Source organism: Lycorma delicatula, chromosome 1, assembly GCF_047948215.1.
Source record: "Lycorma delicatula isolate Av1 chromosome 1, ASM4794821v1, whole genome shotgun sequence".
Taxonomy (NCBI): Eukaryota; Metazoa; Arthropoda; class Insecta; order Hemiptera; family Fulgoridae; genus Lycorma; species Lycorma delicatula.
The window spans coordinates 195,611,739-195,900,096 of NC_134455.1; the positions used below are offsets into that span (position 1 = coordinate 195,611,739).

Sequence of the window (288,358 nt, forward strand, 5' to 3'; positions counted from 1 at the left end):
TGTAACATTCAATATTCGCAACTTTGACAACTCGTTTTCTTGATTTTGTTTTCTTGTGAAGCTTATAAATATATTTTAATATTATAGCTTCTTATATAAAACAAAATACACTGATTAATTTTAACATCAAAGTTGGCCTAAAGTTTAGGTAAGAAGAAATGCAATACTGATTATAAAAATAATTAAATTTTAACCAGAATATTTAAATGTTTATTTAGTAATTAATTTACTTAGGGAAAAATGAAGAAAAGCTTTGTATTTTTATTCACACACGGAAGTAAGGTCATGAGTGTGAGGACTTACCGAGCTCGCTTCTTACACATACACTGTAAGTTTGCTAATTACCAAAACCACTATCAATTTTAACGAATTCGATTTCAAATTCTGAATAGCATTCAAGCAATCAAATTAATTGCATCCTAAATTGAAAAAAATTGCATACTGTACACTAGCATTCTAAAAAAAAGAAAAAAGTACGATTTTTCTGTGTGTACTAAATTCAACAGCGTTTGAATTTCCGCTTTCTTAAATCAATGCGCCTTAAACTACAATGTTATAACAATGCTCTCTAGCAATCATTCGATATTTTCCTACATCCGATTTACCTGTTACTTACAAAAAAGTGACTAGTTTCATTAATTGACGATGTAATCGTGTAAATTTACCTAGTTTGATTTCGAAATGATGATCATCTAGGTTTTTAACAATAAGCAATTTTTGCATAAAAAATTTAAGTAATAAACTTTCCACTCATAAAAAACGTCTAGTATACAATAAAAAAGTGTGAGCGGAAAACAAAAATTGTAAAAATTACACACACATCATCATCATATATTTATTTACGTTAAAATTAGCCTATTATGATTTTTTTTTGTTTTTTCTTATTCCTTTGAAGTAGTTGCATACCCAAGCCGAGAGGATAACAATTAAAAGACAAGGTCTTTCAAATGTCAGTTATTTGGTTTATGGGTTTCATGAAGTGACTTAGTGAACTTGAATTGTACTAGATTACGAAGGATTTAAATGATTTTTAATAAATAAGCTCAGCCAACCTGATGACCTCAGCTAGAGGTTAGGCTGTTTTACAGCCACTGGATAAAGTAAAAAATAAATTTATATCTATTTTGCTCTATAGTAATTTATTCTTTGCACCAGCATAGTTACATAGTTAACGTCGTTTTCGTTGCAATGAAACCAAGGGTGGAGTATCTTTAAAAACCAGTACTAATAGAATATCACCTGAAATATGAAAGAACTGAAAAGAACTGATAGCTCATAAAGCGATGATTCATCTCCAAAAGAATTGTGAGCTGGAAAAAACTTCACAACTCATCTCAAAGCTTCATTCAGGCCAGGATAGAGATGCCAAGCCTCAATGAAGCTTTGCTCAATTCTTCATCTCAACTAGATATTGGCATATCTGTATACAGAATGACAGTAGCATATTATTAAAAACAATGCTGGTAGTTTAAAAATATGCGCCAAAAAAAATTTTTTTCCTTCTTATTGTACTAATGAATCACCTGAAAACAGGCCACATCTTCATTAAGAAAATTCATCAGCCACCCATAGAATTATGTGACTGTGAATGGATCTGAATGAATGACATAAACCGTTCATGCTTTTTCTCCTTGTGGAAAGAGTTACCTGTGTGTGTATGGCAAATAAAGTATTTCCTTCTAGAAATTATTCTATTTCCTTCAGTTGGTGCTCAAAGAAAAAAAAAGACAAAACATTGGGAAAATTTCTTACGCGAATATTATTATTTAAGGTAGCAGTTCCAGAAAAGTTTAAAATCTTTTAAGGAAAAATTAAAAGAATAAAAATGTTCAAGGTGAACTCCAAAATTTGGAGCGGATAAACATTATAGGATGAAAGGTATTCGCTTGTATCTGATTCACTACTCTTAATTTTTACCGTAATTCTGTTAGTTCTGGAGAAGTATTGCTCACTTTTTAGTATAGGAAAATATCGGAGTATGGTATGTGTGTTTAAGAAGTAACATGCATATAGTAATACATTTTCTCTGAGTTTTCTTATATTTATAATGTTGTTTTTTTCTTTGCAAAAGTATGTTCGAATCTGCTACTACATGAAGCATTTTTTAAATATTTTTCAAATGGTGTACTTTGTGTACTGTGTTTATTTGTACTTTGTTTTGTGTACTAAGTTTCGAACTTAAAGATCTTTTATGATTACATCAGAATAATTTTATTAAAGATAATAGGAAAATCGATGTTATCAGTAGAAGGAGAGTGGAGTAATGTTGATTTAAGAACAGTTAGGACTGTTACTGGGCTCATGTTATAGTACAAGATCAATAGGTCTTTGTACAAATACGTAGCTAATAATTGCCTCATTAAATTGATTACAGTTTACAATTATTTTTATTTAAGATTGCATTAAACTATTTAATTTTGTTTAATTCAATATTATAAACTTAGATGGTAGCTTATTAAGATATTTGTGTTTTATGGAAAGTTTTTCCTCTGTTTTTTTTTTAAACTTTAATTATTGTAATATATTACCATTTAATTTTGTATACAAAGATTTTATTTAATTTAGATATTTGTATTTTATGATTTTTTTTAATATAAATTGACTTATTTTTTTTTAATCAAACTTACTGTATAAATTTTGAACTTGTAAACACTTATTAAATAAACAAGTAATATCGGAAAATATTGCACCTACTTGAGTTAATCTTGTAAGAGGGAATAAGCAGTATGAAACAGCCTAGAAAAAATATTTCAATTCGGACTAAATTAATGGTAAACTGAACGTGTAAATGCAATAATAATGTGTTCAAGATTTATATTTAACTTAAAACATGCTTTTTAAGACGAGTATTTTAGCTCCTACATTCTGGATTCTGGTTTTAACATAAGTAATTCTGGATAAGTTTACAGAATTGTAATATTAAAAATAGTACAAAATTATTCGAAAATATGTTAAAGTTTAGAAATTGTTTTCATATGCAGATAGAGGTAACAAAATATTAATGTTAGAAATATGTATTATAAAATAATTATTTATTTTTCTCCTTGGGGAAAAACACTGTACCACTTAAGTATAACTTAAGTACACATGTAACAGATCACGATATGACTTTTATCTAATAAAATAGAAGTAAGTGACCTGAACAAATAAATTACAGATTATTATTATTATACTTATATTACGAATAAAATTGATACAAGAAGTTTATCACAATATTTTTCATATAAATTAATGAATTACCTATTTAAGTTTAGATAACATATTAAATCTAAACTACAATTAATAATAATAATTGAGCTTTTCATTTTGTTTGTATAATAATAATAATTATGAATAATTATTGGTAAAAATAAACACACAAAATAATAATACATGCTGTAATTAAAATTTATAATTAACTGAGAAATGTTCTGAATTATTGAATTACTGTAACTAAATTAAAATTACAATCATAGCGATAAAAATAATAACAAGAATAGTAATATCGATGATATATACTAAGGTAGTAATTTTGTCTAAATAATAAGGCTAACTATATTTGCTGAAAATAATGTAACGAATACTAACTTTTTAATATTATTATTTATAGTATTACTGTAACATGTACGATCAATTATTCATAATTAAAACTAATACTTAAAATTAAATATATTTTTTCTGAATTTTATAACATTATTTTACCAGAAAATAAAAGATTAAAATATGTTTAATCCTTTACTAGTAAAAGCAAACCTAATAAATTATTAATTTTCATTGTTGTTACACAGATTTTAATTTTCACTTTAAAAAAAATCATAATAATATTAGTTTAAAATCTTACATCAATAATCTGTGTTAACAATGCTGTTGTGACAAACTCCTTGCCCACAATATGACGATCAATTTCGATAATCCCTTTAATTTTATATTTCCTTTGAAAATTAAATAGCTGTACAAAAAGTACTCATCGAGGCCCGCTGATGATTGTGAAATGTGATCAGTTCGAGGGCTAGAAGATGTCCAATAATAGCTATGAACGGAGGGGGTGGTGTGGCATCCGTACATGTCACAAGCCGGGTGTTCTTCTTCCTCGGGGGGAAATTGAGATGTACATAAAGTAATAATTTAAGTTACTTTAATAAATTGCAATATTTTAATTACATCTATTCACAAATCAATCAAAAGTTTTGAAAGGGTTTTTTAAAACGTGTTAAATTGAAATTACCTGAAACTCGTGTAGTTATAAAAATGTTGGGAATTTAATGTCAAAAACTCCGACATTAATTTTTCATTTTGAAATAAGAGATGAAGACGATTTCAATTATCCTAATTTTTTTCGTTCGTTTTGCGTTATAGAAAAAGGAAAATAACAGAAATAATTAATAGTTATACAAATTATTGTAAAAGTTTTAGAAATTTTTATAATATTACGAGTATAATATAGAAATTATAGTAGAGAGTATTTATGTGGTAGAAATTTTGAAATATTTTTCTTTAAATGACTACAGAGTTAAATGTAGACTCTAGATTATACATGTCTATTGATACACATACTAAATTTGTAAGTCTACGATTGAAAAAAGAGAAAACACACACGTGTATATATATATATATATATACGTAATATATTTATATATATATATATATATATATATATATATATATATATATATATATATATATATATATATATATATATACGTATGTAATATATTTGTACTAATTAGAATTATCTGAATAAATAAAACTTAAATTTCTTACTTCTATGTAATCCTAACTTCGCTGATACCTAACAGAGAACTTAAGTACCGATGATATGTTCCTTTGATATATTACGTGATTGAGATTTTACCAAACTTATCAATGGAATCAAAAACGGATGTATTTATAAAACTGAAATAACCTCGATGAACAACAATTATAAATAAATTCTTTACTAATAGAGATAAATGAAGTTGTAGCAGAGGTGAATGTAGTTTAACTTCAAGAAGATTGTTCCCGTCCGGCTAACTGAATACATTTTAAAAATTCACAGAATTGCGAATTTATAATGAGAATACAAATATAAATTACGTTAACTATTAAATTTATTTCATCAAGTTTTCAGTTTTAGCTATTTTAAAATAAGAAATATTACAATCTGTTTTACTGTACGGAAGCGTTTTGAAGTTTGGCTGGGTAAGGATTGAAAATTCATCGTTTATAAAACTTAGGCGCTCTATCGAGAGTGATCGTCATGACAAGGGGGTCATCATGACAGCATTTCCCAAATTAGCACAAATTAAAATATTATACTGTTAAACAATTCGTTTGATTATACCTTCTTTCTATCTAACTTGGCAAGCGTAAAAGTTACAAATTTTATTTCACGTTGATGTGTAATGTGTTTAATACTATTGTAATAACAATTTATAGCTAAGAGTATATTAAAGTAGGACTATTTTATATATTATGCGTGTGTAGCTGTGTTGGATGTCTTATATTAAAAAAAGGATGTATATAATAATTATTCATAAAGTCCAGTTTATATTTTTATACACTACTTAATGTTATTTAACATACACAAGTATATGTTTATAACTTAATTTTTTTTTTATATTACGTATATGAAACATGATGTAAAATCAGCTGACTATGTAAATAAATTAAATTGTAGTATATAGGCACATAAGTTGATCAGTTTGTTGCAATGGATATTCAGTGACATATTTAGCCTTTTATTTATTTATTTTTATTTTCAGCTAAGAGTTCACAAATAAACAATCGAATAATTTCATAGATTTTTATATTTTCAATAACTATTTACATTTAAATATACACTATATCGTAAGTATTCATTTAAATTTATCATTTTATCTTTTGTAAAACTGATACTTGTATCGCCGACCCGTAAAACGCTCTTAACGGAATACTACGAAATGGAAAATATTCTTTTTTATGACAAAATAAAACAGTCTTAAATAAACAACGTTTATAAAAAACAATTAATAAATTATATATATAATTTTTTTTTTATTCTATCTCTTTATAACTTTATTTATATAAGTAAAGTTTTAAATAAACTTTTGGTTAGCAATAAAACGCCACATTAGAAATTAAACACTTTAAAATTTAATCTATAATTTTCTGGATAGTGTTATGAATATCCTTCTGTGTTCTTAAAATTAACTGATGTAGATCAGAAACAAGAACAAAAATAAGAAAAAGAAAGAATTGTCCGATAACACTTTTTAAATAAGTTAATTTATCATTATAGTAAAACTTCATAAAAAACAGATACAAAGTGGAATATTACAACATTATAAAAATAGACAACTAAAAAGTGTTGAAGTACCACGTCAATAAGAAAAAAGTGGAAATGAAATATGTTCATAATAAAGAAAAATAAACTTTACTCTAATTAGCTTCCTGACAAGCGCGTTCTTTACTGACACAAGCTCGATCGAGTAGTCTGACGCCGCACGGATCCTCCTCCACTACTCCGATGTTACGCTGGTAGGTCTAATGCGACTCTCCCAGGCGGAACACAAATATCTATGAAAATGTGAGTAAATAAATTCTTTCTGTCAACGTCAATTAATTGCATAGATATCTACCATTATTCAATTTTCACGTAACCTTATTAGGTGTTATCTAAGTTTTATCTGTACTTTACGGTAATGAATATTTCTTACAGCTTATGAACACTTTTATCTAAGCATTTTAAAATAGCGTTTGAGAATGATCGGATATTTAAAATTCATAATAATAAAGGTGAAAACGATTACTAATGATTAAATTTCTTTTTCAGTATTTTTTATAGAATATGTGTGACTATTTGTGTAAAATTAATATTTTTAGTGGAGAGTTAATTGCTTTAATTGAATTCCCTACATTTCAAAAATCATCAGAATTTTAGATTTACATCTTCTTAGGCCGATTACTTTTCAAATATTAAAAGCTGATATTCTGAACAGCATAAATAAAAATGTGTGAAAAATTAACAAAGTGCGAATACTTTTTTTGGAAATACTTATTATTAATTTTTATATGTTATCTGAAAAGTAAAACTTAAAGAAAATCCGAGTGACCCATACTTACAATAAAGTGTATATATAAAATATTAAACTTTTAGAAAGTAACATTTTATATTTTAAAATATAATTTTCTTATGTCAAAGAAGTTAATTACACAAGCTCTCTTATTTCTCAGATTTATTCCTAATAAAATACACTGCGGTTTGTTGTATTAGTGCTACTTAAAATAATATGACATTTATATTATTTTTTTCTGAGTACGTACCACTTAATTTATAAAAATTCTTACGTTGTTCATAATGTCACAGTTAATACATCTTAATACATCAGTAAGTTTACAGCTGAAATGTTTGTCTTTTACTAACAATTTTTACCGTTTATGAACTCCATTGCAACTCGATTACCTCAAAATTCCGTATCTTCATCGAAGAGTAATGAAGGTAAGGAACTTAAGGGGAGAATTTAAAGTAGAATAAACACGTAAAAAAAATGTTTATTACTTCAACGAGAGGAACTTAACGAGTGCATCGTATATTAGACGAGGATTTATGGTACTGTCGGCAGTATAACGTACACCTCTTAAACTGCCATCGTCATGGCTCACAACTCCGTACTCTCCAACAATAAATCCATCAGCAGTTCTCTCTTCTACCCGATACTTTCTGAAGTTCCTTCCCTCTACTACATAACCGAATTTATTGTTATCATCCTTAGCATTCTGGTCACCTTCAGAAGATTCTTGCGTCGGAGTCGGAGTAGGTACTTGAATTCCGTGAGTTCTACCGTTAGTTACAACGCTAATCGATTCATCGACTTCATAATTTTGTTCAGGAATCTCATAACTTTTTTCTAAAGGCTCTTCATGACGTGTCGGTTTAGATGGCGTCGGTGGTGGTGGATACTGGAATTCTCTTTTCGGATCGGCTAATATCGAACGCTGAACGGTTTCAGCCGCATTTCCTCGTCTATAGCTGGGTGGCTCTCTGTAGAATTGCACTCTACTACCGGAAGTAGCAGAAGATACACTGGTGTGATAACTAACCGGTGACAACTGTGGATTCTGTGGATTATACTGGTAAGCTAACGCTCTTGGTTCGTTTCCATTTTGTGTCGACTGTGATTTATCTTCTGAATAATCCGATTTCTTTCCTTCCTTTTCTCTTTTTAAGTAATCTTCGTTATCATAACCGCTAGAGCTAAGCTCCGACGGTTCGGATTCAGGACTGTATCGATAAGGTAAAGCTTGGGGTCTATCTTTGCCGTCATCGAGTTTCGTTTTAACCTCCAAATAATCTTCATCGGTTTCTTCTTTTTCAGATCCAGATTTCAAAATACTTGCTGGTTTCTCCCTTTGAATTACCGTTTGGTTTTGATTTTGTGGTATTTTTAAAAAGTCAGTCTGCTGTATTTTTATTTCTTCTTCTTCGGCCTCACTCTGATGTATATCAGATCTAAAATTTTGAACATTTTCGCTATTTTCTTGTCTTACTTCTGAATCGATTATCTTAGGTAAGTTGTCTTCATTTGAATCCGATTTACTTAAACTACTAAAGCGAAATGAGCCCGGGTTTCTTACAGGTAGAGGTGGTTTTATTTCGGGTGTCGATTCAATTTCGTGGTAGGTCGGTTGTTCATCTGGCAGTGTTGCTTCTTCTACATTTAAATGGCTTCTTTGGATAGCGGTATTGGTCGGTTGCTCCTGAGTTACGAGCGTACTAGGCGGTTTGATTTTTTCACTTTCGAATCCTTTCAACGGGTCTTCGACCTGTAAAAATAATATATACTGTACTTACAATGTTATTTAAATAAAATTAAAAAATCTATATTAAAACTCACGGTTATTTTTAATATTAAAGCACTCTTCAACATTAAAAGTAACCATGAGGTACGGATTTTTTTATGATGTTGTGTAGTTTTAATAACGGAAATCAGGAAGACTACGTAAGTACGGTAGGAAAGTGCAGAGGAATATTTTTATTTTTATTTTTTTTTAAACAGTATGTAATATGTTTTTTTAATTTAGTTAATAACCGCTGCTTTTATTTCAGCTTTGATATTTTATTTCACAAATTGGTTAAAGAACAACTAATGTCATAAACTAAAGATTCACTTTCTTTAGACATTCATTGTACATTTCTTTATGCCAAAATCGATAATTTACATCATATAATTTGTTAATCAAACATATATTTCTATTACTCCCACAACAATCGGTTTAAGTAACACAAATAACTGTCAGTTCATTTATACAAATATTAAATTAGCGATTTATGGTAAAAAAATAAATTGTTTAAAAATGGCTATTTACTTAAAGGAATTACAGAGTAAAGCTTGTATGTTATTTGTTTATAAAATTACTCTTTGATAATTTCCAGTTTTGTAAACCACCAAAAAATATATATATATATATATGTTGGCTATGGCGTACAAAAAAAGTATACATATAAATAATACTATACAGTTGAAATAAAAAATATCCTTGCCTCTTTAATAGATTTAATTGCTACAAATGAAAAGAAGATTCAAAATCAGGCACGAAAACTCAGAGCCACTGACAGTGATAAGACAATCGCCTATCCACTTCGGTTGTAAGAAGAAATCGGCCAATTGCAGAATCTTACATATACTTTTATCCCAAAAAAATAATGATTAAAATAAAAAGTTATACGTCTCGAAATGACACCAAAAGCATAACACCTACCCACTTAATGTACGTTTGGACTGTTTAATTAATCATGAAAAAATCCCTAAATCTAGACCTATAAATTGAAATTCTTAAAAAAATATTTATGATGTGTAGTGTTAGCGCTTATGTTAGCAAAAGAAAAACCCAAGGAAATCAGAAAGGAAGATAATAAAAAAAAGATGTTTTAATATTTGAAATTAGCAAAGGATTTTAAATATGACTTGGGTTTAAAAATGAAATGATGAGTCTTAAGGCATAAAGGGAGGAGAATGTGTTCAGTGAAATTTTACAGAGACGAACAAGATTGGTGAATCGTATTAATAAACTCAGATTTATTTAATTTGGTAGTAACGGATTTTATAAAGAAGGACAAACATTGAAACATATAAACGGATAACTTTGGTTGTACTATTTTAAAATGTTTAACTTAAAAAAATTGACGTCAACAGAAACGGATGGAGTATAGTATCGAACCAGTGAAACGATAGTTGATCCTAGTTAATTAGCAATGGCTGTAGATTACCGATATAATAAACTGAAATTTAAAAAATAAGGAACGAAATATCTCACCTTATGTGTGTGTCGGACGACTGAGGATGAAACTCTTACGGATATGACCTGCAGAGGTTGATCGGACGAATTTGTTATGACAGGCGTTGATTGAGAAAGATAAGATTGAGGATCTTGCCAGTACTGAGTCACGGTAGGTTTTGTACTTCGATCGTCTCGAAAGCCTTGAACGATACTGGGATGTTCTTCTTCCAGATCGTAATACGTACTTGCAACGTCTTCGGTAACCGTAGCTGTAGTCGGTGATACAGTTATAGAGTCGGTAACATTCTTTTCGGTAGTGGTCATTGTATCTTGTTCCAATTCAGGCTCTTCAAAATTAGATTTAATTAATTCTTCTGAGTTTTCTAAGGGAGGTGAATCATCAACAGTTTCGTGAGAATTAGATTCTAACGCGTCTTCACCTTTAAGATTAATGTCAGTGAAAAGGTTAACGTCCTCTTTATTTTTCTGAACTACTGAATTTGTTTCCGAGTAATCACTATTTCTTGTTTTCGCACCAAATATATTACCGAATTTTAAGGACGGAGCGACGCTCCTGGCAGGACTAGTCTTCATAAAAACAGACAAAAAGTCACTACCAGCTAGGACATCCTCACCGACCCCGGAGCTTGACAACCGCTTAGCCACAGGATAACCCAGAACTGGATTTAGGAACAGCCACAGGAAAATCTGAAATAAACAAAAAAGTAAAGTATTAAAGCATGCATACATACTACACAAAGTAAAACTGTTTTTAAAGTAATTAAATAATTTTCTGATATCTGCTTTGGTTTATAATCACAATAATTGTAGTTGATGTGAGACAAAACAAACATTATTAGTGAAACTAAATAGTCATTACCACGAATAACAAATATCCAATACCAACCGTAGAAAATTGGGCATGCGCAATCTGTTGCACATCGCCTTTTTCACTAAGCCAAATCATGCCAAGTCCTCCGAAATATAGATGACAATGAAGCTGTGATGAATTAGAGATTACCTTTGTACTTTTTGTCACAGTTGGAAGAGCGGAGACGATTAGTGCTTACTTTCCATGTAGGAGGTCGGTAATTCAAGGCTTGGCCAGACCAGTTTTATTTTTAAGCTAAACGGCTCCTCGAAACTGTCCTAGGCCTATATCTTGTTGTTGTGTTCTAATCTACAACACATTCTGGCGATCGACGATTGTAACTAGCTGCAGATACACTCATTAATAAGGGACGCTGCTGCCTACGGTTCCCGAGTCAAGAAAGCTGTACTTCGAGACTTCAGAATGTAATAGAAATCAAATTAAGATAAGGGAGTTACGTATAATGAAAATTATTACTCTCAGAGAAAGCAATTTTGAGTTGTACCTCCTGTATTCAGTTCCTTACATAGATCACAGCTAAGAAGAAAGATGAAATTGACAGTGTAAAACAAAAAATGTACGCTTTTCTGTGATATAAACTGCATCAATGTGGCAACCCTACATATATCATCTTCAAAAATGAAGATGAAAAATAATAAAAGCCTTTATTGAAAAGTTGCGTTTTTTATGTAAATTTTTTTTAGGATTCAAAATGCTTAAGTGGCTAGTCACGCTAATCTACTTATTTGAAAAAAAATCTCCAACAGAAGTACTCCTCCAACATCAGCAATTTCCGAGGTAAAGCATGTGAAAAAACAGATATATAACTAATAATAGTACAACAGTACTACTAAATGATACTGCTAGCTTTGTACGCCGGTATCAGAATGGTATTTATGCCATAAATAACCAAAATAAACATCCTAATAATCATAAACATGGTTGAGAAATTCAGTCTCCTTAACACCTATCTCTATTTTTTTTTGGTTAGGCTCCGGAACCACCGTAAGGTATTACATCAGAGGATGATATATATGAAAGTAAATGAAGTGCAGTCTTGTACAATCTCAGGCGGACCGTTCCTAAGATGTGTGGTTAATAGAAACTCAACCACCAAAGAACACCGCTATCCACGGTCTAGTATTCAAATCCGTATAAAAGTAAATAATGCCTTTACCAGGATTTGACCCTTAAAACTCTCAACTTCGAAATCACTTGATTTGCAATGACTAGTTAACCAATAGACCAGCCCGGTGGACTAGTCTCCTTAACAAGTTAATGGATGCTACTGGAAGAGACAATCAACCAATGATACAATCCTAAGACTATTTGTGAGTAAAGAATACCAAATTTTATGTTGCAGTTTATACATACAGAATGTATTAATATATTTTACTAACAGAAAAATTATTTTCTGGTGAGATTCATATACAGAGAATTCGGAAGTTAGATACCTAATAGAATTCGGAAGACACGTCGGTAGTGTACATCAAATCTAGAAAAGACTGAACGAGATGAGTAAAAGTTGCTCACATAAAGAATTGAAATTAGGCTTTGATAAATGAAGAGATTTGAATGAATATTCCACTAAGGATGTTAATGATTATAATATCAGTCATTGCAATATGTTTATGTAACCGTATTTATTTTTAATCGGTATTTGAAAGTAAATGTAAGTTGAAAAACTATGTTAAATGTAGAAAACGTCTTATGTATGAGTCTTTGCTTTTTTTTAAATCTAGAAAGAATAAATTATAAAATAGTTTTATTCAATGCTAAATAGTTTTATGACGTCTTTTTTTATAATAATATGAAATTTTACGTATTAATATTATTATATAAAAACTTCGTGAATTCTATATCTTCGTTATTTACATATATGATGTAACGATTATAACTTATTTACAGTATAAAAGAATTTTATATCGTAAATAAATTATACCGTAAAGCGCGAGTGTGCGCGTGTATGTGTAAACATATATATATATATATATATATATATGTGTGTGTGTGTGTGTGTGTGTGTGTGTGTGTGTGTGTCATATAATCATATTCTCATTTTATATTTCTGTTTAGCATTTATTTAGACTTATATATTATTATTTTTGTATAAAAGTACTAGTGTGTATATAAATCATATATTTCAAACATAGAATATGTTACAGAGAATATTTTGATAATTTAAAAATATATATTCTTTTAAATAATATTTCATAGTAAGAATAATATGTCACCTAACAATAATAAATAAACACATCGACAATAAACACATCATACATACCATCCTAATCTAATTGAACCGTGGTTGCTTACTATTACTAGTTGCAACAGACACAGGAAAATAAAAACATAATATAATGCTTTGATAATGAATTTATGACTAATATTATACATATATTTTCTTCTTTATAGGCTAGAGAACATTTTCTTAAATATTTTGTAAATTATATATGCCTACCAATTTTCGTCAAACTTGTTTTTTTTTTTGTTCAGGCTTTAGCACTGATAATTGGATTCTTTTAATTGCTGGGTAGCTAATTTTTTTGTTTTTTTTTGTTTCAATTGTGTTGATTTTTATTGACAATATTTTTATTTTTATTTTTTGCTGAATTTCTTTATTTACAATCAGTTTATCTATTGAAGTTATAAGTAAGTCGTATGACAAACTTTCACTTGAAAGAGGATCATCTAATGATACTCAAAGAGTACGTAAATAATTAATATGATAAGTATAAGATAAATACTATGAATAAATAAGTATTAGCAACTATGAAATAACGTAATATTTGACAGTGCCTTTGAATACAGTTAAATGTCTTCACACCATAATCAAGTCGTTAATAAAACAAAATAAATAAAACATTAAGTTTAAAACAAGATAAATAATAAACGTGAGCATCCATAAATCCGAATAATCGAAAATAAAACAAAAATAATTATAAGAAGTGTTATCGCCGACAAACTGGACCATAACGGTCCATCAACAAGATCAAGCACACGGAACCTTTTCAGCCTTAAGTCCTCATTGTTGTCTGGTAAATTCAAAACTAGATGATTAACATGTTTCTCCAACCTGTACACATGTCTCGAAACTAGGTGTTCAATTTCTTCCCGAACGTATAGAATGTCTATGTAATCGTGGATCTCAGTATTCTTCACTAACCACGGTGCTTGATTTACGTTCCGTAGTATTTTATTCTCGAACTGTTGAATGATCTCCACATTCCTGTTACTGGTTGTACCCCAGAGTTCAATTCCGTACCGGTTTCAAGAAAGTCTAGTAAAGCAGAACCTTGTTGAATAAAGAAAGTTGTGATCACTTACCCAATATCCAGTACATCTTTTTAAACTTACTGTCAAACAACTTCCTTTTCTCTCTTACATGATCTCTCAAGTTAAACGGCGATCAAGGTAAAAGCCCAGGTACCTTACCTTACTGGCATGAGATATTCTGACATCGTTTAAATGAACTTCAGGGCAATCTTTTCTGCTCATCTTGAACCTTACATGATTGAACTTTGTCGACTTCATCTTTATTCTACATTTACGCATCCAAACGAAGATGGTATCCAGTACAGATTGTAATTTCTCCTAAGCTATATTCGGGCTATTGTCAACCGTCAAGATTGCGGTATCTTCTGCATATGGGGCAACTCTGACACTGTCTGAATTAGGTAGGTCAGCAGTGTAGACCAGGAATAGAACCGGTCCCAGGACTGAGCCCTGTGGTAATTCTGAATTATTGTCGAAAGACATAGACATCTCTTGATTGTAGTTACCAAGTGAGAAACGACCGCCTAGATAGCTGCGTGGAATTGAATAATATGATTGTGGCAGGCATGATTTTAATTTGAAAAGAAGACCAGGTATACAAACTTTGTCAAATGCTTGTTGTATGTCCAAAAAGGCCGTCAACAATTTTTTTTTTCAATTCTTAAACATGGTTAGCGCTGATATGTTAATAAATTATTCAAAAAGTGAAACTCTATCTTACCAGCAAATTAAATGTGCTTCTCTAGGTCTTTCATTCCGTAGACTATCGTCAGGAGAATAAGATAATATTATAAATAAAGTCAAAAAATTAAAATGATTAATCAGTCAAGACTGTTTGCTAGTTTTCAGTATAGTCAATTACTGATAAATTTATCATGATTTATACTTATAACTAGCAGAAAGTCATGACTACTAGTTATAAGTAGCAGTCATGACTGACTGCTACTGACTTGCTGTCAGTAGCAGTCACTCATGACTCTCTCTCTCTCTATAATTAAAAGCAGTACTTGCTCAGTAACTGACTTGCTGGATTTTTATGTCAGTTCGGGAGTTTTGTACAGTCTTGAAAAACAACTGTGACTCCACGTCGAATTACTCCCTGTACTTCTGACAGTTAGTACAATAGTTGTGAGATCTTTTATTGTATAATAAAATAAGTCTTGTACAATCTCAGTTCGACCATTCCTGAGATGTGTGGTTAATTGAAACCCAACCACCAAAGAACACTGGTATCCACAATCTAGTATTCAAATCAGTATAAAAGTAACTGTCTTTACTAGGACTTCCAAATCAGCTGGAAAGACACGTTTACCATTAGAGCAACCCGGTGGTTGCAAAGGTCCTCTACTGATAGAGGTTAACCTAACGTTATTACATTTTTCTACTCATCCTTGAGTGCCAGGACGGCCATTAAAGATTTTCAGTCGCTACGTTGGACACGGCTACAATATTTTCAGAGCCTTGTTTCAAACGGTGGGGTTAACATAGTTTTTAATGAGGATTACTTTTATTATAATATTATAAACTAATCTTACGTATATTTAATTTACTATTAAAAACATATCGTCACTAACAATTAATCATCATATAATAATGTAAAATTGTATTGTAGTAGGAATAATACAATTTAGAAAGGTAAAGGAAAAGATACTGATAAGATATTAAATGATTAAAAACGTGATGAAGTTATAAGAATAATGTTAATTTTGTGGTGCTGCTTTCAATCATCAAACAGAAAATCAACTCCCATAACTTATACAAGGGGGGCAAGGGGATAGTGGCGGTAGAGACGTCTATGGCGCTAATTGTGGGCGTATATATATATATCACCTAATGTTGATTGTAGAGTATTTAACTGTTCACTTCATGTGCTGCAAAATGTAGTTAACAACACAGATAAAAAGATTATTGTGCTTGGTGATTTCAACAGCAGATTGGTGGCAACTGGCGGTTGACGCATGAATAAAAGAGGAGAATTGTTAACTGAACTTATGGAGACCGTTGGTTGCCATTGCATAAATGATCATACACCAACCTTTGAGGCCACGGGTCACACCTCCATTCCTGACCTCACAATTTTGGATAACAGATGGAGGAGCCAACAGTGGAACTGGGAGATTCTCCAGCAGGACATAGCAATCGATGGACATTATTCCACGATGTTGATTCTAGAGGACATTAGTTTCAAGAGTAATGATCAAACTCCTGTACTTAGATTTTCCGTTGATCAAATAGACGTGATAACCAACAGAGTTGCTGCCAGACTGTCAACGATGGAGAACTTTGCGCCAGAAGCATTGTCTAACATTATCAAGCAGGAAATGGACAGGGAATCACGCAATGGAGTCAAAAAGCATATGGTTTATTGGTGGACAAGAGAGATAGCAGACGTTACAAGCTAAAAGACGCATCAAACAAAGACTCAGACTAGTAGGTGGGCAGAGATATCAGGAAGCATCCATTAAATACATTGATGCTAGAAGAGCCCTTAATAGAACAATAAGGAGAGAAAAAAGAGAGCTTTGGGCTAGGTTATGTGCTGATTTAGATAACTATCCATGGCCTAGAAAATTATTACTAAAAGGTTTGGAAGATGTCTCTCCGTTCTTACAAAAGAATGTGCCGAAGCACAAATACCCGGTTTTTTCCCCGCATGACGGTTGAGGAGAGTGTCCCTACTGAGTGTGACAGTAGACAATTTGCCTTAAGTGAGCTGCAATGTGCTGGGGGCATGTTGGCCGTTAAGAAAAGTCCAGGACCGGACAAGATTCAAGCGGCAATCATCAAGAGCCTTATTAAAAAAGCGCCATGGGAAATGCTTGAGGTGGCCAGCCACGGGCTGATTAATAAATCTTTCCCGGAGTGTTGGAAGGAGGCTAGGGTTGTCTTCTTGCCCAAGAACACAGGTAATGGGAACAAACACCTTCAAACCTTTGAGCCTTCTCAACACGATGGGGAAGGTTGTCGAAAAAATGCTGGATGGCCGCATTGTGCAGGAGGTGGAGGAGGGTGCTGGAATTAGTGCAAATCAATATGGTTTTTGGAGAGGTAGATCCACCGTACATGCTATCAACATAGTAGTGAACTGGGCTGATGAAGCTAGAAGCGGCACTAGGCGGACGAGAAGTATTCCTCTACTTGTTTCTCTCGATGTGAAGAATGCGTTTGGATCCATCGCATGGAAACATATAAATACAGCACTGGTAGAGAAAGGAATTGTCCATACTTGCGGAGACAGGTAGAGGAGTATCTCAGAGATCGAAGGTGTGCAGTCAGTGCACATGAAGAAGAGGTACTTTTTAGCATGTGCGGTGGTGTGCCACAAGGCTCAGTGCTCGGTCCACTGTTATGGGTCCTGGCGTTTGATGGAGTCCTCCAGCAGACATACCCTGAAAGGGTTCAGCTTTTGGCTTACGCTGACGACTTGGCAGTACTCATTCAGGCCAAAACAATTGATGAGGTAAAGGATAAGGCAAATTCAGCACTCGAAATAGTCGGTAGATGGCTGCATTCAAGAGGACTACAGCTCTCGGTGGATAAGTGCAAATATATCAAATTTACCGGTAGAAGGGTGTTGGAACCAGTGGATATATATATAGAAGGTAATAAATAACATTGCTGAAGTTCATGTATTGAGATACTTGGGAGTTACTCTGCAAAGAAATTGTCGTTTCACTGAAACAACAATTGTTTCAGCTCTGTGTCAAAGCTCTTGTTTGAGCTCCTAGGGTATCGAAAAGGAGACTACTTGCGACAACCGCAGTCTCATCGATTTTGTATGCGGTTCCTGCATGGTGGCCCACTATGACTATTAACAGGAACAAGGACAGATTAAAAAAGATACACAAGAGTGTATTGCTTGGAGTAGCATCCGCTTACAGAACGATCTCGTATGAGGCCCTCTGCTTGCTTTCTGGTGTGTCCCCTATTGATCTCATTGCTAGACACAGGGTTGAGAGGTTTTTAGGACATGTGGATAATAAGACAAGATATTAATAATATATGGCAGGAAAGATAGCTGCAGGCTGGGATAGCCAGATGGACCAGATCCTTGATCCCTGATATAGTTAGATGGACAGGCAGACGCCACGGAGAAATAGATTACCACGTCACACAGTTTTTAACTGGCCATGGGTGCTTTAATGAATACCTCTACAAAGTTGGGAAAAGAGATCAACCTACGTGCATGAATTTGTAACGAACGTGATGATGTAGAGCATACTTTCCTGAATTGCCAAAAATGGCAAATGCTAAGATACAATGCTGGTATTGACGGAAAGACTCCGAGAGAGATAATAGATCATATGCTCATAGGGTAGAGAATTGGAGGAAGGTTGTAGAGTTCATAAGGTCAGTCCTTAAACAAAAAATTATAGATGAAAGGAATATGGGTTTTTAGATTGTAGTTTCGGTGAATAGCCTCAGCGGTGAGAGTCAGCATGCTGAGGAGTGCTGGTTTCGATGAGCCGCTGAGGACTCCTTGGGTTGACTGTTAGGTTTTATTAACTAAGTTAAAAAAGGGGAAAAAAATCTCAAAAGAGCCAACCGGTAGGCCTGACCTGCCATGCCGGTATATAGCCGGTAGGTGGGGAGTAGCCCTCCCCACCTATTAGAGTAACGGACACTCCTCTGGGTGGCGTAATACCATCAAGTCGGTCCGCCCCAGGGTAGTAGAGAATTTGAAAAAAAAATAAAAAACTTATACAAATAAGACTAACTAAAAAAAAATAAAAATAAAAAAACAATGTATTTATAGAATTTTGAGTGTTGGTTCATGTTAAAAAGTTAAAACATTAACGACTTTACATATACAGAAATCGTGTTATACAAATGCTGGTCTTATATTACAATCACGAAACGTCCTTCATAATATTAATTCGATCAGAAATCCTTCAAATTCGTAAATTCATTAAGAATACATATTATAGATTTTTATCTATCTATACGATCACGCATAAATGTTAAAACTACTTCGACTATATTTATTATAATTATATAAAATAATGTCGTTAGAGATTGCAGTATAACATCTCGGGTAATAATAGTTATATTAAATAACAGCTCGTAATGAAGAATTTTAATTAATTATTGTCTGTATACGAAATGTATAAATTAATTGTCCGGAACTGGTAAAACTGTGTTACTTCAACACTGTTATCAGATTACGTTTCATTTCCTATGTTCTGTTATAACTTACTTTCATGAGTCGCTTGCATATAAATTATATATTTGCTTTATTTTTAGGACTGTAACTGTTACAAAAATAAAATTCTTGAATAATTTTATTCGTTTTAATAAATTTTAAGTTGCTAATCAAAATAAATCATGTTTTGTAAAAAAATTGCGATATAATGTTTTTAAGGTGTTACATTTTTTTTATCTGTGATTTATTATCAAAGAAAACCTTAATAGGTAAACTTTCAACAATATGTCAAGTATAAATAAGTATAAAAGTAGTTAAGTATAAAGAAGTATAAAAGTAGTTAAGTATAAAGTAGTAAAAATATAAAGTAGTTTAAAGAAGTAAATATAAATTCCGCTTATAGAATGTTTATTATTCGAATAATTACTTGAAAATGTTTATTAGTTGCTTTATAACTTTACAGATGAGCTTGAAGATTTATGATGATTAAATCGCATTACAGTGACAGTAAAACATCTAGGATGATTTTTACAAAGAAATCATCCTAGATTTTTTGCAATGATTCCTACAAAGAAATCATCCTTTGTGAAAAAAAAATCAAACAAATCACCCATTTTCCATTGTGTTTTATCTTGTTAACCTATTAATTTCATATCATTAAAGCAATTTATATTTATTTTCAAAAATCTCATCTGAATAAATCTGTTTAATTTATTTTCAGAAATTAAACAAATTTCCTACTTTACTGACAGTGTTTCTAAATACCATCTATTCATTAGCTAATTTGTATCCGCCCAATTTAGAAAGAATATGAATATTTTTTTTTACTACTTGAACTGAAATAGGTACTACTTGATAAAATGGCCGAGAATTTGAATGAAGTAGAAACTTAAACTGGATAAGGAAAATTAAAAAAAAAAAATCAATTAACAAACAGTTAATTGAACATCTTTTTTAATTTTTATTTATTTATTTATATTTTCTGAAGACGGATTTGAAGATTAAATTTTGTAATCAAACTGCAAAAATCTATCAGAAAACGTATAGTGGTAAAATAAAACCAGTCTCAATTTTTAACGTTATTAAAAAACGCGGAATTAACTTTCAAATTTTATCGGCAGAGATACACCGATGCTCTATGTTATATCATCTAAGCGCTCTGCCAGAAATTCTGCCTGATGTAACACCATTACCAAATAAACCAATGATCAACCGATCAATGACGACCAGTTTTTAATGTTAATTAATGGTTATTGTTTTTTATGGTTCTGTATTTTTCAAACCTACAAACAGGAAAACAGCATAAATTGTATTTTATAATTACAGACCAGGTAAACAGTTCTGCTTATTCGACTTTATGATTTCTGACCAGGACTGCAAACAGAACATTTTAAGCAATCGTTAAATAATAATATATATTGTATATTGAATAATAATATCTACAATTTAATTATTGTATAATACTTATAAAATGTACATTTTTCCAGTAAAAATGTTCAGAATTAATGCTTTTAGGAAGAACGGCTCAAAAATTCCCTTATAATTTTACTCAACAATAAATAGTATTTTAGTATATAATATAGTATATGTATATAATATTAGTAGTATTAGATAGTATCTAATATTTTCTGGCCTTTATTCGGACGGTGGATTCTTATCAACTAGACATTCTGGTCTAGCGTTCCTTTAATCCATACAAAGATACTCTTTAAATTAACTCCTATGACAACAAGAAAGCCTCACAAAATATCCTGGTATTTCCGGAACTAACTGCACACGTATCAATACTAATTATACACACATGCATAAAAAAGTAATATTTATAGCTGCAATCTTCAGGTGGAATGGTACCGTCTCTTTCTCTTATCCAAAACCTTAGTTGGTTAAGGGTATTCATAAGCTACAGATTTTACTTCTTATATGTAACTGGTATCGGGCGAAATTAAAAAAAAGAAGTTTTTTATTTGTACTGCAATTCCATAAAAATTTAAAATGGCGTGTCTACTTTTTAGAGAAGTATTACAGTTTTACGTAGTGGTTTAACAGGCAAAATAATGCAATGATAATTTGTAGCAGCGTAGTTTGCTTTCGAAAGAGAAGTAAATTTGTTCGAGCAATAAATACTTAGAGCAATAAATTATGGATAGTGTGAGGTTTCGCCACCGGGGACCCGCTAAAATCCCTCCCTCTTTCCACAACATGCCCCGATATCCGACTACTCGGCATTACTCGGGATAAGCTGTGCTCGCATCGGGCATCCTAAGAGTGGTTCAGAGAGTCCTGCGCCCCTCACCAATAATGGCAACTCCTAGTAGCCCGCTACTATCTCCTTGCCCAACAGGCTTAGTTAGCCTGTAGTTAAGCCCTATAGGCTTAATTAACATCGATAGATATTAATTTACATAGTCTATAAAAATTAATCGTTACATGAAAGTTTTTAAATGAACTAATATATATTCTAAAACATGAAAAAAATGTATAGCGATGTTTTGCTTTTTTATTAAAATCTTAACTTCTGTTTTTTTTAAAGTTCAGACTATTTTGTAACATAATGTAAAACAGTTAATTAACATAGGTTAAATGGATATGCAAAACATACGAGTAGATCTGACATCGATGTAGTAGTCTGAAATCGAAATTAAATTTATTGTATAATTTTATACATCGGTACAAATAAATGATGCCTACCAAAATTGCATGTAAATTTCTATAATGTAGGCCAGTCTGATTTTCATTAATATGTCAACAAAAAAAATCAAGCTTTATTTTAAATAAATAAACGAGTATCAGTACCTACTTTAAAAGTTAATTTAATTTATTTTAAAAAATGCATTGAATTTTTTTCAGTGGTAATGTAATTTTTACATTACATATGTAAAAATATATTAAAAAAATTTATTATAGTATCCATTATAAATGGATTAAAAACACTATCCAATTAATAAAAATTTCAAGGCCTTAAAACAGGTTCAATACAATTATCTTTGAATAACAGACTGGAACATTGCAGTTTTACAGCTTATAATATAACAGATAGATTTTTGTATTTAATTTTTTTTTTTTTTTGATAATAAAATAGAAAGCCGTTAAAAGAAAATATAATGATACTTAGGAACTTGAATTATAAATAACAATTACGATTTATTTATTAAGGGATAATATCATGAGTATCCAATTTAAAATACGCAACAATAAATTGTACGGTAATACGACTAACCACAATTATGGTTATTATATAATTATAAAGAAATTAATAGCTTTAAAACAATTTTTTTTTTTTGTAGAAATATATGTTCTTCTAAATAATATGTAATTTAATTAAACTAACATCGAAACAAGATAAGTTTATTTAAGTCAATATAAATGTCAATATTAAACGTTAAAAAAAGTATATATTTATTTGAATTTATATAAATTTTATACAACGATTATGTATATATTCCAGGAATTTTTCGAGATTTTTGTTGGATTTGGACTGTCTACGATTATCAAAATAAACTCTCTTTACAAACAAGTAAAACAATTATCTATTCTATGGCCCACAATGAAATAAAGCTGAACTAAAAATCATAAATTTTACAAATTATCAAAACATATTCCATCAATATATTGCTTTTCTTAGTTTGCAATAATTAAAAATCCGACCAAATGCTTCTTTTATATTATAAAATAAAGTATTTAACAGATTTAGTAAAACTAATGGAAGCTAAATAATATGTTCAACTACTTTAATATACAAGTACTGTTTTACCAACACTTAAATACGATTAGAGTGGCAAGAATAAATATCGTTTTGCTGTTTGTTTTTGTAGGAGGAACTTGAACGGGAATAAATAAATTACCTGTTGCCTTAAAAAAAGTAAATTATGAAACTAATTACAAAATAATGATACTCTGTTTTATATTTTTCTTTGGTGTGGACCAATGGCGACTCGCGTATAGGCATTGTAGAAATGCAGCACTCCCTATTTCCACTTGATATTATCGGTAAAATTTAATATAATGAGTCCTTTTTTTTAATTATTTCTTTATACTTGTAAAATATATAATCCTTAAGATTAATGTCAATAACTTTCCCCCAGTTTAGGAAAAATATTTTTATGGAACTGTGCGCTTCACAATTCCAGCAGCGTATTGTTCGACACATAGGAACAATGCAGCCTCAAGTGCAGCCTCACTGCACGTGAGGCTGCGAGGGAGAGAGTACTGTCGCTCCCGCAGTGCCGACCCTGGGGTACTGATGGAAGGTAGTTTTTTTACTCCGCATGTGTATGGAATGTTCCTTGTTCGTTCCCTTTTCTAGTTTAGTCGGTGGATTGGATATGAAAGAGGTTTAGTTGTTTTTTTTCAGTAGTGATTACATCAGAAGGTGGCGGAAAACAAGTGCTCTTTGATTGCCAAATCTGTCCAAAAACACTCTGGAAAGGCGAAAGAGAAGGTAATTAGTTAAAACTAATTAAGTATTTGTTTCTCTGTACATAGAAATTTAAATTTAGCACCACTGGACTACACTACTTTTAAGCGACATTTGACTAAGGTATTATCTAATATTACTAAAACATATTGTCTGTATTGGCATTTTATTATTTATTCGGTTAAACCGATACCGTCAAAAAATTTTCTGGAGCAGCACCCCCCACTAATTTCAGCTACGAGCCGCCACTGGTGCCGTCAATATACACATATATATATATAACTGGAATGCTTAGGTATATTTATATTTAGAATTTAAATTTATTTATTACAGATTATTTTTATACAAAAAAAGGAGATATTTGTATCCTCCATCTTTAGTATTTCTACTTCCCAAATAACAGAATTCTTCTACCTCCATAGTCTTGTCTCGTCCTGTTTTTATACTCAGTCTACTTTATTTCTTCTACATTTCATTACTTTCGTTTTGTTCTTGTTTGTTTTAATGTGGTAGTTCTTGCACAGGACTTCATCCATGCTATTTATTGTTTCTTCTAAATATTTTTTACTCACAGTAAGAATTATTATATCATTAGCAAATCGTAGCATCTTTATCTTTTCATCTTGCACTGTTTCTCCGGATCTAAACTGTTCTTTAAAATCATTAACTGCTAGTTCTACTAAAAAGTAACGGGGAAAGGGAACATTCTTGTCTGACTCACTTTTTTATTACTGCTTCTTTCTTATGCTCTTCGATTATTGTTGTTGTATTTGCTTCCAGTAATTGTTAGCAATTGTTCTTCTATCTTATTACTTGAACCCTAGAGTTTTTAAAATGCTGAATTTTTTTGTAATATTGGTGAACATTAAATTCGTAAGCATACTAAACGTAAACTACTACACTTACAAAGATTTGACAAAAATTTACTGAATTTTCTTCTTCCATAAAAGGAACGTATTTCCATAAAAAGGCAGGTATAGTGAAAAAGTTGTTTAGATTTATTGCATTCTACGTATTCTGTGAGATGTTTTCTTCCGATTAACATAACAAGGTGACTACTGCAAACAATGCAACCTCTTTCCACGGTGTATCTTAGCGGAATAATGTAAACAAGAAAGAACGGCACGACTCTCCTCATTTATTAAAAATACTGACAAAGTTGTTGCAATAAATTATCATGTGAATGTAGTAATTCATCACTATGTTTTCCGTTGTGTTTTTAGTGCTTTATTTAACTATGAACAGTTGCAAACGCTATAAAAACTTTAATGAGTGGTAAGTGTCTTGCTCTTGTTCTTTATTCGGCAACTTAAAAATATGAATAAATTTAGGTTAAATTAAACTCCCCATTTATTACAAAATTTGTTTCTTTCATTCTGTGTTTTAACAGTAGAATATTTATAGAGATGCTGTGAGCTTATGCTTTATGAGGTGCTAATATGGGTTCCAGTAGAAATCAAGTCAACGATTGCATAACATTCTGAGAAACGAAATGGGTGAAATTCAAAAGTTTAATTACAGTGTTTCTGAAGTTTCCATGATTTTATGTATACATAAATTTCTTCTTCTTTTTTTTCTTAATAAAAGGTAAACTTTTGGCTGTTAATTTAAACAAAGTATTGTTAGAGCGAGTTTAAAAAAAAATATATTAAGGAAAGTAAATATATTAACGATCTTTTACTGAAGAGGTGGCGAACGCGATGGAATGCCGCAACGACCAAAGTATGGACGGGTCGACTTATTGCGGAGGTTAGGCCGTGGGTCCTTAGGGATGTGGTGAGATCAATTATGAGCTCACGTAGTTCTTGACGGGCCACGGCTATTTCCGACAGTATCTATTCAATCAAAGAAGAGTAGATGACATTTCGTACCCATATTGCGGTGAGCCTGACGATTTGGAGCACGTGATGTTCCGCTGCTAAGTATGGGAGATTTTTAGAAATAATTGCGATCGTTTGGGCCTTCTAACGCCTGATAATTTTGTCCAGAAGATGCTACAAGATGAGAGGGCTTGGAACTCCATCTCTAGTATGGTGGGCAGCATTATCCTCTGTAAGAGGTCAGAGGCGTAGTGTAGTGGAATCGCGCAGCATCGAGGCAATACAAACGAATGGGGAAGAGACAGCTTGGGCGCTGCTGATGAGGTGCACGAGATCCCCTCATCCATTTTGAGAAGGACCGCAACGAGAGAAGGGAACGGCAAGAGGAAAAAGGCAACACACGGGAACACAAAACAAGAAACCCGCAGATGAAACAACAGGCCGTGAGTTATGCTGAAAGACGGGTATGCGGTCTCCTGTTTAAAGGGGAGGTCTTTTAGTCGGTGAAAACCCGACACTATCGTCTTGCGCGGGCAGATGGTGGTGGTTGGCAGAGCTTTTTCCTCCTACGAAAAAAAATTAAAAAAACTTCCCAATATCACCAAATATTCTACTCTATACGAATAAATGCACTAATAAAAATATTCTACCAGGTAATCCGGTTACATTTTTCACACTCAAGAAAATCTCTGCACTGTATTTCCATTCTTAATGTTCCAAGCTAATGTGACAAATTATTCTAGTGAAAATATTTGTGAGAATAATATATACGAATATGAGGCTGTTGGTACAAGTTGCAGCGATGTTGAATAAACATTAAAAATTACCTATTAACGAGACAGAAATAACTAAAACGATGCAGATGAAACTAGAAAAACTTTGGCCGTCCAAAACCGTGAAGAAACATATTGTAAGTTATATAAGTTAAGTTGAAAATTAATTCTATTTTTCTTCTTGTTTGGTAGAATTAAATGTATAAATTTGGTTAATAATTCATTGACACCTCTTATCAGCGTTCAACGATGGAACAATGACAAAATATTAACTATTTCGCGATTTTTATGAGATAATATTTAGTTCACAAGTACGTGTTTGCTAGATATAGTAAACTTGCTGTTTTAGACGATCCGAAAAGAGATGTAAGCCTCTTCCAAATGTCCAGTCTAGGTAATTTTGAAGGAATAATGTGATTTACTTGCAATAATGAGAAGTGAATATAACCACGCCGTCACACTGAAATGCAGTGTCGCTCGGCCGTAAACGGTTTTTAAGGTTTTAAAAGTCAAAATTTCACCTGTCTTTTTAATATAGTTGAAATAAAATTACACCTTGTGTTCTGAAAGTCAGACTGTAAAATGAAGTTTTTTGATCGAAATTTTATTAGAGAAAACAAAATACAGATTGGGTAAATAAGTGTGAATCTTGGAATGACAAATACTTTTAACCGGACAGTTACAAAGTTTCAGTATTCAGTTTCAAAACCGGACAAATTTTCCCCACGAATAAGTCGTGGATGATTGAACGCCGGTCTTTTGGTCATGGAAGTGAAAGAAGTCAAAGGCTGAAATGAAACCTAAGCAGGTTAATTTACCTAATCCTAGATCAAGAAAGCAGAATACTTCCAAATTCACTATTCAACACTATTCAATGAAGCTTTATTTCAGAGAAAAAAGTATATTTATTTCTTATCTATACATAAAAAATTAGTAAAATGTAAAGGTATAAAAAACAAACAATGACGCAAATTTTAAAAACTTATATTTCTGTTAATTTATGCTAAAAAAATTGTCGATAAATATTAGCCGTTATCTGATCAATCAAAATTGGTTTTGCGTCTCAAGTAATAATTAACTTTCCTATATTTCAGTCTGCAAAACGATTTTTTTTTTTTCATTTTAAGCACCGATTCAGATATTATACCGATATGATATTTGATGCAATTACAAGGTAAGATATTTTACAGAACTGAATAAAACCAAATTATTTATGTTTTATGTTTTCATTGTTTAATACAAAAGTTGCATAATTCGATTATAAAAATATATATAATATGTATAACATTATTTATACATTATAAACAGTTGCAACAGCTGATTGTCGTAATAAGGTCAAGGTCACTCAGGCGGTGGTCACGTGATTCCAAGGCCGGTTCGGGCGTGGCTCTGCTCCAACGCCTACTTGGACACCCGCCACCCGCACTGTGTCCATAACAGTCTGATATAGCCCATGGTTCTTTCCCACTCTTAATTGTCAGTTTTAATGTTTGATTTTAATAGGCTCTTTTAAATTATTAAAGTTAGTTTAGTGCAAGCTAATTGAAAACCATTTCATTACAGATTTATGCAAGTCATTATTTATTCTAAAACTGTTATTAATTGTGTATTTTATACTGGCTAGCATTTTATAATCGCTGATAAAAACTCGATAAATTTGCGTAGATTACGAATACATAGATTTAAATACACTTAAACTTTATTCCACAGAGAGAGTGGAATATTCCTCTCAGAGAGGGTGTGTGTATGTATGTATGTGTGTGTGTGTGTGTGTGTGTGTGTGTGTGTGTGTGTGTGTGTGTGTGTGTGTGTGTGTGTGTGTGTGTGTGTGTGTGTGTGCGTTAAGGAAACAGTCAAAAATATATGAAAAGGGAAAGTAATGCTTAATTTTCGAATTACTTTAAAATGTCATTTCACTGAAATGTATGAGTCTGTCACATATTTTCCAAAAAATCCTTTTGCTCAGGGTAGCTACTTCTAAGTAAAGATTGGCCAACTGTACTTACACTACGAAAAACTGTTGTACTCAATTATGGATAAGAAGTAAATAGATTGCTCATTTATTTAAAATATGCTTCAGTTTTAATCAAGATTTTATTTATTAGTTAAGTACTTATTATGATAATTAAAAACTAAGAATAATCTCTTGGATCTATGATGTTCCTTGTCGGTACATCATATCTATAAAAAGGAGAAGGAAGAACTAGATAGAAGGAACAACTGGATTAAATACCATTAAATAGAATCGAACAAATTGTAACCAATTTCAGGTACAAAGTTAGAAGAATAACATTTTCATAATAACGGACAATAAGTTAGATAAAAACGGAGGTAAATATTAGAGGAAAAATTTCGAGGTAAAGTATCGATAATTTGTAGACTATTACAATAAAAACTTTTTTCATATAAAAGAAAAGAACATAAAATTTTATTTAACATTTAAATATTATTTTAATTTATTATTACATTTGTTTAATATAATTCTAATTTAAATAAATTTTACGTGGTTAAATATTTTTACACTCATTTTTTTCTAATTTTTCTAAGTTTAGTCGACACAGATTCGGCAGGCATTTTAAGACCACAGCTCGCATTATCTTACTAAGCAAAGCTAGTGATCCATTTTAAATTTACATGGCATTCCAGTGGATTAGCATTTATAGAATGCATTTTAGATGAATGAATAAGTTTTTGCCAATGATTGAGTACTCTTCAGTTTTTATACTGTTTCAATATTAACGTAGGTGAATTTAATCATCTTGTTGAAAATAATACTGTGCTCAATACTTTTTTAATTTTATTGCCATTAATTCCAGTTATTTTGATAAAATATAATCATAGTGTATAGGTGCTTTTCTTGACTACTTAGTCTTAAATTTACCCTTATTATCTAATCGGGAAACCCTAGTCATTTCTATGTTATGCAGATATCCAAACACCAGCAGACATTTTTCTAGTTTTAAATAATCTGAAACGGCATCATCTATGAAACATTTATCTTAACTGCAGTAGTAAGCCCTCGTTGAGAGCTTTTTAACGATATATCACAAGTGGTACTTATTTTCATTGGTTACAGAGTTATAGCCAAATAAAGTTTTAATTAATGAAATATTTGGATCTTACAAGGGGAAGGCACATTGGTTCGAATCACTGGACATTGGACTTCATAACACATATTTTTTAACCTTTTTTTTTTAATTTAAATATATTGATTTATTAATAATTATTAACCTCTGATTGTAAAAAGAAGTTAACAATAAATAATAATTCAATAATATCAATACAAGAAAAATAATCAGAAGTTGTTAGCAAAATAAAATTTTATGTACGTTTCATTTTAATTCAAAGAATTTTACAATCAGAGGTTAATAATTATTATTAAATAAATATAGTTAATTTAAGAAAAAAAGTTAAAATATATATATATATATATGAAGTCGCATTCGAACTGATGTGTGCATGATTACTTATCCGAAACGTTCTCACTTACACCACATACCAAGTTGAGCGACGTGAAACAAAATTAATATATAAACTAATATAAAATGCAGAAAATTCACAAACTGCAGTAACAAGTGTTATAAATTCAGAATTTATAACAAAAATCAACACCACCAGAGACAAAATCCTACACCACCATACTCACTTTAAACCCAGTAAAAACATGTTAAAAATTTAAACTAAAAATTTAGTAACCTTTTCCAGTTTTGTTTTTATTTTCATTGAATGTAATGAAAAAAATATATATATATAATAATGAAATATGATATGCGTGAATAGGAAACACTACTTGGTTCTCCATTTCTCCTGTATATATACATATTTTGTTTTTTTTATTTATTCATTTGTAACTTGTTACTGTCATTTGCTACTGATAATAAATATCGCTATAAAATTTAGTAAACTTGTCCTGTTTTGGTTTTGTTTTCATTTTGTTGATGATTACATCAGAATAATTTAAAAAACATAGTATTAGATAGATATAAGACTTACATTTACTTAAAGATTAATAAAGGGACTTTTACTCGATCCTAATATTTTAGGTAGTATTGTTGAATTAATAATTGATATTAATAAAAACTAATATTTTAGCGATTGTGTAACTGTTCACTTTATTAAAGAACTGGAGGATCGTATCTCACTTTCAAATGAAATAAGTTTAAATGAAGTGCAGCAAAAAATATGTATATGTAATTTAATAGGCGTACAAGGAAGTCATGTGGTCTCCACACCAGATTTTTTTCTAAGTAAAGTAATAAGATGTTGTAGGGGAATAGAAAAAAGAAACTTATCGAAACCAAAGTAAGGTTAATGATTATTTAATGATGTAATAGAAAGGCATTTTGCTGTAAAGTGACAGGATAACGGCGTCAGGCACCTACAACAATAGCTTTAAATAAGGAGTAAAATGTTGAAAACTGGAATATCTAACGGGAGTTAATAATACTGAAAACGGTAGATGTGGTCAGGGGTGAGGTATTAAAGAGTGAAGGAGAAATTAGAGTTAAGATTTTCAGCATCAGCGGTATAGTTACTGAAATTTTCCCTCCAACTCACTTCCGCCTAAGAAAGGCAGTAACAGCCTCAATTTTTAAACAAAATACGAGTATTTTATGTAAAAATCATGGTATTCATGTTGTTTGCCTAAAGCAAGGACCCTAACTAAAAATTTATAATAATCGGAAAATTGTTTTGGTCGTAATTGGGTCACAAGAAAGAAACCAGTCGAAATGCCAAAGGTCGAAAAAAACAGGATCTCGCTGAGTCGTTAAATTTATAACTTAATAAGATTAGAAGATTGTTTTAAATAACACAATTTTTTATTTATTTATTTTATTATTACGACCTCAACATGATTTTAGAAGTGTTCGTCGAGAAAGTTGAAGTGAATGAAAGGACAGATAAAAAATCCCTGACTTCTGAAAATCGAACTTAAAACAAAGTGATGCACATGCCATCTTTAATTACAACATTAATAAATAAAAGCAATTAGAAAAATAACACTAATAAATCTCTTAAAAACACTATGTACCACTGAGTAGTCACTGCTTTTCTATAATTGTTGATAAATTTGAAACTAGAAACACTTTTTTAATAATGACTTGAAGCTAATTTCATAAAAACACTCTGTTTGGTGATTTAACTATCAGGAACGACAGTAAAGATTACAGCAATTTATCATATTTTTTAATAGTAGCAACTTTAACGTTAACAGGTTTTAGCATAAATTTAAAATAAATTAGGGGCTTAATAACAAGTTAGGGAATAAAATAAGGCTTGTCCTGGTTTTTCAGAGCCACTCTGAAGTGAATAATTAAAATTGATAACCTATTTATCCAACTATTAGACGTGTTACTATAGCTAACAATAACGTCTCCACTGTTTCTGGTTAGCATTCTGCAAAAACTGAACAGAATAACAAAACATCTTTGAGAGTAAAGAAAGTCTACTTTTAATAAATTCAGAACTAACAGGATAATTAAAATTTAATAGAACAAAAGCAACGTCCTGACGCCCGAAGGGGAAGACACCATCTTATGACGATCCTGACCGCTCCACCATCCGCTCTGTTCCTAGCCATGATGGGCTTTACCGGAGGTCGTCTTTTAGACCCTCTAAATCTGATAACACGTCACAGTCATCAGTTTGGCCTCTGTCAGTATGCCATCGACACAAATGCCTCGGCAGACATTTCCTTTTGAAACTTAGGTACTTCTTCTGATACGTCTTATCAGAGTTGTTGCTGTGGCTTGAAACTGCTTAGGTGATTATTTAAGCCGGTGGTTGAATGTATACTTTCCGCCATTGTTGAATTCTTTATTGTTGTATAATAATAGTAATTAATTAAAAAACGACATTTAATAATAATTGTTGAAATATAATATAATGTAATAATGAAATGTAATGCAGTAGTGCAAATTTTGAATGAAGTGGAAAATGAGGAGCAAACATCCGAAGAAAAGGAAGTATAACATTATTTGTACTTCAGTTGTTCAATTATCACCCAAGACAAAACCTGATCGCTTTTTGTTTTTGTCTTCAGTCATCCGACTGGAAAAAATGAACTTCTCTTCCATACCCTACCATCGTGAGCACATTCAGGCCACGATGAAGTTGCATTCGTGAATTTTTCTATTTACATATGTTCTACCAAAAGGTTTCAGCTATTTATCCCTACCTGGGTAAGTTCAGTCCCCGTATGATTGTAGCAATTTTGAAATGCACTTTCCTTATGCTCAATTAACTTCTTGCTGAATTTCAGGAAAATCTATTCACTCCCTTGCTTGTTGTTTAATGTTTTGTAGCACATAATTAAAAGATATGCCGTCAGTTGTTCTGTCAACCCCGAAGTCTTCAACTACATCCGTTAGGTGGCTTCAGTCACTGTGATTACTTAAACTAATGTCCATTTTCAATTAAGAGCTCAAAGCCCCCTTCTTTCGTTATTTTTCAGTAAAAATGTCTGAGCTAAAATTATTAAAGTGGGTTTTTCAAAGTTTCTTTTGATGTATACGAAAAGTTCTCTTCGCTCCCTGTACATGTTTTGCGCACACATACTCATAAAAGCTTCCGTTCTTATTCTGTAAAAAATTTTCTGGTAGCACGATGCCGGATTGAAAAATAAGCACAAATCTAATGGAGGATATCAACAAACACAGTAAGCAAAAGTTTTGAAGGCGTAGCTGGTTGATGCTCAAAAGTTTATTTTGGGGTCTGGGTATGTGTTAGTGTCGATAAGCGGGTGTTATTGAAGTACATATGAAGGAGAGATGAATGAATGCAGTCTTCTGCCGAAAGATGCACGCACGTTCGCCTCGCTCTCGAACTGCAGAATAGCAGGTATCTGGTTCTGGGAACCAGTCTGTTGTAGTGTAATTCCCTCATCCATCCATCATCGAAATCTAAAATACCCCTTCACAAAACTATGCTTACCGATAAACAGCTTACAAACTTAAACTGTGTCTTATTCTTGAAACTTCAACTAAACAAAAATATACTTTCAGAATCTACTAACAGTTAACATGGGCAGCTAACAGTTAACAGTGTACAGTTCGTACACTCGTACATTAGTGTTGTCATAAACACCAGTACAAATCTCCAAAATACGTATTTCTTTTTTTTACTCTCCTTTCTAAAGCATCTAGTTCTTATGAAATAGTAAGGAAGCCGTTTTACTTATTATTATTAATCAGACCAATTAGGTTTTTTCTTCAGATTTTAGTTTCATTGTGATTTAAGCATGAAACATTTTATGAGTTTAAAGCGGAAGTCGTAGAATGGAAGTAAAGTAACGTTTACTGTATGTAAAGTTTGTTTACTATTAAAATCATTTTGTTTACTATAATTACAAGTATTTACTCTTAATTTTAATGTAAAAGAAAGAATAAATATTTAAATTATGCAGTTCATATGCATAAAACAAAACATAATAATAATAATATTACTTAAAAATATAATAATAAATACGTATAGTAAATAAATAACTAATAAAAGTTTAAACTATTATCAGAAGAGTAAGGTTTTTTTTTTATTATTATTATCAATGAATAAATAGTCCGTTATAATGCGCATTATTTACGTTGTTTTTTTTTTTTTGTTTTGTTTGTATATATATATATATATATATACTTTTATATTCACATCACTCAATCGCCTACATCCTTTTATTATAACAATAAACTTTTTATATGAACAGTTATATTTCTTGCACGCCAACATTCCATCGAATCTCAAATTAAATAGCGAGTAGGCAGAAGACATGATGGGATTTGAAGTTACATACGTCTTAGCAGTTGCTAAGGCGCGCTTAAGAAGCGCGAAGATAAACGCATACAATTTTTACAAACTCCTAAATAAAAATAATTCTATGAATTACTTTAGTCTGCATTTACAAATTTGTAACTGATAAATAGTGAACAACATTATCACAGTATTCAATCAATTTTAATCATAAGTAACAGTGCGGAATTTATTTCATAAATAAATAGTATTGTTATTAAACTAATTGGTTCAGTGATTTATATACATTTAAAAACAATAGAATACGAAAGAAATTGTAAATATTGAAACACGTCACATCGATAAATATTTCGTAATGTGACAGGAAAATTTTATTTATCCTTCTAACTGTGGGTACATTGACGTCTTTTAAAAAATAACAAACAGAAACACAGAAAAAAAATACTTATATTTCTCCACAGCACAAACGAGATAATTCTTATCGTGGCTTTATAATCTACAACTGTTTAACAATTGTTTTGATGGACATTAAAACGACGAGGCTTATCGTCCCTGGTAACGGTATTAAAGATTATTCAACCCGTCAAGCCGCTCTCGTCTGGTTATTTATCCAGACGAGAGCGGCTCAGTTCTGTTAACATTGTTCTACTTTCGATTCACTTTAAGATCTATCCTGTTGTAAATAAGTCGCGTGGGGTTGTAATTAACTGCCTCGAAAGTTACGGGTACAAATTATGTTTTATGATTGACTTATGATATGATTGATTTTGATGTTTTTATTTTTATTTGGAGTTATTTACGTACGAATGAATTATATGGCAGCTTTATTTAAACTTTTAAGTTTATATCACTGTAGAAGAAAACACGATTGACGGATAGAAGATAAAGTATTAAATAAATACTGGTGAGGACTAACAAATTGAGTCACCTGTATATTACTGCACTAACTCAATTGAACATGCTGAAAGAAAAGCTCAATACGACAAACAGCTAGGATGACTTTTATGCTCAACACAGTATAGAAAGATATTTAATCGTTATTACGAGTACATTATATTTTCCCTACCAAAATAAAACGTGTATTAAGTAAGAGCATTATTTCTCATATGAAGTCTAAATAAATTAGTTCGCTGAAAAAACCATTGCATTAATATAAAGGTACTTAAATAAATTATTTATGTTTATTTATTTTTGTTTTTTCCACAAAAGTAATTTATAAAGTTATACGCGCTCGGAAATACTTACATATATCAACACAAAATATTTCAACAAATTTATTGCCATATTGCCATTTGAGTCATACTTGAATCGTTCTAGGCCATTACCTGAATTGAACTGCAGAATCTAGCGACTTCAATTGAAATGTTTCGATAAATTGTGTGGTAATCAGTTTTTGAATACATATAGTAGTATTTAAATCAAGATATACTACTTCACATAAGTATCGTTTCAAAAATAGTCTATAAGGCGAGGTAATAATATTTTTATAAATGAATAGACAGTACTTCTACAGTGAAAAGTTAATATTCATATGACCTAATATTCTGTTATTTTCTAATTTTAATATGAAATTATTGGCCGCACCAGAATTTGAAGGGGATTTCATAAATATAAGTTTTAAACTTACGCGACATTAATCTTATTTATTACAGAAAATTTCTCGTTTACGAAAATTTTGAAAATACTTATTTATGGCCCCACTATAATATGGTAAATTAAGCCCACAGAATACTGACCTAATTAATGACTATTTAATTTATACTACTTTAATGTAAATCATATACTTGCAGACTATATGTATACTTTCTTAATCACAGCACAGTCAAAACTGTAAAACTAAATTTAATATTATTTTAACATGAAAATAATAAATATAAATCTCTTTTTCTATCTCTTTTTTTCTTTTTTTTATCAATAAAACTTTAAATTTTAAATAAACATCAAAACTAGTAAATTTATACAAAATTAATTAAAAAATGTTGTAATCAATCTGTAATTTATAAAAATAAAAAAATTAAATGTTAAAAAATAAACATTTAATGATGTCTCAAACACATCTGTTTATTTCTATTTTTTGTCAACTCTTTCAAAAATGAACTGTTGGACGTATGGACTATGAAACCAAATAATGTTAGACACATGCGTTTTCTTAAATATATATATATATATATATATATATATATATACGAATGAACCATTTTTATACGTGCTTAGATTGACACATTTTTGTGTCTTAGGTATTTTATATACGAAAGTTGTTTATGTAGACCGATTTATATAATTATATCTTCATATAAACTAAATAAAATACAATCGCGAATAAAATTAAAAACAAATGTAATAGTAATACAAATTAATAATAAACAAATAAATAAATAATAATAATAAAAAGTGCATTTATCGTGGGCAAAAAGAGAACCCCGAGCATACGTTTTATGTGTGCCTCAGGTGAGCAGACGTGAAGGAGAGATTACGCCTGGGGTGTCTAGTGCCAGAAACCACCGTCGATTACATGTTGCGTGGTTCAGATGAGTAGCAGGCTGTTGAGGAGCTGGGATCGTGAAGTCGAAAGAGGAGGAGTATCGTGGTTGTGAAGCAGATCGAGTAACTACTGGTAGTGGATGGGCGGCAGCCCTAATCAGGAGATGGCGGCTCGCTGATGTGGAGCGCACCGGATGAGTGATTGGGGACCTCGGGAGTGGTGCCTGAGTAGAGGCGAGGCGTAGAAGGCCGGGCCGCTTGGGTTGCTCTGGCGTGGCTCCCGTTAAAGCCCAACAGGTTATGAACGGGAGGGAGGGGTGTCACGATTGGTACGTCACTAGGCGGGTGTCTTCCCCTGCGGGGTTGAGATGCTCTGGCGTGGACGGCATAGCCGGGTGTGCCGGGGGGGGAGTCACCTCCCAGGACCACGTGATACTTGATTGCAGGTCCAGTCCTGGGTGGCTGGGGGAAAAAAGAAAAAACTAGTAATAAAAATAAATGTTTCGTAAACCCAGATTATACTAAGACGCATTTTTTGATAATAACTGAAAATATAATTATTATTTATTGCATTGAAGATTATTTTTCCGCCTTTAAAAGAAACGTACAAGGAAAAAGAGGCGGGTGCCAAAATTACTTCCTGCACCAGCCGATTATAACAACACTTTATTATATTGTATTGTTTTCAATTTAATTATTTGGCAGGAAGGGGGGGGGGTAACCTGTATTAATCATAAGTCTAATTACAGGATCTATTCGTATCCACTTAGAGCAATGATATAATTTACAATGACATATCAAGGTCATTGTACAGGCCGCCCTACGTATTGTTAGTGGCATGTAGTAACTGGAATTTACATAGTTCCTATTGATACAAGGATCTATGTAGTAAATTACTATGCAAAATATAAGTAAATATTATAATAAAAAATATTATAATATTTATAAAATAAAATTGGTTACTGTTGTATTGCTACACAGAATGATCAATCTGTGACTTTAATAGCAGTGTTTAAATATGTTATAATATTTATATTATAAATTTTAATTAAGGAGGAAAATAAAAAAAATAGTTTTAATTTTAGCTAAATCTGTAACGTTTGTTACGTAACGTAAAGTTATTGCCCAGTTCTGAAAATAATACTTCTCTTTTCATCGCAAGAAAGACTAGCCTGTGTAGTGCCTAACATTATTACTGTCAGAGAAAGCATCTCTGATTTGTGTCAGAAATCTCATCTCACGAAAATATTATTTTGCATCATAGTATAGAAACGATTATATTAATACTTTTTCATGTTTCTGATTTTAATTTACAATCGGTTACATTTTTGTAGGAACCTAAGTAAATTATATTAATTAATATATATATATATTATATATATTACATCTACGAAAGAATCTCCATTGAGATTCCTCAACAATTACGTACTGCTACAGACAACGTCTGAGGGTAGAACGTAAAACGTACACAAGGTAGTTTTGAGGAAATGAATTACAGAAATACAGAGAAAACAATAACAAGAATTATAAAAATAGCATATTGATGAAACATTTAGAAAAATAAATAAATAAACCAAAAAAATTAAAAATTAAAGTGAAAACGGAAACATAGAGGAACGGAATGAAGGATTGATTATTGCACAACACTCAGCTGTATAGTTACTGTAGACTTACTAAGGTCCAGAACTTGAATCCGCTTAAGTCTTCTAACATTCTCACCGTTGTCTAGAAGACTTACAGCCGAGTGACTATAACGGTCACTTAGCCGAAGTTCATATTTCAAACTGAAACCTTGTATTTCTTTCTTGACGTACTGTAAACCCAAATAGTCAAATTTGTTCTGAAACCGCTGTATGATTTCAACATTTGTTTTTCTTGCCGTGCCCCAAAGTTGGACGCCATAAATTGGTTTCAAAACTGCTGAGTTTAAAAGTAGTTTATTAAACAAGAAAAACTCAGACCTCTTGCCCGGCAACCAGTAGACTTCCTTGAATTTCCTGTTAATTTGCTTTCTCTTCTACTTCACTGAACCTTCCACGTCAAAAGACGATCCAGGTGAAGACCCAGGTACTTTACACTTTCAGTATGCGGGATTAAAATGCCATCAAAGTGGACCCAGGGGCAATCTCCTCTCCTCATTACGAATGTCATATGGCTCGACTTAGCTCAAATAACCCTTATCTTCCATGTGCCCAGCCACCTGCTGCTTAGATTTAATACTTTAAATCAGTAATTGATATTGGCTATTCCTTTCTGTCATAATACAATGCATTTGATATACTACTTCTATTCCGTGCTAGGCAACGGTTTTGGAATTTTAACTGTCAATATTTTTGAAGAATTTGAAGTTTCTTATAAACATAAAACTATATTTTTGGAAAAAATATTTCTAAAGTTCCTTTCTCATTTAGTGAAATAGATTAGAATGAAGATACGTTTTAACAAAACTACGAAATGGGCGTTCATATAAATAATTAACTGGAATGATTTCTTCCGATTATAAATTCTCTTATAAAATATAGTGTTCATTTTGGAAAAAGCACAATTTAGGTAATTAATTTTCTTTCCTAATAGTTTCTTATTACGATCGGTTGTTAATAAAATATTATATAGATTACGTCATAAAAAAACAATAACTTAAATTATAAGAATTAGAAAAAAGTAAATGATAAAAAATAGATGTGATGAAGTTGAAATTAATTATTTAATTACAAAAACGTGAAATAATATTAAGGTAAATATATTAAATATAAAAAATTACTGCAAAATAATTCACAATTTATAAACTGCTATTGAAGATTATTTTGAACAAGTATTTATGTAAACATTGAGCAGGATGCAGGTAAATTCTAATTTTTTTAATTATTATTAATAAAAATTCATTGACAGAGTAATATTGTTTCTGTAAAAGAAATCGTTTAATTGTTTTTTAAATAAATTGTTGGGAAAAATTTTCATATGGCACCGCAATTTATTAAAAATTCGAAAGAAAGCAAAATATGGCCCTATCTCAAAAAGGAAATATTATGTTAGGTATATAAATGTGGTACGTTAGGTATATGTTCCGTTGTCTGGTTTATTAAGATGGTTATTGTTGATTTTTAAGCATAAATGACCATCTTTTAGCAAAACTTACACGTTCATTAATATAAGCACAAGAATAAGTTAATGTTAATTTTCCAAAACATCGGTCTCTTCGTATCTTTTAGCCTCCGGAACCACCATAAGGTTAGGTTATGTTAGGTCTTCAGAGGACTAATGAAGATGATATGTATGAGTTTTAATAATGTGTAGTCTTTTACAGTCTCAGGTCAACCATTTCTGAGATGTACGGTTAATTGAAACCCAACCACAAAAGAACACCGGTATCCACGATCTAGTATTCAAATCCGTATCAAAGTAACTGCCTTTACTAGGATTTGAACCTTAGACTTCTCGACTTCCAAATCAGTTGATTTGCGATGACGAGTTCACCACTAGACCAATCCGGTGGACTAAATAACGGTCTACACGATTCGTACTTATGGATACCAAATAATGATCTGACAGCCCATTTTTTTTTCTTACTTTAAATCTCCATCTGACTTTTGAAGGAGCCTCAAGAAATAACTTTATACAGGAATATATGTAGGCATATAAATATTTAATAATAATATGACAAGCTTAACTATTTATTAGATGTGAAACGGTTTTTTTTAAGAATATACAATATACTTTTACATTGCTAACACCTACTTGTAGCGCAGAAATAGGTTCTGTTGTCAGTCAGTTATCCGTTGAGCCATTGCGTCGAGTTTGGCAAACCAATAATATGTACCACGTTAAATCAGAATAAATTTATTTACACCTACTCTATTGGATAATGTAATACTGATATACCGTAACATTGTTTCTAAGTTTCTCAATCGATTTATTATTGTGGGAGAAAACATTAAGTTGAATATTATTCAGTAAAATTTTATTGTATATATTGGCTTTCGGTTTTCGAGTTAAATTGAAACTATGAAAACAATGAAAACCTAGACGTCAAAGCCATAAACTGCGTTCTATTTTAATTTAGTAAGGTTCCATTTCGATAGATTATCACGGCAGTTCTGAGAATATACAAATTATTTGCTATTGCCAAGAATTCTAATATTTTAAAAACGAGAAAAATAATTAACTTTAGCCCTCAATTCTCCATAAATGGTCTCAATCCATGACATTTATTTGTGTGTCTATTTTAAAATTAAGATTTTAATGGGAGATAAAAAATTTCCCGTTAAAAAAATTCAAAACTATTACGAATCTAAAATTCATTTCTTAAAGAAAACATAAATCTGAAAATACCTAAAATAATTTTAAGGAGTAGTTTAGCTTTAAAAGATTCATAAAATAGTCGATCTTCGACATTTACGTGGTTTATTTTGGCAATAAAATACACTCTCGAATTATGTGATACTGTCTTGAAAATTGAATTGTACATAATAGTAAGTTAGAAATAGCAACTGAAGTTAGGAATCCGAACAAAGAATTCCGTGAACTAATTTCTCGTTTCTTAAAAAATCTTTATTCTTGATCATTTAAATAAAATGAAAAGAAATTCAATTATAATATTCGACATTGATAAATATGAATAATATGAGTAGATTTGGTTTTCTCTTTTATTAAAAAATACAGGTGATCTTCAGTAATACATTAAAATTGCATTAATCCTTTTTAATATTCTTTAAAATTTATTTTAATGGGATAGGGAAATGACTTATTTTCCAAGGAAGACGAGTGAGGTTATAATTTAACATAGCGAAACGGTAGTGCTAAGATGAATTAAATAACGTTAGATATGTTCCAAGAATTGTGTCGGGACCTACTTATTGGAAAACATTCAGTAAAAATCATTATTTTTGCATATTCATCTAAGGTTTAAATAAGTAATTATATTACATTTTTATGAAATAAATTAATAAGTTTCAGGTTTTAAATTAAAATTAACATATTGTGATTCGTTATCACCAATGCACCCTACATCATTAAAAAATAATTTAATTGAGAACAGAGAAATTCCTGCAGAGCAAGCTGTATTCGTCAAAGGAAACAGTACGCGTGAGCAAATTCTAAATATTAGACAACTGATGGCGAAAACCAGACAGTTTAACTCTCCTTTTTTTTTAATATGCTTCCTAGATTACACCAAGGCCTTCGACTCTGTCAGTTGGAAAGATCTGTGGAGTGTAATGAAAGATATGGGCGTTCCTGATCACCTTGTTACCCTTATTCAGAACCTATGTGTAAAGAAAAACTGTGAATTAGACTGGAAAATGATACAATGGAGCCCTTTTACTCGTCAAGAGGAGTACGACGGGATGTATTCTGTTTCCGATTTTATTCAACATTTACGGTGAATATAGCATGCTGAAGAGCCTGAAAAACCGGCATGCGGTGTACGAATAGAAGGCCGGCGTATAACCAACTTAAAGTTTGCCGACCATACCTTTTCGCAGGCTCTAAAATTGAAATGAAGGAGATCCTGGACCAAGATCAGCAAGAAGGTGAGGCACTAGGGCTGAAATTAAAAATCAGAAAAACAAAATTTATGATCGTAAGAAGTGCCAACGATCAATGATGCGCTGTGTGATTTTGAGAAGGTGAACTGCTTTATATTTAGGATCCACAGTAGGTAAAGATCGGCCAAAATACGAATATTATCTTGGCGAAGGAGGCGCTTACGATGTAGCCATTTGGAAGGATAGAACAATCACAAGGAATATAAATCTAAGATTGCTTCATGTACTAGTCTTCCCAATAGTCACGTAGACCCACCGGTCTGGTCTAGTGGTGAACTCGTCGCAAATCAGCAAGAAGTCGAGAGTTCTCAGTTTCAAATCCTAGTAACTGCAGTTACTTTTATACTGATTTGAATACTAGATCGTGGATACCGGTATTCTTTGGTGGTTGGGTTTCAATTAACCACACATTTCAGGAATGGTCGATCTGAGACTGTACAAGACTACAGTCTTGTACAGTCTCAGGGTGATATGTACATTCATACATATCACCCACATTCATCCTTACAGCGGTTTGGAGGCTAAACAGACAAAAGAAACAAAAAGTAATCATGTATGGCGTTGAGATCTGGACCGTCAAGGTGAAAAACTGGAGGAAAATTGTCACAACGTGAGCCTACAGATGAATGCTCTCCTTTGCATGGACAGAAAAGAGGACAACTCGATTATACGTGTACTGGGTATACAGAGGAGGTTGTCCGCAATATGCTTTCAGCGCATTCTCAGCTTTTTTAGCCATCTAGTCCGTAGGCCTGGCGAAAATCTTAAGAAGCTAGTCGTACAGGGAAAAATCGAGGGCAGCAAGCCACGCGGAAGACCGCCGAAAAGATGGCTGGACCAAATTGGATAGGCGACTGAAGAAACGTTTGGCAAATTGATTCGAATGGCAGAAAATAGTGTGCTGTGACGGGAAATGGTCACGGCTCTCTGACGTGAGAAGGTTCACTATTGATTAAGTTCATTAATACTTACCTATAAGTATTTAATTAAATCAGTAGATTGTATTACGTTGTGTTTAAAGTATTATTACCACTTGAAATTACGAAGGTTTTTTATATAATAGCTTCAGAAATATGTTTTCAAATGTGTTAAAAAAAATTAAATTAGGAGGAATAAGAATTATCGTTTAATTGACTAGAATGAAATTTACATCTGAAATTGCTTCCTATACTTTTTTAACAAATCAATCATTAACAAAAATTATTTTTAGCGAATGATAAATTAATCTACTAAATCATTCATGTAATTAGCAGCTTTCAACACATAATTTAATTGAACTGCTGTTACGAATATTAATGAATACAATTATTACTCTCAGATTTAATCGCACGCTACAACTTTGCTACTTTCTAAATATTTGTAAGAAAAACAAATATTTTCAATCAAAATGACAAATGATTTCTTTTTTGTAAATATATTTAATTAGATTCAATTGGACTGTTAGATCTACTAACCAACCGATATAAAGTAGTGTGAAAAAAATAATATAAGCTATTATTCATCCATATGCTTTACCCCAAATTAATATTTAAAATCGTTATTTCGCAAATTAAAGGTATGGGTAATTGGCCAGATAGGTTTCAAGAAAGAAAATTTATAAATTTTTCATCTTAATATACAATTATCTTTCTTGAGAAAAAAAACACTTTTCGGCGAGTATACAATTTATTTACACTCTTCTTCTCTCTTGGTTAAAAAAATTTAAATAAATTTTTTGCCACTACATCAATGTAATTAATCCGTGAGTTTTTATTCCTCAGGTAGCAACAAAAAAGAACGATTGTTAATTGTAGACGTTTCCTCTTCATCACTCTTATTTATTATATTTACTATTTATTTCACTGCCTTGCTTCTTTACTTTTTGTAAGCTTATATTTTTAGAAATTTATCACTGAAAAATAGTTGCTTTTTTCTTTTTTTTTTCATAAATAGCATTATTATTATAATTTTACTCAAGAATTCTCGAGTTTACATGCAAACAAATTGAGTGTTTGTTACGTGTGTGTGGGTGTATTCGGGTGAGTTTGTAGAAGACTGTTTATTTATGTAATTATTTTATTACAAAAAAAAATTGTTATTGCGTATGGAAATATTTTACTATTTTATTTTTCTTCGGAAGATTTCAAATACAATTCGTATATCTTCCTGATTGTCATAAACCGAGGTGTATTCAATATTCTTATTACAAAATATAAAACTAAAGAATAATAGTCGCGAATTCGTAATACATACCTTTTATTCATGATTTCAACACATTTTTATCAGAGTAGGCCACTGATTATAGTAATTCTCTAGCGACCACTTTTGGAAAAAAGATTGTTGTTCAACCACATCGTATAGCTAGAATTATCAAGTACCTTAATAAGATAGTACTCTGCCATCCATAAAATTGATTACAATACACTGTGGTAACCTATGCCCACTTATAGTTGAATCTATGTAAAATAATATTATTTAAAAATAATAACTTTGATTTTACCTTAATACCTACAAATTTACAAATATATTTGCAGAAGAGATCACCATGTGAAGGTTCTAACACAAAAACTGTTTTGTATTTGAATATGTAGCAAAGTCTTAACAAATCCACTTTGACAAGCTCAAAAATAATATATTTCCTTAATTTTACATTAAAATTTGTAATATTTGATATTATGTGCTTTTAATATTGCTAATAATTATTTAACATTGCTATTAATATACGATTTTAATAATTCTTTAATATTTTTAATATTAGTGCTTTTAAAATTTCATTTGTATTTGTATTTTCCATACTGAACTTATTCATTTTTATGTAATAGATTAATAAGTTTTACGTTTTAAACTGAAATTAGCATGTTGTGATTTTTTTTCTCTAATGCACCCTACATTATTTAAAAATACTTTAATTGAATACGGTGCATAATTTTCACAAAATTATGTTAAAATCTCAAAAAATCCAATAGAATAAGTTTTAAATCATCCAAAATTTCATAAAAATAGATGAATTCAAATAATTTACAAAAAAATATACGAGTAATATAAGCTAATTTAAAGAACTGGCCAAAAGTCACTATCCATCGTAAAGGTCATTATTTGAATACAAAACAAAATAAATTGAAATCATAACTACTATTTTATTGAAGATATATGATTACGTATTACATTGTTTCTCGAATTGTTTTCCATTTTTTTAGGTGCATTTCTACAGATGATATGGGACGCTTAAGCATACTTGTTCGCACAGTCGTGAATTGGAATCAATTTCTTCAAAAACATTTTAAATAGCATCTATTTCTCAATTGTTTGAATTTTTGTAACAGGCTTTATTTTTAAAAATTCGCAAAAAGAAAAAGAATCCATAGATGTAAAGTCTGAAGATTTGGGTGGCATTTCTATTACTCCTCGCCGTCCAATAATTTTCCCACCAAATAACTCATCAACGTAGTTTCGCACAGATGTTGTAACGGAATGGGGCTCCATTATGTTGAAAGTAAAGTAAGTTGAAACTGTCATAGTTCATTTGTAACCCCGGAATGGCATAGGTTGCTAACAATTCCATGTAATACTCTCCAGTAACTATTCTATCAAAAAACCAAGGTCCAATTACTCCGTCATACGAGATACTACCCCAAACGGTAACAGGTTGATTGAGTTGCCTCTCAAAAACAATTCAATGGTTCTCTGAATACCAATAGGTACAGTTGTGTCTGTTGACGTGGCCTGTCGAAAAAAATAATTTTAAAGTTGCCTCGTAGCTCCAAATTATCTAAGAAAACAACTCATTATCACCTTCTCTTTATTTAAAACTGTAGCCTACGATCAGGATCGTCTTCCAATAGACCATATATGAGACGAGGCATGTAATGTTTTAATTTAGCCTTGAATAAAATTCTCGAACAGAAGTTCTAGGAATATTCTCTTCAAAAGGTAGCCTACAAGTAGACTTTTTAAATTTCTGGATAACCGCTTGTAAAACTTTAAGCTTAGTTTCATCACTTAATGATGGCCTTCCTGACCTGGGGCAGCCCGCTTCAGATATATTTCTCTCAAAACGCTTTTTAATTGTAGACAGCCTTTCGTGTCAGTAGAACAGTATTGAAATGATTATTCAAATTATTATTATTATTATTATTAAATTGTAATCATCATTGTAACAAGTTTTTAAAGCAAAAAACTCTTTTTTCATTAGTAAAATTAGTTTACTTTTTCATTAGCTTTTTTTTTAACCTCCGGGTCCACCGTTAGGTATTGCTTCAGAGGATGAGTGAATGATTTGTAGAGTGTGTGAAAATTCCATGCCTGACCGGGATTCCAACCCGGGACCTCCGGATAAAAAGGCCGAGACGCTACCACTCGTGCCACGGAGGCCGGCGATCTTTACAAGTTAGAATCAACAATGTCCAATGAACATAACAGCTATATACAACAGATTGAATAGCAGTACACTCTGGTGTTTGTGTTAATAACTATCTGATGAAAAGAAAAGGTGGTAATTTTAAATCGATTGGAAGATCACGCAAGATTATCGTAATGTTTACAATGGGTAGCAACTTCTAGTATATATATATATATATATATATATATATATAAACTAATATATATGAAATATAACTTAATAGATGTATTATTAAATACATATTTAATGTATTTCATTTATTCCGAATTTAAATTCGGAAGGGATACATACAACCTTTTTTAAAACTTACACTTTGTTGGAGAAAGAGTACATTAATTCGTTGCTTTACACGCTCTTCCTTTACACAATATTTCTTATGATAAGCAAACCACCTGATATGCAAAAGGCATCGGTCAAAGTTACTTTCTCTGAGAGTAATGAAATTCAATATACAAACAGCTCCTCTAGCAAACGCTATTAAAGTATTATTTGCAAACCCAAATATTAACTTCATTTCAGTGGGTTTACAACCCCGATTGTAACAATATATTCGTTTTTCCTCTCAATGTAGAAAATGTTGCAAAACATTCTCCTCCTAATTTTTGTAGTAAGCGTGATACAGCATACTTATTCATGAAAACGTTTTGCCTCATTTTCAGGTGTAACTTTTTCTCACTTCAAACTACCTGCGATTGTTCGGAGTAGATACAGGTGAAAACGAATTTTGATATGAAAAACAAATAATTAAAACTCGGAAGGATACACACACAACCTTTTTTCAAGATTTTTGAGTTTTTAGATTATGATTATAATCTATTTGAATGTTTCCACTCTTATTCAAAAAGAGATTATATTATTTTTTTTCTTTTTAGCCTCCGGGAATCATCATATTATCCACAGTCATCCCCTTCAGAGAATGAACGTGGATAATCATCCACATTCAACATGTAGATATCATCCACATAACATGTGGACATATCCACATTTATTCCCTTCAGAGGATGATATGTATGAGTGTAAGTGAAATGTAGGCTTGTACAGTCTCAGGTCATCCATTTCTGAGATGTCCGGTTAATTGAAATCCAACCACCAAAGAACACCGGTATTACGAGCTTGTATTCAAATCCGTACAAAAGCAACTGTCTTTAATAGGATTTAAACGTTGGAACTCTAGATATATATATATATATATATATATATATATATATATATATATTAATATTTTTATCATAACTTAGGTGTTTTAAAAAATAAGTGGAATAAATTTTGTTATTCAGGTAGACTTTACTACAACTAAGGTATTTTTTTTTTTTAAATGGGTGACAGAGAATTTTCGCAAGAACTGAATGACAAATTTTAAGCGTTTTAACAAATTTTCATTCAAGGTAGGAAATTAGGGGGTTTAATTAAGCAGTGTCCTTAAGTGAGTGTTATGGTTTTTGTTTCTTTAATTTATGTGGATTTCTTTTTTTGGGTTTTATTCTAACAGACAGATATACATACGCCCACTAGAACACGTATCTCTTAATGTTCTCTTACCATAGATAATATATACAAAGCAGTTTTCAGTTTTCTAAATGTGATTTTATTGGAGAATTAAAAAAGAAGTTTTAACATAAGTCCGAAAAAGAGATTTGGTGGAAAATTATAGAAGAGACAAATTTTTGTGAACCATAAATATCCCTGGTGGGCTACCTTTTAATGTAAAAGGTTTTAGTAGAAGTATATTCAGGGAAAATATAACAGAAGGTAAAAGTTTCACGAAGTTGAGGATGTAGAATACAACGAATATATTAGTTAAAATAGAAGTTCAAAGACGAATGCAAATTTGCGAAAAAAGTAAATGAAATAACATAAATAATAGGAAAAGAAGATGACAATAATTAATATTACAAAAATACGATATAACATAAATCTTTGAACATATAATTTTGAAATCTTGTGAATTTCTTTAAAAAGTTTTTATTTTTTCTAAATTACAATTAATGTCATTTATTTTTATAAATAAATGAATGAGTTAAACCAGAGTTTAATTTTTAAATATTTATTATTATTTTTTCCCTGTTTTCCTTATGTGTACATTGCAATATGTTAAATTTGTAAACAATAACCAACCCATGATCCAGTGAGATGAGAATGATAAGTATGATATGTAAATGAGGTGTAGTCTTTTACAGACTCAGGCCAACCACTCCTGAGATGTGTGTTTATGTGACCAACATACCAACCGAAGTACACCGGTATCAACACGTCAAGTATTCAAGGATATGAACCTAAGAACTTTTGACTTCAAAAATCAGCTGATTTGGGACGACGACTACCATTTGACCAAGCCGATGGGTTTAATGTTTATAGAGCGATATTATTTTAACTTTATGTACATATCATCCAGCATTCTCATTATACTCGTATTAATTTTAAAATAATAGGCTTACCGATGTTTATTTATTTATTTAGCGTATAGCACCAAGAAATAACACCAATTACAGTCAAAAATTACAAACAAACATCTAACAAATTAATATAAGTTACTGATTCTTGAGTCGCCATCAGGAAATCTTCAGGAGTCCCTTCATAAGCTGTCCTAGGGCAAACTTCTGTGATATGTTTAACAGTTTGATTTTTTAACACACTCGCAATTTCTTACATCTTATCGATGTAAGAAAGATTTACAAATCAGCAAAATGAATGAATATAATTCTACTTTTTATTCATTAAAGGAATTCCTTTTTAATAACTAAAATGCAAGAAATGATGATAAACAACCTACAATGTTCGAGAAAAAATAAAAATTTATGTTCCAAACATAAATATATTACTTAAGAATTACCATAAACAAATTTTTAATGAATATATTAAATTTAATGTTTGTTTAAAAAAAGTAAAAGTATGATTCAACTTCTTAAAGAACAAGGAATTTGACCTTGCATATAATCTAAATTTTTAAATTATTTATTGTAAAATAATTTTTCTATTCATTTCTTACTTTATATGCAAGCCTATGTAAAAATGATTTTAAATGAGTAAACTTCTAAAATAAAACAACAATAGCCTTGCCAAAATATTAAAATATTTACCATTAAATTATGAAAAATAAAAAATTATGTTAATAAAAAAATAATAAAAAATTATGTTAACTTAGAAAGTCAAGAACAGAAAAAAACCGCTCGTATGTTAATCTTGTTTTTAGATCCCGTCCTTCGTCTTCCTTGTTTGACAGTATCATTTAGTTCAATTATATAGTTGATGAAATATTTATTAGTTTTAGAACGATGTAATGAATTCATATGCGTTAGATTTAATCGGATATAATTGAATGAATTTGACAACTACAATAATATTGTAAATTAAAACACTCTTTCATCTGTAACGTTAAATGTCTAACTCTTTTAATTTTTTTTTTTTCTGTCGAACCCAAACAAAATAAATTACTGTATGAACAAGACTATCAAATTCAAATGAAATATTAAGAAAAAAAATATTAATTTATTTTTCTGCAGTCAAAGCAATAAATAGTATACAAAATTATTTATTTATAACTGATGTACATGATAAATTACACAAAAAACATAAGTGTAGAATCCTTGTAACCGCAGACAATTTTTCTCTTACTAACAATTTTAAAATTAATATTTTTTCCAAATAAGATTATTACATTGTAGCTGTTTGAGTATTTTTTTAAATTTATTTCTTCTTTTTTCTTCTCCTCCCCCGGACCGGATCCTTCAGTTAAGTATTACACAGCCCAGTGTAGTGTCCTTTCCTCTAACAGGCCTCATTTTGCGCCCGTCTCAAACCCCCAGAGTAGGATCCACCAGGCCCGGCTATGTCGTCCCTGGGTCCCCACTCCGGGAACCAGGACTCGGTCTTTATGCCAATGCCTCTAACGGGGACACCCATAGTGGGGCATTCCCGCCGGGACTCGATCTTTTTCGCTCGGAGGTGCGAGAGTCCCCGTGCCTCATTGCTATCGCCCACTCGTGCAAGTACATGAGAACGGCAGCTCCCCAGAGGGCTTTCCCTCATACCCGAGTCCCTCAATCCTTCTCCTGTAGAACCCTCGTCACGAACCCTGCGATTGTGTCAAAGCTCTTGGAGCTCCGTAACATGGTGGTGATGATCTTCTCCACGCTGAGCGGCCCGGTAATCAACCCGCTGCGGGCACCAGAACACCACGTATTGTGGGGTATCCGGTTCGCTGCAGTAAGAGCAGTAGGGGTCATCAGACCTCCTCCTACGACACAGGTAAGCGCGGAAGACCCTATGGCCGGTCAGGAATTGCGTGAGCCAGTAGTTCAGCTCACCAAACCACCGACTGGCCCACGGCATTATATCCACGATAAGGCGGTGCGTCCACCTGCCCTTGGTGGTCGCATCCGTCCATGGTGGACGCTGTTTTAGTAATTAGAAAAAACCTATATAACGTTGAGATATAAGATGTTTAATGTTTAATGTGGCGTTTAAGCTAGATTGCAGAAAATAAAGTATTCCGTGCAGTATTAAAAAAACATTTAAAAAATACAATAACAAAAAATAAAATAAAATATTGAACCTAATTATCTTCTTTAATTAATGCAATATTTAGTTTTATCGTTTTGTAACTGACAGAAATGAGAACAAACACAAAACCAACTTTTTTAATTCACAAAAACAACAATTTTTACTTGTATACATTCGGCCTTTCATCAAGGTTATTACGTTTCAACAGTGATCCAGTTTCCATTTAAATTTTAACGGATGAAAGTAGTACTGATGATAAATATATACATTCTTAATTTAAGCGGCAGTTGTTTTTTCTTATAAAGTTTTGAATCTTACACTATGTACGAGTAATACTGTTTTTTGGAAACTGTAAATACATAAGTAAATTTTTTCGAAAATATATTTTGTAAAATAATTTTGATGTAACGCAAACCGTTTGAATGATTTATAATACCTTATAGATAAACTTAAATAATCTTACATTAAAAATGAAAATTTTTACGAAGTAGATTCATTATGTAAAAAACCAGTGAAGAACTGAGGCCTGCTATAAAAATAAGAATTAATTTCATGAGATTTGCATGGTTTTTGTAATTTCACACAAAATTGAGCATATATTATTTTTTAAATTTGAGTATGGAGTAAAACTTGAAAAAAGAGTTAAAAAATATTTATAACATGTAAATATTACTCTTTATACTTTTTTACGAATACTCTTACTCTGTTACACTCTTTACGAATACTTTATAAATTATGAATAATAAATACTTATTAATTCCAATATGATAACTGATGTAAAATAAACGAAACCAGATTAAATCAATACTTATTTGACGTTTTAACTTTAAAATAAAATTTTTCTATGGTATCATGATTATTATGATGATCTATCGCTTGATTATTCCGCAAATTATTATTATTAGAATAATAATAATTATTGGAAGAATTATTGAAAGTTATTTAGTAGGTATTAAATAAATTATACGAGATTGAATTTAAAGAAAATTTCATTCGTGATAATAATAACTAAAATAAAATAACAATAACATCCAAAATACCACTGAATTTATACTTTTGAAGAATTAAAACATTGTAATAAAACACAGATAACTGAAACAAGATTTAAAACTCTTATTACAAAACATTTTTTTTAACGTTTCACCTTTTTTACCACATGACTTGATTTTATTATAAAAAAACCTTTTTTTTAATTTTAATAATTACATTTTATTATTATTCTCTCGGTTAAATTAAACAAGTAAAAGAAGAAGAAAAATAGAGTTATATAAAATACTACGTTTTTTAATTTAAGAGAATTTTGAAAATTGTTATATTAGTTTATTAAATAAAATTATAAATAAAGAGATAATACTCTAATTATCGAACATGGTTAAGAACATGGTTAGAAGTCGTAATAAAAAAAGAATAATAATTTGATCGTCGAACGTAAAACAACAAGATTAGTATAATAGCACTAATCAGTAATGGAATTTACTTGTTTTAATACTGACAGTTGAAGCTGACTACTTTGCAAGTAGTCACATGAAAAATATAGTAAGCTTATTTTTAGATTAAATAAAATATATTCAATAAGAAAATTATAGTAAAATATATACAATTATTATTATAACACAAACACACTCACACATGTGAACATCTTTTTTTTATCAGTATCACATATATATATGCATATATATGCTTTTAAAAATCGATTTCATAAATCATCTTTATCCTTGTAATAGCTGCCGTATTCTTTCTTCAAGCTGTTAATGAAGAGTGAGTAACTTGTTTTATTAATGAGATCCAATTACTATCCATAAAAGTTAACATTAATGATTGAATACTAACAAACAAATTGTTTAAAAAAAACTTACATTTAATGGACGTAGGTTTAATTTTAATTCAAGGAATACATCTTCATTTACTATTTTCCTTGTATTTGTTAAAACATAGAGTTACGAAATAATAAACTCATGTATAATCTACGTGGTTCTGTTATTGCGGTAGTATATAGAAAGAAGTTGATGGACACCCTAATTAAAATCCTTCATTTCATTAAAATTCTTTTCATCAAGATTGATCTTTTCAGAAAAAAGCGAATGTTTATCCAGAACTATGTCAGTTTCTAACACTTATTTATCTTTTTTTCTAAATTAATTTTAAACTTATGGCATCAGGCTTATCTTTAATTCAATCGCTGATATCTTTGTCACTCGACTGGTAATATAGTCTTGTAAAAACTACTTCAATCGAGATCGTTTGAACCACGAAATTCATTTTCGTGACACAAAATCCATTGTTCAGTTCTAGACAGAATTATTAACATAATTACAGCTTTGGAAGGTTGGAAATTTATCATTCTTAATTAAATCAAGAATACGTGGTTTTGTTTTTTCCGTTATAAAAGGTTTTCAAACAAAATTTCTTTTGTAAGGAAAACGTAATTCATTGCATTTTTTTCTTTTTATGCATACCAAAGTAACAGTATTTCATTTAAAATCGAATGAAAAAAATCCTAAAGCGGACTTTAGGATTCAAATTACATTATTTCGCAGAGAGCATCTCTTTCGTCTCCCAGTTGATAAAAATGATTTTTTATGATAGACGTCCGTTACGGTGCATCTACGTAAACTTTCATCACATCTTGACTTTGTTAACATCAATCTTATATTAATTTTGACTTAATTTTTTCTACTTACATCTTTGTATAATTATCCTGAATTTAAAGTATAATTAATTCGTTTCATAATAAGGTGGATAGTATTATTTTGTATTTTTATTATTTTACTCTTTAATCTAATTACTGGATTTTCTTTAAAAAAATGAAGGAAAATCATAGTTCCATCTTTTTATTTTCTTGTACGAAGTAAAGGAGGTATTGTAATCGGAAAAACTTCGGTTTCCGGATTTCAACGGAAATATCCATTTTGACTAGTTTCGGCGTGACGTCTGTACGTACGTATTGACAATACAGATGTACGTACATACACAGTATGTACCTATGTATGTAAATATCTCACATAACTCAAAAACTATTAGTGGTAGAATATTAAAAGATTGGATTTAGGACTGTTATAACATCTAGTTGTGCACCTCCCCGTTTGATTGAAATCGGCTGAACCAAAAACGTCCAAAAAAGCTCAAAATCCAAAAAATGTGAATTTTGGACTTTTTCTTAATTGCAGTAATAAGCCCTTATTGATAGTTTTTTAACGATATATCATAAGTGCTCCTTTTTGTCATTGATTTCAGAGTTATAGCCCAATAAAATTTTAATTAATGAAATACTTGGATATTACAAGGGGAAAGCACATCAGTTCGAATCAGACTTCATTTCCTTTTTTTTAACTTTTTTTTTAATTTAAATATATTGATTTATTAATAATTATTAACATCTGTTTGAAAAAAAATTACAGTAAATAATAATTCAATAATAACAAAAAAAAAATTATGAAAAGAAAAAATGTAATAAAAAATATATGTAATTTAATAGGCGTACAAGGAAGTCATGTGGTGTCAAAATCAGATTCTTTCAATAGCAAGACTGCAATATGGACAACAAATTTATTATTATAATTTTACAAATACATATTCATATATATTTTATAGCTATACATATATAGTCTTAAAGCGTTACATTTTAAAGCTTGGACGTATGTGTTATATATTTTGCTATTGCCAGTTATTAAATTATGACAAGTGTAGAGTTATTTTATAAATGGAATACAGTAATAATAATACTCAATAATTAGCATAAATTTACACAAATCGTCTTTGTATAAAGGATAATTGCAATAAATAATTATAATAATAACAAGGATAGATAAATAAGTATGTATATCCCATAATAAATGTAATGTGTGAATGACATAATAATGATGATAGGTAATCGTCTTTATAATTATCTACCGATTTGAAAAATCTTATGTGGACACCACACGACTTCCTTGTTAAATGTTAAGAGCAAGGGAAGAACAAAAAAATATGATAAATATGTAGGAGGAGGAAAATGTTAAAGCCAAAGTAAGAATAAAAACATTAAGAAAAGATACATATAAAGACGAAGAATATGTTAAAACCGAAGAAAGAATAAAATAAGAGAGGATGATGAATGTAAAGAGAGAAAATCTGAAGATTAGAGAACGTGTACACAAATTAAGGTCATAAGAATTATGACAAACTAAAGAGCGATTAAATGATTGGAAAAAAATAAACGAAATGATCAACTCTGACTTAGGAAGAATATTGTCCGACAATATCAGAGGAGTAACGAACTAACAGATAAGAATTTTTTGTAATGTATTACAGATCGGGCATGTATGCCTCAGTGTAGCGTATATGTTGTTCTTGAGAAGGTCTATTTTCAGTCATTCTGTAGTTAACTTTAATGTAGATAAAATTAAACAGAAATTCCAGAATAATTAAATAAAATTAAACTAGAAAATCCAAAAATAATACGATTCTAAATTATAATTTTTAATTAATACTAAATAATCAGATGTTTCACCAAATTTATTACATATACACATACGTAATAGTGCCTATTAAATTACATATACACATTTTTAAAAGTACATATAATTTTATTTCACTAATAAATAACTTCTGATTTTTTTACATTTTATTGTTATTGAATAATTATTTATTGTAAAACACTTTTTACATTCACGAGTTAATAATTATTAATATAATAATAAATCAACATATTTAAATTAAAAAAAAGTTAGAAAAAAAGGAGATGAAGTCTGATTCGAACCGATGTGCCTTCAATTGTAAGATCCAAATACTTCATTAATTAAAATTTAATTTGGCTATAACTCTGGTACAAATGAAAATAAGTACCACTTATCATATATCGTTCAAAAGCTCTCAATTAGGAGTTGAGAAAAATGTATTACTGCAATTGAGAAAAAATCCAAAATCCACATTTTTTTGGATTTTGGGGTTTTTGGGCACTTTATGTTCAGTCAATTGCAATCAAAAGGGGAGGTGGACAATTAGATGTTGTAACAGTTCCTAATCCAAATTTTCAACATAATTCTGCTAATCGTTTTTGAATTATGCGAGATACATACGTAGGTGCGTACATACATACATACGTACGTACAGACGTCACGCCGAAAATAGTCAAAATAGATACTGGTATGGTCAAAATGGATATTTCTGTTGAAATCTGAAAACCGAAATTTTTCGCAATCACAATACTTCCTTAAGGAAGTAAAAAAAAATATATATATATATATAATTATACTTTTCTCTTAAACAGTGAGTTTTGGAACAAGGGATTTTCCAGTACTCATCCCTTTTGCAAGTAACACATATTTCAATTTGGAATTATATTTTTTTTTTTAATTAAGGATTAGTCCAAGTGTCATCTAAGTGGCGTTATGTAAGTTTGAAAAACTGAATAAGAAAAGATGAATGTCCAGTTAAAGTTAAACTACTACTCACAAAGATGGAGTATATTTGAAAATTAAAATGTCATTAAAAACTTTAATTATTTTACAAATTCATATGCTAACACTCAGATCGCTTTTATACCGAACAGAGTATATTTCAAATATTTCAAATGATCCTGAGGCATAGAAACTTTTCTAAATAACGAATACCAGTTTAATAATGATTTGTTAAATTTACATATTTTGGAGGGAGTAATTATAAAAATAAATTATTTAAGATAAAACTTGTGTTCAAAATAATATCAATCACACTGTTTACTTTCACCTTCAGAAAAAGTCTGATTAAAAATTTGTTTCAATTAGATATCAAAAAACCCTTACAATTCTGGTTAAGAGGATCTTTTTTAGAAAACCTGTACCAGTTCTCCAATAGTTCCTTCATTTCTGAAAATAATAAATTTTTGTTGCAGGCTACATATAAATAAGAGAAACCCATTGATCAGTAGTGTGCGGTATAAGCACGGTTTGTGTATTGAATTCCACAATTATGAATGAAGCTTAGTTTTGTTAACATAGAGTACATATACTTTAAGATGCCATTCACGCTCTATATTACTTAAACCGTAAATTCGATAAGATGTAGATACATTTATCTACATAAACACTTATAATGATATCAATTTCTCAAGAACATTATAAAAATATTAAAATCGGTTTCAAAGCGATTCTTATTCTTGAATTTTTTATTTTCTTTACCGTAAATATTTTTATTGATTTTCTGGTTTACGATCGTGTACACGTTATTTTAAGAACACTCGGCCAAAATGAAATCTGAAATAATAAAATAAACAATTGTAAAATACCCGGACATAAATATATGACCTTTTTAAACATATTAAAACAAAAAGGAACGATAGTTAGATAGATATTACGAAACATAATATCAAAATTTATAATCTAATAAAACCTAATAGCTTTATTTATTACATTGAAATTTAAATTCGTTTGTTAACTTTTATAAAAAGAATTATGGTCGAATAAGTTAAGAGGCTAGTGCTCATATAACTTGAAATTCCACATTAAAAATCCATTAACGTTTCGTTCATTTTTTACCTATAAAAAATACAAATGTAATTTATGATTTTCAGAGCGTTACGTTTATTCATATTAATTCACCGACTTAAAATTACGTACTATTAACAAATAATTCTATTTAATTGATAAAAAAAATCTAGTAAATTTACTTAAATATCCAATCTAGCCAAAGGAATTTTAAGCTTTGACCTTCACTATTCTCTCATTGTCTTACATTTCTCTTGTTCACTAATCCTATTGAAGATGATTCTTCTTTAGTCATTCACCTGCTCATAATAATTAGAGAACATTACAAAAAAATTTGTATATATAGTTTTTCTTCAATAATTTTACTGGATAAGGCTACAAGATAAAATTTAAATTACTTAGTACTGTTCATGGAAAATATCACTTTTTTATTTTAGAAAAACATATTTTACACAGATTTTCAAAAAAAAAAAATAGTAAAAACGCCTACGTAAAAACGAGTTTTCATATTAGAGTATCTATTAAATATAAAATATACATTTATAGGATTCATATATCGACGGATTTATTATTAAACTATTTACAGCGGCCTTACATATAGCTGTACAAAATTTAAATCACCTGAGATGTGTAGCAAAGTAAATCGGTTACTGTTGCAATTAACCTCTACAAAAGCATTAACCTGGCTATTGAGATCATTAATATGAGATGTTATCATTAACAATTATTATATCTTTAAATTGTCCAGAAAACGAACAAATAACTGTAATAAAGGAATAATAGTTTGAACAATAACAATAACGAATAAAAACAGAAACAGACCAGATAATGGACAAATCTAATTCCGAGGATACTTGTTCGGCCTACAGTACAATAAGTATTTGAGAGATTTGTTTTCTCTGAAAGTAATTACGTTCACTATACAGCTAAGCCTGTGGTAAATAAAATAATTCTGTCAACCGTATGACTAAATATCTCTTAAATTTAATTAAACTTGTATTATATACCGTCACTTGTATTATGTATCGTATAACCTATATTTCGGTCGTGCATTATTACAAAAATTATATACTTAAGGGATTTTTTTAATGAAATACATTATTTTATTAAATTAAAATTTATTACCGTTATTATTATTTTTTATTTACTATTTCTTGCTGTAATTTTTATTGTAATCCTCTACTGTATGTTTTTAACTTAAGTTACTATATTTCTTCACAACTGAAAAATAATAGTTGACTACTACGTCTAGTAAAAATAATAAGTCATGATTTTTTCTTCCTTATACGAAGTAAAGGAAGTATGATGATCGCGAAATATTTCGGTTTTCAGATCTCAACGGAAATATCCATTTTGACCATCCCTGAATCCATTTTGACTATTTTCGGCGTGACGTCTGTACGTACGTATGTATCTCGCATAACTCAAAAACGATTAGCCGTAGGATATTGAAATTTTAGATTTAGGACTGTTGTAATATCTAGTTGTGCACCTCTCCTTTTTATTGCAATCGACTGGACCAAAAGTGTCCAAAAAAGTCCAAAATCAAAAAAATGTGGATTTTGGACTTTTTCTTAACTGCAATAGTAAGCCCTCATTGAGAGCTTTTCAACAATATAAGTGCTCCTTTTTGTCATTGATTCCAGAGTTATAGCTAAATAAAATTTTAATTAATGAAATATTTGGATCTTACAAGGGGAAGGCACATCGGTTCGAATCCGACTTCATGTACATATATTTTTTTTAAATTTAAATATATTGATTTATTAAGAATTATTAACCTCCGACTGTAAAAAAAAGTAATAGATAATTCAATAATATTAAAAAAAAAAAACATGAAAAAATCAGAAGTTATTAGTGAAATAAAATTTTATGTACTTTTCATTATAATCAAAATTTTCACAGAGGTTAATAATTATTAATAAATCAATATATTTAAATTAAAAAAAAAAAAAACTATATATATATATGAAGTCAGATTCGAACCGATGTGTGCATGGTTACGAATCCGACATGTTCTCGCTTACATCAACCACATAACTACTTGAGCGGCGTGAAACAGAATTAATATATATAGTAATATAAAATGCTGATACGTACACCACAAGAAAATGTGATGTCGTGCAATGAAAATGCAAATGCAATGTCGTATCGACCAAAATGCAATTGTAACTGTCCAGTTTATTATATAAGTTAATAGGCGTACAAGGTACTCCATGTGCTGTCCACATCAGTTGTTTTTTATTAGCATCACATAATAAATCGTTAAAATAATTAAATAAGCCGACCTCCTTGGCTGAGTTGCTAGCATCTAGGCATTTCTTACGGAGGTCGGGGTTCGAATCCCAATCAGACAATGCATCTTTCCATCGTTACCAATTTCCCCCGGGCTAATGGTCAAGCAGCTGATGTCTTTCATAAATAAAAGTTTAATTTCCTAAAAGTGGAATGGAATGACATTTATAAGCATTCGGAAACGTGTGTAACTGAAAGAAAATTCTGCATTGATAAGATTGTATTCTTTTTCAATTGTAGTCGTATCATTTATCAAATGTATTGCTATATACACCTTTAACAAATATTATATTCATACAATTTTCTACTTATAAATGTGGTGTAAATAAACTGTTTAGAATACCGAAGAAAAATAATTATTGATTTCTGTTATAAAGTTAAAATATTAATTAAAGTTTCGACATCGGTTTCTGTTTTTTTTTTTTTATTGATAAGAGATTTAAATATTTAAAGCTTTTAGTAATAATATGACTGTAAATTTTACGAGTAAGCCTCAAGTAAACTATGATGTTAGGCAGGAATTCAATATTTTAGTCAGGGATGCTTTAGTTGAAACGAATACTTCAATGACCTGAAAGCAATTACAAAACACAGTTCACAATTAAAAAGGTTTTTTCCAGTAATGCTAATAAATAATCCAGTGATCCAAAACATAACTGTTTTGGAGTACGGTAAATGCATTAGTAGGAACAACTTGCTGGCACATTCCTACTTACTACTGTAGATTTATTTTACTCACCGCTTTCGTATTACGCACACTTTTTAAATGTTAAAAAACCTATTTGCATAAATGAAATATATATATTCTTTGTATGTGCTTAAATCTTGAATAAAAGTTGATTAAACATGCATAACACGCGTAAATTAATGTAATTACCTCAATTATACCTTAATATATCCTTTTTTATTAAAGAAATTATAGTTATAGTTTTATAAGCGATTTATTTCATTTGTAGAAAAAAAATTCCATGTTTTGTAAAAATAATTTAATTAAAATTAGCATTTTTTTTAAAATTATTATTATTTCTTTTAAGAACATCGTTTCGTAACTCGGACGATGGTTATAATAATAGGTTATTTTCACGAATGTAACTTCAATTCACTTCGTATATGATGGATGCCCTTGTACCTCATTGTCATTGCCACGGAGCACACCACAACGAAATTGCAACTTGTCATATTGTAATATTCAATGCCAATAGCAAAAAAAAATACATTATTACTTTTACATATGGCAACTTAATACGATTCATTAGTATAGAACTAAAGAAATTTCTCGAAATTAATTTTAATAATTAAAAATTTTTTAACCACCTTACGAGCAAATATGGTAAAGTATATGTATTGTTTATTTTTTAATGTATTTCCTAAACATTTACTTAAAATGTATGTTGGTGAAAGAGTAAAAATCAATCAACGGTCTTATTGGTGTAATTATTTCAGAAATATGGGCAATTATTTCAGAAATATACCTGCAATTTTTAGAAGATACTTCTATAAAAAAAATCTTAACTCAGCATGACATTATTTTATACTAACTTTATGGTGATGATATTATTATTAAACACAATGAAAAGGATCAAAATATATCTGATACAATATTAAATACATTTAATAAAATTGATAGGATAGAATTCACTATGGAAACAGAAAATAATAATTGTTTAAATTTTTTAGACATAAAAATATACATCAAAAAAATATATAACAATATAAAATCATAAATAGTTCGTAAAACTTCTTCAAATAACAAAATAATTAACTACAATTCATTTCATCCATGGTCCCAAAAATGGCTGTTTTTAATGAACTCTTATATAGAGCATTACATAATTTAAAATATGATAAATTTTCTCTAAATAAAGAAATTGAAATAATTATAAATATTGCCCATAAAAATGGATGTAATGCTACAAAAAAGAATAAATAATAAAAGTAATACTATAAAAAATACAAAATTAATAGCAGAAGAAACTGAAAAAATATATATAAAAAATGAATACACGCAATATAGTCAAAAAATTGAATAATTTTACAAAAAGAATTAACATAACACCGGCTTATAGTACAAATAATAAATCAATTAAGTATATTGATAATAATTGTAATAAAACATTAAATAATAATGATTCCAACTTTAATAAACAAGATGTATACAGTCTAAGTTATAAAGATTGTGACATGATGATGTACATCGGTATGAACAAACGTAAATTTTCCATACGCGCAAAAGAACTCGTTAATAATACTAAAAATAACAAACCCGAAAATTCTAATTTTGCTAAACATATCTTAGATAATGGTCATGCGTACAATCAAAATACTTTTATAAAAATTTTAGATATTTCCTATGATTACTTTAATACACATAACTAAGAAAAATTTCCAACAACAGTAACCATAAAAATTAAATTAATAAACAAAAACTTTGAAAAGAAGATTAATTATATAAATATGTTCTAAAGACAAATATAAAGAGATAATAATTATTAGCAACTAAAATATCATATTTGATAACATGATTTCATTTAATTATATATATATATTTTTTTTTAATTCTTTTATTTACAGTCGCATCAACAATTATAGTCATTAGCGACTACAGTAACACTATCAAAGTTTGTATTATATAAAACAAAAAAGTCTAAAGAACAAATTATATTTTATTTTATAAGAACAACTAGCGGACCCGACAGACGTTGTCCTGACTTCAAACGTTGTATCCAAAAACTAAAACATTTTTCAAACTATAAATTGTTTGGACCGTTTTGATGAAACAATATGTTAAACAAAAATTATTTTTAGAATACCTGACGCCACTACGCGTGCATTTATCACAACTCGACCTATGAGATCTTTCAGCGTTCTATCGAGTGTTTTAAGTGAATGCTTGTGAGCCATAGTGCTCACTCATCCCAGATAATAATTTTGCATTTTCTCAAACTTCACCAATGCCTGAATGCTTCTTTATATTACACATTGCGTTGGATTTGTGTGAATGTTCAATGGCATCTTGAGTGCTGAATGCGCAGTTCGTCCACCATCAAGCAAGGTCGCTGCAATGCATGATGAAGCAATTGCCAACGCAAAAACGTTTCCAAAGTTGCTACCATTTCTCGCTCCTCCATCTGCTCGAAGAGGTTGGATTGACAGCGTGTGTTAATTTGTTGCTCCTCATTGCCCATGAAGTGGATTTGCAAAATTTTTGGATCGGCATCAGGCATTGAAAACAAAGAACCAGTTTGATGATACACTTGGCCCTGAATATTAAATGTTGATTCAAAATTACGACCATCCTCATTCTGAACGACTTTTGTCATTTGGAAGCAAGAATTGAATTTACAAATTTTACGCAAAAACAATTTCGATTGAGATGTGGCTCCAGCCAATAGTTTTCAATGGTTCTGGCGGCGAATTCAATGCTGGAAGTGAAACATTTCCTGTCGCCCAGCGAAGACCGGCCGATTCACCTTTGTATTTAAATGCATGACAGTGTTGGCATTCTTTATCCGTATTGCCGATGATAATTAGTGCATGTGACGAATTTTATTTCCGGCTCATATTCGAACGTAAGGCGGTGAAAGGATGCACGTGCCATTGCGCGACGTTCTTGCATGCGCTGTCGATCATGTGCTCTGTGTGCGTCGGTGACTCGACGTGCCTCTCTTTGTCTCAATGCATTACCTCGAAGACGTTCATTGTGATGCTCTCGACTTTCATTTATACGTGTGTTTGCAACCTGGTCTCTTAAATTTACAATGTCCGTCAATTGATCTTCTGCCGTTCTACTTAACCGACGTTTATGGACTATTTGTGCATGCCGTGTACTTCGTAAAATTAATAATTAGTGTAATTAATACATTTTCATCCACATTACTTAAGATTATTTAAAAAAGTATCTCCTACATTTTTTTTTTACTTAATAATTTTGACGTTTCATAACCATGCGATAGCTTAATTAATCGATTAATAAAAAAAACTAAAGCACTGTAAAAAAACAACGTAGTTAAAATTTTAGTAGACATTTTTATCATTTTTCTTATTCTTTACTGTAACATCTATTTTAGAAAATTTTTAATAAAATTAATCAGCTACAAAAATTATAAATTCAATTTTTTAAATATACTTTAAACTATAATTATGAATCTAAACAAATTGTGAATCTAAACCATTCTCGAATCAACTTAATTGCATACACAAAATTTCATCAAAATCAGTTCAGTCTTTTAGGAGGAGTTCAGTCACATACACATGGACAGAAGAAATATATATATATAAAGATTATATTTTATTCCACCAAAATTCACTATATTGTCATCAGTATACTGTTGACATTTAAACAGTCATGACTGTGTACGCATTTAAATTTTTAACTTATAATATGTTTTGATGATGGTTAAAAACCCGAAAGATCTTGATATATATATATCTATATCTATATCTATATCTCTTTTGCTGGTAAGGTGGTTAAAAATTTTTAATTAGTTTTTTTATTATTATATTAGCCGAAACCATGTTTAAGAAATTTATTAATTTTATTACTTAGTGTTATCTAATTAAGTTAATGTTTACTTTTACTTCTTTTTGTCTGTACATATTATATTTTCCTTGTTCATAAAACTGAACCGCGCAATACAATAAACAATTGTAAAAGATATAAAGCAATAATAAAAACAATGATCGTATGTAATGTGATGTATGTAATATAATAAAACAATGGTCGTAGTTAAAAAATACATTTATGAGTTTATCTGTGATTAGGGAGATAGTATGAGGATTTCAAATTTTGATTTTTTGATATGCGAGATCTTTTCTAATAGAAATATTTGTATTTCATCATAATTTACTTGATCTCATCTGATGGTTCTTAATTCTTCAGTACTTCTTTGATCGCGTGAGTAAAAATTACATTCCTGGTATTTCTAAATACTCGTACTGGATATTTTTGTTTGCGAAAAAATGAAGAAAGAAAAACTCTAAATTATTGTACAGTCATGAAATGTAATAATCCTTTTACTTGTTCGTATTAAGAATTTTTTATTGAGGAGTTTTTTTTTTCACAGTACTATGTATTAAATGAAAACGGAATTTTCACAAGTGGTAGTATCTATTCTGTATATGACAGATTAAAATCTTTTAAGTATTTCTTATAATAGTTTTTTTAATTCATTTTACTTCACCATTATTGTTTATCAAAAAATTATTTCAAATACTTTAATTTTCAATTAATAATACCTTAATTTTCAATTTTTTGTGTTAAAAATGTTTATTTTTTAGTAAAAAATTATATATAGCTTGAATTGTCATCCAACATTTACTGAACATCGAATTTCCGTTTTTGCGTAATAAAAGGACACACTTTTAATGAGCCATATAATAACATTAATAGAGGTTAAAAAATCATTCTATACAGTCTGAGAATGGAAATGAGAAAAATTGATCACCGAAATTGAATTTTTTATAGATGAATACGGAAGTCAAAATTGTAAAGTATCTGAAATAAGGAGGTCAGATGATAAAATTCTTTTAACAAGTAATGTGTCAGAAGATGTAGAGAGGAGATTAAGTGGAGTAAGCATTTTCGAAAGATGAACCATGCAGGTGACCTCAAAGGTAATTAAAATGTAAGGAAAAGTATATAAAAGTATGCTTTCGACAGACTAAAGTTCGGCTATGTGGCATGATGGAAGGTGAAGATATAATAACACTTATTAGTGCAATCGATCGGAAATTTGGAAAATAGGATGTGAGACCCTCTATATGTAAAGCAGGAAAAAACTCTTCAACAAACTGACGTTTACCTTTCATGAACGTGATTCTTTTAAATCTTGAGCAACAAGTAGATCAATTTTCATAGTTCAATGGTCATTAAACTTCCAAATTAAAAGTTATTTAAATATTTTTAACTATCTGCTTGGATTTAATTAACACCCAGATTGTTTGAGATAAAAAATATTTTATAGAATAAGCAAACATCTGCACGAAATGTGAAAACCTGAAAGTTATGAGAACAAGGTCCTATAAAAATGTGTATCTCGACCAATTAAAAAGAAACCAAATTATATTCAAATATTCTTACCAGTTTTAAATAAAATACGCTTTAATAGCACTTATTTTTCCACAATACTAGAATTTTAACCTTGCGTAAAATATTGATAGAATTTCTAACTCTTTGGAATTTTAAAGATAAGTAAATTTCTTTAATAATGTAAAAAAAAAAATACAATACTAGTTACCTTATCTAATAATTTTGTTGATTTATTTCACAATATTCCATCAATTTTATTGATCTACCAAAGCGATATATTTTAATTGTAACTAGCAAATACTTGTGTGAGAACACGGTCATGTATATCATTCATGCAAATTATAGGTATCGTCTTGTACTGTCTGAATATTATGAAGAAATTTACTTTTATAAATACTTACATTGTATATTACTATTTATGTTTATACGTCGAATACAACATCAAAGTATACTGTAAGTTTCTTTTATAAAAAAAAGTGAATGCATTTTAAGATACTATATTTTAAAATGCATAAAAGTAAATTTAATAAAAGAACCACTATTTAAAAGGTTTCTTAGAACATGATTAGTGAGTGCAATGATCGTGCATAAAACGAATGAATAGCTGACCAGGCTGATGGATTTATTGTTTCTATTCCCACACTATAGTGGCTATTGTAACGCTATGTAGATATAAAATATATATATATACTAATACACCATTGGTATTGTGAGAATTCTGTGGATGTTATATTCAGTTTGCAACACAGTTTAATAATACGTACTAATAAGAGTGATAAATCACAATATATATATATATATATATATATATATATATATATATTGTGATAAAACGAATTCTTAAATAAGGTTATTTCGATTACTCAAATTTTATCACAAATTGTAATAGGTAGTTCTGAAGAGAAGTATTAGGACTACCGCTGTAGGATAAAATGACAAACAGCTCTTCCTCAAAGAAGCATACACGATTGAATATCGATTAAAAAATGTCTAACACAAAAATTAATCTTTCGGCAATTACCAAGTTAACGTTTTAGTAACAGTCTAGTGCAGTTTTTTAATAACAACACTAATTAAGACCATTGTGTTAGGAAATTGGTGGTAATAATCGTAATAAAATCGAGCAAATTTTTCTATTAATTATATAATTTATCTTAAGAAAATAGATAAATTATTGCTTGTGTCATGTTAGATTATAATATTAGTAACTTATAATACCTAGAAGGTAGTAGTCCTGCAGCCCAGTTGGCTTGCATCGAGGCCACACTTTCATTTCAATCCCCGTAACTTCCTAATCTTTACCCCACTCTTAAGAGACTAGATTTAGCCTTGAAATTCTTTGCAATCACACTTATAAAATTCTGGTAATGTAAATCTGCCTATATATTAGTGCATTTTATGCATATTATAATAAAAATATTTTTTAAGATAAAATAAAATAAAAAAAGATTATTACGGAATCAGACGTTGGAGTTACATAATTGTAATAATTTTTCTGGCATCAAATTTCATCGCATAAGAAATTCTATCGAAAACAAATTTTTAAATAACATTATAATTGGCTACATTAAAATATAAATATCTTTAAAACAAAAATGAATTTTGTAGATCCTGAATCTTTCAACGATTTCGATACTTTTAGATATTACTATACAAATATATATATTATTTATTTTAAAGTAGGTTTAGTTAAATTCAGTTACTAATGTTCAAATAATAACTAAATCATGAGTAACATAACGTATACCTTATTCACACAATGATACGAAAGTACGAAAATGTAAAGTGAAAACACTGTAAATGATCGTAAAAAAATTAAGAAAATGACCAAATTACACAACACACACTTATGTATGTTTATACACACAAGTTATTTGTGAAAACTGGTGGACCTTTCGAGTATATCCACTTAACCTGACCAAGATTTAATCTAAAACTCGTTACTTAACGAGAACTACTCTAATACATAATCTGTACAATATGTTCAGAGGTACGGTGCTTTTTAATTAATCACTCAGCAGTTCTAGAAATATACAATATACGAATAAAACATATAAGACTGCCTAAGAAGTACAGCCAATAACATACTCCCCAAGCAATACTGATAATCCCAGGTTCGATTCCCAAGTAGATTACTAAAACGTTATTAATGGTTTTACTCCAACGATCCGTAGTCGTATTAATTATCATTGTAATGGATAAGACGTTTTTAAAAAGGCCTATTTACATAACGATATATCTAAGCCTTGTGTACACTTACGTTTTTATAATGAACATTTTACGTGTGTGCAGGTCAATCGGTTCACGCGTACATCTTTACATTCACTTAGTTTCCATTTTCTTGTAGAATTTGGTTTTACTTGTAAACCATTATAAACTAATAAACCGGCTGTAAAACGTGAAACTGTACTGAAAATAGTTTCATTATCTCAAGGTAATGATTACTTTTAGAAAACTATCATTATTCAAATTTAAAACACATAAGCAAAGACATATATATATATATAAACAAAAAAAAGTATTACTCTAGATTGCTTTATAACCGCGCTACAAGGGCATGATATTAAAAAGTAGTACGCTATAAAAAGAATGTATTCCAGTTGGATTAAACATAACCGCAACTAATACTCGAAAAACGAATTCTGGCAATTGATTGTCAGTGTACTGTTAAATAATACAAAAACATGTTAACGATTTCATAATTTCAAACGCGCCTAGACAACAATGTATAACATCAGTACATAATTATTACTCTTGCTGGAAACAAGATTCATTATATAAAGGTCTAGAAAAAATTTCTATACACGCAGAGAGCACGACGAAGACGATAAAGCAATATTTAATAATTCGTAATAAGTTTTACTGAGAACATGCTATAGACTGCCTACTTATTCGTAAAATTGACTTCCAAATCGACACAAGTAAAACGTATTGAACGGAAGTTTACATTGAATTTTGTCTCTAAATCTCTGGTAGATGATTTTGGTTTTGGTATCAAAATAACCTAATTTATCAAATTTCAGATTTTTAAGAAGTTGACATCCAACAAATTAAGAATACTCAGCGATCAGAAATAAAAAATAAATACAAATTTGACTTAATAAATAAATCACGGAAGGTTATAATTTGTTCATTCCATTTTAGTGATAAGAAATACACATGCATACAACACCTAGCTTAGGCGTAAATAGTAAGTATATTTACTTTAATACATCTTTCTTGATTAACAGAACATTAAATATACGAAAAACAGGTGGGTTGTGTACAATATCAAATTAACAGCATTTTATTAGAATTTCATAACGCTCCTATTAATTTCTATTACATATGAAAACTAATGTAATCGAATTAATAAAAGATTTATCCTTCTCGATTATTGTTAGTCTCCTTTGATTCAGAATATATTGTTTGGTAATATATTGAAAAAAGCAGATTTAAAAAACAAAACACGGATTGTTTCTTAACAAAATTAATTTATGAATAAATTATATGATGTTAATTGTGCAGCTGTCATAGATAATTATAAAATATAAAAATTATTTCCGAATAAGGAACATGAAAGGCGCTATATATTTTTTCCATCGGTGCTGTTTTGGAATATGTTTACTTATTCGAGTAGAATAATTTATATATAATTGCATTTTATACTTCTTTCCTTCTAGATAATTAGTATCTACGAGTATTAGAGATGTTTAATATTACGGTGAATTTTTTTTTTTGGTATATAGTATAACCAAGAGTTTGGCCATTATTATTAGTGATTAATTTTTTTCCAGAGAATGCTTTTGATAAATAAATAATGCGGTCAGCACTACCCATTAATCTAAACCCGGTAGCCTACATCCTTGTAACTCTGAGCAGGGTTTGTATGATAGGTATTTGCTTAAAAATAGAATAAAATAAATAAATAAGAATAAGAAGCATAATAAAATTTATATATTTGTATATTACGTGTAGATTTAATCCCTTTAAGAAGTTGAAATCACCTATCATAGTTTCATTAAAATCTATTAAGTTATGAAAATTAGTTTAATAATAAATAATTTGTGATAAATAAAAAATTTTAAATTAAAAATTAATAATAAAAAATTTGTGATAAATAATAAAAATTGGGGAAAAATTGATGTTCCTACTGATATGAAATAAAAGCCAATCCCTAATGGTATTTAATGACTCGAAATACTCATGCACATCTACCGAAAATTTAATACAATAATAAAAATAGTAAGGTCTAGAATGTTATATATTTCTTTATGTTCTGAAGTAAATTTATTTAAAACTGAAACCTTAACAAGATTCAGTTAAACATGATTCTTTTATTAATTTCTCTAATTCAAGAGATTTGACCTAAATACAAAAACCGATATTAAAATAGAAAGTATAAATAAATACTACTCTAAACAAAGACTAATGAAACAAGGTTAATTATAATTGTTGACCTAATCTTTTTTAATAAATTTGTAAAACACAAATAATAACTAATGTGTCTCAGCACATCTCACAAACTTATTAATACATCATTATAAGCTACAGAACTAATAAATACACGTCATTTTTTTATTATCTGGAATTTTCCTTAAAAAAAAACTAAACGGAATTACAAATTAAATTTAAAAAAATCCCTTTCGGCACGCCGGAAGGCGGAGATAGATTTCCCCGGTGCTAAGTAGGGGATATAAAGATTTCCACCTTAAAGTTAAAAAAAACTTCAAATTTACTCAATGTGTGACAATGGTTGCATGTAAGAAAAGTTTCAAATGTTTAGCATACGACAAACCCCATCTTACAATTACAGAAACATTTTGGTCATCCCTTGCCGAGGGTTGGTCATATCAAAAGTTGTTTCAGACAAACGTTTTAGGGAATGTTTAGAGGAGAACGACCACTTTAAACCGATTCCATACTGTGCCTATTGAGGGAGGTATGATATTTTTGTCTTCGAAACCCCATTGTTTCCACCCTCTGGGCCAATGATTAGCAATATAAACAAACTTTACTTAATATTATTTAACATTCGATATTTTACTTAATACGAAAGTTATAGCGATATTTTTTTTTTTTTTGTAAAAGCCTCCCCACTTCCTTCCTCATGAAACTATTTTGCCCATTAACGAACTTGACTGAGATTTTGGGTCTTAATATTTTATGTATCAATTTGAAAGTTATTGGCGCAGAATTACGGTAGTTATCGTGTCCACAAGAAAGTGAAATATATATAAATGTATATATAAACTTTTGAACTGACGGTGGTTTTGGGGTCTGGGGGATGTGAAAGGCGAAGATATTTCAAAATTTTCCGAAAGTCGAATCATGGTACACCCATTACAATAAGTAGCTTTCTTATGAAATCAACCTAATTCATACTCGCCAAGCAAACTCATACATACACACCAATGTAAACAAATAGAAGATCTATTACACACAGCATCGCAATAAAACTACAATAATTTTATAAATTCACGTTTCTTTCTTTGCAAAGAAATATATAAATTTTAATATTAATATACATTTTATCAGAAGTAATCCCGATCTGATGTCACAGATATAATTAGATATTATGTACATTCTGTTTATTACTAACATATCGAATACCCTTTGAAGTAAAATATAAATTAATCTTGAAGATTAAATACCTGTAATTCCATTTGTATTGAAATAAGCGCGTGCACTTTGCCTTGACAGAAACACTTCGATTTAATTTCCATAAATTAACTGTTTAACATCGCACAATAATATAACAACACACGAATAAGAGATTGTATCCTTAATTAAGTTAATATTAATCTAGTTGAAGATTACATAAATGTCTGTACGTTGAAATCTGTTTTATCTTCGTAGATTATGGTTTATTTAACTGGCGTACTCAACTTTTTCTTTCAACTAAACGAGTAAAAAATTGGCGAAGCATAAAATAGGATTGATGATAAATGAAATCGGTACGAATTACTCAGTATTAACTCTTCGTAGACGATTTTGTTTCACAGTTTGAAAGAAAGGGAGGTTAGCGAATTCATGTATCCCGGGTTTGTTGATATTTTCATAGAAATTTCCGGCTTAAAAATCAGTAAAACCTTTAACTCTGAATAATAAAGCATTTATGAAACTTCAAAAATGTTGCTGCTATCATATAAGCTGCTATTAAACAAATATTAGCAGACGTGTAATTTAACTAATGTTGAGATTTTGGTAATGTTTAAATGTTTAAATATATATTAATTTAGTATTTTTTAGAACTTAACAATAGATAATAGAGACGAGAAAAAGGAGTCGTTAACTTAGAATAGGATACAAGACTTTAAGGAACAAGGAAGAGAAAATTTGTTAAACTAAATATCGAGTTGCTGTTGGGAAATAGAGGTAATCAGACAAGTGGGATAAAAATCGGAAAAAGGGCTTGAGTGGATGCAGAAATGAGAGGGTTGGAGGTACATTATGAAGTAGACAAAACAGTCACCAATGTTGAAGTGTTGAATAAGAAGATATTTGTATGTACATTAGTATTTATGAAAACAGATTATAATGCATAGCAAATTAAAAACTGTATAATATTTCATGTTAACAGAAATTATACTCGAAATAATACGTGATTGAAAGATCAGTTTTCTGTTTTGATTACTTTTTAAAAATAATAAACAAAAAGGAAAGTTAATAAAAGAAAAGCAGGAGTAAAGGTTTTACAAATAATAGTAAAACTAATGAAACAAGATAAAATAATGTATATTTTTAACATACACAACTATTTGTAAGTACATTATTTGTTTTTTTAGCTGAAAAAACGTAAGACAAACTTAAATGTTTTGTAAGCATAAACATGGACTAGTTTTTTTTTTTGCTCGCATTTACTCTTTGTTAATAAAACGCTTTGAGAAACATTTAACAAAAATTTATTGAAAAGCAAACAAAATTTAACAAAGCATTAAATATAAATAAGCAAATTAAATAGTTTTATTTAAATAATCTAATAATTCCAAGAAACAGGCGAAATACATTCCTTAATGTTATCGATTTGTGTATTAACAGCTGTTCGTTTTAATCGAAATACCCGGTATTAATAAATATGTATTTAAACAGATAACTGTTTACCGGAGAAGTCGGTGAACTAAGTGTACTTTACTAATCCATAAAACTCTTAACACAAATAGCTTCTTGTATTCACGACTTATGAGCGTGTCATAATGTCATTTTAAATGCTTGCAGGTGTCGTTTAACCGAGTTTGTTTTCCGTATCGCATTAATTCTATTTTAATGTCTTTTGTTAACTGGTGTTTACGTGTAGTACTAGTCGTTTTATTATAAGTATTGGTAGATACTTATAGTTTTTCATTTTATTTACATAAAAATGTATGAAAGTAATTGTTTGTTATAGCCAATTAGCTCTACAAATAATGTATTAACATGGCTACATATGATAAATATAACACCCGCACACGCTCATTCATATATATTAACACTTATGTTTGAAATGTAATAACTGTTCTTGTTTTGACCTATGTTATAGTTACCAACATATTGTAAAGTAAACCGATATATTAAAAACAATTATTAATATATATTCTGTAAAAGTACGATATTATATTTACCATACAAGATTTCTTTACTAAAAAAATTAAAATTTAAGGAGATATTAATTCATAAACTTAATAATCGTAATTCTCTATTGCTACAAAGCGATTAATACTTTTCATCTGACTGCATGTTATTTTACTTTATCGAGCAAAAAAAAAATTAAATGAAGCAAAAAAAAAACGAATTAATTTGAAATTAATCACCTGGATCTGTGGATAAAAGCAATAAAATAAACATAATTTTTAATCTAAAAATAAAAGATTAAAAGGAGGTAGTAGGGGGCATATAATATTATTTTTAATGCACCATAGTTTTTAATTATTATTATTTCTTCGTGTGTTCTTAAAATTATTAGGAAAAATTCGATTTTATAAAATATCACTAGCAGTAACTGGAAACTTATTAAGAGATAATTATTACATAAAAAGTGTATACCTTAATTTTCGTACTTTTCCCCCACAAGTTTTAAATTTTGAAATTACAGATTACTTTTATAATTTCTAAACATTTTTATACACACAATTCTGATAATTTTATTCGTTAATATTTTACCCATTATTATGTTATTAAACTTTGATAATACATTATTACCTTTTACAAAAGAATGGAAGATATATTGCATTTTTTATTATAAATAAGTTATATTAATTATTCTCTTGGTATACTCTTAATTAGAGTTCACAAAGTTGAAACGACTCCGAAAATATCATTATTTTAACTAAATACCCAAAATTACTGTCTTCGCCCATTGTACAGTTCTTACAAACCGATACTATGAATTATTATCAACTAAATATAATTATAACTTTAAAGATTTCAATATAGGTGCATCGAGTCAAGAATAGGATCTGGACGCTGCCGGCCTCCGTGTCACCAGTGGTAGCGTCTCGGCCTTCCATCCGGTGGTCCCGGGTTTGAATCCCCGTCAGGCATGGCATTTTCACACGCTACAAATCATTCATCTCATATCCTTTGGAGCAATACCTAACGGTGGTTCCGGAGCTTAAAAAAAGATCTGGACGCTATAATGTACACAGTATAGTTGTGTAGTACGCTGTAATTATAAGATCAGATTTGGGTGTTTAAAAATTTGCGCTTTCCTGAGAGCACGTGCATGTGTCCTTTAAGCAACAGAAGCCTACCGCATAACGATTCATTCCTCTCCCCGTTAAATGAATAATGATTCCCCGTTTTCCGTTCAGAACGGGGAAAGGAATGAACTATGCATCAGTCTTGATAACTTACAAAATTTAGACTAATTAAATTCCACTATTTATTTATTACTATTTATTATTTATTTATTTACTATTTACTTAGACTAATTGTATAGGTGCAATCGGATTTGATGACCATTCCCTAACAGAAGATATACGGTTCCTATAAATTATTTTATTAAAGTTATATGAGAACATAAAGCACCTTCATTCATCTTTTGTAATTTAAAATATCTGTAGATTTTTTCTTATCATTAAGAATAATTCACAATATCAATTAACAGCTATGGAATATATAGTGCGTATTATATTCTATTAGCAATAAAATTATTTAGCGTTAATTAAATAAAACGATACAAGTATAAAGTCTAAAATTCTGAACTCTTAAGATATTTTTAAAGTAATTAAATCTAAAGAAATTGCAAATATATAGAAAGAGCTCTGTTAAATATTTATTGAAATCAAATGGAAAACAAAAATTGTAAATTTAATACAACATTTTTATTTTTATATTCGATTGATCATTTAAGTCAACTCCATCTGCAGATCGATCTAAAACACTTAAAAGCTGCTTTCAAAAAACTACTTAAATCAAAAATCCCAATTTAGCTTTAGATTTAAGAATTTTTTTTTTGTAATCTTAGTTATTTTTCAGTTTATTAAGACATTAAATTTATTGAAATGCATTAATAATTTTTTTCATTTCATTTTTTAAATACGTTACACCATATAAACTATGTAAGCAGTTCTTTTTTTTATTATATAAGGCATATAAAGAAATTTAATTGTAATATTTATGCTCTTAGTTTTATGCGGTGTTTAACTTTGGTTATGGATTAAAAAAAGTAGAAATTTGAATTGGAATGAAATTAACCTTGAGTATTCCAATGCGTAACTGATTTTATATAAGAAATAAAATACCAACGAAAACAATATTTAATGAATATTGAATCAAAACTTATTTTTACAATTTAATGAAATTGGAAAATTAAAAACAGTGGATTTTAAAAAGAAAACTATTGAAAAATTTTTATTTTAAAATAAATTCTTATTTCTGCTATGTTAATGTCATATATTTTAAGGAAATAGCTAAAAAATTAAGGATAGTTACTTCGTAATTAGTTTTCGACTTGGATTAATATAAATCCCACTGCTTGTATTAGTTATATTACCAGAAATATACTTTTTCCAGATTTTCAAAATCTGAAAATAACATTTTTGTTCTGTAGTTCTCAAAATTCTACTTTTTACAAACAACACATCATACTTAATTATTAATATTATGTTTTCTCATTTATTCATCACTTCAACGTATTTTATTCCCTGGATCATAAAAGTCTATTGGCGTGAGAGTATTTATGTTAATAGAATAGATTCGAAATTTTTTTGAACTGAGAATCCTTGATTAATTTGTGAAATGCAATTAATCCATTTATAGAACTCTGTAAGAGAAAATTTTAAATCTATTTTTTAAGAATTAGCCTACAAATTTTCAATCGTCGATAGAAGACAATACTCAAAAGAAAGCTCATTTTTATCAACAAGACGGTATCACTACGCACGTGTAAGGAAAAAAACAGTGATTCTATGTAAAATATTTTGCCAAAAAACTAAGGAAATAAATGTTGTCACACAGATCTCAACTAGCTCCTAGCGCTTTTGATGATTTAGGATTTATTTCTATAACGAGTGACAAAATCTCTCGTCATAAAGAGGGATATATCGAGTGATATATTTGTACTGATAAACCTCTAATACTTACTGACCTAGACAGTAATTTCAAATCGTCTCAGTAATTTGAGATTCCCTTTACGACTTCACAAGAAATGTGTTAATAAAGCCTACTTTTTTATATAAAACTTACTATATGTGACAGTCAAACGATATCATAAATGTTTATCCTAAAAACAAGTTATAAATATAGACTTTGTATTTCATCGGTATTACTGAAGTCATAAATAAGAAATCGACTTCTGCACCGATATATCGTAGAACTGAATTAAGTTCAGTTTAAAAACTAACATATCACTGTTGTGAATCAAACTTTGTAATCATCTAAAGATTATATTAAAATTGTGTATTACATAATTATCTGTATAAATAACGAACAATGCACATGATATGATTAGGTCTTTGAAATATTAACTGATAAATAAATCCATCATAAAACAAATATTTCATTAAAAGAATATATATATTTATATTAAACGTAGCAACAGTAGCAAGGATAACTGGTACCGGTACATACGCGGTTTAACAGCGAATATGTATTTCTAGTTCCTCTGTTTAAACCAGTTTATAAATGTTTTTCAATTAATCTTTATGACAAGATCTCCTTTTAAAATGTATTAGAATACATTCAGCTTCCTGAGAAGATGTTGTTTTTCTCTGTATAAATGCTATTTAAATGGATTCAACACACAAGGTGTTATAACATAACATGTCATAATACATACGGTTTTTTTTTATACCGGTGCTTCGTGCAAAAATTTTTAATGATAATTTCCAGACAGAAGTCATATCTGCTTAGTTACAGCTTTTGAAAATACTAATTTATGAAAGTATCTTACGAAAAATTAAAATATAATAATGGGAACTTCATTAGTTCCTGAGAGTAAAAGTTAATTTCTTATAATTTTTCATTCTAAGTAAAGATAATATATTAAAAATTACAAACGATAAAAGGGATCCGATGACCTTTTATTATTCATTAAACAATTATACTTCAATACCATTATTTTTAATTAATGATATTCAATATGAGAAAACTGTTGCTTTTATGAATCATTTTTTCTTAAAATTATATATATATATATATATATATATGAAATAAAATCGAAAAAGAAAATAAAACCCGATCTGCTAAATTATAAATACCATTCATTAATATTAGGAAATAATAAGGGTCAAGTTCTACGGTCATGTACTCAGGATGTCGGATGATAGGTTAACGGAGCGCGTCTTTAGTTTTTAAAAAAATATGAAAGCGACTACGGATTGGGTCGTCGAAGTTAAGAAGGACCTCAGCGAACTACAACTGAACGAAGGCGATGAGTCTAACAGAACTGAGTTTAGAGATAAAATTAATAAACACTTTTCCGGAAACTTACAGATAAGACTAGAACTGGGAGGCAGTGGACTGATGAACAAAAAAAAGTTAAACGAGACGAAATGAAATTGTACTGGGAAAACAGACGGAAGACATCTGTTGTGCAAAAAGTTCAACGGGGTCCAAAGAGATCATAACGAAAAAAAATATATATATACATATATAATAGAATAGATGAAATATTTTTAAAAAAGAAAACAAATAGCTCTAACAGTGAATTTGTTGAACCGTCATTGAGAAATGTTTCGTTTAGATTTCTAATAAATCATTATAGTACTATATATCAAACATTTTCTGAAAACGTTTCAGTTAAATTACAGTAAAGACTCTTGTTTTTGTAATTATCAGTTAGGTAATTAAAAAAGTGATAATTAAAAGTAATAAGAAATCAAAACTTTTCTATTTCTATTTTCATTTTTGTAACAAGTTTAAAAAATAAAAACGAAAAAGCATGAAAAACCCGATCTGCTAAATTATAAATACCATTCATTAATATTAGGAAATAATAAGTGTTTAAAATATGATATATAATGTTGTTATTAATAACAACATTATATATCATATTTTAAACACCGCAGGTTTTTAATTTTAACCCTTGACATTTATGTAATATAGAATGAGACAGAATTTTTATAAATTACTAAGAAAATTATGAATACTTTTTTATATCCTTCTTTTTATTTAATTGTAGGTTAATGTTATAGAAAATAACGATTTTCAACCTTAACTTTAAAAATCTATGAATTCATTAAATAAATTTATTATTCCGTTATTTACCTTGTTTATTTCATTCTACATTTTTGTTGTGACAAAATTTTCATAGTTTTATAATCTCATTAAATAAAAATTATAGAAATAAAGAAATACTTGTAGATTCATCCCTAATAATTGTTCTATTTTCTTATTTGAATGTTGCAGTCGTTTAAGGTTTTATATTTTTCAAATTTATTTGCTGAACTAGCAGGAGTAATACAGTTTACATGATAAATAAAATAAATAAAGTAAAAAATTATCCATTATTATAAAAACAAATTGCAGTTAAATATTATAGAATAAATCTAAATACCTTATCTGTAAAACAAAAGAAAAAATTAATCAATATTTATTATCCAGTACATGAAGGTAATAGTATAAAGAGAGCAAACTGAAAGTAATATTCTGCTAATGAAAGAAGTATGGTGCATGTTTTAACCATAAATGTAAGTAAAATTGATGAAGGCGTTGTTCATTATTTGCTAAATTGTTGTATAGTAATAACAATATGGAATTTCTTCAGTGTTTACAGCATATATATATATATATATAGAGCTTTAGTGTTTTAGTTTATATTACACTTAGTGGGCGTGCCACCTCATACGAATGCAGAGTGCCGTTCACCTTTTAAATAATATTTTCTGTCACGGTGGATATTCCTACACCTTTCGGTTCAACAGATACATGAATGAATAATTTTTTAGCTGTTATTTTTTCTATTAAGTATTTTAGAATGTAAGAATACATTATTAACGTGCATAATATACCAAATTTCAATCATATGTTTCATAATTATCAGTAGATATTTCCATGATGAGTCACTTATAAATATAAAAAATGGAAATAAATATAATACCTGTATATATACTATAAGAAAGTAAATTTGTCCATATATCTGTTGGAATTTGATAAATTTCTAAACCTAAGACTCGGTTTTAATTTTTTCTTTCTGCAAATCTACGTCTCTAGGTTTTTTGACCAACAATCCTCTTAACAATAAAGTAAAAAAAAGAATGTCATAATAAAGGTAACCCCTTTAAATAATATATTACTGAACCTTTTGACAGGAACCCCTGAGTAATAACATTTTGATTTCACTTCCTTGCTCAAAATGTTACTAAACAGGTTACAAGAAATTTTATCTCTTTTTAATCTTTAAAATGTTTATCGATAAAATAGAATAAAAAAAGTCAATATTTTTTGCGTTAAAAGTTTTTTTTTTTTAAATATTTAACTCGTGGGAATCTCTCTACGTGAAATTACTCGTAAAATATCTCTTTTGGCCTATTTAAAGGTGGCTTAACGTAATAAAATATTCAAAAATTGAATTTGGAATCCAGTCTTACTATTGAATTAAATGTTTGATTAATGTTATAAAAACAACGAAACGATCGGGAATTAATAGTCAACAAAGTAATAGATCAGAAAAGAAAAAAATTTAATTGTTTAAAAACATAACCCGTTCTTTACGATTATACTCGTGTAATAGCATCTTGAATTTATGTTTTTCAATAACAATCTTTTACTTAAAATACTGTTGCCATCATTTGATTGCTTTTCCGCTGAAAAATATGATTTATATATTATCTTTCTCTTACTATTAATGAACTTTCATTAATATTTCTTCAGTAAATTACAAAAAAAAAATCTCAAATTTAAAACTATAATAATTCTACTTAAAACCTTTCTAATAAGTTCACATAAATATAATAAAAATCACTTACCAGTGAGTTATTAAGCTGTGATGTAATTACTTGTAACTAATGTAATTACGGTGCTTTGTGCTTGCTTTAGAGTGGTTTCTGTTTTCCTCCGAATCGAACGTTTGAACCTCTCCAGCATACATTTTTAAATATAGTACTTAACTTTTATCATCGAACTAAATTTAGCGAACGAATTTTTTACTGCAAACACGCTTTGTTTGCAGTAAACATTTTACTCATATTATATTATATCATATTATATTATATTACTCACATTATATTTTTTTGCGTAATTGTGGCAAAGTTATTAAGTTGTTTAAACAAAAAGAAAAATAATAAAGTTAAGTACAAACACCGGTTATTTTACGTTAAGGGAACGTTACGTTATTGCCGGATATATTTGGTTATCAACGCTCGGGTGAGTGCAACGTCTCAGTTACTGGCATTGGAATGTCTAGGACGGAGTTAAATTACGTACGCACACGAACCAAACAAATATACTATAATATTATACATACATTAGACATACACGAACATAAACATGACACGAACAAATTACGCCTTACTTTATAGATGGATTTTAATAGCACCAGTAAAATGTTTTCTAAAAATTACCGAAACACATTTTTCTTTTATCGTATATCTTTTTTGTGTTTTCTGTTTCATCGTTCTTCATAGAGTGTTCTATAATAACAGGAATCAGTCTACGTTTATGAGGGATTCCGTATAATTTACGTTACCACTATCATTTTAAAATAATTTTTTCCTAATTGGTATTCTATTGCGTATTTTGCTTAAATACACTACATCGTGAATTGACTGAGTTACATTTAACAAACTTTTACTGCAGACATTTATAAAACTACTAATTCAGAGCACTCGACTTAGTTTAAGCCTTAGAATAATTGTAATATCACTGTGATTATAACTGATATTTTATTTACATATTATAATCAGAACCATGAGAAGCATAAAATAACCATTATTACGCCCTATTACAACCCACAATTGCTGAGTTTAACAGGTGAACTTTTATGTAATTTAACGTATCAAAATATACATTACAAAATAAAAAATAAGAAAAATTCAATTATTACCAGATATAACTTTTGTTTTTGTATTATTATAATGAATTTTAATCTGCATCCATTATTTCAATTGATTATTTCCATTGATTTCATCATTCTTCTGTAAGTTTCTGAATTGTCTTTGATGCAGTAAAAATGTGATTTTCTACTAATAATTGTCGCGTGATAATGTCAGTAACATTTAATGTACAGAATGGATACATTTTTCTAAAGAATGCTAAGAAAATAAGTAATAAAAGTTAAAAAATAAAGTGTTAAAAAAGATTCTAAAAGTAAAAAATGTTGAAAAAATACAAAAATAACCCATATGGCATTATTTTATTGTAAGGAGTATTACAATAAATACTTATCCTAATTTACATAAAAAATTATCAAATAAGATCTGGACATATTTCGTAAAAAAAAAGTAAATATCGTTAATAAATTTTGTTATTTTCATGCAAAATTAAAAACAAGTCCATAAAATACTTACCGTCTTTTACAACTGATTACCGTGCAGTGACTATTAAATAACTTACATTCGATTCACGAAAGAATATAAATCAAATAACGTTGGATGCCCTCTGACTTTATATTTCTATAGATATATTTAAATCTATTGTATAATTTTTCTAATAAATTTTGACAGTGATTTTATTTTTCTTTAAATAAACCTTGGGACAATAATGGAGAATCAACAGGTGGTTAGAGAAGTTATTGGAAAATTCTTAGTATTACTTTAAAAATAAGAATTTACAATTTTAAAACCCGTAAATTAAAAAAAAAAAATCTATTGAATATTGCAGATAAAAGAATCTTACTAAACACAGCCTCTTACATACTGTGAATACATCTAAATACTCTTGTATCACAATATTCTGTTTAAGAAATGAATAAATACGTAAATGAGATAAAAGATTCATATTTTTTACAACTTTATTTATTGTTTTATTTTACAATCTGTTAAAATTTATAAAAAAATTTTAAAACTCAGGTAATTTTATTGTTGTATATACGCGTATAACATTTATGTGATATGTATAGTTGTTTAATCATCGGAAATGAATTCGATGTTCATAAATTTAAGTAAATTTAGAATATAGAATCTCGGAATATTGTTTTCAATTTTTTCTATCAAGAAGGTCAAATAAATGATTATAATATTTCATTTACATCAAAATAAAATAAAAAATCTAATGTGGACACCCTATGACTTCCTTGTACGCCTATTAAATTACATATACACATTTTTAGAATTACTTCATTTAAACTTATTTCATTTGAAAGTGAGATACGATCCTCCAACTTCTTTAATAAAGTAGACAGTTACACAATTGTTGAAATATTAGGATAGAGTAAAAGTCCCTTTATTACTCGTATTATACATATCTTATTCATTATTAAATCAGTATTATTCATATCTTCTTGATTTGCCGATTAACAAACGTTTCAAATTTCTGATGTGTTGTCTTTTATATCAAAAAGTTAATAATAATTAAATAAACTCTTGTGGAATAGTATTTAATACCTTATGGTGTAAAATATTCAGTTTTTATTATTGAATTATTTGGTGAATATCCAGAAATTAAGAAGAAACAATCGTGCAGGAAAAGTAAGATAACATGAAGAAATATATCTGAAAAAACGACAAGATGAATATGAGAAGGAAGAAAATGTTAAGAACAAGGAAAGAACAAAAATATTAAGAGATTTGAGAGAGAAAACTTACTACAGAACTGTGCACAAATTAAGATCATAAGAATTATATCAAATCAAAGAGCGATTAAATGATTGGCAACAAAATACAAATAAACAAAATTATGATCAACTCCGACTTACACAGCATTGCCCGACAATATCACAGCAGTAAGGAAATAAAAGATAAGAATTTTTTGCAATTTAATAAAGATTGGGCACGTATGCCTCAGTGTATATGTTGTTCTTGGGAGGGTCTATTTTTCAGTCACTCTGTAGTTAACTTTAATGTAGATAAAATTAAACAGAAATTCCAGAATAATTAAATAAAATTAAACGGAAATTAAATTAGAAATTCCAAAATAATACGATTCTAAATTATAATTTTCAATTAATATGAAATAATCAGATGTTTCACTAAATTTATTACATATACGCATATGTAATAATGCCTATCAAATTACATATACATTTTTTTAGAAGTACATAAAATTTTATTTTAGTAATAACTTGTGATTTTTTTCATATTTTTTTATTGTTATTATTGAATTATTATTTATTATAAAGAGTTTTTTACAATCACGGGTTAATAATTATTAATAAATCAACATATTTAAATTAAAAAATAGATAAAAGAAATAATTAAAAAAAAGGAGATGAATTTTGATTCGAACCGATGTGCCTTCCGTTGTAAGATCCAAATATTTCATTAACTAAAATTTTATTTAACTTTAATTGTGAAATGAAGACGGCTGGAGATAGGTTTTAAAATATTTCAGAATTTTAAAAATTCATGATTAAGCTATTTTTCATCAAAGGTTAGAAAGCTCAGTTGAAGAGCAGGGTGGGGGTGAATTTTTGGATAGAGGAGTGGAAGGAGCAATATCAACTATAAACATACAAGCTAAACGTACGTAGTTAATCATAGCGTGCATTTGGTAACAGACTGGAGCACAAATGGAAGATTAAAGTTAATCCGGAGAAGTCAACCCAGTTATGTTTACGGCTAGGAAAGGAGACTGCCCTCCAGTCTATTAGGATAACTTTGAAATTCCTCATACAACTAGTATGAGATACCTTGGCTTACTCTTTGATCGATATATGACGTGGAGAGGGCATGTACTGAAGAAGAAGAAACAGACTGGCTAAAAATTCAAGCGTGTGTATTGGCTAATGGGTAGGGATTCTTAGTTGTTTTTTTCTAACATGGTCCTTCTAAATAAGACCTTCTTGAAACCGATATGGACGTATGTGATTCAGCTCTGGGGAACTATTAGTGATAGCAATATTAAAGTGATCCAAAGGTCACAGGACAAGATATTGAGGAAAGTGACCCAACCGCCTTGGTCCGTCAGCAATTCTGAAATACATGGATACCTGGGGATCACGTATGTTCGAGATGAGATTGACCGTTTTAGTTCTAAACGCACGGTTAGGCTAAATAAATAAGTAAATCCCCTTGCTTTATAACCTGATTATAATATTAGACGATTGAATAGGTTTCATGTGCGGACCTCACTGATGATCGTTGAAGATACTCTATTTTCATATTTTTTCGGTACTTTTTATACCTTATGCGTTACCTGTTTCTGTTACTATTTTTTGTTTCCATCGTTGCTACCTATTTACTGTTGTTAATGCTATTATTGTATGTCAATTCTTGCTTTGCATTTACCTTTATTCACTTATTTGTCAGCCTTTAGTTGTTATGATATTATGGGTGTTACAGGATATTAGTTATTGCTACAAGTATGTTTATTAACCTGGACGTTTACAGTTATTATAATCATTTACTGTTATGTAGATTTCATAAGAAAGGTACCATTTGTAATGGGTACCATGATTCGACTTCCGGAAATTTCAACATATCTTCGCGTTTCACATTCCCCAGACCCCAAAACCACCGTCAGTTCAAAAGTTTATATATATATATATATATATATATATATATATATATATATTTCACTTTCTTGTGGACACGATAAATGCCATAATTTTGCGCCAATCACTTTCAAATTGTACATAAAATATAACGACCCAAAATCTCGGTCGAGTTCGATAATGGACAAACTCAGACCAAGGGGGTGGAAATGGAAGGCAATTGCGAAAAAAAATATATCTCTATAACTTTCTTATTTAGTAAATTATCGAATTCGTTTAAAGTTCCTACTATTCTTTGGATAAGGGCCTAAAAATTCATTTGAGTAAAGTTTTTTGATGTCATCAACCGCTGAACCAAGGGGTGGAAAAAATGAGGTTTCGAAAGCAAAAAAAAATCATACTTCCCTTAATAAGCACAGTATCCAATCGGTTTTAAGTGATCGTTAGTCCTCTAAACATTACTTAAAACTTTTGTCTAACATTTTTTGATATGATCAACCCTTACGGCAAGGGATGACCAACATATTGCTGGAATTGTAAGAACATGGGGATTGTATCCTAAATATTTGAAACTTTTTTTACATGCAACCATTGTCGTATTGAATAAATTTGAAGTTTTTCTTAACTTTAAGGTGGAAATCTTTTTATCCCATACTTAGTACCGGTGAAATCTACATCCACCTTCCGGCGTGCCAAAAGGGTTTTTTTTTTCGTGGGGGTTTAGCACTGGATGGCTCTCTCTCATGTGATATTTTAACATATTACTTACTTATGGTTTTGTAAGGAGAAAGGTGATTGCAGATTTTTGTTGTACAGCAAAAAAAATAAATAATAATACTAATAAATTATTTGTTTTTTTCTATCAAAGAAAACAGTTTTTAAACAAAAAATAAATATATAGATGAGTGAAATGTAGTTTTTTTAACGTAACTTACCGTTGCCTAAAATATTTTCGTTAAAAAAGTTAATTATGAACTACAAAAAAGATATTGTGAGTTGAATCCTTATGAAGGACATTTCTTTACGTTTCGTTAGTACTGCTTAATTAAATTATTAAATAATAATTCACTCGAGAAGATATATCACTAATTTTAAATAAAGTAACATGAGATGGCTCAATTCTTTGTTGCAAGATGTCTTCCCTGGAGGTAAATTCTTTCATTATTATGGTGTAATTATCTTCCTTTCTTACCTCACGGGTTTTCCTCATACAATTAATAATTGCGTTGCTTACTTCTCTCTCACTCTGAAAGTAACTCTTTTATAGATATCTTTATCTACTTCCCGTTTTTATAGACATTAATTACAGTAAAATTGGTGTTTTAAATCAAAATTTTATTAAATAAAAGTGTGTTTTATACTAAAGTTATGTGACTTAATTCATAAGGTAAACAAAAAGACATAAAATATGTAATATAAAGATCTCTCATAAACGAGTAAATATGACGATTACCGCATTGGCTCTTATAATCATTAATAAGTTATCATTAAAATTACGTTCTTCCTTATAATATGTACAGTATACATAGAACACAAACAAATAGCCCTACTAAAGAATTTTATTTATTGAGGTTTATCCAATTGTTTTATTTGAGTTTCTTACTAGTAGCAGGAAAAAAGGACAGATCAAGGCTAATTATACCGATTAAATTTTAATGTTAGCCGTCTTAGTTTTTTCTCTCGGTAAACATTTGTTATAGAGTTTTCTATTAACAACACATTGTGGGTGAATCTAGAACGGTAAACTGCTACTGTACGCAGTACGAAAGACTTTCAACTAAATTAAATTTTAGCAGATACGTTGTAGACTTACAAATTACCATGTACCTTGCGTAATTTAAAGCATCACTTAATTGACGGTATCCAACATACTGGTAATGTAAATCCCTAATCTATATAAAATATAAAAGACGGTGAAACGTGAAGTTAAACGTTTTGAGACACCAATAAATTTCTATTTCAAAATTAAATACGTCTTTTTTATCTACTATCCTGCAAATATAATTTTTAATATTGATATAATTAATGTATATTCCATATGGTATAGATAACGTTTTTGGAATTATACAGGTTAATTATTTCTAAAGGAAATCTAAAATTTAAAAAATCATAATTAACTTTTTAAAGAAATTTACGTAACACTGATTCTTAACGACTAAACAGAGAACATTTTTTTGTTCTTCTATATATTTTTTCAGAAAAAATGGAAAATAAATACAAATTCCATAATTCCAATATGTAACAAATAAATTGAAATTTGGCAAATTTCCATGGACGAAATTATTCTATTTTATTGTAAAACAAAACTTTTTTACGATCTTGTTTTGCCACTTCTACTATTTCACAAAATAAAAACTGAACGTAAAATTTATCAGAATTTTTGCAATATCCCATACATAAGTTTTTCAAGTATACTGTGGGCGACCTTGTTAAAGTTTTTTTTTGTTTTTATTACAGCTGCATACATATAATAGCATAATAAAAATGTAATCTTAATTTTTTACTTATTATACCATTTTTTTGTAATTTACTCTACATTTATGACATGTAAATATACCTAAAAATGATATTTTATGTATATAAAAAATCTCTGTTTTGTTTTTATATTTCGACTGCAGAAAAATGTTTAAAATGTTAAAATTCATGGGCTCGTTAAAATGTTGTAGAATAATATAGATACTCTAAAAAAAATTAATTCATATTTAGCTATTCGAAACAAGTAAAATGGTTTGGAAAAAATTGCCAGTATCTTTTATTATATTAGCAAATTAATAGCCCTTTGCCATTTACAAATTACTTTAAATTCATTGTTTTTACAAATAATTTTACTTTTTATTCACATTGTACTCTTATCGTACAATATATTCTTTTCCTTTTGATCGCAAATTAACTGAAATGAAAACCTTTGTCTGTACTACCAGTCTACTGATTTATTTATTTTTTTAAATTACATCCTTATTTTACATCTTAACAACATTATTTAATTTATTAAAAGTAGGTCGCATTATAAAACAATAAGATTCATAAAAGTAGGTTAAACGTTTCAAAATAATAAAGTTCTCAGGTGATAAAACTTACGTTTTACAATCTTTATATTAAATAACATTATTGAACATAAGTAGAATTATCGTAAATCAAAAGCACGTGTAGAGTCAATTGTCTGTTCCACCCCGAGGGTTCAGTTTAAGAGCATACAACGTCATCGTAGGCATTAGGGAGCTTTCCCAGGCAACGTAGCGTGCATTGTTACGTCACAAGGCCGTGGTCCAACCTCTCACTAGGCTTTTCCCCGACCTTCAGTAAATCCGCGCCCCTCCCTACCCTTTTAACTGCATTGTATTGCACTAGGATACTAGTTACTTTTATGTATATTATATTTAAATGTTTTGTAAAAAAATATCGTTAGTAAATTTATCGATGTTATTTTTATATAACGTTTAGTCTGTACACAAAATCATATATACGGTATATCGTATTCCACTTTTCACACTTAGCATTCACACACCACCTTTTTTGATATTTCACCAATTATTATCGAGTGAAATTTTGCTGTTTTCGTCAGTTTATAATTGAACTCGCTATTGATGAAAAGCAGACGAAAAGAAGATAAAACAATTCACGGTTCCAAAAAGTGGAGAACAAAAAATATTCCGTTAAAATAATGAAAGCCGATTTATTCGTTATATTTTACATTTATAACTTGAAAGAAAAAAAAAGTAAAATTATGTGGTAATTTTTTTTTTAAAACCCTCTATTTACTACAGTATCACAATCTGCAATATAACAAATTAAGTCATGACAGTAAATGATCTGCTTATGAGAATGAGTCTAATTCTTGAGTTCTTAAAATCACTTTTGAAAGAATGAAATGTTGAAAATATCATAGCAATTTACAAATTTACACAGGGAAATACAAAAAGATAAGATTTATAACAAATGACATGGGATGCTCAGTGCGATGTAAGAATTCAATACATTATTTATCTACAACCCGTAAGCTCATTCCTTGAAAAGAATAAAACATTTTGTTTTTTTAAACAATTTTCTTTTAATGATATTTTAAAGAAAATCGAAAATTAATCATTACTTTAATTTTTGACTATTTCCTTAACATACACACGCACGTGCACGCTCACTCGATCACTCACTCAAACACGTATATACTATTTTGTAGAATATGTATTAATAACGAATGTCTTTTTTAATAACCAAACCAACTATTAAAATCAGTTTACTCTCCGCTAATCTCTTATCCTTTGTTATATATTTTTAGTATATAATATATTCATTATTTCTTTTAAATGTTTTTTTACGCCATAGCCGAATACGGGGGCGTACGCGAGTGTGTGTGTATCTGAGTATGTGAGTTGTGTTTGGTGTATTTATAGAATGAATTTTAGTCAATAAAAAACGAGTAAATGCTTATCAAAATAATACAATACAATCAAATAGCTTTTACTGATGTAAATATGTAAATTATTATAATACTCATTTTAAATATTAGAACACCTAGGTTATATAACATCATGTGGATACAAATTGCCTTATTTATAACTAACATATTCTTTTGTGTATATTTGGAACGTGTGGTGTTTTAACATATATTCGTGGTTGTGTAAATGAAGGATACAAATTTATTATACTCGTATCTAGGAATATAAAATTCAATGTTTTTTTTGTTTTTATTTTTTTTTTTAGAGTAGTAATGTGTAAGAGTAGAGAAAGAAAATATAATAGAATATAAAAGGAGATTGTGTAAAAATTGTTAAAGGAAGTAATGTTTTATTTTTTAGACTGTGCCTTTTATGTTTAATGCTTTTTTATGTGCAAGCAACGAATCCGTATGACACTAGAGAATATTAAATTAATTTAATAAAGGATAACGGTCATGAAAAGCAATATATAATAATAAATAGGTCTTAACGACAAGTTGAATAGCCTTTCATGGTAAAATATAAGAATTTCATGGCTTATTCTTCAATGACGGCGATGGTTAGTTATATGAAAAACAAGGTCGTGATAATGTTTAGCTTAAACTATCGTAGGTATTGCGCTGGTTTATTCTTTATTAATTCTGTGTTCGGGTTTAATTTAGCTTGCCGTGTCTAGAGGTGAGAAGGGCAAGAGTAAAAGTGCATGCTTGTTCGGTCGAACGAGCTCCGGCATAGTTTAGTTACCGTCTATTAATGTTATCGTTGGTCGTCACACAGAATACCGACTGTGTTTATTATGCCGGATACTCAAAAGATTCCATTTGTAATGTGACCTCGCGTATACATCATCATCTTCCATCATACGCAGAGTATTTCTGAAATTAAAAACAATTCACTTGTTTGATAATACAGTTTATTAGTCGTGCCTCGTTTTCAGTTTACTTCCCAAACGTGTAGGCTTTTTTATGTTATAAAAATAATAATTATAGTGTTCCTTATAAATATGTTTATTATTTTTTTTAATAACTTTATTAAGAAAATTTTAACTACCCTATATGGGGAAAAGTTTTACTATTTTATTGAATCCACATTTTTATTATAATTTAATAATAAAACAATGTCGTATATTCCTACACAAATTTAGTGCATGTTACCTTTTTGCATTTGCAATATTTAATTTTTCGCCGATTTACAAAAATCATTCATCTTTAACAAAATTTTATTTTAAACACCTGTTTGGTGTTTATTGCATAATGAAAACAATTTTTTTTTTTTTATCGTTAGTAAAAAGAAATATCAAACAAAAATAATAGTAATACACTCAATAACTGGAGATAAAACTTTCAGAAAAAATTTTCTTCATCTTCATATGTACATTTTTTAATTCGTTTAGTTGGATGTTGATTTTAATATAAAATAACCTACTCGATACTGTCATTTTAAAGAAATTTATGTTAATAAAATAGATGATCTGTGGATTTTTTAAATTTAATGGTTAAAAAACCAGCCTAATATCTCGAACACACACACACACAGACACACAGATGTATGTGATGTATAAGGAAATGTTTCAAATTTACATTTCAAGGGATTTTCATAAAGCCTATTTGACTCGTCTGTTGTTCTAATTTTGTAGTTTGGCAATAAGTAACTTTTCCTTTTTTCTAAATAATTTAAATAATAATTAAATAAATAATAAATTTAAATAATGTAATTATTTATAATTCGAAACTAATGAATAAAGTAAGTTCGTTACATATATACTGAAGTTAAAGTTTCTAATAAAACTTTGTCTTTATCCAATATTAAAGTCTCCCTACGTGGAATTTCTTATTGGAATTCAACACCATAACTTTTATCATCCTTTCTCTTTATAATGAAAACAATTGTTTATTTTAAATTTTGTAATACTAATGCCAAAAATAGTATATTTTCTTTATAAATTACGTTTTTATATAAATTACTTATTTTTTATTTGTTTTGAAATATCACTCACTTTAAACTAATTGTTGAATATTAAAAAAAAAAATAAAGTGAAATCATTGTCAATATTTGTGATATTGAAAAAAAAAACTTTATTATTACTATAAAAAAAACTTTTAATTGACCATGAGAATTCACTTTTCATTTCACGACAAGTTTATTGTCCCGTGTTCTTTCTTTGTTTCCTATTATCCGATGTTGTTCCTTCCACAGTTATGTAATCCTTAATAAATTAGGCTACTGTTATTCGTGTTTAGATGCTGGGAACTACATTTAATTTATTAAAGCACGTAGGCTGCTCGTATATTGTCCGGATAATAAGATACTACCGACCCTAAAATTACTACCTAATAATCTATCCGATATCCATGGCTTTTTATAACTGATGATGACAGCAGTCTTGAAACGTTAACTTATGACCATCATTTCGCTATATATATATATATATATATATATATATACATGTATATATATTTATACATATATATATATATACATATATATATATTTATACATATATATATATATGTACGCTATTTTTTTCTAACTGGTTCCTTAGTATTATAAATATCCTAGGCAGCATTAATTCTTATATATTAACAAAATAATTTATGATTTCATACCTAAGGTAGTTTTACTTAAATTCATCGTTAATCATTTGAAAAACTCATACTATTCTACTTTAATCTATTAAAATGCAAATCATATTATAGATAATATTTTTTTTTAAAGATTAACAATTAAAAGAACAGGAACGATTTAGTGATGATACATGTTTATACAATTATTATTATACTATTGGTAATTGTTAAAAAAATAATCTGTTCATAAATACGTATGTTTATAACAATACTGAGTGTTCTGGATGATTTTTGCCCATTTTAGAGCGTTAACCATTAATAAATATGGTAATTAATAGTTCATAGAGTTTTCATGTTCTTTTGTTTTCTAATTTTGAGAAAAAATTGACCATTTTATTAATTTGAAAAATTTTAATCTGAATTTGTCATTAGGTTTTCACCAACTGTCAATTTAGAACCTGTTCAAAACAGAAAACTGACTTTTCTAAATTATTATATTTTACAAAACGTAATACTTTAAGATAAGAATATATTCCATACGTTATAAATACTCATTGATATAAGAATTAGAATACAGCGAAAAAGTCTAATTATGATGTGCAATATTGCAATAGAACCATCGGTTTACCAAGGGGGATGCTAACGATAACTACGTAGATCCTCAGGAATATATGCGATGTGTGTTTGTAATAGTGATTGAACTTGTTGTTGTCATTACCCTGAAGTCTGATAAGTGTTTATCGGTACAACCACTCTGACAAAATAACGTGACTACATTATTAGCTACTTTTTGAATTGGTTATTCAAAAATGTCTACCTAATATGCCTTATCAGATTTATAAATTAACAAGCCCAGAAATATTCATGTTAATATTGCGGCTCTTGTGACTAATGTACATCCTGACCCCCGTAATGGAAGACATCCGCCTTGTGACGATCCCGTTCGCTACACCACTCCCTAGCCCTGGTGGGCTTTACCGGAGGTCGTCTTATGACCTCGTATGGGCTCTTCCCCCCACGACCACTTACCGTAAGTTACAACCCTCAACTATCAAATAAACTGATTCGCGAAAGCGCGATCCCCGCGGCTTCCTCTAACGCGGAAGTTTTCACGCAAAAGCTCTTCCTATATCTAACTTCAATCAGACTATTCACTCAAATCATTACTTGATTGAATCTTTAATCACCAAAAATACTATTTTTCATACCAACAAAACAAGTGCTAGTTGCAACATCCCAACTCCGTAGGGGAAGACATTCGCCTTGTAACGCTTCCGGTCGCCACACCACACCCCCCACCCACAGTTCCTAGCCCTGATGGGCTTTAACGGGAGTCGTCTTTCGCCCTCTAACTATTTAAATTTCATAATAATAAGCCAGGCCTCGTTAGGATACCACCGATATCTACCGAGGCATTTACATGATTTTTGAACTCAGCTTTTGCCTTCGCTGTAGGCCTCATAATAAACATATAATTAAATATAAAATTTTCACAGACGACATTTTTATTTTCCTCACAAAACGTTTTACTAAAAATCTTTTTTTTAAACTATAAACAGTTTTTTATAACTTAAACCTACTTAACCTACGTAACTATAAAACATTTTTTTTTTAAATTGATAGTTATGTGGTACTTCATTGCTTTAACAATTTTATTGAGAATTGGTTATTTTAACATAAGTTAATGAACAATCGCTGGCTGGTAGAACTCAATTACCATAACCTCAGAGAACGCAAATTTAGTAAATAAATTTTTCTTTATTTTAAACTAAATACTTCCTAGTCTAATTAGATTATTATATATTCAATTTATAAAAATTCTAAATCGCTGATTTGAAATCTACTTTAAGTCACCGATTTGAATATTACTCTAATTCCGTTAATACAGATTACACTTCACAACCATCACAAGAAGTAGACATCGATAAAAGCAAATTCAGACTTAAGAAAATTTGTATGTTAATAAAAAAAAAAGAAGAAAAATCATTCTATCATAAAGCTTAAGTAATGAAAAATAAAACGGTGAAATAATACAAAATTATGCGATAATTAAATTTGTTTTTAATTAATTACTTTTAAATGAATCATATAGCAATTGTATAATTTAATTTTTTAAATAATTATTATCACTAATTTACGCATCAATGGCCTAGAAGCAAATATTCTACGTATGTCCATAGCATTTAATTGTATTCGGTTTTGATGATAAATTTCATTCAATCAGATTATGTTTTTGTTCAAAGTAAATAATTTATAATATGACTGACATTAATGCAACATAGTTGAGAGTGGTGCTATTAAATCATACCTAATACGCAATTTATTTTCCTGTATTAATTAGCTTTTTCGTGATATGAATAGCAATAAATAAACACATAAAATTGTACTCACAAGCAGCTGCAACAGTTTTATAAAATAATATATGAATAACATGACTTCCATATGTTTCATTACTCCGTAGTAGCATCTGACAATCAACTCCGCTACGAAACTAGAAAAGTTGCTTTTTTTATGCGAGTATAAATTTTTTTCATATGAATGTATTTTAAAACAAAGTCTTTTATTATTTGCTACATTTTCATCGTAGCTAATGTGGAATAATTGTAGCTCTAATACAAAAGACCAAACGATATCTTTATTGAAATAAAAAAAGAACTGTTATTCTGTTTTGTTTATTTTACATAAAATTAAGCATTAAATGTTGAACAGCAGGAGTGCTGTTCAACACTTAATGCTTTTGTAGTAAAATACACTTTACAACAAATAGACTTCTGTAGTAAAATAAAAATATGTACTGAAATAATTTACATTTTTTTCATGCAGTATATGGATAATTTATAATGAAGTAATTATTTGTTTTGGTAACAAATTTATGTTTTAGAAACAGAATTTCCTTAACCATGACCAATAAGTAATCTATTTTAATTTTTGTATTATAAAAAATAAAATGTTTTATTCTTTTGTGAGAAAGAAAGACGCATTGAAGTTGCTGAACGAGACCGGATCGTGTTACAGTATTCATCTGGCGAGTACATAATATTGTGAGTCAGGCCCACCACACCTACGGCGCAAACTCGCAGGCAGCGCCCGCCTGCTCACCTCCCTCTTGCTTCTCTAGTTATTTATATACAATACATGCACACTGCAGCCATTATGAATGTTATAAATGTAACACCTTTCTTAATTAAGAATTTAAAAGCGTATAGCTGTTGAAAATTCTATAATTACAACCTTATGTGTATATATATATATCACATCTAGAATTTCATCATTTTTTTCTATTCACGATCTAAGAACACGCAGAATCAAATCTTGCAGAGTATTTATAAAACTTGGATAAAATTTATATGTAATCGATGTTTCTAATAACGGCGATACTATTTCTAACAGCATATAGAAGCCGTACCGTAAACTAGGTAAAACAGCGCTGTATAAAAGGCTAATGTTATTGGAACTAGGACAACATAACTATTCATTATGTAAAAGAAATTAAACTTTAGGTGTTATTTCACTGAAAACAATAATCTCCAGCATGATTACTATAATAAATTTACAAGATTATCTTTGATAACTTTAAAAATTAATTAATTTAACAAATTCTTTTAAAATTATTTTTTCTTAAATTATTAAAAATAAATAAAAATAGAGTGTTTTTCTGTATATTAAAATACTCTAAAGGCTTTACACATTTACGCGTAGAAATATTTAAATGTTTCATGTCTGTAAAGAGTTCATGGAAATAATATTCACCTAAGTCATAACATTTAATCTGTCCTGTTTCTTTAGATCGCATTCATCTATGAAGTCCTTAGCTAATTTTCTACGTAAAGTGGAAAGATTGTAAACGACGTAATTGTTAGCACGGCTAGCCATTATACTTGCTCTTACTTTGATTCTAGAAAGGGTAGAAATATTTAATGAAACTTCATTTCTTAATTTAGTTAGGTATGAAAAGAAAAGGTGCGAAAAAATTGTTGTCTTTTTTACTATTTGGTTTCCTTTGAGAAATATAATAAGATTTGTGTCAAATATGTCATCAAATTTAATTAAATTTTACATAAGTAATTCAGTATTCTTTATGGAGAAAGTAAAATGCTAAATTAATAGATTTATAAGTAATCGACAACAAAAATAAAATAAATAATATTAGAACTAACAAAGTTTGTCAAATAACCTTTAATTAACAACAAAAAAAATAATAAAGTATTTATGAAAAAAAAACTATTATTATTAACCAAGAGTTAATAACATTGATCTTTAAGTCAAAATATCCTTTAATAATAATTATTTTTAAATCATATTTTATTATTTCTGAAGCGCACGTTAATAATTTAATTTACTACGTTTTTGGCTGGTATAATAAAGCAAATATGGGACAATTACTAAAATGTTAAATATTGTCTATTATCTAAGAAAATGATAGATTATATTTTAAGCAAGATTCTTTCCTTGTAGCTCACACATTTTCGATCGCTTAATCCATAAATAGTTATTTTATAAATAACTTTACGAACAAAAAAAATTCAACTATCGGTTACATTTTCCCATTTTCAGAAGTATTAGTAATGGAAGTTCTTGAGAGAGGAACTATTATTATTAATTCATCGTTAGTTCATTGCAACATATAAAACGATCGAATAATTAAAATAATTATTAATACAGTTTTCCATTTTATCAGCAGAATACAGGGTTGATTGTACATAATTTAAATTAAAACAGAGAAGGTTTATAAAGAAAGTGACCTTACCATTTTAATTTGGTTCCGTTAATAACACGATCTACCGTTACTATTAAAATTAAAAATATAAAACAATATTGTGATGTCACTAACCTCGACCTTTGATTACGATTATTGTTCTTTAAGTAGCAAAGTAAATAATAAACGCTAAGTATTTTTAAATGATCAAATCGAATAACACACTACAATAACTTACAACTTAAAATACCATTAAGTTTTAATGTTATGTACTAAAAATAAACTTAATATCGTTACTTTATTACTAAGTATTACATTTCATTTTTATTACACTTGTAAAAACTGAGTACTCGGATGATTTTGAATTATTATCCCTTTTGTACCCTTAAAAGATCTCATTAAAAATCCAATTACGTAATCTTTATAATTGATTAATATTATAAAACAGTTTTTTCACTGTTCTTTGTATACTAACTTGATTTTAAGTTTCTTTGTTATCGGTAACTTAATATTCTTTTAATTAATTTTGTTGTTATATACGATAGATATCATTGTCATACACTATTTTACATTGTTTTGTGAATATATTCCCGCGAATGTTTACCATTTAATATTATATACTTAGGGTATTAATTTCTTACTTAGAAAAGTAAGTATTTTTACTTGAAATAAGGAGATCAGGATTTAGTTACGTCTTTTAGTTATCTGTGCATTTAAGGGATTTTAAGTAGATTTATCATTAATCTGATCTTCGATAAAGTGTAGTAATCTTTGCAATTAATTACGCTGTTATCCTGTTAATAAAGATCGAAATGTTAAGACCCAAATACTTTTCATAAGTGAGAGTTTTTATTAATTATTGTTTTTGCATAAATATAAGTGTTTTTCTGTTAAAATTATCTATAAATATATTTAAATACGTATATAAATATATCCTCATTTACTCGTTATTTTATAGAATATTTTCACTTATTTACTCTTATTTATGAAATTATTTTAACGTAATTTGTTTGTGGAACGGGACTAACTACATCACATAATTTACATAATATTAATAGCAGTAGTGTTATAATTAATAATTAGATATTACTATACGTAGCATTCCCATATTACTCGAGTATTTATGTAGAAATAAAGTTAAGTCGTTATTTATTGCGATAGTAAGAGTTATCCATAATTTGATGTTTAATTTTAATTTTATAAAATTAATTTGTAATATTAAATTTTACTCTTCGAAGGTTAAACAAAATTGTCTAAATTTTATTGAATAATAAACTGACAGTGACTTATAATTTATTCATTACAATGAAATTAAGAAGGTTGTGGTTTTTTATTTAAAGAAAAACTGTATTAATGTTTAAAAAAATTTGCATATTTATTTTTATCATAACCACTTCAATCTTAAGCGCATTATAATCTAAAAATAGAAGTTAATAAAAGATGCACAACTTTGGGGTTTATGGCCTCTTATAACCTTTGAAGGACGAGCTAAAAATAAGGACTAACAGAGAAATATGTAAAGTACCGCGTCGTCGGACAAATCTAAAATGGTAGTTACTAACAATCCAGCTGTCGTGATAAATAGCAACATGTATGTAAGCAGTCGCTGAGCTCATCTCACATGGTCTCACCCGGTCGGCAGACGTTCCATCTATTTGACCTCCACATTTCTTCATGATTACTGATTAAATCCACGTAAAAGTACCTTGACCTTGCTTGAATTTCAAGAAAATAAATGTCGTTGCCGGACAAACTAATAAAATTTATTTATTTTTTTGTTGAAAATTCATCGAAATAGTCTAATTCGGAAGCATCTAGACGTTGATTGTACGTTTTTATATTATGCCACTGAACAGATTTAGTTTAGCGGTATAGGTAAGTTTTTAAAGTTCGTGGACCGACAAAAATGTCTCGAGTCATCTGTCGGTCTGTTTGGATACAGAATCTACGAATCTCCGGATCGGAAAATGTAATTTTAATTCAAAAAATATAGGTACGAATAGTATCATAGATCGGCTAACGATCAACTATTAACAGAAGTACTGCGTTTGATTTTCGGTTTGAGTTCACATTTTTCATAATTATTAGGTAATCTATTTACCTACAAATAACGTAACTACAAGCTGTAAAACTTAACAAGCACGTCTTTACAAGCTGTAAAGAATAATTCCTCGGATATTGATTTTTTTCCGGGACTACCGATAGGTATTGCTTAAAAGGAGATTGTTTTATAGCGTGTGAAAATGTCATGCCTAACCGGGATTCGAACCCGGAACCTGCGTAATAAAGGCCGAAACGCTACCACTCGCGCCACGGAGGCCGGCCCCCAGATACTATTTTTTTTTAACCTCCGGGTCTACCGTTAGGCATTGCTTCAGAGGATGAGATCAATGATTTGTAGCGTGTGTGAAAATGCCATTCCTGACCGGGATTCGAACCCGGAACCCCGGATATTGATTAACTGTTAAATAATGCACATTTACTTTAATTTCTTCCAAGGTCAACGTAGAATAGCGGGTATGATAATTTGATTTACAGCTTTATCCTTCACTAAAATGAATAAGTAATGATAATAAAAATGAAACCAATTGGAAGCGAAGTTTAAAAACTCTCTTTTATAAAACAAAAAGGAGTTGCTTATTATAACAAATGTTCCAAGAAAACAGTAAATAGAAAATTTTAAAAATTACAAATATCATATTTATGTGATCCTAACCAGTATAAATGAGATCATTTTCAGTTATCATACGTATATATTAACTATCTTGACCACATAACATAATTTATTAAATTAAAAAATAATATTTTACATTTTATTATATAATTTTAAAGATTAAAAAAACAAAATTATTGAACAATCTAAAAATTTAATATAAATAAAACTTCTTAACATTAAGGTGAGTTCGTATAGCTTCCTTTTGATAGATATTCTTTAGTCGAGTTAATCCAGAAAAATAAATCCTCACGTTCCAACTCCACCATTTAAAATCAGGTATATTAACATAATTTTTAATGGTTTAAATCTTTTATGGACATCGCCATTTATGATAAGAATGTAATCAATATACTAAATTTTATATCAGAACGAATAATTCATTACTTTATTGAAAAGTGCAATGAAGGTAACGCATAGTTCACGTTTTCTTTTTCTGTACAGTTCCAAAGTATCCTGTTAATAAATAGTCAAGGTGGCCAAAATACAACTATTTTTAAATAATTTGTTTTATCATGATATACTTTCGACACCCAGGAAAGGGATATAATATTCTAGCTATAATCAATAATTAAATTTTTTCCTTTCTAAAACTTCACAATGACGATTCTTCAAGCGTAACAAAGCACGCATGACCTTGGTGAGTAAAAGAAATTGGATAGATAATAATCAATGGACCAATTCATAATTCTACATAGCAAACATTATGATAGCAATATATCAAATATATATTTATAGCCGCACTCTAATCAGTCTCTTATAAACAGATATTGAAAATACAAATAGAAAGTATTTATTTACTCTTTTCACTGAAGAACAGATATTGCAACATAATCAAGAAAAAAATGAACAGAACGTACAACAAATCCTATATCCTAAATTTAATCTTTCAAAATAATCAGTGAACTTTCAGTGGATCGATACTCGTGTAAGTAGGATTTTAAAAAAAGAAGAGAAATATTAATTGGAAAAACCGAAAAAGAACATTTCAACCACTGTGGATTTAAAATGCCTTAAATATTACCACGAAATAAAAAAGAATATCAGTAATGGGTTCTATTACTTTAATTAAAGAGATTTACATATATATATATATATATATATATATATTTATTTTAATGACAATTAATTCCAAGGCACCTGCCTTTTGGTATCCACAGCCGAAGCTGTGGATTTTTCACAAACTAAATTAGTGATAAAACTTCCATAACCATTAATTTTACGGTAGGATTGATGGTTCGACATATAAAATTAATGAAAAATCGGAAAAGATGATCTAAAATGTATAATATTTCTCTTCTTTAAGGAAAATTTAGTTATTTATTTGAAAAAATACTTTGGCTCATTTTCATGTTTTTTAGTGGAATAAACCTGAAACAAAATTTTCCCAAAGGACAGTAGTTATTTTTATAAATAATGGAAAAATTAAAAATGCAAACTGGTTTACTTAAATAAAGTGATCACAACGATTACTGATATGCATAAAGAATTCAATTTTAACTTAAAACAATCAAAAGGGATTATAAGTTTTATTAAAACTTAAAATTTTATTCGCATTCTAAAATTATAGAATTCTCCATAACGAAGAATACAAGTAAGAAAATATCACCGTACTATCAGCTACACTTCTTAAGTATCTTAGAATCTCTGATAAAACTTGATAACAGAAAAACGTATAGAAAAAATATTAAATAAATTTAGTTTGTCTATCTTACTAAGAAAAAAAAACATTCAAGAAATACATCCAATCCATTTCTACGTACAAATAACCGTGTAACTAACTCCAAACGTTCAATTAGTACATCTCACAAATTTTATCTTTTGGAAAAAATATCAAACGATACCAATTAAATTTCTTCCTTTTAATATAATGACTTAATTCAACAAACCTCTTAAGAGGTGTTTATTTCTTATTCCGGAGCCAGGGAAGATCGCGAATTGTTGAGTACTGTAAAACTGAATAACAGCAGTTCGTATATTATAACTGAAAGTTGCATCTTCAAATCAATGAAAAAAATATATTCATTTATAGTAAGTAATCCATTAGTTTGAAATCTTCCTCTGCTGTCGTTCATGGCTACCGATACTGAACAGAACTATCAGTATTAAAAATTACTGTAAAAAATTTAAGAAAATATTTAATAGTTTAAAAAAGTCAAATATTACCACTAACGGACACTTTGAATATTACTGATAGAAAAACTATTTCCGGTTAATATTTGTAAATATTTTTATCAGGTTAAAAGATACTGGTAAAGAAAAGATGGGTTACTGGTTCATAAAGTAAGTAGAAAAAGACGATATATAAAATATAACACGTAATTAAAAAAAGAATAAAAAATTAATAAAATCGTAGCTTTATTTTGTCAGAGAATAGAATCAACGGAGTTTATATAACGTAGTACTTAATTTCTACAGTAAATCCGGTTATCACAATAATTAATAGCAATTTTACGGCGGCAAAAATAAATTCTAGAATAATAAATAATATGCAAATACATCGATGTACGAATGTTCTTTATTACAAAAAAGACATTATTAAGATAATAAATACGACCAGTTTACACGTACATTAAAAAAAAAGTAAGCTGAAGGCGCCCGCATTTTAAAGAAACACCGACATGAAAAGCAACATATACCTTCAGGCAAGTAGCCCTTGATCGTGTTGTAAACAAGTGAATATTGTTACTCAGAGCCTACTGGAATCCCTTAATGACTATATTAATAGCTTCATCTGATTCAGAATGTATAAAAATTTACTATAAAATAACAATTCATAAATCAATTCTTCTTTTTAACAAAAATAGACTACATCTATGAAAGATTTCAGACAAAAATATTGCTATTTTTATAGCGAAAAAAATTCTTTGTTGTAAAACGTAAATGTATTGTAATTCAATAAATTTTAATGGCCATAGAAATAAAGATAAAATCGGCAGTATCTATAAAATAATTCGACCATAAAAATTTGCCATAAAAAATTAAACTACGTATCATTTTCCTTTAATACAACCTTTCACTAGAGTTTGTAATTTAGCTTACGTAGTTTTTTATAAAATATAAATATGGGACCGAATTTATAACATACGATATTTCTTTTATTACATATCAATAAGTATGTTATTTAAGATTATTAACATAATCACAATTTTCATAGAGATTATACTTTAGAAACATGAAATTTTGCTTCTGACAAATAAAAATATCTTCTTAACACCTTGCCATAGTTTAAATTTATCGATTTTATCGCGAATGAATTAACGTTAATTTTATTTATAGCCTACAGAAAGAATATTTAATTGTAAGTATATATGATTACTATGATTTTAGATATCTTTTTCTTTTCTATTATAAAAAAAGAAATTTTTTTGTTATTTTTAACTGTAATGAAAATAATATACGGATGTCCGAAAATGTTGCATTAGGCTGAAAGGTAATTAATGCATAGGCTATACTAATATGTCTATGTAGATTACACTCAACTTATTCAAAGTATTCTTTTAAATATATAAACAAAAAAATAAGTAAGTAAAATGTTAGCAGTTTATTTTTTTAACTATTTATGCATATGTATTCGTAATTTTCTATAACATGATATGTCCTGAAATTCTTTAGATATTCTTCGTCATTCTGCTTAAGGATGGGTTTGCCAGGACGGCTTGTGTTGTGTCAGGACGACTGCTGCTATTACTATTACGACACCTACTATGCGTATAACTTATATAATTTTAAGGTAATCATGAATGGATGAAGTTTTAAAAAGCAAATTAAACTGAAAAACTTCGGAATACCTTTCTTTTTAATTTTATTTAGTTAAATATTTGTTTTCTCTCAAAAAGTTGGAAGTGAAGAGTAAGAATCTGGTATAATCGTGATCGGAATTGTGTAAACTACATCTAATTTTGTAATATTATGAAATCTCAAAAAAATAATATTCATTAAATTATATTATTTTTATCTGATTTAACAATTTAAAACTTACAGCTTATAATCAGTTATAATGCGAGTTCAAATAATAAAAATTTCAAGTTGCTTTAACTGAACGAAGTTCTTCAAGTTACACGTAAACTGTTTCTATATTTTAACTTTGTTCAAATAAATGAGTTTTAAAGTGTGTGTGTGTGTGTGTGTGTGTGTGTGTGTGTGTGTGTGTGTGTGTGTGTGTGTGTGTGTGTGTGTGTGTATGTGTGTTTTATAAGCGCACATGCGCCAATTACAGTAATATTAAAATCAGAATCTTCTTAGAAAATAACTTCCCTCAAAACTCAAAATTTTTATACTAAAGTAGCATAATTATACAATTTATAATACTGTACATAAATAATAGAAACTATCGTTGCAATATCTGCATAATGCAATGCTACTGATAATAAAATAAATGCAGTTAAATAAAAATGTGAAAACGACGTGAGGATACACTCATTTTGGGGGAAATTTGACACTGACCCTAACTTTAACGATTTGACTTCAGTTACAACCGCTATTACTTTATTTAACATTAAATAAACATAGTATTTTAATGTTAAATTTGTATTTATAACTCGCTTCTTTGCGATCAAAAACGCCAGTAATTTCCTCATGCAAGATACATATTACGCAATACTTTGTTTTGTTAGAACTGTGCTATACGTTTATCATTTTGACTTCGATATTACCCTCCTCCTCCTTTAAAAAATATATCTGCAAAGACTATTTTTGTTCCATTGCACGTAAACCATATATATTATGTTATAGAAAGCATTTTTTATAGATCACGTTAAACGTATTTGCCAACAAAATGGAATAGAATTCTTCGAACTTCCGCATTTGCATATTTAATATTCATTCAATTTTGTTCAACATTTATTTTTGTACACGTCCAATTTTTATTGACAAATAAATCTTGTTACTTAACGCTATGTAATTTAATGGCTGCTAAGAAAGTCTAGCAAAAATAATCGGGTGATTATTGAACATTTATTTCTTAAAAGTCTCGACAATAAATGCTTCTATAAATTCGTCATCAAAGATACAGTTTGTTTTAATTGTAAACAGTCCTGCTCCGTTTATAGATGTAATTTAGGAACAAAACGCGCGTCCTCATTTAGTCGCCAGTCATTTCTAGTCAAAAGTTGATTTCATTAAAATTTTTCCGTAATGCAGAAGTAATTACCATCTCTTCTCCTGGTACGAATAACTTTAAAAACTCACTACTAAAAAAAGGCACATTTTTTATCTAAGCCACTTGGAATTGTTATGAAAAAATGTTTCGGTGAGGAAAATTTCCTAAAAATTTTAAAATTTCTTAAATAAAACCATTATTCAAATCAGGGGGAAAACCAACCCAGGGAATTACTAATTAATTAATTATTATTCATCTTTTAAATAACCTCGTGAAAATTATGCAAAAAATAATAAAGATCAGGTTATTGTGCTTCTTAAGAAAGTTTAATGTGATTGATCTGAACCAGAACAGATTTTAAAGAATAAATGTACAAAAGATGCAATCATAAAATTAACACAGATAGTTATTAATAACCTCTATAGCAATAAAAAAATCATTATTCATTTTTTGTTTGTTTGTTTGATCTGGCCAAGGCGTTTGACACGGTGCCTCAAGATAGATTAAATAAACTTCTGTTTAATGGAATTCGTCGTACACCATTAAAATTATTCACAAGCTATTTGAATAACAGAAAACAAATTCTGGATAAGAGTAACGAATCTCTATGCAATTATGGTTTACGTAACAGCACGGTATTCTCTCCCTTGCTACATCTAATCTACGATGTTTTCCACACAGTACATGGTCATATTTAAACCGGGATAAAACCCGGCCAGCCTACGGATAACCATTCAATCAGAATTCACACAGCATCTTGTGAGATGGTTCGTGATGCTATAAGTAATTGCGGTTGTGAATTAATAACAAAATTTACGACAGTAAAATATCAGGGTGTCATGATAGAATTACAGTCTCAAATGGCAATCTCATGTCAAACTTTTGGGTTATGGATTAAGATACTTAAAAGTTTCGAAAAATTGATAAAATAATTTTTTTTTTCATATAATTAGATTGATATACTACGCATATGCTCATTATTTGCTAAATTATTGCGTAGAGGTTTGGGACGGGGCATTTGATACTTACTTAAATAAACTGTACAAAAATATATTCTTAGAACAGCCTTGGGTAAATGCCGTCTATATTCTAGCAAATAAATGTTAAAAGAGATGGGCGTCCTAATAATAAGGCAATTGTACGTAAAGAATTGAATTAAATATATTAATCTAAAGAGAAAAGAATTTTTTTATAAAAAATGTATCATATCATTTACAACAGTAAGTGAAGAGTCTTTCAATGTTCCGAGGCTTTTCATGACTGTAGGAGAGACAGTTTCATTATGCATGTCAAAAACTGGGAAGCCTGATAGCTATTGAATTTATATTTTCGAGGTTAAATAATTCCACACTTTTCCACTATTCCAAAAATAGTGGAATCGATATTTGATAAATTTTATTTCCAAATAAATTGTATAGATTAGTATTGATAATCTTGCAGTTATTCAATATTCAATCTATATCTATTTTGAATTAATGATTTCAGCTGAATTTATCCTCTATGAAATCGAAGCCTAAATTGTAGATCAATATTATATTTAATGTTTAATTGTTAGTATCATTAACGCTCAAGTTCTCTTCTGCTAGTGATCCCTAATTGAAATGTTTAAAATTATGTAATTCAGTTCGAAACTAATTGACATATATACTCGTACTTTAATTTGTTTATGTACTACCACTAGTAATACATTAATCTGATAGAATAAATATTGATTCATTTAATTTGGTTAATCTTCATATAATGCAATAAATAGTAAAATAATGTAAATTTTCTTTAATGCCTTTATCGGACAATTTCAATCTCCTATCTATATAAGCCTAAATGCGGTCATTTCAGTTAACTCTACAAGGATCTAAAAAAGTTAAACAAATTATAAATTACACATACAACACCAGATCTTTGACAGAATTACAGATATGGTTGACTCAATAAATTTACAGACCCAGTTGAAAAATTGAACCCGATTTGATCAGTGTAGTAGGTACGCTAGCCGTGTATCATCTTTTCATTTAGGCGTTTTAAAAATAATTTAATTTGGACTATTTGATTAATCTCATAGATAGTAAAACAGTTAACAGTAAAAAAAATTCAAGATAAAATGTAATGATTACGAGAAAGTTTGTTTTAAATAAATAAGAATTTAGATTTTCTTGTGCATATAGGTTTACAGGGATAGTTCTTAAATCTTAGAAAGGGTTGTTTTATGAAAATTTTTATGAAAAAATTGTAGAATCGTAGGTATTTTTTTTGTTGTTATTTTAAGCGGCATACAATACTTGCTATGGGTTAATAGCCAACAAACAATAAATGCCAGTCATTGAAAGCATATATGAAAATTAAACCTGATCGCTAAATATCGTATTAATCGATCACATAATCATAGCCAGCTAGGCTTCTTTCGTTCTAATCGATGTTAACTGTCTTTTACTCTTCTAAAACATCAATTAAACTGACATTTTGTTGCAGAATTTAAGATTTTTGTTTCCCAAACCCAATTTTACTGAAAAAAAACACAAAATGAATGTGTTTATTTTACTGAAATAAACACATCTTCTTTAATGTGATGACACATTTAATACTGTTAACAGCAATATAAAGCTAATGAAGAATTGTTTTTTTAAATAAATTTTAGAATTTTTTTCTATTTAGGAATCCTGTGTCACATAATTGTTTAGATTTCAATTTTATATGTTACGCATCTGCACCTGTACATCTAAAACGATGAGCAGTTTTCATCAGAGAAACTTGAGTTAAATATGATATTTTAGTGTAGACCTGTACGGTAAAGTAGGTTTACAAAGTGTACATTTAAAAAATTTTAAGTTTACGTTTAATATATTTAACTAGAAAAGATTTATCTAAATAAATAAGGGTAATAAATAAGGATAATAGAAATTTGGGAGGAGAGTATGAGTGGTAATCTTTTTTAGGTTTGGAAGCTTTCACACCTTAACCCATATCATTTTCTACATAAAGAATTATAAGCTCATCTTGAAAACTAAATAATCTAATATAGAAGGAAAAGAAATCTGAAGTTTTCATGAAAAATGAGAGTGATTTTGAGTAACATTTAGTTTTTGGAGAGGGCGGGAAATTTAGAAGTTGTAATATTTCTGTTACCGTGGAAATTTAAGATTACAATTTTTATATATATATAAGTTTAACAAACAGTGTAGCATACAGTGTTAATGTAATTTTAGAAATAAATAATAATCAAAATATTTTGATAAAACTTCATGAAACTGTATTCAGTCTGAAAGTAAACTGTGTTATATATTTTAGCGATTCGTAAATGTTATTACGACCCGCAAACAATAAATTACCTATGTGATCTTTATGAAAACAAACATCTTTATATATCGCAGCACCGATAGGCGGGTAACAACCGTAAAGTAATGGCTTTCATCTAGTATATTGTGTGGGTGCGTGACTGCGTAGGCCATTAAAGTGCTAGGACAATGTCCTCGGATAACAGACAGTACGTGAACCATCTACACTCCAGAATCTTGTTTAGGTATATATATATATAGCCTCTTTATTTTATATGAAACATTATTTCCCTATTAGCTAAGAGGCGTGGTCTTGCGATCGCCCTGCCAACCCGGATTATAAAAATGTTTGCTCGCCCAAAGACAAAAGGTTGACCGGTGGTGGGTCGCTCTATTTTACAACAAAATACGAACACAAAACTTGTACCTATCTTGTTTGCCACACAGCTGGTTATTTATATATAGCACATTTTTAAAGTTCAAGGTCGCGTATTTCGTAACTGCACAATAAAGAGATCTAATTCTTATTAGGGAACTACTTTTATCTGTAGATTTTCACAGTTTTTTTTTTTTTAAATTAATTAATTTTGTTTTAAAAATTTTACAGCGATAGTAGCCTAAGTTTTAGTATTCGCATTGGAAAGAAAAAATTTGACCTTCAAAAAAACATTTAATTCTAATTCTGCTATCAGAATGTATGTTCTTTTGATTCCAATTAAACTGAACATACCTTGTCAAAGAAGATCTACTCTGACTATGACCTATTTTGATCAAAGTGACGATATAAAAATTCTGTGTAATTACTTCATTCTAACATTCTGAAATCAAACAATTTTTTATTATAAACGTTATAATGTTATAATGTTTCATAACTAGTTAAATCCCATCCTCTTCACTGGTAGGAGGATACTCACAAGATTAAATCTGCGCCTGATAGGAGAGGCAATTGTCGAGGTGGAAAGTGCTAAATATCTAGGGTGTTACTGGATAAACACCTCAAATGATCTGCGACAGAGTAGAAACAACAACGCGTGCCTTGCGAGGTCTCTTTGCAGGACAAGGAATTCCACGTGGGTCGAAAAGATGATTTATCACCTCGGTGATAACGTCGTCTCTGTTGTACGCTGCCCCGGTATGGGCCGATGCGGTTAATGCCAAGACCAACAGAAAAAAATTAACGCACTCATAGGAAATCGCTTCTGTGCGTAGTTTCAGGGTACCTAACCTTATCGTATGATGCACTGTGCGTACTTTCTTCGGTGCCCCCGATAGAATTGCAGATTAAAGGACGAAAACTAAGGGCGTCCGGTGTAGCAAAATATGAGGCCAATTCTATAGTACAGGAATAATGAAGGATTGCGTGGGCGGGTTCAGCAGGGGCCGCATGGACCAGAAGAATTATCCCGGACCTGGATGCTTGGCTAGATCACTCTCATGGCGAATTAGATTACCACACAACGCAACTCATGTCGGGACATGGTGCGTTTAACACTCATTACTTGCGTAGGTTTGGCAGGAGAGAGTCACCGATCTGCTGTTACTGCGATGAGGTTGACGATGCCGAACACACTATTTTCGTGTGCAGACGATGGGAGGAACATCGTATAAATGCAGGACTGATGCATACCCGACCGGAGCAGCTCTCGGAGTGGCTCTTGGTTATGTCCGGAAACTGGGATAATTTTGCTATATTTGCAAGAGCATTCTCAGAATAAAAAAAGATGATGCAAGACGACTGGGATACTGAGGGTTTTAGTATATAGCAGGGCTGGGCGGACAGCCCCGTTCCTGAGGGCTCACATGCCCTGGTGTGTGGGTTCCCGTGATGGAGCGTGGACTCCTGGGGTCCGTTAGGTGTGAATAAATGAAAAAACCGAGACCCGGTCGGCAGTGTGGGTTCCCGGATCCGCTTTGGCGGCCTTCGGCTCCTGCGCCGTCGGTTTGAGGCTGGAAAAATGAAAGACCGAGACCCGGGCACCGGCGGGGGGCTGGGAACGGCATAGCCAGGCCTGGTTTCTTCAGTCGGAGATTAGAGGCAGGCAATTAAAAGATCCGGAAAGGACACGTTCCCGATTCGAGTATACTTAATTGGATGACCGGCTCGGGGATGTAGGGGAAAAACTAGTTAAATCCCGGTCAGGCATGGTATTTTCACACACGCTAAAAATCAATCATCTCATCCTTTGAAACAATACCTAACGATGGTCCCGGAGGTAAAAAAACAAAAACAAACTTGTTAAATTGCCAACATAAAAATGTATTAGCTATCTAACAGTTATTATTATCGAACGATCATAACACCTTACGTGGAACGGAGCCGGTTTATTATTCGCCCTGAATCAGATGTACTGTACGTTGTCTAGATTTGTTATTGAAATTCAATTTTACTGGACGAAATTATATACCCTCTTGTTTCTAATTTTAATCATTATGGATGGATCAGTTACCGGTAATTTTTTCTTCGATATACCAATTTAGAAGGAAGGTTGAATTTTTCTGACACACAACTGCGACTAAAAGTTTGTATAGGCTTGAAGTATTTTTGGAGGATGGCGAGCTACGACATCCTGCTTCAGGATTTTTTTTAGAGATAGGAAAATATCATCCACCATTCATTCAAAAGTGTTTATGTTCTACAGATATCTTCTATGCGAGTGATTCTGTTGTGACTGCGGTAGAGACTTGGAATTTTATGATTTCGGAGTAGTAGCGTCTCTGCCTTTCATATGGAGGTCCAAGGTTCGAATCTCGATCAGACATGGCATTCTTCAACGCAACAAAATTCAATTTCCATATCCCAAGCACAAGCTTCAAGTTTATGTGGTGATATCATCAAGCAAAAAAAAAAACAACGAACTATTAAACAATAATCGATTTCTAAAATTTGTTAAACGAAAGATTAAGGTAATGTGTCTTTTAATAAAAATATTGGCTGGCACTGAATAATTACATTTATACCTCCCAGATAAATGAAAAATTCATGTCTATTCTGCAATTAAGTTTGTATAAATGAATGTTTACGAGTCATTTTTAGAGTAACGTAGTCATTTCATTAACCACATAAAAGTAATATTTGTAAGCCAAGTACAGCAAATATTTTAATACATACTATTGAGGTTTCAAGATCCATCCCCTGGTAAAAAGAAATCCTAGAACTTAAGAAGTAATAACTGTCTTACGAATTTGAATATCAATACAATTTAGATAGTATCGTAATAATTAAAATGTTTGAACGGTTTTCTTCCCTCTTATCCTCCCACTATTAAAAATCGTAATTTGTTCTTTATTACAGTTAGGTGTTTAAAATGTATTATTTCAAATTTTGTGATTTTGGATAATATTTTTTTTTAATTATATGTAAACGTCAATTGATAATAATTGGAATAAGTTTAATGTTTGTTTCTTAAAGAAAAATAATCTTTTTTCCAACTAATTGTTAGCCATCAGGTTCTGTAAGTATTCCTATTCTAAAATATTCTTTCAGTAATCACGTTCATTTATATAAATATTAATGTAAAATTTATTATTATTATTATAATGTAAGATGAGAATTTCATTACAACCAAACGAATTAATAACATTAAATTAATGGCTTAAAATAATAGTGATCCAATTAATACCACCGACTAAGAATTTAAGTTGTAATTACCCAAGCAGTCTAAATTTTAGCCCTAAATAGTCAAATAAAAGAAAAAAAAAATTAACTTGTAGCAATCTAAATTATGACAAGAAAACTTGGTCTGCTTTGATAATAACCGACTAGGAATGGAAACTTATAATATTCGTGTTTATAATAACCAATTTATATCGTAGGGTCCAAATAAGGAATGTTGTTTAGATCTCCTGACATTATTTGCAATTTGACGAGTCATAAAAAATACGCAGATGCCACTTAAATAAATATGCTTACTTATGAAATGTTAAATAGTAATCTTGTAATCCATATAAAATAATTTTTCGTGTCCGTGAGTTTATTTGAATTTATATAATGTAAATGCAGTTTTTTTGAAATATTCAAATTTTTATTAATATTTTCAATTTTGAAAGAGAAAAATATATCACGACATTAAAATAAGCTCCATAAATTAAAAATCTGTCATTTCTGATTGACTCATCACATTTCTTCAATCCTAAATTTTAAAATTGAATGTTATTTTTATTGTTTGTTATTTACATCCGCTAAGTAGAGGATTTTCTAGAACTTCTCGTCGGAAAAGTTAAACATATTCGACACTGGGTTATTTCTTAATTTACAAATAATACAACAAAGAAAATTATATTATAGATAATAGATTTGGTAAAAAATAGAACGTACATTTTAGCAATATTCATTTATACTTGTACTATTCTTTTCTAAATTACACAATTTTCAAGATGAATAAATTTAAATTACTTCCAGTTTGAAGTACACTATTTTGCACCGGTCAGATCTAATAAAGTTAGATTTTTTTTATAATTCTTATTTTTACATTTTCTTTTAAAAATGAATAATTATAATTATTGTTAATCAGTTTTGTAATTTAAGGTTATGACGTTATACACTTTTTAATTCATGTTAAAAAATAGATTCTAATAAAATTTCATACCATTTATAAATTCACTCGTTTACCGTTTATACAACGATAAAAATGTTTAATTTTATTTTTATTTCTAGATAAATGAAATAAATACTTATTAATAAGGCGCATAATCTCTTTGAAGTAGAACAGTTAAATTTATGTCGGCCGCCGTAATAGAATTAAACTACTGAATAATCTGGTCATTATGTCACTCAAGACACATTAATCAAATTTACGCTCCTTAAATAAAATAAAAGTATACAGGCACCAAATATTTTACAGTACCTACATCAGAGTACCGATTTCTATCACGGTAATATTTTTATCCACCAGATTTTAGTAGACAACATCAGTTTTTTTATCTACCTCCATTTAATATTATTTATCGATTACATTACAAGTAATATTCTACATAGATTAATTTTAACATACTTCATCTAATAAAATTGTTCTGTGTAGTATATACTTCCCGAATCGATTTAGAGTAATTTATTTTAAATCATTTTTCTTCTTTAACTCTCATTCATCAGCCAATCTCTTTAATACGTACTTTCTTTTCCCCTTAAAGCAGATAAACCAGTGTCTATAACTCGTCGTTTTATAACACGAAAGAGTACGTTAATCTTAGCTTTACGCTATCTCACTGTTACTAAGGTTGCAAAGTACCTGAAGTACAAGAAGTTCAGTTATGAGTTATAGCAAGCTTCTATAAAAATGCGTCAACTGTAAGACTGAATATTACTTACATTTCATTAGTCTTGACAGTTGATAATCAACAATAATCTGGCTCAGTAGAGAAACAAACGGAAAATCTAATCACTTCTTAATCTCTTTAGTATTCCGTGTATGAAATTCTGTGTTTAGCCTTAGCCATGACCAAATGTCATGGCTACGTCGTTTTCTGAAATAGCTTCTGACTTACGTCAAGTATCATACAACCTTTAAGGTTAAGGCGTTTAACATAGTCAAAGACACTTTAATGTATTTCATTTTCATTTACTCATTCCTGAAATATCATTTACTTATGTGAAGATTGGAGGATATTTTATATAATTTACACTTTTTTACTAACGCATCATTTCGCGATTTCTCCCTAAATCGAAAGAATCTTGTAGAAAAGCATACGAATATTCTCTTTCAGCATCTAAGTGACATTTTATATGTTAGGATTGAATGCTTGTCTATGATGTATATTTTTTTTTTATAACTCTTGAATGCAGGAATAGTTTAAATAAGATAAATTTATTTAAAAAGCTATTTTTTATTCGAAGTTCATCGTTTATTCAAAAATATTAATAGGAAAGAAGTACTGATAAAATCTTATAATTTATGAAGCAGAAATCTCCTAATTTTTTCTGTTTATAAATAACTCACGCGTAAATAAATATTTCTACGGTACAAACATTGTGATTAAATGTTTCAAACTGCAATGTTTTATTGACACCTCATCTGAGGTGTATGCCAACACCTCATAAGGAGGCCTGGGCGAGAATATAGAGACAACTTTTCAAACGGCTAACTCCGTTAATAAAAATGTATATGTATTTCCATACAGGAATAAAAATTAAAGAAGCACATGCGACACACGGAATTCAAAAATTTATATATATCTAAAAAGTAAAAATATTATATTTACTTTATTAATTATAATTAGGAAATTTCTTTAGAAAAAATAATGTTAACACAATAATAAACTAGTGAACTCGCAACCGATTATTTGCAGCGGTGTGTTTTATGCGAAGGTGGTTATGTGACATTCATCGGTTGATTCTTTCGACATTGCTTCATGATGAACCGGGGAAAATAGATTGACAAAAGTACAGTATTACGTTATAAAATTGCTTTAACAACAATAACAGCTAGACTCTACGACCACAACAACAAAGCCAATCACAGTAGTAATGACAAAAACATTAAAAGCAACCGTATCATCATCTTTTCTTTTCATCTTAAATGAACAACAGCAAAACGTGCAGTGTTAACTTTATACATGAGCTGAATTGAATAAAGTAATAGAATCATAAAAATACCATTTTTTTCCATTATATTATCGAAATTTCTGAGATGTATCGAGAATACTGAGAAAAAAGATAGTGTAATAAATACTTATACACGGTCAATTAATATTACTAGATCTTAATGATTATTATGAATACATACTTCGTATTTTGATGATTATAATAATATTCATTTAGCCCGGAAAAATAAATTTTAATGATGAATATTGCCCTAAAATTTTATTTATTTTGGAACAGTTCAAGTATGAATTTTCATAAAATTCATGAATAATTTTTTGTAAATAAAGTGAATATTAGTAAGTGGTTAGTTAGTAGTTTTGAATTAAGTGAATATAATTTAAATAAAATTAGTGAATATTAGAAAAGTATATTATTTAAAATATTTGTTTTATGTATATTTTATGAAAAGCTGAACTGAAATATTAATATTATTTCTAACAAACAGTACACTTTCAGGGAAACGATTTAACAAAAATTATTTAAACATAAAACGATTTAACTACATATATATATATATATATATATATATATATATATATATATATATATATATGTATATGTGTGTATCTTTTTATCGAGAAAATACTGTATGAAATTATATAAATTAATAACATAATTTGCTTACACGATTTACGATTAACTGTGATAAAAAAAGGAAAAATAAGAAACTCACTGCTACCATTATTTATTTCAAATGAAACTAAAAGAAATAGATATTAATTGCCTTTAAATCAAAGATTCGGTTTAAAATTTACGACAATTATATCAGTTGTTTAGAGAAACATTTACTGACACGTGATGCCGACAAAATAGTACGGCTTATTTTTGCAATAAGTGATATTGGGATACTATGTAATAGAAACCTAATATTTTATAGAGTACGGATGAAAACAAAAACTTAAAAAAAATTCATTGTAAATAAAAGGTGAGGATATAAAATTACAGGAAAATAAATAAATAAATATTGGAACTTGCAAAGAATTTTGAAGATTCATTCATCCAATATGTATTTAAAAATAGAAAAATGTCGATTTTATTTTTTACTAAAAATTACTCCATTGAAATGCTTACTACTTTGCTAAACATCTTCACTTTATTACGAGGTTTGTAAATAAAACACGAATGGACGTTCCCCGTAAAAGTAATAACTTCATCAGTATGAAGATACTTTATAGTTAGTGAATCATCGTTTACCGATATATTAAAGAGGCAAAATTTTTTTTGTAAATAATTATTAACCCCAAAGAAATAAAATTTAAAAAAATAAATTTTTTTGTAAACAAATAACTATATAAAAGAAATATTACCTTTAATTTATTAATACATTTAAGATTAATTCTCAAAAATTTATTCTAAGTAAAGTAGTCGTAAAAATTGTTACTGCAAGAAATTGCTAGATTGATTCAATAGATTAATTAATTTCAGGATTCTTATATCTAAACCAATCGAACTAATTCATTCTCTCTCTCTCTCTCTCTATTTATATATATATAAATAGAGAGTATATATATATATATATAAATATATATATATATATAAATGGGAAGCTTACACAAATGCTGATTAGAAAATCGAATTTCAAATAAAATTGTGCCTGTACTACCAAACCAGTCAGAAAACATTCAGATTTATTTGGTACTGTATATAAATTATTTTTTTTTTATTTTTCGGTAGCAAAAATAAAAAACAAAAAACTGGTAAAAAAATAAAATTTTAGAAAATTATCACGCAATTTAAATAAACTTAGAATCATTCAATTAATTAAGTTTTTATTTTATAATTTTTTTTTTTAAATGAGTCATTATTAAACTATTTTTTTTTTTATGTCTGTATTTCAATTAAAATAGTTCAGAAAAGAAAAAACTTCATTTAAATGAAATTCCTAAAGCATTCTATACTCAAGATCACGATTTAAAGTTACGTTCGAACTATCAATAAATTAAAAATTAAATTAAAAGTAAGAATCTTAATAAAAAAAGTAAACTACTTGCAAAAATAAAGCATTTACGAAACTGCAATAAATAAAAGTGCTTTGTTGTGTTTTTTCTTGTCGTTTAACGCAGTAAAACATATTTATTCCAATTACTAATAAGTAATTTATTACAATTACTAATAAAACCTGCTTCCCCATTTAGAGATGTATTTATATTAAACATTTTATTTACTCTTAAGGATCTGATCTTTTTAATTCTTATATAAAGGTAGATAATTAATTAATAAATAAATATTTCTAAATATATATATATATATATGTATACGCACACGCACACGCCCATTGTTTAATTAGATAAGCTTACTAATAATGTTAAAATTACAACAAATTCTGATTTGTATTCTTACACTTTCAGTCGGTGAGAAAGAAATCTTATTCAATTTGAAGCTTCTGTTCAATAATTAAGAGCGTTTACTTGATTTCTTTTTGTTTCACTTTACTCGAGTACGGAAAAAAGGGCGAGTATTTAATTTTTTCACATATGTATTTATTATAATAATCATAATCACATCGAAATGCCCTTAATTTTAAACTTTTTTGGTTTTTTTTTTTTTAAGGGAATAGAGCAATATTTACAGAGTTCTCTTATTAGCTACGCAAGAACACTATTGAAAGTCGACCACTTAACAGTAAAGAACATTGTCAGAAAAAATGTTGAAGAACATTTTGAAGAAGAAATTGAAGACCATTTTTAGAAAAAATTTTGATTTTTTCTGTTAACTTGATATTGGCTTCTAAGTAATCGGTTAAGCAGTAAACAAATTTAAAAAGCATTGTTCATATATCTTGAACAAATGTAAGCGCATTAGTTTTCAAGAATCTCTTTCTTTTCTTTTGTATTAATCTGCTACATGTACTTGTTTCCATAAACAAAGAATATTTTAATTACTACTAATAATTACAAATAAAAATATTATTTAGTACCGAATATAAAACTTTTCATTTTGTAGAAACTGGATTTCAGCTAGAGTTAAATAAATAATTTCAGCTTAATATTTATTTTTAATAGCTGGTTATTTTTCTGATAAACTTTTGGTTCCTGTCAACTCTTTAGCTTAGCTTCTTCGCTGACGGCTGAGTTTCGAACATTCAAAATAGTAACTGATTAATCTTGATATATACGAAACGAAACCCTATGCGATAGCCTACAGATGTAATGTCATTATCTCAATTACAATAATAGCAACAATACCATCGGCGATTCTGATCAGAGATAATATTAAATATAGAAGTTAATAGACTAATCGGCAATTCATATTCGTTAAGGAATACCGATGAGTAATCTGCTTCTTCATGTCATGACGCCGCTTATTCTTTTCATCATATCTTATTCAAGCTCATTAAGAATTTTGCATAGTGTATAGCGATTAGAATTAAAATATCTTTTTTTAAATTAGTATTTAACTGTTTTTAAATAAAAACGAGAATAAAGTAATATAATACGAAAGACATATTAATTTCTCAATTTATCAACATATTTTTATAGAAACGATCGTACGAATAAGGCATTTATTCGGGTTGTCATAAATAAATTACACTAATTACACTAGTATATTTATTAACCAAGAAGTAATGATCATTTTAATCTGCTCTCTCTCTCTCTCTCACTGTCTCTCGCTCACTTTATATATATATATATATATATATATATATAAAAAATATATATATATATATACATAACATCATTATCGATGCAGCCAATAACATTTATAAATACGTTTTAATTATTTTTTCTGTTCCAATTATTAAGAGTAATTTGTATTTAATGTCTCTATCGAATAAAATAAAAACGTATTTATATATTCACGTATAAAAAATGAACTACAAGAGAAACAATGAATGTCAAGTAATACTAAATATAAAACGCTGCCTGCATGTTCATAACTTTATAAACTCTGGTAATAAATTTTCTGTCAACGGTTTTTGCGTGCACACTTTCAGTTCGTGAGTTAATATTTTATAAATTAGCCGGACAGTTAGTTAATAACGGTCCATAATATTAACTGTTGTTGTTCTTGTTACTTGGCAGCTCGCTCAGATTAAATCTGTTTTATGAAGTAGGTTAATCCTAATTTAATTTTGATTGATTTTTATTATCATGAGGTACAAATATCTAAATCACGTTTAATAGGTAATAATCAAATTCTGTGGTAATCTATTTTGAAATTTTGAAAGTTATAAATATTCCAATTATGTACTTATCTATAGGTTACAATAGTCTTTAAATTATAGCTCTAAATATTGCACTAAACTAATAAAAAATTCCGTACAATTTTGCTACACGTAAACACAAACCGTTTACGTTCAATTAATTATTATCATGCTTTTGTAATTATCAGAATAATTAAATGAACTACAGTAGTGTCTAGCAAAGAGTCTTTTTTTGCGTATGAATTTATCCGATTTCATTAAATTTCGTAGTAAAAATGACAAGCATAATTTATATTTTGAACTAATTACTTGACCCGCTGATCGGAAAAGTAGTTAAGTTCAGTCATCTGTTACGGAAACTGTTATGTGATGCTGCAGGACTCAATTCCAAACTAAGTTGTAAAAATTATTACCGACAATCATTTTTAATTTATTATCTATATACTTGAAATATAGCTAAATTAATCCCGACTGACAAAATGGAAATTACAAAAAGGTAAACGAGTTTAAATTTCAGTATTTTTTTGAATGTGAATCAAAGACTATACTTTTGCACCACATTTCCAATTACTAGGAAGGTCAGTACGATAAACAGATATATTGCATGTAATTTTTGATTTTATTTCATTAACTGAGCGAAACGAAGTCCTGTTGAGCTCGATCTTTTGACACCTACCGTACTTCTCCACTAGGATTTCTAAAACGTTTAGCAGCCCCCAGTTTGAAAAGCAAATGTTTTTTGGGTACGCTGTTAAGTACGAGTTATTCCCCCCCAATATCAATCTCAATTTAAAACGTCATAAAAATTTTAAAACCCGTATGAGTAACTGCATCACAAGTACACAAAATGTGTATTTGTGATGCAGTTACTAAAATTAAAATTTTTATGATGTTTTTTTTCAACTGAGATTTATCTTAGGGGGAATAACTTGTACTTAACATTGTACCCAAAAAACATTTACTTTTCCGATTGGAAGCTACTAAACGTTTTAGAAATCCTTAGCGGTGAAGTACGGTAGAGGGGGGGAGTAGTTTTCCTCACTAATCCCTTCCTGGTAATCATTTCTTCCTTCCGATCTCGTATCGGCTAACTCCTGACTTCACCCAACCTTTCCAGACTATCTCTCAGCGACTATATCTAAGATACATCATTCTTTCACATTTTACTGCGTCTTTAAAGCAAACTTTTGTCTCTGAAATCGTTATATTATTACTGTACTGTAAGTACAGTAATATATACTCGGTTGTGTGTATTTCTCAACACAGTAACGTTTATTCTTATGTGGTTTTCATTGAATATATTTTTCATCGATTTCAATCAGACGCCTTTTATATTCATAAAAATACATATTAAATATACAATAATATTCTTGGGGATGTAGTGAGAACATAGTATCTTCTCTGTAACCAAACAGACTGCATAATATTAATGTAGGCGCAGCTTTCCACTTATCAACCGATTAAAAAATTAAAGAAACTTGTAATTTTCTTTCTGATGAACCGAGTAAGAATGCAAATAGAAATAAATACATCCGTTATTATATTCGTGTGTGGATTGATGTTTATCAATAAAAATACGATTATTTCGCTCCAAAGCGATAATGTAGAGTTTCACTAAAAAATTATTAGACAGCACATTAGTTTATAAACGATTATCCGTAACGTAATCTACAATACTTTAAAATGATGTTACATTACTTTTTACACCAGTAATTTAAAAAAGATTTTAGCTTTCAAATACTATTCCATATCTGTCGTAATGATGGGTTTCTGTAATAATTATTGATCTTACTTCCTGGTTCAGCTTATCAAAACGAAATTTTTAATTATTATTTTTGATAATATATATTGCTGTCAGTTTTTTGAAAACAGATTTCATTAATGAAATAAATCTTTAATTTAACAGAAACTGATTCAAAAGTCGTCTAGATATTTTGCTATTACGATGAAGAGAGCTATAAAGCTTCAAACTCATAAGTCAAGATATAACCCGCCAAGTATGACTGTTGTAGGTATAACTCTAAATGACATTGAATTTTACAAATTAAGGAATGTGATTTTGCATACTCTTTTATAAATAATTCATTTTATTTTTTTAATCTCATTGGTTGATTTATGTATTTAGAATACAATAGTTTTCAGAAATCTGTATTTCTATACTATTTAAATGTAAACTTATAATGGTATTAAAAATTCCTTTTTAAATGTAATTCTTAAAAAAATATTACTCGGTAAACAGATAAAATGAATTACGGAAATATTAAAACTTTGATGTAGCGGGTAATGAATTCAAAGGATAATAAATGGTGAGTCAGTAAAGTATAATTTAAAGGTATATTATGATTAATATCAAATTATACGGAGTATTTCTATTTATCAGTAATGTTATTTTGTTTAAAATTATTCAATAAACAATAATTTTTTAAAACTTTTTTATAAATTATTATAGTACGGACGTAGCTGACAATGTATATTATTTTAATCGTAATCACAAATAAATGTGCTAGGAGTGTAGGCCACACTTAATAACATCGGAATTTCTGTATGTAACTACACTTTTTTTCTGATTTAGGACTACGTAAGCAGGAGGGCTGCCAATTACATTTAAAGAAATTGTTATAAAAAATATTAATCATACACCGATAATAATAACAATGGATAACTAATGGAGCCTATCTAAGATTAGTACGAGCAATAATAATATCTTACGGTATGAAAAAAATTACTAACAGAATACTATTTTTATTTTTTGTAATGAACTGAAATTAAACCTGTTAATATTTTCAGTCCTACTTCATTCGCACGTAGTCACCGGCTATGTTCGAGGCCACCTCCCCAAAGAAAAAAAACATTCTAATTCACACCTCTAATTTTCTTACAAAAAAAAGCCTAAGTGTTTTTTTTTTAATAAGAAAATCAAATAATCAATGTAATTCACACACGCGCGTGCACACACTCATGCTAAATATATAATTATATTGTCATTTTTAGAGTAACGTAACAATAACTGGATTTCCTTTTTTATTATAAAATACCGCAACCAACCACTTAAAAAACTCCTTTAACAAATTTTACCTGTTCAGTCTCACACAAAAAAATTTAAATGATTTTTTAACGAACTAGAAATCTAATTATGAATGAAAAAATCTGATTTAAAGGATCTGAAATATCAGGATGCTTATTATCTCGCTGTTATATAAAGAGGAAACTTTGTTTTTGATGTTAACAAAAATCTCAAAAACCGCTGAACTAATTTTCTACCAAATTTTTTTACAGTAGCTTCATTATGTATCGGGAGTGGCGTAGACTATATTAAGATGAAAAATTACTTATTAAAACTTGTAAATAATAAATAACCCGTTACGGTACTTCACTTCAGACCGCTAGGTGGCGAGCCGCTAAATTATAACCAAAACATTAATAGAATTATTTATAAAATCTCCAACGATATTTTAACATCTATAAGTTAAAAATAATATTTAAATATTTAAAAAAATGGAACTGTAACAAAAAAGGATTTTTCTTCTATATTTTATACGCAGTAGTAATAATAATGATATTAATTAGATTCTTAAATAAATAATTTACTGTTCATTGTAATTTTCTAATTTATAAATATAGTAAATATTTTTTATAGGATGAGTCATGATATTAGGAATTATATTACAACATACAAGAAAGAAAGAGAAAATTTAAATTTTAAAAAAATTTCGAAAATTAGTAGTTATGTTTTACAGTGCAGGGAGTTAAGATTTCCTTTCAACCCCAACCAAGTAAAATTAGACGTTACATGAAATGAAATAATAAATTTTTTTCATTTGAGTTATTCGAATGTTCACGGAGACGTAATTAAAACCAAGATAAATTAAAATCACCAGTTATTTATTAATTGGCGCAATGAACAAACTACGCAATCATTGTTGCACCAAGAAATTGAAGCGCCCGTTATGTGATGCGCAGGAGGTAAAATTTCTCTGCCATAGCTTGAATTATTACCAGAATTTCAGCAAGAATTGATTCTAGGATCTCATCCAAAAACATGTTTTATTAAATTCTATTAAATTTTAAAATTCTATTCTTTGTTGAACAACGTGTAATTACGTGTGAATAACGGCTCTAAATAGAAGTAGTAAGAGAACTTATTGTAAACATGACAGTTGCAATGTTAAATACTGCTTCCGACATTGAATTTCTTTTGAAACTAAAATTTGAAAATAGTATTACTAATTACTAGTCAACGATGAGATATTTAAAAGTTCGTAAAATTTTAGGATCGATAGTAAAGATTATAAATGAAAAAAAAAGTAATTTTAAGAAAATACTATACGTTAAAAATGATTTTACTCCATTTTCATTCAAGACAGTTTTTATGACACAGATGAAACAAAAATATAAATTTAAGAAACAGAAAGTTCCGGAAATGAGTATTGGAGAGAAGAAAATTGATTCAAGAGTGATTGTAAAAATAAATTCATTTTATGTACGTGAAGATATTGCCAAATGATGATGATCAAAATAGAATATAAAACATATGTTTACATTTTAAAACACATTCTACAGCTTTCACAATAATTTGAACGCAAAGTTACATTTTCTGCTGTTTTGCTTTAGAAACAACACATTCAAATTAGATTCATTGATTACAGGTCGTTCGGTATAGATAATTTTGCCATATTAAGCACGTAAAACTACTTCATCTTCTAATGAAAATGTTCTTCCGGTTTTATGTCTGTTGCGAGTAAATAGTAGGTCAATTCTTTTTTAGGTTTAATTGAAAAAAAAATTTTTCTTCATCAGTTTTTCTATGATAGCAATTTTAAAATAAATTTGCTTATCACGAAACATAAACTAAATGTACTAATTAATATTTAAGATTATTTACTGATATATGCTTTACATACGAAATTTCCTAACAAACATCCACACAAAACTAAATTAAAAGATATCAGCCAAGCTAATTTGTTTTTATTACCTTTTATTCCTGTTAAAACTTGATTCTATAAAGATTATTAGATCGAATGTTGTTATGAATTGATAATAGATAATTCATAAATTAATGAAATGTATGTTAAGTTAATTTTCTTTTTAAACATACATTTTCTCTCGGTCAATTTAATAAGATAAACTGGATTTAAATTACCAATTTGTGTAAAATATTATGATAAATCTATTAGAAAATGTTTTTTCAAGTACATTTCATTCATTGGTTTCACTTTGTTTATTAAATAAATCAGATTAAATTTAAGTTTCTAGGTAATTAAAGTGTAACAGAAAGTATAAAAGTATTTTCATTAAGAATTCGAATTAAAATTAAATTTACTTAACAGGTTTGCATTTATTTAATGAAATTGAATAAAGGCAGAAATCGATACATTTTTCAATGTAAAACTTGAATTATAGTTTATTAGCATCGAAATCAACAATTAAGTTCACGGTCACTTCCTCATGTACTTCAAATATAATTAAGCCAACTATTATTTATTAGATTTTTCGTGTCAAAAAGTTAAACAGACTTCATTTTTTGTTGATCTGAAAAACATACTTGTAAACAATTATTATTTTTTGATTCCTCTTGAAACCAGTTACGTTTTGGTATTTTTGTCAAAATACCAAATTAATAGTACGATATTTACTTTGAATGTACTGTAACGTTCAGTTAATTTTGGTGAGTAAAATTCGTTATCGAGAATGATAAAGAGCAATTATCTGACACTTAATTTTTAAGTTAATTGATTAACTTAGTAGTAATGCAACAGAATTCTTTTTTTTTTCGAACGTGTGGGCGGTGCATAAAACAATTTATTGTAGTTCCACCAATTCTCTCTTTCTTTCTAAGTATTGCTAATAAACCATTATGGTTACATAAATTAGAAAACAAAAAGATATATTTTTTAAACAATTTTTTTACGAATCAAGTTTTGACTAATAGGCTCTTTTAACGTAAATAAAGATGAATTTTTTATCCTAGGAAGATTCATAGTTAATTTTATCGTAAGTAATTAAATAAATATAATAAATACTGTTCGGCTCTACGTAATTTTTTTCATCGATCAAATAATCCGTTAACGTACATAATAGTCTGGGTTTACTTATGTTAATAATCAATAGCAGCTTAAGTTTTTATGTGGGCAAATATGAAAAACATATATTTTGGATAAACAGAGATGAGCGACAGTGGTTAGGAATAATTTTTTAAATGGTCGGATGATTTAAAAATCAGAAATATTAGGCTGTAGGTATTAGTATCATTAATGGTCTTGTGTACGGTTTTTTTTACAATAAGGACCGATTCTCCGTCATTCTCTCTACTCATGCAGATGATTGGTATCATAGATGAATATCGGTGCGGAGATTATTAAGATTATTGAGATACGACATTTAAAATTGTTAAATTTTATTGTGACAAAAAATTATTAAATATTTTACGAACGTCGGTCGTGGTTTTTACACAGACATATTTACTTCTTAAAATATTCTTATTCCTCATACAGTACATAATATTTTATTACAATTGCCCTGATAACCAGGTCTAATTATTAACCTTTTTTGAGATGGAATTTTGTTTTATTTGTACATTAAAGTAAAAACTCAGCAAAAAAATGTAATCAATATAGGTTTTTTTTGTATAATGACGACGTGGTCATTTATGCGGTTACGACATAATTTGATACGCTAGCTGTTTTATCGGCCTATAATATTATTTACATCCCATAAAAACAGGTGAGATATGATAATGTTATCGTGGTTTTTGTTTTTCCCTTTTAATTTATTATTTTTTTAATGAACCAAATAACGTTAAAAATTTAAAAAAATAAAATTAGGTAGAATAATATCAAAAGGTCAAGGTGAATTAACGAACTACTAACAGATAGACATCGGCTACCAGATATAAATATGTACATATAACACAATACAACTCGATTATGTAGTCTACTGAAAGCAACATGAAAGAACAAGTTGTCCGTACCAGCCGTAGCAGCACCTACGTAGGTTATATACGTACTTACCTTTACGCTAGATACCAAACCAGATATTAATTTATTTATTTATTTATATGTTGCTGTACGGTAACGTTCTTTACAATATACAGTACGCTAGATATTATACTAGTTACGAGTGTGAAGCCAGTGGGTACGATCGTCCTTGGTTTGAACCGGCGCATTTACCATGACCAACAACAAACTGTTTCTCAATGTTTCTGCAATAGTCATAATATATTAAAGTTGAATTGTAACTTAGATTGCATAAAATTGTTACAATTGAATAACTATTATTGTTTCATCTTTTATTTATTTTATTAGTTTTTTATTAATTATAATTATTATTGTTGCCGCAAAAAGCACCAACGTTTAAATAAAATGAATTAAAAATTATGCGGTAATTTTACACATATTTGTAAGGTCCACAGTAAAGTTAATAATTTTCGAATACAACGATTGTTAAAACGTCTAAGATAGCTAAGTATAATCACACAAATCAATTATTTTACTACTGAAGAAGGTAATATTCCTAGACGGAGATTTAGGCTGTTAAATCCATATCAGTTAAATCGTCGATAACTTAGAATGCAGTTTTTTCACTGAATAATAAATACTGGATGAATACTGCACACTTTGGGCCACCGACTAGTCATCTTAGGAAAGATGACTACAACTAATCAGTTTTCAGGGATCATTTAGGACCTTGATCGTCTCAACGATCTCCTCCATCTTTCTCGATTTTGAAATACATCATCCCATTCATCGGACAGATTAAATAATCGATTTTCTTAATTTATCTAAAACATTATTACTCGAAAATTAACTGAATAACAATTTATTTCTCTTGTAAATTTGTAGTACTTAAAAGAAGTTGTTGAAATGAGAAATAAGAGATGAAGTAGAACAAAGGAATTTTCGAATAATCTTAAAAGGATATAGATATATAATGTGGCTGTCTTCTTAATTATTAAAATAAGAATTTTAATACACGTTTCGGGAAATAGAAATTATATTACACAGAAAATAGTCCAGATAAATGAGAATTGGAAAAACCGGCAAAGAGTTGTGTAACTTTTCCGGCAAAGCTAGGAGCAACTCTGACTATCGAGAGCTTTTCCTAAAGGATTACTAATTAGGAAAGAAACTAAATTGAATATGAAAGCATCTTAATAAAAGATTATGTAAAGATAAATTATTCTAGCCTTTGAGTAAAATTTAAAAATACAGTATCATTGATGACCGTATCTCCCACACCCCTTTAATCAATTCCAAAAAAAAATAATGGCATCAATAATAATCTATATTTAGAAGTCATCGTAAAAATATTTATCAGTCTAAAATATCAAGGTAAACGATAAAAAACAAAAAATAAAAAATAAAATATTTGAACTGACTCAAACGATCGACAGACGTTAAATACCATGAATAAAAGTTTGAATAAACACTTAAATTAAATTAAATAATATTCATTTTATACAGTTTAAAAATTATTGAAGTATTCATTGTCATATAAAACAAAGTTCATCGAATATATTTCGATTAGTTTAGTTCCATTAATTCTTCGGATGACGATTGAATAGGCACGAGGGTTATCAGCGGCTTGTGATATGAAAAATATGATAAAAATAGTTTTATTTTATAATAGTGTATTTGATCAAACATTTTGTTTTTAGTAAATAAAAAATTATTTATGCAAAATCAAGAATTTATCTGATATGTGCTATTTTCTGTGCCATGAAAAAATATAATATTACTCATAAAAGATAATACTTACATAAATATAACCTCAGATCTTAATGCACAATTTTCACAAAAAAATAAAATAAATATACGCTGCGAAATGACTGAAAAGACAAAAGTGTTTTTCGCTCCCACTCATTTATAGGGACTTGAATAAGAAAGAAAGTATTTTAATTACCAAAGATTCGTTAAACTATGTGAAAAAGATTGACTTACACCTTCAGAAACATTTTGGTGTGCGAGATTGAAAAGATCTGCAGCTATACATTACAACTACACAGTAAGGAAAGCGATAGTATTATTTATTTTCCAACATTAAGAAAACTGGGTATTAATATAAAAAAAGGACAACAAAAATTACAAAAATATTTTAGTTATAGTATAATTTTAATTGTACAATAATTTTATTTTTATAACTAGTATTAATAATTTTGGTTGACTACTAAGCAATCGGACCACTTTAATTCCACGGTATTTAAGTTTGATTACGAAAGACCAAACTTTTGTAACTGAGAATCACAGCTGACGTCGACAGGATAGGTTGTCTGCATAGGAGCTCTGTGATTATAGGTTATATTTTGGTATTTTTCGTTGTTACTTATGGCTATTTATTTCTGAAGTTTTTTTTTGGTTTGGTGATTTATGTTTCTGTTAGGTTTTTTTAGTATTTAGTTTAGTTATTCTCCTTTGTTGGTTTAGAATAATTTTTTTTTGCAATTTTGTACTTAGCCTAGCGTTGCTAGGAACTTGTTTATACTGCTTTAAATCTGCTTACATTTGTAAGTTTGTTTACATAGGCTTATTTATATATGTACACAGAAAATTTTACTATTTTCATGCTGGCCGGCTCTCATCGGTCCAAGGAGATGGTCCCACCAGAAGAGGAGGCGTTCACTGCTATCTCTGATAAAGTGAGACTGAGAGTTTCGCTGACATGGTTGTGGAAGAGTTACGACATGCTGACGTTTAATTTCCAGGTGTTCCGGAAGAAAGCGGGGGATAAGTCGATTCGGCGGCGGCGGAAGACTGTCAATACGGTAGTCTCGACCTTGGGGAAGGTTTTCCGTCTCTTCCAACTACGTCCGATGGCAGTGTGGGTGAACAGGGACGTTTCTTTGCAACTTCGGGGAAGCGACGGCTGCGTGGTTCCCCGCCTACTTATGAAGAGATGAGAAAATCTAAGGCTGGTGATCGGAGTGATCTTTGTTTGTCCGGTGACCCCTTTGACTCGGAGGGGTGTGAATCCTTCACGGATGTCTATTACACAGAGGAGGATGTACCAGAAAATTGGTGAAGTAGGCCCCATGCTTTCAACATAATTTGAAGCTTCTCTTGCGTGATGTTAAGGAGCTGAGCACTTTGGTTAAGCAACATACGACTACCAAGGTAGAAAAGAGTGCTCTTACCGAACGGACAGGAGTACCCGTATGTTAAACTTATTTGAAGGTATTTTGGATGCAGTACCTCGGGAATCACAGGCGGGACTTTCTACCCGGCTGACGACGACGGAGACGGCTACACAAACGTACCATATAATCAGCGATGTGGCGTCACAGATCCCGGACGGAGGCTTGGAGGTCCTGTGTTCCTGGTCACTTCATGAACTTCGCCGGGCAGTTGACAGTGGAGTGGCGGACGTAGATATTGAGTGACTGGTCTTGAGAGACTGGCCAGAAGATGTTTTCCAATCCTTTACGCTAGTATAGGACATTACTGATTTGACGGAGGAAGTGGGGTCCACGTGGATTTTGGATGTGCTTGCTGGCGTCGATCACTCGCGACATGTACCGATTTATCGCAAGGCCCCATGAATCCGGGACTTGGCTTGCGCGGGAGGGCTGAAGGCGGGTCAGATCCTAGCTAAGCAGTCTTCCGCCCGTGATTTATCTGGAGAAGACAGCGGCGGTACAATTGATCGTGACCAGAGGGACTACGCTATTATGATTGATACGGCGGCTGGTGATTGTGGAGTGGCTTCGGTCTTATGCAGATCAGTTCCACGTGCGTTGATAGAAGGTACGAGATCACCCGGTCTGATTTTCTGGATCTTCGTGGCGTTCCGGTCAGATTTTACGGCGCTCTGTAGAGCACGTGTCCAGGTGGATGGAGAAAAAGCACTTTGTTCATCTCTTCAGTTTGACATCAGCGCAGCCATCTAAAGGCAAGAAGATATCGCCGAGTCCACCGACCACCACGGTTGTAGTTAAGGCAGAGGGGAAGACCTACGCAGACCTACGCGGACCTCCTCCGCTCCGTAAAGGGTCTGGTGACGCCAAAGGAAAAGGGAGTTCAATCCGCAAGGTAGGCTCAGGAAGAAGGCTTGCAGCTCTTTGAAATCACCTGATTTGCGAAGACGCGTTTACCACTAGATACTTGTTACTTTTTTCTTAACGCGACAGAACATTACATTTACAGAACAATATAGAATAAAAAATTAATCTTTTCAGTGTAAGTTTCCATTATAAGTTAAGAGGTTATAATCGTTTTTCTAACTGCTGTTTATTTCGTCTTGCTGCCATGAGTTTTCCAGCGTCAGTAGTGAGTAATTGATAATTAGGCTAGTGAGTATCGTTATTTGATTGGTTTTCCACTAAGTGTGCTATGGGAAAAAAGTAATTTTTATTTTCCACCATTATATTTCAGACTGAGCATGTTTCTTGTTTTCCCAGGAATGTGGTTTAGAGCTTCGATAAGCATGAAGATAAAAAACAAGGAATATGCATCTATTGCATTATTTATTGAACCATGCTTCTATAGTTATAAGAAATTTTATTAAACATTGTATAAATTACATGTACAACTAAACTCCTTTTGCTTAATGGTAAAACTGCACTTTTTTATTATTTACAGCTCCTGATGTAATTTAGAAAACAATTATTTTAATTTAAAAAAAGTATAAATGTTTTTGAATGGGTTTCCGTCTCTTTTATTTAAAACATTCTAAGAATTTAATCGTCGAAAGGAACTTAGTAAAACATTTCTTAAGAGAAAATTATTTAATTGTTTATTTTACAATTAAAAATTTGGTCATTATAAAAAGGATTTTAAAGAGGAACATAAGCTAGATATTGTTTATTTAATTGTAAATAAATAAGATGAATAAATAAATAATATTTAATAAGTTGAAAGATGTTAGTCCGTTGCCGGGAAACCCACCGAGTTGAGTGACGATGCGTCATCGTAAATCAGCTGAATTCAAAGAGTTTTAAAGTTTTAAAGAGTTCTAAGCTTCAAATCCTACTAAAGGCAGTACTTTTATATGGATTTGAATACCAGATCGATACCGGTATTCTTCGGTGGTTCGGTTTCAATTAACCATACATCTCAGGAATGGTCGACCTGAGACTGTACAGAGCTACATATCATCCTCATTCATCTTCTGAAGTAATACCTTATTGTGGTTCTAGAAGATAAACAGACAAAGGAAAAAAGACCGTTGCCGGGAATTAGTTTCCCGGAACCCAGAACCAGAACCAGCTGATATAGAATAAAAATGTTTAAAAAAATAGAATATTTAACAACCTTTCTTGAAACCTGATTTGAAATTTTAAACGGAGGGGCCATTCTCTGATAAATTAATTTTTTTGGTGATACGCATTCTGGATACATAAAAAAATTTTAATATGCGAAAAGAAACATTTTACACAAATACCAATTTTTAATAATCAAAAAAAAGTAAATGTATACTGAGTCTATTATAAAGAAACGGAAATAAATAAATTAAAAAATAACAAAACAAAAGAGTAATTAATTAAGAAATATTTATAATAAACTGCAAATTAATAATTATAATGCTGTAATAGTAAGTTATGAATACTTACTAAAACTAATATGTAGAATTAATTTTGTACCACAAATGTTAAAAATTAAATATAAATATATTTTATTTATGTATCATAAAAATAGACGTTAGAGACTTTTTCTTTTTGATAGCAAATGAATCGAATTTATGAATTTGATACCAAAATAGGGTCCAATAAGCACGATCATGTTAAAAGTTTCGTTGACATTTATTTTATGTAAATATTAAATTAAATTTATTTTCCATAATTGCTGAATGATATTTTGAATTTCCCAATAATTATTGGTTTAATTAAAGAAAAACAACGTTTTTCTTTCATTCAACTACATACAATGTAATAAAACTTGACTGACCTGATCTCTGATGACCGTGGCTATTTTTACGGAATGTTAATTGCAGTTAATTTTTATATAAAATGTACATTTTATGTAAATATTAAATTAAATTTATTTTCCATAATTGCTGAATGATATTTTGAATTTCCCAATAATTATTGGTTTAATTAAAGAAAAACAACGTTTTTCTTTCATTCAACTACATACAATGTAATAAAACTTGACTGACCTGATCTCTGATGACCGTGGCTATTTTTACGGAATGTTAATTGCAGTTAATTTTTATATAAAATGTACATGGTTTATGATCATATACTTTGTTTATCGTAAGTAAAATACTAAAAACATCGTATTAAAGGAAGAAATTACGGTATTTAACCGCAATAAATCATTGTTAAACATAATTACATGACATGAGTACTTACTGAAATGATAATGAAAAATTAGTTATAACAGTAATAGGTAATAAAAAATGATTAATGGGCCGATAATTTATTTTACTTACAAGTATTATATTCTATCAAGGGATATTATAGTAAAAGCCTGAAAGTAAAGTAATCATTTGTTTATATTGTAATCTTAAGATTATTTACGACATTGTTAAGAGATGACAAATAATATGTTAATAAGAAAAGGTATGCGGATATTGAATAAAAATAAAATACTACGTGTAGTAACTTTTTTTATAGACGATGGATATTTGTTAACAACTTTCTTAGTCAAAATCAATAAATCTAAATATATATCCTGTAATTCAAATACAATTTATTTTTATTCCATATTAAAATAGGAGAGTCCGGCTGATTTAAGAAATATATGATCGTGATCTTGTATTTGAACCGAGTTCAATCATTTAAATAGTAAAGAGAGTAATATTAAATATCAAAATCTTATTTAAAACTATTTCAGAGCAAACGAAATTCAAGATTACTATTTGGTTTGTTTATATGTTTTCACTTAATGACTTCTGGCCAGTACACGTTGCACATTGTGAAAAAAAGAAATCGTACGGAGCAACAATGTTTATCGTTTTGCGAGATTGCATTTACAAGCACAAGAATTCTAATTAATGAGTACTATACCGATACGATTTAAATTGTGTCGTTACTACAGGATTTTATAAGAATCGATAATAAAAACCAGCAAACAACGCTCCTAAGCTAGTTAAAAAAGTAATTAACTAGAGCAGTTTTTGTTCTATTTTATCCATTAATTAAATTTATTCTGTTTCAACTAATTCTAATTTTCAAATATCAGATATTAATTTTTTACATTTATGATTTCATAGAAGTAATGTGGAGGCTATCATAGAGATTATTTACGCTTGCAAGTTGTAACGTTGCACGTTGTAACATCTTTTGTCATGGAATAGAGGAGGCCAAATGAAATCCAGTGCTTCCCAATCTTTCTAGAAAACATTTGTCGAATGAATTATCTTAATTAAAACAAACCATAACTGTTATATCATGCGTACATTAACAAGTACTATCTTACCTTATATTGGATCTTTTGTCTACAGATTAAACAAATTATATTTCACAGCAAATATACATCAGTGTAGTAAATATATTAAAGGGTAAAAAAGTCTGATAATAGGAAGGTTATTAATGACATAAAAGTCTAATACTGTACAAATGCATGAAAAAAGTATACGTATAAGCGATTGTGTGTTTGTAGTGTGTGATGGTGAATGAGTAGGAGAATTAATAAGCGCGATATTTACACGAAAGCATAGAGGCAATATACAATTCATTATTTATAGGCAGGTGATAAATTAATTTATGCTTTACACTATATCTGTTCCTGTCTTTCGTGTAGGTGAGATGCGTGTAAAAAATCTAAGTTAAACGAGGCACCGATCAGAGTTGCCTTTTTGTAAAGTATGAAGTAGTTATTGAATTCTTGTATGAATTCACTGAAGGTGTCCATTATTTGACTTAATATCGTTTGCATTTTAGTAGATTGGCACGCAGCGATGTACTCCATTCGATTAAGAAGACTAAATTCGATTAAGAAGATTAAGAAGATATCGCTTCATTTCTCACTTTCCTATCTAAACCTGATCCTACTTAAAAATTAGGCTATTTCACTTTCAACAGTCACTGCTATCTCATATAGATCACCTAAAATCACTGGGAGGAATATTTACACCCAATTACTTACGAATACTTCAAAAACGTCATTTCAAATAAAAACGATTTAAAGTAAATTTTATTTTAAATCATTTATAAAATCATAATTTGAGTAAAAGAAAATTATATTAGATGTTATTATATTGGTGGAACAAGATGGGGTACGAGTGGACAGCATCATTGCAACAATGTTGCGAGACAGAGAAAAATAGGCTAGGATCACAAATGATTCGACAACCGTGATCGAGACGAAGGCAACAGAGGAGAGGGCCAGGCAGGATAGGAGTTTGCTAACAACTTAAGACGTAACGGACGGCGCGGGCTGTCACAGAAATACTAATGGCGAATGTTGGTGGGCGGCCAGCCTCTGGTGGTGGGCGGCGGGAGCTCCTCGGCGGTCAATGGTCCCCTGAGGACGTCGTCGCCGCTGTTGTATGCCGGCGTTACGTTTGCCCGGGCGGTTGCTAGAGGGTTGTGTATATGCCCCACGGAATAGGTCCGGCCCTTCTGCGACTTGAGAGGGAGTTTTTTTAGCGGGTGTGAGTCTCGTACTAGCCGTCAGAGCAAGCCTGGCGGAGACGGGTAGAGATTCAACAAATCCTAGAATACTTACACTAATGTGCAACAGACGATAGGGAATATAAAAGGGGAGTCAAAGATGATAAAATGAAAAATCAGGACAACAGAAATGTTAATTATGATAAAAATAAAGAGAATAGTTTTGGAAAAGTTTACATGTCTATTTTCATACACATTTATATGAGAGATCTATTAAGCACATGATGTTAAATGCATACATGCATCCCAGAGCCTATAATAATAATCATAATAATTAAGACACATCAATATAAAAAAAAAAAATTTTTCTATATTAATTTTCTACTTCTTTTAAACTATAATATTACTTGCTTTTATTATTATTATTATTATTATTATTATTTGTATATTCATTTTCTTTTTTTTCTTTTAAAAGTTGCAATTTTTATTATCTGAAAGTGCTAATCAATAGCCAGTGAACATAATAACATCTAAAAACAGGAATTTTAGACCTCCAAATCCAGTTCTCGACCTTGCAATGTTAAAGGATTGAATTACAACAAAGAAATATTGCTTATTAAGTATTTTTCATTGTTATTATTATTATTACATTTCTTCTTTTTTTCATATAAATTATGGTAGCTTATTGTTTGTATTAACTGGAGATTATTATTTTAATATTATCATTAAATTAATAAGCTGATTTTTGTTATTTTTTTAATAAAACCCCTTGCTCTACACAAAACACAAACTGCTATAATAAAAACTTCATTATCAAAACAAGTAATCGAATAAATTTTTATTAAATAAATTATTTATACAACTTACTAATGATTAAAATAATCTGCGATACAGATTGTTACTTTTTTAATCATTCTTACTGAAAAAAATTTAATAAAAAAAATAATGAAGAGTTTTTCAAGGACAGCTTTGATATTATTACGTCAAAAAACAGCCATTTGATTAAATATTAAGAGAAAAGTCTGTACACTTATTTAAACGAAAATCAAAAATAGAATACGATCATTCACTAAAAAAATCCTGAGAACCTATTAAATCTGTATGTTCAACGACTTCAAAAAACTTTCATTATAATAAGCTGTACGTAAAAAGTTATTTTACGAAAGTACGTTGAGATATAAGAACAGAATAAAGAGAATCTACGGAACCAAACATTCACCCAATCTTGTATCAGTATCAAAGCTTTATGACGTATTAAAAGAATATTTGTGTTGAAAGCGAAGATATGGGTCGTTTTATTGATTCGGTTCATTGCTTTTCACTCAGCAGTCTTTAATAAGGGGTTTATCATACACCCATTTCATCATTTGCTACACGAATACATCAAACAACATAAAACAGATGCATGTAAGAGTAGACACATTTTTGCAGGTGAAATTATTTACGTGTACGTACGTAAAAATAAGTTATACAAAAATTTGTTATACATTCAAGATATTTTTCTGAGATTTTGTTTGAGATGACCTCGTAATTACTTTACTTTTTTAATTTCTGCATGGTATATAAGACAAAGTGATCGTTCAAAGTCGGCTGACCTGATACCCGCAGGTATAACTTAAAAAGAGGCACTGACATAAAGAACGAGTCCCGGATCTCGGAGTGGGGACCCAGGGACGGCATAGCCGGGCCTGGTGGATCCTACTCTGGGGGTTTGAGGCGGGCGCAAAGTGAGATCCGACCGGTGGGCTGAGACATAGAGTCCCCTGGTCTGTGTAATACTTAACTGCAAGATCCGGCCAGTGGGAGAAGAATAAAAAAAAAAAGACCTAAAAAGATAACTATTTTTTACCCCTTTCCCGAGACTATTGCGATTCCTTATTGAAATATATATTATGTATGGTGTTCTTAGAACTCATCTTGAGAAAAGCTCTGGCATACGGGAATTTACGTTTCTAGAATACTTCAAACAAATTTATATAAAATTTAATTTTGACCGAAGTATTTCTCTTCTTTTTTTGTTGTTGTAAAATTCCTTAGTTTTCAAGTAAAAATTACTTTAGAGGAAATCGTTACAAATTAATGACAAGAAAATTCTTCACAGAGGAACTATGCTCACAACATGAAATTACTCGTACCATCGCTTTACTAAACACTACTTAAGCAGGCCGCTTCTCATTCAGATTAAATAATATTTTTAAAAATTTCGTTCATTCTTTTTATCTTTATCATTGATGCTATATTTCAGCGGCGCAGTCGAGATCGGTTGGAAAGGGAAATGTCTTCTTCACGAGAATTTATTTAAATGACAATTTTTCAAATTAAACACCTTATAAATGTTTAATAGTTCAACAATTTAAACAACTTCGGCTACTCTGAACCTGTAATTCTGTTAACATGTGTTGTATTTCTTTGTTAACAATTGATTTTTATCGTTAGGAAAATGTAATTTATCGTTATTATAAAGCATCGGTTTTTAAGTCCAAACATGCGGTAGTCTATTGATCTTCAACATCATTTTGGATTATAACAGAAGTTTATAAAATACAAAATATATTTAAAGGATATTTATCGGAGGCCTGAATTGGTTACCATCTCTCTAATTTGATATTTTTCAACCTTAAAATATTTTCTAACCTCGTAAGGATTTTGACGAATATGTTTAAAAACTAAAAAATATTCATACAGTTACCGTGATGAATGGATAGAAGAAAAGTTAATCAAAGGTGCATTAATCTAGCTGTAAAAGACAGTTTGTACATTCGGTTAATTTACTATATTAGGATTTTTCCGTTTAAAAGAATGATGAAATGATGTTAAAACTTTATAAAGTAATAAATTAAGTTTTATAGATACTCTTTCTTATCAATTGAAAATATATTGCCGTAAGATCTTTTTAGAACTTTAATACATCTTGTATCCCACCGGTGAGGAACATTGAAAATGCAATCATAAATTCAGGAAATGGTTTGTGAAAATATATTACAGATCTTTAGAAAGTCGTGTTAGATAGATTTTTACATTTTTTTCGTATTAGATTTTATTTTTACAGTAAGTGAAACATCTGCACCGTACGCATGTCTGTTTAATGCCAAATATAAAAACACAACAGCTAAAAAGAAAAGCTGGTAACGCAGAATATAGGAAGAGAAAAAGAAAGGTTAATGCCAAAGAAAAAATAGTAAAAGCTGTCTAAGAATATCTGAAAATGGACATAATTAAACATAAAAAATTATTCAAAAGAAATATACAAAACTTATGACCCAAAACGGCAATCAGAAGAAAAAAAAAGATAGCAACCCGTATTATTTTCATAGGATCGCATCTATTGTCTTTTTTATAATAATATTAGATTAAAAATTCGACATAGATATTTTTTATTTTATTTAGTATAAGGTAAACTAACTTTAATATAAATAATTTTCTTGACATAAATGACCAACACTACTAAACTAATTGATATGAACTTATTAAATAAACGTATGAGATTAAATTCCAAAACCGATTAGGACACGAATTGATTGCATCAGTACGTAAATAATAGAATAACTACATCATAAAACGTAATAGACCAAAATGATTTCTTAAACTTTGAATTCTGTTAAATAACTGGACACATTCTATTTATTGATTACATAGAGCGCCGTGTAGTTCACATAATGTTATTATCTCAACATGACAGTTCCTATCGCTTTGAAAACTGTGGTTTTTAAATCATTAAGATTTAAAATGACATTCTAATAAAAATTCCTAAAGATAATTTCAGGAGTACATTACTAAGACCACAGCGATACCTTTCACTTCAGTTTTAATAAGTATACGAAATAGTTAGATCTGTTGAACTGCCTCCGTTTCCTGATAGTATTTACCTTACGTACATTCTAACGAAATTCTTCTACCTGCTGTTGTTATTTTTTTATTATTTATATTATAATATTTTTTTTATAAATAATCCTGATTAATGGAAATTTATTTTATGAAAAGATTTACATTTTTGAGTACGTTTTAGATTCATAATTTCTACTACTACGTATAATCGTACTAAAATTTATCGATTAACCTAAAAATCTAATTTATCGACGACTAATCATGTAACTGAAGTTCAAGTTATTTTAAGTTAAATAATTCACTAACATTTAATTCTCGTAACATTTCCCTACTAAATTATAATGTAGAAAACTATTTTACTTTAATTATTACAAAAATTCTACATTTAGAACAAATAGTTTATTAACGAAAATTTTAATTTCATAATTTTATTCAATGTAGTTTATTTACGGTTGTTGTATTTTTATAATATAAAATTCACCACAAATAACTTTAATTTAAAGGTGATATATGCTTTAATAGAAAGTAGTAGCTAGAAAGAAATATTATAAAGACATCATCCCTTCTCTCTGTTCCACCCCCTGTTAAAGTCATAACTGTATTTGCATGAAGCTCTTTCTAGTGACCTATATAATAAATATAATAAGAGTTCAACGTCCTTGACGGTCTGTCTTGAACTATTTTTAAAAACATAAATTTTTAGAAGATCAAACAGAATTATAACAAAAATTACTCAGATAATAACGTTTTAATCTACACACAACTAGTTTTCATCGATAACCAGCGCTGCTGTATTGTCGCACTGTGATAACAGGTAAAAACTTTCACATAATTACAAAATCATTATAAAAGATTATTTTAAATTTGATCAAAATCGTGCAATAAAAATAATTACTTACTGCAGCTCTAATATATGTTATAAAACTCATGAAGGTCAGTTATGTATTAAGACAGTAATAAAAGGCAAACGAAGTTTATCATCATGATCGTGATTGGATGATAAATAACCATAAATGTTCTAAAAAGCATTAAAATAATAAAATAATATATTTTTAAAATATTCTATATTTTAACCTGTATAAACTCGTTTAACTTTTGTCATAACATTTTCCCGGTAGGTAATTAAAATATAAGTTCGTTCTAAATGTACGCGATTTAATCACCAGGTGAAAAATTTATCATTTTGAATCAAATATTTATGTGTTTGTAATCCATACAAGGGTATGTATTTTTTATGGGATAAGTAATCTATTCACTATTTTGTATAACTATTCGGAAAATTTTTAAAACGTATTCAAAAATAGAAATATTAAACCAGTTATGAATGAAAAATCTTCTTTTTTTCTGTTTAACTTCCGGGACCACCGTTAGTATTGCTTCAGAGGATGAGATGAATGATTTGTAGCGTGTGTGAAAATGCCATGCCTGACCAGGATTCGAACCCGGGACCTCCGGATGAAAGGCCGAGACGCTTCCACTCGCGCCACGGAGGCCGGCATCAATGAAAAATCTAGAAAGACTTTTCCAAACGAACATTATTATTATTATTACTGTTCTCTCAGTTATTATTAATTTATTTCTAACAAATTTATTATCTCCAACGTCTACTTCGCTATACATTAAGTAAATGTAATTTATTTATTTGGTGTTTCGGTGGTTTTAAGGATTTTTTTCCAGTTATTAAAATAATAAGCTTTTCCACCATTTTGGAGTCTTTCAGTTGATTTACCAAATTCATATTTATACTGGGTGTTTGTTTTAAAACGCAATTCAAGTAAAGAACTTTTTACAAAAGTTAATACAATAATTTCAGATGAAGAGACTGCCAGCAATACCTATTGTTTTTTTATTTATAATCAGGTAATATAACTCTATTTCTTTTTTGTGAAGTTAGTTATTTTTGGTTATCTGTGTTTTTCATTAAGAAAAAATGGTTTTGAACATGAAAGAAAGTATTTTTGTTGTAGAAAATTATTTAAAAACTAAATTTTTTGTTTTGTGCCAAGTAACTGCTCAATTGCAGTTTCTGAGTAAGAATGTATCAAATAAATCTTCAATTCATCCTTTCGTAAAGTAACATGGAGAGACTGGTTTTATTTGCAATTAGAGACACAGCCGGAAACGTTCAGTCCTTAATGACGAAACAATGGAAGATTTTCGGGTAAGCTTTTTGACTAACAAATCATTACGAAAACTTGCGCAACAAAGAGGAATACATAGTGCCTTTAAAGCTACACGGTCACTTAATTTAATACCATATCGAATTCATGTATCACATATAATTTATGTGATACAGTTGATTATACTGCTAGGCTCTACTATTGTCAATGGTTTAATCAGTTTTTTCGGAAGAGCATTAAACTGTTGAATAATGTATTTTTTATAGATTAGACTTGGTTTCATTTGAGTGGTTTACATTAATAATCGGAATGATCGCTACTGCAGCTCCAAAAATTCTGACATTATCCATTTACGGACCTCTCATCCAAATAAAATTGATGTGTGATGTGCAATTTCCAAACAAAGAATAATTTTCTCCATATTCTTTGAAAACACACTTAATTCAGACCTCTACTATGAAATTGTAACGCAATCTTTGCGAATTCAAAATTAAACGAGAGATTCGTGGTTTTAACAAGACAGGGGACACATGAAAAACGGCAAGAACAATGAACCTTTTGAGAAGGTTTTTGGTGAAACATAAATATCGACTGGTTTATGGCCAGCTAGATTGCTTGATCTTTCACCTGCAGATATTTTTTTGTGGGTTATCTTAAAGGTTGTGTATTCAAAAAAATCCGCAAATTATTGATGAACTAAAAGCCAACGTAACTTAAGAATTACGAGAAATTGAAATGGTACATTTCGAAAGGTTGCACGGAGTATGAAAAAGAGGGTAACGGCTTGAATTGATAAAAATGGTGGACACTTTCAACATTTCTTATAAAAAAATTTGTTCTCAATATTATTTTTCACAAATAATTGTAATATTTATAACTAATCGCATTAAATATATTATAATGTTTTTCTTTCAACTGGGTTTTAAAACAAACATTGTATATTTTATGCATTTTAATAAACGTTTAAAACGTTAAGCGTTTGAACCAATTTGATAGTTTACACCGTTATTACAAAATAATAATTTTGGTGGCCATTTTGAGGTGAACCCACCGCTGATCGCGTATTTCTGTAATCTTCTAACGATGCTTAATTCGAATCCGAAGTCAAAAACAAAATCCTAGATAAAAAAATGATCCCACTCATACACACATCGAATTTAATAACGAACTTATTTGTTTGTTCGTTGACAAAATATTGCTAAAATTCTGTAGATACTAAGGTAACACAATAAACATTAAGGTAATACACACACGCTCACGTATGCACACACGCGTAACATATATATATATATATATATATATATATATATATATATAAAACCACATTTTATTTGAATTCTCCTAATAAACGAAACATTACATTGTATATTTAATATAAAACCAAGACGTGATAGTGCATACAACATTCTTAAATAATCTATAACTATTTACACGCTAATAGAAACCAGGGAATTAATAATTTTAAGTTATTTTCTTAAAATAAATTTTTTTTCGTATTTCTGTGTTTAGTTAGCATAAATTTGTTATTAAGGTTATTAAAAATTTATTACGCTTATAAACATGTCTGAAGAATATTTACATTCACAATACGGAATTCATGTTTAGAATAGAGATACATTTAAAATTATGAACTAGCATTATACTATACATTTAAAATTCTTCGTTTTATATAACATTAATACTACGACGTTACGCGTAGGTTTTACGGTGAAATATTTACAAAACACGCAGCATTTCCAATTTACATACTACAAATATTTGTCATATAAGAAATATTACGTATGATATTGAATATTGATTTAAAATTAAATATTCTACATCCGTCTCAGTCAAAAAGTTCTTGAAAAATTTATTTTAACTAATTAAATTATAATAATCTTTTTTAGAAATAACTGTAATAAAAAAAAACATATATATGTATATTTTTTACTGTTATATTACAACAGTGTATATAAAACAGTGCTGGTAAGTATTTTTATCATATTATGCCAATATATGAAGTAAACAGTAAGGAAGGGTGGGGTTGATTTGAAGCCGTTTCAAGGTTAATTGCATAATAAGGTCAATTAACATCATACCAACTTGACGGGATAACGTTGCTTTGAAAAAAGACAGAAACCAACTATTTTCCACAGCCAATCAACGATATTATAAATAAAACCGTTCATTTATTCCTCGTATTTTTAAATATTATGTATAATATTAGATTAAATTCGCTTAAATTATCTATAAAATCGCTTAATATTATCGGTTAAATTAATGTTCATCGGTATATTAAAAGTTAAAACATAAATAAAACAACAAGAGAAAATGACTGAGATATCATTGACCACGATAAATTTAAATTTGTAAATAAGTTAAGAGTATATTATTTAAAAACAGTAATAATGAGAATTGACCTAGATAAAACAAATAAATATAGTATTTGTAGATTTGTAGTTTAGGACCGAGTTAATGTTATTAAAATTAAATCTAAAAGGAGCATCTTATTAATTTTGAAACCGGTTTCACTAACTCGTGTATAAAAATTAATTCTAACAAAAGAGTACAAGCCAATTTATTCCGATGCCAAAACCGCACGCTTATTTACATATATGGCACATCTCAATCTCAGATTGATGTGCCATAAATGCAAATTTATGGCACTAAATACACTGTACCACTAAATCGACAACGACTGGCCAGAAATTAACATAATTATTACAGCAACGTACATACCTTTAGATACTTGGCGTTAATCCCTCTAATCCTTAATTTCTAGATCCCCAAAACTTCCACTATACCTATGTATAAGTCTTAAAGGACTCCTTAACTTCTTAAACGGATCTTTATATCCGTTTGAAAAAAGTAACGAAATTAATTTCCATTGAAAACCATCTGGCACATTTAATCACAAGTTTTCAATCGAATCTATTAAAGCAATTAATTTGCACTTCTACGTAACCGTGCAATATTTCACTCAAAAATAGCTTACCCATAAGCCAAAGACGAATTTTCCGAATATGTTTTCCATTATAAATTTTAACAAATTGCTTGCTAAGAACGATAAAAATTCGAGGGTAGTCTTATTTTATTCCGTTGTACAAATACATTTTAACTGCTTGATGTAAAACGCGTCATTAAAAAGGTGTACAGACATTAAAGAAACTTTTTTCTAAATAAATTTTTTTACCCTTTTATGAGTAATTGAAAATGTTGGTTATGCTTAAACAATAAAAAAAACTCGCAAATTACACACTATCTTAAATCAAACAGTTTTTTTTTTTTGGACGTGACAAACCTAATAGAAAATATTATGAATAAAGCAAGTTGTTTAGAAGAGTTATAACTTTTTTTTTTGTAGAATTACTTAATAGAACAAAGTGGTTCTTTCTGTTTATGATCTAGAACCATTAAAGACTCTTCAAAAAAGTATATAATAAAATTATCACGAAATTCTGTTCTCCATAAAACGAACACCGATTCACGATTTGATCTTAAAATCAGACTGGGTTACAATACTTTTTTATTGGTTCAGACAAGTGGAATTCTGAATAAAGTTTAGAGCTTTGTAAAACCGTAAGTAAATATATCTCTAAATTGAACCAACCAAAATCGAATAAAATATGTTTGACACAAGTAATGCTATATATATATATATATGTGTGTTTTATGTGTTAAAAAACACATTTTTACAAATTTTTATAAATAAAAATATTTTTTGTTATGAAGGATTATTTTAATTTTTTTTAGATTTATCGTAACTTATTTGTATTTCAAAATAATCTTCATTTCATTTTATCTCCGTTCAAGAACATTTAAATTTTTACCAAAGCTATATTAGAAGATTTGCAATACACCGATTCTTTTAACAATAAACCCTCTATGGCCGAAGAATCTTCGTTTTCATGATTACAATGAGGATGAAAGGTGATTTGTTTTCGTGATCAGAAAAGCAATTTTTTTTATTTTGATCTAAAACACGTCATTGTTTTTTCATAATCTTTTTATACCCTCTTGAACAAAGTGAGTGCTTTATTGAATAGAGAAGGACGGACCATCGGATCGTCCTTCCGTTTGCACGATAATTAGTAATTTCTAGTATTTTCTAAACAATTATATTTTACGAGTATTAGAAAAACAGATGAATTTGCCAACCACTTATGGGTTTAAGCAGATGTTGAAGGTAAATGAAATATTTCTGTGTTTAAAGTTAATGATTTGTACTTTATGTTGATGACGCATCCTTCGCCGAATAATAATGCGGTTGAACGCTACACCCTTGGTTTAAGGTAAAAGAACGCCTTCAGACCAGTTGTTTAGAGTAAAAATCTGACAACACGGTTGTAGGACTTTCCCGTCACGCGGCTTTTTTCTGATGCACGGCTAACACACACATACACACACAACTTAATTAAAAATATTTATCATTTTATTTAAATATAATTTTTTTTACAACAGCTGATCGTCAGTGCTACACTAACGCTCCTTGTGGTGACACGGGGTACTATGGACGCAGTATACCCAGTAGTAGAGCATTTTTTAAGATGGGAGTGCGGTTTTACAAAACTTTTTTTGCAAATATTACTATTTTTTAATTGTTAAAAATGTGCCTAAGAAAAATAAAGCCTTAATTAGGCGAAATCTCAAGATACTGAGGGTGACCTTGCTCTACAGCCTCACCCCCTTGACCTTTTAGTTGAAAATTTAATGGAATCAATACCCCATATACAGAACTAATCTGACCAAGTTTGGTAAAAATCAGACCAATAATTCTGGAGATATAATGTGTGAGATACCGAACACACACACACAAACATAGAACATCCGATTTTTTGGCTTCCTTAGGTGTCAAAACGTCAAGATTCGGTGTAAACCACATATGCCCAAATTGGACCGATTAAAGTACTTTCCCTTCTACTGCTATAGGGCTAGACGGGAAAGTAATATATATAATCTTTAAATGAATAATTTTTTTTTTAATATTGTTTGAACATTCATCTTTTGTTAAAAATGGATGCCAGTTTATGTTTATTAAATTATGAATAATACCCTAATCCCAAAGTTTTTACATTGATCTTTATTAATTATATAAGAAATGACGTAGCCATTATTTAACTATCGTTAGACAATTTTCCTTATGTAATAAATATAAAAATTACTATATATTTCATCAATTAGTATCAAAATACTTTGCCTTCTTTCATTTCTTGCATAACTAACCCGTCAATAATAAAAATTACCATTAAAATCGATAAATTTAATTACAAAAAAACAAATATTCCAGGCTTTTATGTAAAAAATGCATATTTCATTATTTATGACCTAATTTTTAGGATTAGAATTATGACTTAGAAACACGTATAAACAAAGCTATATTTCAAATTTAAAAAAATACATAGCATAATATTTTGTTTAGCTGTATTAATTTATTCTATTTTCGAATTGGATTAACATATATTGTATATGAGATTTCCTATATTTTTAAAATTATTGTTTTCGTATAAAATAAATATTGGTAAACCTAGTTACATGAAATTTTATTTATGATCTTATTTTACGATATATTGCAATAACAGAAGAAAGGTTTATTAATGGATAGATAGGACACGCCATAAAACAACGGAGTGACCAAAATAATTACTGGTAATAATGCCGAATAATAAATAAGGTTTTATTATTATATTGCTTTATCGGTAAATTAAATTGATACAATTCCACGCAACATTATTAAACTAGCCGTCATGTTTATAGAAAGAATATAATGTAATATAATAATTTGTTATGAACAATGGATTAGCATAAATTCACTGTTATCTTAGTTTCTGCATCGCCCTGGATGGTCCTGAAATGTCAGTAGGTTAATGCAAGCACGAGGATCAACAGTTGAGTTGCGCCGTGTTCTCGGTAATTTTTAGATGAATATCCTTTATAAAGCAGCGAATTTTAAAGTGTTGTTAAAACTCCATTGTATTATTTATGTAAAGACTCACGTTATATGTAAAGACTCAATGATTTATTACTCTTAGTCTTAAATTTAGATAATACATATATATATATATATATATAGAGACTGTATAAAATAATATAAAGAAAGTTTGTTTCGAAATATAATAGTAGGTTTAACATTATAGAACAATTTTATTTGGGATTTCGTTATAAAAACAGAGAAATGGAGAAAGATTTTATTTTTAATGACTGTTTTTTAACTAAATAATTTTAAATAATTACGTAATTTATTTAAAATTTGTAATTCGTCACCAATTTATTGAACTGCTTAAATTCTTTTGTTATAGCAAACTGAAACATGATAATAGCAAAACTCATTTTTTCCAAACTGACGGATATTTTACATACTCAATCGGCGCGGATTCTGATATTACGTTTAATAATTATAAAAATAATGCCTACACAGGTCAAAATAAAGAACAAGACACAATCGGCCTGAAATTTCTTAAAATTAATTAATTTCTATTACCGGTAAAAAAACAAACCCGATACTTATTTAAAAAATAATTATTTATTACCAGTAAATTTCATTTAAGAAAAATATTTTACCCTTTATAAAACTCAGAAAAAATTTTAAATCCACGTTTTAATAGAGCTATGTAAGAAAATAATTTTTGGTATTTTCAGCATACATTTTTATAAAATTATAATTTTATTTATTTTTAGTGTTGTTTTATGTGCCGGTATAATTTTATAAAACTTTTATATAAGTTAATCATTTAATTTAGCAGTCATCTATTTGTAGAAAAACGCAATTATTTATTAATTACAATAATTAATAAAAGTTTAATTTTGTAGAATCGGCAATATTGTTGCCGACTCTACTAAAAAATTCAAATAAACATTTATTATTGGAATTAGAAATTAAGCCTTTAATAAGAAATCGTTGAAACAATTGCTGGATGAAATTATAAGGGGTATAAATCTAGTTATTAGGGATACAGATGTAACGACGTATTTCTTATTCACTTACCAGTTCATCTGGACATAAATATTAGTATTGTGAAGGATTTTGAAAGAAACGTGTATCAACAATTGTTAATATAATTTATTTATTTTTTCATAAATAAATTTCTTAAAATTATATAAAAAAGATAATAAAAATTTATTCCAAAGATTTTCAAAGAAGATAGTAATTAATCATTTTGAAATTTGATTTCATATAAAATTTTCCAACAGACAACTCTACCAATCGAATGTTTATTTGCAAAAAAATTTAGGGAAGAATTTTTGTATTATCCCCCTCTAATCCCCTCCACATGCCTGATTTCATCACAACCACACACAAACGCACGCGCACATCATTACTACATTATTCAGAGCTCAATTCTAAATATTTCATTTACGCGTATACAAGTTCACTTATTATTTTATGATTATATTTTCATTTCACAGCATAGAATAAATATTTCAGCTTTTCTACTTAATTTAGAAATTTTAGCTTAATTTTATATTTATAAAGTTAGATTTGTTATAACCAAACTTGACTTACAATTCAGCTAAAAATTTAGCAGAGTCTACCTTTAACACTAAATCTAATTTCAATATTTTTTAAATAAATATAAGCAAGTTATCACCGTAACGTGTATAAAACAACATATTTTAAAAATGTATTAAGCTAATATTTAGTTTTTATACTCGGTAGATCCATAAGCTACAAAATACATAAATTAACTTTAGTAATACTATTAACAAAAACTGAAAAATAGGCAAAAAAAATTGTTACCTACTTTTACTGTAACAAAAATTAGATTTTTCGGTAAATATTACTTACAAAGAATAAAATAAAAATTACTTACTTATTTTCTTTATAATAATAACAATAATAGCTAACTAAATATTAAATTTAACTTCGATAAAATAAAATATAGCGTGAAATTTGAATATAAAATAATAATAAATTTGAAAGTTAGTCGTTAATAAGTTTTAACCGTTATCACTTTTCTACATTCTACTTATCAAATTAAAATTATCATTAAGTTAAAATTTTGCAGGCGTTTCCATATATAAGTAATAAAATACCAAAAGAAACTCACTATTTCAGTGGTATATATAATAAAATGGAAATGAGATATCTAATACGTTAAGTGAAATTTTTTTCTATTTATTAATCGGCAACATTTGTAATGCCTTAAATTCCATAAAACCAACAATACAAAACCCACACTTTCTTCATGGTCACAGTTTTTTCTTCATTTTATGAAAGTTACTATTTGAAGGATATAGGTTATGTATCACAATTACTGCGGTAAGTTAAAAGTATTATTACTATTATTTATTTTTATTAACTAATATTTCCTTACTGACCAGCAATGGGCGACTCGGGGACATGGCGGGTCAGAGGAGGCAAGACTGGCAGCGTTCCTGCATGCTGGTGTGTCCACTTGTGATGCTGTGTTCTTGTTAGCTAGGGCTGTTCGTTGGCCGCTGCTAGAAGCTGCCGTCACACTCCACGAAAGACTGAACGAGGCCGGACTGCAACGCTCCACCCGTCCCCACCAAGGGATACCGCCCCCGCCAGCATCGACCTGCACCAAGGGATGACTCCAGTCACTGCTCTTGACCGTCTCTGATAACGTTACGTCCTTCTGACCAACCTTCCGATTTAAAGTAGAGAATTTTGTGACAGCAAAAACGTCGGACGTAATTCTACCTTACATATTTGATAACGATTTTAAAAATTAACATAAACCACCGTTTCATCTCAACCAAATAAATTTACAACTTAATTTTCTACTGACTCTATGTACGTACCTGTCACGTTCGTAAAAATCACAAATGATAATAGTAAAATAAAGACAAATTAATAATAGTCATCACTTCAATTTGTATCTAAATTATAACGCACCGACATACGTGGGTGGAATAATATTTAAAGTAATTGATAAACATATATTACAACAAAAGAAATAAAATACATAAATTTAAAGATAACAAAAAATATAATAACAAAAAAAGTATCTCAGTAGGGTTAATAAATAAATTTTTTAGAATAGTTGCAAACGTTCACTGAAACATTTGTAACTGTATATTCTAAAATAGTCACACAATGATCTTTGAAATATACTTTCATTCCTTTACCGCAGAAAAAATGACTTACATTATCTTAAAAAATGAGAAAATTAATATTTAATGATGAATTGTTAGAGCGGATACTAGCAAAGATCCGGAACACGTATGTTTTACAATACTGTATGTATATCACTCGTATATTATATCTTAGGATATATCCTAGGATATATTATATCTAGGAAAACACATCACAGAAAAAAATTCAAGTGTCTTATTGATGAAGTAACGCGGTGTGAATCGAAATATGGCAAAGACATTATTATGTTTTATATTAAGTGATATAAGTTAGCACGTCAATCATAGTGTAACAATAGTTATGTGAATCTTCTTTTAATCGTAAAAGAATCTAGTTCAGTCCTTGCATATTATGATTATCTTTTTTTAGAATTAAAAAAAAATTATTTTAAGACTTAATCAATAATAGTTAGATGCTAAATTTACTCTCTACAAGGGGGTCGCCTATTAATATTAAAAATTATTGATGAGTTAATTTAGTAAACTAAAATTACATTTAATGACGAAGAATTAGATATTATTTTATGCTACAAATGACTTCTTCATTAGTTTTTGACATTAAATATTATTTCCTGTTTATTTAAGAGCACATTATTTACCCCTTTCATGTTTATACTTTTTAAATCCAAAGTGAATATTTTTCAAGGAGATATAAGTATAATGGTACCACATTTCTCTCCTATGGAGAATGTAAGGTTACTTACAAGTTCGCTAGACAGAGATTACCATGTCTCACTATTTCGCAACACTAGCATTCCATTTGATCTCAGCATCCTCTTTGTCTTCACTTCATCATTTGCATTTCATACACTAGTAATAAACAAAAGTTCATTCCTCACTTAAAAAAATTCCTTGCTAATAAAATATCACTGTTACCACTAGGTACTGGATAATAATCGCTCCTTTAACACTGAAACAATTAAAAATTATTTCCCCTCAAGTTTTCGTTATTCTTCACATAATTTTTTTACATAAGAAACACTACTATCTTTTCTTTTAAATTGCTACAGATATTTATACTGTTAACAAAATTGTGCTTCAACAACAACGTTCAAATAATTATTAATAAATTATTTATTAGTAGGTAAAATCTTCTAAGGTGAAAAGGAACTTTGGTTACATAAAAGCTCATGTCGGGCACACCGTAAGTAAAATCAACATTCGAGCCAACAGATATGCGTATAAATACAATAAAATCGTTAGACAACAATTTCAATTTCATGTTACAAATAGATATTCTTTTGTGTTATGTGTATATAACTGTTGAATTATGTGTTATGTATTAATGCTGATTGTCTTTATTACAGTAGGTAATCAGACATCATCATGTAAATAGCAATAAACTTTTGTTGCTTAAAACGATTAAAAAAAAAACAACAAAACAAAAACATAAAAAACAAAAAAAAATATGTTTGTGTTTGTGTCTGCGCGCGCGCGTGTGTTAACAAACTGTGCAAAGAGGCGGTAATAATCTTTTAAAAGAGATGCGATTTAAATTTCATTTGTTAAAGTTGGTTTTTTGTTTTGAATCAACAGTGGATGGAAATTTATTCATTTACACATACGTTTAAACATACTTCTGCGCGCGATCTCACACGTAAATTTATATATAAACAGATTTTTGTTAAATCAATGTAGTGGTGTCAGAACCGCTAAAATTTTGATTATCATTGGAATCAACTGCTTTAACCAGCTCCATTAGTATTTTAATTGATGAAAAATAAGTTCCTTTGTAGTATTAAACAAAATTAACTCTACAATGATGTACAAATTATAAACATATACCTTATATATTCTTATTACATATCTATCGTACGCCATAACTAAACTATTGTTGCTGATGAATCCTGACATGAAACACAAGTTACTCCTGTAAATAATTATGAAACTCACTAAAATGGAGGTGATATTCATACCCTCCACTAAAACCTTCCTCAAGGCTATTTTCGCCTCAGAAATTGGCTAAGTACTGACTTTCCTTACTTCGAAAAAAGGTTTTCATACTATTTGAGGTACCAGCTATACTTTTATGCATCACAGACGAAACAAAATCTAGAGCAGATAGGATTAATAAAAAAATTAACGTACTCCTTTTTGATAAAAAAAAAAATTATTTACATGGATTAATTTTACCCAGTAAGAGAACATTAAATAATCCACCGACCTATAAAAATTAATCGTTATTTTTTATGGAAAAATACAAATAATATTTATTTATGCAAAACTAGTAATTGTAATTTTTCTTTAGGGTTATTATGTCGGTTAGGTATTATTTCCCTAAGTATTAGGTTGGGTATTATTTTACTGAAAAGTAGACAATAAATACGTTTATTCTGTACATAATTTTGTAAAAATTATGCTATTATGAGGATTGCAGGATTCCTTAAATATGGACAGTCTTAAATATATAGGCTAATAGTATCCTGTTTTATTTGAGTTGTACGTAGAGAATTCGTTTTAAAGAAGAAAAACTTGATTTAATTCGTTACAGAACCTCCTAGCTCCGAAAGGAGTACCACTATTTTAAATCGACAACGTTCTGAAACTTGACAAAAATTTATTATTTGCATATACAAAATTAACTACTGAATCTCGAACATTTTAGAAACGATAAGAAGATGTAGCACATTTTAATTTTAATTAAATTTTTAAATAAACTATCCTCAACCAGATTCAGCTTAAAAAGTTCAAATCGATAGTGTTATTTATTTTTATAACTTGCTCGAGGTAGAACTCTCTATTATTCTAGATGTAGGGCGCTGTTTTAAATCGATATTCATACCTTTTCTTCACAGAAAGACTAAAATGTTATTGTTAATAAGCTGTATTTGAGAAATACGAAACAATTATTCATAAAAATCAAAATATATTTTTACAGATTAATCGTAGAATATAAAATACCTCTTACCAAAAGCTTATAGTGAAAATTATTTTAAATTTCATTTAAAACCAATAGTTTTAAATGTAGGATTTTTTACACTTTAACGAGGTTGGATAAGAATATGAATCCACTTATGAGTAAACAGTAGAGATTGTTGCTACAGCAACGATTACCATTCATTACAACAAACGTTTAGTTTATTTTACCACCACTGCTACTCCTAGGATTTTTATAATAGCTGTTTTTAGCATTGGAAAGGTCAAACCGCCGTAGGCGAAATGACCACAGACACATACCCTCACCGAATTTCTATCTGTTTAAAACCAATTATTTTATTTCATTACTTTTATACGGATTTGAATACTAGATCGTGGATGCCGGTGTTCGTTGACGGTTGGGTTTCAATTAACCACAAATCTCAGTAATAGTCGACCGGGTTCTACACTTTATTTACATTCATAGATATCATCCTCATTTATCCTCGAAGTAATACCTTAAGTGGTTCCGGAGGCTGGACAGAAAAAGAGAGAGAAAGGTCTTCTTTGAGTACTTTTGAAGTGATCTTTGTTTTTCCAGAACAGATTTAACTAGTTATAAAATAAAAATTTTCATAAAAAAATTTAATTTACGTATGAAGTAAATAATTCTGCAAAACTCCTCAACAGAAACACAAAAAAAAAGATTAACTATAATTCAGTAAACTACAAAAAGTTTGTTTCAAGGATTCAATCTGATAAACCATTTAAAGCTGATACACATATAACATGAATCTGCTTTTGTTATAAAGGTAATTATTTCAGAAAAAGTAAAAAAAAATTAACTTGTAACAATAGTTGAAGAAATTTATAGAATGATGAATGCAATGCAGATCTCGCGAACAGAACGCCAGAAAGAGGTCACGTTGTGAAGGAAACATAGTTTCCTGCGTTCCTCCCGTCGACTTTCGTGGCGAATGATAAAACGAAATTAATTGAAATAGAAAGGAATGTACGTCCGTCTTTGCACAAAAAATAATGAAAATTACGCAATGGCCTACAATGCAGTTAATATTTAAAAATAGACCTATGTAATAATTTAACGTAAATGAAATTATTCGTATATCTAATTTAAAGTGTAAAAAAAATGCTAAAAGTCTTACAATTTTTAATCCTTAGAAGATTTTACTGCAAGCGCATTGTAATACGGTGAGATTCACGGTATATTACAATATGCTGTGATGAAAATAGAGCAAGTAATTCTATAAATATTCATCAAATATTTTTGACTTCTTAGTATATAGTCTTACTGATATATTTCATTATTCCTTACAGAAAATTTCTGATTTATTCTTATAAATTTATCAAAACATGACTGTACTAATTAGTAAATATTTCACTGAAGACTGTAACTACAAAATGCACTCCAATTTTTATCTCACGTTAGTCTGACATAAAACACAAAAAGGGAATTAACTTTATCTGTATATTTTTAATTCAATTTTCATTTAAACAGTTTTTAAAACATAAATTAAATCATTAAATTAACTGTATCAATATCAATTGAATATAAAATTTTTTTCTGCAAAGCACATGACTGTTTTGGTGGACATATATCTATAGGTTTTTTCTGTTCTATACTAATAGTTATATCCAAACAAATATTTAATGTTATACACCTTTGGTTATCTATTTATGCTATGGCAAATTTTTTAAACAAACATATTTATTAAATCTTAAGTACATTTTCTTTTAACCACTTAAAGAATGTATGTGTATATAGATACGAGTACATACTTACGCGTATATATATATATATATATTTAATAAAATGTTTTTACATAAAATCTTCCTCACTTTTAAAATTACGACTGTTTATTATAGTTTTTCGCAATTTATTTATGTGTTAACCTTCTAATTATAAAAAATTATTTGTGAAGAAAAATAATATCGACTGGAAAAATAAATTATAGTAGTAACATGTTATAAAAAAGAAAAATTATTTTATTAAGGAGCACAATAAAAGTATGAATTAATTGTATAACGCAAATAGTGTAACGATTCTTCTAGTTTTCAATTAAAGTGTCACGGGTTGTATAGTTCTAATACAGTCGCCTACTCTATTTATAAATGAAATGCATTCAGTATTGTGGAAGTGCTGTCCAGTTAGATCGAGATAAATTTAATAAATATCTATTATTAAACTACTTACTAATTTATTAAATTAAATAAATTTAATTTATGTACGTATATAAAAAAAACATGTCATGAGTGATCCATAATCAACGCCCAGCAAAATCAAGATAAATTGATGAAAATTCTATACAAGTTCTTGATGTAAGTGCACATTAAGAAAGAATTTTTGAAATTCCGAGTTTAAAGGGGTAAAATGGAGTAACAATGAAATTTACTATTTCTTTAATTTCTGGGTAACAAGTTAAGATGTCAACTTGATTTTTTGGTATATGTAATCTTTATGCAAATATCTAAAAAACAATTTCTATTTTTTTCTAAATTTGACCTTGAAAGGGACGAAGAAAGGCAAAAAATTTGAATAATAATTGCAAATATTTCCCATTTCTGACTGTACTAAACGAGATATTCATGAGATTGGGGCCGGGAAGGGGATGCTAGTGTATTTATAAATAAAGTAGCATAGTACAGTAATAACTCAGTCTGTATATTATTTTTTTCAAAAAATTGTTCAATAGTCTTTTTTTTTAAATTCTTATATGTACTCAAAATACTTATTCATCTGTGCAAACAACGGATCAAAACATTTCAAAACAAAATTCGAATCAAAACAAATGATTAACACCCACACCTTATTTAATTCGGAATCTAAAACTATTAATGGCTATAATAATTACTTTTGCTGGAATTCAAAATGATCCTGGGAAAGCTTAAATGAAAATATTTTAAAGCCAAATTTAACAAATTATTAATAACTAAAAAATCTTAAAGTTATAGTTACTTTTTTCAGTATATTAGAAAACAGTTTGTGAATAAAAGCTACGTGCTTTAATTACCGAAGCAAGCTAAATGATTATTTAAACAAAAATCCATCTTACTGAAATAAAGTATGTCATAAACAAAATCATTAATTACTTAATAATGTATGTAATTAATAACTGTGAATTCGTAATAACAAATAACTCAATAATTTTACCGTAAAAATAAACAAAATTATTCACCTTTCTTAAATTTTTTAAAAAAATAAAACCTATTTCAAAAATTTTGTTCTCAAGTAAAAAATAGTTTAAAAATCAAACTACGAAAAACAATTTACAATTACCTTAATTTGAAAAGAATCTGATGGTATTATTTTTATTAGTTTTTTGCATTTTTGGAAATTGGTCGTATTTTATTTTTAAATTTTATTTTAAGTTTTTCGTTTTATTTTTATTAGAATAGATTTACAAAGTAAGCCGTTTGCAAGAGAAAACATAAAAGACGAGAAACCTGAGTCTTGATAAAAAACACAAACATCTCCTAATGAAATAGAAATCATCGATTAAAGAAATATCGATTTTTTTTTTGGAGGGGACGATTATAGCATTATTATCATCAGTTTTAATACATATTATAATTATAATTAAAATTTATTATAATATTTATTAATATTAATTAATATTAATATTAATTTATATTTATTAATATTTATTATATATTTATTATAATTATAATTTTATTATTATAATTAAATTCCTAATTCTTAACACAACAATATGTATATATTTTTCACTTTAATTATATTATATAATATCTAATGAGTAATGTAATTATGTCGTAAGTTAAATATATTAGAATTTTTTAACGGTAAACTCTTAAGATATATTTCAAGTTCATGGAGTTTCCATATTTGGTGATTAACGAGGAGGAACTGGTTTGAGCAGTCCCACACCCTGCATCACTACAATACATCTTGCTGCGGAGTTTGTCTTCATGGTACCTAATTACGAGATATTTATAAAGGAGTATTGAATTACGATCTATGTAACTTTATAGCTAATTTTTTTTTTTTTTTTAATAAAAATAAACCGTTCATATAACAGAGACTTACCCGGCATTCTCTAATTTGTACCTATTGAAAAAAAACATCGTATTCTCACCCAACTATGTATGTATAAATTTTGAATTGCATGTTTATGTTTGTGTTTCTCTTAGTGCGAAATAATGACGCAGTTTTTTATAAAAAGGAATGGCTATGCCACCCAACAATAAATAATTTTAAACCAATCTTTCTAACTTAACAACAACAGAGGAGTAGGAAATTTGTATATAATTATTTATTTTATATTTGTTTACACTTATATGTTTATTTTTTCATACCATAATAAAGATTTGTTAAAATCTCATTAATTGATATTTATAAAACTGAAAGGAAAAATGAATCGTGATAAAAATTTATTTATTCATCTACAAGTAAAAATATTTTTAATTATAATTCACAAAATTCTTGTTTAAACATTTTATTTTCTCATAAAACCTAGTGAGTTATACGAATTAAAGTTCATTTAGAATTTTTGGTAAATCATTGTTATCTAAAATAATCAAAAGTTACTTTGAAAAGTAATAAAAAGAAATTGTACGACTACGACCTACATATTTACGGTAGGAATGTTTTACTTGACCTCTTGACGACCCAACTATAGTACTATTGGTCACTATATAGCCTCTGGCAACACCCTCTGACGAGAACTATAGTTTTAGTTGTTACTTTAAATTGAATAAACTAGCCTTGAACAAATATTAGCGTTAAAAATTATTGCTAGTAAAATTTATAATCGCTATCCATAAAGTATATTGAAATCACGTACAGCAAACACGAAAATATCTGATTTACTTTTGATCAAATTAACCAGTTCAGTGCTCATAACAAAATCTGACGGAATTTTTATTTAATTCAAAATCTATGAATCAAAACAATACTGTTAAATTTCAGCAACCACAAATTGCCTTTACAAGACAAATCTAGAAACAACGACTATGATATTTTTTCTTTTACCACAAACGTTCTACAGAAAGAATTGACAGTGAAATAAATTTTTTTTTAATACTGAAATTCAAATGTTTTATTTTCTTAGGTATTAAACACGTAAAAGTTTTATAACAAATACTAAAACTGAGGCTTTTTCAAAACTATTCTCTATATTTTAACATAATTCATGCAAATTAACTCGCATTAATTTAAGTGCAAATTATATTTTAATTTTGTTTAACTGTATTTTAATGAAGTACTGTATTTTGAGAGCGTTACTTAATATTATAGCGTTAATATTAATAATAATATTAATACTTATAGCGTTACTTAAAATTGTTATCAACATTTTTTTTTTTAATTATTGTGCTAAACAAAATTCCTAAAATGTCTATTTATATCTAATTTTTTTCAATTTCTAAACATTTTATCCGTAGATCCTATTTATGTGAGGTATTTTCATTAGTTTAGCAACATTTTTCCACAGAATCGAATTGGTTGTTCCGCGGCTGACTTAACGTGGACGATTGCGATTTTTCTTTGAAATATTCATTATTTAGTTATCATGCATTTTCCTTTTACTTTCACATATGTGTATTTTTTTACTTAATACATAAGAAATATAAAAACTAAATAAAAGCCACACTAAAAGTAATAAACTTTATACAGTATTTTTTGATTTTATATATACCACGTATCCTTAAAAATGAGGTCAAACTCTACGAACTGATATGTTAACAGTAGTTAACATACTGAAGAAAAATGTTCAGTGAACATATGTCCGAAAACGCATATTTTTCTGTATTTTAGCAATTTTGATAAGGAGATAACGAAATAAAATTTTGTACTTTATTTTAAACTAAATTTTATACTTTTTAGGAAAAAAATAACGATACTCTTTGTTGATAAATTTCAAAATGGCGATCGTTTCAATCATTTCAATCTCAAATTTCTTAGGAATTATTAGATTTATCAAATTGTGTTGTATTATAAAAATTAGGAAGCATTTTTTAGTGACCAAAGTTACACTTATTCATAAAGATTAGACGACGAACAATAGAGTTATTGCAAAAGGTAGGCCTCAATCGATATGGCGGCCATTTTTTTTTTATTATCGTGACTCACTTGATAACAAAATCAGATTTTCTGATTAAAATTGCTAAAAATTCAACGTTATGGATATTTAATAATATTTTTGTCAGAGTTAGTCTAGAAACAATTAATTCTGAGTAATAAAAAAGTGGAAATCAACTACATAGGTTATTCAAACTAATTTTTAAAATGAAATAAATAAAAAAATATACGAAGATACATATTCAAATAAATTTTATAAATCAAAAAGGCTATAAATAAGTACCCTGTGATAATTTCAACTGAAACAGCTGTTTATTTGTTTTATTTTTATTTACATTGTTTTTCTTTCACTTGTGAACAAAGTCGTTTATGTTCTATTTCATTGAATTATGATCTGTGCTCTGAAATTTGAAAATATATTTTTTTTATTGGAAATTGTCATTAATCATGTTAATTGTAATTTAAAATCAATCAAAACTGTACAAATAATGAACTCGCTGACATGCACTTTACGTACGTTCTTGCCAATGACGATGCGAGGGAAGCAAAATGTCCTTACCAAGAAAATTATCCAAACCGCCTTCAGCTAGATGTAAAATTATTTTTCACGTTTAAGTGCAACTGGGAGCTTTAAAGCCGTCATAGTTGGTAATGGTAGACCTAAAACAGTTTCAACGCCACGTGTAGAAGAAAGGGTTTTGAACAAGTTTGCACAGGATCCAGAATTATCGTGCAGAAGAGTTGGTATCCAAGAAAATATACCTCGTAATACAATATGGAATATTTTGCGCTAGCAATTATTGTACACGTACCATCTACAACGGATACAAGCTCTTTTATCGGGGCATAACCAATCAAAAATTGCATTTAGTAGCTGGTTAATTAACAAATGTGTCCATAACCCGGAATGAATATCTAATATTCTTTTTACAGACGAGGCGTCTTTCGCTAAAGATGGTGTAAAAAACCTCCACAACCGATATGATCGGTGTGAGGAAACTCCTTATGTAGTATTTTAAGCAGAAAGTCTACACAGGTTTTCTCTGAATGTTTGAGGAGCAATATACATAGACAAGCTAATCGGGCCTTTCTTTTTGCCACATAGATTAACAGGTGACTCATAATTTAAATTCATAACACCTACCTGACTTCTAGAGGGCGTTTCTTTGCAAAGTACAAAGAACATGCGGTTCATGCATGATGGTGCGCCTGCCTACTTTGCAATTGGCGTCAGAGAAAAATTAACTGATCGTTTTCAAAGAACGTGGATTGGTCGGGGTGGTCATATTTGATGGCCTGCACGCTCCCTAGATCTGAACCCATTAGATTACGCGGATATGTAAAGTCTCTTGTTTATTCAACACCAATTGTCGATGTACATCAGTTGGAGGATAAAAGTGTCCGCTCTTTTCAAAAAATCGGGGAGCAGCCAGGAATTTTGAGCGCGTATGTCAGTTATTAAACGTGTGGATTGTTGTGTTCGAATGAAAGGAGGTCAACATTTGAACATTTGTTGTGATTCTCATCTGAAAACAAACAAAATTTCACATGCCCTAACAATAATTATTATTAAACATCCGTAATGTTGAACTTTTTGCAATTTTAATCAGAAAATTTGATCTAGTTAAAAAGTGAGTCACGATAATATAAAAACACAAGATGGCCGCCATATCGGTTGAGGCCTACCTTTTGCAATATCTCTGTTATTTGTCATCGGGTTTTTACGAATAAGGTGTCGTTTTGTTCACAAAACAATGCTTCATCATTTATATAATACAACACAATTTTATAAATCTAATTCCTAAGAAATTTGAGATTGAAACGACCGCCATTTTGAATTTGTCAACAAAGGTATCGTTATTTTTTTCCTATTAAAAAATGCTAGTTTAAAATAAAGTACAAAATTTTATTGCGTTATCTCCAACCGTTCTTTAAAAATAATTATGTTTAAAAAAATACAAAATGACGGACAGACAGGAAAACATGCATTTTGGCACCTATGTTTACTGGACATTTTTTCTTCAGTATATTTAGTAGAACCACTTCTTACAGTTTGTCTTCACCCTTAAAGGACACCCTCTATATATTATTGTTATAATTGCGCTTTAAATTTAAAACAAGCCTAAATGTATAGACGAATGATAGAATAAGCATCGGTAATGTTTGTACAAATGTCTATTGTGAAATGTCGATAGTTAAATACATGTTGGTAATTTTTAATTCTTTTCAGGACCAATATTTTTTCTAAAATATCAATTCTCTCACAGTTCTCTATTTTATATCGTTCGCAAGAAAATAAACACTACTTGAGGAGAAAATAATCAAAATTTACGAAAAGGGATGTTTGTAATATATCGAAAATCTGACATTTTATCTTAAAACTTAAATCTTTATCACAGCTACTCCACCAATCCACCGGGTTGGTGTAGTTGTGAACTCGTCATCGCAAATCATCTGATTTGAAAGTCGAGAGTTCTAAGATTCAAATCCTAGTAAAGGCAGTTACTTTTATTTGGATTTGAATACTAGATCCTGGATACCGGTGTTCTTTGGTGGTTGGGTTTCAATTAACCACACATTTCAGGAATGGTTAAACCTGAGACTGTACAAGACTACACATCATTTACATTCGTACATACCATCATCATCATTCATCCTCTGAAGTAATAATTTACGGTTGTTCAGGAGGCTAAACAGGAAAAGAGAGCTAATCCACTGCGTTAGTAATTTACCATTTTCCAAATTTTGCTGAGTAAACAAAAATCTGTAAATAATTACGGATAAAATACATAAATTAAAACATACAGAATATAATTTGAACATTATAACATATAATTTGTACATTTGGAAATTATAAATATATAAAAATATTTATAATTTTTCAAAAATATATTTTATTTTTAATATATTATTATAATTTTTTTTTCTAAATGCTAATTAAATAATGAACGTAATATAAAGGCTACATATGAAAAAAGTAAAGCCATTACTAGCCTAATGCAGTATTTCAAACGTCTAAATCTGGCATTGATATTTTAAATACAGGAAGCTAAAATAATAATTAATTTTGGTGTTGATGGAGCTTTGTAATTAGTATGATTTTATAATGAACCCGAACAGTTAAGAGAGTTAATTTGATGTCTTTAATTTGAGAGTCGGGCACTACGAACTCGTCATACCACTTACCTACGTTTCATCATTAGTTTACTCAAGGATAAATATTTTTTTTTATTCACTGACATGCCTGACTGTTGTTTCGACCCAAAAATAAATTTATTATATTAAAAAGAGAGGCTTAAAAACAAATAATTTTGTAGAGATTTATATTCATATTACAGTACAAAACTATACCTCTCTTGAAGTTAACTTTAATTTCCGTTCGCTTTCCCGGTTCACACTTTAATTGGATTCGGTAATTTTTTTTCAATAAACATAAACAGATAGATGGGTGTAATAATCGACTGATAAACACATCTTGTTCGATTTGCACTTCTGGAAGAATTTATCTGACTATAAGTTTTGTTATTTCAGGTGAATGTCAAACTAATTCTTTTGTTTTACTCATTTAATTTAAAAAAAATTACATACTTAACCTTAACTACCATTATCTGTTAGTAGCTATTTTTTAAATATCATGGTTCATATTTTTTACAGATAGATTACAAGAAATCTTACAGTAAAAAAGAATAAATAAAATATCAAATTCTTTTACAAATCTGGATGTACACAAAGAAACGACTGCGTCGATTCGTGGACTAACTACGGAAGCGAAGGTTTTTACGCAACATTATATGAATTATTAATGGTGCAAAATAACGTATAGGCAATGTACGCAAATGATACATTTTTTTATTAATAAGAAATATGTATGTACTAACAATGAAATACATATATTATAAAAAATATTTATTTGCATAAAACAACGAAAATTTTAAACACAACATTGAAGTTGAACGCAATCTATCATAGTAATTATTAGTTTGTGGTAGCTGAAGTAGGATACAAATATCAAAGACTACTTTGTTTAAGTATCTTGAAAAAACATCAGTGGTTGTGCCATGTTTTGTTATAGCCTGCACCGATTGACTATTCATCAATAAACTGAAAGTTTCAAAAAGAAATTTTTGAAACATCAGAAAAATGAAAAATCAGAAGTGCTTCTGATTTTTCGTCAGCAAAATTAACATTGAAGTCACCAGACAAAATAATAGGTAATTCATGATGTTTGTGCCCCATCCATTAGCAATTTGTTCATCATATTCTGCTAATAATCTCTTAAGGAACATTATAATTTCATCAATTTTTTTTTATTTGGTGAAATATATCCAGCTGCCATAACCAATTCGATGTCATATTCCAACGTGAGTTTAGCAGAACAAACATTTTCGGTATTTGAAGTTCGTAGACTTATTTCACTTGTATTAGACATAGTTGTATCAAATTTTGAGGTTATCACATTTGTAATGTCATTTTTTTTAAATATATTTCAACTCCTGCAGCACGATTTTTTTTCTTTGAAATTTAACAATGTTGTTGAAATTAGGAATGTCCAATTGTTGATGGCCATCCATCCACGTCTAAGAGAGTAATAAGACATTAACATTTTCAGTGACTGTATAGGTTAAATCCAATCTGTGATTTTTAAGACTTTGACAGTTTAAGGTAAATATTGAAACACCTTTTTCGTTAGAGATAGAATCCATGATTGTTTTATCTTTCGTCTCTAAAGTTTAATGATCGAATATTAAGCATTTAATACACGATCTACTCTATACTACACTCTACACTACTAATACTCTATACTTTGAGTGAGTAGTAAGTATTTAATGATTTAATGTATATAATGATGCAGCCCGTGTAATTCGTTTGCGGCCGTGATAAAATCTAAATTTAGTCTCATCATTGTGAGGAGTAACAATACACAAATTGTCAATGTTGGTGATGCGTGAGAATGCTACGTAAAAAAGTCGTTAGGAATTTGTTTTGTCGTATTCGTAAATGACTTCAATAAATGTTCCACATGCCGCCAACAAAGGAAAGTATTTTCGTTTGTCAATAAATTTTTTATTAGATGTTAAAAGTGTGTTATCTGCCTGTAATTCTATAGATACCGCTAAATTTTCTAATCGACTTTATACAGCTAATTGAGTAGCTTTTTTTCTTTTTTCTGACCAATCTTTGTAGAATCAGGAAATTCAAACCGAACTCTGCAAATGATGATATCCTCACTAAATTTTAAGTGGACCAGCTTTCCAACTGCACCATTAGATAAACGTTTATGTTCGTTGAAATTATATAAAATCTACCTTTTACGAAAGTTATTTCGTAACATAGTTCACCGGTATCAATTACCGACATTTTATGAAGTTATTTTAGTTTATGTAGATATCGTTTAAGTTCAGAAGTTACATCGTAAGCTATAGAAATATCATTGTGTTCGGCTTCCTGCAAAATTATTGAACTCGTTTACAGTTTGATTTGTTAGATACAAATGAACTGGATCGGGGCATAATCTTTGAGCATTAGCTTTCTTGAAAAATTTGGATTCAATAAAATCCAGTTCGTGCGGCTTAACGTCACCGTTACCTATTTTGGTTAGAGTATTAGAAAATGTAACATTGCCTTGTCGCATCACTTGAGTCAATTGAAAAAAGTTTAACCGGCGCCAGAAAACAGGTCCAACCATGTGTGTTTTAATAGTTTTATACATTGGTGTTGTTCTTACTGGAGGTAACTGTCGTAGATCTTGAATCAAAAAAACATCTGTGCCTCCAAAATAATTGTTACGGTATCCGCTTATTTGTCTCAAACGCATATCAATTTTGAGAAAGAGTTTCGCACTGATCATACTAATTTCGTCTATGATCATTAATTTAATGTACTTGCAAAGCGATCACTAAAGTTGTAAAATTTCTAATGATAATGGTAGCAGTCTTGAAAGAGATATTTTTAATGTCGTATGAACTGTTGTACCATGAATAGCCACAGAACCTTTTCCGGGTGAAGCGTAGATAATGTATGCATTACAATAGCCATTATTCTCAGTGAATCTATTGTAAATGTCCATAATTAGTTCATTAACAAAAGTGTTACCGTAACCAGCTAGTCCTGTAAACAAATTTGAAACGGTGAACCATTCGGAGTTTAAAGGTGACTAATTGTGTGCATCAAAATTTCTTTTTGTTCTTTTTTAGCTTATCTCATTAATTCCCGAGTATCCATCAGATTTTCTCTCCGTTTCGCAATAACACCTAGTTTACTGACCGCTGCATGTTGTAAATCAGCGTTAAAATTAGCTTATGGATCGTAGAATAATTGTTCATAGGGGTAGTTTTCAAATATAACATTTACCTCATTCAATTGTTCTTCATTGTCTTCAGTATCTCTATATAATTTCCTGCAAATTTCCTGCAAGAGTTTTTTCGGTTAAGTTATATTTAAACTCTTTTCTTGGTTGCAAAATCAGATCACGCCGTATACGCATAAGCTATGTATAAGAGTGAAAGAGAGAGAGTAAACGTGGGTATACGCATAAGCTATGTAGCTAAGTGAGGGAAAGAGAGAGAGTGAGAGCGCTTACTAAACACGAGTGTTAGTATGTATCTACGAGTATGTATGTTAGTATGTATGTATATATATAAATATATATATATATATATATATATATATATATATATATATATATATATATATATATATATATATATATATATATATATATATATATATATATATATATAGAGTAAGCCGTAGGCATAGTTGGAGAATCAACTAGTGCGTGACGCTCGTTTTTTTCTAGTTAACTTCTCATCCCGAAGCCTGCGCGTTAAGAAGCTTCGCTTCAAACAATTTCAATAATAGCACTTGTTTTTTGAGAATCTTTGTCATCAGTTACTACCAGAATTGCTCGATTTAGAAAATTTAATACTGTAAATAAGTCTAACGCAGAATTAAATAAAACAAACGAATTGGAATAAATCGTGTAGTTTATTGTAGATAGCGTAATATATATTGACTGTATGAAGAGCAGTGAACTGAGAGTCGGTTTTATATATCTTATTTTATTTTTTCTGTGACAAATGAAGTTGTATACTCAGTCCGTCAATGTATTTCAAACTATGACTGGCAATTTTATTAACCAGCACCGACTATATTTGAAATTAATTGGTTTAAAGCTAAAGACACAAAATTTATCTATCGAATGATAAATTTAAATATCATTTTGAAAACATCACAGAATTAATATGTATACGTTTATTTTAAGACAAAACAATTCAATATTATAAATAACAGAGGATTTTTAAGTTCAGGTAGAAAAGAAGTCGGGTCCTTTCAAGTAGTTTTCAGTCAATCTGGGAGAAATATAAAGTTACTGTGTTATTTCTATCAGAAGTTGTGGACACAGTTAGTTAATACGAATTAAAAAAATATGTAGATTAGATTACATTGTAATCTAAAAGTTCACTGGATGAGAATGCCAGTTATTGATCGGAATTTCCTTTCACTGACTAAAGTTTTTACATTGATTTGAATAGAACCTTCGTTCTATTCAAATCATCTTAAAAATTAATTATTTAATTTCATTTTCACCGTTATATTTATCAGTACTCTTATGATTTATCTTATTTTCTGTTGAATTATATAAGTTGTAGTGAATAAGGTTCCGTAATTAGGAAACCCGAAGGGTAAAGTACCATAATTAATTTTTTTTTATTAAGACAATTTTCTAAATAAAACTTGACCATCTCTAGTAGACTAATTTGCATACGGTATAGGTGTAAGATATAGGTATAGGTATAAGGTATAGGATGCACAAGTATAGGTTAACTTAGCTAACCTATACTTGCTCTTTTTGGGAGCTGTTATGAATCAGTTGTCAGCTGATTCAACTAAAAACTACGATAATTGTTAAATTCGATTATGAGTGTTAAAACAAAAAGAAAAAGAGGACTTTGATGTGTTTCAACAGGGATCCTAGAAAATTCTCAGGCGCAAACTTATAGAAGATAACATTGTAGACAATATCGAAGACGTTATCAACGACATGAGTGATATCACTGGAAGTGGAGAGAATAGTATGAAATCGCGGACGAATTCTTTCCTATGGTAGATATTCCTAATTCTACGCAAACTAAAAGTGGCACATGCTCCTACTATGAACGAACTGCCTCTATCGAATCAGTTTGAACACCTTTCATTAGGGGAGAGTAGTGGACAAACCGACCATAAAAAGGTTGTAAGACCACTGCCAATAATCCTTTAGGAAATAACCGATATTGAAATTCTATGATTTATTTGGGACGGTTGAAGACAGATCTAACTACTACGTGCGGATAAAAATTAGAAACACCTTCGGGTAATTATTAAAGATGTAGATGTCTATAAAATAATCATTGACTTAGTGCGAGGTCAAAGACTAATACGGCACACCTTCACAAGGAAGGATGGACGGGTGTTCCGATTGGTACTCAAACACCTGCATTATTCAATCCCAGTAGTTGTTATAAGGAAGGACACTGAGAGCCATAGACACAGGTCCGGAGTATTGTTAACGCCAGACGTCGGACGACGAAAGAGCCCCTGCCAACGTTGTTTTTCAACCTTGAACTCAGGGTAACCACAGGGAAATCTTCGACCTAAAGTATATTGCAAACTGCGGTGTCCGCTTTGAAACACCAATGAAACCTCCTGGAATAGCACATTCCGTACTAAGTCATTAATACGGCCACACTAAAAAAAACTGGATGCGGCCATACACAAGTGCGCAAGTGAACATAGAACCGCGGACTGTGCCAAGAAGGATTAATACTGCTCTAGCAACATGTGCACTCTGCCATTCTAATCATTTTGCAAATTATGCAAAACGACGTTTTGCAAGATGGGACGTAGGGGGTTCACGGGAATCTTGGAAAGGAAGGAGAAGCAAAGAGCAACTTATGTAAGGGAAAATTTCTCCTCCTAGAGGATCACAAACGGAACCATTTGCTATCAGTAAAAGTTACCTTCCTATGGAACAATAATGTTTATAATTTAGATGTTCCTATGGAACATCTAAATAATTTTTTGGAGATTTACTGATTTGTCTTCGATCCGTAAATATTGTTTTAAATAGCGCAAACATCGGCTTTGTTAATACATTAATTACCAGAAGTTTACGGCACAGATCCTGAGTTTTAGAAAAGTTTCTAATGTCCATTTTAAAAATTAGCTGTTTGTTGTACTTTAATTTTTGCTTGAAAGCTATATCCTGAACCAAAAGATCTACCTCAAAGGGACAAAAATATCTCATTTATAACCGAATGATTATCAAGAGAATTATGTAGCTAAATCGACTGACCTTACCTTTTTCTTTTTTTTTAACCTCGGAACCAGCGTTAGGTATTACCTCAGAGGATGAGAAACAAAAAATAACCTTAGGAAAAATGGCAATTTCTCCTTCGTTTCCTTTGTTTCAATAACACATTTTGTTATTTTTATATAAAAATTTATATCTCAAGTTTGGATAATGGAATCACATTAATATTCTGTAAACGTCTTTGTTATAAAGTTTTAAAATTATCAAAAAATCAGGACTTAAATACCTTTGCAAATTACAAAATGGCGGCCACTTTATTTTTCAATCCGTTATATCTCCTTAAATATAAGTTTTATCAAAATATATTTGCTAAAATATTAAGCCTTTTATTTTGAACAAAATGACATTTTATTTTCTAAAATCGGTTAACAAATAGGCGAATTATGGTAGAAAATCGATGTAGTTTTATGTCTGTTTTCATGTCTTCCACCTTACATTCAATTCGATTAAATATTAATTGTTTTTATTTATTGTTAATTCTAATATTGTAAATTAGTATCAAATTAAGTAATAATTTTCTCACAGTAAAATTTAACATTGCATAATAACAAAATTGATATAAATTTTTCACTTTTGAACAATTTTACACAGCGACTATTACTGCTGATTTTGTTAGCAATGTAAAAATTAAGCTTGTTTCAACAGGAATGGTGTTCAAAACTATCACAACCAGTGGATCTGGAGCGACGAGAATTCTCATGGTACCTTCCGAAGTAGCCATCAACAATGACCCTCTCTTAACATACAGGCAGGTATTTTTAATAAAAATACCTGCCTTTTGGGTTTTTAATCTTTGGGTTTTGTCAATCTACCAAATCATTTAAATGGAGAAAATCATCTTGCTCTTTTGCCAAAATCTTCAACATTTTTTGGAACCTCTATAATTAAGAGGAGATATGTGATTTCACCAGGATGGAGCTCCTGCGCATTTCAGTCAGTTGGTATCAGATTTCCTGCATGAAACTTTCCATGAAAAAACGGATAGGCCACGGAGGACCAGTGCCATGGCCTGCCCGATCACCTGACTTAAAACCTCTTGACTTCTACCTGTGAGGCCATTTGAAATATATTGTTTATTCGACTCCAATACTCAACATTGAGGATCTTCAACGAAGGATCCAAAATTGATTTCAAGAAATTAGGAATACTCCCGGAATTTCTGAACGGTTAAGACAATCTCTCAAAACAAGATGAGATTTGTGTAATCTCTAATCATCGTCGTTGTTAAACTCTAATTGCCGTCTCTAATGATAATGGTAAACACTTTAAATTCTAATTACCATCTTTAATGGTAATGGTAAACACTGTGAATATCTCTTATAACTTTTAACAATCGTTAACTATTTATTTTTAAAAAGAGTATACCTAATGTTCTACAACAATTAACGTAAGATTATCACAGGTAGTTGTTTTATTTTTGTATTTTTTAAGCTTATTATTGTGAGAAAATTATTATTTAATTTGATACTAATTTACAACATTAGAATTAATAATAAATAAAAACAATTAGCATTTAATCGAATTGAACGTAAAATGGAGGACATGAAAAGAGACACAAAATTACATCGATTGTCTGCCATAACTCGACTATTTCTTAACCGATTTAAAAAAATAAAATGTCATTTTGTTCAAAATAAAAGGACTAATATTTTAGCAAATACATTTTGATAAAACTTATATTTATGGAGATATAACGGCCGCCATTTTGTAATTTGCAAAGGTATTTAAGTCCTGATTTTTTGCTAATTTTAAAACTTTATTACAAAGATGCCTACAAAATATTAATGTGATTCCTCTATCCGAACTTGAAATATAAATTTTTATATAAAAATAACAAAATGGCGGACAGCGGAAGAACGAAGGAGAGTTTTTCCTAAGGATATTTTTTGTTTAGTTTTACAAGTAGAATCCAAAAAGAATAGCCAGCCCGCCATTTTAGAAACACTCTGTATAATAGTTTATTAGTCTGATAGTGCAATATAGAATTAAATTATGCACAAAACAACCTTTTTACGTAAGTATAAATCACAGAATAAACATTCAGATAGATTAGCTTTATGTACTGAATGTTTTATTCAGCGGCTGCATAAAGTTAATTCTATTTTTTCCTATTTTTGTGTGATGTTTACTTGGATATTCACGAAATTTATTCCACTTCTTACTTAAAATAATTATTATTATTTACTTATTTATACAGTAAAAGTAGGCTGACACCCAGTAATAGTTGCATGGATGATAATAACTTTTTAGCATGTGAAAAATCCCAAAATGATGGTAACTCGAATCTGGAACCTTCGGATGAAAAGCGAAGATGCTTCCTTTTTCCCACGTAGACAATAATAATAAACCTTAGAGAAGTAACTTTAAAAGTAATTTTTAATTTAACTTTTTATTGATATTACTATCATTATTGTTTAGGATTGCAACATGAGTACACAAATATTTCGTTAACCCGTTCTTGCAATTGGATATTTTTAAATGTATGCTTTTTTGCAAATAATCTATTATAGTATAACACAATTTTTCCATTGAGAAACAAATTTTGTAATAAATTGTATTTACGACAGCTAGGTAAAGACCAACTTGCTATGTGTTCCCAACGGGAATAATTAAGGAAGTCTAAGATTCTTATTATCTAGGACATATCAATTTGTCTCATTGAAATCTTTCTTTTTCTTTACACAATATATTAGCCAAAGGAAAAATAATTAACCTTGTTTGATAAAATATTGAAAGTGCTGATGTGTATTATAATTTACCTTTTTTCTATTAGTTTTCCTTGTTTTTCTTAAGATTAATCGCTGTACTGATATATAAAACAAAATATCCTAAAATTAAGAGCTGCTCTTGTCAATCTTTTGGTGTTCATACAGATTACTTCCGGTTAAGTATAATTTACTAAAATTATATGATTTAGTTGAAAATCTCTGGCTTGTTTACTGTAAAGTTTAATGAAACACATTAATACATAAAAGGCGTCTTTAATTAAAAATAAATTTCCTGATGCTGTTGAATAAGAATGCAAAAAACCACATAGACGTATACAAGGTGTATTTCATATAATGTAGAAAATAATTACAAACAAATGAATTCAGAAAATTATCCTGTAAAACCTCAAATTCAATATGACTAGACCTTGAATGAAAATGTAGTTGCGGTTTAGTAGAGCGGAAGAATTTTGTTTCTCAGAGATGATCAGAAATCAAATAAAATATTTAAACTGGATACCTAATAACGCATAGCATAACGTATCACAATTTTATAAAATTATGTCTGGAATGACTTTCACTCTTCACTGCACATGCATTGAAAATATTTGTACCATAATATAATATAATTTAAATATTCGTTATACACTTTCAAATCGTTAATTACATTTCGAGGTTTTCGTTTTTATAATATAATCAAATACATAACGTTCAAACGTGCAAATGATTTTACACAATAAAAGCAAGAAATTAAAGTAAAAAAATATATATTAATATTAAGAAATACTTTTACCATACGCTTAAGTTACGTAATGTATGCTAAATATTTAATTCGAGTACTACTTTTGAATATTAAACGTTTTCATTTGAAACTATTCGTAAATTTAATTGAATGATACTGTTTGTTATATTCATAAATTATGTATTTATTATATTCCTTGAATTATATTCTTATTCCGAATTAATAATTTTACTGTTGGATAATCTATCTTATGTTACTTACATAATATGCACTTAAAAAGTAATTAAAATTAAATCTTCAATTACCTGAAATAAATAAATTATTTCAAATGTAACTGTCTGATTTTTGTTAATTATACTAGAAAAAAATTAAAGTAACTTCACTTTATTATCTTAAAACTTAATAATTTTTGTTAAAATAATCACATCACATCGGTTAAAGTACATAAATTTTTGTCAAATTTTTTTACTAACGAAATATATTTTTTACACAAATAAAATACAGAAACAGAAATCAATTATGTGGAATAACGGAACCCTCATTTAGTAAACGTTGTGTTCTTTTGTTAAAATTTAAATAATTTATTTTCACAAATACACAGGCTAATAGCGTTATACATTTTTTTATCCTCATTAGTTGTTAAAATTTCTCATTTTGGTGAAGATATTTTTCCCCTACGCATTTGAAACGTAAATTGATAATGAATATTGATGAATTTGTACAGAAAAAAATCAAATACCAAAATAAAAACTAAAATTGTAAAACTCACCGTCGCATTGTAAAGTAAGTTATTTCATAAAAAATAGATCTATGAATTGATTTTTACAGACTTTTCGAAAAAAAGTACTTTCGGGCACATGATAGGATTGGTGGCTGAAAATGAATTTTCTTTACGTTTTGAGATACAGAAGTACGAAAATACCATTCACTTAAATTTGGGTTTCCTTATAAAAATAAAATACTCAATTTATATATATATATATATATATATATATATACATAAATTTTATGATTCGAAAATTTCCAAAAATACTAGATAATTAATTTTTTTAATTTAGTTGTACTGTTGTTTATCTGAAATTGTGTATGTGAAAATTTGACGAAGATTGATCGAGTCTTTCTTGAGTTACATTCAATTTAAGGTCGATAACAGACAAAATAACCTTAATTTGAGGTTATGTTAACTGTGTAATAGTGTAGTAGTGTACTTCCTTGTACGAAGTAAAGGAAGTATTGTGATCGCGAGAAATTTCGGCTTCCAGATATCAACGGAAATATCCATTTTGACTAGTTTCAACGTGATGCCTGTACGTACGTATGTATGTATGTACATACGTATGTATCTCGCATAACTCAAAAATGATTAGCCGTAGGGTGTTGAAATTTTGGATTTAGAACTGTTGTAACATCTAGTTGTGCACCTCCCCTTTTGATTGCAATTGACTGAACCAACAGTATCCAAAAAAGCCCAAAATAAAAAAAAAATGGATTTTGGACCTTTTCTTAACTGCAGAAATAAGTCCTTATTGGAGATTTTCAACGATATTATCATAAGTGGTACTTATTTTCGTTGGTTTCAGAGTTATAGGAAAATAAAATATTAATAAATGAAATATCTGAATCTTAGGGGAAGGCACCGATTCAAATCAGACTTCATCGTTTTTTTAACTTTTATTCTTTTTTAATTCAAATATATTGATATATTAATAATTTTTAACCTCTCATTGTAAAAGTTTTTTACGATGACTAAATAATTTATTAACAAAAAAAGAAAAGAAAAAAATAAATATATATATACATATATATTTATACACACATAAAAAAAACAGAAGTTTTTAATGAAATAAAATTTTATGTACTTTTCATTTAAAAAAAATGTATATGTAATTTAATTGGCGTACAAGGAAGTCATGTGTTGTCCACATCAGATTTCTTTCATACGCGCTTATGCAGTGATCACAGTGTCGAGTAAGTTGAAAATAGATGTTTGTGTTCAGGGTCTACTCGTTAATCGAAGTATCTAGTGCGTTGTACGCTGAAAATAGGTGCGTTTCTGACTTCGAAATAGTTAGGGCATCAGAAACAAAAGTCGGCCCTTGCTCAGAACTACGTAAGAGATCTTTTTACAACAAATTACCCAAAATAAAACATATTTACAGCGTTTGTACTATGCATATATATAATGTACTATGCAAACGCGATATAACTTATTATTAATGATTCAATAAAGTATGGTTGTTTCAATGCTACTAATAACTTTTTGAAAAAAAAAATTTGGCAGCTAAAGAGAACCTATTAAAATTCTTTTATATAAATTTAAAAATTCTTCTTAAGTAACATCATATCGTCTTAGTCTAAAATACCACGTAACTGTCATTTTTTATTATTTAAACAAAGGAGTTTATCATTATTATATAAATTTTTCTGTCAGTAATCATGAAAACATTATTTATAACATACAGTTCTGGCAGTAATATTATTTTTATTATGTCATATTAATTTAAAAGATTATGCCAATTGTTCACAGTAATAGAAAAAATCTAAAGCGTTCTGGAAAAGAAATGAAAAATTCAAAATTTTATTCACTTTCTTTTGGCTTGATAACATTACATTAGCTTGAGGCTTGTACGTGGGATATGGAAATGGGATTTTTTAGTGTGTGAAATTACATGCCTGACCGGAATTCGAACCCGGGACCTCCGGATAAAAGGCCGAGCGCTACCACTCCGCCACGGAGTTAAGCATTTATTATTCATTATTCGAAATAAACTGCCGGAAAATGTAATTTTATCTTGAAATACAAATTTTTAATTTAACTTTATTATTTCTTGAACTATTACTATATAAGTCTTACTATTTACAATACAGCTTAACTTTTGTTACTTTATGAGCTTTCTTGACTATTAATTTCTTATCTTCTTGCGTAGTTCTGCGCAAGAGTTTTTGTGAATTGAGGGACTTTTGCTTACTGACAATCAGCTGAATTTCAATGAAGCTATGAAGTAAGCTAGGTTTTCTTACAGATTTGAAGTATAAATCAGCTGACAATTATACAGTGGTTGGAATTGTGGAATCTGGGAATAATCGTCATTAATCTGAAAAATATATAGATAAATTTAACGAATGGGGAGGGAAAATTACGAGTGAATGAAAATAGATTGTACTGTAAAATTTAGAATTTGAATTTGAGCGAATTGTGAATTCTGTGATAAAGTTAAGTTAAATAGTCAAAGAAAGTAAACAAATCGTTCTTTGTCTTTTCAATGCTATAGAAAAAACATCTCAAATTGTTGGTCGCCTACAGGAATAGCTGGAGGAAATTACTGGAGTTCCTGGAAAGTCCTTCGACCAGACAAGAGGGAACTAAGGAATACAGAGGAGGACAGTTGATGAGACCATAACAGTTAGACAAACGTAAAAAGATATGAGAAGAAACGAAGTAACGGGCTAATAGTTGAGATGATCGTATAATATTTTCAGTACGTATCATTTAATAGCGAGAACAAAAATTAGATTAGTAATTCAAGTCCACCGTAAATTATTATTTAAAAGGGATCAGCATCTGATTTAATATAGTTTATATCCTGAACTCGCCTAAGAGTCATATGACTTCAAATTAAAAATAGGAAAATTGCATCACTTTTATCAAAATTCATGTGTGCTACGTCATATCCTTATTTACAAATAAAAATATGATATTAAATTGTAGTTTTATGCGTAATCCCAGAATTTTTGGTGAGTAGTTTTAGTGTCCATATTTAATTATTATAATATATATTATATATATATATATATATATATATATATATATATATATATATATTATAAACAAAAACAATTATATTAAAAACAAAAAAGGTATTTTTATTATTAAAGAAATTATAATACTGAAATAAATCCCCAAATTCTAGATTTTGCACCTAAAATAAAACTTTTGTTTCAGTGCATATATCGTATAACAGTCATAACTAGAATCGGTGGATTATGTAAGTTCAGAATTTTACCGTTTAATATGAATATTCTTTTGTTTTTTAAAATGAAAGCAAATTATTCATTCACTTACGTATTATTTCCTCCATTGCACTGTAGCATTACTAAGGGGAGGTAGGATTAAAATAACTCTTTTATTAGAATAACAATAATAAAAGAATGTAATTAATTAATACATTTGTAAAAATTACCTTCGTAACCGTAATTCCGTTTTATGATTATAACGACCAATTTTATCAGAGATGATTATTTAGTATGGTAGATATCGGTATATCTAAACTAATTGGTAATCGATGTACGACCCTGAAGAAGGCGTTATCAATTTTAAGGAAGGTGAGTTCACTACTGAACAAACGCACGCATAATTGTAACATTTCAATGAACCTTGATCTTTCTACGGTGATGATTACAGCTGATTCATAATAATCACTACCACCTGATATAATTACGTATAAATATTTAGAACATATATTTTTGATCTATGACGGAAGATACAAAATATGTTTCTTTCTGTTGTCAATAAATTCTTTTCTTTTGTTTTTTTTTTTTTAATTCTAAACAATATTTTAGTACTGTTAAGGTCTGTCTACCTATTTATTCACAATGAAGTTTACAGAGAATAATTACATATCTATACGTATGATTTCCAAACGCCAATTAACATTTTATATGTGGTTGTAATCTTGAGAGGTGTGAATATAAAACGTAAAAGGGTTCATTTTATTGAAAGTAACAAGATTAATCGACATTAAGGCTAAAATACTTTCTATTTTTATTTTTTATTTTGTAATCTCATTTATTGATTTTTAGTCCTCTTTTATAAACTAAAGTTCGTTCGATACAGCATAATGTGAACACGGTTCATCGGTTATACTGCATTAAATATACTTTTATAAAACAAAATTGTGTATTTAGCAGAATTAATCTAGAAATTTCAAAAAAATGGAAGTAACCGTAGAAATGTTTTCGAATGGTTTCCGATACGATAATACATTACAGTGATGTACATTTCTGCGGATAATGATCAGCAGGTACTCCAAACGTAGAAAGACCTTTATTATAAAGTATTTTACAAATAAATATATAAAAAAATATATTGTAGTAGTACATTCTAATTAATTGTAATACACTCCAACAATATTATGTTATACAACTAATTATTTATAATTATACTGAAGTAAAGTAAACATCTGGATATAAAATATTACTCGGAAGATCTTAAGGAGTCAAGTAAGAGTAGAAAAAATTATATTTTCACTCTTATTTAAAATAAATTGCCTAATATTAATTTTTAATGAACTCATATTTGAAAGAGGTATCGAAAATTTCGTAAAATTGATTTTAAGTCCTGAGCAGAACATCAACGAAATACAAAGCAGCTCTCTATTTATTTACAACATTTGGATCTAATACAGATTCAGATAGCGGTTCAGACTGTATATGACACATAGAAACAGAAATAAACTTAAAGATATGTGTATATGTTAAAGGTTTTATGAATAAAGATCGAAATTCTGCACAAACTATTGCAAACTATTACCAGAAATTTAACAGAAATATTAACAGAAATTTGTCATATAAGGAGTCTTTAACTCTTCAGTTCCTTAAGCGGAATACTCGACCATTTTCGAGAGTTGGTAAAGGACCTTGATCGATTTGCGTTAGATAGGGGAACTTTACTTTTGAAGACACAACAATTGTGTAACCTTGTATATATATATTTATAAATATTTAAATGAATGTTTATATGTTTATTTGTCCCGTACGCGTTCCTACGCCATTCATCAGTATGCGATGAAACTTTGGTGAGTTGTGGGCACGCCTGAGAAGGTTTCTGAATTAGTTTGAACCCGCTAGGTGGCGCTGAGATCGATATATTTCGAAAAATTGTATTTATGGTCCGATTTGGCTCATATTCAGAATACATTTTAGTTTATTGAAAAGAAAAAGGTTTTGCAAAAAGTATATCCGCTAGGGGCGCCGCTGTCGAGATATTTACGAAACAAATAAATACAGATACAGACTTTCTTCTTCTATGTATATAAAAGGCAATGTTCGTATGCGTGTCCCTTGTAAACTAAAAAAAACTACTGGACCGATTTACGCGCGGGAAAATGGGAAAAAGGGAAAGGAAGAAAGGGAAAAGGGAAAAATATAAAAGGGATATGGAAAAAGGGAAAGTAGAGAAATGGAAAATTTAAAAAGAAAAAAGCGGAAAAGGAAGGAGAAAAGGGGAAAGGGAGGAATTGGGAAAAAATAGGGAACAGGGAAACAGACAAATAGGGGAATAGGGAAAAAGGGAGAAAGTGAAAGGTTAAATTTTGTGAAGTCCCGTAATGTTCAGTTTTTAATGTTTATCAAACTTTCAATTACGTTAACTTATTATACTTAAATCTAGCAATAGCGAAGCATTGCCGAATCAGCTAGTTAGAGAATCAATATTATCCTACGTAATTATTATCCGAAAATAGTTTTATAAATTATCACACCACAGTAGAAGTTTAATGTAACGGTGTAGTGTTTACGAAATCCGAAGAATATCGACATTTTAGTAAACCCAGGAATATTGTAACTTCATCGTACGTTGATTTGTCTTTATTCATCCATTACACGTTTTCTCTAATACACTCACTATCCATTTATTTTTTATGTGAAGCTATATGAAATGAGTGACAGCATAAGTGATTACATCGCCTGAGTAGATGACCTGCAATGGTAATCAATTCGCAGACAACGATAAACCTGTCTGATCTCAAGTAGACGTTAGATGACTCTTTTCAGCTAAGATTTCAGACACAGACATGATTGCTGGGAATGCAGTATAAGAATGCTATTTCTTATCTGTACACTGAATACAAACGACTACGTAAAGTCCCATTAGAGAGCTGAATTAGAAATAATCCGTCATCCCAGAGCTTCACCGGAGTTACGGTAGTTAAGTATATCTAAAATTTAATTATGTTAAAATTCAGCAACAAATTATGTTAATTACTTCATTAATATGTTCAGTAAATGATTACGTTATGGTCTGGTTAACTATGTCGATTATCCCTCAACTATATTCATCGATTTATAACTGCATTGTAATTTGGACAGTTCTTAAGTCGAGCCATAAAAAACGGTTTAATCTTTTTAGCTTACAGATTATTTTGGATGGATACACAAAAATAAAATTTATCTTTAAAAATAGGATTTACACTGAAATCAATGAAAAAAATCCGACTGTAACGAACTTAGGACTGTATAAACATAAAATTAAATTTCATCCTCGTTTAATAAAATAAATTTAAATTACGATTATCATTTAATATTAAACTTACGTTTACATTCGGAATTAACTGTATTTAGTACTGTACGATTTAAAAACTACTACAAGAGGTACGAATAATTTTTTTTGTTGTAAATTGCACTGATAAAAATAAAAAAATTACATAGTATAAAGTAAAAGTTGTAACTATTATTCTAACTAGTTATTCGCCTATCACAATGTCCTATACTATAAATAAACATACTTGAAACTACGTATTATTATTATTTTGAATGTATGACTGTTATTAGGCTACATTTACTTGTATGAAATATGTTTGTTATAGCAAGGCCAACGCGAACTGTGTCCATCGTACTTAATAGTAATTATTCTGTCATAAGAAAATTTTTTTATTCTTGGCTAGTAGGTATAGTATATTAAATATGTAAATTAACTTTCTAAGTATGGGTTTTCCAGACTTCCATTATATATTATATTATATTGTTTATTGTATATATGTTCATCTTCATTATAAACTGATTGCAAATAAGTAATCAAACATCGTGTAGAATATATAAAGAGCAAAAATTAATTCAGTTTCATAATTACTATCTCGTTAAACATATTATTATTACTTCTCATTTAATATTAGCTGTAAACTATACTCGGTACAAGTATTGGTCTGAGTAAAGAAGTCTTTTACACAGATTCGGTCATTCAATTTCTAATCGACAATAAGCAGGGTAGATCCCTAGATAACTCGTTTCTGCTGAACGGTCTGGTGTCAATGGCTATTTATATCTCTTAACTTTACTCACAGTTATGAATTACAAATAAACTGAAAGAATAATTTTTACGTTTTCCTCCACAAAAATTCAATGCCAGCACCTTTTGTCACGCGTCATAAATCCAACCGATAGTAGAGTTTGTCCCATAGTTTAACCAGCATGTCTGAAGTAATGGAAGCGACAGCTGCTTCAATTCTGTGCCTAAAATCAGATAGACCAGCAGGTAGTAGAGACATATACACCAGATGAAAAAATCGCATGGGGGTCAAACGATGACCTTAGAAGTCACCGCACTCGTCATTGAATCCATTATGACCGATCCTGCGGTTAAGAAAAACATCATTCAAACAATCCCGCAGTTATTCAAGTAAAGAGCTACACTATATTATGTCAAAATAAATTGCTCTGGCCATCTTGCAGTTAAGGAAAGAGAAATTCAAATAACCGACTCCTGTTATGCTTGTTTCAGCGAAAAAAAAACGGCCCGTAAACTTGCAGTCGGGATATTGCTATGAAAACATTTAAATTTTGTCTTATTCGCATTGTAAGATTTCACGGGGATTTCCTGATTTCCAGATACGAATATATATTTGTGTTAATCTCTACACTACGATGAACTGTTGACATATCACTAAACACATTACGATCAAGAAAGTAGTCGTGCTGCAACATTTCGATTGGAAATTGGCATGCACAACGTAAGTGGTAGGCTTCAAATCCTGTAACAGCTGAAAAAGTTATCGACGCAAATGAAAGCGTTTCTTTAAATATTCCACAGTCATCACCGGCATCGTTAGTTCGCGGCAGGCTTTCATTACAAATATTTTAGTACTACGCAGGAAAAATTCCCTGACACGTTCAATATTTTCTTCAGACACTCCCTCGTCCCGTACTTTTCCTTTTATACATACATCCGGTCGTTCCAAATTGATTGTATCATCGACAAATGTTGTTTTCACTTGGACTATCGCAATAAACTTTCTATAAAATCCATGCTGAACTGTTAACTACAGATTCACATTTAGCAAATTTCAAAACACAGAAGACTTTCTACTCAGAGGTTGCCGTCTTTGCTAGTAGAGCTGTAAAGTGGAAAAATAGGGAATCAACTTATCACCATATGCGCAACTAAAATTGTCCATTTGCTCTTTGTTTCTAGCCTTAAATAAACACTGTACACTTTAACCGAGAGATATTATAATAGATTAAAATCCCGGTATTATTTTTCGTACATGCCCTGTGTAGCACACATTATAGTGTTAATTGTAAAGAGCATCTCTTATACTTTGGTTAGTATCGATAAATTTGACTGAGTAAACTGGCTCTTAGCTAATCTTTACGAAATGATGGCAATTTGTAATTTCTAAAACTTTTTTTGGGAAAAGAATGTGGTTGTCTGGATACTATACAAATGTCTATTAGAGGAACCTTTTTTCATAAAGAAATGCGTTCTAATCAACAGCTAGATGTCATTAACTAAGATTGAATATTAATCTCTTGGTTCTGTATCTCAATTTTCCATTGTAAACAACTCACTGGCTTAGCATAGTACAGCCTATATCATTATGGTTCGTACATCTGATCTTGCTTAGAAGAGGCTTAGAAATAACTGATAAAGAGCTCTAAACGGTGATTTTCCGAACTATATCCCAGCACTTGCAGTAATTGTAATAAATTTCTTTGGATTTGGTAGTTGTGAAAGAACATTACTCGAGAAGTTGGTATCCAGACAACCACATCGATAGATTGGACATTGAATTTAATATCATGTATAGGATCTAAAAAATTGGCGAAGCTCATTATAAAAAATTACCCATAAAATATTAGCAATTAAAGATTTTTGACATTGAAATTAAATTTATTTCTCAAAAAAAGTTTAGCATTAAAAAAAAATGATCTCTTATAACAGAGGTTGTATCGCTAAATCAGTGAAATTAACTTTCAAAATTTTTTTGTGTTTTTAATTGACTTTTTTTTTCATCCCAGTTTAAGCGGGGAGAATTTTATTCATTTACAATACTGGTACAAATTTGTTAAAAACTGATAATTAATTCCTTAGTTAATAATTGCCATTTCCCCCTGTTAAGTTTAGGCCAAATCTTTTAATCGTATTACATTATTATTCGGTTTAATTACGGTTTTTTGAAAAATTATGCCTGTAGAATATTTAAATTAATTATTTATAATAGTATATTTTCTATCGTCTTAACAAAATTAATTGGGAAACAAAGTCAATGAAGGTTTTGTATATATACGAGTAGTAATAAATTTAAAAAAGAATTTGCACAATAGTCGCATTACATACTCAATTATTTATCTCCGCTTTAGGGGTAATTTATAAAATTATTCGAATTATTATTTCCGCTTCCATTATATTAAACTAAGTTACATTTTCATATAATGATATAATCAGTTACATTCATACTCATATAATCCTAAATAAATAGGCACAAATACTTTGTTTTTAATTATTATTATTATTATTAACATATATATATATAATTAAACTCCATACTGCATGCCTCACTAAGAATTGAAAGAATTTCAGGGCATGATCTACAAATGAAAATAAAGAGAAAAATTCAAATAAACGTGAGTTCTCGAGTTATAACTTTGAGCTATCAAGTTATAACTAGGATAAAATGAAAAAAAGTTTTCTGAATTAAAAAAGTACTTCTTGTATTCATTTGTTTTTACTTCCTTTTACGAAGTAAAGAAAGTAATGTGATCGCGAAAAATTTCGGTTTTCAGATTTCAATGGAAATATCCATTTTGACCCCCCTGACTATCCCTGAATCCATTTTGACTAGTTTCGACATGACGTCTGTACGTACGTATGTACATATATATCTCGCATTATTCAAAACCGATTAGCCTTAGTACGTTGAAATTTTGAATTTAAGACGTTGTAACATCTTGTTGTGCACCTCCCTTTTGATTGCAATCGACTAAACCAAAATTGTTCAAAAAAGCCCAAAATCCAAACGATTTGGATTTTGAACTTTTACTTAAACTGCAGTAATAAGCCCTTATGAAGAGCCTTTCAGCGATGTATCATAAGTGGTACTTATTTTCATTGGTTCCAGAGTTATAGCCAAATGAAATTTTAATTAATGAAATATTTGTATCTTTCAAACAGCGGTTCGAATCCGATTTCACATACATATATTTTTTTTAACTTTTTTTTAATTTAAATATATTAATTTATTAGTAATTATTAACGTCAGATTATAAAAAAATCTGTATAATAAATAATATTTCAAAAACAATAAAAAAAATTTATATACGAAAAAAATCACCAGGTTAGTGAAATAAAATTTTATGTACTTTCCATTTTAATTCAAACATTTTTACAAAGGTTATTAATAAATCAATATATTTAAAATAAAAAAAAAAAGAAGTTATGATATAAATATATATATGAAGTCAGATTCGAACCGATGTGTCCACGGTATCGGATCCGACACATTTTCACTTACACCGTACAACTACTTAAGCAACGTGAAACATTATTTATATATCAACTAAATGCTGATACGGACACCACAAAAAATGTGATGCAATGTGGTGTCCACCACACTGCAATTTAGTACTGTCCACTTTATTAAAGAATTAGAGGATCGTATATCACTTTCAAATGAAATAAGTTTGAATGAAGTGCAGGAAAAAAAATGTTTATGCAATTTAATAGGCGTACTAGGAAGTATGTGGTGTCCACATCGGATTTTTTTCATTTATTGTGCCAGCACTGAAATTCTTGGAATTTAAATTAACGGATAAATTTGAGGTTTCTTACTGAAGTTGACCCAAGAACTGTACTGCACCGGAGAATTTTTTTAGAAAATTATTATACATCAATAAACTGATGTAGTTTCAGATATGGATTTCTTTTATTAAGGAAACTTGCATAATATTCTCTATTTGCCGCTTGGGCAATTTTATTATAATACCCGTAAACAAAAATTACGTTTGATGTTCTTCCTTTGAAAACTGAAAAGGCATTTTTAAAAAAGTGATACTCAAGCGCAGGAATTTCTTCAATTTTAAAAGCATGCAAAACTACATATGAATTTGATCATCAATCTGCTGTTAACATTGCCAGCATACAAAAGAAAAATTTCTCAATTTACTTTTTTAAAACTATTTCTAAAAAGTGAATTTTCGTTTCTTAATAGTTTAATATAATACAATAGAATTTTAATGCTGCTATGTGTAAACTATTGTCATATTTATTTTTATTTATTTTTAATAATTGATTTTTTAAAAATATTTTATAGTTATTTTTTTATTTATAGTCGCACTAACAATTAAAGCCATTAGAATTATCAGTGTAATATAACTGTACCAATAAATTTGTAGTCTTGAACAAACTCAGGTTGACTACTCCTCAGACGTGTGGGTTAATTGAAACACAATTACCAAAGAACGCTTTTATCCGGAGGGCCCGGATTCGAATCCCGGTCAGGCATGGCATTTTCACACGCTACTTGCCATTCAACTCATTCTCTGAACCACTTAACGGTGGTCCCGGAGGAAAACACACCGATATCCACGATCTAGAATTTAAATTCAAATAAAAGAATAGTTGATTTTGTTTCCAGATGTTTAGAAATATTGACATGATTCTTGTCTCGATTAAAAATTATAAGGTATTTTTCAGTTACATTTCGGTCTGAATTCGCAGAGAATTAAATTCTCTTCAAATTTTCTGGCAAAATGTTATTTCTTAACTGCAATTTAACGATGTTATTATACAAATGTACATCAAACCTAAAAAATTATGTTTTGCCACATCATTTTTTTTCGTTTTACAATAATTTACTCAATAATTTATACAGATAAAATTCTAATACAAATCAACTCATTTTTTCAGGACAAAAAACATATGAAACCATCAAATTTATCTCAAAATTTAATTTCCAAGAAATTTAATACTAATTAATTTTATCCTTGGAGCAGAAACTAGGGTGAAATTTTTCGCAATCTATCGAAAATGAAGATTCTGGATGTATGTAGTTTTTTATCTTCACTGAGAGTAAAGTCCTGAACTTCTTTCCGTTTCTACTTGAGATTGCTGGCATATATATATGTAGCACTTCAGTTGCAAGTTATAAAATTTTCTTTAGAAAAATAATGCTATTACCTTTTGTAATATATTCATATTTTAACATATTCGTATTTTATTCATTTAAAAAATATTTATGTTAAATTTTTTACATTTGTTATGGAATTTGTCTAAAATTGAAGCGAATTGGTAACTACTATTCTACTGCAAAAGTTAATATTTGTCTAGTAGAGTATTGACCATCATCATCATAATTATCTGATGCAGTAAAAATGGATTTTTACTACACAGTAATCCCCTCTTGTTATTGAAGGCTTCCTTTACTATTGCTTTGTTCTATTTCCATTGCGTTCTTCTATTTTTTCTATTGTGTCTTATCACTTTTCCTTTTCACTATAACTTCTTTGTTATTTATTTCCAATGCTTTAGTTTTTCCTATGTTTATTTTTATTCTATCCTCTCTTTCATTCCTTCTTCCAGGATTGTTAATAAATAGTCTTTGAAGCGCATGTATGCCATCAGCTAGAATTACCATGTAATCTGTAAATCTTATGCATGTTATTTTTCCTACTCATATGCTTATTCCTTTTCTGTCACTTCTAATAGGTTCCTTATCATACCTTCAGTATAATTGTTGAACAGTTCAGAAAAAGACAGCATCCTTGCCTAATATTTAAGCCTACACCAACGAGTTAGTCATATTCTTATTTACATTCGTTGCTTTTGTTTGTCAAATGAATAATTCTTTAATTACCCTTCTGTCATACAATTATACTTTTTTCTCTTTAAGAATTTCCATCATTTACTCCCACTAGACTATCAAATGCCCTCACAAAATTTATGAAGTATGAACTCATTCCTTTTCTTTTCTTTAAATATTTCCAACCATCCTTAGTAGTCCAATGGCATCTCTGGATTCTTTCCATTTCCTGAAGCCCTGCATTCTCTTCCATTATTCTTACTAACCTCCTATTTAGAACTCTTAATAATAATTTATTGGCATGGGCTATTAAACATCTATTTTATATTCTGTACATTTTCAGTTACCAGTTTTCTTTAGAATTGGAATATGTGTCATTACCTTTTACGCAAAGTCTTCAGGCCATTATCCTATACTGTATATTCTATTACTCAGTTCAACTATTTCTTTTACTCCTTCCTCCTTTAGCATTTATAAAATTCTAAGGCAAATTCATCTACTCCAATCATTTTTTATTCTTTCTTTAATTGCTTTCTGTACTTCACATTTTAATATCGATGGTCCTTCAACCTCTTCCGCTTCCTCTCATTTCTTTTCGATGATTAGTTCCTGAAGTTTCTTTCTTGACATATACTGCTCCTCCACATATTCCTTCCATATTTCTCTTACTTTTTTCTTCTCTTGTAGCATTTTACCATTCTTATCTTTAATTTCTCTCATTTACCATTCCCTCTCCATTTATATCATAAAATGCTCTTCACCTTCCTATACCACACATCTTACTGCACTTTCTTTTCTAGGTGCTCAATATCATTGCATTCTTTCTTCAACCACCTTTCTCTAGCTTTTGGTTTTTCTTCCTTAACTTATTATTTAATTTGCAATACATTACTTTTTAATTTTCTTCAGTCTTATTCCTATACCTATTTTCATCCATTTTTTTTATTATTTCTGTCATTACTTAAGGTTGGTTTCCTTGCTCCATTTTCATCATAACAGCCTTCTTCAGTACTGATAATATCTCTACTGTTTTTATTCTCATTAAGGTCTCAATGTTTTCATTTTATCTCGTAATTTTTGCTTTCTTTAATTGCATTAGTTTTTCTCCCACTGTTCCCTCATCCAATTTCTTCAACTATTCTAAGTTCTAATTCTCAACTAGCTTTGCTTTCTCTACTCTTTTTAAAGCTATTCTCATCTCCATCATAAGTAGCACATGATTAGTATTGATATCTGCACCTAGTAATCCAGGGAATTTCTTAACAGCATTCTTACCTTTCATCTAATAAGATATGGTTTATTTAATAGTTTGCTTTGTTACTCTCATAAATCTCCCTTTTTCATAGTTTTTGAACCAAATTTTAGTTATAAATAATTATTAATTATGCTCAGGGCAAAATCCTACTGATCTGTTCACCTTTCATTCCTTACTCTCTAAGTGAAAACAAAATCCTACTACACTTCCTTATTCACTTTCTCCGACCACAGCATTCCAGTCTCCCATTAGTACCTTACTTTAGTTATTTTAATTTTATTAATTCTTCAATACTCATACATCTCTTCAATGTCTTCTTTATAATTTGATGTTGACATATATGTTAATTAGTACTATAACTAATCTTTTGGTAATATCCTAATCCTTAATGATATTAATCATTTATGTAAGATACCTTCTGCAACCGTTTTGCTAATTTGCTTGTCACAATTATTACCACTACATTTTTTCTTTCTTTTTTCCTTGATAGAATCTGAAAGCTTTTCTGCTATTCATTTTACCCTGTCCTTCCCTTCCTACTTCATATCACTTAATGCGAGAAATTATCACTAGGATCTTTAATACAGTAGTTTTCCGTTGCTTTCTGTTATCCAGTACCATTGATTCCTGAAGATTTCAGCTTTAGGGGGCAGTTTTCCACCCACAGAGCAGTAGAATATACTTTACTCGCCACTGCTCATCCACTCCTGAAGAGGCCGTTGGCAATTGTAATGAGGAGAACTCCTTATATACCAGGAGTAACTCAGTCCCTTCATTTGTTAACCTCTTATATATACTAGTAGTTGCTAATAAATTTAATTTTGACCCTCTTTACCACTGGGAGGTGAATATCAGAATTTTCCCTTTGCCGAATCTCGAACCTTAAAAGAATTTCTAGATTTTTTAGTAATTTAATAGAAGACGAGTTTTTATTTTTTTGTAAATTTAATTATCTCTTAATGATAATTAGATACATGAAAAAAATTACAGTTAGGTAACGGAAACGTACATTGTTAAGAAAATTATACTAATTATATCGATCACATAGATGCTTATTTTTTATATATCTAAAATAGCTTATAAAAATACATGAGGCCAGAACCTGTTTTTAAAATTGTAAAATTGTAAATGACAGGAACTGACAGTTTTTTCAGTTTTGAAATGGATTGGAGGATGAATTATTCTACTGTAGTATGCCTCATGTATTGCATACACACGAAGTACACCGATTTTTATGATAAATCGTTAACATACGTCTTCAATTTCTTTATTTCTCAATAGAATGATGGTAGGTTCTTGTCAATACAGTCCACATGCTTATTCCACGTTCAATATTAATCCAATTTAATTCATAGAAGTCAATGTTATACATGCAGCGTATTTGATCAAGTTGTATTCAAGACTTTACACAACCCAAGTTGAACAACCCAAGTCTGAAAAGGTATCCTTAATCTTAATTTGTTATCTGGAAAAAGTCTGTTAATCTTAAACCTCTACATTTTTAAATTATTAGTTTATTGAACTTATTTCCTAATCGTCATTGAGTTTTGTTATGAAAATGTCTATGCAGAAATCGGTAGAAATAATTTTAGTATCCTCAGAGATATCAAGTTACAACAGACATGTAAACCATTACTTGTGTGAAATTTTATTTGACTAAGTACAAAGGGGAATTAACTAAACAAATAATCCTTCGATATTTTGAAAAAAAAATTTTCAACAAAGATTATTGAGAAAAAGTTTGCTGAAGTGATGTGAAGAAACATTGTTAATTAAATGGTGTAACCCTTTAGATAGATATATATATTTATATATATATATATATATATATATATATATATATATATATATATATATATAAATATATAAATATATTTTTCCGAGTAAAAGGAATATTCATGTCAAGTTTTTTTTTAAACTTGTTTACTTCTGTGTTACTGTTGTTCAAACCTACAAATTAGAACATAATTACAATTACAAACAACCGTGAAGTGGTTTAAAACGTCAAATTTGCTTCAGAGATCTCAATAATCTTCCGGAATGAGTATAGTCAAATGTATCCTATATTTTATATACTTCAATTATAATATTTTTTATAATTGTGATTATATTTTCCTTTTCAAGGAAATAGATTTACAATAAATACGTAATTACTACTAAAAATGAGCAGTTTTCAATACATATCCCGACTATGAACGTATTCATATACATTTATTTATTTATATTATGATGTTCTGCGGTTTATAAATTCGTTCGAATAAGAAGGGAAAGGTTTGACCTCGAAGAATGCAGACAATTTTGTATTAAAAATTATGTATAAAAATATATGTATGCTAGTCATAATGTAATGAGTCAGAAAAAGTATTATATTCAAACTATTTTTAAACTATTGTCTGATGCATACAAGAAATATCTGAAGTCAGTCATACGGATGAAATAATCTTTCCGGTCGGCCATGGCCGAAATTTACGGGCAGTTTTCCCTTTTCTTGTCGTTAAAAAATATATATTTCAATAAAATATGAACTCATTATATTCGTAAAAATATAAATAAATAATTACATATAATGCGAGTAAAACAATAGACTGTTTTATAAGTCCTAAAATAAGACTTTTTTGGAAAACGAATGATTTTACATATCTATACTATCGTAATTACAGTAGAAGAGAGTTTTTGTTTGTTCGGGAAAAACAAAAACCTACTTCATCAATCGCAACAAAATTTTTATTATGTTTCTTGGCATAGCTGAGAAGGTCTTCTTTACATATATTTCATCTCGAAAACACATTTAAAAAAAAACAACGTTAAAAAGTTTGCGCTTCAATGCATGCATACGTTGTATGTTGGCAAAAATTTTAATGAATTGGATTAATAAACTGTGAACTGTGAGCCTTTATCACTATGTGAACTGGGTTTGAACTGAATGATTTGAATCTATCGAATCAATAATATTACAAAAATTATAGAATTAAAATTACGTTAAATAATAATAAATAGATTTAAAAAAATCCTGTTTAATAATAATGGGCTTCCCGTGGGAATTGCATGTGAGGCTCTTCGCAACCAATCTTCCGATTTTTAATATTCAAACCAGGTATTTCCTATATGTGTATATATAAAGTTTCTTTGTTCCTGCATCACACGAGAACTAACCGACTGATTGTTTTCAAATTTGCAGGATGCATTCGAGTTATCCCAGGGAAGGTTTTAAGCCATACATCAAGACTCTACCTCCCATGAAGGATAAGATATTAAGAATATTCATTATTTCTTCACCGCCAAGAAGGGTGAAGTTATTAATTAAAGATATTCATTAAGGAAAAGAAAAATGAATCCTTTTACTTCATTATTATATTTCTGCCACTATGGCAAAGATATCAGTATGACATTTTCGACGTCATTTTCGACGTGTGTACTTTAGTTACCATAGTTACTGTTATTCTGTCTTTTGTAATTTAATTAATTTAGTTTTTTTTTGTTTCTAAAAGCTTGAATTCTTTATTTATTATTTATCGGTATTTCTGAGAATGGCAAGCGAAGCGAGCTCTGCAGCCCGGGTGTAGACCCCGCGGCTCCGAGGAGCCCCTGAGTTGGCTCCGAGGTTCGTCTGGGTCGACTTGGGCTCCAAGAGTCCAGGTTCTTAAGGAAGTCATTATGGTCAGAATGCAACAAGTATATCTGTACGATATGAACAGATAACAAACCAAATTTTCCATTAGAAATTCGTATTCAGCTTTGTAAAGAATACATGATGGGATGCGATCGATCGTTACATTGCAACCCAGTAGAAGTTTTTTTATCAAATACTTATTTCTAACACAACGTATATATTTTACGGATTTGAATGTGCTCATCGTTGATTTTTAGTTTCAAAACTTTTCACTGGTTGGAACTTGTCATCTAGACAATCTTTACTTTAAGCCATAGGTGTAACCACGGTGGGGCTACATAATATGGAATAAGTATACTTATTCCACTAGTATACTTTTGTAGAAATGAAAAAATTTACTTATGTAAATTTAAAAAAAAAATACAATTACATAGTTTTGAAACTCAACTCCTATTTAGATTAAGAATATTTTTCAAGAACAAAAACAAATTTTTACTGATATTCAAAACCCTGTATCTTTATGAAAAATAATTGTATGGAGACGATAAAAAAAAAAAACATTTTTAAGCTTGAAGTTTCTAGTAGCGAGACCGTTCAGATGATTAAATTCTTAGTTGCTTTTTTTTTTGGGAAGTGTAGTAGTAGTTATTTTTTTTCTTTTAGGAAGTCAAAAGAGAAAGCAACCAGGTAAAAGTAGTAGCGAAAGTGATAGCGGGGTAGAAGAAAAATCGAAGCAGAATGTCGGTAAAAAAATCACGTAGATCTTCGTTACCATCTAGTTCTGGTGTACAGGATCAAACGTATTTTTATAATTATCTGAATCACTGGCTTAGACGTTCGTTTAACATGATCTCATCTCAAAAAATGGAAGTTTTAAAAAACTGTTGGTTACCAGCTTCAAGTTATGACTTTGCTATGGATGATGTGCAATTATAAAAAAAATTCGATTGCAGTTGGTTAACGGATTATGCTTCTTGGCTGGCGTATTCCAAGAAATTAAAGGGCTCGTTGTGCATTTACTGTGTGCTGTTTTCACCAACTAGTGTTCATGGTGTTTTGGGTTCTTTCATAGTGAGGCCCTTTACTCGCTATAAAGACATACACAAATTCGCGAAATCTCACACGTCATCTCAGTGGCACAAATCGGCGCCCACAGCAGCAAAATGTTTTGTTGAAAATATACTCGTTGATGTATAGCTGATTTCTTTCCACCAACAAGAAATAGAAGCCAACAAGAAAATTTTTGTATCAATAATTTCGACTGTGGTGTTTTGTGATACACGTGACTTACCTTTGACGGACAAAGAAAATAATGAAGATGTTTTTGAGGACTTGGATCAAACTAAAAATTGACGCCGGTGACCACATAGGAAAGGACGCAAAAAATACCACTTACTTGTCACCACGAATTCAAAATGAAATTTTCGGCCTACCTGGCTTCGCCATTAGGAACGACATCATTACTGACGTAAAGAAAGCATAGTGTCCTGGCAGACAAGAGCAGTGACATATCAGGGAAAGAGCAACTTTCCATTGGGGTTAGATGTTTTGACGAAGAGAAGATGATTCGTGAAGAATATCTAGGTTTTGTAGAGTTGATTGACATGGATGCAAAATCTGTAGCATCTGGTATTAACTTTGTAGAAAAGATAGGCCTTGATCCAGAAAAGTGCGTCGGACAAGGATACGATGGGTGTTCCAGTGTGGCAGGAAAAGATGGTGGTGTCCAGAAAATTATTCGAGAAAAGTATACGAGAGCGTATATACGGGGGTTTAAACAAATTAGCAGTGATACAAAATATGGTCTTCACAATAAAAGAAATAATAAGATTCTTCCGAGAATCGGCCCTTTGTCGAAAATGCATACCAAATATGCCAATGCTCTCTGAAACCCGCTGATCGCAAAAATTTTAAGGTATCGCCACATTCAAGAAACATTATATGCAAATCGTTATGGCGCTTGAAAAACTATCAACAGACGGTAACAGTGCAACGAGAAAAGCTGCTTTTCAAAAGCATTGCGCTTCTACAAAATCAGAATTCATTGTTAGTATTTGTCTCAGCAAAATATTTTCCAATCCTGCAACCGGTGGTAAATGCTCTTCAGTGAACAAGTGTGGACTTACCTCAATGTGCAAATAACATAAAAAAAATCATAGACATCATGAGAAAACACCGTGGAAATGCGGTTGTTGAAAATAAAAATGTTATAGCACAGGCTGAAACAATCGCCGAGCATCTTGGAACAGATTTCAAAATGTTGCGAGTCATAAATTAGCAGCAACTTCGTGCGAATCCGGCAGCATAGACTCCTAGCGAGTTTTGAAGAAGATCACTGATTATTCCATACATAGATTCATTAATAATCCCTATGGAACAGTGTTTTTCTGAGGAGAACTTTCCCGCATTCTCATTGCTTACATTTCACCCTTAGGTAATGCTTGATATTACAGGTAATGCTTGGTATGCTTGTATGAGGATTTTAAAAAACTGCAATTTTTTGTATTTACTAAAGTTTAAATGATTTCCTCGGTGAAGCTGAACTTTGGTACAACTAACGAAAGGAAAAAAATGTGCCAAATGCCCAACTGAAAGAGGTAAAACTAGCTGCACTAGTTAAAGAAACCCAATTGTTGTACCCATCCATAAAATGGGCACTAATTATCTTCTTGCACAACCCTGCATAACTTGCACTTTCGAAAGATCCTTCAGCACCTTACGCAGGGTAAACACTTCGTTACGGTAAAAAATAGCAGAAAATCGTCTTTTCAGTCTTTGTATGATGAGTGTGCATAAAAAGAGGGTTCTGGAAGCTAAAAATAAATTTGAGAAAGAAATTTTGTCAAGATTTAGCCAGAACTCTGGTAGAGTAGGCTGAAATAAGGTTTACATAGTAGGTTCGAATAGTATTGCAACTAATTACTTTTATCGTTTTCAAATGTTCAAATAAAACCTTTTTTTTAATAAAAAACGTTATCTTATTTTTACCCCACTGGAGAAAATCCTACATACACCTATGCTTTAGGCCATTACTTAATAGCTGATATTCTTTAAACTATCTTAATAATTTTATATTTATGCATTTTTGACGGTGAATTTTATTCAATTATTAACTTAATTTCCTTGTTTTATTAGAAGTGTCTATTTCCTAGATGAATACTTTTTTCATTATAAAGAATATAGTATTTATTTTACGACTAGAACCCTAACATATATTATATTACAGGAAATTCTGAACTAGATAAAATGTAAAACACCCATCAGCACTACAACAATAAAAAATCTGATGTGGACACCACATGATTTCCTTGTTTATTTCATTAATTAAAATTTCATTTGATTATAACTCTGTAACCAGTGTAAATAAATACTACTTATGAAATATCGTTGAAAATCTCTCAATGAGAGTATATTAACTGTAGTTAAGAAAAAGTCCAAAATTTACATTTTTTGGATTTTAGACTTTTTTGGACACTTTTGGTCCAGTCAATTGCAATAAAAAGGGGAGATGCACAACTAGATGTTTCAACAGTCCTAAATCCAAAATTTCAACATCATACGGTTAATAGTTTCTCAGTTATGCGAGATATATACGTACGTACAGACGTCACGGCAAAACTAGTCAAAATGGATTCAGGATGGTCAAAATGGATATTTCCGTTGAAGTCTGAAAACCGAATTTTTTCGCGATCATAATACTTCCTTGACACAAAGAAGTAAAAATGTAGCGTAAAAAACTGCGACACAGGATAACATTTTTTGCATGAATATCATATCAAACTTCTTGATAACGTAACATTCGACCTTAATAAAACCATTTTAATTAGAATTAAAATTTGGCACTCTAACTTTTGATAATTCATTAATGAAATGAATTCCTTTCTTTTTCTTCCTAAAATGGTTTGGACTTTGACAATGATTTCTTGAAAATTAAATCTTAGATTGTTACTGACAGTTAATGCCATCGATAATAAATTAATTATGCTATATTAAATAAAAGCTGCTAGTGATATGAATACATATACAAAAAAAAATTAACAACGCATTTTTAACAACGCAACTATTTATGTGAGGTGATATCACAAGATAAATTTGTCTAAATTAAATAGCAATTCATCATTTAAAAGAATACGAATCATCGCTTATATAAAAATATATCAAAGTATCGTGTCTGCGGTAATAGCTATACAATAAGGTGCGGCACAAATATCAAGTTATAGGACAATTCTTTGTGATATAGTAGTGTAATACATTAACGAAATCAATATTGTTTTTACGATTAATACAAAAAACTAGTTTTTCTCTTATTTATTTTAACAATAATTTGAAGTTCAAATTTTTAGTATCAAACCTGTTCCAGAGCTTTAAGACGTATAAACTTTTCAACACTCTTTTAAAAAGTGTTTACTTTTGTGCCTATTACAGTTATTCATTCCTCACCCTTTCCTTTTCGCTTTGTCCTCCTCTTCTGTCCGGTTGTTCTTTTTGTTGTATTAAAAGAAACCTCACCTAGTTTTATTAAAAGAAGTTTCACATAAAACTGAGTGAGATTTTTTTTACACGTTGAAAAGTCACTCCTTGTGAAGGGATTTTCATAAGTTCACTTCAGGTCTAAATAGAATCCGATACTTCATATTAAAATTGTATTCTCAATTAAAAGATAAAAACATATTAATTGAAATATTAGTACTACTTATAAATTCATATGTTGCAATAAATTTAGAAAAGTGTAAATTTCTTTTATTTGTATAAATTCCTGCAATAATAAAATAATTGAACTGTAACAACACACTAGTGAGTTTCTGCTGCATCCCTAGCCATGTGGAAATTCCGGATAATGAACGTGCGGATTCCGCTGCTAAAGACGCATGTAGCCAATCATCTTTCACCACTTTATTATTTCCACCGGTTTTATTAATTCTATTTAACTTACTTTTGAGGAAAATGGCAAGGTGACTGGACTCTTACAGTAGGTAATAAACTCCGACACAACAAGGATACTGTGTTGCCATGGTGCTCTTCAATCTGGAATAACCGTCGAGAGGAGGTTATGAGCATATTATGGAGATTATGAAAAGGTGCACCGTTCTGACTCATTAGATGTCCATGTGTACTTAATGAGTCAGAACGTTGCACCTGTTTGTGTTCGCTGCAACTCCTAACTAACGATACACCACATCCTTGTAGACTATGTTTTCTGTGGCATTGAGGCGTAAATTTAAATTAGCAACTAACATTCAAGCTACTCTAGGAAACAATACGATGATGCTATCATGCTATCGAATATCTTGTTGTTTCATATGGCCGTGAATACGTGTTATTCGACTATTTAATAATTAATTTAAATATGTTTTTTTGTATATTTTATTATGTTTTTTGCGGGCGATGATTACGCAAAAGCGTTTTTGATAAAATTTTTAATTTCTATCAAATTAAGTAATTATTATCGATAGGCAAATTAATAAATTAGATGAATGTTTGGCTGATTTTTAAAGGTAGAACTTTCGTTGAAAAAAATAAAAATTCAATTTTCTGAATTTTTTTCTGAAATGTAGATTTAAAACGAATACATAGCCATTCAGATTTTTTTTTTACACCTGCTTACCGTCATAAACAACACATCAAGAAATAATTTATCCTTAAAGCTTAGGCTTTATCCGTAATCTATGTTAACAGTTAACTTATATTCACCCTACCCAGACAGTATTAAGAGCTTTAATGAAATATCCTAACATAAATATTTCCATCACCACAAAAAATGATCGCCAATATTTGTTTGCTCTGCCGTATCGATACATCCACAATATATACAATCGGGCGATCGTCTACCCTTCCTGTCGTATAGGAATTTCTTGAAACTATCATGGCCGGACAGAAATTGCGTCATCTCAAAACTCAGTTCTCCATATCTCCTATCCAGCCATGGCTTAATCCTCGGCAACAACCTTCGTGTCCACTCTCCACCCTTACAGATGGACTATCTATGCTGCCAGCTACCTAACATCTCTTGTCTGGTCAAACATTTATCCACTCCTTCTGCCCTCTTTACCGACTCTTCACGCGAGATTCCTCGGCGGCATTCCTGCTATTACTAAAACAGCCTCAGTCGAGACGGTTCAGTAGGCTCTCGCAGCTTCAATAGCTAACGGCCGCTCCAAATTAAGTAGTCGATTCCTGGCTCGCTGTTTGCTGAGTGCCCTTTTCCACGCTGGCGCACCATAGAGGATGACGGACGTCGCCATCAACGCCAACAATCTTCTTTTGGCCAGACTCGGTCAATACGTCGGTCATTTTGGCCGACTCTACTCATTAGCCGACTCACTGCTGATACCGTTTTTCTACCCTTAGAGACCGCTTCCACTGCACGAGGCTGGAAGGATCTATTACCATCCAGCCAGATGCCAAGATATTTCGCAGTTAGTACCGGCACTATCTCCACTCCCCCAACCACGAGCTTGATACGCACCAACTTGCGTCTACCCGCCATCATCACAATTCGGGTTTTCTCTACAGCGAGATGGAGTTCTCTTTCCTCCAACCACACATATACTATTTTAATGGCTGCATTCTCTTTACGTTCAATTTTCTCTTCAGTCTTCGCTATTATCACTAAAGACAGGTCGTCCGCAAAGCCAGTCAGTCGGATGAACTCCCTCCGGATAATCCAACCTGAGGACCCCATCATAAGCCAAGGTAAAACACTCACGCATGCACGGGAGGGGCGCAAGCGTACCCTGATCCAAAAACCTCGTACTCTTCTCTCTAGAAAATACGGATTACGTCATCCTAATCACAACGGACTTTGCCCCTACGCGTTACAGTCAACCGTTACTGAGATATAGCGTTTTGTGTGAAAGGGAAACTCCTACATACTGGTGAAACGAGAACAAGTTTGCGGGAGGGCGAGGCCAGCGTCACGTGACCAAAATACTGCGTTCCTATTGGTTCATGTAGGATGTTGATGTTGACCTCTGAGCCGTTGCAGGATCAAAGATCACGTTTGCACTTCATTGCCCATTTCTGTACTACCATAATATTTCACAATACGAATAATATTGTATATTAGACTTTGACCCTCTTTCTGACGGTCTCCATGCATTTTCCGAACAAGGAACATACTTCAATCGTATTTTTTATTTGTCAGCGACATTTTTCCTGTCACATCATATTCAAATGAATTTTACAAGTAAAAATACGTTGATCAAGATTCAAAATGTATGCTACATTTAACGTAACAAAACAAGTAATGGAGAAAAAAAAGAGGGCGTTGATGAAGTGCACAGATACCTGTTCCTGCAATCAGAAAGGAAAAAAATATTATTTTAAATGACACATATAATGTAGGAACAGAAGTTCCCAGAAAAGTAAACTGTAAAATATTTGAGTTTAAGATTATAAATTATTTTACTTTATCACCTTTTTATTTCAATTCACCTTTTTCTTGAAAATCAAGCTATGTTTTATTTAATTCGTTGTATTGCATTCTTCTCTCGGTGTCTACGTGATTTTACCATTAATCTGAAATACATTAACATATGTACAGCATCTTCAGAACCTGGGAAACTGATCTCAGTTTGAAGACACGGTTTCAATAACATTGCAGAATTTGAAGTTTTAAAATACCTTTTAATGAATATTAAATATTTTTTTATTTTATTAAATACCATTAACTTAAGTTTCCTGCAATATTTTCAAAAAAAATTGACGGAATTTTAGACGGCCAGCGACTTGCGGTTGATGAAAAATTGAAAGAATCTATAAGCAGTGGTTTAACTGAATGGAAGTCCGTTAATGTTATCGAAAACCATAGAGAGAAGTTTTCCTGACGTATTGTAGGAAAAAACTGTTTGATATTTTCATAATGAACATAATAATAAATTTAATAATGAAACTCTACTTTAAAAAAATGATATTAACTGATTATTCAGTGAACTTTTGGCGTTTCATAACTTAAATAACTAAATGCTAATGAATATTTACGTGTTCTCTTTTACTTTCTTGGAATAAAACAGTCAATATAAAAAAAAAAAAAACGCCAATGGAATTTCTCGAAAATATATCACAGAAAGTAGCAGCTAAATAATTTTGACATAAAATCCTGCTTTACAGGCTTTTACCAGCTCTGCACCACCTCAAATTTTGATAAATTCAAAAATTTAGATTTCATTGGATTGGCCGAACAAAATCACCCAGACGTTTGCAGTGGCATTCTAATTTCAGATAGGACTTCTAATAATTAAATTATTAATAATTACGTACTATTATAAATCCCCATATTACTTAAATATATGAATTATAAAATAAGAAAAAATTATAATCGTTCCCGCATAACGAATATATAAGAACATTAACATATGTTTTAACCTACTATACGTCTTAGACAATCAATAACTTAACATAAAAAATTTCAAAGCTTCCTTTTTATTTGAGTCATAAAAGTGCTCAGTCGCATCACACAGGATATTTTACTGGTGTCGAGACAATTGTCCCTAACGGGCCTTATAAATATTTACGGACTTATTTTTTTAGATTCTATCCGTAGAGTTCACTCTTTTTTTTAAGATAAATCCTTTGAATCTATAACATAAGGCCATAATGTAGGTATTAGAATGTTAGATGAAGGTTAAATCTCTATAGAGTACGCTAAAACCTGGGTGTGTATAATTGCTGTGCGCAATTGTCGCATAATCACACATACATATTAAAAGGTCATTTTGCAGTAAAAATTAAACATACTATTTTTCCGTCAAATAAAAAAACAAAAAAAAAAAATAGATTTAAGCTTGTCATTACTTTATAATATACGCAAGGTGATATCATTTCCTGCACAAAAATTAATTATGAATCTAAACATTGTATTCTTCTTTTTCAGAAAATTATTCAAAAACAACTACAAATAAAAAAACCGACAAAATTCTTTTCCAATAAATAATTTACATCAGTCATAATTTGAAATGCTAAGATGAGTTCAGTTAAGATGAGATTATCGAGGAGTGTCTGTTGTAAATACTAAAAAACTAAAATGACGATGGGTTTTCTACTACAGTTTTCCTTAAAAGAATGCAGAAGGCATGTATAAATGCACTTAATATTTTTCTTGCTGTAAAAATCAATATGTCAAGTTCTGATTTGTGCAGTGCTCAATCAAATAATTGAGCAATGTTTCATCGTCGTAGTAATTTCAGTGATTAAAATTTAGAGTATGCATAAGAAGGAGATCACCGAAAATTAATATGAATGAAGCTGTAATCAGTTTGTTACTAATTAAGTCTTTCACAAACCTTAACTACATATATTTCTTATCAGTGATCATAATCGATAATCGGACAAGCTAATAACAACTGTTGTTAGGTAGAATTAATCATAATGGTTATTAAGTAAAAGAGTGTTGAATCTGATTATCGGAGAGGGTAATCATTACTAGGATAAATAAAATATTATTTTTATTAACCGTTCCATACCACCATTCTAACTTTGTAACTGTAATACCATCACGGATTTCCCTGTCGTTCCACAATATAAAGCATAGTATAAATAATTGTTTTATTCTGTTTAATAAAAATTGAATAATTCAATGTTTCTGAAAGACGATGTGTTTATCTTCATTATATCAGTGGTTTTTATCTATCACAATATTTTATTCCTTTTCCATCAATCATATAGAGAATATACGTTACTATTTATGCAGTGCAATTTTTCTTACGAAATTATATTAGTTATCTGTGCCACGAAGATGAAGTTAGATATCTGTGCCAACGGAGGAAAATATACGGCAACAGTATGTAAATAAGACATCAAATTACGCCCTAATAAATAGATTCTATTACGGTCATGTAATTTATTACGACTAGCCAAAACAGGATAATTTCATATCGTGCCAATTTATAATACATTTTGTATCAAAGCCAGGTATGTAAATGAATAAAATAAGAAAAAATAACTTCAAAAATATTTTTATTTTTCTAAAGTATTAGTTCTGAAACGTGGAAATCGGTACTTGTGATACTTTTAACCCTCTTCTTAACAAGTTCAATACTGCTTTATAGGTTCTACAGACCGTTTATTATTTTATATTTACTTATTTTCTTATCAGTTATCTGAATGGCATGAGGTAATTTTCAGTACCTTCCGATTACTTGAAAAGTTTTTAATAAAAAAGTGTTTGCTTCATCTAACACTCTCTGCACCATCTACTTGAATTTTTTTCTTTGTTATAGTTTTGTAATCTACAATTCTTTCAAAGAATATTAAATTCTTAATATGTAGACCTAAAGATGGGATCAAAAAGAAACAATATTCTTATTATTGCTTCTCGTGTATCCACTCTTTTCTTTATTCAAATTGGTTTACATTTCGGTATTTTATATCATGATGTAAAATATGTTCTACTTATTCATACTAATACTCCACCAGTATTAATAAACAGAGAATTAAAAGATAGCGGTTAACTTTGAAACAGCTATATTAAATTAGGAAGTAGAAAACATACTGTAAGAAAATGACTCTCAAAGACAGTTAGTTACAAGTCGCCACACAGTAATTAATTTCCAAAAGTGTGGAGGTATCTTAACTATTCTGATAAAATTATCGTCAAATTAAAGATTTATGGAATACTTATTGTTGGTAAAGAACAGATCCCTGAATCCCGTAGAACTAACATGAGCCAAATCAAAAACTGAGCTCCATGTCATATTGCTGACGGTATAGAAACATGCGATTAGAAATATGAAACGTTGCTCTAGGCGACTGAAGAAGTAGAGTACGTTGAAAAATTGAAGACCAGTATGGCCAAATTTAAGGGCCTGTGGAAGCACAAACCGAAAATGTGATTTTAAATTTAACTTTTGATAAAAGTGACAATAGTAATGAAGTTGAAAACAATGATTAAAACATCGCTCAACATGCCCATACTTAATCGTAGTTCGTTTTATTTATTTTATACTACCAGCTATCAGCATGCTTCGGAAGCGTATTTGACGTGCAGCTTGAGTAATTCGACGCTCATTTGTTTGAATTTAACTCTCAGCAGCTCTAAATGCTCGTAGTTCCTCTCCGGATTTTTTGTAATTTATTTGTTTCTCTTTTTTAAAAAAAAGAAAGATTCATTGAAATCTTTGCAATAGTTTTTGCGTGATTGAGTAAGAAATACATTTTTGAGATATATATATTGGTATGATTTTTTATTAACTTACTTTAGTAAACTAATTTTTATAATTTTATAAAACGTATCTGTAAAAAATACACGTTCAGTGACAATATCTTCAAAATTGGCAGAGTATTGTAGTATTTCATTTTTTCCTAGAGCTAAACTTTTTTTTAATCTTTTTCATCAGACATAATTATTTTTGATTTTACGAATCATTATTTTTAAATTATAATTATTCTTCAATCAGAAGTATGTACAGATATTATTTGAAGGAGAGAGTTTAATTTAAAGCCTTTATGTGATGATGAGGTTAAATTTATCTTTATTAGTGTGTTAAATAATCCATTCTGTATTTGATACAACTGCTGAATTCATCCTTCTAACTGAATTGACCAAATTGTATTAATATTCTTACTGACCAGTTTTATTTAAAAATTAAGACTTCAAAATATAAAATTTCTCTTATCATCACCAGTAAAATAGTCCTCATCACAATCCATCTTGGACCGTGTTGGTTTCTTTATTACTGGTTAAGATGAACACTGTTGATTCTACATAACTAAGAAATAAAATAAGGAGCAGATTCGTAAAAATAAATACAAATAATCTAGAAATAACAATTTTTTTTTTTTTTTTTAATGTCCGGAACCAACTTACTAACAACATCAAAAAGGTAAATAACATTATTATTGCCCTGAGGTAGATAATCTCCACGTCTGGAACATACCATTTACGTTCCACGTCCAGGGCGGAAACAGTTGTACATAATTACAATACATATATACACATAGCTGGCTAACGGGGCTCCGAGTGTTTTCCTCGGAAATATTAACTTTCTTTTGACCTGATTTAAATCTACAGGTCACTATAAGAACTGCACTTTTCGTCAACCTGCAGATCATCTATATTTGAAAACGATTTTTAATACTGCCTTACACCATCTTTAGAGCTGATGATGTGGAGGGTCAATGCGATTGCAGTTATAACAGAGATCCTTCCGTTGTTCACATGCTCCCCGAGATAGCAAGCATGTTATAAGGTACTATTATGCTGCTGCATGGAAGCCCTGAAAGCTTCGGTGAGCAGGGGTCTGGAGTCAGTGCAGAGATTGCGCATCCGCTCTCTGCCAGTACATATGCCGGTTCCACCGGAATACCAGACCGGACCTCGAGGATTGGCAGCTTTGGGGTGGTGGTGTGCCGCGGCGGCTAAGCTTGATACAAAAGGAATTAATCGATCGACAAGTTGAATAATCTATCTTAGCAGAGGGTTTACGTAAGCCGTCTGAAGAATTCAAGAAGAATTCGAAATGAGATGAGAAGTCTGCAGAGAACTGTCTTCAAAAACAGTTCACCCAGACGTAAGTATATTGTGATCACGAAGGAAGATGATAATTTCGCGAGGGTAAACTCTTTTCTTATAGCTCGTGAAATAATTAATTGCTGGCTAATAACTAATTTACTGGAGGTCCAGTAAAGGATCATTTTTTTTTAATCCTTTACTGGGCCTCTAGTAAATTAGTTATTAGTCAGCGTCAACAGTCTACTTTGAGATGACCAAAAACATCCAGTTGTAGAAGATTCTTTGATTAAACAAAATTGGTGCGTTTGCTGTTCGCATAGATCCTCACAGCACTCACAATCCCTCAAAGTATGTTGAGGTAGGTGTTGATTCAATTATTCTGAGAAGGAAATTGTGGTGGAGTTGTCACCGCAGGGAGTAAGAACGGTACCAAAGGCAGAACATGAGAAGGAATGGCGAAATTCCACCTACTGCTTAAATGTCCTCACTTTTAACAAACCGACCCTACCGGAGAAAGTGCGCGCTGGTATACGTCTCGATGGGCGAGCATCGTGCCGCAACCCATGCGACGCTTCAAATTCCAATGATTTAGCCACAGCTCAGCTTAAATGTCGGAGACCACAAATATACATGTGTGAGAGGCTCATGAAAGGGAACCGTGCAAGGTTCCTGTCTGTGTAATTACAAAGGACAGCATTCATGCCGATAAAGAAATTGTCCTGTTCACCAAGATGAAGTAGTTGTTCAGGAAGTTAAACCCGTAAAGAAGGTCAGTTATTTTGAAGTAAAAATAAAATTTTAAACAGGCGTAAACCTAGAGCAACAACAGCATATGCTCAGGCAGCAGCTATTGTTTCTTCCGCTAGTTTTGATGCAGATCAGCTCCTCAGTAACTTCTTTCCAGTGTTAGGTACAGTGATAGAGAGAATAATCGACAACAAAATGAAATTTTTCTCTCAAAAGGAAATAATAAGACCGTCTAAGTTACAGCCACCAGGAAACGTATCGAGTAAAAATAAAAACCGATCAGAACAGAATAAAAAGAAAGAAAAACTTCAGCTTAAGGTTCCGTTATAAGGATCGTTAAGGTTTCGTAACGCAGGGCTTAAGCGGCATCGTAATAATAGAGAAAAACATACTTGAATAATAGCACATTCTTGAATAATAATACCTTTAGGATCAGTATCTAATTAATAAAGTTTTTCCAATACCATATTTGTTAACGATTTAGTAATTAGAACGGGTTTAATTAATTTTTTATTAGGGTCTTTGTACATCCTACCAAACAGATATTTTAGCAATGGCATGTGATCAGGAGAAAATTGATAGACCTTGCCGGAGATTGAATCCAAATTATCTGATCAACGAATTAGTATCTTTACTAGTTCGCTAATTAGCCGACCATTACAGTGTAATAAATGCAGCACACTTTGGCTTAATACAACAAAATACAGATTATTTATTTATGTTTACTTTTTTTTAATTTCCTAATAAATAACAGTAGATTTTAAATCAAAATAAATTCTTAGTATCAATTTAATCAGATTTGACTGAATTATTTGGTTTAGATAATTAAGTTTCAACATTAAATTAAGAAGTATTTGAATAGGGGCAGACATAATTCAAAAATTTACTAACTATCTTAATGATAGCAGTAGCAATACCAGTTAACCAATCGTAAGTACTCTAATATCCAGATTTCTGACTTGATTAAAGGTAGTTTATCAGCAGCACCTTAGCTATCTAAAATATTTTTAACATCTCTCTAACCTGGATTTCAGTGAAAAGCTCTTACAGTTTATGGGTGCCAATTTTTAACGTATTTGTATATCATGTAAATATAAATTTCTGGTCAATTTTATGTTATGTCGTCTTTCAGAATTTTCTTTAAAATTTAATATACTCGTAATTAAAGTCATTAAAGATCAAAACAATGGCCTTCAAGAATTCTACATTAAAAATATCTGTAAAAAGGTATATTGTCATATTTCTCAATGTTTTAGTAAGTATCTCTTTTGCACTGATCACTTCTATAATAATTTTAAAAAGTTATAGAAGTTCGTATATGTTTTTGGATATAGAACTGATGCACGCCTTATATCTATTTTACCAATACCTCAACATGAGCACAATTCTTAGAACAGTTTATTAATTTTTATAAACGTGGGGATTTTTGGTAATCTTTTAATAAAAAAAAAATAATAATTTTCTAATTCTCCTTAGTTAAAAGTAACGTAGAATATGAAATTATTATGTATTACACCTTTGCAATATGTATATTGATCCAGTTACAATTAAAACAGCGTTTACCAGGTTGGTCAAGGTACTATTCAATAACACACCCATTAATCTACATGGTTTAGTGTCTTTTAATTCATAAGAAAGATTAATTAACTCGCTAAGAAACTACATTAGAGAACACTGCACTTGAAAATACCGTTACCTTCCACCTTTTTTCGTTATTTGATATGACTTACCTCCCTCCATGTTTAATTTCCACAGCCCAAGGGGTCGAAATTTTTTTTTACTCTATGGACTGAGAGCAATGTGAAGAGTATTTTTTTATATTTTATAAAAAAAATCTTACTCCATTTCATTACTTCATTATACATATTTTTTGTAATGAAACGTAAAACTATATTAATCCCTTTTTCTGTAATTTAAATGATTAATTTTACTTTTTTTTAGTTCAATGGGATGTATAACTCAGTCAGTGTACTTGACATTCTTGAAGAGAATATAATTTAAACATAAAACAGAATGTGTGTGTGGTGTGTGTGTGTGTGTGCGGGCATGTAAATGCGTAGTTTTTCATTTTTACATGAAACATGATTGAATTTGGAATAGTTTGTTAAATAACGTTTTATAATATTATTAAAATCTCTTTCCTTACACTATATTACGCCAATGTTGATGGTATTTTCCTGTTCAATTGAGAATGGACAGGCAAATTGCCTGCACTAATTTGCTGCGTTTTCATGACGCTTAATATTATAATGAACATTAGAACACAAAATAATATGACATCGTATTACCGAAAATTATTTTGGATTTAAGTTATTTTATATTTATTTACTTAATTCTAAACAAGATTTACTTTGTGTAAGGGTCCAAGAATTAAAAAAAATCATTCCCCATACTTTTTCTGATCCAGGATATTTTATCAAAAAGGATCAGTTAAAACTGTTTTTTTTTTTTTTTTAAGTTGCTATTGATTTTATTTTTATTATTTGAAAGGCAAACATTTTTTAGTATTACTATTTATACACATATCATTTTTTTTTATTCTACATCATATGCATTTTATTTTTTGAAACATAATAAATGGCATTTTGGTTTAATCAGAGAGGTAGACTTCTACAGGATTACTTTATTATTCAAATCTTTTTTAAAGATATTTCTATACATTTAAAAAAGTAGTAAATACATATTTATATCATTGATACAAGTTAGAATGTCCTATACTATTGAAATATCAAACTAAATCACAATTATATAATTAAATACAAACATTTCTTTGTCTCAATTCTGCCGCCTTCATTAAGGAATATTTATTTGTAAAAGAGAAACGGAAAGCTTTTTAAAACTGTAACCAAAGAAGATTAAGAAAATATATGGAGAAATTCTTTTAAAGTTTGCAAAGCAGACTACTGATGCCTGATGCAGAAAAAATTCAATGATTGAACACAAATACAAATTTATGAATTGCAGAAATCTGACAAAAGAAAAAGCCAGCTTGCAAATTTTGAAAAAAGAATAAATCAGTTAACATATTTAAAAAAAAGAAAAACGAATTAATGTAAGGCAAAATCTAAAAATAAAAGGAAAAAAGAATGTTAAAAAGTAAAACTTGTAAAATGTGACAAAACAAGATCCAAGAAAATATATTTCCATGTTTTAAAAGAAAAAATATTTTGTTACAGTATATATAAAAGCTAAAAATAGTTAAAAAAGCATTAAATCAAAATTACTAAAATAGAAAAAAGAAACAAGGTTAAATCTTGAACCAAAGACAAAAGAAAGTATAGTAATTAAAAAACAATTATAAATAAACAGTTGCAAACACACTCAATGGTATTTATTCTAAAAGAAATGAGAAAAAATCTACTCTAAGAGAATAAAATTTAATTCTAGTTCCAGAGAAAAACGTTATAAATATAATTAACTTTTGGAGAATCTTAGTGTACGACAAAAGATTACAAAAAAAACGTAAACGAGAAATCAGTTTAAAAGCGAATACTAAAAAACAAATGAATAAAATTTTTATAAAAAATATAGAGGACACAAAAGTTGTCAATACTGTTTGTAAATAAAATAAAACAAAATAGATGTTTTACAAAAAAAAAAGTAATAAATTCAAGAGAAACACAATTAATTAATGCGAGCTAATATTAAAAATCAAAGCCGAAATAAAAACTTACAGCACCTGTGAGAACTATAATATAGAAACACTATATAAATAAATAAAAATAAATTAACTTAGAAAATAAAGATAATTAGTTGAGTCATAATTTAAAGGGTGAGAAAAATGCTCTGTATGGTCTTTCCTTTTTTGGGAATTCTAGATATAAAGTTTTTTCTCACAAAACAGAATATAAGATTTAATTTATGTAATCCTTAACTTTATTTAACATTTAACAATATAAAAAAAATTATAACATTTTGAAATAAATTAAAATATCCCTTTATACATAACTTTTTTTTTGTAAGTTAACTTTTACTTCAAAATATTGTTTCAATAATTATTAAATTTTACTCTTTATTCTTAGTGGATTGACGTTTTGATGTTTCATACTTTCCATACCACGCTATTTCTCACTTCCAACAGATTTTAGTGCCTCCCATTCTTTTTTATTCAAATATTCTTTTTAAAATCTTTTACTCCAATTCGCAAAACCTCCCAACAAATTCTGTTGGGCATTATCTCTAGTATCTCTAACCGTACTCATGATGCTTGTGTCATCATTCCACGTATAAATTCTGTACAGCTAATCAGCCAGGTTGTTATTTTCGTAAGACATACATTTTTGAAGTAGTTATTAGCCAACAATATACTATTTGTGATTTTCATTTTTCAGACGACTTTATTATATCCGATCAGTTTGTCTTCAAAACAAATAAGTTTAACAACTGAGAATAAGATAAAGTTTAAAGCCAGATATTGTTGCTCATTTATTTCTAAATCTACTGAAATATTTGTACAGGGTCCGGCATATAAACCTGACGATTTTTGAGGGATAATAAATAAACTGTGTTTCGTACTATTAAAACATTTAATGTATCAAATTAAGATCAATTTTTTTCAATTTATAGTGAATTACTTACATAGATTTTTTTTTTTATTTGAATATTATGTCGTCCAAATGTTTTCCATTACTCCTCACACACTCACTTAACCTCATTCTAAAATTTGACATTGCTCGCTCAATTATCACTTGTGGAAAACTACTACAATTTCTCGTTGAATGGTCTCCTTGAGTTCTGCAATTGACTGCGGTCGACTACTGAAGACTTTATGTTTGAGATACCCCCACAGAAAAAAATCACAAACAGCCAGATCAGGTGAACGCGCTGGCCAAGGAATCTCTCCAAATCAAGAAATCAAACGTCCAGGAAAGGTTTCTCGCAGAACATCCATTGCGATTCTCGCCGTATGGGCGGTGGCATCATCCTGTTGAAACCAAATTTCATGTCCTTGAAAGTCAGTTTCGGTCACAGAAATTCATTCAACATGTTTACGTATCAATGAGATGTTACTGTTACTCTACGATTTAACTCCTCAAAAAAATATAGGCCAATTATGCCGAACTTTGAAACCGCACACCCCACTGTAACATTGACTGTGAAGTGAATTTTCAAGAATTTGCCGTGGATTATGCGAAGCCCAATAACGGTAATTTTGTTTATTCACAAATGCTGACAGATTAAAATGCAGCTCGTCACTTAAAAGAATAATGGCATCCTGGTGGATATTTTCGAGGATGACCTCGCAAGCTGCTTTGCGAGGCGCCCAATCATTTGCATTAAGTTGCTGCATTAACATCATCTTATACGGATGGAATTTCAGGTCGGCATGAAGAATTCGTCGTACACTTCGATCAGAAATGGCTAGCGCAGCAGCATGTCTCGCTGCTGAACGTTGTGGAGACCGCGTAACAGCTAACCTTATAGCGTTAATGTTTTCAGGCGTTCTCACAGTCCATTTTCGTCCTGTTATTTTCATTTTTAAAGCAGACGATGTGTTCCTAAAATTCTTCACCCTTAACAATATCGTATTCCTACTAGGAACAGATGCGTGTCGATTTAAATTGAAATGTCTGCAAAATAAACGCTCTGTTACAATAACCGAGTCATTATTTTAAAAATAGGGTTCAATCACAAACGCTCGTTGTTCACCCGACCACGACATACTGGCTACTGAAATAGCACGAATAGACCTGTCGATGTACAACACTCCCGCCTTCTCATTGACAGTGATGCCAACATAACAATTACTACAAAATCGTCAGATTTATATGCGGGACCCTGTATAATAGTTAATGTTACAAGGAAATCGTATATTACTAGCAAACATTACAGCTTACTTTGACACACCTTATCTAAGGATGGAAAAGTAAATTAAAAGCCATAAAATACCTGCTGCTGCCATACCTAATGTACTGGTGAGCCTTTATGTACATCTAATAGAGTTAGATGAAGTAGGCTAGAATAATTTTTTAAACGTAAAACCTTAACTGTAACTTAAACGGTCTACGGTAGAATTATTATGGGAACGTCAATGGAGAAAAACGGTCTTCATTTCAGAGATAATATCACCCAATATAAAATAAAATATTTGTTTTATGAAATGTTTTATCCAATCTGAATTAACTTTTCTACATCAAATATTATAATTAAATTAAATAATAGCATTTTATTTACATTTAACTTATGAAATAATACTGTTATCGTAGTTTTTTTTAATAATATTTTTTTAAATGACTTCTAAAGCTAATAACGTAAAATTAATAATAATAAATAAACCATTAACGTGTAAAAGACAAATTTTTTAAAGGAAAAGTCCTCTTTTTAATTTTATTTAAAAACAAAATGAACAGAGAATTAATGTTAATAGAGTATAATTAAATACAAATTACCAAAAACATATTTAATATCTTGTTCTTAAACATCTTATAATTATATATATAAAAAATTATCACGTTGAATTTTAATTAATCTATAATATAATTTATTTTATTATATTTTTAATACACAAGCAGGACGAATAATTTATTTTAATGGATATTATTTAATTTATTCTAGTGGATGTTATTTACATAGTAACAATGATAAGATTACATTTTGCTGGCGCCAGTTATTACATCTTTTACTTGCGTTGATTTTAAAGTACACGTTTACGCTTATGACTGATTTAATAAACAAAAAAAACAAAATTACTATTTATATATACAAATTTGATGATGGCGAGATAAAAAACATCAATCTTGGTTGAAAAATTGAGATATAGAGATAACTCCTTGTATTAGTAAAATTTAGTTGTAGTCTTTTTTTCAGAATTATATACTATATGTATAAAAATATATTAATGAATATTTGAGAACCACTGCGCTTCTATGTGCTAAGCTTTCTATTTTTTTAAAACTAATACTTACTTTATTGACTGCCCTAACAGTAACAAGCAATTCTTAGTTAAATTTTGAAATTAATTATTACTGTATCAGATTTTTTGTAGTCGTCAATATATAACTGATCTTTTCGTCGACGTCATATATATATACATATATATATATATATATATATATATATATAAGTATAGAGTGTTCAATAATTCACGTAACCGATGTGCGTAAATATAGATTTATACGCACATGGGTTTACATATATGTCCATACGTATATTGGAGTTAAATTTCAAATCGCTTATACTGGGTCGTAATTAAACTATTTTAATTATTATTAAAAAATGTATTATTTTTCATTAAATTAACTGACTTGAGTTATTAATTTTTTTTTTGAATCCTTAACGTGGCATATGTTATAATCTGGTGTCCCGTATTACAGAGAACAATTCCAGAGATTTCCGTTCTCTGTCACTCATCTGCAAATGTTCGATTATTTTTCAGGAATGAAAATAAGATCGGTTTTTTATTATTTAATATTTATTTATAAAAATGTGTCACAGTTTCGAAACTATTGCGAAAATGAGAATTTCGGACAGAGACCAAAATAATATCATCATTCTTTCATCGATCTCTGATCGACGGAAGAATGATGATATTTCAAGAATGAAAATTTGGGTCAAAATGTTTTTAACTTCAATTTAAAACATCTTTCATTCTCCTTTTGAGTTCTCAGGTTCATAAATTTTGTATATTTAGTTATTAATAGTCAAAATGTAGAATACTCAGTTGAGCAGAGTGAAGATAGATTGTTGGACCGGCGACTGGCTTCTTGTTACTTACAACATTCGGTCGCGGTACTTTATCCGCTCCAGTAAACTCCTCTATCACCCCACTGTTAACAGTGAAACATTGTTTTACTAGTCCATTTACAATTAATGCAAATCTATGTGTTACACGCATTTGCCCATTTTAAACATTGACTATTTTGAACATTGATTCAAACGCAAGTTCATTACAAATTTCCTAAGAGTAGCTGCGATAATGTTAGAGATACTGTCTTCGTTATTTTCTTTCGATAAATTCAAACTACGCTTTGAGGTGTCTATAAAGGACGCCATTCATCTTTGGATTGAATATAGCAGTACCTAATGATTTTCATAATTATATTGTAACAGCACCAGTATAACGAACCAGAGTAACGGATTTCTTCCAATTAAGAAGAAAGAAAGCGAAAATAATAATGAAAAGAAGAATCCAAAAGCAACTAAAAGGGATTTTTTTCTCTGAGTAACAGGTCCGCTTAACAAATTTTTCTTTGTAATACAGACAATGGCACCTCCAAAAGCTCTTATTGAACCAGAAGGATTACCGGACTGAAATGAGAATCTATAGTAAAACGTAACGCGGTGATGAAAATTAATACGCTTTAACAATTAAAGAAATGAGGTGGGTACTGGCTCTGCAGGTCAGGGAATATAAATATTGTCAGTGACCAGCAAATAACCAGTTGTTCTGTGAGGCCGTGTTTGGCGTAGTCGTGATAAACAATAACAGTGAGTAGTTTTGTCAGCTCGAGTTGCACACGGTTGAGGTAATGGCAATAATAGTAAGCGTGTGGTAAAAACGAATGAAGAATACGTCACGAGTATTCCTGCATAGATAAATCTTGTCCTTTTTATTTGAATTACTATATGTATATATATATATATATATATATACATATTATTATTATTATTATTTACTCGGAGAAGGAGCCGTAGTCCACAATCTGGAACCGCGGGAGACGCTGGAGACCCAAGATCTTGACTGCGTCACACGGAAGGAGGATGAGGAAGCAGCACTGGGAAGAGATCTCGGAGATATAGGAGACTGTCGATTTACCGTTACCAATGCTAATGCCAGGGGTCAGAAAGCAGCAATAATAGAGATTGGAGAGAAGGCTGCTGCCAGACTACTCACTCAATCCAAGATAAGGATTGGTTGGTTGTACTGCCAGATTAGACCCAGGGCACAGGTCCCACGGTGTTTCAGGTACCATGAGTATGGGCATCTGGCTTGTGAATGTAAGGAACCTGACAGAAGCCGGCTCTACCATAAGTGCGGGATAGGGAAGCACAAGGCTAAGGAGTGTTCCGCCCCCCATCGGTGCATACTCTGCCCAGATAAAGGTGTGAACACTTCGCAGCTGGCTCACGCACCTGGAACAAGGGAGTGTCAGGTCTTCCGGACAGCCTTGGAGCAGGTGAAGAGAAGGCTCCGTTAAAATGTTGAACGTACCACATGCCAACCGTAACAGGAGTCGGCTAGCTTGCTGCTGCAGCTAGCCAGAGACAGGAAGCCGACTTGGTCCTGTTCAGCGAGCAGTACCGGGACCGTGACGACTCCCAATGGTTCCGAGACTCGCTCGGGACTGCCGACATATGGATTCCGTATCGCAGCAGACCCAAAGTTCGGAGGTACGGCGCAGACGAGGGGTTCGTTTGGATCTGCTGCGGTGAAGTGACGATTTTTAGCTGTTACCTCACCCCAAATGACTCGATAGCGGACTTTCGCCGGAAAGTTGACGCGTTCGAGGATGTTATCCTCGCTGCCGCTGTTGGCTTGGTGGTAGCTGGGGACTTCAACTCCAGGGCGGTAGAGTGGGGTATGGCGCATACCAACTCCTGAGGGAAATACATTCTGGACATGGTGGCACGTACTGGACTTATGATCCTCAATACAGGGAAAACGATAACGTTCTGCCGCCCAGAATATTTGGAAACCATTCCCGACATTTCCCTCGTCTCCGAAGGTCACGCTCGTCCAGGACTGGAGTGTTCTCGAGGATTATACCGGTAGCGACCACCAATGTATCTCATTTAGAGTCCTAGAGTGCACGAGAGCGCCCAGGGCCCGCACGGCTGGTAAAAAGATACAACATCAATAAAATCGCTGAGAAGAAATTAAAAAAAGACCTCCTCAGGGGTAGTAGCCTCTGAAAACATCACCAACGGGGGGAACGCTTGCGCTGAAGCCGTAATTGCTTTGACCATGCGACTGATCGCTTCTGCATGCAATGATTCCATGCCCCACGGGGAGCCGAGCCACCGGAAGCGACCCGTGTACTGATGGACACCGGGGATTGCGAGGTTGCACCGAGAGTGTCTTCGACAAAGACGAGTGCGCAACTTGCAAGGAATTACACAGACGGAAACGCCAGGTCAGCCGAATATAAGACGGGAAAGAATCGGCTCCGTCGAGCCATCAACGTGAACAAGGCACGCTGCTGGAGAGAACTGACGGAGCCGTGGATGCAGACCCTTGGTGGCTGGGTTACAAGATAGTAAGATTAGGGGTCTCACGGTCACCAGCTCCACTAGACGAGGGTAAAACGGAGCACATCGTTTAGTTGTTGTTCCCGGCCCACTCGGTCCGTACCGAGCGGGTCTTGGGCGACGTGGGCGACTTCCCGCTCTTCTCGATGGAGGAGCGGGAGGGAGTCCTACGGTCGCTGAAAGGCAAAAAAGCCCCTGATCCCGACGGTATACCAGCCGAGATGCTCAAACTTGTGGGGCGCTGCAGGCCAAGTCTTCTTCTAAACATGTATAATGCATGTCTGAAGGCTGGGTCATTTAACGCCAGGTGGAAGACCGCGCGTCTTGCGCTAATTCCTAAGGGTAAAAAACCCCAGAGTCGCCGTCCTCTTACCGCCCGTTGTGCATGCTTGACACAACTGGAAAGGTATTGGAGAAGCTGTTAAAGAAAAGACTGGTTCCGGCAATAAATCAGGCAGGTGGCCTGTTACCCAACCAGTACGGTTTTCGGCAGGGTCGCTCTACCCTAGGCGCAATTCAAGAGGTTGTTGAGGCAATGCGGCGATCAGAGGACCACAATCAATTTTCGCGACGTGTGGTCCTTCTCGTTACGTTGAACGTAAAAACATTCAACTCCGCACGGTGGAGCGATATAATTCGGTATCTGGAGCATTCGTTCCATGTGCCTCAATACCTCCGCAGAATGGTGGACGCATACCTGAGGAACCGGGGTCTCATTTACGAGACCGTAGCAAGCTGGCATAGAACTGCGATCACGTCAGGGGCGGCGTAAGGGGTCGATTCTCGGCCCCGACCTTTGGAACGCCATCTACGATGGCTTGCTGAGGCTGGAGATACCTGAAGAATCTGTCTTGGTTGGGTACGCTGACGACATTGCGCTACTTGTCGCAGACCGCGCCCAACTGAGGCTCAGCCGAGCCATGCACAGAATCGGTGCCTGGCTGCACGACCATGGATTCAGCAAAACGGAGATCGTGTTTCTAACGAAGAGGCGTATCGACACCCTTCTCTCCCTGCGGATCGGGGTAGAGGTTGTCGAGACCAAGCCGGCCGCAAAGTACAACGGTGTGATGATTGACCGGAAACTCAGCTTCGGAGAGTCGCCGACAAAGCTGCGAGAGCCATAACTGCTCTTAACTGGCTCATGCCGAATGTCGACGGACCGAAGGCTAGCAGACGGCGATTGCTGATGTCCACAGTACATTCCATCCTGTTATACGGGTCGGAAGAGTGGGCCCAGGCATTAGAACTGCAAGAAATCGGAAGCGGCTCGCGCAGGTGCAAAGCACCGCAGCTTTGCGAGTCGATTCCGCGTATCGGACGGTCTCCGAGCCTGCAGTACATGTGTTCGCCGGCGTCATACTAATTGCTATTTTGGCAAGGGAGCACTAGGTGATCTACAGGAGGCGACGGGCAGGTGAAGACCGGGACACCATTGCCAACGAGGAACGCACTCGCACGTTTCTCGCGTGGCAAGAGACCTGGGACCACGAGACCAGAGGATGATGGACCCAAATTAGCTAACTCAAAGGGTAGCGTTTCTACTGTTGTGCAGGTTCAGATGTGTATAGACATGTATAAATGTGATCTAGTGTAGCACACAATCATCAGAACGACGCCAGTTGTGAGATAGTAGTGAACCAGTAAACATGTCATTATGAGTGCATTGTGTGTCTGAATTATTGTGTATTACATATTTACAACTTTATTTCTTTTATTAGTCATTAGTTACGAAATACGATAATAGTCATTAGTTACGAAATAGAGTTTGTTTAAATTATCCTAACAATTTTTGTTATATATGTGGTGAAATGACGCTCAAGTTCCAAAGGCGAAACCTTACCCTATTAGTAAAAACGGTTATGAACTTTAATCTGGGTGTAAAGTCAGACACCAAACAAAGACCTGGGTCCCACATATCTGTTTTTATCGAGTTCTAGGCTTTTCATTGAATGCAAAGTTGGCACACACCACATGCAAGTGATTTAGAGGCAACCCAAAGATCACTCTTCTGACTGTTATTTCTGCTTAATGAGCATTAATGGGATTATGTCAAAATCAAAACATACAGTGGTGTATCCTAACTTGCAATGTGCAATGAGACCAGTTCCACACTGCGAAGAATGGCCCATACCAAAGTCTCTGGAACATGTGACATTAGATGAAGACCCCAGTCAAGAAAATCTTAACGATTTCATACAAGATTTATGCACTGTATGAATGGAATATTTATGATGGTTTGAAGGTAATTGTACTTATTCTTGGTCTGCAGCTTCACAAAGTACTGTTGTTTTTTGTGTAAATGGGATAACAGGGATAGAAAAAACCATTTCATTAGAAAAGAATGGCCTAAATGCAAATCACTCATTCCTGAACAGAAAAATGTGAAACATGACCCAATGTGTAATCCTAAAAATGTGTATCTACCTCTGCTACATATCAAACTAGGATTAATGAAGAATTTTGTTTTCATGTACTTACAGAAGTTTCCTAAAATCAATGATGCAAAAATTAAAGAAGAAATATTTGTGGATCCACAAATACAATCACTAATTCATGATGAAACGTTTGAGGAACTATTGATCCAAGAAAGTAGATGGCAACCATTCAAAAATGTTATTCAGAGTTTTTTGGAAAATCAAAAGGTGGAACATTACTGTGATATTGTCAATGATCTTATAATATCTTATAAAAATTTGGGTTGTAATATATCCTTAATAGTACACTTCCTGCACTCGCACCTAGATTTCTTCCCAGAAAATCTTAGTGCAGTGAGCGATGAGCATGGGGAACACTTTCATTAGGAGAATTAAACTATGGAAAAGAAGTATCAAGACAAATGGAATCCTCATATGCTGGCGGATTATTGTTGGACTATCAAGAGGGATGTTCCACAGGCAAAATATAGCAGAAAATCATCATTTCTTACTTTCTAGGTGAGTCAAATGTTTGAAATTGTATATGCCTGTCTCTCAGAAACCTTGCGTGATGGGGAAACACTGATATCATATTTGAATTCAGGAGAAAAGAGATACTATCAGAATCAGATATTTTTCATCCTGAGACAAAAAAAATTCTTTTTTGTTTTCCAGTGTTATCATCTTACCAGTGGCAGGCATATCCCTACAGCCTACATTCTATGTAGATGTAAAATGTAGATATTCAGAATGTAGATATTGTAGATATGAATGTAGATATGAAAAATGTAGACATGAATGTAGATATTGATATAAATGTAGATATTAAATGTAGATCTTCAGAATAATTACACTAGTCAATCCATTATGAATCAAGATTGTAGATTGTAAATCTACATCTAACCCTGATTATACTGAACCTTACCACAAATTTAAGCCGATATTCTTATTTCTGCACAATTTTTTTCATTTTGACGTCTTTCCAAATTAGCGCATCTTTAACAGATGGAAGCAATTTCACTTCAGCTGCTTTCTTTATTTCCATGAACCTATCGCAGCCAGGCATCACATCACTACTGTAATGTGGAGTCAGACATTTTTTTATAACTAGCAGATCCATATGTTATATACTAAATCCAAGATTAAATTAATTTTTATAACAAACTTCAGAATAATTACACTAGTCAACAAATTTACTTTTTTTTATGTAACTCTGATGATGGGGAGGGTGGTATTTTAGTCTGTGAGAGCCTCACACTTGCCATCACAGCAGACCTGGCAGAGGTTTTTTCTTCCCCTACAGCTAAAAAAAAAAAAAAAAAAAAAAAAAAAAAAAGTAACATTGATGAAAATATCTGTATTTAAAGAATTTGATGGCCCTAAATTAAAAAATAATATGCAAAATATTGTAACTCATTAAGTTTTTATGTTACAGGGGTTGGTGGTTTGATTAAAAGCAGAAGACTTATTTATGCAATGTAATGTATACCGAATAAAAAATATATTTACATCTAAAAGATGTTAAATCTAATTAAAGACCATATGTAATAAAAAATGTTACGTAAAATTATCACACAGTGACAAAATACTTCAATTTTGTCATGTGTTCAATAAAATCTTCTCTTTTTAAAAACCAGCAATAGTCATCCATCATACCTGGGTCCCAGCTAATCTGGTATTGTGTTTTCATTTTCCTGATATCTTGGTAAAATCTATCTTCTTGTTCGTTAATTACTGCACCCAAATTTTAGGGGAAAAAAACCAAATGAGAGTGCAAAAAATCACATAGTGACACACTAGTAATTCATAGTCTTTTAAGAGTTCATCTATAGGGATCTATATTTCACATCTTTCTTATTACCCAGAAATACCTTCATTAAACTTACAAAATAGTTCCAAGCTGCCAATTATTTGTCATTTAATTTTTTCTTTAAAAAGGAAACCAAAATATGTTTCTTTATTTAGCTCCAATAAAGATGTCTTCTCTTAGTTTTACAATTTTTAACTGGGAAAGTAGTTCTTTTAGGTCTTGAATCCATTACCTTCTTTGTCCATACCTTTGTGAAAATGTTTGATTAGTCCAAGCTTAATACAGAGCTGAGAGAAGCACCTTTTTTTGGATCAACTAAGGGAGCATACTTTATGTTTAAAGTAACTGGTACAAACGTTCTGTGAGATCAATCTTTCTTAATGAAATATTCTTGTGTTGTCAGACTGTGTTATAGACATAAAAAAGAACATACTTTGTAAAACCCTTTGAAGCCATAGCAATATATCTACCATATTTCAATTTCCACAAATATCCCACTGATACTGTTCATATTTAACTTCAATTAGTATGGTAGCCATGTTATCATAGTTTTCTCTCATTGCCAGTGAATTAGCTAAAGGAATTGATGATTTTTTGTTTCCATTATAAAGCAAGACTGCTTTCTGAATGGATGGCTGTATTTAGATGAATCAATGGAAATACACCATCACAAGTTATATGTTCCATACTAAGTTCATTCATTAAACCATCAGTATCATAACAAATGCTTAGCGATCTCTCCATTTTACAAAAACTTGAAAATTTTATATTCCATTTTTGGTAAAGTGAAACACTTGATTCTTATCTAACAGGTTCCACTTTTGAAGTCTGAAAACAAGAAGTTCAGCTTTTTGTTTTGACAAACCCAGTCAGGTACCAAATCATTTAATTTCTTTTAAGTTAAAAATGAGGGCACTGGTGGTTGGTAAAAACATAGGGTCACTACTAGTGGTCTCAGGAAGTTTTGAATCAGATCCTAATGAAGAATAAGAATCATTATGAAATGTAACATTGTCTAAGTTTGAAGGCGCAACTGGCACCAGTAATTCCTGGCTGTGAGGAATGGTCCTTAGTATTGAAGGCAAATTTGGATACTCAGTTTTACTCTTCTGCTTTTTTGAATACCAAAGCAGAAGTAGCAATCATGGTAAGAAGGTTGGTTCACTTACATGGTTATAGGAACAGCAAACTGCATAGAATTTTTCTTTGGTATTATTTTTCCTGGTAATTCAAAAAAAGTTAATTGGTACTTGGACATGGAATGTGGTATGACATTTCTGAGAACAGATATTTTAGTAACTGGTAAAATTAAATACAAAAAGAGTGTTTTCATTAATGTTATAAAAATCATGTCAACCAGTGTTATTATTATATTTTTATGAATGAACCAGTAGGGAGTTTATTGTAGCCCAGAATTATTTTATGTTCAAATCTGTCAATAAAATGACAAGCTTGACCAGTATTTCTAGAGTATGTTAGATTTTTTTAAAATAATAATTGTTAAATTTGATTTCTAATAAATATAAGAAAGCATTTTAATTGATTAAACATGATGTTCAATAGTTACGTAATAAAGCATTTTAAATTCATTGTTTGAAGACCTTCTTGTTATACCACCTACTCCCGTTAAATTAACAGTAACAAATTCAGAGTGAATCTGCATAACCAAATTCAAACTGAATCTGCTTGATGTACTGCTACTTTGTAGAATTCTGAACAAAAAACAAGTTTCTGTTTATGATAAATTCTATAAGAAGAAGTTTATATACAAAATAAATATATAAATTTACAGGAAGCTAATTTGGTTTCATGTAATTTAGAATCTATGCAGTAAAATTATAAAAGAAGGACAAAGAAAATTACTAAAGTCTCATATATTTTAAAAATTTGTAAAATATTAGTAAAATTATTTGTGTAGGGCTGGCTACGTAGCAATATATGGACCACAGTAAAACCAGAGGGAAGAACAGAAGATTTTGAAACTTTTTATAGAGGTATGTTGCTGATTAGGCTGAATTGATAAAACCTGAAATGAAAAGCTAAGAACTCTTAGACAAGAGAGAAAGTTGTGGCAGACTCTTGTAAAAAGAAATAGGTTGATTGCTTAATCGGCCATTGAATGTGCCAAGAAATTCAGTTAGTTTGGTAATATAGGGATGTGAAGTGGATAAAACCATAGTAGATAAGAGAAAGATTGGAATGTATAAAATATAGCTAAAAATGCAGGATTTAGCAAAACTCAAAAATCTGTAGCCTATAGAATTTGTAATTCTGTAATATATGTTCTTGAGAGAGACATGAAGAAAAACATTAAAAATATTTTACTTTTCAATAGAAATATTTAATTTATTTATGCAAATCAAAATGTAACAGACTAGAGGTCAGATTTAGTAAGCAAAATATATTTGCATAGATTAGGCTACTTTTTTTTCTATTCCCTGGTCTAAGAGTAATGACAAATGTTGAAAATGTCTTTTTGGTTTACAAAAAGAGGTCTTAAATGTGTTTACCCCTTAGTATATTATATGTGCACAAAAATATAGTATAGTATAGTATATATTAAAGTGGGATTAGGAAATCCTTTCTCCTCAGTGTCAACAGCTGCTTTGGATGAGCAGTTGGAAAATAGGGAGGGAGCTACACAATGTTATAGCTGAAATGCGGCAAATGAATAAAGAAATTGTTGCTATCAGTGATAATATTATCACAGAATATCAAAAAGCTCTTCTGAACATTATCAATTCTTCAGGAGAACTATGTACATTTCAGATTTTATTCAGGTAAAATGTCATTCAGCTGAACGGGCTAGAGAAAATGCTTCGGGATATTTAAGGCTACTAAAAGCCTTATTTTATGGAATTTATTGCAAAAGTAAATATGATAATTGTGTGGACCTACACATCTTTAAACCATTATTCATGGTTGTGCAGATTAATTTGAGCTACGCGACAGAAATAAAAGTTTTGAAAGTAATAGGATTTTCCCAGTTAAATGAAATTTTGAATGCAAACACATGGTTTAGCTTGCCAAAAAATCTCAACATTACTAATATAAAGGAGCTAACTATTTAATATTACATAATATTAGGTATTTAACTATTTAAATATGACACTGCTTTAAGAAGAATAAATAAGATTCTATGTTAAGAACATCATTAACGAGAATGAGGATTGTATTCATGAAAACCCAAACATAAAAGCGACTGAATGAACTACCATTAAATTGTTTTGCTAAATGATAAGCAAGCAGAAGTTAACAAATAGTCAATGGACTACCAGCATTGAATGACAAATGAAATTTACTTATTATGGGAGAAAGAAGGCTTAATAAGATTGAAGTGCAAGTATAGTGAAAATAACTGAAACAAAACATCTGATCATGAGTAATAAATGTGCAGAAAAAGTGGCTTTAGACCAGGTTTTTATCATTAAAAATTAAATCAAATTTAATTTGTAATTAGTTTACAGATGAAGAGAGGAGAAAAGCAACAGTGGTTTCATAATAAATGATTACAGAAATATTTACCAGATATATGTTAACATTTTAAAATACATGAATTATTATATGAAATACATGAATTATTATTTGAAAAAGAGAATTGTTAATATCAGGAAAGAGTTATTAACTGATGTAGAGAAGAGAACATGAACATTTTCAATGCCGATGACAAATGATATGCCATCAAAATTCCAAGGATAGGAAAGCAAGTACACCATTGGAATTTTTTTTTTTAATTAACTGAGACTAAAAATATAAATATTCTAGAAATTTTATACTACTTCATTAAAGCTACCTAAATAATAGCACAGCAATGATTAAAACCAAAATTTCTTCAAGATAATGCAAAAGACTAATATAAGTTTGATAAATCATGTTTTAACAATGTTTTTAAAAACAGACATATTAAGACATAGATAGAAAATTGGAATAGATATTTGTGAAAGTACCTGGGCTTTGTTATTACAAAGCCCAGTAATCAGTCATTACTTAGGCTACTGTTTGAAATAAATGTCCTAATCCGTTGGAGCCTTTATATCAATATATAGACCTCTATCTTCACTTTAATGATTAAGGGATAAGATAAAAAAGACTCGTTACTGGTTAGAAATATTAGAGCAAAAAGGTATTGATTCTAACAATATATTTTTAATAAAAAACTTGTACTAGAACTAGAAGGTAGTAATAAACATCAATGGCCATACTTCTGAAAAAGTATGACCATTGATGTATGTTAATATATCAATGTATGTACACTGGATACAATCCTATACATACTGTATCTTATCCTAGCAGCAGTATTTAATATATAGGAGGGTAAAGAATAAAGTTCTTAAGAGATAGTTAAAAACAGCAACATTTATAATATTATTGTTTATATAGACAACATAATTATTACAGCCAACAATTTTAAGATTTTCAGAAAAATAAATGTTAAATTTAAGAAAACTAAGAAGGTCATTGAAAAGATTATATTGGCATTATCTGTAGATAATACCATAGTCAAGGGAGTAAAATGTTATCAGTTTTTGGAACACTACTTGTAAATAGTAAGATTCAAATAAACATGTCAATAGATACACAGAAATAGACATATGAGGGTTCTTTTCGCACTCTGCAATTACATGTTGTTTTTTTTTTATCCAATTATGTAAATGATGAAGGAGAAAATTCAAGAAAATTTAAATAAAACGTTGAGAGAACTGGGTTTACTGTTACATGTTAATATCTGATTATCCAACGAACAGGTATGAAAATGATGTGGTGAAAGAAAGAATTCATTTTATTAAAAAAAGAAGGCAATTGTGTAATGTAATGTATGACTCATTATTAATGGAGGAAAGCATTCAATTTGGCAGTTAATTGATCAGGGAAAATTTTCTGAGCAATGATCCAGAGGTTGCCATAGGGTTTTATGGTATTACCTGCTAACAGTTAAATGTATAGGTTAAACAAAAAGATTGCTATTTTTTAAAAAACCTGAAACAAAAGTTTCTCTTTTAAGAGTAAACGTTTTTCAAAGTAAATTTATCTTTAATAATAAACATTAGAGACTACTTTTTTACTAGATGATATCACATTTTCTAATATTTTTACCAAACAAAAAATTAACAAACGGAATCAGCGAAAAAATAAAAGAAATAAAATCAAAGTACAAAATAAAATGACAGCATTCAATAAGAGTAAAAGAATAATTATTTTTTTGTTTCTATTTTTAACGGGGCAATAACCAGAAAGGTTATTGTCGCAGTTCACTTCGATTAGCCTACTCGATTGGTTGCTGGGTGGATACATGTGTCTTATCACGTCCGCATTACAACAAAACTACACACATAAGCTAAAAAATTTCGTAAGCGAAATTAGTAGTTTTTAAACTTAATTTTGTGTTTAATAATTTTCTAAACATTTAATTGTAGCGTCCGTGCACAGTATGTAGCCTGATAAACGTACTGTCTAATGAAGTACAAACGCTAAATATATAGACATTATCTCTCTCGAATACTAGAAATTAAAAAATAATGTAATATATATACCCTGCATTAGATTCTCTATTTTACTTTACCCAATCGCAGACGGATTGAAATATTTACGATTTTCCATTTCATTCGACGTTACCATTGCTTTGCAGTAGGATAAACGGTTATTAATGAACGAGACAGATGGAATGGAAAATGAAAACGTTAAAAATAAAGATTATTAAAAATTTTGTTTGGATAAGTATTTAATAAATAAATTAAATATACTTAAATTATAGTAATCATAATTATTTTCGATTTTGGAGTGAAGTTGGCCGCCTTTGGGGCCCAGCATAATTACCATGCTTATTTACATAAAAATATTATTTATAATTGAAAATCGTTACGAACATCGAAAGAAAAATCCATGATAAACGTATAAAAACAACGTATTTACACAAAAAAAAAAAGTTGTGACAAATAATGATTACAACGAAATATGAAAATTATTAGGTTATCATTTATAACTCATCAAATTTGTAAAAGTAAATTTAAATAATTCATTGAAAAAACATTCATATGCTTTTACTATTAAAAAAAATGTAACTAAATGGTATAAAAATGTTCAATCGTTTACATTAACAGTTAATCTTTCTTTTCCTTAAATTCCAGCCACTTGAAATAATAAGCTAATCGAAAACATTATCTTAAACAAACACAGCTGCGCAATCTTTTGAGCAAAAGTGCAACTAATTAGACCGGTTTCGATGTGTGTACAAGAGATAGCGCTTTATTAAAATTTATCACAATTGAATATGAAAGAAAGTAATTGCTAACAGGTACGTTTACGATCTTCGTAAATTTCAAAGCTGAATTTACTTATTTTGTTGAAGATAATTGTTTTTAATTTCTTTTAATAATTCAAAAATTTTTCAATAAAAAAAACATAAAGGTAAAGGGAAAGAATGAGTTATTACTTTCACTTTTTGTTCATGAAATTTATTAAAAAATAGATTTACTTTCATAAAATTGTACAAAAGAAATAATATTTTTAATTTAAAAAAAAACAAACATTTTTTGTTTTATAATAGCAGGGTTTTTTAAAAATAAATACGTAAACTATTCACACAATTTTTACAAAATTTCAGTTTTTTTTTTTTTACATGCCAAATAATAATAATAATTGCAAACCTCTCTATATTCGCCTTACTTTTTGGGCAATTGTTATCCAATTATGAGAGGTGAGATCAAAATCTAGAGAGAGGGAAGCAATGGCTTGCAAGTAGAATGCAGATTTTTAAGTGGATAAATTAAGATTTTTAAGCTATTCTATTTTTTAAACTATTCTATTTTTAATGGAATTATTAAGTGTAGATTAAGTGTTACTAACTTTCTTTATCAGGTAAATTAATAAAGTTTATACAATTTTAATAAATAAATATTTCTAACTGTACGTTTTCTTATGCTTTACCAAATTTTAACAGTTAATTGAGACTAATTTAGTCCTTATTAAGTAATTGTTTTATAACAATTTCATAATTATGAATAATATCTACTAGTGATCAGAATTTAAGTCATTCAAAGGGGGTTTTATGTGATAAAAATTAAAAAACTTGGTAATAAAAAAATAAGGCATTGTTCATTGTCAGGAGGAAAAGTATAAGTAAAAAGAACGAGAAATTAATCTTAAATTCACCCCTTTCACACTTATCTAATGAATAATTTTTAGAACTTACTGAACTTCAACCCCACCAAATGGTATGTTTTCAGTTGAAATCATCACCTGTTATAAAAATAAAACCTACAGAGTTAAAGAATTCTTTGAATAAATATTTTAATGACATACTGGTATATACAATACGCAGATGACAAAAAGTTTGAATAAGATATATACATGAAAATATCTGTGTTCTGAATTGAGTTGTTAAGGAAAGGACTTATTACAAAATTACTTTTGCGAAAACATAGTATAACATTTCTAACATATAATCATTCATTCAGAATGATTCACTTTAAGAAATTTATTAGTATGTTTAATGTTTATTAGGGCCATATGGTTTGATGTTAGTTGAGTTTCTGTTAAAAGAAGACTGTCAATTAAATATGTGTGTAATATTAATACAGAATTCCAAAACCAATTGCAGTTAAGTAAAATAATAGTAACAGAATGAAGGTAATAGAATTAAGGTTGCATCACAAGATGAGCAAGAAGTATGATGAGTGAAAAGGTAAGTTCATGTAATTGTAGAATGAAATATCGTAGTTGATGGGAGACAAGAATTATGAGGACACTGTGACACTGTGAGTATGAGATGATGGTCTGAATGCATGATAGATTAAATATGATGAATATAAATATGATTAAATAATGAATTATATATGATAATATGAATATGAAGAAAAACATTGTGTGTGTGTGTGTGTGTATGTGTGTGCACCGATCTTTATGGTGGTGTGATAGTGTTTTGCCACATATGCAGTATATATATATATGTAATATACATTATGTCTGATAATGTGAGGTTGATGAAGCTTCGGTGGATTCATCTATGATCCTTCTATTGTATTTTACTTCAAATTTTAACCTTTATTCTGTTGTGAATACACAGGCCATTACAGTTGAAGGACAAGTCCTTTAAATATGCTCAACTTTATCCTAGCATCTGACGTATAAGACCAAATTTTGAGACAGATTTTGTACCAGGATGTTACTTCAGAAGGCCTTTATAAATTAAGCACCCAGTATAATTTGTCATATGATCACCTCAAAGAATCAAATAGAAAAATGCTATGACCTTTTAATTCTAACTCTATAACTATTTCAATAAGTTTGTCATGTGGTAAAGAACAGATGTGGTCATGAGGTAAATCACATTACAAATAATGTGGTTTGTAGGTGGTAAGTGAGGTATTCCCAATCTGATTTTTATAGCAGTGACTAAATTGAATAAAATTTAATGATGTTTTTTTTAAATTTTTATTTCTATATTACATATAATAGTATTGTATAATAGTATAATTGTTGTTCTACAATTACAATTACAATAGATAATATATTTGGCCAAGTATCATAGATACTTGGTTATTTGACACGAACCCTTTCTTGTTACATTTAGTAGAAGATTTGCTCTTGTTTAGTTCTTACAACATAGGAAATTTTTTAGACTTGCTTATGTTCAGTGAATTACAGCTTGCTAATTTACAAGGAACAGATGAATAGATGGTAAATTCTTCTATGAGCTTATTGCACTATGTAGTGTATAAAAAACAAAACAGAATAGTATCAAAAAAACACCAATCAATTTTTTACAAAAATGGAACTGTAAAAGAATAATTTTAACCAACAAATCCAAATCATCTAATCTAAACGGCCATTAATACTGTATTTTAGGTCTATTTGTCAATAGCTTTAAAGTTTCCTCTTCACATTATTGTGATAGATAAGGTTTTTTTTAATGATCAATCAGTTAACTGAATTATTGCTACTTTCCAAATTCCTTTCATACTTCTTATCTTTTAACCTCAGTATAAATAATACATCTAACATCCTCAGTTATGTGGTTTATTTATTCTAGAGGATGTATGATGTACTCTAACTACTCTTTATCTATTTCTTGCCTAACTGAGGAAGACAAGGTTGGAAGAGATGTTAGACAGGGATGTTATCCCTCACCTTCTTTCTTCTTTTGATCCCTGGCTAGTGTTTGGATTGGATTAAGCCTGTATACTGCTGTGGGTACCAATGGTTGTATGACCAACAAGATGCTTTTCCATACAAAGTGATCCATTGGCGTTGTCCTGGCTTCATTAATGTTTATCCTGCAGTTTTTTACATCATCATTGATCCACTTTTTCTTGTAGCTATTTGTTGGACTCTCCAATGAGTGGGTCGTTCATGCCAGAGGAGTTTGTATGGTAGTCAGTTTCCACTCATTCTGCAGACCCGGCCAAACCATCACAGTCTTTGTTTTTGAATCTGTTCCTTGATTGTTGACTGTTGTTCCCAGTAAATGTGGATATCCTCATTTTGGATGTGATTGCGAAGTGAAACTCTGATGATCTGGTGTAGGCATCACATTTGGAATGCTTCAAATTTGCTCAGGTCTGTCTTAAGTAGTGTCCATGTTTCTGCTCTATACAATAAAATTGGCAGGATCAGGGTTCAGAAAGACGAACTCTGGTTTTCAGCAAGATGTTGCTTTGTTTCCACAAACCCACTTCAGGAAAGCAAATGCTTCCCTGAAAGCTGCTTGACCAGTTTGACTGTGGATTTCCACTGTAGTTGCTACTTTCTTCTCCTGGACCAGTGAGCCCAAATATTTGAATTCTTGCACCTGTTCAATTTGCACACTATCCAGGTGAACAATGGCGCATGAGCTAACTGTTGTTAGTACATTTGTCTTATTCACATTTATTTTAGACCATAAGATTGGCAATGTGGGAGATTCATAAAGAATATCAGTGGTCTCAGTATCACTGTTGGTGAACATGTCACTGCCATTTGCAAATATCAAGTCAGTCAGAAAGCTATCCTCTCTAAACTGAATTCCTCTTCTGCCCTGAAAACCTGTCACATTTTGGAGTCAATTATGATGTTAAAGAGGAGTGGGAAGACAGCATCTCCCTGGTGGAACTGTCCAGATGGAAAACTCCTCAGAAAACTCATTCCGAATGCATATCTGACTCAATGATCCATTGTAGCTCTCCTGGAGAAGCTTGATAACTTTTGGAGGGATGAGCTCTGTCTGCCTTCCAAAGTGCCAGCCAGTGGATGCAGTCAAAGCCAGGTTGAAAATCTGATGAAAAAGGGAGGAGTGTGTTTTGGTGGAAAGAAAGGTGGAATGCATCAGATTTGCTAATGACATGGTATTGCTAGCAGAAAATATTAAAACACTCATAGGAATGCTGGGGAACTTAAGAGTATGTAAGGACACTTATGTATATTAAGGATACTAATTTACCTAAAAGGAGAAGAAGTTGAACAGTGGGAGACCTTTAAATATATTGGGAGAATTATCAGTGATGATACGTGATGCACAAAGGAAATAAAAATCAGAATTGCCACAGTAAAAGAAGCTTTCATTAGAAAGAGAAGCTTGTTGTATAGTAAACTTGATAAATATCTGAGGGAAAAACTTGCCAAATATTTTGTATGAAGCAGAATATTATATGGGATTGAGTTTTTGACTTGATGCAAGGAAGATGGAAAAAGTTTAGAAACTTTCAAAATGTGGATCTGGAGGAGGATGAAAAAATAAACTAGATAGAAAGAATTAGTCACGATGTATTATTAGTAATGAAGAATTAGTAGTAGTAATTAGTATTATTTATAGTAGTAATTAGTATTTTTTATTAGTAGTAGTAATGAAGAATTATTAGTAATGAATGTGAATGTGTTAGAGTTGGAGAGGATAGATCACTGCAGACTTTGAGAGATAGAAAAAGAAACTGGAGTGGACATGTGTTACAGAAGGACTGTTTGTTAAAGGCTGTCTTAGAGGGTACAGAGAATGGTAAGTGAGTAAGAGGAAGATGAAGGTGGAAACTGCTCGATGATATTTCACTTCCTCATTAAAAAAATAATAAAATCTAGACGTTGCAATATATTATTTACCAACCTTTTTTATTCTCAAACTCTATCTTCCTCTATGGCTTTTATCCTCTTCATCAACCTTCTTTATTCTCAACTCCCTCTTCCTCTATGGCTTTAATCTTCTTCAACTCTTTCTGTTACAAACAAACTATACCTTAATTTCTCAACATATGACTAAGCAAACTAGTTCATCTTTACAAGATTCTGTCTCAAATTTCTCTCCTGGTTTTGATTTCTGGTATTATTTTAACCTTAGTTTTAATACCTCTTCATTTTGAATTATATAAAATTATCTAATTTTCAGCACAATGCTGTTATTAGTGGATACATTCCAAAGATTTCTATTCTTTTCTTTATTTTTCTGGGTTTCATTACCTAAAAAGCAGCAAATCCACACAAATATGTTCAAAGATTTATTTGAAATTTTTATATTTATACTTGATTCTAATTGACATTTTTTATTCATGAGTAGCTCTCTTTTGTTATGTTACTACATTAGGCTATATTACTATGCTTTAATATCTACCTTACTCCACACATCTTTTTATTTTACTACTTAAAATTAGCATGAGGGCTAGATTGTCAATGTACCCTTGTATCCATGCTTTTTCTGAAACTAAACTTATCTTCTTCCAAAATATGTTTCTTACCTTGCACATCTACCACTTGTTCTATTCACCTGTTAATTATCCTAGTTATTTTCTTTTTAGCAAGAGACATTCTCACATTTATCTCTTTCTATTTTCTTATATATCTAAGAATCACACTTTTTCTAATATTTAAGTGCATATCTCCAGTCTCATAAATTTTGCATACTAATGCATACTAATGCATATATCCTGCTTCTTCCAAAAAGTACTAATTCATGTATTATATCATCAATTCCTACTACTTTAATTTTAATTTAAAGCATAGTGTGGGGGTCTTCTCTGAAATTAACTTTAATTCTTTCTTTTCTTCTAGTGCTTTAATAGATCATTATTCTCCTTCAAGCAGTCCTATGTATTTCTGTGACAATTCTCTCTTGTGCATTTCTTCAACCAGTTTTTTATTGCTATTGACAGTTCCTGCAATTTCATTTCTTTTATGTTGGTACTATTTCCTGCTTTCATTATCTTTTGCATTTTTTGCTTTCTGTGTTCATTTATCATTTTTAGCATACTTCTTATTATTCATGGAATTCTACTTGCTGTTACCTTTCTGTCTAATACCTCTTCTCTCTTAATTGTTGCCATTTATAACCCTACCCTTTTTCACCTTCAATGGAATCTGCTATTATAATAACTTTTGAGCATAATCCTAAAATTTGTTCACATCTTAAATTTATATTGCTCTCTTTTAGACTGTCCATATTCTATCTCAATTTTTTAAACTTTCACTTACAACTTCATTTACTAAGGAGTACATGGCATCACTAACTCATTTACCCCGGATAAATCTAACCTCCCGTCTGTGCAGTAACATCTACACAAACACACGTATGGGAAGGGAGACCACATGGTACTTCGGTATCTTCACTTATGTTGGCCAATGGGAAAATGGTCTTCCTCAGGAGCTCCCTGTGGGGTATGGGATTGGTGGAGTGGTCTGAGCTGGTTGCAGTGTTGTTTCTCATTTTCGGTGGTTTTTCAGCGTGGGCAGGAGGCCTGACTGATCTGTTTTGCCGACGTTGGGCACAGTGTGGACAGGGAGTGCTCGTCCCTCTTCTTGGCTGTGCAGCAGGGATGAGGGTGGGTTGCTGTGAGTTTGCTTTGCCAACGTCTTGTGCACCCAATGTGTGTCAGTCACTTCGGCCCTTGGCAGGGGTATTGGAGCCCTTACTGCTACATGTGAGCCCTGGGATGTCAGTATCGTGGGTCCAGCAGTACCTGACTCCTCGGTTTGGGTTAAATTTGTGGGAAGCGGCTGACCACCAGAACCCAGGCAGGATCAGTGATCTGAGGCACCCCCAACCATCTCTCTGCCCGCACCTTGCGACATATTGACTGGCGAAGAATAGGATTATGGATATTTCAACATCCACAACAAGAAGAATCGAATGAAGTTTCGACCGAAGAGTAGTGGACCGAATCCAAAATATCTTTTTATCAAGAAAAAGAAAAGAGATTTTACGATGATTAGCCTTTTCGTGATAGCTGAGGCATCACGGAAGCCGCCGGAGGTCTGGTAAAGGATGTTAATGAAAACTGCATTTGGACTATCTGTAGAAATCCACCGGGTTGGTCTAGTGGTGAACGCATCTTCCCAAATCAATTGATTTGGAAGTCGAGAGTTCCAGCGTTCAAGTCCTAGTAAAGTCAGTTATTTTTACACGGATTTGAATACTAGGTAGATTTGGATACCGGGTGGTTGGGTTTCAATTAACCACACATCTCAGGAATGGTCGAGCTGAGACTGTACATTTCATTTACACTCATACATACCATCCTCATTTATCCTCTGAAGTATTATCTGAGCGGTAATTACCAGAGGCTAAACAGGAAAAAAAAAGGAAAGGACTATCTGTAGAAACTGTGAACGACGTATAATCATCAAAGTTTCTTAAAACTAAGAAAATTACTTAGGATGAGGAATGAGAAGTAGACGTTATGGTCACGCCGCATTGTACATAAAGTACCTCAAAGGTTGGTGTTGTATGAAGAGATTTATTGAATTGCAGCTAAGAGGAAATCGTCGAAGAATTACATGTTGAAGGAGTTGTTGCGTGTCGACGATTGAATACTCGACGAAACGGAGAATTTTTTACCTCAGTGTCCCACGTCCTTCCCTTCAATAAACTGAAGTGTCCGGAAAATTAAGTCATTGATTTCATGAACTGGATGTACGTTCTTTTAATCAGACTCTACTGCAATACTTTGGATGTCAACGATTTAAACAATGGCGAGATGTACCGGGAAACAAATTTGCGTCTGTGGTAAGCCATTGCATCCCTATGATCCATGCAGCGACCCACCTGTATGTGTCAATTGACATGGACACCGATCAGAGATCTCGAAATTATCCTACTTACAAGGAAGAAGTAGCTATTCAGCACGTCAAGACGATACAAAATTTTAGCTACTTGGAGGCTAAGAAGATTGTGATCGCCAGAACACCAAAAGTTGCGTCATATGCGCAGGTTGCTGCTGCTTCTGTAGCTTTAAAGGAAATAATATCTGAAATAGCACCGGTCCTCACAAATATGGTCGAAAAATCATTAATAAAAAATGAAGAGGCGAACATCAAGAGGAAATAGTCTAAAGCCAACACAGAAGAAAGCAGAAGTTTCCGAAGGAAAGAACTCCATAAAGCCAAATTTAACCCTACAGCTGGTACAAAAGTTAAGCAAAAAGAAACATTAACAGAGAAGAACTGAGCCAGCAACATCTAAAGTAAAAGTGCAGGTAGAAAAAATCCTCATTGAGGAATCCTCGAAACCAGAAATGAAGATACTGGAAGATTTTAAACCACCAACAATGGAGCCTCTGAAAGCACGGAGGCTTCAGCCGAGAGGGCGAGAACTTCGGCCGTCCTACATGTTCTAGCGGTGAGTGCATCCAGTCTCGACTGTGATGTACTTCTGACTGCGCAGCGGAGCCGGTGTCATCTGATGCCTGCAGCAGGAGATCTTCAGCAATTTACGGCGGGGGATCTGAAGACTCCATTCCTACGTCTCAGATATCTTGGAAATCGACATCGAAACCTTTAGGAAGACGGAAAAATGAAGCAAAAAAAAGGATGGCCTAAAGAGAAACCAAGGCGATAGAATTGAAGAAGAGATGATTGTATGTTTCCATGAAGAATTTTATAATATGTTATTTTTTAATTTTTGATAAGCATGATAGTTTTGATATGGTTTTTTTGATGTTTCATTATAAGTGTCAAGGATCCTTTACAACCCCCCCCCCCCCAAAAAAAAGGAAAAGTCATTTACTAGTTGACAAAGCGAAGTGTACCCTCGGAGAGTTTGCGAACTACTGCTGTGTACAGTCATGTTCCAATGGTATCCACACACAGACAATAATGTGTGTATGGACGCATACGCACCTAATGTTCGTGTAACATAACATTATATTATTTATTAGGCTCTATTTATATTAATTTCATAGTAATCAGTTAATTGATGCCATTTTAATTTCAATGTTTAATAATAAATCATCAGTTTCTCTTCTGCTTATTTACGGCTATTTTTGTATAAATAATGAATTTTATATTTTTCCCTGTTATTTTGTAATAAGAGCAATTGTTTTCTTAATCATTGTACTTTAAAACACAAGCCTGATAAAATTATGTCGTACTAAAAGAAGTAATTAAACATAAATTTCTTACATCAATCGTATTGGTTTAAGCGATATTACGAACAGAGACGCGTGAGTCATAGAGGTTAAACGTTTAAAATAGGCGTGTAGATATATAAGCATTAGGTAACTTGTAGACGTGTTATTACTGATAAAACAAACATTCTCTGTTCTTTGCACTGGAAATTGCAGCAGTTGTTACTTAAAAGTAGTCGGTTTTAATGTAGAGTAAAACAGAAGATTATCCATAAAAAGAGAAGAACAGGCTTAGTCTTTAATGTTGTATTATATCTACATCTCTGTCTATAACCAAACAAAACAGTACTGCGCTCCTTCACGAGTATGAAGTTCGCCTTGTCGACTTGTAAACAGTATATAGCACACTTAGTAGGCTACCAAGACTCTTTATTATTATTTTTCTTAAATAAAAAGAATTCATTTTATTTTTATGTATGTGCGATGTCATGCAAATTCTGGATGTGAACGAATGATAAAAACGTGATTATATTTATTGTGAAATATACTTTTAAACAACGAGATTTTGGTATAATAATTTCTTTACTAAATAAAACGTTCATTAGACGTACATAGTTGTTAAAAATTATTCTGCAGACCTGCTCAATTAATTATTTGTAAAACGTTTGCAAGCACGTTCGTAATCTATCTTGTACAGATTTTTCTTTCATTCAAACATTTGACGAAATAAATTGTCGGTTAGTTGTACTGTGTAAATATTTGGTCACAGAGGGAGATAAATTGCACTAAGGAACCTGATTCAGAGCTGTGCAGATTTTGACTTTTCTCTGCTGTTATTTTGCAACGGTAGAAATAAACACATTCCACTTCATTCCTCTATTCTATTTCACTTGAACAATGAAGTTTAAAAAGACAGATTCATCTGTAACCTCTTCCTGCTCCTGTTTTTATTTATTTTGAATCCTTCGTTCATTTTCTAGTACTTTAGCCATAAGATGGAACTAAAATTTAAAATCTCGATAACTTTCAGTGCAATCTACTTTTTTTTTTTAACCTTCGGGACCTCCGTTAGGTATTACTTCACAGGATGAGATGAATGAAATTGTTTGTAGAGTGTGAAAATGTCAATGTCTGACCGGGATTCGAAAGCGGGAACTCCGAATGAAAGGCTGAGACGCTATCACTCGCGCCACGGAGGTCGACCAGTGCAATCTATTGATTAACTCTGTATGTTTTGAAATACCGTTTTAAGTATTTTTATGGATTTGATTTATGCAAGCAAATCATTCGACATGTTTTATGTGATTGCAGTCTCTGAAGTGATTTTTGATATATTTTTTAAGAGAATGATTAAAAAAAATTCTTTTCCACGATTTCTAATACTTGAACAGTAATTTCTATGAAAAATTTAGGTCTTAAATCGTGTGTCATTATGATTAAACTACTGCACAGAAATATGGATTTTATGAATCATTATTTTTCTTAAATAAATCAGTCTATTGAGACAAATAATATAGCGTTAATTTTCATAATAAATTTTCATTATTTATCGTAACCATCGGCAAAACTACGATGTTTTCTTGTTATAAAATAAACATAACAGTAAGTAACTTTTTATGAGAGACGGCCAATTCACTGATCACACCCCACGAGAACAAACAGTAAAAGATTATAATAACAAACGTCCATGTTAATAAATATACTTATAACAAGTAAGATCCAATAAACACTTACTATGTCAAAAGCATTACATCACCTTGTCCAATCTATCGACCAATGCGACCAACATATTCAGTTCGCAGGCGATCACTTTTATCAAATTGAAAATAAACACAGGTAGATGAACTAATGGAAACCTACCGGGTTGGTTTAGTGGTGAACGCGTCTTCCCAAATCGGCTGATTTGGAAGTCGAGAGTTCCAGCGTTCAAGTCCTAATAAAGCCAGCTATTTTTACACGGACTTGAATACTAGATCGTGGATACCGGTGTTCTTTGGTGGTTGGGTTTCAATTAACCACACATCTCAGGTATGGTCGAACTGAGAATGTACAAGACTACACTTCATTCACACTTATACCATCCTCATTCATCCTCTATAAGTAATAAACAGCAATAGCGTTAAAACAATAGTAAACAAAGATTGTTAAAAAATAGTAATAAGAAGTAGTACCAGAAAAAATAACATGAAAATGTAGTATCTTCAACGACCATCACTAAGGTCTAGCACTTCAACACTTTTCAATCGTTTAATCTTATCACCGTTGTCTAGCAGATTCAAAGCCAAGTGACTCACATGTTTGTTTAGCCTAACCATGTATTTAAAACTGAAACGGTCAATCTCATCCCGAACATACGCGATCCCAGGTATCCATGTATTTCAGAATTGCTGACGAACCAAGCCGATTGAATCCTTCAACTTAACTTCTGTGTAGCCAGTTTTCCTTTTATAGTTTAAAAAAAATATTAATACGTATTCTATAAAGTGCATGTTTGTTAGATATTCTGTTAGCTTTTGTTCCTTTTGAAATTCATTAAGTGTTTATGTAATAATGTCGTTTTTGGATTTAATAGCTATCATACCTGGCAGAGCATTACGGCTTAATTTTTACGTGTTGGAAGGATCTAATGTAACACAAATATTGTAGTTAATTTTATTGATTTGAATGAACGGTTTGTTAGGGAAACTGCATCCAAAATTTTCTATGGCACATATCTGGAAAAGCTCCATCAAAATTAAAATTTTTAAGTTACATTCTCACATCATGTAATTTTAAAATTGACACTCTGTGTTAGGGTTATTGCTGTTATTTTAATCGTAAAGAAATAACCTATGACACATCTGAAATTTTCCTTTAGTAACACAGTTTGGAAAAATTTGTGCATTGTTATTATTACTTATAAAAAACAACTTTTGTAAAAACACTTGGAAAACAGTCAAAACAAGAAATCCATTTAAAGTATAACGGTTTAGTAATCAAATTTTTAAACTTCTTAGATGTTTGTACGTCTTCAGAGAGTAAAAATATAAGATAGCTGCACACGCGGGGAAAAAAAGGATTTCTCACACCCATACAAACAGGCACACTTAAACATTACATCGTGCAACCATTTATAATTTAGTAAAACAATGAGAGCCGTCTTATAATCGCATATCTCCTAATTTATTCTGACTTTATTAAAGGAATACTAAAACATACTGTTAGTGAGTAACTTTAATTCCATGCATAAAAAATAGAACGTTTTAACAAAACTTTAGTGGTTGCACCATTCTTCATAAAAACGAATGCTTAACGAAAATATGTAAACACATTTAAAAATATTATGAATGTAGTAGCCGTCTAACGAATATTTTGCAGTGAATTAAATTTATTCAATTTTAATACATTTAGGGGATATTTCTAAATATATATATGCACTAGCGTTTATAAATGTACTATATAACTACATACATATTCAAATACTAACGTTCCCCCGTTGCAGCTTCACCCTTAATATTTCACCTTACCTTCAAGCGCTGAGGAGAGGGAAGTAGTAATTGTAGCTGCTGCATTATTCACTGGTATACTGCTGCTGTAACTGGTGATGCGTGCCCGACGGTAAACTGTTGTTCCTGTTGACGCACATCTGTCAGTATTTTGCTAAGCGTTCAGATTTTTGGGTGTTGTTGACCCCTTTTGTGGACAAATTTTGGAGAAATTGATATTTGGATATTTATGTGTAGAACAATCACGCCAAAAATGAAATTAATATCTCAATTCGTAGCCGAGAAATTTACAAAAATGTAAAAAAAAAAAATTTACCCCCTTTCACCTCGTCATATCCCTGGTAATGGCTCGCTTCGCTCGCCCTTTCCGTCTAGCCAGAGGGTTCTGCTCCTGCTCCTGGGACCCGCTGAGTTTCCATTAAACACAAGCTTATAAGAATAAAAATTACAGCCTCTCAAAATTGAAGTCGCCTCCCATCTTAAAAATATTAATTATAACTGGTTACCCGTATTTCGTAGGGGTAAAATGTATCTTAACCAGTTCTTAGCGTTACCCGACAAACAACACTATGAGGTGACCGTATTTCGTTTCTCATTTAAAAAAATGTTTAATTACTATTAAACATTTTTAACCGATTTTTAGGTCAAGTAATATAATCGGAGGCAGGTTCAGCCAGTTGCGTTGCACTTACGGTAACAGTGACTAAGCTGGATGAGCCGTCGCGCCATACATCGTCACACCCGTTAAAAAATCAAAATTTAAAAAAAATCCTATTTTTTTTTATATTTATCTGAAAAAATGAAAAATATTGCCAACCCCCAATCTAAAGAATATCCTGTTTATAGTTGGAAACGGGGAAAATTTGCAATCATTGTTCAAATATTTTTTACCTTTCTTCATCCCTTCAAGATCGAATTTCGAAAAATGTAGAAATTTTTTTTTATATATTTATATGAAGATTTACACACGTCAAATTTAAGTTAACATCTTCATTTGTTACCAAGAAATACAAAAAAAAAAAAAAAAAAAAGTAGCAGAGTTTCAAAAAAATTTCAAAATCCATTTTAACCCTTTCAACTCGGAATTTTATAAAATTTTAAAATAAATGTTTATATATTCACATGAAGATAACACACTCCAAAAATCAAATTGATATAATCATTTCTTACCGAGAGATTAAGAAAATAATAAATTTCTTTGTTACTCCATTTTAACTCTTTAAATTCGGAATTTCAAAACATCCTTTTTAGTGCGCATTTACACCGTAAGAATAAGTTGTATACAAATTTTCATAAATTTATCTTTAGCAGTTTTTACTAAGCTTTGATGAATCAGTCAGTCAGGACGAATTGCTTTTATTTTTTAGGTGCAAGTATATATATATATAAAACAGAGATAAAGTTTGTATTGATAAATATATATTGATAGCGAGCTATAGGTTATTGTTTTTCTCATAATATAAAAAAAAATTATTCTATAATTATCTGTATATGAGACATCTGCTCATTCGTAATTAAATCGTAAGTTGTACGTTATAATTAGATCGTATATTCTTTACGATCGATTACGTGTAACATCCGCCTGAGAGGTATACTCTCTGTTCTATATCATATTCTTTCATAGTGATATGTGCTTACTTTTTCTTGTTTTTGTTGAATAAACTCCTCTTTTCACCATATTAAAAGGTTTTTTTTTATAGAACATGTATGCAAATAAACTGGCGATAAGAACTTGAACATAAGTAAAATTCAATGATCCATTTGTAGACAAAATTTTAAAAAAATAATAATTTTCTCCAACGCGAGATCGATATGTGTTTTTTAATCATTTTTTTAAAGACTGTATTCCCTTACCATAGGGTGAAAGTAAATGATCCATATATAACTACATAAGAAAGTCTAATGTACAAGTTAAAAACGATGTAGTCGTTTAACGCTTTGTCCTATGTTTTGTTTTGAGTAGAAAAATCAACAAGATAATGTTTTGATTTATTGATTATTTTTTAGAACATTAATAAAATATTACAAAATAATTTTAAAACTATGATTTAACAAAGTCATTATTGAGTTCATACGTTGTTAGGAGTACGTACACATAAATCTTGAATTCAGTTACACATTCATAATGCAATGCCCTTTATTGTAAATACTTAAAGAATAAAAATGTAATACAAGGTAAAAAAAATTATGTGGTTGTTCACAGTTACGCGTTATAAATATATACACACAACCTATTCATGAAAGACATTGTTTTGTTAAATTATGTGATTCGAATAAAGTTTACTTTAGAAATAATTCATTAATATGGTTTGGCCGTTGCCTTAATCTAATAGAAAAGTATTTGGAAATTTCTGTTTCAATATATAAAAGATACTTCAAAACATTAAAACTATGGCAGTTTGCCCCGAAGCATTAATGCTTATTCATTATCACGGACACAAGTAATTGATTCGAGAGCTTTAATATTCATTCTCACGTCCCTTTAATGAATTTATTTTTTGTTTTGTCATCTAGTATTAGTATTCAACAGCAATAATCATTACTATCAAAATATTATTACTACTTAATATATTTTTGATGCTCTTCTAATATTAAATTTCAATAAAATGACAAATTCAAGTAATATTCAGCTCTGATGACCCTGACCGTTCCAGGAATAAGAACAGATACCTCGTTTTTGTCGACGTAACAAAATGATTGATGTTAAGGATTACAATTAAAATAATGTGTTCCGGGTTTTCACTACAACATTTTACTTGTACTACAGACAACAAATTTGTACATTTACTCACAAAACTTACAATACCGAAACCTATAATAATGGTATCAAAATTGTGATTATATCTTGGAAAATACTAAAAGTTTCAGCTTGAAAATATTCCCATTCTTTTTTATACCTAATATTGCTGCTGTCTGCTGGCAAAAATAAACTTATCCTTTTTTATTAGGAATAAAAAGTAATGTATCAGGGTTAATTTTCAGTTAATATGTTTATTCTGATACAGGGATTAAGCAAAGAAATTATTGTCACGTATTTTTATTAAACAATATTATACGTATTATTTGTTATAAAGTTGGCGTAGTTACAAATGTAATATTATTTTTAACAGTATGTACACGTACGTAATAGAATCAAAGATTAATTGACAAATTTTATGTATTTTTCTTTAAAATAAAATTTAACTTTTAGCTTTACGTTAAGAAATAAATAACAAAGTAGAAAACATTCGAAAATTGTTTAAAAATAATTAATTAAAACTTCAGGAGAGCCGTTCCGGTTGTCAAATAATTATCATTAATAATGAGATATAAATAAAATAGAATATGAAACATGAAAAACAGGCAATCTGATAAAATAGTTTTACTAGTTTAGACTGTTTTTAAAATCGAACTTTCAGCTTTTAACTGAAATTGTTTAAATAGATCCTGAAAAATGTTTAATCAACAGATATTTTTATTTTATAAAATAGGTTCAAATATTTATTTTGCAGTGTTTGTTCATTACTATCTAAAGATTATTAAGTAAATTGTTAATATTTTATCATTTAAATTTAAAAAAAAAATCTTATTATAACTTATTGAATCTTTTTTGTTTTCTTTTTGCACCAGTTTCTCACTACCTACTGGTAACGGTTGTTTAAGAATAAAAATGGCCCACTAGCGTTAAATTTTGATCAAATTTGTTTGTAAACAGTATTTCGAATGTTTTCTATTGTTGAATCTAATTTTTCATGTTAAATTTTAAATAAATATTTGCATTAGACTAATAATAATTATTGAACCCTCTGGATTAATTTTGTGGTTTTCCTTACCTAGTGTTTACAAGAAAGTTCTATTTCTTTTCAATAAATTTCTTAATCATTTTACACTAAAACTTAATTAAGGAATGCTTGAAATGAATTGTTTAAATGCACTTTCATTTTGAAGCGTCATTATTTTTCCAATCTTATATTATTACAATACTGAATATAAATTCATTGAATATCTTTATGCATTGTACACGAATGTTAACAAGTTTTCCGTTTCATATCATTAAGAATACAAAAGAATGTCAAGGACAAATGATCTTATATCTGCTGAAACAAACACAATAAACGATAATGTAAATGAATTAAACTCATTCTTATAATCATTAAAGTATAATTTAATGATAGGTTTAGAACTATATCCCTACTCCAATCAATCGTTTAATTCAGTTATATTGATGAAGTTTGCATGACATGCACAAATAAAAGTAAGCTACAGAACATATTTATTCGAGGCCCACTTCATATATTAATTATACTTATAATAATTAATCTGTTTATTACTACGTCAAAAAATAATTCTCAAGAACATAACTGCCTAAATTTCCTGTTCTGTATGAATCGATTGCGCTGCATACGCTATGTCCTATCGAAATACTTAATTAAAACGATTTGAAAAGAAATTTATTAAGTATTGTAATGAAAAGTTATCTCTTTTGAAACCACATTTTTTTCATTTAATCAATTATTATTTTGTATTTACGGTCAACAGATTCCATTATATTCAGCAAACTTAAATGAGTATTTAGTTATAAGTGATTTTTTTATATTTTAAAATAAATTAGAATTTAGCTCTAATTAGATAAGTACTTAAGATTCTTACCGACACCCATTATTGTTAGACTTTCAGTAATCAGTTTCCAGCTCTAAAAAACATGTCTTTTTTTCACATTATTTTCTATTTAGAAGCTGATTATTTTGTTTATGAATTTTTTTTAACTAATTACAAAAACGTTGTATCAATGATTTCAATTTATGTAAAAACTTCCTATGCGAGTGCATAAAGATTTATTTTTGTGCAAGTTTATTCTCAAAAAAGAAATGAAGATTAATAACACGGTTTCTCGCAATGTTAACGTAATATAATATATTCTTAAAATTGATGAGTTTTATAACTTATTATCACTTTAGAGCAATATAGATTTTGCATTTCATAACTACAATCCTTTTTAAATATTTAATTACAGGAATATTATAAAATTCATACGTTAGTCGTAAGAATTCATGATAAATTATAAGTACTATGAATAACGTGAGATGTGAATCAAAACTTCCAATCCAAAAACGCAAACGTGAATTTAATTACATTGCTGGAATGATGAATGTTAACCACAAGTATTGAATTTCTTTTGTTTCTGCTTTTTTTGAGTTGCTGTATGCGAAATTAAAAGTGCAGATTTAGAAATTTTGCGAATGTTTATTTCCACTAAATGTTGTAATGATGAATGGAGATACTGTGAAAATGAATCTTAATTAATGCATGTATCTTATAAATAACGATTACAAAAATAATTATTTACGTCTATAAATAATCCTACATATTTAGGTCTATCTATGAAAGTTTTTTAACGCAATGTGTCCCTTTTAAACTTTCTTAGTCTACTACAATAGAAATATCACCTGTCGTTTCATCAAAGTAACATCTTTGGTCTTACAACCCTCAGAATCAGATTTTCAAACTTTATGTGATTTCGTGCTTCGATCCATTTTTAACGGACATCAAAGACGGAAAAAGATTATTTAGATCCATCCTAATATTAGCTACCTACGTCATCCTGTTTTAAATGTTCATTTTTACATCTGTTGCCTTTCTCACCACTTTATTTTTAAAGTAGGATTGTTATCTAAATATGAATCGAAATAAGACTGCAGTCGTAGTATGGTGCTTGAAAGAGAAATTACATATAATAAATTTGGTTAACTTCGAAAAACTTTCTCACGTTGCATTACTTCTGTCGGACTAGTTTCCTCCATTTCCTTTATTTTTTAAATATGAGCAGTTAACCTGTGTTTTTTTTTTCATTACATTATATCTTCCCCTCAGTTCCTATTTTACTTCCTTGTACGAAGTAAATGTGGTATTGTATCCTAAAAAATTTCAGTTTTCAGATTTTAATGGAAATATCCATTTTCGCCATCTCTAAATCCATTTTGAGCAGTTTCGCCGTGACGTCTGTACGTACGTATGTGCGTATGTATCTTGCATAACTCAAAAACGATTAGCCGTAGATGTTGAAATTTTGGATTTAGGACTGCTGTAACATCTAGTTGTGCACCTCTCCTTTTGATTGCAATCGAATGGACCAAAAGTGTCCAAAAAAGCCCAAAATCCAAAAGATTTAGATTTTTTTACTTTTTCTTAACTGCTGTAATAAGTCCTCATTGAGAGATTTTTACGATATATCATAAGTGGTACTTATTTTCATTAGTTCCATAGTTACAGCCAAATAAAATTTTAATTAATGAAATATTTGGATCTTACAAGAGAAAGATACATCGGTTCAAATCCAACTTCATCTCCTGTTTTTTAACCTTTTTTTAATTTAAATATATTGATTTATTAATAATTATTAACCTCTCATTATAAAAAAAAATTACAATAAATAATAATTCAATAATAACAATTTTTAAAAAAATGCAAAAATATCAGAAGTTATTAATGAAATAAAATTTTATATACTTTTCATTTAAAAACAATGTGTATATGTAATTTAATAGGCGTGCAAGGAGGTCATATGGTGTCCACATCAGATTTTTGCAGATAAAATTAACTCTCCTTCTAGATTTACTATCAATGAATATGAAAGTTTATAAAAATGATGTAGATTTAATGCTTAAAATAAATACTCACAAGAACTCACATATGCTTCATAGCAATCTTAAATAATTATCGAATATTTTATGACAAGTAAAAGAAATTAGGATTATGAAATACCAAAGTAAAGTTAGAAGTTTTGTCTTTGGTTATTTTATTAATTACTTCATTTACCTCTGTCTATAAATGCTGTAGCTGCAATTAATATATGAGTTTACACAAAATTGCATTCAAGCAACTACGGAGTACAAGCAATGCTTGTTCTCCTTCTATCTCAGACTTGTTAAATAGAGAAATGATAGATTTTTCCGTTACTTCTAGCGGTTAAAGTTTCTTAGAAATAACATCTTACCAAACACAATGAAATTAAATCAAAATCAGCATTGTAACAGGTGATTATATTACTCTATTCATCTAACAATTCGCTGTATCCTGTAAACCATTACAACCTGAAAAGCATCTGAGACCGGTGTTTTTTTTTCTTTTTTTGTGTACCTTAAATGCTTTAAATCTGTAACATGTAACGTGAATAATCTGGATGAAATAGTTAAAAACAGATATTACATCAATTAAAATTAGTTATAAATATATTTTATTATTATCAGCATTTTTACATGGGATAATTTTTACATATAATGAGATTTTTAACGTCTTATAACATTGATTAACAAATAAGTTACTTATTAATGTAAATTAATTATTTAAATAAACATAAAGTGATTGTTTTCTTTCTATTATTTTTCAGTAGGTAAACAAATATATATTAATGATTTCAATAGCAGAAATTCACAAAAACATAAAATAATAAAAATATTGCACATTTGTCTTTTGCAGTCTTCTAAAATACAGACCATTAAATAAAATACTGATTATTCAATAAGAAAATGTTATTCTCGTGTATTGTTCCGCGAGTATGTGCCTGATTTTTAAGTCCAACACGTTCTAACAGTTAGGCGTAAAAGGAATTGTATTTTATGTAATCAGAGCAATACATGTAAACTTGGTAGATTTCATTAAAAGCAGTGAGTACACGCACATGGCGCACTTATATACAAAAACACACCCATACAAACACGCATGCTAGAAGCAGTCATTAATAGAAATATTATGTCATTATTTTTATTAAGTTGTTAAAATTTACATTTTGTTTTCCTTTCTCTAATACCAGCGTCAAAACAAAGGTTACCTAACCTTGAGAGGTGGATATATATTATAAAAAATAAAAAAAGCCGGAAAACCTGAGGTTTAATTTAATTTCTTTTGAATAACAATAGATTTTATTCTTTTCTTTTTACGTAAAAAATATATTTGTTTTTAATTTCTCTGGATATTAAAGCTAGATGTGATAATAAGTTATTCGTAAGTACTAAATGTTTACTTTAGTAATTATATTAAGAAAATTCTGTTGTTATATAGGTCTACCTATTTAACGTTTTTTGTTGTTGATTTTTTTTTAATATAAAGCTTAAATAATACACATTTCTTATAATAAATTAATGTTTCCTTCATTAGTAGCTCATTGTGTATTTCTGAATTCAAAATCTAAATTCGTATTAATTTTTCATTACTACTCATAAATTTGTTCTGATAACTGTAAACTGTTGCCCGCTTAGAGTTAACCGTGTGGAAAAGGCCAAGCCTTACTGAGATCCTATTCCAGAATCTTTCTTCTTTAAATATGAGACAAAACGCTAACATTTCATCATGGTGTCAATTGATTATACAAATGTGAAAATCATTCTTCAGTTTTATTACTGGATCATGATTAAATTAAAAAAAGAATGCGAATTAAATTTTGAATCTAGCTCAGATTTTAAATTCATACAAAAACTATATTTTATGGTTATAAGTAACAGATTTTCGAGAGAAATCAAATCGAAGTGAAAATATTTTTATTCCAACCAAGGAAAGGGTAGGAAAATATGTCTGAGAATTACTTTATTCCAGAATTTTAGAGTAAATTTTCAAAATAAAAATTCGGACGATGTGCTTCAGATAACGATTAAAAAAATATCATAAACAGTTTGTCATTGTTTCTTAAACGGAAAACCGAAATTTGATATTAAGTAAAAGCACTTTAAAAATAGGATTATTTAAAAATTAGTCAGTATTATATCACAGGACACGCGAAAAATGTTATGAGATAAGAATACGAATAGTTTTTGAACAAAAAAAAATATTAAAAAAATAAAATTATTGAAACATTAAATAATTTAATATTTAAAATACATTTTAATATTATTTAATATAAAAGTTAAAATAAAGTGGTAATTAAATTTAATGGATAAAAAACGAACAATCAAGAAGAAATATTTCTTTGTTAAGTAATGATTAGATTATTAATTTTACAATAATAAATTTACGTTTTTTTTTTTTTTTTGTATGGCGACTACGACTTTTCGTAAATACGATGAAATAATTCAAAAAATGTGTGACTAAGTATAATCATATTAAAATACGTTCCGTCGCTGAAATAGTGGAAGAATTAGTCTTAAATATTATAAAGATAACGGTAAAAGTTTATATTATTAAATATGTTTTAAAGAATATTTGTTTAAACACTGTATTGAAGTTATACAGCCATTGTTATGTTTCATTCACATATAAAAAAAAATCCCTTTCGGCACGCCAGAAGGCGGAGGTAGATTTCACCGGTGCTAAGTAGGGGATAAAAAAGATATCCACCTTAAAGTCAAGAAAAACTTCAAATTTACACACAACACGACAATGGTTGCATGTGAAAAAAAGTTTCATCTGTTTAGCATACGACAAGCCCATCTTCTTACAATTCCAGCTACATTTTGGTCATCCCTTGCTGTAAGAGTTGTCATTTCAAAAATTGATTCAGTCAAAAGTTCTGGATAATGTTTAGAGGACTAACCACCACTTTAGACCGATTGGATACTGTGCCTAATAAGGGAGGTATGATTTTTTTTTGTCTTTAAAATCCCATTTTTTCCACTACTTGGGCCAATGGTTGGTGATATCAAAAAACCTTACTTATATAAGTTTTAGGCTCTTATCCAAACCCCCCTATTTCCATCCCCATGATTTTATTTTGGCCGTTAATGAACTCGACCGAGATTTTTGGACGAGTTTTTTTTAAGGACCAATTTGAAAAGATTAGCGCAAAATTACGGCAGTTAACGTGTCTAATAAAAGTGAAATAAATATATATATAAATAAATATATATATAAAATATATATATACATAAACTTTTTGGTTTTGGGGTCTAGGGGATGTGAAACGCGAAGATATGTCAAAATTTTCCGGAAGTCGAATCATGGTACCTATTACAATAGGTAGCTTTCTTATGAAATCTACCTAAAAGGAAATAAATCGTGTTTTCTGGATTTTTATAAAAATATAAATGAACTTTTTTTTATCTCTTAGTATAATAATGAAGCCGTTAATAGTTTAAGTATTACCATTCCATTGGTAAAGATTGACTGCCATGTGGATTTTTCCGCCGTCAAATTTTTTGTTCATATTTAACTACGTGTAAGGTGTTAAATTAATAGTTTCCGTATTTAATATAAGGTTAATATTAAAAGAAATATATATCCAAAAGTATTAATTTAAAAAAATAATCATAAATAATTAATATAACAACAGTTTTAGTTTTATTAATTATTAAATAATTACACGTTACAGAAAATAATTTATCGGCGAACTTTAGGAATAGAAATGTTCTATGTAGTACCAGTCTTATAAGTTTAAGGAGAGTTCTACCAAAGTAACAATTATTTTACCTGAATAATTATATTTTTTATATTATATCAGTATTAAAATAAATCATATTTAAAGTTTTTCCGTTATAATTCCGTAACTTTTTCCAGAAAAAATTACCTGTTTCTTTTTAAGTATTACTAGTCACTATAAGGTAAAGCAGCCACTAGCATGAATAAATTTTTGTAGCGATTTGATCAAGGTCTTTCTTATACGAGTAATTAGCCAGTTATGACTGTAATTGAACCAGACATTTTATTAGCAATTCAAAATGGCACGCCTACAAAATGAATTTCTGCTGCATTTATTACACCGTATTAAATATTTCTATATTAAAGAATTTGTTTTAAAAACTCGGTTTTTTAGTAACTAAAATATAACATTTTTGAGAAAGCTCTACAGTACAAACGTTTCAGTTAAAAAAGATCTAATAGTTTTAATTTAAAGATAAATAATAATTAAAATATTTCAATGATAATTACGATTAACTAGTGAATAAAGATAGCCAATCGACAGTATCTTTAGTACGTAGCATGCAGTGCAATATCCGGACACCTTTCACTATTACAATTTAAACGCAAATGACCTTTATTAAAATAACTTTATTTTTTTTAATATTTTTATATTTCGCATAAACAAAAAACTGCTACATATTTTTAGTCTTATAAAAAATTTAGTTTTTTATTGAAAATGAAGTAAGCAATTTTTAACGTTTAGGTTTACAAACATTGATGTTTACTTCTTCCCACAATAAAGATTACATAAAAAAAAAAAATATTTTAAAAAATAAGATTATTTGTGAAAAGACTAGGAAATTATTTTACTCAAATAAATTAGATTAATTTCTTAGTAAATAAAGAAATTATAGTGGTATTAATTTTTGTAACTCTTTCCTTTATTTGTTCTTTTGTGTTATTTAATATACATTAGTTTGATATGATAGTTTTACTTACACGCAGAGATTAATACTAAAACATGTTTCGCGTATAAGTAATTAATTTTTTTTTAACAACAGCCGGTTACAATATGTATTATAGGATCTGAAAATTATAGATGTAATTAATTTAATATAAAGGAAGTACATTTAATCTCACGAATAGTAAAAAATTATTGCTATTAATTTATAAAAAAAACTCCCGTGCTTCTTATGACTATTAATCATTTCCAGGATACATGGATAGTCGGATCGGATTAACTTTAATTGTATCTTATCAATAGTTTAAGTCATTTATTTATTTTACAGTTAAAAATAATTTACTTTTCAATAAAACTAAAAGAGTTTAATGAATAAAAGTTAATAAAAACTACCATTTTACTTATTCTGTATATTTTGGTCAAATCTGTTATTATATTTTTAAGATAATCTGTCTGAGACAACCATTTTACTGTACAAATTGGGAAACTATTGACCTGTAGTGAATTTATATAACAAATATATGAAAATTAAAGATATTTAAGCAATGTTTACGTTACTTATGCATTAAAAATATTGTAAAAATTTAAGCAATTAACGTATATTTAAAAAGAAATTCAATCCAATTGATGAGTTTTGTTGACATTTTCAGACTTCTATTTACGTTTTTGTTTGAAATTTCTTTTTTTAATCTCTACGTTGGTAATTATTAACAAAATTAGTTTTAGCCAGAGAATTTTCTTAACCATTCGGATGAAAATTAACTCCATAAGGCATTATTGTAATTACTATCTTCAAAACCAGGTCGATGATTTCAAAATTATTTAAATAATTTCCATGAAAACGAATTCTTATTTTAATGTATAAATGAATATTTATTCTTTAAAGTGATCATAAAAATACATTAAATAAATCACTTTAATATAACTTATAAAACCAAATTATAAGATCTTTCAACAGCTGTTTGCGTGACGTGTTTGTTGTGTATCCTTTGAGTGATTTATTTTCTTTGCATTAATTGTATTGTGAATTTGGTGAGGAATATTATTTATGACTAATCCGCTCTTGGGGCTGGTTAATATTAAATAATATTTAAAATAGCCCGCTAGGGCGTAAATAACGAAAATTTGGAGGTAACACAACAAACTAAGCCCAACGTAACCTATTAAGGACTTCTACTTCGACGCTAGGCCCAGCTGATTATTGTAAACGAACACTCTCAACTCTATCACTTACTCTGAGTACAAGGGAATAGTTATGAGTATGAACGACCAAGAAACAGTATGTTAAAATTTATCTGAGAAGACTTATCGCTATAAAAATATAACTTACCCCCATAAAAAAATCAAGCCATAGTACTAGACACCATAGGGGATATTCCAATCAGTATCTACATCGTGGCCATCGGTAAATTAGTCTTTGAAGAATGTCTTTTACACATGTAAAACACACTCCATAAACCGAGCATGTGATAAACCTGGCGAATAGTGATCTTGTCAAATCGGTCACCAGCAAAAACAGTAAAGTAAATGTTGGCAACCACCTCCTAGAGATTCACTCCTTGTTGACCAAATTCAAACGGGTAAACCTCTATAATGTGTAAACCTCTCTAGTATAGTATAGTTATCCCAAATTAGATATTAGAAGAGGAACTAAAACGCTTTGACATCCGGCTTGGATCGGCAATAACTTTCTTGTCTATCGTTATCCCGGAGCCGGGCTACGAACATGCCCTGAGATTTCGTCGTCAGGTATACGTACACTCTGACGATAATTACCAAGTACCATGAACCTAACCTACGATGATTCGCCGTACTGGATATATCTCTCGGCCAATGCCTTGTCCTTCTTCCTCTGTAAACAACCGGGGTATATAGCAAAAAATTGCAACCTACAAGAGGTTACAATTAAAACTCCTGAACCTAGAAGCGTCTTAAGAAACTACAGACCATCGGGATTCAGAGACCGCTTTTCTAGCCTCTACCAATCTCCGAATGCATTGAGTAAGGCGTAGAAGAGGGTGTTATCCAGGAACTTCAGGAACGCAGCAGAAATGCCGAGCAATCCTCGAAGCCAAACCAAAAGGATACTGACAAACTTGATGCGGGCCTAGAACCCCCGACTAAAATCTTACAAGCCAAAGAAAACCACTACGTTTTGAACTATGTTAACTTCAAAAGCTTCCTGGAACGCTGCAATGAAAACTTAGCGGTACTACAGCTGTCAATAGAATACATGTCTAATACGATGTGACTCATACATATGCTTCGGGAAACATACCTGAGAAGTAAAAATTACGCGCGTAATAAATAAAATGGTGCGACACGTTTCTACTAATGAGTCAATGGAGGCTGCTGAAATTACGAGCACATCCGATGAGGATTGCAACGACAGCAGCGCTGAGATGCCTCTCGTCGACAGCCCGCTGGCCGATCCCAGTGTATAGTTATCATTCCGAAGAATTTCTCATACATAGGCAATATTCAGCATATCAACGACTCAATCCTACAATGGAATATTAATGGTTCCATTGATACTGACGACAGTTTTTTTGAGGATTAAGAATAGCTCTGAATTCAGCTTTGAGAACATGCTTTGGGGGGATACTAACACAACCAGCAGCTGATCGCCCCTCTAACCTTCAGCGAATTACGGAATGTTACATGTTTACTTACGGGAGCTCTCAGATGAAGGTCTCCATCACTTCTTACACCTGTTCAACACTACTCTGGAGGAAGAAGTGTTTCCGGATGTCTGGAGGGAAGCTGTAGTCATACCTGTGGCTAAGCCCAATCGTGATTCACTTTGGCCGAGAACTGCCGTCAGATTGCTTTAACACGCACTCTTTGCAAGGCGATGGAGAAAATAATAAACAACAGACAGAAACGGCATACTTTCAAAAGTCTTTACATTTAAAAATGGAGACTCTTACGGATCTGTACTAAGTGTGATGCTCTTCTTGGTGGCTATTAATGGGGTAGCTGATGTGATTACTCCGCCGGTGGAAAAAGTATCTTCGCTGATGATATCACTATCACCTGTAGAGGCAAGAAAATTGAAACTACTAGGGAAAATTAAACTTCTAAGTGTGACTTCTGATGAAAAACTGACTTCCTCGAGCCACATTAAGTACACTAAGACTGAATGTCTAAAATGTCCTTAAACTCATATCATCTTGCAACTGGGGAGTGCTGATAAGCACATCATTTTGAACACATAGAAAGAAGCATTGTTTTTTCGAAGCTGGAATACGGGTCTATTCTGCATGACTCTGCAAGTGAAATAATTAAGGGCTTACTAGACTCCTTTCACAATACTTGCATTCGAATATCCACAGGGGCATTTGCCACTACTCCTATACCAAGTTTACTAACGGAATCTTATACCCTACTATTATATTGCAGGAGGAATATTACCAAGTACACAAACAGCAGGTCTCTCCAACTACTCAAGCTAGAAGACGACGCCCGCTCGCACTGTAAAATTCGAGGGAAAGAAGTCCTTACCGCACCTTTCAACCTCAGATTGCTTCACTACTCCAGGAACTAGGTCTGTCAATTCCGAAGATTCTCGGACAGGAAATAGGATGCGGCGAACCTTGGTCAGGGTCTAAATGATGGACGGGTCTAGATTCGGTGCAACTTGGTCTAGCTGTGGCGCATCTCTAAAGATTGAATGTTTACAATCTGGAAGACGTAAACAGGACCCACGTTATCGATCTGCTACGGACCAATTTAGCGAGATGACTAAGAAGTACAATGGATACACACACATTTATACACATGACGGCTCTGTGTCGGCCGACGGGTGTGGCTATTTAATAACACTCCCTGACAACAAGATAATATATAAGCATAGTGCCTATTTCTATGTGTTCCTTTGCGAGCCCTACGCAATTTACTCCGCCTTCGGAGTTATTGAGGCCCGTAGTGAAAACAACTTCCTGGTAATAACTGACTCTATGAGTGTACTTGATAGCTCGAGCTGCAGACGATTTGAATTCACCGTTCAAATAACCCTATGATACCCTCAAGAATAAACAAGACAGTGTGTGTCCCGGGCCATTGCGGCATCCTCGGAAACGAACGGGATGATGAGACTACCAGTTTGAAAAACGTTTTTGTCTAAAAATGATCGATTCTAGACCTATTTTACGCGCTGATTACGAATATGTTATTCTTTTGATCAGCAGATCAATGGTTTTGATATCGGTTGATAAAATATTTTTAAAATAAATATTTAAAAAAATATTATTTATTACTTATTTATTATTTATTTTTTTTATTTTGTAAATATTTTTTATGGGTTATTTAATAATAACCCAAACGTTTGGTGCCTGTAATTAGTGATATAAATTAACCAAACAACTGAATAAGTAATTGCAATAATTACTGAATTTATTATTTAAATACACAAAACATTACTGTGTTAATTAGTTGAGGTTAGCGAGCGAAGCGAACGTAGGTTTAGTTTGATTAAATTATTTATAAAATAAAATAAAATAAATATAAATGGTAATATAATGGTTATATGTCGGATTTTCTTTTCACAGAAATAATATTATTTCTGTGTAAAGAAAATCTTTTAATTTTATTTTAAATGCATTAGTGGGAAAATTTTTTAAATGGTTTGGCAATTTATTTAACATAACAGTAGCATAATAAGGGTTTTTGTCATGAATTGAAGTGTTGCATCGAGTTATACGAAAACCGTACCACCGGGTGGTTTGGTAAAGATGGAAATTATTATTTTTTTAAATAAGTGACAATTATTATTAACAAAGATTGTACATCCATAAACATAAACACAAGATCAAGTTAACATAATTTTCTAATTGTAGGTTTACACTATTCATACCTATGGATGCCAGCTAATGATCTTACAGCCCATTTTTGTTTCATAAAAACTCGTTCTGATTTTTGATGGAGCCCCAAGAGATGAAATTATACTTTATACGAGAACATATGCAGGTATAATAAATAATGATGGCAAGTCAGCTGTAATTTTACGGTATAGTTGAGGATTGGAGTGCTGTTGTTTATTTGATATTTTCTAAACAAAAAAGGTGTTGTGGATTTAGAAAGAAGAAATATATCTCTAATAAGTTATATTCGCTTATACATCATTTTAGTGCCTATTTTTAACATTAGTGGGGCTAACCTATTGTCTGTAGAAGAATGTAAACATTGATCGGCTATCAGTTGATCTAAACGACGATGACGACAGTACGGCTTGCGGAAATTGTTTACTAACCTCTCGTAAATGGGAATTTCTGGCTTCATCAAGCAGGAAAATTATCTCGCAGGAGGTTAAATACAAATGACATTGCTGCCAATTTAACCGGGGACATAAGTAACGGTAGCGAAGGTGAAAAATAGATTCCCGACCAGATTTAGACATTATCCTTATATCGGAGACTCATTTCACCGATAGGAATTACCTTCGAATTCGTAGTTTCCACATGTGACAAGTAATCTGGATAGCAGGGCACATAGGGTACTGCGGAGTTAGATTAAAGCTCCTTAAGTCATCAGCAACTACCTGCGTCCAGCACGGTTAAGATTCAGGTGAGCTGAATCTTAATTCGAGATCATGGACTGACTGATGCTCATCAGATTATCTGCGGTGTACTACCCTACTCACCGTGGGGTAACCAGTGAATTGTTCTCGGAATTCTATACTACCTTAGGCTTCCGGTTTTTCACAGGAGGAACTGGAACGCGAAGCATCGTATACGGGGTTCCCGGCTTTTAACCCCTCGAGGTAGAACGTTAAGGAACTGCATTCCCAATCTACATATCAACCTGGTCTCAGTGTTACTACCTACTTACTTTTCTACAGACTCAACAAAAATACCGGACTCACTAGATTTCTATGTCATTTTGGGTGTTGTCTCTATACATCTCGGTTCAAAATCGTTACGATTCGACTTCGAACCACTCACTTGTTCTACTCTCCTTAAGTACGACGGTGATAAGAAAAAGGGAATCGCCTATCCTTCACAACAACAAAACCGACTGGAACTCATATCAGATCTGGATTGAATAGGAGCTAGTCGAACCGGTTCCACTGAAATGTTCTGATGACGTCGGTTATGCTATGAGAGTGAGCCTGAGAACAATTAGGATTGGCACTTCTAAAAGTTTTATGGAGAATATTTCCCAGTTGGATAGAGATGAAAACACTTTTTCGAAAGCCGCGAGGAATTTTCAACGATCTAAACCATCACTCCCTCCAGTGAAAGCGTCTGATGGATCACGGTTCAGAAGCGACAGACAAAGATCGGACCTGTTTGCTGCACATCTTAGTAATACATTTCACCAGCTCGATGGCGGGAGTCCTAATGATACGGAAGTAGTGTATTTCTTGCACAGCCCGTTTAAGTTTTATTTAAGTTTTTCGCCTTTTAAGTTTTCCAATTTGGCTCATCTCAACTATGGAGGTGTTAGGTAAATCAAAAACAACAGGTGTTAGCGGAATACTTAAAAACAACTCCAAGTTTTGATGTAGTTACTCAAAAGATGTTAGTCATGTTCCCATTAAAAGCCATCAAGTACATTAGGGGCCTCTTCAATGGTATCCTTCGGACGTCATGCATCCCATCAGAATGGAAAATATCTCAAGTAATCATGAGCAGGTTAATCTCAAGCCAGGTAAACCTGCGCACGAGGTGTCTTCCTATAAGCCAATAGGCCTCCTGTCATGGCCTTGACGAAGCTACATTCGGATTAAAATGATCGGCGAGTGGCTAGCGAAAGGGAGGATAAAAGTAAATTTTAATAAGTCAAGCCATATTACGTTGCATTGCGGAGGGGTGACTGTCTCGAAGTCCGTCTGGAGTGACTTCTCACTCTGACCGGGTTCTGTTCCTTGGGCTCCACCTTGATCGTAGTTTAACATGGAAATACCACGTGAAAGAGGAAAGGAAGCAACTTAACACCAAGTATAAGAGGCTTTATTGGTTGTTTAATAGGAATTAGTATCTTTTGTTGTCCAGTAAACGTTTAATATATAAGTTGTTTCTAAAACCGGTTTGGACGTATGGCATACATCTATGGGGCATGACGTGCAAAAGTAACGTTGAGATTGTACAACGTTTTCAGAACAAATTGACGAGATTCATTGCAGAAATTTCGTTGTTCGCTCGGAATGAGGAAATTCACGATTATCTTGGATTGGCAATTCAAGATTGGTTCATGACCAGATCCAAACGGTTAGATTTAAATTACAGACAACGATTAGACAGTCATGGGAACTTTCTAGCGGTAAATTTCCTAGATGTTCGATGATTGAAACATCAATACGTACTGGACTTGGGATATCTGAGTGACACTTAAACTGGTTCGGTATCAGACGTGCGATAAACTTCATTATTAAGCCTTAATGAGAAGCCTAACGCCCTTCTATTTATTTCCGTGAATTTATGTTATTAATTTGTTATCTACATATATATTTTAAATATTGTTGTGGATTTTTTTTTGGTTTGATTTTTCACTAGACTAGTATGATCTCTTGATTCTTTGTGATCCCGATTAATCCAAGTGTGTTTGTTTATGTAGACGTTTTACATATTGTAGTTTATATTATATATATATATATATATATATTCATTTAAGTATGTACGCTTTATTGAGGGTGTTCGCTGGAAACAACTCTTGGCGTACTTTTTTTAATGCCATTTACTTGTGGTATCTTAATCAGAACTGACTGTAAATACATGATTTATGAGAGATAAAAAAAGAAAAGAAATAAGATTAGCGTTTTATTAAGGTCTTAAACAAAACAGTACGGCTTGATTTTGTTACAAAAGAAATCCGTTTGATCAACCCACGATAACTTGTCATCTAATAAAACACAGAGAAATTTTGCTTTGTAGGCAACAGAATAACAATCGTTATCATTAACAAGAATTCTAACCACGCGATCAGCAATGTTGTATCTACCTGAGAAGCAACGGTTTTATCCATATTTAAAGTTAGATGGTTGCAATTCATCCAGTGAATAATTTTATGAGTTGCTATCTTACAATTTTCAATTACTTTTAAATAATTATCTTTAGATATAGATACAGTTGTGTCATCTGCAGATATATAGTTTTGTAGTCTAGTCTGTTAATTCTGTGTTTCAAAATTACGATAGGTATCGTATTCTAGACGACAGAAACTATGACATTTAAGCGCACTTATCGATAGATATCAAACTAAAACATTCATACACGTCATAAGATCATAGACAAGAATTTTCCTTTAACTGAAATAGTCCCGCTATACATATCGTCACAGATAAACCTTTTGATAAAACATTTTGGCATTCTAATGTTGAAAATGATGACGACATTATGTAGTAAAACAAAACCTTTGGCACGAAGTGATGTATGTTGGACTTAAAGTGTACAGTTCATTGAACTAAAATGAACGTGATAATGCCTGTTATTACTTTAATTACAACATCAAAATTTCTTTTTATCTATTAATTCAAGATTTTTAGTTACAAGTAGATACTTTTACAAGCGTTATGTGTCGGTTAAATAACATAATTGTATATTCAGAGAATTACATAAATTATTCAGAAAATAAAGCTGAAATTAATTCTGTTAATTTAATTAATAAATTAAAAATAATTCGTATATTTCCTTAATTACTATTTATTAATTTAACGTGGATTTGTTTTTGTTTGTGAAGATTATAACGGAAAACTAGTTTTGATAAGAGGAATAAATAAAATTTAATTATTTTAATTCAAGAACGGTGTTTAAATAATAGTGTAAATAACTTAAAAAAGGTATGGAGTTATGGTAACACTTTTTACCATACCTTTCGTCTAATACAGTCACTAAACTTAAAACTTATTAAAACATTACAGAAAAATTTATCTGAAATAAACTCTTAATTAAAACTGAATGTTTATTTTTGTTGGCTAAGGATTGCCTTTATTAAGAGTGCAATTTCCATCGATTAAAGCAAATGAAATCGTTTAGAGTTATTAATATGAATTATGATTCAAATAAATAAAATATACCTGTCTAAAAAACAAATTAAAATTTTTCATCTTTGTTTAATGGAAGAAACTGTAATTATCCCGATCAGGCCCACCATTTTTCATTCGCTATTGATTTCAATTTTCATATTCCCACGCACACGCTTCTGTGGTGAAATATATTAATCAATCAAAAATTAAAATTCATTGAAATTGATAGTTACACAAGTTTGTATACGAAGAATGTCTAGAGTTCAAACTTTTAATGAAACATTTTTTAAAATCAGAAAGTCAGTTTGTGTGAATGATTATCCAGTGCGAATTTTTAATTGTGATGTTATTTTCAGAATTTCATGAGCAATTTATTTTCCTACTGATGCGTCAAGACGTAAAAAATGTTGAAATTAACATAAGGATAATTAAAGATGCTTGCTAAAGGTGCTTGTAGGAGGATTGTGTAATAAGTAGCCAGCCTGTTTTTCGCTATTTTAAAGGATTAAACAGATTAGTTAAAAATAATAAATTATCTTCAGTTTCGAGCAACTTAGATGGAATACAAATTAAAGAATTAATGAAATAATACATAAAAGAATCCTTCATCATAGTCATCGTTAGGAGTTCAGAACATAGATTTAGTTTATTATAATCAAAGTGCTTAATTATGAATATAATTTACTTCACTGAGCTATTTAATTTAGCTGAATGTAGGCCGCATTAAGAAGAATAGCACCAAAAGCACTAGCATTTTACTAGTTACTAGTTGAAAAATTGTTAATAGATGATTTTTTTCTACTCTTTTATACAGAGTAACTAGGTATTCAAATAGACTTACATTATATCGATAATAATTTTAAAAATCCTAAATATATCGTTTAATGTAATCCTAAATTTGTTTATTCCTGTACTACTGGAATAATATAAATTCTGTTCTCTTAACATTAATACGAAATTATTGTTCAGTGAGAATACTGAATTTTAATGTAAATTTTATTTTCTTACATAGTAACCTAAAAACAAATTTTCAAATCTAAATTGGATGAAGAAATGTAATGTAATTTTGTATTAGATTTACTGAAATTAGAAACTGCAACGCAAAAATCTAAATAACAAGTTAAATTGCAAAATAATATTCTGAATTATTATAATAGCTGCTAAAAATGATAAGTAAGTTGTATTTGGTGGATAATTTATCCATCTGGACAAAATGTCATTAGTATAATATAATAATCTACAATAGGCTTTATTTCACAAGAAATATAGTAAAAATGCATCTTTAACTGAATTTAAAAGTAATTTGCAGAATACAATTTCTAATTATCAGAAATTCCTTATTTATTTTTAAAAAAATATCAGAAAGAAAGGAATTATTTGTAATAATAATTTACAATCTTTTTTTTTTGGTTTTTAATGAAGGTGAAAATAAATATATTGTAATAAAATCCATCGCAATAAAAATATTATATGAAGAAGGTAAATTAAAATAAAATCATTAAGCATAAAGATTGATCGTGACAATATACTTAGATATAACTACAAAAACTGAAATAATTAATTTAGTGAAAAAGACTTATGGAAGAAAGGAAAAATTTATTTGAAAAGCATGTGTAATGAAAATGGCGTTAGAACATGATGTAAAATTATAAAAGCGGGAAACTACTAAAAGCATTAAAAGTTAAATGAATTCAAATACAAAGTGGTAAAAGAAAATTAACTGAAGGAGAGGTATGATGAGGAGGGAGTAAAATAATTACCTAGTGAAAGTAACATTTTTTCAAAGAAGAATGTACTCCATAGGAAAGTATTGGAGAAATCAACCTAAAATGAGTTTGAATAAAAGTAGTCATGAAGAAAGGGTTTTTCGTTTGCACTTCCTAGGGCACAAGAAGAGCTTACAGATAACAGGACTGTATGAAATGAAGAATTATCGGATTAGGTGATAGAAAATGAGTGAAATGATCACGTGGAGATTATGGGATCAATAGGGAAAAATGTTATATGTCAGAACTACAAAGAAGCTGTATGTCAGTTTGTTAAAAAGAAGCAGGGCTATACAGAGTACACCGGAAGTTACGTAGAACTTACGAGAGTGGGTGGTCATCTAAGTTTTAATATAATTCTTACAAAGAAGAAGATATAATAAAAACGAGAACTTAAAAGCTATCTGTGTAATTTTTATGTATCGGATAGAATACAGATGATACACTCTGTATACTCTCCAGTGAATTATACAGATAAAAAGAAAATGAATTAATTGTTTATTAAATGAAAACCATTAGGTTTTCAGAAAGAAAATCAGCACACTACAAATTGGCCCAGAAATTAATCTTACGACGCATAAAGCTCCCTTTATGGCATTTTCAGAGCTCATCAGGGCATTTGACAATGTGTAATCAACATTTTACGGAAACCTATAAAATTTTAAGTAAAATTGTATTGAAACGTACAGAACTTACTATTCTAAAAGTTACTTACTAACTTTTCAATGATATCCGGCCTTCATTCTATCCAAACAGGAGAATACCTGTACAGTTAATATCATTAGTCTCAAAGGAAAAACTCTGATTATTGAATTATACACATCGCTTCCTTGTATTCAATAGAAGAAAAATTTCAATAAAAAGACATACTTTAAACTAGTAATGATAAGATAAGAATGTAACTTATCTCTGTTGCATTTAATCTACAAGTAGAATAAACAGTAAAGAAATTAAAAGAACATATTCAAAGTGAATAGCATTCTATGAGGAATAGATAAAGTTGATAACATTAGCCGATGAATTCGTTCATTTGGCGGCAATAAAATATAGTAAAAATAAAATACTAAATAGTACAAATTTATTTGTCGGAGATGAACTATTTAAAAAAGTAATAAGTCAAAGATAATGAAATAAGATGAAAAAGAAGAACGATGAATTAAGATTATTATACTATTACTACAATAATTACTGAAATAATAAAATTCTATTTTTTAGGTATTAAAATATTGATAAAGTTATGAAAATAATAAAATTCGACCAGAATAAGCCAAGTGAACTAATTTTCATGCATAGAAAAAATTTCGCCAGCTATTAGATATAAATATGTATAGTAACTAGTAAAGAATAGCTAAATAAGAAACATCCATTTGAATTCATTTTTTTATTATACCCTACTAAGGATTATCTAGAGGGTAAAGGCTAAGGGAGGACAAAGACTATATTATATGAAAAAGATAATTTAACATGTAGAAAATAACTATTTAATAAATATAGTGTAAAGGAAGATCAGAAATGAATGCAAAGTCTAAGACAAGAAAAAACTTTATAGAGAGGATTATAAACTCAAAACTGTTTATAAAACATATAAACATTTATGTCATATGAGTTATAAAAAAATATATTGACAGAAAAACAAAATAAAATAAAAATCCATATTTTAGCTGCGTTAAATGTGAATTTTGTCTTTCTGTTTAGTACAAATATATACACATCACAATTCCTCAAGTGTTCTAAGAAATTACTCGTATATATAATAGCAATAACAGTAAAATAACTACTTGCCATTTTTGTCTATTTAATATTGTGTCCTTCAAGGTTTTTTAACTTGGATTTTTCTTTTAGTTCTTAATTCCTTTTTTTGTATAAGAGCATTCATAAGTTTTTATATCAAGGAAATCTAATTTTTATTTTTTTTGTATCTTTCTTCTTCAAACTTAGATAAAAAATGATTCTAGGAAGTCGTATTCAAACCTTATTGGGTTCTCATTATTTTATAAATTTTAAGCGAGTTCTTTTCAACTTATCTTTTCTAGAAACGGTTACACATGTGGTACACTTCCTGAACGCACTGCCTATGAATAGTTGACCACTTACATATATAAATACGGATATAAACAGGTTTACGAACGACAACAAGCCAATTAAAACGAATAATGTTAATAATTGCTTTATTAAATCGTACAATATTTCTGGCTGGCTACATTACGAACTCAATTTTTATTATCGATGAGATATAAACAACAATATACAACTTACCGTGATAATCTAATAAGCTCGCTTAAAATATTTTAGATAAACTCCCTGACCCTCCCTCCCTCCGACTTACGGATAGTTATAATCTATCAACAGTTAAAATATAATTTTATCAACATAGGAAGTCATAAGAGTAGTGATAGGACGTCAAAGTCATATCTAAATACTGCGTTCACGAGTCTATTTTATTTTTTTAGAATGTAATAAAAACATCGTGATTCACATCTTTTTACCGTAAAAAAGAAATGGTATTCCAGCAAAATATTAGGCAAATGGCATCACATTTAGCCCTAAATTAAGTTGATCATTACCGAATTTGAGAAAATTCGGTAAATTGCTTTTTAAATTGTTTAAAATGAATAACTCTAAATTAACAAATCATAGATAACATATATTTTTGGAGCTAATTACTTGGTTCCATGGTTTTACGGGTGGCAATTTTTTAAAATCTTTCCGAGAAATTTAGTAGTTTTTAAATTTTCTATTATTTTTCGTCTTTGGGATTCATTGTTATTTGTGAAATTTAGACGATGAAATTAACTGGTAAGCCATATCGTTTTTCAGTTAATCCCAAATCTTTGATAATTATTTATTTTGCTACCGTAGAATACGGTGTATTACATTTATGAAAATAATTAGCTATAATTTTCATATACAATTTTTGTGTTATATTTATGTTATCTTTATTTTCTTAAGCTTCAACGACTTTTATGTTATTAATATCTTGTCTTTCTGTAAGTTTGCGAGGTTGATTATATATATGAAAAAATTCAAAAATAAAAAAGAAGAAAGGAGAATATTCATATTTACAAAGTTTATATATCTAGCTTCCTAAAAGTAGATATGGTCCTCACTAATATATATTGATGTAACCGACCGTTAAACAAAGCCTAGGAAAAGTCCAATACTAACTTAGGATTGGGTTAGTATAGCAAACTCCTTCAATCTCCTCCGGAAAACACATGAAACTCCTGAAATCTAACTCATCAAGCTCACTAAATTTTGGTCAGCCTCATAACCGATCAGCTGTTACAGTTGTTCTATGATGATGTTGAACTTCATTTCAAAATCTAGCATAGGTAATAACTATGAATAATAACAATTGTTTAAGAAGGTAGATGGACATGAAGTACAAAATAACTATCTACATATTACTTATGTCTCCAATGAAATTGCATGTTATTGTAGTTTCCTTTATACTTTTTCTTTCTGAGTCTTGTTTTAAGCGAGTTTATTTTTATTTAAAGTATGAAATTTGTGATTTATTTCGGCTTGAATTTTACCAACTGTTCTAAGAAACAGAAGTCACTGTTCCATTGTTCAACAACAAGTACTTAGTATGTAAAGTTCACCGAAGTATTGAAACGCAACCAAGAATAAATAAGTTTACTTCTAATTTCCTTACAATGGATTGAATTATGTATCGATAGATTCACTTACAACCGCCGTACCTTTATTTACGGCTAAGATCGCAGATAGGTCATTACATATGATTCTCACATTCACATTTACAGTGGTGGGTTAAATAAATTACTCGGCGAACTTAGTTTTTCGTATTTAGGTAATAAATAAACTCGCTGCTAAACGAATATCATTTTACTTTTATTATATAATGAATAAATTACAGTAAAACCTTCAATAGGGTGCAGGAAAAATTTGTAGAATTTAAAAAAATGTTTGGTAGCTTATCAACAGCATTTTAAATTTCAGATGAACCTATTATTGAAAAATTAATTGTTTTCTTCCAATTAATAACACAATATCTATCTATTTCTACTCTCTTGATTATTTAACAAGAAGATCGATGTTGAATTGGTATTGAATGAAAACTTAATGTTAAGAAGACAAAGGAATGATTTAAAAATCAACACCTGAATTTAATGTTCAATCCTTGAAGAATAAAGAAATCTAGTGGATCTGAACATTTTATTGGTGAGGCAGTCAAGTAGGTTGGCAGTCTGGAAGCGGCTATATATAATAATTATTCTCTAAGACTCTCTGCAGTAATGTTCATTCATGCGTATCAATGATCCGACAACCTCGGTATTCGTTTTCTGCATTAAAATCGACATTTGTGATGAAAAGAGAGCCTAAATTAAAAAAAAGGTTTTTAAAGTATTATGAAACGAGAGGGAAAATCACTACATTAACTGTAAATAATTGGGTAAACACTGTTAAAGTAATCATTTGAAGATAAACGTTAGGTCTTCGCAGAGAATAACAATGTTGTTAATTCACTGATTGGATTAAAACGGTAGGATGGTTCTGTAGGCGATCTGTGAACTTTGTGCCAAATTTTTACGTCTCATTTAAGCCGCATTCTAATTCAGTAAATTTGCATATATTCCGTTCGCCTGTGGAATACTTAATGATGTCAAAGCAATCTCTTAGCACTTAGTGAAAATAACACTTGAAAAACTGACTAATGAACACTATCTTCGGAGTGAATATGTTCTTCATACCTATATGACTATGACTAACCGAGGAAAAGTTAGCGGGTAGATTTGTAGCCTTAACAGGAAAAGGTAAAAATGAAAGATTGTTTATTAAAGATACCAGAGTGTTTTCATTGTTTGATTTAGCTGAAAGAAATTATTAGTTGTTCAAAGACACTGAAACTTTGTAAAAAGTTCAGTTTCTGAAGTCGGCAGGGTGAGATATGCCACAATGAGCACAATTTGATAGTGTATCTGGTATTTAGTGTAGTTTGTAGACAAGTGGTCTCCAGCGCATTTAATGCGTTTGAGGTATTGACAGCAACAATTTTTCGTATAACATCTGGCATCGAGAACATTCAGCGATATACCTTGTGGCCAAGGATTATCCAGCTATATTCTGTTGTACAATAAAAAATCTTGTTTAAAATTCGTTGCCTGGATCATTTTCGAATCAACTATTAAAAATGGAAGATGCAATATTATAACTATTTTATTTTTTAATATAAAGTTTAATACGGATGGTACTTTTTGTCTCAGAGGCACAAAATACCATTTGTGATAATTTGTTATGATCGTTTGGTTTTGGACACGAGTTTCTGCGGTATCCGCGATTGTTATTTATATTCCAATTTTACTATTTTTTTATAAAAATCAGCATTTTTCTGGATTGGTAGTGAAGCAATAGAAGATAAGTTAAATTTGTTAAACTCCAAAATAGTTAAACTCCAACTATTTTTTAATACATTATAAAACATGTAAAAATTTCACTGGTAACATGAAATAGATGTAGGTTGCTTAGGATCGTTTCAAAGTATGCGTGTTCATTATTTAGTAGTTTTTCATACGGTTTAAGTAAGAGTGAGATTAAAAGCGTAAAAATCTGAGATTAAAAGCGTATAAATCAAAATTAATATCAATTTGAGTTTGTTTACGAAACTATCATTTTGACGACACGTCTAATTAAATCGCTTTCCATTTGATTTATGTGTACCTGTTCGTTACTTAAACTCACATATTTTATCATACCTCGAGCCGAATCTGCTAATGAATTATTGTGCATATTGTTATCGATCCGTAATGTATTGGTAAGTGAAACAAACGGAAGAAGATAGAGAGACTGAGAAAGCTTGACTATTTTAAGATCACTAGATTAATGATGAAATATTTTTAAGTTGAGGATACATTGAAATCAACTACTAAAATTAATTTACACTCGCAAAATTAGCAAAAAATTCAGAGTTAGCTATCAATAAATTTCATTGAAAATATATAAGGTAATATTGCAAGCAAAAAATGGCTAGCCCAAAAATATATATATATTTTTTTTAAATTTATGAATTAATTCACTACAGAAGTTTTAGTTTAAATTTTCACATTAAATTTTATTATGTTTTTTACTAAATAAGTATGAGTGATATCCTTTGTGTTCCTCATTCTTCAGTGAGAAGTGCAGTGCTATCATTTGAAATTCATCATATCGAACTTTGATTAACTGTATCATGCTACATATGGAATGTTTGTGATAAATTACAAATTTTAATGAAGGTACATTTTTTTTAAATTTATTTCATCAGCAATTACAAAAAAGAAAGAATTGTACAAAAAACAAAACAGATGTTTAATTTTTATAAATTCTTGTTGGAATCGTTCGCTACCTTCAAACTTTTTGACAGATTCAACTTCACAGTTGTCGAATACTAGTTTTTATCACCCGATTGATAGTACTTCTTTGTAACAAAAATCCCTGCTAAGATATTATTTCAAACCAGAAGAAAACTGATAACAAAGTCGTTACACTTTCTTGGCATTGGTTATTTATTCTGAAAAATAATGATATACGAAAACTTTTTTTAAAAATTCAAAATCAATATTTTTTACTTTTTTCTGCTCCCCACCCCCAAAACCACCTCCCAAGAAAATTTTTAATTTGTCTACGTTTACTATGTTAAATGGAAGAAAGAGAAAAAAATTTCACTAAAAAATATCCGACCAATAAAAAGTTACCTAATATTTCTTTTTTGGTGATGGGGTGAATTATGATGAAATTCTTTTTTAATATTATTATTAAAAGTTTAGATAAAACAAAAAAAGTTTTAAAAATTCAAAAATCTATATTTATAACTTTCAATTGGCCCTCTAACTCACAATATTTTCCCAATATATTTTTTTGGGTCGTTTTCATTACTACTATGCTTAGGAAGACATAAAACAAAATTAGGTTAAAAAATATGCAATAAATAAAAATATAGTTTTTTCGATTTTTGGGGAAGTCAAAAATTTGGTGCAAAATCTTTTTAAAGTGGTATGGTAAACATGTAATCATGTACTAATTTAATATAAAGCGGAGTTATGTTTGCAAAATTTTTAGAAAATTGACCCTAAAGAAACTATCTACTCCATTCCCTGGAGATATTGACCCAAAACTATTACCAACAAATCGTCCTATATACACGAGTCTCTGTGCAAATTTCATCATAATCGGTGTTTCTGGTCAAAAGTTATTAAGTTTCAAACACGCCAACACACGTACATACGTATGTATGAAAATTACCCGCAACTTTTATTTTTTTTTGTTCTTTGGAGGTCTCAAGATCATAAAACATTGAGAAAAACCCTAATGGATTACCAAACTTTCCTTCCTGCAGCATAGTTCTAGAACTATTATGTCAGGAAAATAAAAATGTAATCAAATCTTGATTATATTAATCGGGAAATAATCCTTGCGAATGTTAGTGACTGGCTATCATGACACTACTGTCTGTGATAATTACAGATGAAAATTGGCTTAGAATCAGTGTTACTTTATTCTTATCTTAAGATTATTATATATATTTATTCATATTTCTGGTTGTGATTTGAAGAGATTTTGTCGCTGGATGACCATAGTGACGTTAAAGGCTTCCCAGCAGCCTTTATAAAGTAAATGAGTATTCAGGTATTTATTAATCAGGCTTATATTCCTATTTTTATTATTCTAACAAAAAAATGGTGTATTAACACAGGATAGAACCTGTGTTATAATAGAACCTATAATTCGACACTTTTAATCTCAGAACTAATAAAATTTTCGCAGATTATACGGGAAAATCATACGCTTGAAATAATTTATTTTTAATTTATGTAATTATACACTCGACTAATAAGTATATATTTGAGAACGGTAGTCCTTGAGAATTTTACTTCTTTTTTTAAGAAATCTGGCCGATATCTGATTTTGTAATAGCGGTTTTCTGAGAAACATTATTTTATAATAGGTTATACAAACTGTTTCACAAGTGAAATTTTTTGGAGATGAGTTACACATCTTATAAACAGACGTTTATCTTGTTACTTAATATTTAATGTTTTCAGACGGAGAAAATATCTATCCGTATTTAGTGGTTAGTATTGAACTTGTAATAAATTATTAGAGTTATCGGATTAATTATTTACCACTACCAATCTGCTACTTATTCGTACTAACCTCGTTTACACTTAAGTGTCGTCATAACTATTTATTACTCTGTAATAAGATATGTATGAAGAGATTATTCTACAACTAACATCAGACGTCTGATTAGAATTTAAAATAAAGTAAACACATCTTGTTTATACACAAACCAGTAGAAAAATAGCAGAAAAATTATGTAAGTGTAAGTTACATTGCTGTAAAAATACACTGTATGCATCTTTTGTAGGTCAAACGATAACAGAATAAGTCAATTATACAGTTAATTGTAATTTCCTACAATTTACATTAACGACCTTAAAATACTGATTATTAAAAACATAACACAACACAATAATGTCATAAAATGATTACATTAAAAATAAGTAACACAGTAAATTTAAAATGGAAGGAATACATCAGTTTCGTTTAATTTCATTGAAATAAGACTATAAAGAAATTGAAAATGAGAATAATTATATTATTCAGGAATACATTACACCAATACATATCTATGAAATGTGTAATCTGTCCTTCAGAAATAAAAAAAAATACACAACTTACCTTGCAAGAAAAAAATATAATTTACATAAATATAGTTCTCTAATGCACTTATGAATGAAGTTCGATTATTAAAATCTTGTAATATTAATGTAGGCCAATTTTTAATTTAAGTATTAATATTTACGCTCAAACAAAATTAACTGAAAAGAAGAATTTTACTTAAAGACTTTCTCAAGTGAAGGTAATTTCCTTAAACTCAATATCTCGTTTTTAGTTTAATTTAGTAATAAGGTAAAGTATAAGAATGCATCACTGGCTAAATACCAGCAAAATCTGGAACTAAATATTGTAGAAAATAGCAGTTGCCCTCTACACCAAGTGATCATGATGAAAAGAAGATAAATTACAAAATGAATAAGTTGCAAAAAATAAACAAAAAATTACAAAATTTTATCTCTGCAAAAATGTATAACAATAAAACGAAATACTAAAATTACTTTAGCACCTAAGAATACCATAAAAAATAATATAAATTACATTTATAACAACAAGGACATAAAAAATGAATTAAAGTTAAAAACCAGTGAATCTAATTTAAAAAGAAACAAGCAATTAACACTTGATTTTTTTTTACGATTGCAAAATAAAATTACAACTAAAAAGGAAAAAATTATAAAAATTCATATTTAAAAGGAACAATCATTCTTTATTATTAATTTTGCTTTTTTAACAGCTAACGAAATAAACAAAATAATGTAATATCTAAGAACGCAAACAGGTTGAAGCATGACCTTGATTTGTAACGACAACCAATTCTGAATTACATTTTTTATCTTTTACCTGACAAATTACGAATTTAAATATTTAATACAACTAATTTCTTTCACCCCAAAATATCTTCTTTAATTAAATAAATTAAAAATTAAGTAAAATATAAAGCGATATAGTTATCTAGATTGAAAGAAAGATGGTATAGTATTCCATAACACTTACTTTTTATTTATAATTTTTTGGGGAATAATAATTTTTGAAATTATAATAACAATAATTTATTTTGGAAATATACCTTTTGCGATCTACATGGCAAAGAGATAACGTCTCGGCCTTGGAAATCTCAGGTTCAAATCTCTGTCAGGAATGGCATTTTTCATCCGCTAAACTCACGCAGAATCTTTGAGCTTATGTGGTAAATTAATTCGCCTTACAAAAAAAATGTTTGGGTTGATTCTCTCTCTGTGTTCGTATTTTATGGGCATAGAAGCGTATAATCTACAAATATTTCGGAAATGGTACGTATACCTTTGCTGGTAATTAAAAAAAATTTACCTTTATCATGGTTGTATAAAACGGAGGTGTTGCTCAGTGCACAAAAATACTTTAGGTTTGGGAAGCGGACACACACAGAATAATTTTATTACACCCGCGGTAGATTTCTCATTCGTTTACCAAAGCATCAAATTATTTTTTTAAAAGGAATCTCATGATTATACCAGAAAAAATATTTGTTCAACCAACCGGGATAAGGAATGAAGTAGATTTATCTTTAAAAAGAAAGATTAGTGAGTGACTATTATCAAATTGCTTTTACGGTGAGATTGGATTTCGAAGGAATTGTAAAGAATCCAATACAGTAATTATTTAGCTGTTAAAGTGTAGATATTTAGATGGTAATTGTAAAGGTATCCTGCAAAGAATAAGAACTTCAAAGTGCGTTAATAAACAAATAAATCATCCTCAATTAAGAGGACTTTTAACCTGTTCAAGCTTATTAAAGCATTTCTTTCTAGATTTTGAAGGATCAGTTCTCACATAAGGCTTGTGTGAATCCAATTTTTGGTGAAATCGTTAATCTTCTTTTCTTTAGGTGTTCTATGTATCAGCATTGTACCGATATCCCATATTATTTAAGAATTTTTTTTTAATTAGCCTTATTTACCTGTTAACCTTAATTATCTATAAAATTGTGCTGAAGGTTCCAAAACTCTTTTTATAATTTCTTTCTAGTAAATTTCAAACAGGTTACTCTCATGCTGTTTTGAATACATCATAAGTTATTTGATAATCGAATAGTTTTCCTACTTAATTCATACAAATATAAAACAATTATTTTGTAAATAGATGTTTTATCCCACAAAAGTATAAAAAAAAATATATTCTGATTCTTCGAAAAAGAAGAAAAAAGAACCATCACTTCTTCTTATTAATTATTTATTTTTGTTAAATAAATGGACCTCAGGAGAAAATAACTGAATACTTAGAATGATAATCTTTAAAACAAGCATTTACTTTAAGCTATATTTGTAAACGTAATAGAGAAGAAAGCAATATCAGAAGGTAGACTTAGGAAAGAGAAATAAATCGCTCTAAAATATGTTGTTTTTCATTATATATTCAAGAAAACCTAACTTCCTTAATTTCCTGTCATTTTATACCACAGATATGTCCTTATTATATGCTATCGCTATAACCTTCCTGTCCCATAAATATTCCCAAACATTACCACATATATACATACAACTTTAGACTAGATTGTTTACGTATGTGAATGTATAGATATAAACAAATTACTTGGCTATAGTCGTAGAATAAACAGTTCTACAAGGATATGCGGTCTGTGCCTTACGGCCTTAAATAAGAGGAATGTTTAAAATGACCTCCGGTGCACACAATCAGCTTTACGCATATTTCCAGGGTCCAGCAAAGCAGGTTTACTTTTTAATGTTGTCGCTCTCCTTTTGCGAATGTAAATAATCATTTCACAGAAAGAAATTATTTTAAACAATATTTAAATTGAAATATACTATCAGAAATTGTTAACATTCCATACATTATTAACAAGCCACAAGAAGGAAACAGTTATTGCGGCATAAAATGGATACATTAGTTCATAAAGTAATCTGCTGGCCAGTTTTATTACTACAGAATATTTTTTTCTGGCTCGTAAGAATCAGATTTTAATTTTGCAAAATTAAAATTATTATTAATTTAATTTTAATTTATTACGCTCCTAGTCTCTTGCTTTACCAGCTATATAGAAAGCTTAGAACTGAACGGCTACGCAATATAAAGAGTACTTTATTACATGGTAGTGTGTGAGATATGCTCATTTAAAACCTTGGAAGTAATGCAAGTGAAATCTCTTAAACAGCCGTTAAGACTTTTCTCTCATTACGCCGAGTTGTTTGATTTGGATCTTTTATAAATGTAATCAGATCAGAAAATAAAAAGATCAAATAATAAAAATCTGATAATGTTGCTTATAATATTGACTGTGGGTAGAACAATTTGCTCAATTACGTAAAAAAAAACTGGAAACGGATAGTTTACAAATCTATTGAAATAATTTTGCAAAATGATTAAAAAAGAAAGCAGATATCAAACTATAACCCGATGTTTAATTATACTAAGAGAGTCGTAGTACGCTTAGCAATTATTTTATTTTTTTCTAAATCAGCCGGTTAACAATATCGCAAATAAAAGGAATTAATAATTATTAGGTAGATACGAATGGTTTTCAGAACCTATAACGGGCGTACAAAAAAGAGTACGGGTTTTAAACTCTATAATGCTTCTCAACTTTGACTTATAGTAATGAATCACAAATAAAATGGAAGGGTAACTCATATTCTTCCTTTCATTCTTAGTACGCGTTGAATATGAGCACCTTTCGTAACGCAGCACTTTTCCCAACCGACAGGAGAGTTCGTTCCATACTTTAACGAAAATGGAAGCGACAGCTTCTTCAATACTTTGACCGAATAGGGTTGATCAATATCAGAGGGCACATATATAATAAGATCCTTTATAAAACCTCACAGGCGAAAACTCTCTTGGGGTCAGATCGGTTGGAGGCCACCGCAAACAAGGGTCTCTCAACGAGTTCATGCCGACTAATCCAGCGGTTGGGGAAATTTTCATTCAACTAATCCCGTACAGAATAATACCGATAAGGAGGAATAGCATTTGTTACCAAATATTTCTGGTCCATCTCACAATTGAGGAAGGAGTCATGTACTCAGCTTATCCAAATAAGTAACTCCTGTTACGCTTGCTTCAGCGTAAAAGAACGGCCTTTAAATTTGCAATCGGGATATTGCACAGAAAAAATGTAATTTTGGGGAATCAATTTCGCGTTGTAAGAATTCAGTGTGCAAGGGGATTATCTAACTTTCACGCTAAGACTTTTTCGTACTAATTTTTTAACTTTCCACTAAAATGAAATGTTGATTCATCACTAAAATCAATACGATCAAAAAAGTCGTCGTCTTCATTCTAGAACATTCGATTACGAAACTGGCGCGTACAAAGTAGACGATAGGTTTCAAAGCCTGTAACAGTTGTAAACGGTATGAAGCATATGCAAGCGTTTCCTTAAAACTGTCCATACTGTCAACACCGGCAATGCTAGTCCGAGACTGACCTTCGTAACAGATTTTTTAGGACTATGTAGGAAAGACTTCCTGACACGTTCAACATTTTCTTCAAATAAACTGATCGTCCGGTACTCTTCCCTTTACACAGACATTCGGTCGCTTCAAACTAATTATGCCATCGGCGAATGGTATTGACACCTGCAGGATCACAATTAAACCTTCTACGAAACGCACGTTGAATTGCAACTACCGATTCACATTTAGCAAACACAAAGATTTTCTGTTCAGGAGTCCCCCGTCTTTGTTAGTGGTGCGGTCAATTAAAAAAATAAGGAATCAATCTAAGGCTGTATGGGTGCTACTAAAATTATCTTTTTTGCTCTTTGCTTTGAAATATATATAAGACAAAAGTAATAAAAAACTCAATTCCGTTTATTTGATACTATTATTCTTTTTTTCTCTTTTTCTTCTTCTCCCCCGGGTCGGATCCTGCAGTTAAGTATTACACAGCCCAGGGCAGTGTCCTTTACTTTAACGGGGCTCCACATCTCGGCCCGCTGGTCGGATCTCACTTTGCGCCCGCCTCAACCCCCAGAGTAGGTTCCATCAGGCCCGGCTATGCCGTCCCTGGGTCCCCACTTCGGGAGCCGGGACTCGGTCTTTATTCCACTGCCTCTAACGGGGACACCCCGAGTGGACCATCCCCGCCGAGACTCGGTCTTTTTCGCTCGGGGGTGCGAGAGTCCCCGTGCCTCATCGCTACCGCCTATTCGTGCAAACACGTGCGAATGGCAGCTCCGCAGAGGAATAATTACTGAATTTTTTTTACCTCGAGGTCAACCGTACTTTACTTCAGAGGATGAGATGAATGACAATTTTTTTAGCGTATGGAAATGCCATGCCTGACCTGGATTCGAACCCGGGACCTTCGGATGAAAGGCCGAGACGCTACCACTCGCGCCACGGAAGCCGGCTATATTTGGTACAATTAAATACATGCTTTCTACACTATATATTTCAACATATTTTTGAATTACCATTCAAAACATTTTTTCAATGATTTCTAGTAAAATATTAAATCTCATAAAAACAAAAAGTCAAAAGGCAATATTTATTTTTAAAAATTCATTAAATGGGTTTAGTTTAAGAATAAATTCAAGGTTTATTTGCAAAAAAAAATAATTTTTTTTAACTACGAACAGTTTATTTTTCTTATGAAAAAAACACTTTTTCATTATCATAAATGCATAAAACATGAAATAATAGCTAATTTAATTTGTTTAACTTGCATTGACTCGGTTTTAACGGCCTGATAACGGAATAATATCATGTATTGTCTTACAAGCCGACAATTCTTGTGTTAGGGTGATGCAGTAATTTATTTGGCTTTTAAAGAACCAGTTTTTTTCACTGTAGAAAACCTGACGTAAATTTGTTCATCTTGAAACTTAATTTAATATCAGATATTTGTTTCTTCTGTTCAAAATCATTATTTCCATATAATAAATGAACATACTTTTCCTGCTTATAGTTTTTCATAAAATCAAATTTAGCATGAAGCCCTCTTTCTATCCAACGTTTTGAACATACTGTATCGACTGTCGACTTCAGAAACTAAGAGAAATCCTGCAGAATCAATCGTCACTAAAGCTTTTTCCTTAATTTTTTCTTCTTTCCCATTGGAGACTTTTTTCATCAGGAATGCTGTGACATATATTTTTAAGTTGTCACATTGTGAATTGAATGATCTCGTTTGGTATAAGTTGTTCCAATGAGAGCACGAATGGTTTTGCGATGATACGGTAAAATAACCATATTTTATTTAGTTATTATGGTTAATTAAGTTAATATTTAACAATATTTTATGGTGAAAAGTGAGTACTCAACAATATATGTGAGTACTCTTGTACTCACATATTGTAGGATGAAACATCACCCAACCTGAGCGGAACATGAATTTTACTTTTTCCTCCTTCGCATGTATATTAGTGTGAATTGAATTAAAACAATCTGTGTCAAAAAGAAATATATATATATATATTTATTAAAAAGCAAAAGGAACATTAAAAGTTAAATACTTTATTTAACTTTTCATTTTTATAAATTTTCTAAATTAACTTATCTAAATTACGCTTTTAATTGTTGGAAAGAACTGATAATCATTCTAAAATTAATTTACTATATTAAATTAATGCTTGTAAATTTTTATAAGTTTATAAATTTTTATTATATATTAATATATACTCCCGGCTATGTGTAGGCATAATAAATATTTAATAACTAGCTGCCCTGCCACGCTTCGCTGTGGCACAGCGAAGTTTCTGCGACGTTTATCAATTGATCGTTTCTTCGATGAAGAACAATACCTCTAGGTTGGAACTGATCTCCAACTATGACAATTGCTACTTCGTCTATAGTTGGAGCATTATATCTCCGGACATGTTCTCCAGCGGGCGTCAACAGATTTCTTGATTATGTTTCATATAAAAACAAATTGAAAGTCGCACTGGAAAGAAACTAAGTTGTAAAAAGGCATGATGCTATTATGTACTAAAACCGCTTTAAGTTCGTTTGATCGTACGTAGGCTCATCGTCTTCATTTTTTATTATTTTAATTATTATTTATTATTTTAATTATTATTTACTTATTACTTTTATTATTTTATTTTTTATCTCCGCGACACAGCAGCAGTACCTCGTATTTTTATTGGAAGGTTCTAGTTTCAAATACCTGTCAGGCTAAGCATTTTTCACATTGCAAAATTTCTTCCATCACATTTCCATGCACAGGCCTTATGATTTCATGTGGAGAAATTTAATTGAGAAAAAATTCCGAAATACTGGAATACGTATATATGGTTCGATATGTTTTTCAAGGTTAATATTTATAGACGTTCAAGTGTTACGTAAGTGTAATATCTTTTGAAATTATTTACCACCAGACTCGGGGCATTTGTATTTCATATTTTGATTTCACTTTAATGAAAGTAGTTCTTTTCAGCTTTAGAAATTATATGATTGATTTTTTTTTAATCACTATAACAAATTACAGAACCACTATCATGACAAAAATTATTCTTAAAACATTTCATTACGTTGTGTTTGTACGAATTACGTGAATCTATTAATTGACTGATTCAAAAGAGAGTCAAAAAGGAAAAATTATGAAGTCTTATGGTAAAAATATATGACAAATTAGAAAAAAACATGTTGTTATTTTTATTTATTTAACTCATTTCTGAATTTACTAGGATGTAAAAAGTAAAAGTTTTACGAGAAGAACGAACGCTTCAGGCTCAGAGAAGTTACCGAAGATAAAATTAAGTTAGTTTATACATTTTTTTTTTAACGAGATTACGGCTCAACTACTATGGTCATTAGCACAAATGGAAATTTGTAACATATGAAAAATACCATGCCTTGGCGGGATTTAAACCCGGGATCTCCGGTTGACAGGCCGAAACGCTACCACTCCGCTAGAGATCGGCTTTATATATTATAATTATTATCCAGAATAGATACAAGTAGAATAGGTATTAAAATCACGTAACTGCAGAATATCGGAGATGAGAACTGTGCATGGGTTTTCCAATATCCGTCATCCGTAATTATTTTACTATGGCGGCAAACCTTCTTACTGTATAATTTGTTTCTTTAATTAAAACTAGTTTTCTATTCATCGCAAAAGTTCAATGTTATAAACGCCTGCGCATGGGTAAAGATTATGTACTGTACGTAGCAGTAGATTTAACTTGTAAATCGATTCGTATTATCCTTCTTTAATAAAATAGAACGTGCATTCCATACATATCTAATTAATCAGTATTAAATATGTAAGAAATTTTTGTATCATTCATTAAAAATATCAATAAATTAATAGAACAGCAAATTAAATATAAATATTTAAAAGTAGCGTTTAACATCATAAATTTACAGATGTAACATTCTTACGATAATACATACACAAAAATATACATATAAATGCACAAGTGATCAGCAGACGCACACACAAAACTAGGACACCAGAAACCGAGCAAAATAGAAGTAACAGTATTTCATCAAATTAAAAAACAGCATAATGATGTAATATGCATCCGAGGACAAAAGCAGTTCAAAAGAAAATGAAGTAGGATGAAACTAGTCAGCAAAAAATAAAACAATTCATTAAGTCGGTTTTTCATGTATTATATAAATAAATTTTAATCTATTTTTTTATTTTATTCTATGTATAATGAATAGATATTACGTAACAGACTTCATCTGAACAGCCAGAAGTGCTTCCGACTACTGGTACTCTTGTACTCACATATTGTAGGATGAAACATCACCCAACCTGAGCGGAACATGAATTTTACTTTTTCCTCCTTCGCATGTATATTAGTGTGAATTGAATTAAAACAATCTGTGTCAAAAAAATATATATATATTTATTAAAAAGCAAAAGGAACATTAATCGATGAATGAAGTCTTTACTTGATGAAAATACATCATAACGGAAATAAAAAAATGCTTCCTTATACAATAAAAGTGAATATTGGACACAAAACTAACTAAAACTTGTAAAATAAAAAAAATACTTTTTAAGTTTAGATAAGTTAGGTGTGGAATAATATAAAATAGCACACTATTAAAACTAAAAAACTTTGTAAACATCGGTATACTGGAATTATTTTTTGATTGCAATTTTTGTTAAAAGAAACATTGTTCCAGATCGTATAATTGGTATAAAGCAGCTATATTTTTTTTGTAAAGGCATATAACCACGTTTTTCATGGACTTTGAAGACCTTTTTATAACCTCAGAATAAATAAAAAATTTTACTGATTATCAGATATGATACTGACTGTCATTTACAAATGTGCTGACCATTCCACAATAAAAATTATTATTTTACCTTTATTTAGGAAGTGTGGCTTATCCCACTTCCTTAAACATGAATAATGCTTAAACATTTTTAACACATTCATGGTTCTGTTGCAGTTTGTAATAGTTATTCTAGATAGAATCATTAGTTCTTGCAGTTTACAAGATTTCCTTTTGTTAAAGTACATATGAGGCATTTTGAAAGATGGTTATTTATACTTTTTCACTTATGATTTAGGTCTAAGATTATTCAAGGCTGTTTACCAACAAAATACATTTTAATTGTCTGCTCATTAAAAGAAGCGGAAGTCTATGAAACATCTTGGTATTATTTTCGCGCATCTGAATAACAACATAGAAAACGAATAAAATTTAAGATGATTCCTTATACACAATAAATCAATAAAACTGAATTTTGGACAAAAGATTAACTTAAAATTGTAAAACAAACAAACTTTTTAAGTTTAAATAACTTCGATGCAAGATAATATGTTAAAACTATCGATTTTTGTAAACATCGGTATACTAGAATATTCTTTTTGGTTGCAATTTTGAGGTGGTTTAATTAATAGTTATACAAATACAAATTTTAATAATATGTTAATCCTCCGGTTCAAGAATTATTGACTAATAAGTTGAAAATAGCTCTTTTTTTAACTTTTAAGGCCGCAAAGGACCACTTTAGTCAGATTAATTCAAGTCTTTTTTGCCAATCTTTTGGCCTTTAAGTTCTTAGCTTTTACTTTCTCCCAATATTTAGTCATTCTTAATGATCTTGCTTTACGATCCTCTTCTGAATAAACCCTTTTTGTATAATTAAAAGTTCTTACTTTAAAGTTGGTATTCGGATCTTTAATAACAAATTTTAATTTTTCGGATTTATTAAGTAAATCTTCGTAAGTCAAATTTAATTCTTGCATGTCTTCTTTAATTTCTTTGATCCATAATGGCGGATTTTTTAAAGACCAAAATTGATCGATAATTCTCTTAGTAATCCTATCCTGCGGTAATCTTAACAAGTGTGCGCAGAAGGAAATTCGCTTTTTTCTCATAGTATCAATTAAGGATTCCAAGTTTTCGTACAGAAATTTATTAGGCAATAATCTGTACTGATTTTCATGTTTATATTTTTTGTTTATGCAGGTTCTAAGAATCCTGCGTTCAACTTTAGGCAAAGGTTCAGTCCTATTTTTCTGATTTAATCTAAATAAAGTCTCGCTCGCGTAAGTAATTACTGGTTTAACCACAGTTTTGTAATGTCTAATTTTAGTGTTAATCGGGAGCGATTTTTTGTTGTAAGTATTTTTGGTTACTTGTAGCACTTTGAATAATTTATTAAGTCTTTCGGTCCAATTTTGTTTTTCATTACAATTACAAGTAATGATCTCTCCAAGATATTTAAATTTTTCTACAAGTTCTACTTTGTTTCCATTAATATTCACAGAATTAATAACTAAAGGATCTATAGCCATCATTTAGTCTTTTCGTAAGAGATTTTAAGTCCAATTTTATTCGCAAGTTCTTCTACACTTGTTATTTGTGATCTGGCTTCTGCGATACTATTAATTAATAAAGCCAAGTCGTCGGCAAATCCTAGGCAATTTAAATTTAAGTTATCTATTTTTTATCCTATGTGAATATTTTTTTTGATTAATTTTAAACCATTCACGCATCAGAAATTCTAGTGCACAATTAAATAATAAAGGCGAAAGTCCGTCGCCTTGTCTCAGTCCGGATTTTATGCAAAAAGGTTCGGAAAGTTCGCCACAAAACTTCACTTTAGATTTTGTATTTGTCAATGTTAAACCGATCATATTTACCAATTTAGGATCCAATCCGAGATTTCTCAGAATTTTTAAATTCGACGGCCTATGTATGCAATCGTACGCTTTTTTGAAATCAATAAAAGAAATAATCATCTGTTTTTGCTTTCTATTATAAATATCTATAAGTAATTTCAAAGTAATAATTTGATCTGGACAACTGCGCCAAGGCCGGAAACCACCTTAGTAATCGTCTAGCTCGCTTTCTAGTTGGTCCTTAATTCTATTGTGTGCAGTAAAATGCACACCCACCCACCCATTGCGCATACAAAATGTGATGATTTTTACATGGTGTAATTAATGTACCGGATTATTAATTCACAATTGAATATTATGATGAAAGACATTTGATCATAAAACAGAACAAGAGTGGTAATATTGTAGGGTGTTTAGGCGAAGGCGCAGGTGTTTTCTATTTAACATAAAGCGTTATGGAATCAGAAAGGTTGAAAAGGTGATATGATGCTGAGAATTTGTTTTTCTTTCTCTGTGAGTATTCTATATACTTCAGTAATCCACTCTTTATCTGCAAATAAACACGAAAGGAATAGTTAACGACTTACCTCATTTTCCGGCCACCAAAGTAAGATATTTTTTATAGCCCTAATCTAACACAAATTATTAAATTAAGAAGTCAAGTAATAAAAAATTACTTGAAATTTTAATGTATAGATTGTATGCGCCAGACACAGACCATATATACAAATGTAACATGAATTATATGAAGTTTAAGTCTCACGGTATCCACCTCTTAAAATAAATTACTTACACTTATTTCAGTGCTTCTCATTCAAAAAATAGGACAATATATTTTTTTGATTAACTAGTTTTTATTTTATTATCGTTGGAATTGTTTTTACCCGACTCTAGAAGAATAATAATATGTATCACAACCATATTTTGTAATTTTGACGTACTGTTACTGTTTAACGGCTGAACCGATTTTACAGAAATACATACCAATGAATTTTTCTCGATCGTATAATTGGTGCTGATTATATAAAAATTAAAAAAAAAATATTGTTATTTAGGTTATAGTTATTTTCATTTTATAAAACCCCATCAAAGAGTATTTTACTTCCATTTCTGTTTCAGAAAAAACATTTTATTTATTCTTGCACAAGTGGACTGACATAATTTAGTAAGGGTAAAGTGCATAAAAATCAAATCTAATTATTAATCTTTATAAAACCCAGTTATTTTATTTCATATTTTCCAGTGCTTCAGTTTTAAGTAAGCTGAATCGTTTTGTTTATTAATTTGACTAGCATTTTATTTTAGCAAATAAGAATCAATTTTATTGCACTTTTTGTATCTAAAATGTGTTAATTGAATGCAAAAAAAGCATTTATTAAATAAAAGCATTTTATATATATATAATTTGGTCATACAAAATAATGTTTAAAAATTAATAAGGAAATCCGCAATATTGCTTTCTTAAAGAAAATAATAACTTCCTTAACAAGATCAGGAAATAAAAAAAAAAAAAAAAATTGTAAAAAAATTGTTAGTTTTAAATGACCAAGTATTGTTTAAAGATTGAACACCCATATCTATTGTAGAAATAATAATAGATATTTTTCTCTTCCTTGTTAAGCTCGCGCAATAAATATTCCATTAGGTATAAACTAAAGACATAATAAATAGCAATGCATATGATTATGAAGTTAGGTTAGAATTTAAGTTTACATACATTTCCTACTTTTCAACCTCTACATTGGATATAACTTCAGTGTTGCTATTTAGAAATTTTTTTTCTCTCTAGGACAATCATTAAATTTTTTAAATGTTTAAAAATAATGATAATTTTTTATGACTTTATGATTTCGCCTCATAAGCTTGTTTATAGGAAACGTAAATGGAATTTTGTAGCGTATGATAAAAGACGACCTTAGTTAAACAGCTAGTAACTTTTTGAAAAGTATTTTCTATATAGTTGAATTCTAACTGTAATTTATGTAAAATAAATTTATAATTATTCTATTTTTTATTGTAAATTAATTACCTGAAGTAGATTCTAAAAAATATTCTGTTTCAGTTTGTTAAAAGAGCGAAAAAATAACGTAGACCAAGTCCTTAACTTATTTATGTATTTATTGTCTTTTTGGTAATATTCAGTATAACACATATTTTATATCCCCCCACAAGTGGAAGAAATGGATGACTTGTTCTTTAGCGCAATATTTTGCGCTAAAGTACATTTTGCAATTTTTTTTTAATCGGTATGCAATGAATCATGAAATTAATTTCTTTCTATGTAAAAATATTTTTACATAGAAAAAAGGCATTTTATATATCAAAATATGAATGATCCCGATAAATCAGACTGAAGTGTTCACTATATTGTAATAGACACTTCCATTTTAATAGTTAGCAAGTTTAATGAAATTATTAAAACAGATTATTTTAGAAAAAACAGGAAATATTCAAAATTTGACCATTAATTAGATAAAATTTGTTTTTTACATCACAGATTTGAAAATTACTTTCGATAAATAGTAAGTCGTTAGACATTAAAGAAATTATTTTTATTATAAATTAATGTTACATACGTGCGCATGCGTGTGCTTTGTGTGTATTTATAGTTGAGTTTATATTTAAAATTTTACTCCACCTCAGTAATTATTCCACGATGTAATCAAATTGATGTTATTTCATCGTATCATTTCTCTTTAAACCTACATTTTTTTCATGCCATGTAACATTTGTTATGAAAAATAATTATACAATAAATGCAAAAATTAGCAACCAGTTTATAAAGTCAACCTCTCCAAATTATATAATCAGAATTAATTCAATTCTGTAATGAATCTTGGTAGTTAACTATTTTAGAAATTAATCTTTTTAAAACTATCTATTAGTGTGCTAATTGCATATGTATGGGTACATTTATCTAGGAATATATCCTGTTAATTTAAAGGAAGATAACGCAAGATCAAAATAAATTATATTTAGTACGTTTTTTCACCTTTCCAAAAACAAAAATCATTTAACATAAAGTATAAAGTAAAAATAAAGGTAGTCTGTCATTTTGTAAATTTAATAGAATTGGAGTATGTATGATTTAAACACATAGCCTTCAAATTATAAACGGTATTTTTTTTTTTTAAATGTATGTATAATGACGTAATATTTTTATGATATGCGCAGGTATAGTTTGTGTGGGAGTAAAGAAATAAATTGAAAACCTTCATTGAGGAATTGTAATTTGCATAATGTTTTCTTATTAAACTATCGGCTAATGCAGACTAAGATTATTCAAATTTGTTGCCATTAGTTAAATAATCTTAATTCTTTCAGGTCTTCAGATAAAAAATAAAACGTTAACATAGTATGTCATATATGATCCAAATCTCTTTTTAAATGTGCGAGCACAAAAATTTACGCACAATAATCCGGTTCCGTATTCCACGAAGAATCGAACATTCTTTGGAATTATATTCTACAAGTAAACAGAGAAAAAACTCCTGGGTTAGTGGCCTAATTTTACAAAACTTATAATAATTCAAATGTAACCGAATTAATGTAACGCAAGTAATGAAGTATACACTATTTTAATAAATATAGTTTTTAATAAATTAGAATATCTTAAATTTTTATCAGTTTTTACCAATTTCTCAAAGAAGAAACCTTGGATTTGGCTCATTGGGATAGTCATGTTTTGGGCGGCTTGCTGGTTTGTATTCCTTAAACACAGGAAAGAGTGCATCAATTTTCACTAAATAAATTTTAAACCATCTGCCTAAATCATCGGAGTGGCCCTAGTTACACGACTGTTGATTAAGGTAAAACGTGAAGAATGGTAAAAATTAAACATTTATTATAAAATAAATATTTTAAAAAAATAATCACTGGAAATTCTTTTCAGAATTATATTTTTTTAAATTAATTTTAATAAATATAATTTGTTACATAGTAATAAAAATCCATTTATTTTGTTTATTAAAGTAAAGAAAAAGATAATAAATGAAGAAGTAAATTAATTCCTTATTTATTAATCAATTTAATTAACTTCATAATGAAAATATGAATGGTGTTATCTTCATTATAAAAAAAAAATTAATTTTAACTTTAATACTTGTAAATCGTCCAGGACCATTTTTCGGGTAGAGAATATCCGTTAACAGAAATTGTACGATTTTAATCTGTTCATATACAAAAAAAAATTTATATATATATGTATACTTTCGAAACATGTTTAACATAATTTAAGTGACAGATGACTGCAATTTGGTTTCTTTTGTTCATTTTTAACATTTTTGTTATTCACTTCGTTTGAATCGACTTATTCAAAACTGAATTTTTTATTGTTAAATAATTTATTAAAAATAAAATTTAATTTTATCGCTGGTAATTCTTTAATAGTAATAAATATATATTGTTCTTTAAAAATTTCAATTCAATTAAATAATTTCAATTCTCTAAAGATTTTATTATTAGTTTTTTCTGCAACTTAATAAAGTATATTTATTTGTGCATATAATCTAAAGAAGAGCGTAATTTATTTATTACCCTTTGCTGGGTTTTTAAAACAAAAATTCGTATATCTACAGTAATACAGTTTTGACTTAATTCTTTACATAAGCTTGGAAAAATTCTTTTAGTAGCTAAAACTGAATAAAACCCGGTTTCTAAACCCATGTTCACTGAATTTTTAAATTTATTCTGGCTTCATCGTATGTATTGTTTTTGAGTTACAAATGAGAGACTACGAGCCCTGGCTTTAATCGATAGCTATTTTAGACAGTAAGTTAATTGTACAGCTTAGTTGGGCTTATTTGGTCAACAACAGGCCCCTCCCTACATGATATCAAGGCTACACTGGTTCTTTAAAACCTTACACCCTTAACATTGAAGCCTAGTAGGTACAGATCCACACCTACTACACCTAAAATATGGAATAAATGATCAAAGATAAAGAAAAGGGATGAATATTAAAATGGAAACTCTACCATATGGCTGATCGGGTTGGTTTACCGTCATGCCCAGGATCAGAATGTAAATTGTGCATATATTTTTTACCTCAAGGAATTGGATGTTCAAATTTTCCATGAGAAAAACAAAATTTTTTGAGTGTAGTTGTGTATACTTAATATAAATTTTTGGGTTCAAATAAATTATAACTTATTACCATTAAATTTCTTTGTCAACGCTATGAAATTAGAAAATGTTTTTTGTTTTTTTTTAATTTCAGTTTATTTATTCTCCAATTGAAAAATTCTGTTTTACAATTATAAATTATTAACGTATTTTCCAGAATTATTTATAATTAATATGATTTACACAGCAGTTTTTAATCTCAATACATTTTTCAAATACTTCTATGATAAAAATCACGAGTAAAATTTCTGTTATAACATTTATATTAAATGAATACAATATATATATATTTTTTTCTATCTTGATGATTCTATCTTGCATGATCATATATATATTTATATATATGATCATGCAAAAATAAATTTTTTTCAATTAGAAAACAGTGTATTTTTTACCAATTGTACTCTAAATATAGAATAATTTTGATGATTAAAACTTCTTTCGGTCAAGGGGGTCAACTGGAACCCAAACGTTTTTACTAAAAATTTTGATTTTTTTTCTCAGTTATACTTTTAACATAGAGCATACTTTTTAAAATAAAAAGTCATGTGATCAAAGGGGTCAAATCAGTCTCAAACGGTTTTAGTGAGCATTTTGATATTTTTCGCGATTTTAGGTCAAATGTGCTACCTGTACCCGCTCAGCCAACCATTAATTTTTTTTTCTTTATAAATAATAACAATAATTTTAATAATTAATGTTATATTTAATAAAATATTCAAAATTTTTATTTTCATTTATTTTACTTTTATAAAATTATTAACTTGGTAGCACTAAATATCTTTGGTTTTTACATTCTTAAAAGCTGAATCATAATAATATTTACAATTTTTATTTAAAATTAAATAAATTTTACTTTTCAACATAATTTTATTGCATCGTTTAAATTTTTAAATCTTGTTTACTATAAGGGATAGCCTCGGGAAAGTTTTGGAATCCTTGGCGGCCCAATTTTTTATTGGTTTAAGAAAAAATAATTCATGGATGAAATGAAATGCATGCAAAAATTAATAATAGATCTGAAAGTATAAACCTTTCTGTAGTTTTTAAATGTTTGTCTTCCATTAGCCTGAACTTATACATTAACTTTATAGTCTACTATTCTTTAAATTTGTCATAAAGTTTCAATCACTGATAAGCGGTGGTAGAACTCAATGTTATTATTGTAAGTTCTTTAATTAATACAAATCAAATAATGGCAAGTTAAAAATTAAATCATATCATTTACAGATTTTGCAAACTTATTCTATTTGCAAATTTAACTAAACCCTTCTCAGTTAAATAGTTGATATTAATAATAATAGAAATAATATATCACTATAATAAGTATAATATACGAGATCTGTAAATAAAGTAATGAGACTGGTTCAGAAAAGTTTTTTATTTACAGTCCAATTATACGTGGGCCATCACCTTCGAAATAGTTCCCTTGCGTTAAGCCACGCAACACTTCAAACGGTTTTCCCACTCTTCATAGCAGTGTTGGAACTCAGAAACCGTAATATCCTTCAGATAGTAGGTTACATTTTTGTTTTTGTTTTCTACTGTTTCAAAATGGTGTCCTTTGAGGTGATTTTAAAGTCCGTAACAGGAAAAAGTCACAGGGACTCAAATCAGGTGAATAAGATGGTTGAGGGACAGCAGTAATGTTTTTCTTTGCCACAAACTCATTGATTGAGAGTGCAGTGTGACAAGATGCATTGTCATGATGCAGCATACAGTTGTCTTTGATGACTGGTCTCACGCGGGCAACTCTTTTCCGCAGTCTTTCAAGAATTTCTCGGTAAACATATTGATTTAAATTCTGTCCTGTAGGCAAAAACTCCTTATGGACAATGCCATTACTATGGAAGAAATAAATTAGCATGGTTTTGATTTGCTCATTTTCGATTTTTTGGGACGTGGTGAGTTTGAAGTGTGCCTCTCCTTGCTCTGACGTTTTGTTTTTGGGTCCTACTCAAATATCCAAGATTTATCACCAGTAATAACGTTTTTTTAGAAACTCAGAATCAGTTTCAATTCGCCCTATAAGATCGCTGCACACTTCCACCCGGTTGTTTTTCTGTTCAACAGTGAAATTTTTTGGGCCAATCTTGCACAGACTTTTTTCATGCCCAATTCATTTGTCAAAATTTGATGGACTGTGGTACGGTTCAAATTCAATTTTTCTGCAATCATTCTGACAGCTAATTGCCGGTCGTACCGTATCAACTCTCTGATTCGCGCAACACTGTCGTCACGTTTTGATGTTGACGGTCTTCCAGAGTGCGGACCGTCCGCAACTGATTCCCGGCCATTGAAAATGCTTTCAACCACTTAAAACTTGAGCTCCTGACAGAGTGTCATCTCCATACCCTCTTTTCAATTTTTAAAAAGTTTCAATAGCATTCTTACCGAGTTTAACACAAAACTTGATTGCACATCGTTGCTCATAATTAGTATCACTCATTTTTGTAACGCACAACAAAAACCCGTTTCACGAAAATTTTGTTTACGTCTCACGTGACAACAATAGATTAAAAATATTAATATCTAATATAAATCAGCGTTTCATATAACCATAGGTTTACTAGTAACTTTACAATGTTGCCACTTTGGCTGCCAAAAAAAAAAATAATTTCATTACTTTATTTACAGACCTCGTATATATATATATATATATATATATATATATACGATATAATTATTATAATATAATATATAATTATTATTCCTAATGCATACGTTGTAATCTGTTCAACAAGTGAACAATACGCAACCCCCCCCCCCTATGGCTCAGTGTGATGAAGATTTACATGTATGACACGTAAATGAGGTGTAGTCTTGACAAAACTTTGGGTGACCATTCCTGAAATTGGTAATTAATTGAACCCCAACCACCAGTGTACTTTGGTGTCTATTGTCTAGTATTCAAATTTGTACAAAATTAACTAACTTTTAGTAGGATTTGAACCTCAGAAACCTAGTGTTAGAAAATCAGCTGTTCAGCAAATGATTTTCGACGACGAGTTTACCATTAGACCAGCCCGGTGGACTTATATATATAAAATTATTATTAGTAGTAGTAATAATAGTAGTTTTACAATGGTAATGTAGTCATTTATTTAATAGACTGCTCTTTGATGAGTTTGTTCCATTAAAAGAATATCCGTATTCTGTGGTCTTTTAGTACAATTATGCAAGTTCTAAAACTATTCTACAATTTTTTTACAAATCATGGTAAAATAACAATAATTCCCTTTATATTAATAACCACTGTCCTTGAAAGGGCAACTTTCTTTACATGCCTGTTTAGAAAAATAATCTTTACAGAATAAGCATCAAAATTGTGGTAATTTGATATAATTAAATGATGAAATTTAATATATGATAATTAAACAGCTTGTAATCATCAATTATTTTTTAATAAACGAAAAGAATAATATAATATTTGTGGAGGAAGACAGAGAAGTGTGTAACGCACGGCCTTAATAGTCGCCATGTTGTAACCGAGTCTATATAAACCTGGCACCTGAATACCCTCCAAACACTAACATAGCTACTATTCACTGCAACTCGTTCAGAATGGCAGCTCGTGCACTGGTAAGTCTGACATGCATTTTAATATAATACTACTTCCTTAAATTAGTTATTTACACAATTATTTACATTATTTTTATATATTTTTTAATACATATTTATTTATAATCCGTTTAATAATTACTTTTTCTACTTTTAGAATTAGATTAAATAAGAAATTAGTCAAAAACCGATTACTTTTTTATTATTACATTTAAATCAAAACGTACGAAAGATTTAAATGTAATTGTAATTTGATTTTATTTTAAATATTGATTACATAAAGTAAATATAATCACATTAAATGTAATTTGTTAAATCATTTAACAAAAAAGAATTATTAATTATAATTATTACTTATATTACAATTGTGATACTTATTTAATAATACACCCTTAACGCAATACAGGATTTTAGGAATAAAATTAGCAATGCCTCTTTACTATAATCATCGCAAATGATGAATAAAAGTAATCAACTATTAAATTCACCGATAAGTTACAGGCAATAATTTAATTTTTTTGAAATAATTAAAAAAACAACCTGATAAATTTAAAAAATTTGTTTAAGTATACAGAAACAAACTAAGATTATTTATGATGGGTTGTCCCTTGAATTTAGATTCATTAATACATTTAATTTATCACTTATCAGGTTGTTTTATTATTTTAACTATGGTTTCTCATATTTAAAATATTTATCTTATATTTTTCCTGTTTAAATTTATTTATAAATTGGGTGGAAGTAGATGACAGATTATAAAACAAAACGCACCGATTTTTAATGATGCAAAAAATAAATAAATTTGGTCTTATACTAATTTATCTAAAACTTTTACAATGAGATGGTTAAAAATGAATGATAAAAACACTATATAAATTGCACAGCCTTAATTCACTAGAGTCACGCTTTTAATACAAAAATATTTATAGTTTAAAACGAAAAATCAAACGGTTCTTCACTTAAATCCTCATCTACCACACCTTATATCCTCATGACTTTGAGAAAAGCAAGATCGAAACAAGATGTCCTTTCATGAATGAAACTTCCAGAAAATGAAAATAGAGATTAAGAGAGAAAATCTTTTTAGTAAAAGTGTACTGGTTTACATTTTGCCACAAAAATATCAATTAATATTAAAAAAAATCTTAATAAATTTTTGCTTGCAGAAAAATATTTGATTATTTTACACTTAAAATGTTTTACTTATTGATTAGTCTTTATTTTTTTTTTTTAGTAATTTTTATACGTAAACGTATCTTTTACGTAAAAAGGAAAAGGCGTTTAACAATAAACTAGTGTAATTATTAAAATTATCTTTCAAATGCAGGAAATAATTTTTTTTCACAAAGACAGAACGAGAATTCATAAGAACTTACTGATGTTTCAGTACATTGGTAAAAATATTATTCAACAATAAATTGGTTAATTGATTGGAATAAAGATTGAGCATTTGTTTTAAATAATTTTTGAAATTTTGAGTTGTGAAGTAATTTACATGAAAGATTGTTTTGCACTTTTATCATTTTTTTAAATGTTATGGGAGTGTTTATTTTATGTTTCCCTCTTTGTTTTTATGTTTACATGATCTCAAGATTAGAAGGTTGCTTGTTCTATTTTCAAGGAAAAATAATGGAATACATTTTTAAAATAAAACAAACATAACTTGTAAATTTGCAAATCATTTATTTCGGTCACAGATTCGTGATTCTCAGTTCTTGTAAATTTATACATGTTTTTAAATTTTATTATAAATGTTTTCTTTGTAATTTTAAGTTAATTATATTTTGACAAAATATATATTGCTGTATTTATTTTATTATGTTTACTTTGTTTACTTGAAATTTGTAATGCATCACAGTATGATTTATGTCTTAGTAAAATTTTCTTCGTTCTTTTTTAATGATGCTAAAATTTTGAAGGTCTTGGTTACGAAAATATAGACCACACATTGATTGTAGATATATGAATTTTATAATTAAAAAAAAATCAATTTTTTCTTCTTTTGCGTAATGTAAGCTTAGGAAATTAATAATTTTATATTTCAGCACCATTTTATCTGCTTCATTAAAGTCATGATTTGAATTTATTTAATTAAATTAATTTAAGGACTAATTATAAGGTCTTACTTATATAAAAAGTTGTTCTTAATAAGCTTTCACAAAGTAAATTACAAAACATTGTAATTTGTTTAAAATTTCAGTTTTAGGAAGTATTCTAATAAACATCACAGTTTTACAAACGCCCTCGTATCTTACTACCAAAGAATGTTAAAATTGGTTAATTTGAATTAAGTTCTTAACAAATTTCAATAAAATATATTTGCTTGATAAATTTCTTGAATTAAT

General features: G+C 30.0%; 2 protein-coding genes across 2 annotated transcripts in view; one reads left to right on the forward strand and one right to left on the reverse strand.

Moving 5' to 3' along the window:
- Positions 1 to 4,667: 4,667 nt before the first annotated feature.
- Positions 4,668 to 148,274, reverse strand: LOC142326851 (uncharacterized). The gene is made up of 3 exons (XM_075369590.1): positions 148,130 to 148,274; positions 10,252 to 10,923; positions 4,668 to 8,760 (listed from the first exon to the last, which is right to left on the reverse strand). The coding sequence occupies exons 1-3, from the start codon at positions 148,151 to 148,153 to the stop codon at positions 7,492 to 7,494; spliced, it is 1,965 nt and encodes a 654-aa protein (XP_075225705.1). The 5' UTR covers positions 148,154 to 148,274; the 3' UTR covers positions 4,668 to 7,491.
- A 137,619-nt stretch (positions 148,275 to 285,893) lies between these two features.
- The window catches only part of Cpr97Eb (Cuticular protein 97Eb), an 11,597-nt gene continuing 9,132 nt past the window's right edge, over positions 285,894 to 288,358 (forward strand). The window contains exon 1 of the mRNA XM_075369604.1: positions 285,894 to 286,034. Coding sequence (XP_075225719.1) covers positions 286,017 to 286,034 — 18 coding nt within the window. The 5' untranslated portion in view covers positions 285,894 to 286,016. The remainder of the gene's footprint in view (positions 286,035 to 288,358) is intronic.

Coding starts and splice junctions, on each gene's coding strand:
- LOC142326851 (XM_075369590.1), bottom strand. CDS start 148,153: ATGTCCCCGAGTCGCCCATTGCTG. Junction 10,924..148,129: donor CCCCGAGTCGCCCATTGCTG/GTCAGTAAGGAA, acceptor TGTTTATTTCAG/ATTTTCCTGTGGCTGTTCCT. Junction 8,761..10,251: donor TCGTCCGACACACACATAAG/GTGAGATATTTC, acceptor TTATTTTTACAG/GTCGAAGACCCGTTGAAAGG.